Source organism: Ovis canadensis, chromosome 24, assembly GCF_042477335.2.
Source record: "Ovis canadensis isolate MfBH-ARS-UI-01 breed Bighorn chromosome 24, ARS-UI_OviCan_v2, whole genome shotgun sequence".
Classification (NCBI taxonomy): Eukaryota; Metazoa; Chordata; class Mammalia; order Artiodactyla; family Bovidae; genus Ovis; species Ovis canadensis.
Genome location: NC_091268.1, coordinates 53112262 through 53394432, shown reverse-complemented (window position 1 = coordinate 53394432; position 282171 = coordinate 53112262). Strand labels below are relative to the sequence as shown.

The 282171-nt window shown below is 47.1% G+C and overlaps 9 protein-coding genes, 1 long non-coding RNA gene and 1 other non-coding gene across 24 annotated transcripts in view; 6 read left to right on the top strand and 5 right to left on the bottom strand.

Annotated features, from left to right (window-relative positions):
- Positions 1 to 64469, top strand: part of CYTH3 (cytohesin 3) — a 69246-nt gene extending 4777 nt beyond the window's left edge. The window contains exons 2-15 of one of the 4 annotated variants that reach the window (XM_069569586.1): positions 38681 to 38719; positions 47927 to 48009; positions 49529 to 49593; positions 49988 to 50054; positions 52782 to 52900; positions 55454 to 55534; positions 56248 to 56360; positions 56447 to 56595; positions 56880 to 56991; positions 60772 to 60848; positions 60931 to 61002; positions 61081 to 61235; positions 61467 to 61562; positions 63446 to 64469. In XM_069569586.1, coding sequence (XP_069425687.1) covers positions 49556 to 49593; positions 49988 to 50054; positions 52782 to 52900; positions 55454 to 55534; positions 56248 to 56360; positions 56447 to 56595; positions 56880 to 56991; positions 60772 to 60848; positions 60931 to 61002; positions 61081 to 61235; positions 61467 to 61539 — 1056 coding nt within the window. In that variant the 5' untranslated portion in view covers positions 38681 to 38719; positions 47927 to 48009; positions 49529 to 49555 and the 3' untranslated portion in view covers positions 61540 to 61562; positions 63446 to 64469. Of the gene's footprint in view, positions 1 to 38680; positions 38720 to 46723; positions 46845 to 47926; positions 48010 to 49528; positions 49594 to 49987; positions 50055 to 52781; positions 52901 to 55453; positions 55535 to 56247; positions 56361 to 56446; positions 56596 to 56879; positions 56992 to 60771; positions 60849 to 60930; positions 61003 to 61080; positions 61236 to 61466 lie in introns of those variants that run through there. The other 3 variants (XM_069569587.1, XM_069569584.1, XM_069569585.1) reach the window with 3 other exon arrangements.
- Positions 64470 to 64666: 197 nt separating this feature from the next.
- Positions 64667 to 106813, bottom strand: USP42 (ubiquitin specific peptidase 42). Of its 2 annotated transcripts, none has more exons than XR_011252569.1 (18): positions 106497 to 106813; positions 102212 to 102458; positions 100015 to 100215; positions 84654 to 84764; positions 82902 to 83004; positions 82117 to 82184; positions 81076 to 81146; positions 79862 to 79944; positions 78325 to 78436; positions 77384 to 77524; positions 77098 to 77198; positions 75878 to 76031; positions 73449 to 74159; positions 73222 to 73316; positions 70203 to 71669; positions 68236 to 68961; positions 66479 to 66522; positions 64667 to 65685 (listed from the first exon to the last, which is right to left on the bottom strand). XR_011252569.1 is itself a non-coding variant. In XM_069569583.1 (18 exons), exons 2-17 carry the CDS (start codon positions 102447 to 102449, stop codon positions 66515 to 66517), a joined length of 3966 nt encoding a protein of 1321 aa, XP_069425684.1. In that variant the 5' UTR covers positions 102450 to 102458; positions 106497 to 106813; the 3' UTR covers positions 64667 to 65685; positions 66479 to 66514. The 2 variants fall into 2 exon arrangements, 1 of the variants encoding a protein (XP_069425684.1); XM_069569583.1 differs by having other exon boundaries at positions 68660 to 68961.
- Positions 106814 to 129957: 23144 nt separating this feature from the next.
- Positions 129958 to 155714, top strand: EIF2AK1 (eukaryotic translation initiation factor 2 alpha kinase 1). 4 transcript variants are annotated; one of them, XM_069570136.1, is made up of 16 exons: positions 130106 to 130334; positions 136922 to 137080; positions 137754 to 137887; positions 138572 to 138609; positions 139277 to 139376; positions 139942 to 140022; positions 140664 to 140763; positions 141298 to 141355; positions 141671 to 141998; positions 143199 to 143310; positions 144470 to 144574; positions 145456 to 145556; positions 151258 to 151372; positions 151610 to 151692; positions 152147 to 152380; positions 154774 to 155714. In XM_069570136.1, exons 1-16 carry the CDS (start codon positions 130217 to 130219, stop codon positions 154903 to 154905), a joined length of 1998 nt encoding a protein of 665 aa, XP_069426237.1. In that variant the 5' UTR covers positions 130106 to 130216; the 3' UTR covers positions 154906 to 155714. The 4 variants fall into 4 exon arrangements, with proteins under 4 accessions (XP_069426235.1, XP_069426238.1, XP_069426237.1 ...); XM_069570135.1 differs by having other exon boundaries at positions 141295 to 141355; XM_069570134.1 differs by lacking the exon at positions 144470 to 144574 and having other exon boundaries at positions 129958 to 130334.
- ANKRD61 (ankyrin repeat domain 61) lies at positions 146459 to 150144 on the bottom strand. Its single transcript, XM_069570139.1, has 3 exons — positions 149914 to 150144; positions 149036 to 149133; positions 146459 to 147553 (listed from the first exon to the last, which is right to left on the bottom strand). Exons 1-3 carry the CDS (start codon positions 150142 to 150144, stop codon positions 146608 to 146610), a joined length of 1275 nt encoding a protein of 424 aa, XP_069426240.1. The 3' UTR covers positions 146459 to 146607.
- On the bottom strand, positions 155711 to 164089 carry AIMP2 (aminoacyl tRNA synthetase complex interacting multifunctional protein 2). The gene is made up of 4 exons (XM_069570138.1): positions 163326 to 164089; positions 158960 to 159166; positions 156898 to 157129; positions 155711 to 156240 (listed from the first exon to the last, which is right to left on the bottom strand). The coding sequence occupies exons 1-4, from the start codon at positions 163458 to 163460 to the stop codon at positions 155852 to 155854; spliced, it is 963 nt and encodes a 320-aa protein (XP_069426239.1). The 5' UTR covers positions 163461 to 164089; the 3' UTR covers positions 155711 to 155851.
- PMS2 (PMS1 homolog 2, mismatch repair system component) lies at positions 163292 to 187410 on the top strand. 4 transcript variants are annotated; one of them, XM_069570130.1, is made up of 16 exons: positions 163292 to 163812; positions 165955 to 166094; positions 166788 to 166874; positions 167054 to 167156; positions 168235 to 168418; positions 170628 to 170795; positions 171508 to 171605; positions 172897 to 172996; positions 174940 to 175024; positions 177695 to 177850; positions 178812 to 179679; positions 181328 to 181495; positions 183949 to 184049; positions 184258 to 184427; positions 186358 to 186541; positions 187026 to 187410. In XM_069570130.1, exons 1-15 carry the CDS (start codon positions 163790 to 163792, stop codon positions 186499 to 186501), a joined length of 2595 nt encoding a protein of 864 aa, XP_069426231.1. In that variant the 5' UTR covers positions 163292 to 163789; the 3' UTR covers positions 186502 to 186541; positions 187026 to 187410. The 4 variants fall into 4 exon arrangements, with proteins under 4 accessions (XP_069426231.1, XP_069426234.1, XP_069426230.1 ...); XM_069570129.1 differs by having other exon boundaries at positions 163302 to 163812; positions 170625 to 170795; XM_069570133.1 differs by lacking the exons at positions 183949 to 184049; positions 184258 to 184427; positions 186358 to 186541; positions 187026 to 187410 and adding an exon at positions 182952 to 183900.
- Positions 187411 to 188454: 1044 nt separating this feature from the next.
- LOC138428756 (radial spoke head 10 homolog B) lies at positions 188455 to 213574 on the top strand. Of its 2 annotated transcripts, none has more exons than XM_069569576.1 (20): positions 188455 to 188537; positions 190039 to 190383; positions 192259 to 192334; positions 194417 to 194485; positions 196250 to 196423; positions 196624 to 196709; positions 197314 to 197434; positions 198664 to 198840; positions 199835 to 199994; positions 200611 to 200732; positions 202968 to 203157; positions 204507 to 204621; positions 206476 to 206555; positions 206657 to 206805; positions 207327 to 207434; positions 208360 to 208503; positions 209150 to 209275; positions 210667 to 210760; positions 212024 to 212222; positions 213176 to 213574. In XM_069569576.1, exons 2-20 carry the CDS (start codon positions 190127 to 190129, stop codon positions 213342 to 213344), a joined length of 2616 nt encoding a protein of 871 aa, XP_069425677.1. In that variant the 5' UTR covers positions 188455 to 188537; positions 190039 to 190126; the 3' UTR covers positions 213345 to 213574. The 2 variants fall into 2 exon arrangements, with proteins under 2 accessions (XP_069425677.1, XP_069425678.1); XM_069569577.1 differs by having other exon boundaries at positions 212117 to 212222; positions 213176 to 213522.
- Positions 213575 to 214149: 575 nt separating this feature from the next.
- Positions 214150 to 229791, bottom strand: CCZ1 (CCZ1 homolog, vacuolar protein trafficking and biogenesis associated). 3 transcript variants are annotated; one of them, XM_069569580.1, is made up of 15 exons: positions 229575 to 229791; positions 228519 to 228616; positions 228334 to 228427; positions 227985 to 228062; positions 226887 to 226934; positions 226243 to 226326; positions 224680 to 224855; positions 223265 to 223346; positions 221166 to 221227; positions 220748 to 220859; positions 217338 to 217371; positions 216621 to 216738; positions 215676 to 215834; positions 215299 to 215426; positions 214150 to 214495 (listed from the first exon to the last, which is right to left on the bottom strand). In XM_069569580.1, the coding sequence occupies exons 1-15, from the start codon at positions 229686 to 229688 to the stop codon at positions 214440 to 214442; spliced, it is 1443 nt and encodes a 480-aa protein (XP_069425681.1). In that variant the 5' UTR covers positions 229689 to 229791; the 3' UTR covers positions 214150 to 214439. The 3 variants fall into 3 exon arrangements, with proteins under 3 accessions (XP_069425681.1, XP_069425679.1, XP_069425682.1); XM_069569578.1 differs by having other exon boundaries at positions 215346 to 215426; positions 229575 to 229787; XM_069569581.1 differs by lacking the exon at positions 228519 to 228616 and having other exon boundaries at positions 215346 to 215426; positions 229575 to 229784.
- Positions 229785 to 279233, top strand: LOC138428759 (uncharacterized). The gene is made up of 3 exons (XR_011252568.1): positions 229785 to 229876; positions 237248 to 237309; positions 278950 to 279233. It is a non-coding gene; the product is annotated as an uncharacterized lncRNA (long non-coding RNA).
- Positions 230713 to 230784, top strand: TRNAE-UUC (transfer RNA glutamic acid (anticodon UUC)). Its single transcript has one exon. It is a non-coding gene; the product is annotated as a tRNA-Glu (tRNA).
- OCM2 (oncomodulin 2) lies at positions 241794 to 245631 on the bottom strand. The gene is made up of 5 exons (XM_069569582.1): positions 245472 to 245631; positions 244773 to 244840; positions 244024 to 244156; positions 243463 to 243572; positions 241794 to 242075 (listed from the first exon to the last, which is right to left on the bottom strand). The coding sequence occupies exons 2-5, from the start codon at positions 244831 to 244833 to the stop codon at positions 242050 to 242052; spliced, it is 330 nt and encodes a 109-aa protein (XP_069425683.1). The 5' UTR covers positions 244834 to 244840; positions 245472 to 245631; the 3' UTR covers positions 241794 to 242049.
- Positions 279234 to 282171: the final 2938 nt, after the last annotated feature.

Here is a 282171-nt window from a genome sequence, read left to right as displayed (position 1 = left end):
CTTCACAGTACTAGAACAGTTATTCCGCAGACATCGATACTGTCCCTGCCAATGCCCGGTCCTGTGCGAAAGGGTGAATATGATGAGTAAAGCAGCTGAATTTCCTGCATTCCTGAGACTTTTGTTTAGATGGGAGACTGATGAAAAATGTCAACAGATGTATCAAGTCCTTGCAGATTATGCTGGTGTGTGAAAGGAAGTGTAGGAGGGTGAGAGGTTGGGGGTGAGTGGGCTGGGGGCAGGAGCAGGTCGGTGGGGTGGGTGGCGTAGGGGCAGGCGGCCTCCTGGGGAGAAAACTCTTTCAGGGGTGGCCTGAAGGGGTCCAGGGCCTGGCCAGCAGAGGGCCCAAAGCTGCCCTGTGTGGTGTGAGCAGAGAGGGAACTGGGATGTGTCTGGCAGTTAGAGTAGGTAAGGAATTCACATTTTATTTGAAGTGCATGAAGCCAAGGAAGGGTTTCAACCTGGGGAATGACATTTGATTTATGTTTAAATAATTGTAGCTAATGTTTACAGAATGGCCTCCGTGTCCGGTTCTGCCCCGCCTGCCTTACGGATCTTAACCTATTTATGTTGCGCAATAAACCTGGTAGGGACTTAACGTCAGCACCGTTTATGGATGAAAAGGGAAACCGTGGAGGCACAGGGAAGCCAGGTAACCTGGTTCAGCCGCCGCAGCTAGCAAGTGGTGGAGCCGGGCCTCGAACCCTGGCGTGCTGGTTCCAGAGGCCTTGCCCTTCACCGCTGGACACTGCCCTGTGCCGGAGGGGAGGATGGGCGGCGAGGACCAGGGCCCGGCCCCAGGTGAGGTGAGGCGGGTCGTGTGGTGGGAGTGAAGGCGACGCACAGAAAGCAGTGACACTTGTGTTCCCGTCCCCCAGGGTTCAGGTAGTAGGCGTTCCGTGTCCTGTCGCCTGATTCCAGGTCTTTACAAAACACAAGGATGGCATTTCAGGCGCGTGTCTCACCTCCGCGCCGGGCAGCGCCGTGCCTCGGTCGCTCGGGCGGGGTCGCGGCGCCGGCCTCCCCTTCTGCTGCCTTAGCCCTCCCTTAGTGCTCCGTCCTCCCTGATGCTGTCCTTGGCGTCTGGCAGCCAGAGGTCGTGTCGCTCCTCTCCACGTCCGCGCTGTCCTCGGTTATCCCAGAGCCCTTTGCTGCCTGCATCCAGGACCTGCGGTCAGGGGTGCCCGAGCCCTCGGCGGGGGGCTGCACGCTTTTCCTCCAGGAGGCCCGACCAGAGGCGTTTGCAGCTGTGTGCACCACACACGGGCTCTCGAGAACTCTCCTTGGTAGCCCTGGTGGTGGTTGTCGTGTCTGACTCTCTGTGGTGCCATAGACTGTAGCCCACCAGGCTCCTCTGTCTGTGGGATTTCCCAGGCAGGAATAATGGAGTGGATTGGCCGTTCCCTTCCCCAGGGGATCCTTCCCACCCAGGGATCGAACCTGCATCTCTGCCTGGCAGGTGATTCTTTACCACTGAGTCACCTGGGAATTGCTGATAACCCTTTAAAAACATAAAGACTACTCTTCTCTTGGCCTGTCCTTGCCCTCTCTCCACCATGGACGCGTCCCCTCACCTGTGTCCCCTCGCCGGTCTCCTGGCGGTTCCGAGCGCCCCCAGCCCCTGCTCTTCCCGCATGGTCTCCCCTTGGATGGCTGGGCACGCCCTGGCTTCCTTCCTTCCGGCTTCTGTTCCCGTGTCTCCTTTCCGCAGAGGTCTTCCTCGACCCGCCTGTGGTAAGCGGCATCTCCCTGCCCCCTTTTGCAGCCGCCTTTTTCCTGCTTGGCTTTTATCATTCCTCACCTGCTCCCATCCTGTTCATAGTTGGCGTCGTCTTTCTCAGAAGGTGAGTTCTGTGAAGGCAGGACTGTGGTCTGCCTTTATCCGCCACTGTGTCTCCAAGACCTGGGCCACTGTGTGTAACAGGCCACCAGGAAATACTTGTTCATGAGCTGAGTGAGTGGAACTCGGTTTTGTCGAGCAGTTGTGGCTCCCTGCCTGCCTTTTGTACTTCCTCGAGGCAACCATGATGAATGTGATGTGGGCCCCCCCGGAATGGTTCTCACGCTTGAACACGTATGTGTGTGTGCCCACAAGCAATGCGTGGATCTGTTTTTTGGTTTAAAAACTATCAAAAATGTCATTGTGCTGCGTGCAGCGTTCTGCAGCTCCAGTTAGAGGCGATCCATGCTGTTACATAGAGACCCTGTTTACCTGTTCTCTCTCTCAGCCTGCACTTGGACTGTCTGTCACCTTGGGTTTGTATCGTTACAAACAGCACTAAGCGGGTGCTCATCTCCATTTACGAGCGTGTGAAAGTTCCTCACAAGTATCGCAGCTGTGGGTTATAGGTATGCTCTCTGTTTCCCCAGATGTTGGCAGGTTCCTTTCTCACTAGGCGTATTATCAGTATTCTAATCAGCTCTTGCCACTTGTGAGACTTTTAAAATGTCTTGCCGTCTCCTGGGTAAGAAAGGATGTGTTGTTTTAGTCTGCATGGCTTTGCTAGATGTATTTTGGAGAATCAGAAGAAGGCACCGGCAGCTTGCAGGTTAAAGGAGAAGAAACTGCAGAAGCCGAAGGGGAGCCCTCGGCTTCCGGCTCCTGTGCCCGAAGGTGGTGCTGCAGCTTCACGAGAAGGGCAAGTCTTGAGAGAAAACTGTTTGGAGGGTCCACTTGTTTCTTTTTTTTCTTTGGTCCAAGGTGTCATTATTTTGCTTTCACTTTTGAAGGACAGTGTTTCTGGGTATGCAGTTGTGGGTTAGCTGGTTAATTCCTGGCCATGCTTTGGTGGGTCGAGTCATTGCTTTCTGCCTCCCGTCGCTTTGTTGAGCAGTCGGCTGTATCAGGCTTGTTTTGTTGAGGGTGGCGTGTCTCTCCCCTCCCCTTGGGCTGCTTTTTAAGATTTTTCTCTCTGCCCTTGGTTCTTAGTTGTGTCCGGTTTTCGTGCAGTGTCCAGAGGAGGTTTTCTTGGAATTGGTCCTTATTGGAATCGGTGGTGGTTCTTCTTTTTGGTAGGGCAGTGACACGACTTACTCTTAAATTAGATTTGGAGAAGTCTTAGCGTCTGTCTCCACGTTTATTATTTTGGCTGTATGTCCTGTCTCTTCTCCTCTGGGACACTAATTACCTCTTCATTATGTCCTTATATCTCTTTGACGTGTTTCCTATTCTTCATCCTTTTGATCTCTCCATGCTTCACTCTGCGTGATTTTCTCCTGACCTACATTCCAGTGCATTAATCCTTTCTTCATCTCTGTCTGATCTGTGTTAAATTCTTAATTTCAGTCATTGCCCTTTCCAGTGTTCTTGATTTTTTTTTTAGATACCAGTTTTCTATGAAAAACTTTCATCTTGTCAGTGACTTTATTAATCAGTTATAGGCATCTGATAAACATTTGGGCATCCTGTGAGATTCTAGATTGCCTGTTAAGCTCTACTTAAATTCTGGATGACGGGTATGAAAAGTGGTAGGGGTAGTTTGAGACTTGTCTTCCTCTAGAGAGGCTTCTGGCGGGCAGTTAGGATAGGGAAATACCACTTTGGAACCGTGAGAGTCGGTCCCCCTGTGGTTACCCCTCTCCCAGGGCATGGCTCTTCGGGGGTTCCAGCTGCAGGCTCGGGGGTGTTTACCAGCGCCTCTTCTGCTTGGCAGCCCCTGAGTTCTAATTTGGTCTCCCAGTCCCATCAGACTGCTGGAGATTCTGCTGACCTCAGATTCTCAACTGCTTGTCTCTGCCCAGCTTCTTGGCCTGTCACTCTCTGCCTGAATTGGCAAGTGTCTTGAGGAGGAAGCTGCACCTTCTCTGTGGGATCCTGGCCTCCTAGGTCCTCTGATACCTTCACACAGTTAGTTCTTACAATGTACTCAGCTTTTTTAGTTGTTTTTTGGCAGAAGGGTTGTCTGCAACGAGCTGGTCAGGTTTTACTGGAAACAGTCTCAGGAGTTCCGTTTTGGTGTTTAAAATCGGACCTGTTTGTTGAGATGTCCTGGTAGAGATGGTAAGAAGATGCTTAGCTGTGTAGTCTGCTAGGAAGATTTAAACTCATTTTAATTCATGGGAATGGATGAGTGAGATCACTTAGAGAGAATTGAGAGAGAAGGAAAATCCCAGGACTGCAGACAGCCCAGTACAGGAGGCCGAGAAAGAGTAGCCAGCGAAGTCAGGCGCAGCCTGAAGGCCGCGTGGAGTTGCAGGGGCGCTTGCAGCAGAAGCAGTGAGTGGCCAGCTGCGCTGGCTGAAGTGCAGGGAAGGCGCCCCGTCGCTTGTCCGACTCTGCGACCCCATGGGCTGCCGTCTCCCAGGCTTCTCTGTCCATGGAGTTTTCTAGGCAAGAGTACTGGAGTGGGTTGCCGTCTCCTTCTCCAGGGGATCTTCCCGACCCAGGGATCGAGCGCCGTTCTCCCGCATTGCAGGCAGACGCTTCACCGTCTGAGCCACCAGGGGAGCCCAGGCCTGAATGAGAGGTGGACTGAAATGAGAGTGGGCACGTGTCTACAGGGTTTGATAACTTTAGACCGGAGAGGGCTAAAAGTGAACGGGAGAGATTTTACCTCGTGGAGGAGTAGCCTGGGCTGTGGCCCTTCCTAGAAGTTTGCTGTGTGATGAGAACAGAAGGGAGGGGAGCTTAGGATGAGAAAGGTAAGCATTTCTCAAGTAAATCCTGCTGACAGAGGACCAGGAGTAATCCATCAGGCGAGTTAGAGTAGTAACGCTGTTTGCGCACTACCACTCTTATTATAAATAACTTTGGGAGAGAGAAATTGTATTCTTAAAGTTATTGGCACATCCTTCAGGATGCAGGTTTATCAGTTTGTAATAGAGGATTGTTAAAACTTCTGAAGTGAAATGAAATGAAAAAATAGATTTTACCATAGTATCCCAGAAGCTGCATGAAGCATATTAAATATTTCAAACTTGTGGGGAAACAGTAAATCATTTAAATGAGAGTAGAAAAATACATGATTCTCCAGCCTGATTTTTGTTTTTTTCCCTTGGCCGTGTGGCCCGTGGGATCCTGGTTCCCTGACCAGGGATTGAACTCACACCCCTTGAGGTGGAAGCGTGGAGTCTTAACCACTGGGTTAAGACTTAACCACCCTCCATCCTGATTTTGAAGTTAATCAAGCTTGTTGACTTTTTACAGTTAATGTCAGCCTCCCAGTCGGCATGATAGAACCGACATGAGGTCCTGTCGTGTTTTGTAATGTGACTGGAGACAATTCAGCAAGTATTTATTTTGGGTAAATGTCTTTCAGTTTTCTGTAAATATTAGAAAAGACTCACCTGAGTCAATTCAGTTGGCTAAGAATATTTTGTGATTTACTTTGCTAGAGCAAATTTACTCTTTTTGCTGACTTAATGTCACCAGGATCACTGTTCAAATAGTGAGAAATAAGTTCCTGTCTTAAACTCGTAGCAGGGCAATTTTTAAAAATTATTGTTCTCTTCTTTGAGCAACTTATTCCTGTAATTAATAAAAATGGCAGTTTGCTATAAAAAATGGCAGTTTGCTATAAAACTGGGCATTTTAATGATAATTGGAAAGTATTTCCCAATATCTGGCTAATAGCGATTTTTTTTTTTCCGGTTTTCATCCAGATGTTTGGCAACATGTAGACACAGTCTTACTGCAGTTTTCAAATTCACTTTCATGGGAACATATAATATCCTCCGTTTATCTTGGACGGCAGAGCTTCCTTTTTCTCTGGACAGATGCATATGAAATGCATGCTCTTCAAGTGGAGTTTGTGGTCCTCTGAGAATTCTATGAAGGAGGAAATGGGTTGACCTATTTGGTTGCTATGAAGTAAAAACAATCTTGTTTTCATTTTTTTTTTTTTTCAGAGAACATCTGGATTGCATTTATTTTACATTCTGGAAGTTCTTTAAAACCACAATTTGATAATGTGAGGCTTCATTAAAGCAGTCACTATTTAGCTGTTTCTCTAGTTGATTTAGTGCTAGGGTGGCCGCATAGGCTTTTGAAAGTATTTAAAAAATTTTTGCTTTCTGTAACATGTAACTTTTAAATAACAACCCTTGATTTTAAACTAGAAAACAGGACCTAGACATTTTGGGGCAGCAGGGGAAGGGCAGGTCAACTGGGTTGTTTCTCTGCTGCCCACCGCGTGCAGGCTGGCCGTCTGTAGGGCAGAGTTGGAGTCTGTAGCAGCCCATTTCGCTCCGTATCCCAAGTAAATCCTCCCTTTCTTCCTTGCTTAACAACCCTGATTTGCTTAAGCCGTCTAAACCGGTAAAGGTAATCCCGTTTTCCTTACTGAAGGAAGGATATAGAAGCCAAGTTCAGCATGAGCTGTGAGGGGCAGTTGGCAGGGGGACTTTTGGGGAGACTGTTTTCCTTCTTGGAGGAATACTCAAGGAGGAAACAGTTCCTCCTCTTGCTGTGGCCTTTGTCGGGCCCGGGTGGTGGCCAACCTGTATTCACGGTACCCCTCAAATCTGTTCAGTTCCAGGCCCTCAGGCTGAGGATGGTCTGCCGGGCTCTCGGTGGAGTTGCTGGGACACAGGAGGGCCCTCTCCCCTCCCGTCTCCACGTGTCCCGTCTCCACGTGTCCCGTCTCGTGGGACTGTAAATACCTACCTTGTTTTGGGCTGTGGAGAGGTGGCGGAGCCAGGGGCCGAAAGGTCGCCTGATGCTGGCTGGAGCAGCAGGCGAGTTTCATTCTCTTATTTATCAAGAGTAAGGATCTTGTCTTGGCCACTGAGGGCCCAGGGGAAACATCTCTCTCCCATGCGTGTTCGCTGGGTATATATATTTATCCCTTTAAGAACTGGGCTAGGTTATACTTTCTTTCTGAGATGAACACTTTTCTCCTACATTGAATAAAACAAAATCTATTTTCACATGCTCGTAAATCCATTAACAGTTTCGTTTGGCACATCCTTATGACTACATTTATTTTAACACAGAAGGATTTTTTTTTAAACACAGCAGTCAGAAGCGGCAGGCATCGGCCATTTAATATTCTGTTAGAAGACAGGACTTCCTTTGAGCTCTTCAGAGAGGAAATAAAGCGATCAAGAATGTCCTTTTCCAAGTTGCAGTAATTAGATTAAAATTTTTTTGAATTGAGACAGGCAGATGAGTTCATTTCTGTGTGTGTTAGAGTATGGGAAAACAGGAGGATTTCAGTGACTTTTCAATGTTTGGCCTGTTCACACGATGAGGCTGTATTTCCCGAGTGTGGGAGGACAAGTGGCCACAGACTTTGATGCAGTGTGTGATGCACTCAGAGGGCGAGAACCGTCTTGAGAATAAAATGATGCCTTTCATCGCCTGCGTAACAGGAATATTAATGTCGGGTGAGTGTTCTTCTGAAACATTGCCTGTCCCCAGGAATCACAGAGTGTCTGCCGTGGGCTCCCCCAAGATGCGCCGTTTCTGGAGCTTGAGCCTTTTCATTGAAAATCGAGATTAAGCTCTGTGCCCGTCAGATGGTTACTGTGATGTTTTTGACACAAAGTCACATGCCTTCTTCCCTCCTTCCTCAGGTCAGACTGGTCCTGAGGGGCTCTGAATCTTGCTCACGAGAACATTCCTGCCAGCGGGGCAGCCCGAGGGAGCGCGTGCGGGTCCCACGCCCATCTGGCAGCCCCCGTGGTGGTTCTGCCTCCCAGATGCCCGGTTCTTTGGCCGGACGTGCAGAACATAATTATTATTACTATTTTTTAATCTGGAAAGAACATAAGCCAAGATGCTTCCCAGGGGGCTCTGCTTCTGTCAGCGCTGAGGTGCTTGGCTTCAGGATTTCAGTCTCTGGGCCCTGCGGGGACCTCCCTTCTGCACTCCGCCCCCGGGGGGGGAGCGCATCTGAGGCCGGTGCCACGGCTTCTGCACAGAGCAGGCTCGCCCGCGTGCAGCGCTGAGAAAGCCCCTCAGAAGTGCTCTGGCTGCTTCTCCATTCGAAATTCTGTCTCCCTTTTCTGTTGGTGAAAATTTGTGCGTGTGTGTCAGTCGCTCAGTCGTGTCCGACTCCGAAGCCCCACGGACTGTAGCCTTCCAGGCTCCTCTGTCCATGGCGTTCTCCAGGCAGGAGTACTGGAGTGGGGTGCCATTCTCTTTTCCAGGGGTTTGAAAATTTGGGGGTAGGGTAAAAAGCATTGCACCCTTGAGAGGAAAGTCTGCTTCACCTAGTCCTTCCAGCGCCCAATCTGCGGCAGGCCTGCCCGGGAGCCCTGAGTCAGGGGTGCGCCCCGGCCCACTGCCCTCCGGGTGGGTGGTTGCTGGCCGCAGCTGTGTCCCTTCGGAGAGGGAACGCCCAGAAGCTTCTCTAATCTCATGAGCTTGGCTTGGGCAGTTTTTTCTTGGTTTTAGCAATCAAACAGATTGGCGACTGGGAATTTCAGGAACAGATTTGACAGGAGAACCATTTCCTTAATTAAAAGAGCTGTAAGTTGACAGCCAGGGCCCGTCCAGCGTCCACTAGAGATGAAAGACCAAGCTCCGGTGGTAAAAGCTAACCTGATCACCTTCCCCAAGTGCTGGAGAGGATTCTGTTAGTATAAACCCTTCATTTTGAGGCTGTTTTTGCTTGTTTTATTGAAGCTCTTGTTCCCTAGTGTCCCTACACTACCCCACCCCTCATCCATCATCCATCCAGAGACCATTACTCTTATCCATTTATTGGAACCAGGGTGCTGTGGCGGGTGGCCTTCCTTGTCCTTGGCCATGCTTCCTCCTGGCCGGCTGTGTTGGGATGAACCATGCAACCGCTCCTGCACTGATAACCTCAGTCCCAGGGGATTGGAGAGGCCCCCTTCTCCCTTGTGAAATCTGGGCATTAAGAGTCCAGGGTTTGCCCATTTGCTCCATCAGGTCAGCCACTGAAAGATGTTTCTGACAGTTTCCCCGGTTTAAGGCAGAAGATAGTCAACCGTGGCATCAGTGGTTTGTTCTGAGAATCTGAGTCTAGTAGGGAGGTTTGTTTAAACATTTGAACCGGTTATTTGCTGTTGACATTTTTAAGCAAATATCTGCAGCTGTGGTACCTCCAGCCTTGAGGCTTTGTGTCAATTACTTAATCTCCTTAAGTCTCAGTCTTCTCATATGTAAAATGGACATGAAAAAGCCCATGTGAAATTATGTCCTGAAAAATTAATCACAAATCCCAGTCAGTAGGCATTTAAAGCCATTAGTCAGCAGAGAGGCCCGCCCCTTGCCCCCATTTACGTTCACAGCAGAGCAGAGGGGCGGATCCTGTGGGTTTGGGCTTAGGAATAACCGGTGATTGGCAGTACACTTATTGTTTCTTTTCTCTCTCAAGTTGCTATTTTAAAAACCTTTGAGTCTGCAGAAAAGTTGAAATAGTGTTGTCAGTATCCATGTATGTTACCCTCATTGCTAGCATTTGCCACGTTTGCCTTATCTTTTAACACTGTTAATACTCCTTTTTTTTTTTTTTGGCTAACCCATCTGAAAGGAAGTTATGTATAATGTGACACTTTATTCCTGAATACTCAACAGCATTCATCTCCCGAGGACAGCCTCCTACTTAACCACAACCGTTGCCACACTTAAGGGCCCAGCGGTAAGTCCGCACCATGCTTTCACATGCCAGTCGAATCCTGCTCTCCCCAGTTTGCTCCCACGTCGCCTTTTATAGCTATTTTTCTTACCCATCCAGGTTCCCGTCAGGGTTTACACTTTATATTTAGTTCTGTCTCCTCAGTCTTAAAAACAAACAAACAACTTTTTGTTTTTTACAATGACTTTTTAAGAGTCCAGGCTGGTTGCCTAATACCGTTATTTGTATCCTGTAGTCTAGATGACATATATATAAACAGAAGAGAGGAATGCTTTGGTTTCTTTCATGTCATTTAAAGAACTATATGTTAAAGTCATGTGCTTGATTCAAAGTCAAAGCCACATTCATTTTTCTTGTTCTTCGGTAAATGTGGATCAGATTGGTAACCAAAAGGAGTTACTAACCGGCTCAGATGTCAGTGGAGTACGCGCGTGGGCGGACTTGGAACCAACGCGCACAGTGGTTGGCTAGCCCACCCCCATATGGAGGTGATTAGTTATCTGGCTTAACATACTGAGGAGTTTGTTTTAATATTTGGCCCTGGTTTCACAAAGAAACGAGCTTTAGAATTGGAAAACTTAGTAAGACAAACTATTTACATAACACAGAAGAGATGTCTTTGCTGCCAGAACCTTGGAGGAAGAGCAGACGTTCCAGCTCTCAGGGACAAGTCTTTTTCTTCCTCCCTCCTTCCCTCCTCGCCTTCCTATTGGCTTCAAACGCTTGTAGACTTGAGCTGCAGCTGAGTCTAATACAGGATCCAGCTGTAGCTTTTTCTGTTGTTGTTAGTATATCCGGTGATGATCATAGCACACTCATTGTATGAAAATTCAATAAAGGAAAGGACAGGGTGGGGGGAAAAAAAAAGTGACACTCTGTAAAAGTATTCGAGAGACAGTGACTGGTTCCAGGAGTCTCCCTGCCAGACCTGCCCTGAAGTGCTCCTTCTGTCTGCGAGGAGTCCAGCAGGCCTCTCGGTCTGCTGAACAGCACAAAGCTGACGTGTTTTCAGCGGGGCAGGGACCCCTCAAAATGCTGTTCATGCTCCCATGGAGGGGGCAGCAATCTGGGGAAAGAGTGGTGTTTTCTTTCCTTAGATCTGTTCCATAGAAGTCATACTTAACTCATTTGCCAGACAGCAAGTTAGTATAGAATCAGCAGTTCAGTAAAATTAGATTTCAGACTTGCTTGTCCGATTCCACATAATTCCTGTAAAAGCCCTCGTCCCTGATCAGCTCTGTCGTGCCAGGGTTCGTCGCTCAGTCGTGTCCGATTCTTCTGCAACCCTATGGACTGTAGCCCGCCAGGCTCCTCTGTCCATGGGATTCTCCAGGCAAGGATACTGGAGTGGGTTGCCATTTCCTTCTGCAGGGGATCTTCCCGATCCAGGGATCGAACCCAGGTCTCCTGCATCGCAGGCGGATTCTTTGGTATGAGCCACCGTGTAACCTTACCTGGTAGGGGAAAATGGATTATGGGTTTCCAAATAATAATTTTTGTGATCGTTGTAGTAATCATAAGACTAGTGATTTTCACATGCTGTGCATCTTGAACATTTTCTTTTTTTTTTTTTTAATGTTATGGAGGTCAGATTTCCCAGGTTTCTTCTGGTTGTAGCAGACGTCTTGTCTGGGGGCAGTTTGAGACCCGCAAGGCCTGTGAAGAAATCCTGGGGTTCCATGGTGACCGTCTAAGCTGTGGGCTCTGGACTTGTCCTTGAAACTCTGTACTCTGTTTTTAGATGATCTCTCTACATTTCTGAGGTTCAGGCATCAGTAGTAAATATATTTATTATTTAGCATAGAAATACCGTTGAGTGTCTTAAGGCTGTGTAAACTTTATAAGAAAAATAAGCCCGTGACACTTTAGTGGATGCAAGAGATGGGTGCTGCTTAACAAATTGGAGAGCTCTCTGCCCGGTCCCTCAGGCCCCTGCTGTGTACACGCTGGACAGTTCGGTCTCCTGGGTTCTCACAAATTACTATTTCTGCCTCCCACTGAGAGAAGCGTTTTTTTAATGACCCTTCAAGAGACTTCCCACAGTCTCCTCTACCTCGGTCCTGCCCCAGTTTCAGTCATAGTTTTTGCTGTTTTTTTAAACTTTCAGGTGGCTTAGTGGTAAAGAACCCGCCTGCCAGTGCAGGAGACGTAAGAGATGCGGGTTCAGTCCCTGAATCGGGAAGATCCCCTAGAGAAGGAGATGGCAACCCACCCATTCTCTTGCCTGGAGAATCCCATGGACAGAGGAGCCTGGCGGGCTGTAGTCTGTGGGGTCACAAAAGAGCCGGGCATCACTTAGCAGCTAAAGGAAGGAATAGTCTGGTAGCGTCTTAGATTTACGACTGATCCGTCTGCTGCTCCGTGAAGCACCAGAGACCGCCCCCCCCGAAGTGACCGCTGCTCCGTGTAGCACCAGAGACCCCCCTCCTGAAGTGACCGATCCAATGAAGGTGTTACGGCACCTCTTCTTTTTCTCTTTTTTTTTTAGAAACTGAACTGTGATTTACATAATATTTTGTCATCCTTTTAAAAAAGTTTATTTTTTATTTTCATTCTGTTTAGGTTTAAAATTTTTTTTCAAACTTTATTTTTTTCAAGTGTCCTGATTTTTTTCCCCTTTTTCAAAAAACTGAAGTATAGTTGATTAACAGCGTGTTTCCGGTATACAGCAGTGCGATTCAGTTATACATATATTACTACACATTTTTTCATATCCTTTTCCAGCATGGTTTATCACAGGATGGTGAACAGGGCTCTCATGCTCTACGGGAGGACTTGGTTGTTTATTTTATAGATGCTAGTTAGTATCAGCTAATCCCAAGGTCCTCATTCATCCCTCTCTGCTACTCCCCCTCTTTGGTAGCAACTTTGTTTTCTGTGTCTGAAGAGTCACCCTTTTAGAGTCATACAATTCGTGGTTTTTAGTATATTCACAAAGTTATGCAGCCATCATGTAATTTTAGAACATTTTTATCGCCTGAAAGAGCATGCCATCTCTGTTAGCACAGGCCTCCCTACTCGGCCCCACTCTTCTGCCTTCTGCCGCCGTGGATTTGCCTGTTCTGGACGTTTCGTGGCCATGGCCGTGGCCGTCTGTGTTTGGCTCCCTTCTCTGAGCAGGTTCCTCCGAGTTGTAGCATGATCCCATTTTCTGAGCTCATCCACACCCTGAATGATTCAGTCTGGAACGCCTGTGCTCTGCCTGGGAGTGCGGGGGCCCTGGATTGGCTGGAGAGATTTTACTCACCTTTGTCGCGTGGTTGACAGCGTGGTTTGTGTGCTGCCTTGAAGGTTTTTAAGTTGGCATGTGTTTTCTTCCCATTGAGAAAGCTGAAAGTTATTTTTGACATTTTTATTTGAAGAAGGACGACACTGAAGGCTTGCTGTCCTCAAGCCTTGGTTTAGAATGTTTGTAATGCTCTGCGTGGTTGCCTCAGAGCAGAACCGCGTCATCAGTAGAAGATTTTTACGCTGGAAACCAACATACGGGTACAAGAAGCCGACTTTCCCAGTGAGCTGCACTGAAATGTTTTAACAAAAGCACAGAGAATCTCCCAGTGGGGATCCAGTGAGACTTGGCAAGTGCGATCCCAGCGGCGGATGCCTGAGACCAGACTTCCGTCCTGTGTTCACCCTGCGTGCACCTTAGCTCACTTCAGTCGTGTCCGACTCTTCGCCACCCTTTGGACCAGGCTCCTCCATCCCTGGGATTCTCCAGGCGAGAGTACTGGAGTGGGTTGCCATGCCCTTCTCCGTGGCATCTTCCCAGCTCAATGATCGAACCCACATCTCTCGAGTCTCCCGCGTTGGCAGGCAGGGTCTTTACCACTAGCACCGCCTGGGAAGCCCCTGAGATCCCAGCAAACACTCAAAAAGGAGGCAGTAGGAAACTCAGAGCAGCAGAGAGTGGGAGAGGGACCTTTTACCAGAGGAGAGTTTTCTACAGACCTTTGAAAGAGATAAGAAGTTGGAACCTTTCAACAAGAAGATGAAAACCGGATGCAGGCTGAGAGTGAGCAGAAGGGCTCCTGGGCCGCCCCGGGGCTGAGCGAGTGTGGTTGTGGATGTGGTCGAGGACTCAGGCCGTCCCCCGGGGGTGATCCTTCTCTTATCCCGGCCAGGGGTCGAAGCCAAGCCCACAGCCGTCGAAGTGCCTCACTGCTGGACCACCAGGGAATTCCCACCTCTCCCTTCTTGTTTTGAGGAGATAGCACTTTGCCATAAGGCAAACGTTTCTTCATGGAGATGGAATTCTCTGGGGAAGAATGGGGGCTCCCGGAGTAGGTACCAGCACCCAACTGAGCTTAGTCCCCCGCTGTGTGATGGGGGCTTTTCATCCCAAAGTGAAGCCTGCCAGGGACTTGAACACAGTGAACCTTCCCGCTCAGGATGCAAGTCGAGGGGGGAAGGTACCTAATCCAGTGTGAGAGGAAGCCGCACAGCTGCGTCTTACTTGTAAATATGTCCAGACAGATGGGGAAAAAACAACGTGAAAGAGAAAATGTAATACAAAATTTTTATCTAGAGGGTAACTGCCTCCCAAAGGAGGGGGATTCCGAAGCTAGAACCCTTGAGAAGAGGATCATTGGAAACTTGAGGGAAGGTGGGACTTGAGCGCTGGGGTTTGACTTCCGGCCTCCCCTCCCCGTCGGGTCACTAGGTTCTGATGGAAGTGATGGAAGAGAAAAAAAATCAGTGAAAAACCGAATGGTGAGAATTGAAATCAGGGTGAAGAGATCCCAGGGGCTGACTCCTGACTGCTTCTCAAGGGCTCGGTGCAGGGTTAGGAGAAGTGCAAGAGGATGTGCTCTCAGCTCTGCCGATGGCAAGGAGAACAGGGAGAGTGAGGCCGCAGGGCCGCAGGCACAGGGTTGGGGGACCCCGCGCAGCCTTGGTGTTCGGAGCAGCTGGAGGCCGGAGGACACAGACAGCTGTAGTGTGCTCAAGACTAGAGGGGGTCCACCGGCTCACAGTCGCGCCCCCCGCCCCCCCGCCGGTGCAGTGGGAGCATCCCAACTCTCCGGAGCAGAAGCCGTGCCAGATGGAGAGTGATGTACAGAAACTAGGTCACAGAAGCAACACGATTCACGGAGAAGCTGGACCACTCGCAAATGGGTGATGCAACCTGATGTGCCTCGGCCCTTCAGCTCACAGACTTAGATCTGGAAGGAAAAAAAAAGCCCACCAAACTCAGCTTCCTAAGCAGTACCAGCCATCGTTTTGAGGACAAATCGCACCTGAATATCCTTGTTCCATGATAAGTAAAAAGCAAAAGAAGCAACATGTTGCCAGGATAAAATAAGCGACAGTGAGAGACTTTTTGAGGCAGAGAAAAAGTGTAATTTTTGAGGAAGACTAATTATAGAAACTGTAAGTCAATTTCAGGTTGAATCTGCTTTGTGCTTTTTTAAAAAAAATAAAATTCAATTTAAATAAAATTCAAGGAAGACTCTGAAATAACGTGATTGAAAGAGGAGATAAGGGAGATAAAGTGAAATGAATGAGCTGAGAGGAAGAAACCTTAATGATACTAAATGCATTTGCAGGAAGAACATCATTCCAATGTAGCAAGTTAATCAGTGCTCTGATCTAAATAAGTTGTTCCTAAGGAAGCTGACCCAAACCAGCAGAACAGAGGCAGTAATCAGAGATACAATGGAAAAACCTATCTTTGAGCTGAAAAAACAACAGCTGCTTCTGTGTATTGAAAGGGCTCATTCTGCTAAGATGAAATTAGTGGAAAGAGCAACTGTGCTTGTGAAAGTTTTAGATCTCAAAGATAAAATACAGCACAGCCAGCCAGTCAGAAAGGGGGCTGGGGGAGGTTACTTAACGAGGAAGAATCCGGATGACTTTGGGCTTTACTGAACCATTGCCAGAAGATAGAGTGGAGGGTAAGAGTTTTGTGGCTGAAAGATTGTAACCAAGAATTAAATAATTACACTAATTGCTGTTCATTTGTGAGGGCATCAAACAGATGTTCTGTGAAGGTACAGAAGTCAGGCCTAGCACCCTGCCTTCTGGAGCTCACCCTGCTTTTGCACTTAAGAATTACGAGGGCCAGCACATTTCCTTATGCTTTAAGGAGCGCTTTTTTTCCCCTGCTGCTACCTGGACCGAATATCTTCCTGATAGGACCAGCTGTGAATTTTTCTTGGGGTAGGGCGGGCCCTTTTTCAAAGATATATTCCAATTTACTAAAAGGTTACTTAGAATAACTTAGGAAGGAGAAAGTTGTGGTTTATATTTATAATATGATTTATAATGTGATTTATTTTATAATAAAATGGACATGGAATTGAAATCAGGTAAACATAAGTGTAAGTGTATGTAATTATAGATTTGATTACAAATCAAAATTCAGTGGTCATAAGTCTTGCCAGAGAAGATAATGTAATGAAAAAAAAACTCCACAGTAATTCAGTAATAATGGCAGCAATAATAAAGGTGGGTTGAACTCGAACAGAAGCCAAGAAGTAGGTGATGGGGGAGTCAGGGAGGTTGTGACAAAGTAAAAGTCCTGCGTTTTCCTCTTCCTGTTTAATTTTTGATCTTAAAAAATAGAAAAATATAGTTAGTAGTGTGATTTTAAAAAAATAGCTTCAAGTAACATCTAGAATATTTGAAGTAGGATATATACATTCCACATCACTAGAGGGAGAAAAATACGGGTAAATTAATTCACGGGGTAGGGTCAGGTTATGTGGGATCCAGGGACGGGGGAGCCCGATGGGGTTGCACAGAGTCGGACACGACTGAAGCGACTTAGCAGCAGCAGTTCCCTGACTGGGGACTGAACCTGTGCACTCTGCAGTGAAGGTGCGGTCTTAACCACTGGACTGCCAAGGAATTCCCAGTGGAGTTTTGTTTTTGTCACTGGCTTTTTGAATTTATTTAGAGGAGACTCACCTGCTTTTCTTCTGCCCACATACGGAAAAATCTTTAAGAAGTAAATGCCTTGGGGGGTAGGGGTTAGTGGGAGATTATCCATTCTGTGGAATGTATTTGTTTAGAAATTTAGATCCTCTGTGACTCATCCTCGTGCTATTTTGAGATGTTTCTGGACAGATCTTTAGGAAGGTCTTTGAGGCAGAAAGGACTGGGGAAGAAGGGTGGTGTGATCAGAGGTGGGGAGGCGGGTCTGGTGTGGCAGTGGCTCCCTCTAGACGCGGTTTCCCAAAGGTGCGCCTTCCAAGGGTGGCGAGGACCACAGGGAGTAGAGATAGCCCAGTGAACTGCCCCATCCAAACATCCTTGGCCAGCTAGGGAGGAGCCGGCTTTTGTGGGACATGAAACTCATCATTTGGAACACCCTCTTCAAGAAGCATAGCTTGAGTATCAAAGCGAAATTGTTTACAGTGAGAAAGAAGTCATAACTTAGAAATTTTAGAAAGCTTAAAAAACCACAAACAAGTCAAAACTCAGACAAATCCCACAGTTCTTTTCTGTGCTTGCCACAATTTTATACTTTTCCCTACATTTTTGGTTGCCTACTCTAGCTAATTGATAACTTCTGCACGTAACAATTATGTTGTATTTTACTGAAAAAAGGAATAGCAAGATCATTCAGTCTTTCCCCCTAGGATGGTTGAATGAAAAACTTAAATTACTGATAATTTAGGAAGGTTTCTTTTAAGATTGTGACCATTGAAAGTTTTTAAGTTTTCATTGTAATACAAGAATTTTTTTTTGACATTTCGAAGCTTTTTCCAGTCTTTTCTTTGAGTTTCTGGTTTTGAATTTTACCAGGATACTTTTCCATATGTTTGAGTTTTTGATTGATTGGTGAAATGTTCTGAAAAACATACCAAATTATTCTAAAGGTGATGCAGGTACAGATGGAATCGGAATGCATGGAAACGTTCCCGCCAAGTTGTGTTACATTACGTAGTTGAATCATGAGCGGGTTTAGAATTTTGTCACCTGAAACCATGTTTTTTCAGGCTCTTTTGTCACTTCGATGGTAGCCTGTGTGCTGCTTTACCTGTGGAGTCTGACCCTGCCAGGATGCACCAGATTGACTGTGGTTCGCTGGGCTGCATCAGGCCTGCACGTTCAACACAGGCTTACCTGCTAGTTCCCGGCCGCAGGTGTAGAAACCTGTACGCATCGGGATTTGCACAGACTCTGTTTTTCACGGTAAACACCAAAGAAGAAAAAAATGTACTTGTGGCTTGTAATCGGCAAGTGTCTCCCTAACAGGACAGCATTTCCATTTTGATGAGACTTCAGTGATAGGATCAAGTCTGCTCTATCTGCAGCGTCCTCGGGATGTCCTCAGTGGTCCACTTGTTAGGACTCGCCCACTCTCACTGCTGAGGGCTGGGATTTGTTCTGTCCCTGGTCGGGCAACTAAAATCGGTAAGACGCAGGGCAAGGCGCAAAAAAAAAAAGAGGTACGTATCCAGTGATGGGAACCACTTTCCACAGACTGCCTTCTGACTCGGTACAGTTCCCAGCTCATTTCTCCTCCACTGGCCCTCCCCCTCTCAGGCACCGAGAGGCCTAACTGTAGTAAAGACCCCTCTGCCTGGTGCCCGCGGTCCACTGTTCCATCAGGTAAGGAGGCTCAGGTGTCTGTCAGCCCTCGGATCACGTGATCCGCAGGCGTGGCCGAGAGCCACGTAAACTATCCCAGGAACCGGAACCACGTGCATCCCCAGCTCAGCTTCTTCCTAGGGCTCAGGTTTTGCACATTGATCTGAGAGAGAAATTTCCACAAGTGGGATTCTGGATCCAAAGGGAAAATGGATCTGAGAGGCTGGTAGAGGTTACCAGACTTGCTTCCACACCTGTTTGCTATTTTTAACTCCCGCCAACCACGTAGGAGACCTCAGGAGCCCGTGCAGCCTCATCCACAGAGAACGCCAGCTAGCCTGTGGGTCTGCGCCGCCCGACGGTCAGAAATGGAACCTTAGTTTAGTTTTCATTTGCTTGCCTCTCATTGTGTGCCCGTTTGTCCGCTGGGTTATTGATCGTTTGCTTTTCAACTTCTAGAAGGTGTGTCTTTGTTCCGGCCATTCATTCCATGATCTGCAGATGTTGTCTCCCAATTTGCTGATTCTGTTTTGACTCTCCTAATGACGTTTTGTTGGCTTGTTTTGCTGTCATGAAGAAAATCTTATTTTTAGTGTAGCCAAAATTTTTTTTTTCCTTTTGCTGCTTCTTAATTTTGAGTCATACTTAGAAATGACTTCCCCATTCAAAGATTTTTATAAAAGAGTGTATCTGAATTTTATTTTATAGTTTCCCTTTCTACATTTAAGTCTTTGAACTACTTGGGATTGCTTTTGGTGTATGATGTGAAGTGTACATACAGCTCCTTGCCCCCCAGAGGACTATTTGGTCCCCATTTATTAAAAAGTTCATCTTTACCTTGCCACCTTGTCATAAGCTAAGTTGCCATCTGATTCGAATCCTTCTAGACTTAACTGTTCTGTTCCCTTGGTCTGTCTGTCATGTCAGTACCGCCCGATTCCCCTTCCTCATTGGCCGTGCTGTTTTACCATTGTTTAGGGTTGTTTCTGCCCCTTTTCATTTTTCTTTTCAGAGTTTTCCTGGCCCTTTTTCTTTGCCTTTTTTTTCCCTTATGATCTTTACAATCTGCTTGTGTACAGCAGAAAATAAACAGCTGCCACTTTGAGATGGCGTTGGATTTATAGATTACCTTGGAGAGTATGACATGTTTCTGATGTTGCATCTTTATATCCAGAAACATGATACGTCTTCTCATTTAAATCCATAAGGTCATGCAAGAATGTGTTAAAGTTTTCCTTCCACTTAGACACAAGTTTTACACATTTACTAAATTTATTTCTGGATGTTTGATGTTTTATTGCTCTCCCAATTGAGGTGTTCTTTCCAGTTTGTTTCCATTCTATTATCTAACTAGTTATTGTTGGGATTGAGGTAAGCTGTTGATTTCTGTGTATTAACTTTGTGTCTCACTAGCGTACCAAATTACTGTTTTCTAGACATGTCGAGTTTTGGTTGGTTCTCTTAGATTCTCTACTTCCACAGTTATTTCTTTGGCAAGTGATCATTTTATCTGCTCTCCAGATTTTATTCCTGTGATTTGAATCTCTTGTCCATTTGCATTGGCCTGGAGTCCTGTTTTGAAACTGTGTGTTTTGAGATGCTAGGGAGGCCTCCATAAGGAGGAGGAGGAGGCGTGGGTTTGAAGCTGAGGAGACAGATAATAGGGCTGGGAATCATATTTGCAAGTCATTCACTGAAGACATTGGGAGCAAGTGCAGTGGGGAATGGGGACAAAGCTGGAGACAGAACGGTGACGACTCGTGGGCGATGATGGGCCGAGACCCCAGAGCCCAGGCGGGGAGGGCTGGCTGGCTTTCTTCTTGTTTTCCCCTCATCTTAAGTAGACTTTATTTTTAGAGCAGTTTTAGGTTCAGAGCAAAACTGAGCAGAAATTTCAGAGGTTTGGTGTGCCCGCTGTCTCTCCACCCCTGCTGCGGGCAGCGCCTCCGGGAGTGGTCGGCTGCGGCAGTGTCCTGGCGCATCAGGCAGGGCTCAGGTCACCTCAGGCCTGCTCTGGCGTGGGGCACCCTGTGGGTCTGGGCGCAAGTCTGGTACCTGGTGTCCCGCGCAGCCGCTTCACAAAAGGCTTCCTCTGAGAGTCTCCTCCTGGTTTCTCAGTGCGCTTGCCCACACTGTAGGCTGTTCACATCTCTGCCTAGTCTTTGTTGAACTCCATCTTGTTCATTAGCAGTCATTTCTTTAATCTTTCGCTATTTTCCCCTCAGCCCTTTTATTCTCTCTAAAAGCAAAGTAAAGAAGTTCCTTCGGTGGGAATTGTTCAAACAGGTACCTGCGGGGGAACTGTGCCTGAATGGCGGCCCGAGGGCGCTTGCTTCCTTTTGGTGACAGATAAGCAATAAAATACATGTTTAGGATTCAGTGTTGTTGTTTTTTTTTAATGGACCTGAACTTAAAAAGCAATTCTTTTAAAAAGAAAACAGCTTTAAAAAAATACAACTGGTTCCTAGAATGTTAATAGTTCATTCTTCTTCTGGTTGGTACAAGCTGTGTAGTTATTTTGAGTGATAACTGTCGGCAGAGGAGACTCATAGGGTCGGAAGGTTGTCCGAGGTATATAAGATGTATTTTCTCCTATCGGAATGTCGCAGCGAGGGAAGGCCGTGGTGACGCTGTCCTCGTGGCTCAGCGTCGCGGCCGGCCGGGGGTGCGGGCCACGTTCTGGAGACGGGAGCTGACACACCCATGAGCGTGGCTAAGTCTCAGAGGGTTTCCACTCTTGCTGTCCCTGCAGGTTGGCCAACTTGGGAGACTGTGTAGACGAGCTGAAGATCAGTGTATACATAGCGCTGCTGTCTGTGGTGTGGCGTCTTAGCTTTTGGTGGGTTTCATATGTGGTAGGAGACCACCATGTGTGAGGAAGAGAGTGGGGGCCTTGGTGGGGGCACCCGGAGCCCAGGACAAGTGCCAGGGGCCCTGCCACAGGGGGCCTGGCCTTGGGGGTGAGCACTTCTGGCCACAGGGACCAGGGCCGACCCGTGGAACGAGTGGTACCTGAGCCTGGGGGAACGAGCAGGTGGTCCTCCTGCCAGGGGGACACGTGCCCCTGACGGCAGGGAAGCTCACTGAGCCTAGGGGCCGGGTGGGGGAGAGGCTTGAACCACCGCCAGGACCAGAGGCGAGGCGCTGCACGGCTCCCAGGAGGCTCTGGTTCCTGTGGTGGGTTGGTGGGGAAGAACCGTCAGTGATGGCATGCCCTTGTTCTGCCCGCAGATCGCCCCAGCCCTCCCACTCCCGAGCACGAGGCAGTCCCGTGTCCCCTTCAGGATGGCCCTGGTGGACCCCGGGCGCGTCCTGCAGCCGGGCCGGAGCTGGAGGGGGTGTGGTCCGTAGGCACTGGACACGCAGCTGGCCCTGCCTGCACACAGCTGAGTGACGGGGCTGCTGGGTCCCCAGCGGGGACCAGTCCAAGTTGGTCTTCAGTCCAAGTTGTGCTGAAACCAGCCCCCTCCTTGAGCACGAGCCGTGGTGTTGAGCCCCTGACGGTGTCTTCCTTGTAGGGGCTTGAGGTGTCTCCTGCTGGCTGATCTGTGCAGTCAGGCTCCCCGAGAACTTCCAACACGAGGGACGAGGGCCTCTCTGCTTTGCCTCCAGGAGGTCCCTTGGCCCAGATGCAGAGTGGACCAGTGGCATCGAGTTCCTGGAAAGGCAGACCTTGGTCAGGACCCAGGAGTCACGTGTGTCCTCTTCCCAGGGCGGTGGGCGCCCGTCCTATCTGGTAATTGCATCCTGGGGACTCGGCACGCCCCTTGCTGGCAGCTCTGCAGCACGGGAGGGTTGACCCCACCCCTCCCCGGGCTCCTGCAGCACGTGATTGGAGGGGAGGGTGGGCACGCTGACCAGCTGGGAGATGTAGGGAGATAACTGTGTGCCTTATATTTACATCAGCGAGGAGGTCTTGAAATAGGGTACCTGCTGGGACTAGAGAGGAAGAGACAGGCTTACTGTCTTAAACAGAACCAGCACTTGACAGCGGTGGGGTTGGCAGGACTTGGTGACCTCTTGGGTGGAGGTCAGAGAACTAGCGTGGTGCCCAGTGAAGACCTGAGTCAGGGAAGCAGGGCGAGCCGAACGCGTGGAGTTCGGGGTGGCGGGGTGGCGGGGTGGCTTTGGACACGGCGGGGTGTGTCTCTGTGACGTCGCGGTCGGGACGTCAGGCAGGCAGGTGAGTATCCTGGGGCAGCCCACGCCCCGCTGACCTGTGCTGTGGTGACAGCGCTGAGCTGTCAGGAGACGCAGGGGCGGGGGGCGCCCGAGGGCCAAGGTTGCAGGGAGCAGCCCTGCGTGGGGAGCTTGGGGAGGGGAGAATCTGGGGTGGCAGAGTGAGGACGGAGGCAGCGGGGTGTGGGTTCGAGTGACCAGAGGCAATGGTTGGGAAGATGCCAGGGAGGGCACGGAACCTCTGGGAGCCCGAGAGCCCCGCGTGGAAGGCCAGCTGCGGCTGGAAGAGGCCGGGCCGCAGAGCCCCCTTCCTGGGCAGGTACCCACCGGGTCCTGGCTGCTGCTGGCACTGGCGAGCTGTCTCTAAACTTCCGGAGCACGCTCTGTGAGCTGGAGCCCAGCGCAGGGACAGCTCGCAAAGGCTCCGTGGGTTCCCAGATGTCAGCGGCCCCTCACGACAGGCCAGGAGGCGGGCTGGGAAGGTCGGCAGGCACCGCACTCCTGGTGGGCTTAGCAGGGGCAGGAGCAGCAGCTGGGAGGATAAATGGCCAGTGGGAGGAAGGAGACCCCTGTGCCCTGGGGCCTGGTGGTCAGGGCCGGAGTGTGCTCGACCTCTAGGGGCTTATGGCCGCCCCTACAGCCTGGACTCCTGGGGCCTGCCAGCGTCTGGCTGTGGGTTTACCAGGGTCGGAGAACTGATTCGCCTCCTGGTTTGTGGTACAAGTGCAGGAATGCGCTTGTCTCTGGGTTGGATTAAAGGGTGGTTGAGTTTATCCTTTGTTTTTCCCTTCTCTTCTTCTCACAGCTATTTGTAAGGCCTCCCTAGACAGCCATTTTGCTTTTTTGCATTTCTTTTCCATGGGGATGTTCTTGATCCCTGTCTCCTGTACAATGTCACGAACCTCATTCCATAGTTCATCAGGCACTCTATCTATCAGATCTAGGCCCTTAAATCTATTTCTCACTTCCACTGTATAATCATAAGGGATTTGATTTAGGTCATACCTGAATGCTCTAGCAGTTTTCCCTACTTTCTTCAATTTAAGTCTGAATTTGGTAATAAGGAGTTCATGATCTGAGCCACAGTCAGCTCCTGGTCTTGTTTTTGCTGACTGTATAGAGCTTCTCCATCTTTGGCTGCAAAGAATATTATCAATCTGATTTCGGTGTTGACCATCTGGTGATATCCATGTGTAGAGTCTTCTCTTGTGTTGTTGGAAGAGGGTGTTTGCTATGACCAGTGCATTTTCTTGGCAAAACTCTATTAGTCTTTGCCCTGCTTCATTCCGCATTCCAAGGCCAAATTTGCCTGTTACTCCAGGTGTTTCATGACTTCTTCTTTTGCATTCCAGTCCCCTATGATGAAAAGGACATGTTTTTTGGGTGTTAGTTCTAAAAAGTCTTGTAGGTCTTCATAAAACTGTTCAACTTCAGCTTCTTCAGCGTTACTGGTTGGGGCATAGACTTGGATTACTGTGATATTGAATGGTTTGCCTTGGAAACAAACAGAGATCATTGTGTCGTTTTTGAGATTGCATCCAAGTACTGCATTTCAGACTCTTGTTGACCAATGGCTACTCCATTTCTTCTGAGGGATTCCTGCCTGCAGTAGTAGATATAATGGTCACCTGAGTTAAGTTCACCCATTCCAGTCCATTTTAGTTCGCTGATTCCTAGAATGTCGATGTTCACTCTTGCCATCTCTTGTTTGACCACTTCCAATTTGCCTTGATTCATGGACCTGACATTCCAGGTTCCTATGCAATATTGCTCTTTACAGCTTCAGACCTTGCTTCTATCACCAGTCACATCCACAGCTGGGTATTGTTTCGCTTTGGCTCCATCCCTTCGTTCTTTCTGGAGTTATTTCTCCACTGATCTCCAGTAGCATATTGGGCACCTACTGACCTGGGGAGTTCCTCTTTCAGTATCCTATCATTTTGCCTTTTCATACTGTTCATGGGGTTCTCAAGGAAAGAATACTGAAGTGGTTTGCCATTCCCTTCTCCAGTGGACCACATTCTGTCAGACCTCTCCACCATAACCCGCCTGTCTTGGGTTGTCCCGTGGGCATGGCTTGGTTTCATTGAGTTAGACAAGGCTGTGGTCTTAGTGTGATTAGATTGACTAGTTTTCTGTGAGTATGGTTTCAGTGTGTCTGCCCTCGGATGCCCTCTTGCAACACCTACCATCTTACTTGGGTTTCTCTTGCCTTGGGTGTGGGGAGTTCCGAAGAATAGCAAGAAGAGATAAGAAAGCCTTCTTCAGCTATCAGTGCAAAGAAATAGAGGAAAACAACAGATTGGGAAAGACTAGAGATCTCTTCAAGAAAATTATAAGAGATACCAAGGGAACATTTCATGCAAAGATGAGCTTGATAAAGGACAGAAATGGTATGGACCTAACAGAAGCAGAAGATACTAAGAAGAGGTGGCAAGAATACACAGAAGAACTGTACAAAAAAGATCTTCAAGACCCAGATAATCAGGATGGCGTGATCACTCATCTAGAGCCAGACATCCTGGAATGTGAAGTCAAGTGGGCCTTAAAGCATCACTACGAACAAAGCTAGTGGAGGTGATGGAATTCCAGTGGAGCTATTTCAAATCCTGGAAGATGATGCTGTGAAAGTGCTGCACTCAATATGCCAGCACATTTGGAAAACTCAGCAGTGGCCACAGGACTGGAAAAGGTCAGTTTTCATTCCAATCCCAAAGAAAGGCAATGCCAAAGAACACTCAAACTACTGCACAATTGCACTCATCTCATATGCTAGTAAAGTAATGCTCAAAATTCTCCAAGCCAGGCTTCAGCAATACGTGAACCGTGAACTTCCAGATGTTCAAGCTGGTTTTAGAAAGGGCAGAGGAACCAGAGATTTCCAACATCCGCTGGATCATGGAAAAAGCAAGAGAGTTCCAGAAAAACATCTATTTCTGCTTTATTGACTATGCCAAAGCCTTTGACTATGTAGATCACAATAAACTATGGAAAATTCTGAAAGAGATGGAAATACCAGACCACCTGACCTGCCTCTTGAGAAATCTGTATGCAGGTCAGGAAGCAACAGTTAGAACTGGACATGGAACAACAGACTGGTTTCAAATAGGAAAAGGAGTACGTCAAGGCTGTATATTGTCACCCTGCTTATTTAACTTCTGTGCAAAGTACATCATGAGAAACTCTGGGCTAGAAGAAGCACAAGCTGGAATCAAGATTGCCGGGAGAAATATCAATAACCTCAGATATGCAGATGACACCACCCTTATGGCAGAAAGTGAGGAGGAACTCAAAAGCCTCTTGATGAAAGTGAAAGAGGAGAGTGAAAAAGTTGGCTTAAAGCTCAACATTCAGAAAACGAAGATCATGGCATCTGGTCCCATCACTTCATGGGAAATAGATGGGGAAACAGTGGAAACAGTGTCAGACTTTATTTTTTGGGGCTCCAAAATCACTGCAGATGGTGACTGCAGCCATGAAATTAAAAGACGCTTACTCCTTGGAAGAAAAGTTATGACCAAGCTAGATAGCATATTCAAAAGCAGAGACATTACTTTGCTGACTAAGGTCCGTCTAGTCAAGGCTATGGTTTTTCCAGTGGTCATGTATGGATGTGAGAGTTGGACTGTGAAGAAGGCTGAGTGCCAAAGAATTGATGCTTTTGAACTGTGGTGTTGCAGAAGACTCTTGAGAGTCCCTTGGACTGCAAGGAGATCCAACCAGTCCATTCTGAAGGAGATCAGCCCTGGGATTTCTTTGGAAGGAATGATGCTAAAGCTGAAACTCCAGTACTTTGGCCACCTCACGTGAAGAGTTGACTCATTGGAAAAGACTCTGATGCTGGGAGGGATTGGGGGCAGGAGGAGAAGGGGATGACAGAGGATGAGATGGCTGGATGGCATCACTGACTCAATGGACGTGAGTCTGAGTGAACTCCGGGAGTTGGTGATGGACAGGGAGGCCTGGCGTGCTGCGATTCATGGGGTCGCAAGGAGTCGGACACGACTGAGCGACTGAACTGAACTGAGTTTTTCCAGGAGTGGGCTTGGCAGTGGGTCTGGTGGAAGGGCTGAAAAGGAAAGAAGTTATTAGAAAGGTGCGTCTTTGTGCTGAGCAGGGCACGTGGGACCTGGAGCGTGTGGAGAGACCAGGAGACAAGGGCGTTTAGTGAAGGCAGGTGGCGGAGGAGAGCGGAGCGCCCAGGTTGTCGCCCAGGTTGTTGGGTCAAAGTCAGAGGAGAGCCTGGGAGGTGACAATTGGGAAGAGGGCTTGTTGGGGGCATCTCAGGACAGCAGCGATGTGTCCTCAAGGCCTTCATGAAGGGGGAGATTGGTTCCTGTCTCGGGGCTACAGACTGTGAAGGCAGTCCGTCCCTTCCTGGGGTGCAGAGGCGGAGCTGCCTGCTGGCCACCAGGGTCCAGCTCGGTGAGACCCCGTTCAAGTGTGAGGGTGTGTGCAGCGGGCGTCAGCAGTCCCCATGGAGGGACGGGGCATCTGGCCAGGTCCTAATGCCCTTAAACTGCCCCCTTCCTGGGTCGACTGTGAGCACACAGCGGTTTTTCATTATGAACGGGCTCCCCACCTGGGAGCTGGTGTGGTGATCATATTAATTCTAGTATCTGCCTGTCCCCTGGGATAGGTCCATAATTAACCTCTGAACTGACCAGTCAGCATGAAAGCGATGAACAGTCATATTTCTTATTGTAAATGGATAATCGGGCATGCTGATTTGAGACATAAATTGCTCGAATGTGACTCTTGTGTTGGAGGACCTGAGAGGTGGGCCCACTCCTGGCACATAAGTGCAGCTTCTGGGCTGCAGGGGCCCTCTGGCAGTGAGCACCCCTGGGTGAGGCCACTGGTGGGAGGGTGCCCTTTTGCGAAACACTGTGAAGTCTGAGCAGGGCTCCCACTTCTGCAGAGCGCTGAGTCCCTGCTCCACAGGGCCCCCTGTCCAGAACGCCCTTCAATCTGGCTCTGTCCTGCTCAGCTTCCAGGGCACTTGGGCAGGTCCTGAGGCCCTTAACCTGCCTCCCTCCCAGTTCAGCTTCGTGGGCAGCGATTCTCCATTAGAAGCCGGGCTCTTCCCAGCCCTCTCTAATCCTCAGTCTAAAGTTCCTGCTATTCTCTTTCTTCCCTCGTGGAACTATTGTTACTGTTCTAATAATAATAATGTGTGTGTGTGTAGGGGAGGAGTGCTGCCTCATTGGACAGAATATGTGAGTCGGGCAGAGGCCTGTGGTCTTGCTCACACGTGTGGCCCCTCGCGCAGCAGTCCCTGCTCCGGACAGGTGTTGAGTAGTGTTTACTCAGCGAATAGAGCCCTGGGTGTCGGGGTACAGGTGGGAGGGCGGAGACCTCGAGAGGAACCCGGGGAGTGAGGCGAAACCCCGCCGAAGGTCGTGGGGGCAGGTGCCTCTGAAGCATGGAATGACATCATCGATTTTCTTTTTTCTGATTGTAAAAGTATAAGCTCCTAAAAAAAAATTCCAGAAAATTACAAAGAGGAGAAGGAAAGCCATCTATAATTCTCTCACGATCCCCATTTTTGGTTTGTGTGACTGTTCTGTGGGTGAGTATATATATTTTTCAGAACATGAACACAATTTCATACACTTACGGTTTCCTACCCAGGTCTTCTCATTTAATTACGTCATACACATCCTTCTGTGTCAGCGAGATCCATGTTGGATGGGCTGCATGGTACGGTCATTGGAATGCACGCCTTTCTCCTGTTGCAATTGCGTAGATTACATTGGGTTTTTTTTTTTCTCGGCCGTGTAAATTGCACTGTGATGAACAGGCTTCAGATTGTCATTTCAGTCCTCCAAGACAGAACCTTCCTTGAGTCTGTGGCGGGTGGAGTAGAATGCAAACTGGACTCCAAGCGTTTCTTTTTGATCGCTTCTGTCTCCTTTGCGTGAGTCATTTGATGCCCTCTGTAGAGCCAGAAATCCCCAAAAAAGTTCCCCTCTCCCTCTGAGAAGAAGGGGAATAGGTATTTTAGCTTTAGGTGCTTGAGGCTCTGCGTGAAGGAGGAGAAACGCTTAGTGAGTCCCTCTGTAGATGAAGGATGCTAATAGTTAACCGGATGAATTGCAGTAACAGCAGCAACGGTTCTGGTGGTCGGTTATTAATTGTCCACGACACGCCCCGTGTTGCACATGGCACTTTGTGTTCTGGAGTAGGAGCTCCTCGGTTCTCTCAACAGTCCTTGAGATCGGTGCTATCAGCCCCATTGTACAGATGAGGAAACCGAGGCCTGACCAGGCGGTGCTGAGCCGTGGCCCCCGCAGCTGTGTGTTCCTGGGGTCGGCCCTCTCAACCGCGCCCCCCTCGGTGCCTCTCAGGAACATGAGCTCAGCTGGCGGCCCTGAGAGGTAGTTTCTCTGTAAAGTGACATTAAAAAGACTGTAAAGACACCGTGTCTGTAAAAAGAGAAGCAGAAGTGTTTTAACATCTGGGGGAGCATATTTAAAATCCAGGTGTGGCTGATTCTGTTTGGCTGCAGAGGTGGCGGGGGAGAGCAGGGCCATCGGGCGCCCTGCCGCGCGTTTCCTCCTGGGTTCCCCCCGCTCTCACCTTCCGTTCTTCTGGTCTGCGCTGTCGCTAGACAGCTGCTGGACATCTGTTGCTGAGGATGTGGTGCACGGATGTGCCAGGGGCTCTGACCCTGTCGGTATCGGCGCCAGGAGCCAAAGGGTCTCCACGGGCGCTGGGCCGCGTCTTCTGTTCCCCCGGTCACCCCAGCCTCAGGCGCTGCCATCGCCCATAAAGATGTCTGACAAAGTTAAGGGCCTTTCTCCCATCGCAGGAATAGAGGAAAAGATGAGACAAAGTGGAAGGAAATCTCCCATTAAAAAAGGGCGGAATTTACATCCTTGAACACAGTGTTCTCCAATTCGAGGGAATCCTCTGTGGATCTGGGCTGCGGGAGGGGTGGCCGAGGGGGAGAGGGGCCCGGGCTTCCAGAAGCTAAAATGTTAAAGTTGAGCATGGCTTGGATGCAGATAAGAAGTTCTTTTGCCTTCTCGACTTGCTTTACAACCCTCATTTTTTATTTTTAAGGTCATCTGGGGGCAGTCTCTCCACTCGCAGCCCGGCTCTTTCAGTGTGGCCTGACCCCCGAGTCCAAGCCCTCCCACACAACTTGAGAACTTGATTCTTTGTTCACAAAGACTTCTTTCCAACCCCTTTCCTCCCCTCAAAATACTCCATATTTGGAGCTGAGTCTTCTGAACCAGAGCATGGCCAGAGGACACGTACGTATGTTCTTCTGTCGCGTAGACATGGAAAAGTCTGCTCCTTAAAGCACGTGTGTGAACATGGAAATGCCCTTCCCAGCTTGGGGCACACGGTTTTAGGAATGTGCCAAGCTGTGTGATCTATATGATATTGATCCCTGAAACTGAAAAGGTGATCAGCGGTGGTGTGAGATAGTAAAGGGGGCTGGAGAACCAAGGATACAGGTCCTTAGACCGTTGTTACGTGAGCCTGGGTTTAGCAGTTAAACCCTGAAATGGGGACGTAAAATAAGGGAAGCTTCACGTTTTTACATTGATTGTTACATGATTTGTTTTTTTTTTTTAATAGGAGAATCTGAGTCAGAATGAGCCTGAGCCGTGGTCTTGGTTTTGAAATCAGCCCCACCTCCCACGGTCTTTTGATTAAAGACACAGAGCTGAAGCAAGTCAGCGGCTCTCGTTCTCCAGAAAGCTAGAGTTTTTATCCCCTGGTTCAGCCGGGGTCCCGTAAGGTTACTTGTTCACACACATGGTGGAATTTTCTGCTGGTCAGTTTCAGAAACATTTGCAGTAAAGTTTACGAGATGATGTTGTCTTGGAAGATGCACAAAGACTCTGACAGCCCGTTTGGGTGGAGAACTACAAATCTGCTAATTATTGGAAACTTGGTTGATGTCAGTGCGCCTTCCCTCTGGAAGCCCCGCGGAGCCGCGTGGGTTGGAGGCAGCGTCCGCGATGGCTGCGCCCGCGTCTTGGCCCGTCCTTGTTGGGAGTGCTTCCAGGTCTGCTGAGTGTTGTAGGTTTCTGCCAGAGATCCCTTGCCGAGGTTAAGAAATCTTCTATTCTTAGTTTACTGCATTTTTTTTTTAATCAGGAAGGGCTGTTGAATTTTATCAAGTGCTGTTTTTCCGTCTGTTTGAGACAGTCATGTGTTTTCCATTAGGCGCCTTTCTGTACCGCTCAACTTTCTCAAAAAGCCATTTGCACATAGTACATCCACTCACCCAGGGCTTAGAGCTCCTTTAAAGCCCTGACTTTGCAGCCGTGTTACTGCATGTGTTTTTCCTCGAGTTTGGTTTCTCCTTCATTCTGTACCTGTCTCCTTTCCACTTTGAGGTGATTCCTGCATTTCTAGGCTGTTGGTGATTCTTCTTTTTCCAGAAGCCTCTCTTGTCATTTCACTCATTTAGGGGAGAGGGAAGCACGCACCCTTATGCCTGGGCTGTCCTTTGACCTTGGGCTGCCCTTTGACGTCGGTCGTCTCAGGGACTTTGAAAAGCAAACGACAGAATTACCCTTTTTTAAAAATATATTTCAGCACAGGGTTTCTCTGCCTTTAGTTTTTTTGCAAGCCTCATATCATTTACCATCAGTGGAATCATACAGTATGTGGGCTTCTGCAGCTGGCTGCTTTTGCTTAGCATATCTAGTAGCAGGAATCAGTAGTGGGGTTGTTTGTTTGTTTGTTAATTTTTTTGTGTTTTTTTTTTTTTGCTGAATAATATACTGCATTTTGTGGCTATATCACAACCTGTTCATCTGTTCATCGGTAGCTGGACATTTGGGGTGTTGCTACCTTTCAGCTGTTGTAAACGGTGCTCCAGGAATATTCATGTACCAGTATTTGTTTGAATCCCCGTTTTAAGTTCTTCTGAGTATATTCCTAGTGGAGTTACTGGGGCATATAGTAATTGTGTGTCCAACTTTTTGAGAAGCCTTTAAAATGTTTTCCGGAGTGACCAAACCATTTTACGTTCCCAACCAGCAATGTATCAAGAAGGTTCCGATTTCTCTGCATCCTTGCCAGCACTTGTTAGAACACTTCCTTGGTGTGAAGTACCACCTCATTGTGGCCTTCATTTGCATTTCCTAGTGACTAGTGGTGTTGAGCGTCTTCCCGCGTGTTTCTTGGGGGTTTGTATGTCTTCTCTGGAGAGATGTCTGTTCAAGCCCTTTGTATTTCATGAGTCGTTTGTCTTTGAGTTATGAGAGTTCTTTATGTTTTCTGGATGCTAGACCCTTATTAGACACTTGATTTACGGATATTTTCTCCCATTATTCTGTAGGTTGGCTTTTCACTTTTTGATAATTTCCTTGGATGCACAAACGTTTTTATTTGATAAAGTCCGAATTATCTTTTTTCTTTTGTTGCTGGTGCTGTTGGTATCATATTTAAATAATGCCTTGCCAAATCAGGGTCATAGAGATTTACCCCTTCCTGTTTTAAGAGTTCTGTGGTTTAGCTCTTAGATTTGGCTCACTGATCCATTTTGAACTGACTTTTGTATATGGTGTGAGGTAGGGGTTCAACTTCTTTCTTCATCCAGATCATTTGTTGTCCCAGCATCATTTGTTGAAGAGACTGTTCTTTTAAATACTTTTTTATGCACAATTCTGTCCTTAGGCTCTGTATCCCATTCCATTGATCTGTCTGTTTTTGTACCAGTACCACACTGTTGTCATTAGAGCTTCAAGGAAGACATCCAGACTTCAGTATATACCTACTGGTACAAGCTTATTAATAATACTCAGATTATCTGTGTCTTTAAGAACCAGAGAGAAAGTGCAGGCTGCTCTTTCTAGCAGTTCATGTGAGGAGAAAGGAGATTGTGTGACGGCGCTGAAGGACTACGGTAAGTAGTTCAGAGGGCTGGGGTTGGAGAGATTCGATCCAGAGCAGCTGGATCAGAAAGATAAAGGGTAAAGATAAAAGAGAGAGAGGGGCTGTGCCTTTGGGAGCAAGATTTTGGAGGAGAAAAGGAGTTAAAGGCAAGGGCTTCACTGGTGGTCCAGGGGTTGGGACCTGGCACTTTCACTGCGGGGAGCCTGGGTTCAGTCCCTGGTTGGGAAACTGAGATTCCACAAACCACACTGCAGGCAAAAGAGAAGAAGGTCAAAGGCACAGGCTTGTGTACGCTGAGAGGTGCTGTTCCCGCCCTGGGAGAGCGAGGGACACCGAGCTGTGAAACAGGAGCACACTTCGGCTTTTGTAATCTAGATGGGGGCGGGGGGCTGTGGCTTGAAAACTGGGCTACACTTAAGTAGTTGAATTTCAGTGGATGTGTGAAAGCTAGTCATTCTTTTCTTTGTTAGAACTGCTATTAGTTTTCCCTTTAATGAGTACAGTGCAGTCTTTCTCTATGGGGAATGAGTTTCAATTTAAAATGAACTAAGAAGGACTAAAATAAATTGTGAACTTAATCAAACTTAGTTTTGACCTAAAACGTACCTCTTGGTCCTATGATATGAGATTTAATTTTGTTTTTGTTGCTTTTCATAGCGTTACAAAGTTTCTTTAAAAGGGTGGAATGGTGTGGCGCTGGTTTGTGTGGCTAGGGGGAGAAGTGATACAGTGAGGTGCTAGTTATTATAAGAAAGTGAGCGGCACTGAGCATGGAGCAAGGCACCGCCGCCATGCAGCCTGGGCCCCAGGTTGCCCAGCCGTCAGGCTGTCGTGTTAGTATCATCCCATTAAACACCCTTAAAGGTTCCCACTTCTCTTTCTGTGTCTGTGTATACTTGTCTATCTATAACCTAGAAGGATGGATCTGGAATGCTAACTGGGGGGTTGTAACTGCCTTTTCTTCTGCTTCTCATTTGCTTTTTCTGCTTGAGCTTATGTCTTCGCTTTGAGTGAGGTAGAAAGATTTAAAGATGGGTGAATGGGGATAGAGTTGTGAATCAATGAGAATTATGCATGGAAACAGAAGACAGTATTTGCCCCACTCACAGACTTTAATGATTTGACTGCTGTAAGTCACACTCATTGACTGTTCTTGAAATCTTTGGAGAACTTGTGTATAAATACCTACTCTCCATGCAAGTGGAGAAGTGAATATCCTTACTCCCTTTTAGCTGCTTCAAATAATGGAGAAAATCACTTGCCTGTCAGTAAAGACTCCCAGCAGGTATTTTGTTCCTGTTAATTACCGATTCATTGACTATTTTGACCCCGGCTAACCGAAGTGTTTGGAGAAGGCAATGGCATCCCACTCCAGTACTCTTGCCTGGAAAATCCCATGGACGGAGGGGCCTGGTAGGCTGCAGTCCATGGGGTCTCGAAGAGTCAGACATGACTGAGCGACTTCACTTTGACTTTTCACTTTCATGCATTGGAGAAGGAAATGGCAACCCACTCCAGTGTTCTTGCCTAGAGAATCCCAGGGATGGGGGAGCCCGGTGGGCTGCCATCCCTGGGGTTGCACAGAGTTGGACATGACTGAAGCGACTTAGCAACAGCAACAGCAAACCGAAGTGTTGTATGGAACCACTTTATAAAATATTCTTTTGTCATATTAGCTGTGTTGTCAGATAAAAATTAACCATCACCCCAAATCTGCAACATTTCTTTATTATAAGGACTTAGAATAACTGGATCGGCTCAGGTGAAGAGCACTCGTAGTGACTTCTGTCTGGATTGCTGCTTCCCGGGATGTTAAGATGGTAACGATCCTCCAGGTGGGCAGGCATCCTCACCGACTGCGCTGCAGGGGAGCAAAGCCAGCTCTCACCTCCCTTAGCAGAGTCGGGGCCTCTCTCTTACCGGCTTGTTCCCATCTGATGGAGTGAGTATCTTTAAAGGAAGCGAGCCCTGTTGCTCGCTCAGTGACCTTGACAGTTCTGCTCTTGAAAGTCAGCCTGCTGTTTCCTTAGCACTCTGATCCCACCCTATTCAGAGACTGGGATGAGCGCTGACGGGGGCAGGGGTGGGGGGGCCTGCGGTTCTCTGCTCTGGAGCTCTTCTCGGACCCCCTGCCAGTTTTCCCTGAGGTGGCTCGAGGGACTGGGTAACCGGAGATCGAGGGGATGACGAGTTCCTTCTGTCCTGTCACATGGGTATAGAAACACCTGTTTTTTCCCCTCTAGGTGATGTAATTTTTTTTAAAAAAGCAAACTTTTAACTTAGAAAGAAAGGAAAAGGAAAGTGAAGTCACTCAGTTGTGTCCGACTTTGCGACCCCATGGACTATAGCCTACCAGGCTCCTCTGTCCATGGGATTTTCCGGGCAAGAGTATTGGAGTGGGTTGCCATTTAATTTTGAACTAATTATAAGTTGCAGAGCCAGATCTTACTTGCTCTTTACCCATTCCTGCTCACTGGTTATGTCTCATGTAACTAATACAATATTAAAATCAGGACATGGGCATCGGTATGATGTGGGTATAGCTCTGTGTCATTGTAACCCTTGTGTCGGTTGATATAATGACTAGCGCCATCAAGATGCAAAACCACAAAGATCTATATCTTTCTCCTGCTGCCCCTTTAGAGTCATCCCCAGGCAGTGACTGATCTGTTTTCCATCTCTATAATATTGTTGTGTCAAAAGCATCATATAAGTGGAACCATACAGTATGTAACCTTTTGAGATTGCCTTTTTCTGCCACTCAGCATAACGCTCTTGAGTTCGGTCCAACTTGAGTGTATCAGCAGTTAGTTCAGTCATATTTATTGCTGAGTCGTATTGCATGGTACAGATGCACCAAGTTTATCTCCCTACCTATTGTAGGACACTGGTTGTTTCTCACTTTTAAATGGTATAAATAAAACTGCTGTGGACATTTGTGTATAGGTTTTTGTGTGAACTTAAGTTTTCTTTGGGATAAATGTCCAAGAGTGATGTTGCTGGGTCGTATGCTTAGCGTGGGTCATTTGGAAGAAACTGGTAAACTGTTTTCTAGAGGGCTGTAACAACTTATATTCCCACCAGCCATGTAAGAGAGACCCAGAGTCCTGCATCCTGTTTTAAATGCTACCTGTTTTAATCAGTGTGGTGCATTTTTCTAATGACTAATATTAAATATCTTTATTTCTGCTTATTTGCTGTTTATCCTCTTCAGTGAAATGTTTCTTTATGTGCTTGCCCGTTTTCTAATTGGATTATTTATTTTAAACATATATATGCATTTTTTGGCTGCACTGGGTCAGCCTTGCTGTGCAAGGGCTTCCTCTAGCTGGGGCGAGTGGTGGCTGCCCTCTGATTGCGGTGCCAGGCTTCTCACCGCGATGGTGCCTCTGGTGGCTGAGCACTGGTTTAGTTGCTCTGCGGCACGTGGGATCTTCCCAGACTAGGGATTGAACCCGCGTCCCCGGGATTGAACCCGCGTCCCTGGCATTGGCAGGCAGGGAAGTTTCTGTTTAAGCATGTTTAAGTGTGGTGAATCCACCAGTCAGCAGTCTACCAGGGAAAGCACTTAGTCTCATCCATTTCTTTCTGAAAGATACGTAAAGTTGGAAGGAGAAAAGTGGCTTTCCTTAAGCGTGGGGGCCACTGCTCAAGGCGGAGTCTGAGGTGGTGTCAGTATTCATATCAGAACTGGTCAGATGGATTGGAAAAAAGATGGACATAGGCAGGTTTATTTTGGGGACATGCTTACTTGATGCAAATTCTGTGCATTTTCAGCTAACTGGTTATAAAAATGTTCTTATCTTCCCAACTTAATGAAGCTTTCAAAGGCAGAGTTTTTTAAAAGAGTTTAAGTGAGAAGAATAAAAGGGCATCTTAAATTTTAGGTGATGTTCTTCTGACATCATGGTTGAAAATCTCATTTGGAATCTGATGAGGTACCTCTTTCATCTTCTGTCTGATCTTTAGAGGAACTTTTTGGAAGTCGGGGCTGATTAAAATGCCAGCGCTGACGCCCATAAAATTGTTTAAAGAATACTATTTGGAAGCTTTGGATGTCATGATCTTTTTTTTAGAAACATTATTAATAGAGTTTTGGGGGGTAGAGTTTTAGATTTACATTAAAAATAAAAAACTGAGCAGATAGTACAGAGTTCCCATCTGTCCCCTCCATGTCAGGTTTCCCTGTTCATAACACCCTGTTACTACTTCAGTGTGGTCACATTACAGCTGATGGACCAGTAAATTACTGTTACCTGAAGTCTGTAGTTTCCAGTAGGGTTCACTCTTGGTGCTGTCCGGTTCCGGGAGTTTTGACAAATGCATAATGACACTTCTCCACCGTTAGGGCATCATCCAGAACAGATTCGCTGCCCTAAGCGTCCGGTGCACACCCGCTCACCCCTCCCCTGAGCCCCTGGCAACCATTCATGCTTTGACTGTCTCCGTAGTCCCAGAGGTCACGTGCCTGGAACCCCCCCTTTCAGACTGATTTCTGTCCCTTAGTGACGTGCATTTCCGATTCCTCTGCGTCTTCGTGGCTGGATCCTCATTTCTCTTCACACTGAGGAACATTCCATTGCCTGTTGTACCACAGTTTACCTGTTCACCTCCTGAAGGATGTCTTGGTTGTTTTCCAGTTTGGGGCAGTTGTTGTGTTTTTTTGGCCATGCCCCTTGGCTTGTGGGACCCCAGTTCCCTGACCAGGAATCAAACCTGTGCCCTCAGTGAAAGTGCAGAGTCCTACCCACTGGATCTCCAGGGGAACCAACTCCCTGGGGCAGTTTTGAATAAAGGTGCTGCAGGCATTCGTGTGCAAGTTTTCCTGTGGCCAGGGATTTTTCAGCTCAGTCGGGTGAATTCCTGGGACTGTGATTACTGGATCGTATTGTAAGGTGGTGGTTAGCCTTGTCAGGAACTGCCAAACTGTTTTCACACGATTTTTATTCATGCGTATTTGTGAAGCTGTTCCCACCCTGTCCTCCACCACTGATCGCAGCTTCTGCCTGGGGGAAAAAAAGAATCAGTTGCAGGCCTGATGTGAAAAGTTGTTTGCTTTTTCAGTTATCCAGGGTAGAAATAAAAAGTCTCATTGTTTATTATTAGTTATTCGTGATTGAGGTTAAAATGCATCTTTCAGGATCTTTAAATGGTTCTTGCTTCAAGATACAATATTTATCTTGAAATTTCAAGCAACGTTCAAGAAGAGCATTAAATTTTGATTAGCTTTTTGATGAGTAATGTGGGGACTATCCTATCACAGGTGAGGCAGCTGAGGCACAGAGAGAGTTGGTAAGTTGCTCAAGGTCACACAGCTAGTAAGTGACGGAGACAAGCTTTGAGACAGGCAGTCTGGCTGCAGGAGCTAGGCTCCTAACCACTTTGTCTGTATTTAATGTATTGCACTCCTGATTTGTGTTAAGGAGGTAGCCGCGCATAGCTACATTTTAGCAATGTTCAACAGAGTCATTTGGGAAGCTCATTAAAATTCAGAGTCCCTGGCTGCCTACCCAGAGGTTCTGATTTGATAAGCATGGGCTAGGGCCTTGGAACCCTATTTTAGCCAACTGCCTTCACGGGTTGCTGACGAGAAGGCCTGTGGACCGTGTTGAGTGAGAACAGCTGTAGATAATGAGCTGGGATTGCTGATGCGGATGAGACGCGATTGATGAGGCTTCCAGAGAGCTGGCTGAGTCTTGGCTGTACGTGTACTTTTGCTGGATGGAGCCAGGGGGTCACTGCCCTTCGCCACTGCTTTCCGTGGTACACACGCCGCTGCGGAAGTCCTCCCATCCCGTGGTGGTGGTTGGCTCTTCACCCACCGGGAAAAGTGCCCATTGTGGGTTGGCAAGTGGTCATCCAGAGGACCACCATATATGAGTGTCGAAGCTTGTTTGGTGAAGCGCAGCCCCATGTATTCAAAAAGCTCGCAGGGCCTGCTCTCATTCCTAGCTTCTTGCTGACTTGTCCTGTCATCTCTGTTGAGCAGTGATTCTTAATGGGCCCACCCCAGAATTGATGCTCACACCTGAGGGGAGGGGGCCTTTGGAGTCACAGCCGTCGTTTTCAAAGGTTTCACCTTCTTGAGCAGTTAGCAGTGGTTTTTATCTGCTCTGAAAGCAGCTTAGAGTTGAGGAATCCTATTCCTTTATAAAGTAAGCATTCTTCATAGCTCTTCTGCCATTGATCCTAGGATGCACGTCTCAACCTCTCTAAAAGTGGAATGCGTCTTACAGTTGGGCATCTTAAAAATTAAACTTGGTAGTCTTAGGGCTTTTTCCTTCTTCACAGGATGCAAAAGAATGATCAGTGGACTCTGTGATGACCTTGGAGGGGTGGGATGGAAGGGCGGGAGGGAGGCTCCAGAGGAGGGGATGTATGCATATATATATATAATATAATATGTATATTTATATATCTATAAAATAGCTGACTCAGGTTGTTGTGCAGCAGAAACTCATGCAGCACTGTAAAGCAGTTACATTCCAATTTTAAAAGTCTAAAAAGAATTTTAAAAGTAATGGATGATTTTCGATTTTCTGAAATAGGCTAACCTTGGAGACATCGCAGCCAGGCCACCGACTCAGGTTTGTACCTCAGACCAGCCTACCCTGCCGTCGTCCCAGGCGGGCGCGCGTCCGTTTCTGTCCACGCGGCAGGTGCGAATGCTCTTCCAGTGTCTTTTCAAGGAAATTCTGCCTTCGCTCTGCTGAGGGTTATACGGGGCCACTCTTCCAGAAGCAGACCTGCAGGGCGGTGAGCGCCCCGCCCCGCGCCCAGCGCGCAGAGCTGCTCTCCGTGGTAAGCGCATGCGCAGCCGCCACCCAGATCCAAATGCGGGCGTGTGCTGGCCCCGTGGCAGGCTCCCCTGTCTGACTTCTCGCTCAGCGCCTCCCCCCTCCCCGGACGAACCGTCCTCTGGTTTCTGTTGCCACCCATTCGTTTTTTCTGTTCTTAGCCTGTTCTGGACGTTTCCTATCAGCGGAGCTATGCAGTGTGTGGCATTCTGTGGCTGACTTCCTTCCCCTTGAGCATAACGTGTCTAAGTCTCAGGACTTCGCTCCTTTTGTGGCTGCATAATATTCCTTTTTTGGGTTCACTCTGTTCATCCACTCATCACTGGGTGGGCCTTAGGCCGTCTCCGCTTCTGCCCTCTTGGGAGTGCTGGAGCTGTGGGCAGCCGTGCGCCAGTGTCTGTGTGGACACGCGTTCAGTTCTGCCCGGTGAGCACCTGCGGGGGCACTTGCTGGATCCCACGCAGGCTCAGTGTCGAACCTTTTGAGGAGCTGCTGGACTGTTTGCCAGAGTGGCTGCACTTCACTGCCTTTTTAAAACGAACTTCTTTTCTGTTTTATTTTCTCCTTTGGGTTTTAAACTGTTACTTTAAGGTGAATGCTTCTGTTTTCATCTTCAGCGTAATTCTTAAAGAAGCATTTTAGCTTGTGAGTTTCTAAGGACTGGTTTAGCTGGAGCGGATAAGTATTGACAGATAGTTGTTTATCATCATTCTCAGAATTTTCTCATTTTGAGAAAATGCTATCTTATGGTGTCTTCTTTGACCAAGGAATTATTTACAGTTGTGCTCCTTAACTTCCCCTCTGTTCAATGGGTTTTCTAGTCACTTTGTTGCTGATTTCTAACATAATTGCTGTGTGCTCGGGAACGTGGTCTCTACGGCAGCATTGTTGCAGTGAGTGCCACCTGAGATGCGTGAAGCCGGGTGAGTGTCTGGAGCAAGAAGAGAAAATATCATAGGGAATCAGGTGCTTCTCACAGCCCTGGAATGGCTGGAGGATGGGGCTCTGGCCAGGTCTCCAGAGTTGAGTCATGAATGGAGACTCTCGTAGGCGGCCCCTGGAACCATGGAGGTCCCCCGGGGGTTGGCCCACAAGCCTGGATCCGGAAGCTCTCTGCTGCAGCCCCGCCTCGATTCCTAGCAGCCCCTGGAGAAGGAGCGCGAGGAGGCTGTAGCCGGAGACCCTCCTCTTCCGCATCCTCACTGGCCGGCCGGGAAGCCTTCTTTCATGCGGGAGGACCCCTGCTTCTCCTTGCTCTGTGGACTCCTGGGCGGTGCGTCCCACGCGGAGAACCTGCTTCGTCTTCAGAAGTCTAAACGTGAAAGAGTCCAGGGGTGTAATTTTGACCTTTCAGTGGAGCAGAGCCAGCTCATTGCTTCTGCCACTCTGGTCCTGTGACAGTTCAAGCGACTTTTGCTGAGGGACAGCGTGCAGTCAGTTTGCATAAACATCCCCCTGCAAGACCGCACACCACCCAGCTGCAGGGGTGTGACTGAACCTCTGTCTCCAGTCGTTGTAAGATGCGTCATCATTTTATGTTCCATTAAGGAAGAAGCTGTCAAACTAGACTTAATGATTTCTTCTCCCTTAGGCTTTTTAAAATTTATACCAATTGAAAGAGTTCTTTGAACTTCTTGAAGCGTTTAATTTTTTTTTAATAGCCTTTACTAATTATTTACTAATAATTATTTTAGTAGTAGATTAGGTTATTTACTAATAACCTTTACTATCATGCATACATAGAGTAAAATAGAACCCAAATAAGTTGGTTGAGGTGGTTCTAAAACGTACTCACATCGGAGCCGCCCTCCACGCAGAGTAGGTGTTCGGGAACACAGCGGCGGCGTCCTCTGCTGCTCAAGGCGCGGCTGACCCGACCCTTCTTGGATGGCTCCTCCTGTGCTGTCTCGGGGAGTTCTCTAGTTCTGCAGGTTATCGTGCTGAGACTTGGTGGATCTTACCAGAGGGGACCCATGCGCATTCCGAAGCAGCAGCCAGCCTCCTGTCTCTTCATCAGATGGCTCTTACGTCGTGTTCTTCGCAGACCCGTCAAGGACTGGCACGCCCGCAGTGCCCCCGGCGGTGGGAGGCTCACTCCCAGACGTGAAGGCAGTGACCTGTGTGTGTCACATTGGATTTCATAGATGCGAAGATGTGCCTCTTAAAACTGACGAAGCGGAGGATGCCTATTAGTTCAGCTTGTTAATTAGTCAAATCTATAGCTCTTTCTTTCGCCTTTAGGAAGAGTCCATTTTTACAAGTACACCTGTCAGTTTTTGCTGTGTATGTTTTGAACCTGTCGTGTTAGATGAGTGGATTTCAGACTTGTTAATTTGGGGATTAATGGAACAGCGTCAGTATCTGGTGACTTTTATCTCTCGTCTCTTTTTGCCTGCGTTTGTGTCTCAGGACCAACTTTCCTTTGGTCTATCACTCCCTACCCTTCTGCCTTCAATTGTCATGTGTTCTTACGTTTTAAATAAGCCTCTTGTATCTAAGTGGTAGAGATGAACTTATTTGCAAAGAAGAAATAGAGTCACAGATGTAGAAAACAAACTTAACGGTTACCAAGGTGCGGGAAGGTGGAGGTGGGATGAGCTTCGAGATTGGCATTGACGTATATACCCTAGAGTATATAAAACAGATAACTAGTGAGAACCTGCTGTAGAGCACAGGGAACTCTGCTCTGAGGTGGCCTAAAGGGGAAGGAATCTGAAAAAGAGGGGATATATGTCTACGCATAGCTGATTCACTTTGCTGTACAGCAGAAACTAGTACAGCGTTGTAAAGCGACTTTACTCCAATGGAAATTAATTTTAAAAGGAAAAAAAAAACCAGGCCTGTTTGTCCCTAATTATACTCAACAGGCTACACAGCACAGAGGTGTCCTGTTTTGTAAATTAAAAAAAAAAAAAAATGAGTCCACCATCAAGTCAGTTAAGAATCTTCTTAGGGACTTCCCTGGTGGTCCCGTGGTTAAGAATCCGCCTGCCAATGCAGGAGACACAGGTTCCCTCCCTGGTCCGGGAAGATCCCACCTGCCACAGGCAAGTAAGCCGGTGCGCAAGCCCCAACAAGAGAGGCCCTTGCAATGAGAAGCCTGCTCACCGCAACTAGAGAAAGTCCTCACGCAGCAACGAAGACCCAGCGCAGCCAAAAATAAGAAGTACATTTTTAAAATGCGCAGAATAAAGAACCCTCTTAGTTCAGTGCAGTTGGTTTTCCTGGTGCTTCTTCTCTGGTTACAGATTTCATGGCATCTCTAACATGTTAACTTGCACCATGATGTCCTCAGAGCGGTGATGTATGACATTGGATTATGGAGCAAATCCATGTTTGTGGATTTAAATTTCGAAAATTTTACTCTTCACGTTTATAGCAGCATTTTTGACGACAGCCAAAATATAGAAACAGCCCAAACATCCATCAGTAGATGAATGGATGAGCAAAACGGTGGCTTCCGCTGATCAGGCCCCTGATGTGGCTGACATACTGCTGGCCCCGCTAGCCACGTGGACTCCTCCGTCACCACACGAGGGGCAGCCAGTCCTTAGGGTGACCAGACCTGGAGGTCCAGCTGCCACCGGCCACAGTGTCCCTCAGTGCAGCCACACCTTCAGAGCAGCTGGCCCCTCCTGCTTTAACTGTCTATCGCGTTTTTATAGTGTTCCAGGGAGGTGTTATTTGCTTGGGTTAAACCACCCTCTGCTGTAGAGTCTCAGAGTTCCACCTAGTGAATTAACGGAACCAGAGGCCCAACCCTCGCTTTCCCAGCATTCTTAGTGCTGCAGCATTGACCAAAACTCTGAAAAATACCGTATCATAACAGAAAAGTTAGTATTGATTAGTAGCCGAGGTAACAGTAAGGTTTAGGTGACATCAGTTTCCATTAGGGCTAGGTTCCAAAAACACAGTTGTGAGGCATCTGCATGTGCTTGCTTAACTCTGTCTTATCACCTATTATCAAATTTGTTAAATTTATTAAATTATCAGTTTGATGTTGAGTGGCTAAAACAGTGAGGGTTTCTGGCTGTAGCTCACATCTGTGGAGCATTATCATCTTCTAGGAGAGCTACTGATTAACCTTATAGAGGGCTGTGTGTGTGTGTAAGATTTGTAAGGCAGTCATTAGATAACTATAGCAATAAACCAAATCGCAGCTTCTTGGTGGATTGGAATCTGTTAGCTAAATAGGTTATTAATATAATTTGAAAATTAGGACATACTTGGAGATACCATCTGCTTCTGCTTTGATCAGCATATATAATAATCTCCCTTTTCCAATGATTCTGATTTGCAAAAAATTTCCAAATCTTGACATCATTGAAATGGACATTATATTTGATGGGATCTGAGGTCTTATTAAGCATCATAAAGTGGTGATTTAATCACTAAGTCGTGTCTGACGCTTGCAACCCCGTGAACTGTAGCCTGGCAGGCTCCTCTGTCCATGGGGTTTCCCAGGCAAGAAGTACTGGAATGGTTGCCATTCCCTTCTCCAGGGGATCTTCCCCACCCAGGGATTGAACCTGTGTCATCTCCTGCATTGCAGGCGGATTCTTTACCTACTGAGTCACTCTTATTAATAAGCTATTTTTGCGTGCTTTATGTTTGTGGTTTATTTCAGTTTTTAATTGGTATTTCTTCTTGGATATTAAGATACTTTTAATTTATCAGACTCTACTATCAAATAATATCACACCACTTCACATCCAGCGTAGGAAGCTCCTAACTGTAGTTGCATTTCTCCCCTTCCAGCCTTTGTGCTCATGTGTTATCAACCTAACAACACGTTTTTGTTATTTTTGCCTTAAACAGTAGCTGTAAATGTTTTTAAGAGATTCACATCACGTGCGGAAGAGGTTTACTCCCATAGTTGGCCTTTACGGTATTTTCCATTCTTCCATGTAGATGCAGATTTCCTTCTGGTGTCTGTCCAGCCCCCACCCTCCCCCCCCCATCCCATCGGAAGGACATTTAAACATTTCTTAGTGACTCAGCAATAGAGTCCACCTGCAGTGCAGAAGATTGCCTGCGGTGCAAGGGACGCAGGTTCAGTCCCTGTCAGGAGGATACTCTGGAGGAGGAGATGGCAGCCCACTCCAGTATTTGTGCCTGGGAAAGCCCCTGGGGAGAGGAGCCTGGCGGGCTACAGTCCATGAAGTCGCGAAGAGTTGGACAGGACTGAGCAACTACACCGCCACATCGCGCAGGTCAACTCGTGACAAATTCCTTAAGGTTTTAATGTCTGAAGACGGCTCTGTCTCACCTTCGTGTTGAAAGTTCCTTGGCAGGGCGCGGAGCTGTGTCCATTGTTGCTGTTGTTTCCGACAGGAGGCTAAGTCTATCCATGTTACTCCCGTCTGGGCTGAAAGCAGAAGCTCTCACTTCAGTCCTTTAATTAAATCACATGTCCCGAACCCCAGACACCGCCCTCCCCCCACGAGCCTCCATTTGTGGGAAGGTAGTGACTTCTCAAGAAAGGCGGGGGCCTGGCCTGAATTACACAAATTGCTCCTGATTCTTAATCTGAAACCTCACTGGCAGCACCTCTGTACTAAAGCGGGGAATTTCTCACAACCTTTCCACGCTGCTTTTCCCCCGTGAAAATATTTGTATTTGTAGAAACTATACCTGCTGGTCGTGGCTAAGGGAACTGGCCTGAAGGGACATGAAGAATAACCTCGTGTCTCTGCCTCCCCATCTGTGTGTTGAGACTTGAGCAAGACCCTTATTGCTGGAAAATCAGGAAGACTGTGATCATGATTGGAGCGTTCAGCTACAGTGAATTGCAAAGAATTCTTACCAGCAAGTTCCAGTTAACTTGCTTTTTTAAAAAAAGAGCTTTTATTGAGATTGGAAGGAAATGTCTCATTGCATGCCCTTTTGTATATGTTCAGAGAACATGTGCCTGTGTGTAACCATATCCATGTATAACTTTTTCAGTGAAGAAGAAAAAACCTAGCTTCTTAGGAGAAAAATCAGCTGTAGACTTTCATCTTACCTAATGAAGTCAAAGTGAGAAAATGGGGATGATAGGCAAGCCAAACCCAATTTTTGCCTTCACTGGGAGAAGGCTGCCGAGTGTGGGAGAGGTGGTGATAATTAAGAACACTTTCTTTGAACATGGCTTATCTCCCCATTTTTTTCCCATGGCACTTGCACGTGATAACCTGTGCATGAGCAGAGTCTGTGACCACAAAGTTCTTTCGAACGCCAAGAGATACTGATAGACTCTCTCTGACTACCAGCAGAACGTTGGTATCCATCGCGCATTTTGGCTGGTGATAGAAATAATAGGATAGCAAGGTATTTCAGTGACAGCTTGATGAGATTGGCCTCGAGTATTTCATTGTCTGCTTCTATTCTTTCTATTTACTAATTCTTTCAAGTGTGCCAGGGAACATCCCATTATTTCTCATTAATACTGTAGCCAAACACCCTGAAAGGGTGCCATTTGTACTTGAAACCTTTTTTTTTTTTAACTTATGAAAAATTCTAAACCCTTAAAGTATAAAATAGATAATGCATACCCATATATCAATCCAATAGATTTAACAGTTGTTACAACTTTGCTTAATTACTTTTTGGCTGAATTATTTCTAAGTATGTATGTAATAACATTACAGCTCGTCAGTTCTACAGTGTGAATAAGGACATTTTTAAACATAGTCACAATGTCATTATCCCCCCTTACAGAATCTTTCTTTTAGAGGTACAAATTCTGGTCAGAGTAACTGTAAAGTAAATGGTTATTACTTTAACTCTTTCGGGCCTTAATCATATAGGACAAGATGGGCATTACTGAGAGAAGGTCAAGGAAATCCGTTGACGATCATGGTTAGAAGCTTCAGGATCTTGAGTTGAATCACCCCGTGTTTAGATTCTCTTAGGATGTACCTTCATTCTGTTATCGGCCAGCCTTACTTACCAGGGTTGGAGGGGAGAAGCTGGAGGTGGGTTTTTTAAACCAAAAAGTCTATTGATGATTGAACTGGAGCGCCACCCTTTCAGACTCTTGTTCTCACATATCTGCCCAGGTGAACTCAGCAGAACAACAGGTGGTTTTTTTTTTCATTATGAGGTCCCTTTTGGGAGCCCAGTCTGTGCTCTGTAGGTACATTTATTCTTTCATAACAGGATAGTGTCGCCCAGCTGGTTTGTTACTTCCAGATTTCCTTCTTAATTTCATTAAGACGCTTGCTGGTAAGAGTAATTCCTTGGAAAGTTCAAGGATTGGCACATCTTTCCTGTCTTGGTTTGGGAAGCATCGTTCTCTGCTGGTTCTTATTTTTTCTCTTGATCTGGATACTTCCCCACCCCTACCCCCCATGCATAAATAAGAAGCTGCTGGAAGCCACTAGCAGCAGCTTTAGGATGAAGCTGACACTTTGGACACCAGGATGGAAAGACCGTGTCCATGGTGACACTCTTGAGCTCCTGGGCCCACGTGTAACATGCTCTGGGACCTTGTGGGTCTTTAGGTTTATCCTGCTTGGAGCCTGAGCACCTGGGACATGTATATTCATATATTTTATCAAATACAGAACATTTTAGCCATTACTTCTTCAAATATTCTTTTTCTATCAGGGAAGATCATTAGATGTCTCTTGGCCTGTTTCCCTAATTGTAAAATTAGGATAAGAATGGCTGCTCTCAAAGTTATTTGGTGTGGAGGGAGGGTGTGGGGTGTGCGATACAATTTCTACCCTGAATTTATAAATACATTCTTTCTTTATAAGAAATTATATGAACTTAAGCCTTTATATTCTACTTGAAACTGATTAAAAATAGGCCGATGACCAGGATTCAGTTTCATCTTCTCACCTGGAGATAAGTGACACAGCACATGTCGCGCACGGGAGTCCGCCCTGTCTCTGAGCTGCAGCGTCCGCTCTGTGCTGAATCAGTTTCTGTAAGTCCAGTGTATCTCTCTGGCTACTGTCTTCCAGTTCATTGGTCCAGCTGTCTACCCCGTGCCATGATCCCATTATCTTGTTTGTAGAAGCTCTGTGTGTTCTCTTGCTCTTTGCTCAGATTCTTAATCTCTTGTTTCTTTAAACAAATTAATGAAATAGAAATTAAACATACAGTAGAGGATTATTAAAGTCAAAGGCTGTTTCCCTGAAAAGCTTTATGAAATAAGTCAATTATAGCAGCGTAAAATGAAGAGAATATAGACGTAAGAATGGAAAATACTACAGGAGTTAATCATTAATCCCAGGATATTATGAAGAACTCTGTCAAATAAATATCCGCGTGCCAGCCAACCTTCACCCACTGTGTTGATGCTTCCTAATATCCTTCTTCCCTGTAGCTCAAATGGTAAAGAATCTGCCTGCAGTGCAGGGGATCTGGGTTCAATCCCTGGGTTGGAAAGATCCCCTGGAGAAGGGAATGGCAGTCCACTGCAGTATTCTTGCCTGGAGAATCCCATGGACAGAGGAGCCTAGCAGGTTACAGTCTGTGCGATCGCAGAGTGGGACGTGACTGAGCTACTCTCACACAGACACAGACACACCCACACCCACACACAGATACACACACACACAGACACACACAGACATACTTTCTCCCACACCGGCCTACTCGGAGGGAGGCGGCTTCGGGCGTGTGGTGCGTTACTGACGCTCTGCTGCACATACGTGTCGCTCCTGAGGGTGTCAGCCGGTGTCTGTCTGCTGCCGTTACCTTCTTTTCGTTCAGCGTGAGCTTCATCTGTGTGAACGACTGGGCTCAGCCCTTGGTGATTGTGCGAGATTCTGTTTCATAGCTATGCCACAGTTTATTTTCTTAGTGGTGACTCAGATTGTCTTTCTATCAAAACAGGGCTGCTACGCGTGTCCTACATGTGGTCTGCAAGCGAGGGTTCCTTGGTTCCTTTGAATAAATAACCTGGGCACAGAATTGCTGGCTTGCATGTATGCCCATCTTCAACCTTAGTGGATGTCTACAGATTGTTCTCCAGAGTTAATTCGATTTTTTTTTTAATTTCAGTGCCTGAAGACCTGTCACTAGAAGAAAGAGAAGAACTTCTAGACATCCGTCGAAGAAAAAAGGAACTGATTGATGACATCGAGGTAAAGCAAAAAAAATGCCTTTTCATTTTTGCTCTTAGGTAAAATTGTAAATCGAGTAGCTTCATGAAAATGTGAAAAAGTGGATATCTAGTGTGTACGTATTCGAACCACACGGGGAGGCAGGGAGTGGGAGTCACCCAGGCTGGTGGAACAGAACTGGTGCTCACCGGGCAGACAGACTCTGGGGTGGAGGAGAAGGCCCGACTGGAGTCTAGAGCGGGTGACTCCTGACGCCGGCGTCACAGAGGGTGTCACACGTACTGCCCTCGGAAATTGTAGGATGAGCCCCTGTCTCGACCAGTGTCCCCAGCATCTAGGACGCTGCCTAGCATGTTATTGGCACTCAGGGATCTTTTGAATAAAGGGCTAAACCTGTATCGAGTTCTGGCCGTGCACCCAGCACCTACCAGCTGGTGGGAGCAGAATGACGGATAAACGCAGACACTCGGGTGTTACGCCTTCTGCCCTTGTGTGCTCAGAGGGCAGAGTGGAGGGCTCCCACGGGAGGTGCAGGGGAGCCAGCCACAGGCTCCGAGTTGGTACATGCGTAATACTCGTAGAAACCGATCGGACGTGCGGCTGCTCTCTGAGCAGCTTCCTAACCACTGGCGAGCCCAAGTCTACTCCGCCTCCCCGGCCACTGGCCGTGAGACCGAGCCATGTCCAAACGGCAGCTCCTTTCTAGGTGCTCATGGTTTGAGTCTGGAGTTTCTTGGCAGCTAAGAATCATAGGGGCTTGATAAAAATTTCCTTGTAGTTGAGAGAGTTTGTGAAACTTTTTCTTGTATGGTTACCTGTCATTCTTGGAAAAATTAGGTAACCCAGAATATGTGCTTTGGTTGAAAGTATATTTCAAGGCTAACATTCCAGCGTGGATGTTAGTGATCACAGTGCCCCTGGAGCCTCGTGTGGTTCTCACGACCTCACTTCTGAGCTGAGGCCGCCAAGGCCCAGGAGCTCAGAGCTGGCTCAGTGGGGAGGACCTGTCCCTCTGTGAGGCCTGGGCTTGCCCGAGGCCACAGGCAAGAACCTTGACGCCTCCTGGGCTCTGTCCACGGTGCCGCATCTCACCCAGGGTGACAGGATCATCCGGAGACGGTGGCTGGGGGCCTGGTACTGACCTGTGTATGTCTGGCCCAGGCCGTCCTGAGACCTGGGTGCCAGCGCTGGCAGGTGGGCGTGTGGCGGGACCTGTTGCTCCTTTTGCTGTTGGTCCCCTTTCACCCCTGTGATTTCACGCACACCCACTCTAGACTCTGCCTGCCGGGCCCCCCTGCTCTCGCTCTGATGGGAGGTGGACAGGCGGTCATTTTGTTTGCTCCTGAGTCGGGGTGGCTCTGACTGGGAGGCGCTCTGTGTCAAGAAGAGGTCCTAAAAAAAAAAAGAAGAGGTCCTGGTTTCTCCACACTTGTGTTGTCCCAACGCACCCGAGGGCGGCTCGAACCTGGGGGCCTGAAAGGTCTCCGGGAGGTGGAGGCCCCTCTGTCAGCCCCACAGCGCGCGCTCTCTGTCTCAATAGAGGCTGAAGTATGAAATCGCAGAAGTGATGACGGAGATTGACAACCTCACGTCGGTGGAGGAGAGGTGAGCGGCCGTGGCTGCCCCGTCAGGCCGCCGTGGTGACGGCAGCGGAGGGGGCCGGGCTGGGGGCGCCTGTGGGGGGCTGGCCCTTCTCCACCACCCCTCACTGTCTGGCCTTGCCACTGAGGACGCAGGCACAAGCCCCTCAGAGGCACCCTGCCCCGACGTGCCCTGTCTCTAACGGGGAGCTCTGCTTCCGCTTAGCAGTTCATCACTGTGAAGGGAAGGAGCCTTGTGGCCGCCCTGAGCTGCACCCGCCCGGGAGACGGGGGGCCCCTCGGGCAGGGGCGTTGGAGGGCTGTGGCCGTTCCATCCCGAGCTGTCCTGTCAGGGCACGAACTCCTTGTGCTCTGTGCAGACGTCCAGTAACAGCTTCTTCATTGTTCCGCACGCACAGCAAAACAACTCAGAGGAACAAGCAGATTGCCATGGGAAGGAAGAAGTTCAACATGGATCCCAAAAAGGTAAGCAGCCACCACGAGCACGGCTGCCCATGTTATTTACAGATATCCACACCATGAGTCCCTATTCAAGGGTCTCCAAAGGAGTTTTCTTCAGATTCAGCACGTCTGTAGCAGCAGGAGAGTCTCATTTAGCTGGGTGTTCCGGCCGCCGTGAGAGTTTTCCTCTTGCTTCCTGATTCTCTGCTTACAAGGTGTGAGTCAACTCCAGATCGTCAGGGCAACAGTTTTGTGAACTTGGTGATGATCTGATATTTGGGATTTGTAACAAGAGGCTTTTGTGTTTTTTTCCCTTTGGAAGTTGAGTTTACAGAGTAGATGGAACAAGCACTGGAGGGAGATGATCTAACAGGTGGAAGTTTTCAAAACCAGGCCTTAAGTTCTGGGGGCAGCATGGGGGAGGCCGTCCAGTTCGTGGAGAGAGTCAGGTTTTCTCTCATAACAGACAGGTAGGGCAGTATCCCCGCTCGGCCTGAGATGCTCGCTGTCAGGGCCTAGGAATCCGATGAACTCTGCATCACACCTGCAATAACGAGGACTAAGGTTTACTGAGAAGTAACTGTCAGGAGCTGTGCAGAGCACAGCCGGAAAAAAAGAGGGAGAGCAAAGAAACCAGAGCTCACAGTAAAACCTGGCAGCCACGGCCCCACCGTGGGCCCACGGCCGCAAGCACCCCCAGCAGGGAGGCAGCCGCTGCGGGGGGCTGGCACGGGTGGCCACTGGGCACCACCCTCGCCGGCATCACGGCCACGATGGTCACAGACACCTGCGTCCCCGGGGAGCTTCTGCGGGTCTGCATCCTGGACCTTGGGCTCCTCGGAGCCCCGCTCCCTGCAGTGTTGGGGGCACAGAGTCTACCGTCTCGTCCATAGCCCGTCGAGCCCTCACGATGAGGGCTCCAGCGAGGCCACGGGGGGCGGCCCTGCCCCTGACCCCTTGGCATGGATTTGAGGTCAGAGAGCCTCTGCCCAGCCCGCCTCCCCGCCTCACTCCATCCCTCACCCGGGCACCACCCTCGTCCCTGGCGTTGTTTTCCAGGAATCTGGGTGAGGACTGTGCTCACCTCTCATCAGAACACTCTGTCCCAGTGTGTCTTCACACTCTGAAAATGGTACCCAGGTGGCTGTACCCACTTAAGCTCCCACCAGAAATATAGGGCAGTTAATTTAGGATTGTCAGACTTACTGGGTTTCTTCAGTAAACTTTTTTTTTCTTTTGAAGAATAACATGGTACACAGATTTTAAACGTACAGCTTGAAGAATTTTAACAAATGCAAATACGCATGTAACTACAACCCAGACCAAGATGCAGGGCACCTGAGTGTTGCCTTTTTAAAAGCTTACGTAGGTGGAATTACAATATACTGAGTCTTCTTACTCCGTGTCACGTCTATAGATTTTATCTGTGCCTGTGTTTGTTCCATCTGGTTCTGTGGCCTTTCATCATGTGAATGTGCTAGAATGTACTTGATGGTTCTCTTACTGGCTGCTGGGTTGTTGCCAGTTTTTAAAAATTCCACATGAGGCTGTTGGGGCCATTCACGTGTTTAAAAAATTAATAGGCTTTTCAGATGGATCATGTGAGGGAGCCCTGGCCTTGGGCCTTTAGGCTTTTAGCTAGGCCCTCTCTGCATTTGTAGAAACAATCTCTGGGCAAACAGAAGGCAGAATTCCCTCCTCTTTTAAAAGCTTCCTAGTGTGTATGTTGAAACCAGCTCAGCAGCTGTGTTGGAGGTAGACTGTGCTCTCATTAGGGCTTCCTCCGAGCCAGAGCACTGCCAGTGTGGGTCCAGCAGGTGCTCGCAGAGACCGTTGGCTGGTTCCCGCAGGTCCCTCCGTGGCCATGGATTTGGCTGCCCGAGCTCACTGGCACGGTGACCGAGTGCTGTGTTCAGCCACGGGTGGCAGTACATCCATGAGGACAGCTTACCCTGCAGGCTGCCTTCTCACATCAGAGGTGGCCTCAGTGCCGAGTGGCTCCCAGGACCCAGGGCGTTTCACGCAGCAGAGGTGGCCTCAGTGTCAAGTGACTCCCAGGACCCAGGGCATTTCACGCAGCAGAGGTGGCCTCAGTGTCGAGTGGCCCCCAGGACCCAGGGCGTTTCACGCAGCAGAGGTGGCCTCAGCGAGTGGCTCCCAGGACCCAGGGCATTTCACGCAGCAGAGGTGGCCTCAGTGTCGAGTGGCTCCCAGGACCCAGGGCGTTTCACTGTGTGCTGGCGGCTGCCAGGGCTCCTACCATCACGTCTGCATCCACGGCAGGAAGGAGGAGGGAGGAGCCGTGCTGCTCAGGAGTCCCCTTCTATCAAAAAACGAGCAACTCTCCAGGGTCCTCCTCACAGACTTAATCTGTTTCTTTGACCCGATCTGTTCACAAAGTCGTTACAAGTTGCAGGGGAGGATGGAGAGGGGGTGCTTGGGACTGGTGTTGGGTCGGCCAGCTGCATATGACGAGCTCCTCTCACACGCAGCACAGACCCTTTTCCTGAGCTGGGGAAGCTCTGTGTCGTGGCTCCCTCTGCCTTTTTAATGTCTGGTGACTTAGGAGGGCTTATTCCGCAGCCTGTCTGTCCTTAGCCCGGTCGCTTTTCTTTGACGGGCGAGATGAGTTCAGTGATGGGAGCACCCCACCGTGCTCTCGTGTCAGTTCGGCTGTGTCCAAACCAGCAAGGCGGTGGCACGTGGTCTCTGGACCTTCCTCAGCGCTGCTTCCTTCATGTTCCTCTCCAGGGAATCCAGTTTCTAATAGAGAATGACCTGCTGCAGAGCTCCCCGGAGGACGTGGCCCAGTTCCTGTATAAAGGAGAAGGCCTGAATAAGACCGTCATCGGGGACTACCTGGGTGAAAGGTGAGTTCAAGGGGAGAGGGCCACCCGCCTGCCCAGGCCGACCCTTGCATCGGGGTCTGTCACGGGGCTCTGGGGGTGCCTGTGCTCCCCAGGACTGAGCGAGCCCCGCGGAGCCACATCCTCCCCTGTGTCTTTGTGAGCAGGGGCAAGGGGCAGTCCTGGGGCCAGGTGGGGTCTGCACTCCTCTGGGGCCCCCTGCTTACCCCGGGGACTGTAGCAGAACCCAGGAGGCCACTGCTTGCCCCAGAAAGCATCGTGACCTTCTTGGCATGTTTTGCACAGAAGCCTTGGCTCTCTCAGCAGTCGTCTTGCCCCTGTTAGTTGGGGGTATGAGGAAGACTTAATGTTGCAAAAATGGCAACTGCCTATACCTTGATAAACAAATTTAACATACTCCCTAGCAAAATCCAGGCTAATTTCTTTGTAGAAGTTGACAAGCTCATCCCATAATTCATACAGAAATTCAAGGACCCCAGAATAGCCATAGCCATCTTGGAAAAGAAGAACAAAGTTGGAAAACTTACACTTCCCAATTATAAAACAGACTAAAGCTCCACTAACGAAGACAGTCTGGTGTGCTGGTGTAAGAACATACATATAGGTCATCGAACAGAGTTGAGAATCCAGAAATAGACCCTCACATAGACCATCAAACGAGATGCCAAGTCTGTTCGGGTGGGGAGATAGTCCTTTCAGAGCATGGTGCTGCGACCACTGGATATCAACACGCAGAAAGACGGCACTGGATCTCTCACCAAAGACCTAGATACGAGCACTGAAACTATAAAACCCTAAGAAGAAAACCTCGTGATAGATCTCTGTGGCCTTGGATTAGGCCAGGGTTTCTTAGATATGACAGCAGAAGAGAAAAACAAAATCATTAAATCCCAGAACACCAGCTGCTTCGTAGGACATCATCAAGAAAGGGAGAAGACAGCCCACAGAATAGGAGGAAATATTTGCAGGTCAGAAATCTGATCAGGACTTGTATCCAGTATATAAAAAGAATTCTTATAACTCAGCCATAAAAAGACAGTCGTCGATGGGCAAAGCGTCTGAATAGACATTCATCCAGAGAGGATATACATACCTAGGCGTATGATCGGGGACTTCCCTGCTAGTCCAGTGCAGGGGACGCAGGTTCAGTCCCTCGTTGGGGAACGAAGATCCCACATGCCGTGGGGCAACTAAGCTTGTTCGCACGCACCGCAGCAAAGCGCCTGTGCAGCCAGAATAAACAGGCATAGGACAAGGCCATAAGCACAGTGGCCAGTAAGCATGTGGTGAGGTGCTCAACATCCTGAGTCATCAGGGAAATGCAGATCAAACCACAGTGAGGTAGCCGTTCAATCCACTAGGAATGGCTGTCCTTCAAGAAGATCATGAATGTTGGTGAGGATGTGGAGAAACTGGCACCCTCATACATGGCTGTAAGAAAACAACAATGGTGCAGCCATTTTGGAAAGTCATTGGCAGTTCTTCCAAATAGTGAACTTACCATGTGACCCAGTAACTCTGCTGGTATTCTACTAAACTCTACTCGGTTTAGTTTTTAAAAGCTAGTTATTAATGGCAGGCATCACTTCCAAACCGTCTTCCTCTCTGAGCCCAGGACCTTGCTTTCTGGCTCGTGATCCTGGAGGAGCCGTCTCCCGGCTCTGAGCCTCAGAATCCCGCCTGGGAGGTGGGAACAGGACTAGTGCCTGCTTCGTGGTGGCCCTGAGGTTGAGGCTCTGCACCACGCACCTGGGTGGGTGCCTTAGTGCTCAGCACAGGGGACTCTGAACCTTGGCAGTCAGGCTCGTATTTGGGGTCTTACCATGACTCGTACTGATTGTGAAGTAAACTCCATATCCTACTGGGTCGTCTCCTTTGAGCTAAGCTTGAAGACAAACGCACCGTGAAAAATAACTTGTCTTTTAGTCATATGACATTAAATCTCTTGAACACTTGCTTTCAGTTCAGTTCAGTTGCTTGGTCGTGTTTGACTCTTTGCAGCCCCGTGAACTGCAGAATGCCAGGCCTCCTTGTCCATCACCAACTCCTGGAGTTCACCCAAACTCATGTCGGTGATGCTATCCAACCATCTCATCCTGTGTCATCCCCTTCTCCTGCCCTCAATCTTTCCCAGCAGCAGGGTCTTTTCCAATGAGTCAGCTCTCTGCATAAGGTGGCCAAAGTATTGGAGTTTCAGCTTCAACATCAGTCCCTCCAATGGATATCCAGGACTGATCTCCTTTAGGATGGACTAGTTGGATCTCCTTGCAGTCAAGAGTCTTCTCCTGAAAAAAAAAAAGAGTCTTCTCCAACACCACAGTTGAAAAGCATCAATTCTTTGGTGCTCAGCTTTCTTTATAGTCCAACTCTCACGTCCATACATGACCACTGGAAAAACCATAGCCTTGACTAGACGGACCTTTGTTGGCAAAGTAATGTCTCTGCTTTTTAATATGCTGTCTAGGTTGGTCATAACTTTCACTTGCTTTAGGAAATGTCTAATGAAACGAGTGAAATGACATGCAGTGAGGCTGTAAAGTCCATTTTCTTTCCTAGGGATGAATTTAACATTAAAGTTCTTCAGGCTTTTGTGGAACTCCACGAGTTTGCTGATCTCAACCTCGTACAAGCCTTAAGGTGAGCGTTCATGCCCTGCGCGTGAAGGGAGGCTGGGCGGGAGAGTGGCCCGGCGGCGCTGGGCGGTGACCCTCCGGGTAAGTCCAGCCGCCAGAGAGAGGATCGGGGGCGGGCCTCTCCTGCCTCCACGTGGCCCAGGCTCTGGCTCCGCTCCCTGTTGCTTTGCCTGGTCTTCGACAGTTGTGGGTGACCCCCTTCCCACCTCTGGGTGCGGTCTCAGTGCATGGGCCCACTTTTCGCCACATTTGGCTTTGCCCACTAGCCACGTGGAGGCCCAGGGTGTGCCCAGGAGGGTGTGGGTTTTGTGCTCGGGAGGCCGCCCTGGCCCAGGATCCCAGCCTGGTTGGCAGGTGCTGGTCTCAGCCTGTCTCCTGTGTCCTCTGCCGCAGCGCCCCCCCTTTCCTGGTGACTGCTCCCGCAGCTGTGAACTGGGGTGGCCGCTGCCTTTCTGTGGGCTCAGCCCCTGGCCTTGGCTGAGGGCCGCGCTGGTGGGTCCAGTTTGAGATGACGCGTTTTGAAGACGGTGTCTCGGGGAGGGGCAGGCCTGGCGAGCCTGGGGCGTGGCCACGAGGACCCTGTTCTTTTCATCAGCTGCGGGACCTCCCGCAGACAGCGGCGCGCCTCGGGGTCCAGGGGGTCAGTGCGCTTCGGCCCCCTGGAAGGGCCTCTGGTCTTGGAGATGCCCACTCACCCCCCTGTTCTCGCCCCTGCAGGCAGTTCCTCTGGAGCTTCAGGCTGCCGGGCGAGGCGCAGAAGATCGACCGCATGATGGAGGCCTTCGCTGCCCGCTACTGCCTGTGCAACCCCGGCGTCTTCCAGTCCACGGGTGAGTGCGCGGCGGGTGGGTGGTGCGCGGGCGCCCGGGCTGGGCCCGTGCTGATGGCCCGCGGCGCTGACCGCCTCCCCCCCCAGACACGTGCTACGTGCTGTCTTTCGCCATCATCATGCTCAACACCAGCCTCCACAACCACAACGTGCGCGACAAGCCGACGGCCGAGCGCTTCGTCACCATGAATCGCGGCATCAACGAGGGCGGGGACCTCCCCGAGGAGCTGCTGCGGGTGAGCCGCCCCGCCATGCGCCCCTCCTCCCCGTGCACCCCACCTCCCCGTGTACCCCCATGTCCCCTGCCCCCTCCCCAGGTAGCTGCCCCCCGTCCCCGCCCCGTGTCCCTCTTCCCCGGTCCGTGTCCCCCTCGTCCCGTCCCCACCTCTGCTCAGGAGCGTCAGGCCCTGCCCTTGCGCCCAAGTCGACGGCCTTTAGAGGGGCCCTGGGCGCGCCCTGGGGGGCTTCGAGGGGCGGCTGGTGGCGCTCGGCCTGAGCCCCGGCCGCCCTCCCTACGCAGAACCTGTACGAGAGCATCAAGAACGAGCCGTTCAAGATCCCTGAGGACGACGGCAACGACCTGACGCACACGTTCTTCAACCCCGACCGGGAGGGCTGGCTCCTGAAGCTGGGTGAGCGGCGGCGCCGGGGGCGGGACCCCGCCGTGGCCCCTCCGCCCGCGCCGCGCCGCAGCCCCCGCGGCGCCCGGTGCGCCTCCCCGCGCGGCGGGAGGCGGCGGCTCCCCGAGGTCCCCGCACAGCGGCCCCTGGCGGCCAGGCGCGCCCGCGCGGCGTCTGCTCCGGCGGCCGCGCCGCCCCCGGGCGCCCGCCGCCTCTCTTGGTTCGGTGTGGCTGACTTTCGATGCGTGGTTTAAATGTGCCTTCTTGTTGTTTTCCTTCTGCCTGTGGCTCCCACCTTTCTGTTCTGTGATGGGCTGTCCCTGCTTGTCCTGCGTAGGAGGTACGTACCCAGCGGCTTCCTGCCCTTTGCCAGCTGCTCTCTCTTCTCCTGTCTCTCTGTCGGTTCGTGTGAAGCTCCGACTTGCTTGCCATCCATCTGGCCCTCGTGGCTTCAGACGTGCCGGGCTCACTTCATCCTCCACGCAGGGCAAGGTGCCGCGGCCGCGTCGCCCCTCCGCGGCTGGGCGAGGAGTGAGGGACCGAGGCGCGTGGAGATGCCGGGCGGAGACAAGCTCGCCCCTCCGCGTCCTTGGCCCTGAGCACATCGCCCGCCGCCCATCCCGCTAACCAGGCAGTGCGTGTTTGCACCACCTGTGCAGAGTCCAGGCGCGTGTGTTAGAACACGGGTGCTCTTGTCTGACCTCGGGAGCTAAGCAGGGCCAGGCCTGGTTAGTACTTGGATGGGAGAAGCGTGTTAAGAACCTCTTGACTATTGACAAACAAGCAGAAGAGCATTTATATATTCTGGGCCATCTTAGGGCTCCGTAGGGAGTTATCATTCTGGTGGAGGTTGAGATTCCTTCTTCTGGTGACATTAGAGCCTGTGAGATGAGCCAGATGACGCAGGCACTCTGCAGGCAGTGTGTCAGACACCAGGGCCTACAGGAATGCTGGTGGTTTGAGTCTTTAACCAAGAGGGGATGAGCGTGGGCCTGGTGACAGTGTGGCCAGTGTAAGAGTGTGTAGCGTGGGGCGGCTGTCCTGATTTGGGATATAGCTCTCACCTTTCTCTGGCTGTGCCAGGGTTCGGAAGACACTTGGATCTTTGCCTAAAAAGCCAGAAGCGTAGCAGTGGCCCTGGGTAATGCCTGAGTGACCTTCCAGACACACCTGGCTTTGAGATCCCATCCAGCCTGTGGGCCTGGGATGAGGGCACAGGGAAGGTGCCCAGAAGAACAGCAGCTGCACTTGGGCTCTTCCTGTTCTCTGTCGCCAGCAAGGGCCCCCCCGGGGTGGTGACAGCACAGGCCTGCCTGGCAGCCAGGGTGCCCCCAGTGCCCCTTGGGTGACTCTAAAGACTGAACTAGATGTCTGACACCAGGGCTCGTGTTCCAGCCTGTCATCTGGTCGAGCAGATGACCGGACCACAGCGTTGGGGCAGGGCACCGACAGGCACAGGGCCGGCTGGTGCCCAGGAGGGGCCAGGGGCCCAGGGCTTGCTGCTCACCCGTTCCCGCGGCCCCCGCTGTGTCCTCAGACCCAAGGCTGAGGGCTACAGAGCTGGTGACAGCACAGGTCGCACCTGCAGCCCGGAGCCTCAGCCCCTGGGGCTGTTCTGCTCTCAGAGCTGTTAGCGTCCCCCAAGGTGTCCAGTGCACAGCTGGCTGGTCAGTGCGCCAGACTCCTGCCTACGGTTCTGACCCCATGAAGGGTCCCTGGGTGTCGGTCCCCTAGGGACCCAGGAGGCGGGTGCTGAGGCTGTGTTAGGCTGGGCCTGGGTGCACACCTGTACTTAGTGAGGACACACAGCCCTAGGCCCCTGAACGGCCTACACACACACGCAGGCAGAGAAGCCAGAACTGTGGCCGTGTATGTGCTAAGTTAGGAACTGGAGGTCCTAGCATGACCTCGCTTGGGGGTTGGTTGTCGTAAGTTAATCTTAAAGGAGACCGTGCTTTCAGGAGGCCAGGGTGCCCCGCCAGAGCAGAGCCTGGTGATGAGCTTCATGATGGTCCTGTAAATACCGTGTAGTCACTGTGTTTTGAGAGTGAGTCAGATGTGTTAACACAAGAGTTTGGTTGGCACAGAGCTGGCGTGGAGAACAGGCTTGCGTGGTATGCACGAGAGCCCGTGTCTGCTAACAACTATGCAGGCAGCAGGCGTTTACAAAGAGAAAAGGGCTGATTCTATCCATACTAGTCAGGAGCAGCCAGGCTCCTTCCTGCAGGGGTGTGTGTGTCTGTGTGTGTGTCTGTGTGTGTGTCTGTGTGTCTCCTTGTCCTGAAGCCCAGTCACAAACACATGCTTGGGCAGAGCTGGTCCATCTCCTGCAGCAAAACCTGCTGGAGCTCAGAGACCAAGAGTGTCACCGCCGCCACCCTGTAAGGGGGCTTGGGGCTGGGCCAGGCTCAGGGGTCCACCTGACCACACACTTCTGTCTCAATGCCCACTGCCCCTGGCCCAAGAGGCTCCCCTGGTCTCAAGACCTGGACCAGGGGTTGGGTTCCTCCAGACGTGCCACTGAAGTTGGGTGTAGCAGGGCAGGAGTCTAGGTGCAGAAGAGTCTCGAGGCCTTCCAAGAGAACAGAGAGCCCTGCCCATGGTTCAAGACACACCTTGAGGGGGTGGAGGCCTTGGGGGTTGGAGGCATGAAGGGGCCTCAGGGTCTGAGGGCCCCCAAGGACAGTGGAATTTGGACAGATGCTTCTGACGGGGATGGAAAGTGAGATTAGGGGACCAGGGGAATCTGGGGACCCTCTTCACGGCATAACTGAGGCTGCCGCCCCACACACCTGCCCTGCCTGCCCAGCCAGCCTGTGGCCATCATGAGGACAGACATCTCATCAGTGACCCAAGGGTGAGGGTCCCAGTCTCTGAGGACCCCTCAGTGGCACTGAAACCACAGACGGGGCTCCCTCCCTGCAGCTGGGTGTCTGCGTGTGTCTCTTCCCCCCATATCTCCCCAAATGTCAGGCCTTGTGCCTCAATTTCTGGACAGCCTTCATGTCCCCCCATGTCCCTGTCTGGGCTCCTCAGATTCAGGGACCAGGTCCGTGACCCTCAGCCACACGGGTCTCCCCTGTCTGCACCAGGGAGCCAGGGGGCGGGGCAGCTGCTGCTTACCTCATGCTGGTGGGTCGCAGACATCTGTCACCAGGCGCACGTTCTCTCTTTCAACTTTTGTTTTTAAACGTCATGTCGGAAGCAGAGACTAGAAATAGAAATGGAAGCCAGTTGGTTTCTACTGAATATTTGAGAGTGAAAGATTTCTTTTCTGTAGTTTGAGGAGAGTGGGTGCAGATGAGCTGTGTGTGTGCATGTGTGTCCCAGATCTTGTTATGAGATTAATTCAATCTAATAATTCCCTGGGCCAAGGCCATAATCGATTTTGATGGATCCCAGGGCTGCCCCAGGTCCTCAGTAATGCGATGACGGTCCTGACGTAACGGGATTAAGTCCTGGACAGACCGGCAGCGGCGCTGACTTCATCCTGTTGTCATTTCCATGTGGGGAAATTAAGACCATTCATCACGACTAACTCTTCCAGGAAGCAGACTTGGGAAACGCTCGGGTCATCTGGGTGCCCTGCAGGCGGGCGGGGGTGCATGCGGGCCCCAGCAGCCACGGGCAGGCCAGGCCGCACACCATGGCCAGGATCTGGGGCAGAATGTGAAACGTTTTCACGAAGGACGAAGTGTAAAAGCCAGCTCGGCCCCAGTGGCATTTCTGAAAAGCACAGTAGCTCGTGTAGGGCTTGCTCTGCCCAGACTCACAGGGTCCCTCTGCTCTTAGGGGGGCGCGTGAAGACCTGGAAGCGGCGCTGGTTCATCCTCACCGACAACTGCCTCTATTACTTTGAATACACGACGGTAAGCGCAGGGCTGCGGGTCCTCCAGGTCGCGGGACCCTCGGCGGGTGCGGGGGAGGCTGGCTGAGCGCTTTGTCCCGCAGGATAAGGAGCCCCGGGGAATCATCCCGCTGGAGAACCTGAGCATCAGGGAGGTGGAGGACCCGCGGAAACCCGTAAGCTGGCTTCCCCGCCGCCCGCCCTTCCCTCCCGCTCCCCCAGCACCAGGTGACAGTCCTGTCTGTCTCCACCAGAACTGTTTCGAGCTGTACAACCCCAGCCACAAAGGGCAGGTCATCAAAGCCTGTAAGACAGAGGCGGACGGCCGGGTAGTGGAGGGCAACCACGTGGTGTACCGCATCTCGGCGCCCAGCCCGGAGGAGAAGGAGGAGTGGATGAAGTCCATCAGGTGCGCCCGGGCCCGCCGGGCGGGGCCTGTGCTGTGGGCGTGTCAGGGGCGGGGCCTGTGCGCTAGGTAGGCCGGGAGGGTCGGGCTCTCGTCTGGTCGGGGCGGGTGAGGCCCGAGCTGGGGCTGTCAGAGGGGCGGGGCTGTTGTCGAGCGCGAATGGCGCTCTTGATGGGGCCTTGTGTGTAGGACTGCCCCGCCCATCCTAACCCAGTTTTTTTTACCCTCTCCCAGAGCGAGTATCAGCAGGGATCCTTTCTATGACATGTTGGCCACGAGGAAAAGGAGGATTGCCAATAAGAAATAGAGCTTTCCTGGTCTGAGCAGCAGGTAAAAGTAAACTGAAACCCCACAGCAGAGTGACTGGGGGGCCCTCCACGACCCCCTGGACCACCCCGACGGCCTGCCCTGTCTCCTCCGGGACAGCAGCCCCTGCTGATCTCAAGAGGCCTCACGTCACCCCTTCCCGCCGCCGCCCTCCCAGCTCCGGGTACATCCTTCTCGAAGCCCCGGCCTGCAGCTGCGCCTGGTGGTCCAGCCTTGAATATCCGCGGGGCAGACTAGGGGCCACACGTGCTCCTTGGTGGCAGTGGCGGTGTTGGCCGTTCTGGAAGCCACTGTTTTGTGTCATAACAGGAAAGGAAAAGCTACCACTTTTTTATTGAGTTTTTTTCTCAGATATATAGGATTATAGCTTTTATACGCCTTTTTATATTCTGAAATTATAATGAAAGATACTTTCTAACAGTAGTATTTTTAGAATGGCAGCTATAAATTTAACTTCTGGACACACGTATATACTGTGCACTGAGAACAAGTTACATACACACATATGCAGCAACTGGGGAGTGGGGTGCCGTGCTCAAGGGGAACCCGAGGGCGCCCCCTGGTGGAGGGAGACGCCCGCGTCCTTGAAGACGCGCGCTGGGCAGGGTGGCTCCAGGGGTCCCGTCTTCTGAGTCACCCAGCTCCGTCTTCGTGGCCCCGCAGATAACTTTTACAAAGACACAAATCATTAAATTTTGGTTTGGGGTGTTTATCCTGTAACTGCTGAATCCCAGGACGGACAGTGTATGTATTGAACCACATGAAACTGCTCACATTTGACCCCTTTCTGATACCCACAAACAGCAGTGTCACGTGGTCCAACCAAACACATGGTTCAGGCCAGCTGTGACCCCTGTCTTCACTACTTAAGGCCTGTTGGCCAAACGAATGCTTATAATGATCAGATATATTAATGTAATGTGTAGACATATAAGGAACTAGAGACAATCTTCCTCCGTGTTTTGAGAGATTTGATATATTATAGGAAGGGAAAGAGCAGGCTGGGGGATGAAGGTGTATAGCACTTACGCTTTTCTGTAAATAGTTTAAAACCCCAAATATGCACTGGTGGTCGGACTGGCGAAGATCCCTGACCAGGAGGTTGCCAGGTGCCGCTGGCTGAGGGAGAGGTGCTCAAGCGTGCAGTGAGGAGCTGGGCCCATCACGCCGCAGAGATGGCCCAGGGGTGCACAGGTGGGACATTCAGGGCCGGGCCAGTGACATGCCTCTTGTTGTAAGTTTCATTTCCACCACCAGAACCCCCGCACATTATATGTAGGACCCCCTCGCCCACATGGGCTGTTTCAGTGGAGGGTCCCTTCCCTGGGGGACCTTACCCTGCCCCACTGCGAAGGCACCCACCTTGTTCAGTTTGTACACCTGAGAGGTCATCACCTCTCCTGTGCAAAGGCCAAGTTCAAGAAAGACCACCTCAGCCTATGCATAGAGAGGTAAAACAGAGAAAATGTTTCCTGGGAGTTGCCTCGATGCTGAGACGGAACGGCTGTGGGCTCTCAGCCTCGTGCAGCTTACAGTCACGCTAAACTGCATGGGGGCCACGCCCAGGACCCTCCACCAGGCATCAGACTGACTTTTTTGGTTCATTCCCAAGCATTTAGGCTTTGCTACCGTACCGATACCTCAGATTCAAACCTCTAGTTCTGAGAAAGGCAAGTCAGCATTCTTGAAATGCCTGACTGCATATATGCAACTCTGGCCCCAGTCTTCTGTGAAAAGACGCTGCCCAGACCACCCGACCAAACGCTGCTGACGACACCGGCAGCGCCCGCCCCTCGGGCCAGCCCCGCTCCTGGGCTGCCTGGGGCACCGGCTCCATCAGTATTTTGTGTGGGACAACCGATCTCTCTCTCCTTTGTTTGATCCAGGTAGAACCCTGGGGATACTGGACTTTCTGTCTTTGGGGTCTGCATCAGGGTGGGGTTGAGAGAAGTGAGCAGAAGGAAACCTCTGTGAGACATTTTCTCTGACCACTTGTGAAGGAGCCTCACCAGACGGCTGTTTGCCCAGAAAGATGCAGAAGGCCGTGGTGCTCAGGATCTGTCCCTTGCCCTAGGAGTGTTACGTGAAGTCATGGAATTGCAGGTTTTGTTGTGACAGTATTAACCTGACAGGCTTAAGGTGTCCTCCGCCCACTAAGCCCTCAGATGGCCTGGTCCAGAAGCCCTGCTGGGTCAGGGCTGTGCGGGGACAGGTCTGTGGCTGGCGGGCCTGGTTGCCTCGACCTCAGTGTGATCCTGTTCACCCCCCTGCCACCCTCCCGTCTGAATTCAACTCAGTGCTTGAATTACTTGCCTTGTCCCAACTCTGGCCAAAGAGCTTCCCTCCAGCGACAGGGCTGGAGGCAGGGAAGGTCTGCTGGGTGGGCGGCATGGCTTCCACAGCCCCACTCGGCCCCATTGACATGTGGGGTTTAAGTGGACACCCTGGGCCCATACAGGCAGGTGTCCTCAGGATCACAACATCCTTGAGCAGTTTAATGTGGTACCAAACGAAGTCCAAATAGGAGCTATTTATAGATGAAGCAGCATTTAATGCTGCATATAAAGCAATGCATATTTTTCAAGCTAAAATGCATATATCTACGTAGATGTGCTTTGCTGAGAAGTTAGGTCTGTTGTAGACCAGAAACCACACATTGTGATTTCTCGTTTTATTTTTTCTTAGAAAACATTTCTATTTACAGTAAATAGTTAATATGTAAATAATGTACATATATGTTGATTTCTGGAGTGTTTGTTATTCAATGTACATACTCCTACAACGTGCATGAAGAAATATCCTTTTATCTATTGATAATTTTGTTGTAAAGTGAATGGTAAGCCTGGAGAGTGTATGGTTGTCAAATGGCAAATACTATGTTCATTAAATAAAAACACATTGTTAAAATAAGATTGCTTACAGCTGGGTTCTTTAAAACAGGGGGAGTGTGGGTGAAGCAGCCCACGCCGGACGCTCTCACCAGTGGGGCCGAGAGCCCATGGCTGGAGCTTTAGAAGTTTTAAGCAAGTAAATGCAGAGAAAGAAGTCCATGAGAAGTGTCTGCAAGCAAATGCGGAAACAGCAGTAAAAAAATAAGACACAAAAGGTTTAATTTGCTGCCATTTATATACTATATAAATTTTACATGCTGTATATTTACAGTGGGGCAAGTGCTTTTTTAATCTTTAAAAAAACAAAGATCAAACTTTAGACATCTCTGAACAACACAAACTGTATAAACCATACAGATTATTCAGATACAAACTGTATTAAATACAGTTTTCCCCACTCCATCTCCTGATGCAGGACCAGTGAATTATAAGTGTATCACAGTTTGATAGCATATCCATATTAAAAATAAAATCACAGTATGATTTTGTCTGTAACTAGAAACTTTAAGGGACCAAGCTGACAACTCAGACTCCAATATCATAGTCAAGACAAGAGACACTGTATAAAAAAGTGTTATGTAATAAAAACATACTGTAGGCCTTACAAATAATGTTTGGATTATACATTCATAATGTAAATACTCATCATAACTGGTAAATTGATTGGAATAGTTCCACAAAGTTCAAAAACAGAACTTGTCTATAAAATACATCTTCAAATCTTGAATACAACTAAAATATGAAGCAAATTAGTTTCTAGTATCAGACATTACAGAAAACAGACTGCTCTCAAAAGTCTAGTTGAGAGCTTGTGAATCTTTAAATAAAGTCTTTAAATTAAATATACACGCTGTCAGTTTGTACTTTTAATAATTCCATGGTTTCCCGGTTGGTCTTGCACCGGATGTCTAACTTGGAGGAGCATTGCATGGAATACGAGTGATCAACCTGAGTCTGTGATTAAGCAGCATTTGAGATGTTCTAGTCCAGGGCGTTATTTTCAATGTGATTTATATACACAGTTTATAGATTTACAATGGTCAGCAGTTGTAGAAAGTGTTCATCCGTTTGGAATAAGGGTAATTAAGAAAAGGTAAAAACTAAAAAAAAACGTCCTCCATGGTAAAATCTGTACAGTATTTACTAAAGAAGCACCACGCAGATTTGAACAAAGTTATTTTCTCTATTTATAATTTAAGCTGGGTTGGGGATGGCTTCTGTTGAACACGGTGAATCTGAAAGACAAGAGGCAGCCGCGTCAGTGATCCAGAGGCAGGAAGTGGAACCCAGGGCCTGGTGAGCCCCGGCTGGGCTGTCTTCCATTCACGTCCCCCCACCCCTTCGCAGATGCCCCAGGTCTCTAGGAAAGCCCCCTGGCCTCCCTGCGGGCAGTAGCTGGGAGGCCAGTGGGGAGGGTGCCCTCTGCTGGGCACTCGGAGCCGCCGCCCTAGGAAGAAAGTCTGCGAATTCCTCAGCGGGGGCTCAGGGCTTTCCCCTTGAGAACTCGCTGCTAAGCGTTCACTGGCCGCACGGTGGTCCTCTGTAGACAGTTCACTCAAACCTCACCTTGCTGAGGAGGAGTTACACATTTGGGCAAAAGTCCCTCCCCCATCCCTACTGGCACCACTGAGCACCAGGCCTGGAGATGATGCTCGAGGCTTTGATTTGCTGTAAAAAAAGCACCCAAACCTCATTCAGATCAAGCCAAGCCCTTCTCGTCTGAAACAACTGCAGGGTGGGGAGGAGCAGGGCACCCAGAGCTCAGGACAGGGGTCTTGGGAAGGGCCCCCTCCCTCAGGCCCTCAGGTAGGGCTGTGAAGAAATGGCTTCTCCATCTTTCAAATGACTTAAGCTTCTGACCTGCCCTCGTTTTCTCCAGCGAGGGAGAGTGTGTCTAAGGCCCTGAACCTCACCCCCCTCAAGGGCTAACTCCCCACCTGCTCCCATGCAGCCCCAAGCTCCCTCCTCAGGCCCCTCAGCGGCTCCACAAACGGTCAGGACAAACATGCAGAGAGGAAAAGAGCTCACCATAACTAGTGAAGTTTTTGTTTTGAGGCCAAGTTTTCAATCACCTAGAAAGCAAAGGTTAGGAAACATTTTAATGATGTTTTGGCAAAAATTTTAGCACCTGTGCTCTGTGCGTATCACGTCATTAACTTAGAAGCAGTTCTCAAACAGGCTCGTTGCCTGAAATCAGTCCTACACGAGCTGTGCTTCCAAGGGTTTCACTGAAAACACGCTTTTACATGGTGACTGAGGGCCACGTCCTCGTGGGAACAGCCCAATCTGATCCCAGCAAACCCATCAGCATTTCAACGCTGGGTCAAAGAAATCCAGAGCTTGATGGTGCCAGAGAACAGGAGTCTGGAGGAAAGGTCAAGGCGCCAGCAGGTAAAGAGGTCCGTCCTCTGAAAGCTGACAGAGGTCAGGACAGGATGGGCGTCTGAGCGTCATCAGATGGAGGACAGGAAAGGGTCCCCCCGCCTGCAGCCCCTGGAGACCTGCATGTGGGCCACCACATGTCCACTACCGGGCTTTGCGTGCCACCTACTGTCCCCCGAGCCAGCTCTGCAGGTGAGCCACGCCTATGGTGGGCTGGTGGCCTCTGGCTGTGGTCCTCACCACAGACCTGCAGCCTGAAGGGGAAGATTCAGGCAGACACACAGAATCCTGAGGACCTGCCCGGACCACTTCACCACACGCAGTCAGAAGGGACTCATCTCATCCAGCCCCTGGCCCAAACCGTGGAAATGTTGGTGGAAATCAAGGTGGAAACGCACATTGTTGCCATCTTAACAAACACAGCAAAGGACACCTAGCTTCCCTTTCCTAATGGCCCCACGAGTCTTCTAATTTGCTCCAAGCACCCCTGGCATCCACCCCTCCCCAGACACCCCACCTATCCTGATCTCTGCTTCTCCCAAACGCCAGTGCGCTGTGTGGCCATCTGTCCCTCCTCCACCAACCATGACGTGACTGTGGGCCATGGGAGGGGGTCCTCCCCTAACCAGCATGACACCTCCCTGGGTCCAGAACACGGTAGAGAACCCATGGTCTCCGGGGCTCCCGGACAGCAGGCAGGGTCACAAGGGGGCACCTCGGGGGTCAGGGTGGGTGGGGGGTCACCAAGCTGGTCCATGGAAGGCCCAGGCTGGGCTCCACCAGCTCCGCGGGGCCACAGACCGGCTGGGCTGCAGCGCAGCTTTACTGACACATCAATTTTCATGTGAAATGCAAGTCTTCTTTGGACTCTTCCAACCATTTAAAGGAGAAGGCAATGGCAACCCACTCCAGTACTCCTGCCTGGAAAATCCCATGGACGGAGGAGCCTGGTGGGCTGCAGTCCATGGGGTCTCGAAGAGTCGGACACGACTGAGCGGCTTCACTTTCACTTTCATGCATTGGAGAAGGAAATGGCAACCCACTCCAGTGTTCTTGCCTGGAGAATCCCAGGGACGGGGGAGCCTGGTGGGCTTTCTTCTATGGGGTGGCACAGAGTCAGACACGACTGAAGCGACTTAGCAGCAGCGGCAACCATTTAAAAACGTCCAATCCTTCCCAACCGGCGGGCCACGTGAAGGTGGCGTCCCGCCCTCGGCCCGGCCCCCTGCAAGGCTCAGCACTCCTTCTAGGGTCGAAGGTCAGGGGAACAGCTAAGAAAGCCAGAAGGGCTGCGTACAGGGCGGTCAGAGCAGGAGAGGCTAGGAAGTTACAAGTGGGCCAAGCCCTGCAGGGCAGACAAGAATCCCAGAGCCCGGCAGCGTGCAGTCGCCCGGGACCCCCACCTGCAGCCGTAGCCCGAGACCCGGGCCAGAGGCGTGACGCCTGCGCACCGGTCACCAGACAGACTTCCAGGGCCTCCTCACAACAGGCAGGGGTTCAGGACCCGGGAGAGAAAGGAGGTACCACAACAATATTTCTGTCAAACATGGCGTCTGAACAGGTCTGTCCCCAGTCAGACGCCCAGAGCCACACGCAGCACAGGCTCCCGGCTCTGCCTCGCTCAGCTTTCCCACCAGCCTCGAGGCGCCGCGCGAGGCCTCGCGGGAGCCGGGTGAGGACGCGGGGCGGGGCTCAGCGAGACTGACAGCTGCTCCGCCCCGTGAGGCTCCTTCCTCGAGCGACCGCCTCCTCCCGAGGGAAGGGCGCCTATGGCCGCCACTCCCAGCGCGCCCCCTCCGCGGCCGCTCGCCCCGCGCGCCCCCTTACCCTGGCCGCACTCGGACAGCCGACACCTGACCTCCCGGCTCTCCATCCTGAAGTGTTTGGTTTTCTCACAGAAAGGTGCCGCGCCCTCCAGCGGCAGGCCGTCTGCGAGGGGGAAGGCGCCCTCGGCTCTCCGGAAATGGTCCAAAGTCTCACAGCTGGCTGCCTTGGGCAAGCGCGGTTCTGAATCTCGCCCAAAGTCCTCTGATTTCCTCGAGTGTCTCTTCTTTTTCTTCTTCTTCTTCTTGTGTCTGTGGAGGTCAGCGTCAGAGTGCGCTACGGAAAGGTCTGAATCCTGCTGATGCCTGCGGAAGACAAAGCCAGGACTAGGGCCACTAGGAAAGCAAACCGCCCCAAGGAGAACTGGTCCTCTCTCTGACTCACACCCACTTCTGCGGACACTCAGCACGCGCACACACAAGTGAGGCTCTCCTAATGAAACATGCGGTTTTCACTGTAATAATTAAGTCCAGGGTCATAAACTCACCAGTTTCAACCTGTCCCCACCGCAGCCTTCAACTTTGGGGAGAAGAGCTCTGGCCAAAGCACCAGAGGAAGGAAGGACTCCACCACCTTTTCCTGAAACTAGTTAGTGGCTAAAGGAAAAAGTATCTTTGCCGGGTGTGTCAGGCACACAGAAGGAAGGAGGTTTGATGTCCTTTTCCTTCAAGTAACCACTCTTCACCTGTGGCTTCTGGTAGGTAACCTCTTCCCAGGGTTTCGCTCTTAAGAGACACCAGTGTATAGTAACTGTGTGCTCAGTCCTCTCCTCACGGAGAAGTTATTTTCCAGAAAGCTGCTGACCAATTTAGCTTTTAAAAAATACAAGAACTTCCCAATGAGATTTCAAACTGAGAAGTGGAGAAATGGAAACTCAGTTTGAAATCTCACTGGACAATTTGTTGGAGAGTATCAACAGACATAGAATTGTAACTACATCTGTGAATAAATAGGTTAACAGTCAATCCTAAAGAAAATCAACCCTGAATATTCATTGGAAAGACTGATACTAAAGCTGTAGCTCCAGTACTTTGGCCACCTGATATGAGGAGCAGACTCATTGATAAAGACCCTGATGCTGGGAAAGACTGAGGGCAGGAGAAGGGGACAACAGAGGATGAGATGGCTGGATGGCATCACTGACTCGATGGACATGGGCCTGAGCAAACTCTGGGAGATGGTGAAGGACAGGGAAGCCTGGAGTGCTGCAGTCCATGGGGTCACAGAGTTGGACGCGAATGAGCAACTAACCACCACCACCACCCTGAAGGTGGACAGTCCCAGGCTTCACCTCCTGAATGCCGCATGTGTACTCAGAGTTACAAAGCGCCAACTAAACACAGCCACGTCTTGAAAGACCGGGTTTTTGGGTGTTTTATAAAACCACATAACAAGATACCGCTTAAAACAGAGCTAAGGGTTTAGGAATCGATAAAAACAGGGCAGTCCCCAACCCCCCCGAGATGAAAGCTACGCATGACAGAGCCCTCACCCATCCGCAGGCTGGGTGTGGAGGGCGCACCCCCCACACGCAGCCACCCCTCACCTGGAGTCTCGGTCCCGGTGTTTGTCTTTGGATTTCTTTTTCTTCTTCGACTTTTTGTGCTTCTTCACTTTGGGCTCCTCTACAGGGTCCTTCTGTAAGCTTCTCCAGGCTTTCTTTTCTATGTGACTCTCATTCTCGAGACTATCGTATCTCCGTTTCCGTGACTTAACGTCGTGTTCGTGAAACCGCGTGGCCAGGTCGCAGCTGCCATCTTCAGCCCCGAAGCCGAGCCTGTCGTGGGCGTATTTGGCGGCGGGGTGTGGAGGGGGCGCGTGGGCCATGCCCGCCCGGGGGCTGCTGAAGCGGTGCCGGTCCCTCTCTTTGGCCGCCAGCTCATAGCCCTTGCGGCCTCTGTAGTGGTCCTTGTAGGGCCGGCCGCCGTAGGGCCCGGCCCTCTCGTACTCTCGCTCAGCGTGGAAGGGCCGCCAGTCCCGGGGCTCCCGGCCGGGGTACAGGGGGGACCTGTCGTGGTGGTACCGGCAGCGCTCCCAGCGCAGCCTGTCTGGGTAGTACTTCTCCCGGGCCCAGGCGTGCTCGCCCTCGGCGTGGTGGTAGCGGCCCCACTCCTGGTCGGGGGCGCCCCTGCTCCGGGAGTGGTGGTGGCCGGACCTGGCCAGGGAGCTGGGGCAGGGGGGCTGTGGGGCCAGGGCGCAGGGCTCCAGCCGGGGCCGCTCAGGCCGCGGCCGCTCATGCTCCCGGTGGGGCCGCTTCCGCCGATGCTGCACCTCGGTCCTGCTCCGGCTCTCCCGTGCACGCTCGCCACTGGATGAGCGGTCCCTTCGGCTACGGTAATGTCCTCGGTCAACCTTTCTGAGGCTGCTGACCTTCTCCTGGACCGGACACGGCTCTGGGGCCTTGTGCCCGGCCTTACTGTCTTCCCCTCTCTCACTGCTGCTGCGCTCGGGGGGCCCCTCAGGATGGTTTTCTGTGATCATGTCTAGCTGCGGAGAGGGCACCTCGTCTGTGGACACCCCCGTGCTCTTAGTGGGACCCTCCGCCTCTGAGCCTCTGTCCCGACTGCTGTGACCCAAGGGCTCGGGCTCACGGTCGCCCTCGGAAGGCACAGAGGGAACCGGGCTCAGCCTCCCTGTGGCTTCTGCAGCCACCGGGTCCGGGGGCCGCTCTGGTAACGTCCCTCCCACGTCTGGGGACGGTTTGCTCTGATCATCTGTTAAATTCCCAGGGTCACAGGGTGCTGGAAGCTGATCGTCCCCGAGGGCATCCTTGTCGGGGTTACAAAAGGTGCTGACACTCGACACAGCCTCCTCGGGTTCTGCCGAAACATGTTCAGAGACTTCTTCTTTGGTAGGTTTGATGCTGGGGTCCGAGGGCGGCGAAGCCTTCTTGAGTTTGCTGCTGGGATTCGAGACAGGCTCCAGGTTGTCCCAGCCATCGCCGGGAGGGGAGCGGCTGGCCTCCAGCTCCGCCTCCAGATGCTCCAGAGGCCTCTCCTCCGAGCCAGGTGTCCTGCAGCCCCGCAGAGACAGAGAAGGACAGGGGTCATTTACTCTCTGGGTTTTTGTCAATGGGCTACAGGGACGGACAAACACTTCATTCATTTACTGAATATTTTATGGCTTTACTGTATCTGGCTGAAACCTAAAACTGGGCTTATCATTTTTGGAAACTTCAAGTTTTCTCATTGTACATAAATGTAAAACTTTCTATCAAGCCTACTTAATTTTTCAGTAATAACTCTGCAATTCTAAGTGCCTCTGGTTTTCAGATATTTTTCTAATTCTTCTCAGTAACTAAGTCCAGACCATCAAAAAAGTCAAATAATGACAGGGCGCTTACTTTTTCTCTGGATCCCTTTTCTCCGAATTTTCCTGGAGCCTCAGAGACAGAGTAGTTACCTCCCAACAGAGCCAAGAGCTCCCTGAATTACCAACAAACTGTGAGGGACCACTGCTGCAGTAAGCGAATTCTGCCATGCTTTTGACGGACTCCTCAAGTTAAGGAAAGCTGCCAGAAAACAAGAAAAACCCTAAAGCGGGCCCCCTTTTTGGTCTGGGAGAGAGAAGACACACGAGGTCGCTATAGAGGCTCAAGGTCGCACGTGCAGCTGGAGTGAGCATGCCTGGAGTGTGACCGTCACAGGTCACCTGTCATGCTGCTCACGCACGTTCCACCTGAAGACAAGCTGAGCCAGACAAGGGGAGAGACGAGGACAGCCATGGTGCCAGGGACTGAGTGCTCAGGCTGCCCCCTCTGTAGGCTCAACTGGGAACATTCCTGACTGGGGTTCTTGCTGAGGGCACATCCCCCTCAAAGGCCCTTCTGACACAGAGTGCATGGGGGTTGTCCCTGTGATGGGGGAGACCAGCGCACCAGTAGGGAGGGGCTGAGGCAGGCAGTTCTGCAGAACAAGCCAGGCACCCACGGCCCGAGGTCCATGTGGAGAAAACCTCAGCTCTGTTACTGGCCCCTTCACAGACACCCCCAGGTGTCCAGCTAAAGACAGTCACACCTTGGCCGAGAGCTGTCCTCCAGGAGGCCATCACGGCGTTGACGTGAGGTGACGTGACCTGACCTCTTCGAGGTGCTGGCTCCCGGGCTGTCCACCTGGTGACCGTGGCTGCCACCTCACGGCCCTGCCTTTACTCCCATCACGTTATGTACGCTGAGGTCAGGACACTGACGTGTGTTTTTAAGCATGGAGACACACCACACTGACCATTAATTTAATCTCAGAGCTCTAAAGAGAGCATAACAAAGCCTTTGCTCCTGGACAGAGCAAGACTCCCAGCCCAGCCCCTCTGTACACCCTCGGGTGCCTGTTGGGGGCGATGAGTGGGACGTGCTGGCTGGTCAGACATGTACTGACCCAGCACGGGAGGAGGCTCTGTGGGAGAGGAGGTGGGCGCTGGACTAACAGGCCCCGGTAACTTTACCTGACTCTCCCACCAGGCAAATCAACGAGTTCTACAGATGCTTATTCAAGAAGGCTCATCCTGGGCCTTTCGTGAGCAGACGCGCCCTGCTCTCACATCCTGCTGCCCCGGGACAGCCATCTTACCTAGTCTCCTCTGCCGAGCCTTTGGCTTTGCTGCCGAGTTTGAAGGTCTCTAATATTTTGTCTTCTGGAAGAGGTGGCAAAGGAGCAGGCATCAACTAGGATTAAAAAAAAAAAATGTTTTTCAGCTGTGAGTGCCACGCCCGTGCCTCCTGAAATCCAGCCATGTGACCCGCCGGACACGAGGGCAAAAGGGAAGCCCGCCTGCCCGCCACCCCACAGCTGCTCACCTTCCCAGGGAGGCCGTTTGCCTTGGGAAAGGGGTGTTCTGAGTGCAGCGCAGGCTGGCCTGGGCAAGGGGCCCCGTCTGAGGGCAGGCCGTTTTCCATCGGGTCGCTGTCCGGACCAGTAGCACCATTTAGAGCCACGGGCTCTCGGAGCTCGTGCGGGGAGGCGTCGCCGTCTTCGGCGTCTGGAGCAGGGGAGCACACGCTCTCGGTCAGCCCGCGGCCGTTCTCCTGGCCGAGGCCCTTGGCCTCCTCGTCAGACTCCTCAGAGGACTCGGCGCCGTAGGGGACGAGCACGCCAGCGCTCAGCCTGGGCCTGCCGTTCATCACGGGCCTGGAGCAGGCCTCCCTCGGGGCCGTCTGCTTTGGGACCTTACTAGAGGCGGGCGGCGTGGGGGCACTCGAGGTAGACTGTATTGCACAAGAAGCGGTAATGGTAGAAGAGGGGGCGGGCTTGTTGGGGTGCTCCAAAGAATTGCTGTGAAGGCTAGACTGAGACTGACCTTGGCGCACAGGCAACTTGTTGTGAATACTGATCGTGATTTTCTGTTTCTTGGGGTGTTCTGGAATAACTGAGGGCCTGCTAACTGACCAGTTCTGAACAGACGGGGAGGCGTTCACAGTCCTGCTGACACTGGAATTCCCGCTGGGGCCTGACATGGGGCTGCTCGGCGTCTCCTTCGGCGGTCCCGTCCCGTTCAGGTGAGGGGGGTTCTGGGGACAAGCAGACCACAGCCAGGTGAGAGCTCCAGAAACCGCCAGACTCAGAGACCTGAGGCGGCGGGCCTTTCCCACTCCGGCCCTCTTCTCTCTCTCTGAGGAGTGAGGAACACCGCCCCTCTCACGTGGGCCTGCCTGCCCTGGACCTTTCACAGGCCTCAGTTTTCTGGGAATTAATTTCTGGTAAACAGGGACAATGGCTTTTGTCAGAAAACAACCCCCAGACCAAACTCTTCCCGCTCTGGCAGAAAGCAGCAGGTCCTCTTGGGCATGGAGAAAAACAGGTTCTCCTTTGTGGTTCTGGGAGGCCCTGGCAGTTCAGGCAGGAGGAGGCCAGCCCCGGGGACTTCCCAAGGCCCCAGGAATGCTGCGACAGTCACGGACACGCTCACTTAGCCATCTCTGCCTCTGTGACCTCCCACCCTTACTTGAGTAGTTCTTTCGCTCCACATCCCAGCTTTTGCTGCTAAAATCCAGAAGTTGCACACCGGTGGTCATGGGTGAATTCTGCCTCATAGAGAAACTTTGTTTGGCCTTCAAAATGTTTTCTTAAGTATCTGAATTAGTTGCTAACTTACCACTGGATAATGGCTCAGCTGATAAAGCGTCTGCTTACAGTGTGGGAGACCTGGGTTCAATCTCTGGGTTGGGAAGAGCCTATGGAAAAGGGGAAGGCTACCCACTCTAGTATTCTGGCCTGGAGAATTCCATGGACTGTATACAGTCCATGGGGTCTCAAAGAGTTGGACACAACTGAGTGACTTTCACTTTCACACCGGAAGTTTTAGCCACTCATTTGTACCCGACTCTTTGAGACCCCATGGACTGCAGCCCACCAGGCTCCTCTGTCCATTAGATTTTCCAGGCAAGGATACTGGAGTGGGTTGCCATTTCCTTCTCCAGGGGATCTTCCCGACCCAGGGATTGAACCCGGCTCTCCTGCACTGCAGGCAGATTCTGTACTGACTGAGCTACAAGGGAAGGCTTCATAGTTAAACAAAAACATCTCTTGACAAGTCAACAGCAGCGGCCCCTCCACACAGGGCAGGCGCTCTGCAGCTGGTCTGTCCCACATCACTCAGGCTGAGCCCAGCACAGGACCTGCTGCCTGTCCAGCTCCCTACAGCACTGAGGCTGTGACTCCCTGTCAAACTGAAAGGCCGTTATGACACGATGGCACGGGTGGCAGGACTCTTCCATGGTGTGTACAGGCTATTCCAACATGTCTGCAGTTTGAACATTTATGTCAAGCAAAAGCCAGGCCTCCACTGAGGATGCCGATGTCACAGGAACCAGACAACATACTCTCCACTCGCTCTGAACAGCCCTCAGGGGTGTGACTGGGCCCAGCCAGACGGCAGGCAGAAAATGTCACACCCCTGAAAGGGCTAAATGGAGGCAACGGAAGTGTTCTTTCTGTACAACCATCTCTCTCCTGGAGGCCAGCATGAATCAAGAACCCCTCAATATGTACTCCATAAAGTGAACGGAGTCCAGGGTGGGAGATCAAGTCCCCAGTGTTTAGACAGACTCACACCCCTGCTTCCTTCTGGATCACATTGTGCGTCCTCAGAGATGTCCCCTATGTTTCAAGTATTTTATACTAAATGGCCTGAATCCACTTTTGTGGATACGAAACTCAGCTGTGCAGGAGGTCAGGCCACCACTGTGCCACTAAGTAGAGGGCTGGAAGCTCTGCTCGGGAGGGTTACCTTCATCATGTGCGAGGGGAGCTGGGGGCCTATGAATCCCGAGGCTGCCTGTTTGCTGTTGACAACCCGCTGACCGATGACCGGGCGGGGCGAGGACTGGCCGGGGCTGTGGGCGGAATGAGTAAGTTCACCTCCATTTTTCACATCATGGGACCTGGGGACAGAGAGTAACAGTGCTCAGGGTAACACGGGACACCTCCCCAAAGAGCTCACGCACACCCCACCCTCGGCAATAGGAGACTTGACCTGGGGAAGTGCACACAGTCCCGGCCCGGCCCAGGCTGGCACTGGAGCTCAGGTCAGCACACAAAGGGTCACTGTGGATTCTCATCTGATATCTGTGTATTCTAGCTGAAAGGGTTTTTTTTGGGGGAGTGGTAATTTTTTTAAAGCTACTTTTCTTTTGTTTTCCATTTTTCTAATTCTAAATACATATCACTTAGAAAGATCTGTGCTATCCTGAGAAGTTAGAAAGAAACAAAGACACTTTGCCTCCCCTCACCCCTTCAAGGAACCTGCTATCCAGATTTTGTGGATTTTCCTCCAGGCTTTAGCCTGGACTGATCTCAACATCAGCGTGTAAAATTTCAAACTGCTTATCCTCCATATATAGAGCAATTTCTCAGAGCATTTTAAAAACATCATAAAAACCACTTTCAACAGTTGCATTGTATTTCGTGACATGCACACGCTACCATTTATGTGATCTGCTATTGTTGGCAATTTCAGGATGTTCTGAATTTCCAGTTACTACCAATGGATATACCCTGGAGCATTTATCAGACTGCCCCAAGGCCCCACATCTCCAGAAGGAATTATGGAATCGGTAACACGCAGCAGCAGGCGGGGCAGGCCCGGGCCTGGCCAGGGGTGTGGCTGGCTGCTGCTGCCCGGGGCTGAGAGATGACCACATTGGGTACTCAGGAGTCCCCTTACGGGGCCTCTGCTCACTGACTCCCCGGCCCGCCAGCCCACCTGGTTTGCTGCCAGCAGCAGAAGCCCTCTGTGGCTACTCCCGTCCCTTCTTCTGTGAATTTCTTTAACCTGCCGAAGAGCTGGGAGCTACAGTGAACGCATGGCCCACTCCCAAACACACCTTCTTCACTCTCCCCACCATCAAGATGCTGTTTAACCAAACAATGGAATCTAAGCATGCTGATGAAGTGAAGCGCTCTTTCTGACTTAACAGAAAAGGTGGGAGTGCACTTTCTCGACAATACCTGATATAAAAGAGGACATAAGCTTGCTGGCTGAGTACCGATCTGATATCACTGGTAGACACGATGGAGTCATTCATTTGGTACCAGAGGCCGTTGCTAGCCTGTAAGACAGCCAACAAAAGATACTAGATTCGATCAGGTACATGGGGAACCCCAATCCAGAGACCTGTAAGAAAAGGGGGCTACCACACATCAACTGGAAAAGGCCCCCTTCCCTGCCAAGAAAGCCAGTGGTATCTTACAGTGTACTGTACATAGAGCAATTAACAAAACCCACACAACTTACTTTTATGTAGCAGAAGTAATGGCCAGCATGGCAATTAAAACCAGTGTGTACCAGGACTGCATACAAAACATAAATGATCGGCTCTCCACTTGGCTGAGACATGTACGGTCGAATGTCAAGATACTCAGGGTATTTCACATCCTACACAAGTATGAAGAGAGATAAAAGGCACGTCATCTCTGAAGGTGCAGATCATCCCGTCCACACACGCAGCGCAGGGCAGGAGGCTCACGGAGCAGGGCGCCTTACGGTGCTCCAGCAGGGACCCAACACCCGCGGCCTCATTTCAGAAGACAGGTCTAACCCGGAGTGCGCCTGACTCTAAGTGTGTTGACTGCAGTCCCGCCATATTCTTCTTTCTTTACGCAAGTAAGGACCCAGACTATGTGAATTCTCCAAACCCATCAAAGCAGACAGTTAACAATCACAAGTCTGGACTTGAAGTCATCGCTTATTTTTAACAATTCAGGAGCAGGTTATTTCTTCCACGTGTTACTGGATTTCTGACCACTTTCAGTTTCAGAAAGTGGGAAGAAAATGGGAAAGGTCAGTATACTACCAATCAGAAAACAAATGAATAAACAAGAAAACAAGCTCTGGTGAAGGAATGGCAAGGTCAGGCTAGGAAATCTCTGGACTTGAAATGCCAAAAGCGTTCCCTCAACGCTCAGCACCTTCACTGACTATGACGCCCAAACGTGGATAACAAGCACCAGTTGTGACCTTCAGAAAGTCTAGCCAGCTAAGGGATACAGACGAGAACACACACACTCTGTAAACACATATATCAAACTTTGAGCGCAGTTCTTTGACATTTTATTCTACTAACAAGTGCTGGAAGAACTTAGAACATCAGGTAATAAAAATTCCATGTAGCTGCTGGACAGTTAAGCCTTGAAAGGCTCAGCATAAAACAGTTGCTAATAACGTTATCTACCTACCTTAGCAATTTTTCCACCAGTAAAATTTGCAAAACGTTTCAGAGAAAGTGTAAGAACATTAGAAGATCTATGTATAGTGAATCTCTTTGAAGCTGGAACCATCTTTTTACACCTTGGGAAAAAAAACAAAAACAGATGTTTAAGAAGATTAACGTGGGTTGGTTATTTTTTGTTTTTTCGTCTTACCCTTGTTATTTCTCTGAAACAGTCTAAATTAAGTTTCCAAAAGAAGGGTACTGGATGAGAAATACCACCCTTTTCATCCAACAGTGAAAAAATTAAAATTTGAAATTTGAGAGATGGCTTAATTAGCATGAATGAAAGCCACAGGGCAGTTCTGAAATGTCAGGCCACTGACACCTTAGAAATTAGATTTATAGAAGTTTCTCTTAATTCAAAACAAACTGAAAAACTGGCTGGTAGAAGAACTCTGTGAAAACAAAGCCCAGATACAGAAGCAAGTAAATACTAGAAACGTCCGTGAGGTTTAAAACAAAGGAAGCATCCCTCTGGTCTTAGGAGGAAAGGGGGCCTTCTCCCCGAAACAATGAACCCAGGCACCGCATTTTACTGCCCTTTGAAGATACTGTATTTTTCACAAGTTGAAGGTTTGCGGCAACCCTGCGTGGAGCAAGTCTACTGGGCCATCCTTCTAAAAGCACGTGCTTACTTCAGGTCTCTGTGCCACATTGTGGTAATTCCTGCAGTATTTCAGGCTTTCTCACTATTATTGTATCTGTTATGATGATCTCTGATGAGTGACCTTTGCTGTTACTCCTCTAGCTATTTTGGCATTTTTAAACAAGTATTTTTAAATTAAGGTTTGTACACTGTTTCTTAGATGTAATGCTATTGCACACTTAAAAACTACGGTATAAGGTAGATGTAACTTTTCTATAAACTGGGAAACAAAAAAATTCATGCAACTCGCTTTATTTCAAGATTCGCTTTATTGTGCTGGTCTGGAACCAAACCCGTGGCTATCCCTGAGGTCTGGCCCTACTCAGTAACAACGCTTACCCGTATTACCTGACTTCAAGCGAACATCTACTTAAACCACAAGAAACAGGGCTTTCTTAAAACAGGCCCTCTTGACTTCACGGGGAAACATTACAGAATGCCTTAAACTTGAGGCTTCTGGCAGGTACTGCCCCAATCCTGGGAAACCACCATGAGAAGGAGAGAGCCTTGACTGCTCTGGGAGAGAGCGATGCACCACCCACCCCAACCCTTCACGCCGGGGTCCCTGGAGATGCTGCTCAACATACATGCGCCACCCCAGCCACCTTCACACGCAGGGGCACTAACGTGTGGATGGTCTTACCCCTCCCCTCCACCCAGCTCCCCAGGAGTGAGGACCCGCCTCCCCCGGGTCTAAGGAGTGTTAACACTCGGTGCCCTGGCCCTCGGGGAACAGAGCCAGGGTCTTCCCAGACGGTCCTGGAAGCTAACAGGAACCTTGCTGGTCAGGCAGACAGGCCAAACCCTTTCACCCCAAGCCTCCCCACTGCCCTGCCCACCAGCACCACCATCGTACTTGCTGCACTTGTATGAGTTTTCTCCATCGAGCTGTTCCGGCTTTACAAACTGCTCCAATGCCTTGTTGACACTCTGAGCAGCCTGGGGACAGAAGAGCACCAACAGCACGTGACCACGCACTGCTGCTTGTCAGCAAAAAGAAGAAAGGGGGCTCCCAAAGGGTAAAGCCAAGCGCAAACTTGGCTGAAAAAGTGCAAACTTGGTGTGAAAAGAAATGACCACGCACTTCGCTTGTCGGCAGAGGGGAAAGGGGACTCCAAGGACAAAGCCAAGCGCAAATTTTATGTAAAAAGAAACTTTTTTCATTATGGTGTTCAGTTTTACACATGTACACACCAAGTTATTGCCCTCCCCACCCCCAATTAAAAAAAAAGAGCAGGGGATTCCCTGGTGGCCCAGTAATTAGGACTCTGTGCTTTCACTGCCAAGGGCCCGGGTTCAATCCCTAGTCGGGAAACTAAGATCCCACAAGCCACACAGTGTGGCCAAAACAAAAAATAGAGGTTGCCCACTGCAGCATTATTTACAGTAGCATAAAACAGGAACAAAATCAAAGTATCTACCAGGAAGGAAATAGGCATGTAAATTGGCTGAAGCACGACACACGGCAGGCCCAAGTAAAACGCAATGAAAATAGCAAGTGGCCCAACAGACTGAAGGTGTAATCCCGTCAGTGTAAACAGTAAACAGACAACACTCTGGAACAGTTTATATCAAACTGTTAACAAGTGTTCATTCCGGGGGACAGGCTCACACATGTCTCTGAAGTGTTTCTCATTTTTATCGTTAGCGTGTATCACACTTGAGATCAGGAAAACAAAAGCTTCAGACAACAAAAAATGGGAGAGCTCAGAAAATGCAAGAAGCAAAAAACAGTTTCTAAAGAATAACCACCACCTAAATTTGGCTGATATTGATATCATAATCTGGTTTTATTAAGATTAAAGGTCAAAGGGTTAATAAACATTAACCCTTTAATGTTAATAAAGGTCAAACATTTAATAAAATTATTAAATGTTTTAAGTTTTTTATGATGCCTAATACAAAGTTTCAATAAGCTCCTCTAATGAAGTCTTAGCGTATTAAAGCTTTCAATTCATATTCTCTAACAAGTGTAGTCTAAACTGTAAAAGAACTATAAATAAATAAACTATAAATAAATTATGACTAATTTTTGTTTAACTTGACTATTACCACAAATACCAAACTTACCTTTATCTCCAAAGTTATATCGAGATAGGGATCAAAAGTATCTGAAACACCTTTGCAATTTAAACATTTGACTGAAATAAAAATAAAACACAAAAGATAAGAAAGTATAATCAGCATGGCAGTATCAACTACTGAAATGACAGAACACACACACACATTTACAAAACAAAAGCCGTAAGGTACTTTTCTCGCCTATCAGACCGGGCAAAACGTGCTCCTACTACACACTGGGAGCCACTAACTTGGTCCATGTATGCTGCTGGCTGGAGTGTAAACTAGTATAACCTCTTGGAAGAACAATATGGCAAAATCAGAATTTGAAATCACATATCCTTTGATACAGAAATTCTAATTATCACATGTACGTACACTTTTACACAGATATAAAGGTCTGTGTAGACAAGGGTGCTCAATAAAGTGCTGCTGCTGCTGCTGAGTCACTTCAGTCATGTCCAACTCTGTGTGACCCCATAGACGGCAGCCCAGCAGGCTTCCCCGTCCCTGGGATTCTCCAGGCAAGAACACTGGAGTGGGTTGCCATTTCCTTCTCCAACGCATGAAAGTGAAAAGTGAAAGTGAAGTCGCTCGGTCGTGTCCGACTCTTCTAGACCCCATGACTGCAGCCCACCAGGCTCCTCCGTCCATGGGATTTTCCAGGCGAGAGTACTGGAGTGGGGTGCCATTGCCTTCTCCGAATAAAGCGCTAGTGGTAACAACAACAAAAAAAACTAGAAACCACCTAAAAGTTCCCTGGTGGGAGTGAAATAAACGGAACACTCCTGCAACAGGGAAAGGCTGTGTTAGACCTGCATGTGCGGAAAACGCCAGAAAGCTTCCAGTGTGAAAAGAACCCAGGCTGTTCACGCACAAGAAGCTGTTGGGCGGATAACCACAAGCTGGGCCAGGGGCTGACGGAGGATGGGGGATGGGAGCCTGGGCCGGCACGGAGACACACGGGCCCCTTAACCCTTTCGGAGCCCTTGCATCCTTTTACACCACATGCCAGATCACAATTATCAACCTTTAAAACCAAGAGTTTACCTCTAGATCTTAGGTAGCCTCCAAATATCTGACAGACAAGTGTGGTGGCCTGGGTGTGTCTGTCCAATCTGAAAAAAAAAAAAAAAACAAAGAGTGAGATGAGAGAAGCGTTCTGCAAAAATAAGAGATGCTGTAACTGATGCTAAAATCATGTACATCCATAATAGAACGAGAATTCATGCAAGAAAGCCGCACAATATGGAGACAGCGAAAGAACAGCCCTGCCCAATCAAAGACACGTCTGGGGCAAGGAGGAGAAGTGGTCGGACGGTATTAAGAAGGGATTCGTAAATCAGGGCAGGACTCTGGCCCCGAAGCAGGCAGCAAGAGGCAGTCGCCCAGAGCAGGACTGGGACCCAAGCGTGAGGACCCTGCTCTGCAGCCCAGTACCCTCCAGACACTGAGAGCCCGGTCCTCGGCCGCGGGAAGGGAACGCAGGCCTGCGGGGGTGTCAAAGCAACGGCAAGTGGGCCACGACTTGTCTGTTTCTCCACCCTTCCCCTGAGCCCACGTTTAGATTTTAAAGAAGAAACTGCAGGGACTGGTAACTGACCCCAATGACAAAGGGAACATACACAGATTTCAAAGGCTAGAGACAGAAAGCACACCTTTTAAAATTTCAACCATTTTAAAGTAAGGCAAACCACTTGAGGAAGAGGCGGCACAAAGTCAAAAGGTGAAACTGACAGGGAGCGGGCAGCCCTCCAGGAAGGCACCCCTCCGGGAAGGCCGTGCCAGCGGGGCGGCCGGGGTGGGGGCGGGGGTGACCGATGCTGCGGACTCACTTATTGCTGCCGTTCAAGCATGCTTTTTGCATAGCATCAACAGTGTACTGAAGGAATTCGTGGGCGTCTTCTTGGTTTCCAAAGCGGAAGTGCCTGGCTATACCTGTAGAGTTTGAGGAAAGACAAAGCCTTATCACCACCTATCATACGCCCATGCTGTACTTCCCCTTGATTGTATCTTATGACAGTATACTGGTTAGATAACTATTTTATGAGGAAATAGCATTAATAAGTTTCCCCTGAGAACAGCTAGGATGAGCCTTACAGACCACTAAACGCCCACATGGGCTGGAGTTTCTGAGAACCCAGAGACTCTGTCTTCAGCAATAAAATGATTCTTGAATAAACTCAACTTTAGCTGTTATTGTTTCAAATTTTTGTCTCAAATGTTATGTTAGTGCACATATCTTAACTTGGGTGTGAGAATTCCCTAAGAGAATCTATATAAAACACAGAGTGTGAACCTATCTAATTCTATCCCAATAACCTAGAGAACATATCATATTCTCCACTGCACAGTAACATTTCAGTCCTATTTCTAATTGACTAAATACCACAAGCCAAAATGACAATGAAAAACAATACAAAGGCATAAATATACATACAATTGTATGCGAATATATAGATATGTATTAACTTGAATCATATGAAATTGACCACATTCCACAAATTCTGACCTACAAAAATGACAATTTCATTATTTAACCATGTATGTCTAGAGTTGGGGGGGTGTATGTCTGTAGATGTATGTACATACACACACCAATAGCGTTCTCTTAAAGAACTAGGTTTAAAAAAATTAATTATGTCTGCCATGTATGTGTGCGTGTGTATACATGTGCATACCAGTATATATAATACACACATGTAATTCAACAAACAAAATCACCCCTGGCTGAAATTTCGATAAGATCCAGCAATGTTTAAAAAAAACGCTCATGGTCTTCCCCAGCCTGTTAATAGCACCAAAGGCCAAGATCTTCTTCATCCTCAGCAGCTTTTTAGGCAAAAGCATTATAAATTGTCACTGTGTAATTATCCACCCCTACAATTACCCAGCTAGATACCAGATTAAGAGTCAGGTTTTTGTTTTATTTGTAAGCATTTTTTATTCCAACTCAGTTAATTAAGATAATACAAAAGCTTACTGCAAAAATCATGCAGAAAGTGCATAAAAAATCTCATGCAACCTATCAGAATCATTATAATGCAAGAGGAGATTTTAGAGTCATTAAAAATTATATAGAAACTTGTGAAATTTATCCACAAATCTGCTAACTTCTGAGTATAAAATGTTCTTTAAGAATATAATTAACTTTATTTTGATAATTCCTGTCACTATGTATAGTGTAATACTTATGCACTGAGTTAAAGCTAACTGAAAACTATTTAAAGAAATCGGTGGGACAATATTTAGAGTTAGTATTACTCAGCATAGAAACCCAAATATCTAGGGAAAATGCTGCAAAAGTTATCAATTTTATTAACAAATTTGAGGGTTTTATAATTTTTAATTTGTTTATATATCAAACTGAATACCACCTTCTTTACTCTATTGTCATCTTTTGCTTTAGGTTTCAAAATGTTTTTACATAGTAAATGGTTTGCTAAAAAACTGTTATTCGTTAAAGACATATTCATACACAATAAACTGTTTGCTGCAGTACCCAAGGAGCTCATCATTTACAAGTCAGATCATTTAGAGCAACTGGCTAACAAATATTCATATGAACTACTAGAGAGGATACTTACGCCGCATCTCATTAATGACAAACATCGGTTTGATAACGTCCCCAGGATTGCTGAGTGCCTGGGTGATATGTGCTTGCATTGTACACATCATGCAAAATCCTTCTGCATGACCTGAAAGATAACAGATGAGAATCCTCCAAGTTAGCAAAACATGACACCATATGTACATCAAGGGTATTACAGATAACACAAGCACACTCCTGAAACAAGGATAGCGGAACTATGTGTCCTGTTATTGAGCTATATACTTTTACTCGTTTCCATTTAATTCTCCAACAAACCTAAGTGATAAATATATATTGGCTCTATTTTACAAGAAAGGAAACTGAGGCTCAGAGAGTTAAAAATTTGCCCAATGCCAAACAGTGATGAAGGGGCAGGCACATAATTGGGCTCAAATCATACCCTTCTAATTTCGAAGCCTGTGCTCTTAACTATTGTCTATACTAGAGAAATTAGAAGTTTTTTTCCTTATGCTACCATTTGTCCCAAACAGTAAAGGAATGTCTCCTTTCAAAATCTCAAGTGTTCTAGCTTTTCCACATACAAAGGTCTCTGTTGTAATTTTTTAACAGCTTTTTAAAAATATGAAAACCACCTTAGCGCATACTAAGTGGTGCTACTGGCATCTAGTGGATAGAGATCACAAATGCTGTTCCACAGCCTACAGTAAGCAGCCTCTACCATAAAGAATTATGTGGCCCCAAAAGTCAATTACACTGAATTCAAGAAACGCCTAAAACTAAAGGTTGCTCAGTCCTGCCTAACCAAGCTTTTAAAGTCTCAAAAGGTCCAGACTGTTTCCAGTTAACATTACTGTGTCCCAGAGTAGAGCTCAAAAATATTCACAGGAATAAAAAGAAAACCTAGCACCCAGCAACATAAAATTGTAATTGAAGAGTACAAGGCACGCAATAATGCAGAAAAGACCAATAACAGGGAGCAGATAAGCAGAAATAGACCCGGAAATGATGCAGAAATAGACCTGGAAATGACACAGAAATAGACCTGGAAATGTCCTCAAAAACAAGGACAATAAAAAAGACATTATATATATATTTCTATGCTCAAGGATGTAGAAAAAAGCAAGGGTATGTTAAGGAGAGACACGGAAATAAAACCAAATCTACTTTACAGATGAAAGGTAGGATTTCTGAGATGAAAAACACAACAAGTAGATTTACTAACAGATTAGGAAGAAGGAAAGATCAGCAAACTTGAAGACTTAGTGGCAGAAGTTATCTATTATGAAACACAAACCTCAAAAAAAACCAAAAAACACCTCTCAAAATAACAAGAACAAAACAGCGTATCAGTGACCTACGGGACTACTTCCAGCTGTCCCCAGTACACATGTAATTGGAGTCTGAAGAAGAAGAGACAGGACAAATATTTTAGGAAATGACTGTTTTCAAAGGGACAGCACAAGGCAGTTTTTTCTTAAGAGCGGCAGAACAGTTGTGCATTCTGACTGAGGTGCTGGTTTACATGAACCTATCACTCAAAGAGTTGACTCACTGGAGAAGATGCTGATGCTGGGAAGGATTGGGGGCAGGAAGAGAAGGGGACGACCGAGGATGAGATGGCTGGATGGCAACACGGACTCGGTTGAGTCTGAGTGAACTCCGGGAGATAGTGATGGACAGGGAGGCCTGGCGTGCTGCAATTCATGGGGTTGCAAAGAGTCGGACACGACTGAGTGACTGAACTGAACTGAACTGATACCTGTATTAAAATTCATAAAACTGACCCTCCCAAATTAACAGACATGTACAGTAAAGAAGTTAACCATATAGTAACTATAGTAATTGTTATAAATGTTAATTTATTAATGTGAATAAATACTGGGGGCTCCCCAAGTGATGCTAGCGGTAAAGAACCTGTCTGCCAGTGCAGAAGCTGTGAGACACACAGGTTTGGCCCTCGGGTTGGGGACATCCTCTGGAGGAGGGCATGGCAACCCACGCCACTACTGCCTGGAGGATCCCAGGGTCACAAAGAGTTGGACACAACTGAAGTGGCTTAGCACAATTATAATAAACATTTCCTTAAATGACTAAAAAGGCATACAAACACAAAGAGTAAATTTACAGATCTAACAACTTCAACAAAACCCAGACAGAAGGCTACTTGTAACAGTGATAAAAATCAAAACTTTAAAGCAAGTGGAAATAAATGGTGTATATGAGAACAAAGGTACAACTGGCAACAGACTTGTGAGAAGCGATGCAAGAGACGGCAGCAGGGCGCCAACTCTCACGTGTAAAGAGAAGGATGTCAGCACAGGACTTCCACACCCCAGGAGGACATCTTCCAGAAACACAGCTGAACGTCTCAGATGCACTGGCGGTACTTCTTCCTATTCCTCCCGCTAAGAACAACGACAACAAACACCCTCTGGCCATTGCATACGGAACAGACATAAGAAAGCTGGGAAAGGTAGAGACAAAGAGACCCAGTAACAGTTTCAGAGCCCAAAGAATGACACGGCGGTGAGTTTTCTGGGTTGCTTTCTGCTTCATATATTTCTGACTTGGAGCAGAAGAAGCCACCAACCTGGAAATAGCAATAAAAGCAGGGAACGACGCCACAGTGAAAGCTTCTGGCGTAGTGTTAAAAAAAAGCAGATCAGGAATGGGAACTTTCATCCATGCTGAGTGATAACAAACCACACCCCCACCTCACATCAGTGAGATCCAAAGAGGGGCCTGGACTTCCACCTCCAAACCCAGTAGTAAAGAAGCATCCCTCCATATTACGCTCAATTTAAGTAAGTCAGACACAGAAAGACAAATGCTGCTATGGTAATACTTACATGTGGAATCAAAAAAATACAACACACTAGTGAACAACAAAAAGGTAACATACTCAGCTACAGAGAACAAATCAGTGGTTACCTGCGGGGAGAGAGACGGGGAGGGCGTGACAGCAGTAAGAGATTAACAAGTACAAACTATGGTGTAAAATAAGCTGCAAGGATAGTGTGCAACACAGGAAATATAGCCAGTGTCTTATAATAAATGTGCTTATAAATGGAGCATAACCTTTAAAAACTGGGAATCACTATACTGTACACCTGGTAAAGGCTGAGCGCCAAAGAATTGATGCTTCTGAACTGCGATGCTGTGGAAGACTCCTGAGAGTCCCCTGGACTGCACCAAACCAGTCAGTCCTAAAGGAGATCAACACTGAATATTCAGTGGAATGACTGAGCTGAAGCTGAAGCTCTACGACTTTGGCACCTGATGCGAAGAGCTGACTCAGAAAAGACCCTGATGCTGGGAAAGACTGAGGGCAGTGAGAGAAGGGGACGACAGAGGGTGAGATGGCTGGATGGCATCACCAAATCAAAGGACGTGAATGTGAGCAAGCTTAGGGAGACAGTAAAGGACTGGGAAGCCGGGGGTGCTGCAGTCCGTGGGGTCACAAAGAATTGGTCACAACTTAGTGACTGAACAACAACATGTAACACTGTAATGAATTATACCTCAAGAAAGAAAGAGAGGGAGAGAAAGAAGCATCTGCCCAGCTTCCCACTGGGTAGTGTCAGAAGCAGGACTCTCGCCATCGGCCAGTGGGAGGGAGTGGAAACCCCCACCCCCATCCAGCAAGAACGTGGAGCCCAACCCCCACCTCGGATGTCAACTGTGGAGTCTGGACTTCTATCTCCACCTAATATTTCCTCCTTTGCCAGAATGGCGTCAAGAGAAAGCCAGCCAAAACACAGGCCAGATAAGAGCCAGTATTTTACAGCATAATACAAAAATGTCCAGCTTTCAACCGAAAATCACTCATTGTGCTAAGAGCCAAGAATTTCTGAGTGCTGGAGAGGTGAATGAAAGACAGTGAATAGATGCCAACCCTAAGATAATAAGACATGTTAGAGTTATCTAACAAAGGTTCTAAAGCAGCCACGGCAAAAATGCCTCAACAGGTAGTTATGGATATACTAGAAACAAACAAAGCAACGTAGAAAGACTCAACAAAGAAATGAGAGAAAGAAAGAACCAAACGGAAATTTTAGGAATGGAAGCACAATAACCCAAGTAAGAAGCTCTGTGGACGAGCTAAGCAGAAGAATGGAACTGACCGAGGAAAGCGCCAGGAAACCCGTGCGCAGAACAGCAGAACTCACGTACTCTGAGCAAGAGAAAAGCGGACTGGGAGAGACAGGAGGCCGAGCCAGGGCCCCGTGGGACTCTCACAGAAGGTCCAGCACACGCACTACCAGAGCCCCAGAAGCAGGGCAGAGGGGAGACTGGGTGCAGAGTGGAAGAGACGGAGGCGGCAACTGCCCCAGGTTTGGCAAAAGATGTAATTCAAGACGCGCTGCAGAGACCACACAGGAAAAAGAGCAGAGCAATAGACACCAAGACACGTCACATCCAACTTGTGAAAACTAAAGACACGGAAAAACACCTTGGAAGTAGTGGCAGAAAAACACCACCTCACCTGTAAGAGAAAACTTGACTAGAAACGGATTTCACACCCAAAACCATGGAGGACAGAGGAAGTCGCACACAAATGTTCAAGTCCTTAAAGAAAGGGACTGTAAGCCCAGAATCCTATGGCCAGGGGAAAGGTCCTCCAGGAAGACGATGAAATCGAGACGCTTCCAAGTGAAGCAGAACGCGGAGAATCTGTCACCCGCAGACTCACCTGAAAGAACAACTTCAGGAGCGCCTTCCCTAGGTCAGAAGCTCTAAACGAAAAGGAAGCGATTTGGGTTTTTGGTTGTTTTTTTTAAAGCAACCCTGGAACATCAAGAAGGAAGAAAAAAACATAGTGATCAAAAATATGCTGCTGCTGCTGCTGCTAAGTCGCTTCAGTCGCACTCTGTGCGACCCCACAGACGGCAGCCCACCAGGCTCCCCCGTCCCTGGGATTCTCCAGGCAAGAACACTGGAGTGGGGTGCCATTTCCTTCTCCAGTGCATGAAAGTGAACAGTGAAAGTGAAGTCGCTCAGTCGTGTCCGACTATTCACGACCCCATGGACTGCCGCCTACCAGGCTCCTCCGTCCATGGGATTTTCCAGGCAAGAGCACTGGAGTGGGCGCCATCGCCTTCTCGCCTGTAGATAAATACATTTTCCTTCTCTTGGGTTTTCTAAATTATGTGACAATTGAAATAAGGATTATAACACTGTCTCTAAATGTGGTTCTAAACGTACGTAAAGGAAATATTTAATTACATGGTAACTAGGGAAGAATAAAGGAGACAAAAAGTGAAGTTTCTACATTTCCCTTGAATTGGTAAAATGACAACATTAGTAAACTGTTGAAAGCTATAAATAATGTAAGCCCAGAGGAACCTCTAAAAAGACTATATAAAGAGAGCTACTCAAAAACATAAACACAAAAACAAACTGTAAACAAAAGTTTAAAATACTTAAGTAACCCACAGGTAGGCAGAGAGATAGGACAAACGAATAACTGAACAGAAAACAAAATACAAAATGGTAAACTTGAGTCCTAATGTATAAATGACTACCTTAAATATTAATAAATATACTAATTAAAAGATCTAAACTAACAAAGCAGATTTAAAAACATGATTCAACTATTTTGCCTGTAAGAAACTCACTTCAAATGTAATGAGACAAACAGGCTCAAAGAAAAAGATGGAAAAATACATGTAAACACTAACCCAAAGAAAGCAGGAATGGCTATGTTAACGGCAGACAGAACAGACTTCAGAGCAAAGAAAGCTGTCAGAGAAAAGGACATTAGATGAAGGATCAGTCCTTCAGAAAGAAAAAGCAATCCTAAACGTGTTTGTACCAAACAACAAAGCTGAAGAGTACATGAATCAAACTCTGACAGGACTGAAAATGGATATACAGAAATCCTAGAGCTGGAAACCTCAACATCCTTCTGTCAACAACTGAACAATTAACCAGAAAACCAGCAAGGAGAACTCGACAACACCAAGAGCCAACGAGATTCCATCAACATTTATAGAATACCCCACCCAACACGTGTGTTTCAAGGGCTCACAGAACATACACCAAGATAGACTATATCCTGGGCCACAAACAAACCTCAAAAAATAAGACAACAGAAATCATAAAAAGTACAGAATGGAAAATGCTAAAAATCAGTGAGAGACAGAGAGAGAACACAAGAAAGTCTATAAATACCTGGAAACTGAGTAACACTTCTGAACAACCCCTGGTTCAAAGCCTTAAAATAAAAACTGAAAAGACAACGTATCAAAAGTTTGGAGACACAGCTAAAGCAGTGTCCAAAGGGAAATTCACACTTGTAACAATATCAGAAACAAAAGCAAGTAAATCAGCACAGACCCTGCAGACATCAAAAGAAACACAAGAGAATACATAGAAACGTATTCTGTGATTAACTTGACTCATGTAAATCTGACAACTTAGGAGAAAGGGACTAACTCCTCAAAAAAGTGGAATTATCATAACCCATCGAAAATAAAATAATCTGAATAGCCCTATACTTACTAAGGAAATTAAATCTGCAACTTTAAAACTCCCTCAAAAAAGAAATCTCAAGGCCAAAGTTATTTTCACTGATGGATTCTACACTAAATGTTTATATAAAAATTTACATCAATATTCTATACAATCTCTTCCAAAAAATAGGAGTTAACATATCCCAAACACATTTTATAAAGCTCAGTTCAGTTCAGTTGCTCAGTCGTGTCCAACTCTTTGTGACCCCATAAATTACAGCACACCAGGCCTCCCTGTCCATCACCAACTCCCGGAGTTCACCCAAACTCATGTGCATCGAGTTGGTGATGCCATCCAGCCATCTCACCCTCTGTCGTCCCCTTCTCCTCCTGCCCCCAATTCCTCCCAGCATCAGAGTCTCTTCCATTGAGTCAACTCTTCGCATGAGGTGGCCAAAGTATTGGAGTTTCAGCCTCAGCATCAGTCCTTCCAATGAACACCCAGGACTGGTCTCCTTTAGGATGGACTGGCTAGATCTCCTTGCAGTCCAAGGGACTTTCAAGAGTCTTCTTCAACACCACAGTTCAAAAGCATCCATTCTTCGGGGCTCAGCTTTCTTCACAGTCCAACTCTCACATCCATACATGATCACTGGAAAAACCATAGCCTTGACTAGACAGACCTTTGTTGGCGAAGTAATATCTCTGCTTTTGAATATACTATCTAGGTTGGTCATAACTTTTCTTCCAAGGAGTAAGCGTCTTTTAATTTCATGGCTGCAGTCACCATCTGCAGTGATTTTGGAGCCCCAAAAAATAAAGTCTGACACTGTTTCCACTGTTTCCTCATCTATTTCCCATGAAGTGATGGGACCAGATACCACAATCTTCGTTTTCTGAATGTTGAGCTTTAAGCCAGCTTCTTCACTCTCCACTTTCACTTTCATCAAGAGGCTTTTGAGTTCCTCTTCACTTTCTGCCATAAGGGTGGTGTCATCTGCATATCTGAGGTTATTGATATTTCTCCCGGCAATCTTGATTCCAGCTTGTGCTTCTTCCAGCCCAGCGTTTCTCATGATGTACTCTGCATAGAAGTTAAATAAGCAGGGTGACAATATACAGCCTTGACATACTCCTTTTCCTATTTGGAACCAGTCTGTTGTTCCATGACCAGTTCTAATTGTTGCTTCCTGACCTGCATATAGGTTTCTCAAGAGGCAGGTCAGGTGGTCTGGTATTCCCATCCTTTGAAGAATTTTCCACAGTTTATTGTGATCCACACAGTCAAAGGCTTTGCCATAGTCAATAAAGCAGAAATAGATGGTTTTCTGGAACTCTCTTGCTTTTTCCATGATCCAGCGGATGTTGGCAATTTGATCTCTGGTTCCTCTGCCTTTCCTAAAACCAGCTTGAACACCTGGAAGTTCACGGTTCACATATTGCTGAAGCCTGGCTTGGAGAATTTTGAGCATTACTTTATTAGCATGTGAGATGAGTGCAATTGTGCAGTAGTTTGAGCATTCTTTGGCATTGCCTTTCTTTGGGATTGGAATGAAAACTAACCTTTTCCAGTCCTGTGGCCACTGCTGAGTTTTCCAAATTTGTTGGCATATTGAGTGCAGCACTTTCACAGCATCATCTTTCAGGATTTGAAATAGCTCAACTGGAATTCCATCACCTCCACTAGCTTTGTTCGTAGTGATGCTTTCTAAGGCCCACTTGAGTTCACATCCCAGGATATCTGGCTCTAGGTAAGTGATCACACCATCGTGATTATCTGGGTCGTGAAGATCTTTTTGTACAGTTTTTCTGTGTATTCTTGCTACCTCTTCTTAATATGTTCTGCTTCTGTTAGGTCCATACCATTTCTGTCCTTTATCAAGCCCATCATATAAAGCTAATATTATTCTAATACCAAAACCAAACAAAGGACGTATAAAAACAGAAGATTACAGACTGATACATCTCATGAACAGATGTAACAACCCTTAATAAAAATTCAGCAAAATACAAAAATAGGAGAAGGAAATGGCAACCCACTCCAGTATTCTTGCCTGGAAAATCCATGGACAGAGGAGCCTGGCGGGCTGCAGTCCATGGGGTTACATGACTGAGCATGTGTGCAGGAGGGTGGAGGGTGATGGGTTGGTAGCAATAAACTGGTAGAACTAAAAAAAATAAAAATAAAAAAAATTAAACATCATGACCAAATGTAGTTTATTCCTGGGATACAAAGCTGACTCAATATTGGAAAATCTACCAGAATATTCCACCATGATAAGCTAAAGAAGAAATTCACATGATCATATCAATTTGATATAGAAAAAGCTATTGACAAAAATCAACACTATTTCATGATAAAAAGCAGGAACTGCTAAAACAGGAGGAAAAGAAGAAACAGAGAAGAACTTCCCTGACTTGATAAACAGGATACACCAGAAACCTACAGCTAATATCAAACTGAATGCTCTTCCCCTAAGATCAGAAATGAGGCGAGGATGTCACCTCAGAAGTTCTAGCCAGTGAAATAAGGCAAGAAAAGGGACAAAAGGATACAGATCAGTAAAAAGTAAGTAAAAATGCCCCTATTTACATATGGCATGACTCTCTAGATAGAAAAATACAAGGACTCCACCAAAAAAAAAAAAAGCGTAGAACTGTTGAGTGAAATCAGCAAGGTCAACATTCAAAAATTTACAAGAATGAAATGTATTTGTATACACCAGCAATAAATAGATGAACACCAAAATTATAGTGATGCCTCTGATTCCTCAAAAATTAAAAGAATTAGATGTATAACTAACAAAACAAAACATGCTGCTAACTATGCAACACTGACGAAGCAAAACAGAGACCTAAGTAAATGAAGAGACACACCACATCCACAGACTGGATATGTCAGTACAGTAAGGTGCCAATTCTCCCCAAACTGAGATACAGGCTTAACAAAGTTCTATCAAAATCCCAGGAAGTTTTTCTGTAAATACAGACAAGATTACTGTATAATTCATATAGATAAACAAGGGAACTGGAATAGAGAAAAACAGTTTTGAAAAAGAGTAAGTGGACGGAATCACCCTATCTGATATCGAGATTCACTGCACAGTGACAATAACAAAAGACCATGCTGAGGGCCAGATACGCACCTTCACGGAACAGGGGCCAGAGACAGAGCCCCGCCCAAGGGAGTTTACAGAAGTGTGAAAGCTATTCAGTGAAGAAGCCAGCCTTTCCAACAAACGGAGCAAGAGCAAATGAACATCCACAAACATGCAGACAAAAAACCAAGCTGACATAAAAAGGACCATATATCTGAACGTGAAACAGAAAACTTCTCAGAAAAAAACAACAACAACAACAACAACAGGAGAAAATCTTTAGGGTCAAGGGCTATGCAAAGAGATCTTATACTCAACAGCAAAAACAATCCATAAAAGGAAAAACTCACCTTCACCAAAATTTAAAACTTATGTTCTGTGAAAGATCCTGCTAAGGGTAAGGGGATAAAAAGACAAGCTTCAAACTGGCAGGAAATGTTGGAAATACATACCCAAAAGACCTACTATCTAGAATACATAAAGAAGAAAACAACAATATAAAAACAAAAGAACACAACTGAAAACGAACAAAAGACACAAAGAGACATTTTACCAAAGAGGATATACAGATGATAAACACACACGGAGAGAAGTTCAGGACCTTTAGGCATTAGGGAAATCCAAATTAAAACCACAATGAGATATCATTGTATGCATAATTAAAGTATGGCTAAATGAAAAATAGTGACAACATCAAATGTTGGCAACAATGAAGAGCAATTGGAACTCTTCATACATTGATGGCGGAAATGCAAAATGGTCAGCCGTCTAAGAAACTATTAGGCAATTTCTTTTAAAACCAAATATGCAACTGCCTCGTGAGCCAGCAACGGCAGTCTGGGCACTTATTCCAGAGAAATAGACTTGTGATCACGCATATGCTCTACACAGTAATGTTTACAGCAGCTCTATTCATAATATCCAAAACTAGAAACAACCCAGACATCCTTTAATGGATGAATGGTTAAACAAACTGTGGTTCATCCATACCATGGAATACGACTCAGCAACAAAAAGGAACAAATTATTGATATACACAACAAAGTGAAGAAATATCCAAAGACTTAGGCTTAAGTGAAGAAGCCAATTCCCTATTATATAATTCAATAGATGCAACATTCTTGAAACAACAAAATAACATAACTGAGAACCAGTGGTTACCAGGAATTAAGGAGGATGTAGGGGCTTGAGGGAAATGGGCTTGGTTATGAAAGGGAAACATTTCCTTGGGAATGGAAATGTTCCATACCTTGACTGGATCAGTATCAATATCCTGGCTGCAGACTGAAGTGCAACGTCACCACTCAGGGTAACTGGGAAAGGGTATGTGGGAAGTCTCTGTGCGATTTCTTACAACTGCATGGAAATCTAAACTTACCTTAAAATAAAAAGCTTAACTTCAAACAAGGCAAAACAAAGACATTTCGGACCAGGAATAAAAAAACAAAACAAAAATCAGCAAAAACAGTTAAGAGAATTCCTCCAGGTATAAGAAAATTTCAGCTGGTACCTGGATCTACACAGAGGAATTAAAAGCAGCGGAAATGAGAAGAGTAAGAAAATACAAAAGATTGGTAAAGAAACCTTAACAAACCTCTTAAAACTTTCAACTTTTATTTAAAGCAAAATAACACAACATACTATGTGGTAACAAGATAAGTAAAAATAAAATGTATGGCAACAGTAGCACCAACGCCTCCTAGGGAGAGGCCGTCAAGGTGTGCTGTCACACAGTCCTTCCGAAACATAAAAAATGGAACAGTATTGTAAAGAAGGCTGCGATAAGCTAAAGATACGTGTTAAACCCTAGAGCAACCACTAAAAGGAGAAAACAAAGTTGAGAAGATATGCCAGTAAAGTAGAGGAAATATCATATAATCACTCATTCCAAAGAAGGCAGAAACCGAGGAGAAAGGGAGCAAAGGATACAGGACAAACATAAGACAAATAGCAAGATGGTAAACAAAAAACCCAATCATATCAATACTCTCATTAAATATAAATGATTTACACTCTAAAATAAAAGATGGAAAAAAAATAAAATAAAAGATAGAGACCGTAAGACTGGATTAAAAAGTAAGAACTATAGGCTATTTATAAGAATTTTATTCCATGTATTTTATTTCAATGTATCTCTCTCAAAATTTGATAGAACAAGTAGACAGAAAAGCAGGGAAGACATAAAAGACTATCTTAACAACGTTATCAACTAACTAAACATAATCAGCATTTACAGAAACGCCAACCAATGCAGAATACACATCCATATTAAGCACACGTGGAATATTTAACAAACTAAACCACATTCTAGTGTATAAAGCAAGTCTCAAGTTACAAAGGATTCAAACAATAAAAATATCTTCTCTGACCATGATGGAATTAAATTAGTAATCAGTAGCAGGACAATTTCTGAAAAATCCCCAAACATCTGGCAACTGAATGACATGCCTCTAAGCAATCACATGGGTAACCAATCAGGTAACTGTATCTAAAAAAAAAAAGAAAATACTAGAATCAAGGAGCTCGAAAACTTGTAGGATACGAGATCAATAAACAAGAGTCAACTGCATTTCTACGTTCTAGCAATAAACAATCAAAACTGGAAGGTCAAAATATATATTACCATTTATAATAGCTTTCAAAAATATGAAATACCTAGCAATAAATCCGACTGTAGGATGTGCACATTATACTTGTATACTGAAAGCTATGCAGCAGTGCTAAGAAAAACCAAAGCGAACCTGAACAAACAGAGACGCACACCGTGCTTGTGGGTCAGAAGACAACACAGTTTAGCCGCTGTACATCTCAGACTGATTTACAGAGTCCACACGATCCTAGCCAAACTCTCAGGAGGCTTTTTTTGTAGAAATTGACAAACGGATTTCAAAGTTAATTTGGAAATGCAAAAGACCAAGAATAGCCAAAACAGCTTTGAAAAAAAGAGAGCAAAGTTGAAAAAGCTACCTAGTTTCAAAACTTTTAAATACACAGTAACCAGACACTGCTGTTATCAGGCTGTGGGGCAACTAAGCCAGAGGGCCCTACAGCTGTGTTCTGCAATGAGAAGCCACCTCATGAGAAGCACTAGCACCCCAAGAAAGAGCAGGCCCTGCTCGCTGCAAAGAGAGAAAGCCGGTGCAGCAATGAAGACCCAGCGCAGTCCAAAATGCAAATAATAAATAAAAGAAAGAATGTGTTTAAAAGACACTGTGTTATGGAGTCAAGACAGACAGTGGATCAGTGTAACAAAACAGATCAGAAACAGATCCATATGGATACAATCAATCGATTTTTGACAAAGGTACAAAAATAATTCAGTGGAGAAAGGGCTATCTTTTGAACAAACAGCGTTGGAACAATCGGATATTCATATCGAAAAACATGAACTCTACACCACAGACAAAAATTAACTCAAAATGGATCACTGACCTAAACATAAAAACTAAAAGTATAAGACTGCTTAAAAAAAGCAACAGAGGAAATTTTTGCAACCTTTGGTTAGGCAAAGATTTCTTATATACGAGCGAACAGAAAAGAAAAATACTGAAGTAAATAAAACATGTTATTTGAAAGACAGTGTGAAGAGGCTATTTTCTCCACTTTGAGAAATCACATTTGCAAATCATGTACTGGATAAAGGACTTCTATCCAGCATATATAAAGAACTCTCAAAATTCAACAAGAAGAGAATTATCCAATTTTAAATCAGGCCAAAGATAGGAGCAAGCCCTTGGGCAAAGCAAACACACAGCTGCTGAAAGAACCATATGGAGGGATGTTCAACACCATTATTCACTAACAGAAATGCAAACTCAAGCCACGGAAAGATACTATCACACTACACACCTGTGAAGAGCTGCTAAAATCAGAGAGGATCAGGGAGGATGTGGAGCAAATGAAACTTTTGTTCACTGCTAGTGGGAATGTGAAATCTCATAATCCTCTTCCCAGTCTGGAAGTGTCTTAAAGTGCAGTGCACCCATATTATGGGACCAGACCATTCCTTTTCTAGATGCTTACCCACAAGAAGTGGACACACGTCCTTATAGAAACCTCACAGCAGCTTCACTTATGATGACCCCCGAAAGGGAAATAACCCAAAGGTCCGTCAACAAGTGAATGGAGAAACAAACTGTGGTACATGGATCCATACAGTGGAATACTACACAGCAATAAAAAGTGACCACTAATACAGGCAGCAACACAGACTGATACTGAAATAACTGTGCTGAGTGAAAAAAGCCAGGCAATATAAACATGAATACTGTGTAATCCCCCATAGATGACATTCTAGGAAATACAAGCTCATCTGCAGTAAAACAGAAAGCCCATCAGTGGCTGCACGGCCTGGAAGGAATGAGAGGCAGGAAGGGCTGGAAGGACTGATTTCAAAGACACACTGAGACTTTCCGGGGCGATGAAAGAGTTCATTATTGTGGTAGTCGTTTCATGGGTGCGCACAAACGTCAAGACGCATCGAACTGCGTATTTTACGGATGTGCGGTTTCTTGTTCATTGATAACGAGGGAAAACTAGTGATGGCCTGTAAAAGACGAGCACCTGACTCTGAGACCCCAGGCAGCTGCATCTTTTTCTCCATCCCTCTCTCTCGACGTCCAGGTGCCAGGGCTGGACTCTCATTCACACCCCCATTTTATTAAGTGCAAAAATGATCAGAAAGCTGTCCGTGTTATGTCAATTATTACATATTAACATGATGATCAACTATGGACTTGGAAAAGGAAAAAATGAGGGCAAAGAGCTCCTCATTCTGTAATCTGAACCCCATGGCAGAGCAAACATCTCCTGGTGGTTGACAGTCTCAGTGATTTTCCTTTGGTTACTTTAAAATTTTCTGTACTTTCCAAATTCTTTACACAGCCATTATTTTGCTCTTTGGGGGGAAAAAAGTTTTAAAAGAATGTGTCTAAATTCTCCATCAAGTAAAGGACTATTCGGGAATTTCCTGGTGGTCCAGTGGTTAGGACTCAGCACTTTTACTCCCGAGAGCCCGGGATTCAGTCCCTGGTGGGAGAACTAAGATCCCACAAGCCACACACAAAAAAGTAAAGAACTATTCAGAAAGAAATCAAGGGCTTTTTTTTTCACCTCAATAATGAAGGCCTAGCACCTGAACATTATCATAGATCAAAGAACAGGGAGTTTTCATTTATAAAAGGTGAAGTGCATTTATAATACTTTATGTAGAAGTTCAAAACCTCAACAAAAAATGGATACATTCTAAATTCTGAATTTCACTAGTTGACCACTGAGTTGACTTTCCCCTAGTCAAAGTAAAACATGCTCTTTGAAAGACATAACATGTTTTTAAAGACATAACATGTTTTAACGAATTTCCTGCCCTCTAGGTTGGAAACTGAGCTCTGACACACCAAAGGGAAAGTCCTGTACAAATTTCCAGGGGTTAGGAGCTGGGACCAGAGGCTCCTCTTACGCCTAAAGCCTGTAAATGAATCAAGCCTTCAACACAGGATGGACGCCAGGAGAGGCAGGACTCAACCCTGTTTGTCCCAAGCTGTTGGCAGTAGATATTTATGGCACGATTTTTAGCAAGTGTAGAAAGTCAGCAGTGTATTCAGAAACACCAAATGCTGAAAAAAAAACACGTTTCTTTTAAAATAATTCCACAGATTAAATTACACGCAAAATGTTTTTCACGCAACCTGCATGTAAACCTTTGAGTCTTCCTCCGTGGTTTCTAAAAGACACCAACTTAGTGATGACCAAATTCTTGACTTAATTTTTTCAGAGAGAAAAATGAAAGTAGGTTAGCATACCGAAACACCAGCACACACACAACATAACACAGGACACTTACATGTCTTGGAGTGCTCATGCGACAGCATGTAGTTGGCGAGAGGTGGTGTGTAAGTTAAACACTGCAGTGCTGCGTTTGCAAAACAGGTATTGCCCAAATTCTGGAGCCCAGCTCCTACTCTATGAGTCTGCTGCCATTTAAGACAAATCTTCTCAGATGGGAAGAGAACTTTTTGTGGAGGAGCAATGCCATCACCTAGGGCTAGAAAAATAAACATTTAAAACGAAAGCTTTGTACACTTCTGAAGCTAAATAAATAACAACACATCAGACCTGAATCTGACCAAGATTCTTATGACCAGCTAACCAGAAACGCAGTGGAGAAAGGGACATTTTAAAAGAAAGCCTAGAATGCGGGAAATTCTAAATGATTTGGTTTTTCTGATAAATAAATTTCAAGGACAAGAGTGTGTGTGGGAGGGGGGACAGTATTTAACAGATTTTTAAAAACTTAAAGCAGACATTCACCAAATGCAAAGGGGAGACCTTGTCTGGAAGTTGGTTTCAATGACCAACTGTTAAAAACCATTCTATGACACCTGGAGACATCTGAATATTGACGGGACTTTTCATAGAAAAACATTCTAATTTTCAGAAAAGAATGATTTAGATAAACACATTAAAAGATTTATAGATGAAGTAGAAATTCTTAGATTTGCTTTAAACGGTTGGGAAGTGAGGAGAGGAGTTAAATGGGTGGAGGTATGAGTGGCCAGGAGTCTATAAACAAAGCTGACGACGGGTGCCTGAGAGTTCATTATAGTTATCCTCTTCTATATCTACTGAAATAAACACCCCCACAACAGCAAGCGCAGGCAAGTCGCTGCCCGGTGACACCTGCGGTGGGCGCAGACAGTCCGGCCCCCAGCACCGCCGCCCGCCGTCTCACTCAGTCCTCACTCGCTGTGGGTCAGTCTCGAGTCTAGAGGCTGGTAGTGACGTCATCCCAGCTTTACCAGTAAGGAAGCGGGATTTCAGGCACCAGGATAACATACTCGTAAAGATACTATACACGAACAATTTTTTATCTATTTTTAAGACTCAAATGGCTGATTAACAACTATGCTAATAAAACTCAGGTGAAGTGCAAAAACAACTTATTTAGGAGAGGCCAAAATCATCCTCAGCCAGAGTGTTTCTCAGAAGTCTGCCAGCTTCTCAGTGCCACCCGACTAAGACGCACACTAGATGGTTCTCGGCTTGCAACAGCGATCCTGAGCACTTAAGTACGCAAAACGGCAGGCTTCAGCTTTGGGAAGAAGGGCGAGCCAAGTTAGGAACAGAGACATGAGCCTTGAAAACGTGTGGCAAGGGCCCCAAAAATGGCCAGGCGGGGCGACACCAAGTCAGTCCTGAGGGAGAGGGGCCCCAGTAAGGCGAGAGGAGGCTGGGTCTGCGAGAAGACACCCTGTGGCAGAGTCCTGCTTATAAAGGTCTCTAAACCTCTTTGGACAACAGTCAGTAAAACTGTTCTGTGAGACAAAGTCCCCACCAAACACCCCAGCCCAAATCACAGCATCACATGCACCAAGAGGACTCAAACAATCCCGGGGCCGAGCCATCCTCCGTGAACAGTGTCCTGAGTGGGAATCAATCTTTTCTCACAACTTCAAAGCTTTCAGATCCCCGAGTATTAGGAGCGCCAGCTAAGGTGTCCCCATCTTACTTATCTGGATGAGTTTTAACACATGTAACCACATCTATATGGTTTGATACATAATGTAATATTTACGTGATCTGCTCTCTTTCAAAGAGCTTTATGACTACAGATGACTTTAACTGGGGAAAAAACAAACAAAAAATTGAAAACAAAGTTGGGCAGAGCTCACTTGTCAAAAGTCAACTGTTTTTAAATTTTTAAGAGGCAGACATTTACTTAGGGCACGGTAGTTAATTGACAAGTTAATGAAACGCTTGTCCATCTCCATTCTCACCAGAATAAAGTTTATCCTTCAAAAAATTAGGATAATTAAAGAAATTAATAGTAACTAAAAATAATCTTACCCTGTTATGATAGGTATGTTAATCATGAAGCAGAAGCAGAGGAAAATGAAGCCCACCAAATAACGTAACTCTGCTGGCCACTCAGGTGGCAATAATTTATCTTGCAAAATAAGCCCCTCTCTGAAACTACCAACTTATGGACAGCATTTATACAGGAGTTTCCTGTAGTGATTCCGTCTTTTAAAAAGTAATACCTTGATCCTTTTGTGGTGATGGTTTTGATTTTTCAGGTACAGATGAACTTGAATAAACTACAGCACCAGGTACTGGTCCTAAAGAAAGTGTGTGATTTGAAACATCATTTAACGAAGACACAGCACCCCAGCTGGCAGAACCTGCATCCATGTCTCCAGGTGAGACAGCCTCAGAACTGCCAGGCTGGTTCTGATAGGTTGATGGGTCTGAAGATTCAGCTTTGTCAACTATGGTCATTGTTCAGCTCTGTAAAAGACAAAAAACATACATTTGCTTCATAAGGTCAAGAAAAGTAATCTACTTATTCTACCATTAAATCTTGGAAAATAATTAAAAGCAGGCTAATTTTCCAATAAATCACTCCAATATAAAAGCAACAGTATCTTTTTTAGCTCTGTAATAATTTTCTTGGGGTATTTACCACTGTGCTAATCGGAACATGCCAACAATTTTCCATCATAAAATCTTCAGTGAAGTATTTGATTAGATCATGTCATTCTATTTCACGCCCTCTGAAAATCTAATATTTTGATTTACAATCAAGTACCTCAATTTTCAATTCTTTACATTCACGAAGTAACTGTCTTTTTCTCTCTTTTGCTTAAACCTAGAATGTGAAATGCACTAATACCTTTGGCTCAATTTTCAATTCATATATAATTCCTCAGGGAAAAGTCTCAACTACCTGAAAAGAAAACCTAACTTTAAGCTTCAAGTTCAAAATGACATTGTTTGAACTATATTACTTTTTAAAAAAATATAGGAAGTCTCACTTTTGAAACATATTTTCTGAAGAGGCTCATTTATTTGGTATACATGACTTTTTAAAATGAAGCCGGTTAAGGCATTTCTGACATCAAACTGGAAAACAAACAAGTGTTATAAAAGTACTTGACTATAATTTTCTCTCTGAACCCTACTAAAATCTTAGAACCACCATTAATTAAGCACTTTCTACATGCTGGGCATCGTGTTAGTCACTAACTTAATATTCGTAGGGACCTATGAGAGACTGCACAGAATCCACTGCGCCTACAAAATGGGGCCACCCTAACCCAAACTAGTCACCACTGGGCACAGGCGCCAGGCCCCACACTCCCAGCTGCGCTTCCTTCGGGCTCCACCAAGGCCCAGTGCACAGCCCCCCAGCGGCGGCCAGCCGAGCAGGCCACTGCCCTGCAGGTGACCCTCCAGGTGAGCCCCGCCTCTCACAGCTCCCCGACCCCCGCTCTGCCAGCCCGGGAAGCCTCCCCAGGCACTGCTGCCCTCTCCTACCTGCTCTCCCCGGCTCTGAACAGGCTGGTCTTCCCCCAGGTCTCTCCCACCCTTCCACCTCCAGCCAGTGAACACTCCCCCGGCTCCCTTTAGACAGCATTTCCTCTGGGACACTTGCCTGGACAGCCCCCTCCCCCAAGACGGGCTGAGAACCCCTCCTGGAAGCTCCCCAGCAGCGGGGCACCCTTTGCTGGTTTCCGGGGCAGACTGCCACGCTCCTCTCCCTCGTGTTCCTGTTTGTGCACCCTCACCTGGCACAGGGAAAGTTCTCCCCACACGTGCTGAACAGGTGACTGAGCTGCGAAGAGAGAATGGAACCAGTGTCTGCTCTCTGCACCAGGCTGCAGGTGACTATTTGTATAAAGTATCTCATTTAATCCTTAAGGACTCTGATGTAGAATTAAAACTTGTTTCAAAAACTATTCAAAACAGTGAAATAAATACCCATGCATATGACACCTTAACAAAGGTTATGATGCACTGTCTACTCACAACAAGGGTTTTTTTTAAGCCTTGATTTTGTTGTGATTTTACATGAAAGCAAGATTATCACCTCCCTAAAAAGTACAACCATAAAGAAAAAATTGTGGAATCTTCTGTAAAAATAGAAAAGAAGATGTTAATTAGATCTTAACAAAAAGAAAAACTGAATTGAAGTGTTAAGTCAATCTAAGTAAAATATAGTACAGGACCCTTACTCAGGAAGAAAGCTGGAGCCACATTATCCAAATAAAAATTACACTTTCCTCATTTGACAGTCAAAAGAAACTACGAAACAAGAAGCAAGACTAAGAAAACAAGAGAGGAAGGAGTCGAGGAGGAAGAAAAGGAAGAAGCAAATTAACCTAGCCTTATTTACAATAATGTTAAATGGCAAAACCCTTGATTTTCTGGGGTGAACATCCCTTTCAGGACAATCATTCACTAATGACCTAATAAAACTATTTTACTTGCTGCAGTTGCCTTTTTTTTTTTTTTGGGTGGTCAGTGGGAACAACTCTTAAAAAAAAAATAAGTAAAACATACAACTCAGTCACTGACAACCAAACAGCATTACAACTTGGGAAAACCAGAACCATCCATTCTCCTTCATGACGTGTATTCAGCCAATGAATTCTTCCCCTGAAACCATCAGGCATTCAACTGAACTCCATCTGCTACGGAGAAACCTTTCTGGAAGCCAAACTATGCTGTGTAGGATTCAGATGTTACGTGTTCTTTACTCTCAGGAAAGCTTTTAAACATTACTGTTATAAATCTCAGGACTTTTAAGCAACTACTTCAATGAACAGATTAAACTTCTCTCAACATCTTCTGATGGCAGATAAAAAATTACAAAAGCATGTTTGAAAAAAATTGGGTACAAGAATCAAGGTTGGATGGTGTGTGGAGGAATGAGACAAGGTGACTTCACAAGTGTTTCCTTTGAGTGTAACTCGCTCTAAGTACAATATTTTACTTGAAAGTCTTAAAATGCTGTCCCTCCTATGGTATATCTTCTCCCTTGTGGTGACAAGAGGCTAGAATATGTTTCTTTTTCATTTTTAGAAGAATAAGCATCTCTCTAAACATTATGGCTCTCCTCATACTCTGTGGTAATAATATCAATACATGCAAAAAGAAACTGTTACATTCTGTTTTTAATATATTAACAATGTAATCCACCTTCTAGCTGTATTTCCATTTTCAAACACATATGCTTTAAAAACACACAACCTGGGTTTTAATTACTTGTAAGTAAACACATCGACTACCTTTAAACTTCTACAAACCAAAGTCTGTAGACTTAATTCAATGACACAGAAAAGAAAGTGAAACTGGCTCTAAACACAAACAAGTGAGACAGATGATTCATTATCACCAATCCATTTTGAATGAATAAATACAGTCAAAAGAGAATGGTGTTCCAAATATACAAGTTAAGATTTGAGACTCCACTAACACGTGGAAGAAGCTAAAACAGTGGGCTCACTTTGAAAAACAGGTGCTAACTAGTTTCTCAACCAGTTTTCCTGTTATTTGAGTGTTATTTACTTTAAACAACCAACGTGCTTTTCCCATCAACAAGTCAGCCCTCCTTATAGGCCTCCCGGAAAATAAAAGAGCTATTCACCAAAAACGATCTCGATTGCATTCATCATAAAGCGAGGTTAAAGTCCTAAGACCGTAAAAACTTCGGGTTCTGGCAAATCTTCTCAAACATCTTGATTGCCCTCTCCCGCCACCCCCTCTCCAGGTAAGCTGGCTCTTCCTGCCCCGGAGATAAAAGACTAGGACCCTGGCACACGCGCTTTTGGGGAGCAGAGGGGACCGCGACGCCGGGCCGGCCCCCTCCTCTCCCTGCGAGTGGGTGCCCGCTCCGCCCGGCGGCCGGCGTGCGCAACTCGGGACGCCCGGCGGGGACCCGGCCAGGTGGCCGGCCCCGCGAGGGCGGAGCGGACCGGCGCTGGCGCGGCGGGCCGACCCGGTGGGAAAGTTTGTCTCTTTGAGGGGGCAGGGAGGCGAGCCCGGGGCTCCGGGGGGCGCTCGGGGCGGGGGGAGGGGGGCGGGAGGTGGCAGCCACGCGGGGTGGGGGGTGCTCCGCGGCCGGCGGCCGGCACACGCCCACCCGGGACAGACCGGTGCCGGCCCGGCCGCCCCGGACCCGGCCCACGGCCCGAGTGGGCGGGCTGGGCCGGGCGGGGGCGCCGGGAGGGCAGTGTCCATGGCAACCGGGGGGCAGCCCGGCCTCCCCCGCGCAGCCCGGCTCCCGCAGCGCCGCGGCCGCCGCCCCCCTCCCCGGCGGGCCTGGCTCCGGCCGGCCGGCGGCGGCAGCGCTGCCACCCGCGCGGCGGGGTCCCGGGCGGCCCAGCCCGCTGCGGAGCGGGGACGGCGGGCGAGGGGCCGCGCCAGCCCCTCGGCGGGCCGCGCTGGCTGAGAGGCGGCCCGGCCGGCGGCGGCCGGGGCGAGCCGGGCGATCCGCGGGCCCCACGCCGGCCGGCGGCGGGCGGGGAGGAGGCGGGAGCTTACCTGACCCGGCTCGGCGCTCGCTCCATCCCCCTCGGCCGCCGCCGCCGCCGCCGCCGCACACAGCCCAGCCGCCCGGCGGGGGACAATGACGTGCCTCCATCCGGGCACCGCCGCCGCCGCCTCCGGGTCAGCGCCGCGCCCGCAGCGCCCCGCCGGGCCGCCAGGGGGCGCGCCAAGGCCGCGCCCCGCACGCGCCGCCGCCGCCGCCGCCGCCCAGGGGCCGTCGCACAAGAGGCGCGGCGCGCAGCTAACGGGCCGGGCGGGCGCGGGAGGGGCCGTCGCCCAAAGCGCCGCGGGCGCGGGCTGGCGCACGCGTCACTGGAGCGCCGGGGCGGCCGCGGGAGCGACGCGCTGATTGGCGGGCGGCGCGGGTGCGCTGAGGTCCTTCCCCAGCGGCCGCGGAGCGCGAGGGGAGGCCCGAGAGCGCCCCCCGCCGCTGCCCGGCGTGCGCCCGGTCTGGCCCCCGCCGGGGGGACGCGACCAGGCGGGGACACCTGGATTCCCCCCAACCCTAAAACGGCAGGTCTCCGGAAGAGATTCTCCTCGGTCTAGCGACCCGGCATTTAAGGACGCCGGAGCCAGCGGGGGACCTTCGGACTTCGCCAGCCGTGTTCCTGCAAGCGGAGAATTTTTCCACACGGGCTCCAGAAGAGGCAGACCCCCAACCACCACCCCGGCCCGGCCCATCCCGCCACGAGATCATCTCAGCTCGGAGCCGGGCGCCTTCTCTGGGGGCAGCTAGACCGGCTCTTGTTCCCGAGGGCCAGATCCAGCCGCTTATTGGATGTCTCCATCGCGAGGCCGAGCAGAGAACAGAATTGACTGTGGCATCTCCCTTCCACCACCACCATCCTGGTCCTCCTCGTGTGGTTCCCTGCTTTGATGAGCAGACGCGGCCCTCTCCTGCACTAACCTGAGTGCTTCCTCTGTCTCTCTCCTTCTCCCGACCCTACTACATTAAGTCACTTCCACCTGAACCTACCCAGGGGGGCTCTCGTCCCTTCCTAGCCTGGCTGCTCGCCTTCCTTCCAGTCACCCTGCAGCCCACTTTCAACCTTCACACTTGTGGCCAGGATCCTCTTTTTTAAAAAAGACAGGTCAGATGTCGCTCCCTTCCTAAGAGCCTTTAGCTACTTTCTTGACCCACAGAAAAGTCTGCTCTTCCTGGCATGGAAGGCCTCCAGTTCCCTTTCCTCTTAGGGCCCAGCCGAAACTGCCTACAAACATCCCACTCCATGCCTCTTCTTCCATTAGCGCACCCCCAGCCCATCAGAATCTTACTGCTCTCCCTATATCTAAGTAGCTCTAATTTTACCGCTAAGAAAAGTCACTCAAGTGATCAGCTGTACATTTGGATTAGAACACTGAAGTTTAAGGAAACAAGAAAGGAAAAAGTGAATTTCAAGCCTCCAAAATTCAGGACCCACTTTGGGGATTAAAGATCTTTCTGGTGGCTCAGACGGTAAAGAATCTGCCTGCAATGCCGGAGACCCAGGTTCGATCCCTGTTAGGGAAGGCCCCCTGGAGAAGGAAATGGCAACCCACTCCAGTATTCTTGCCTGGAAAATCCCATGGATGGAGGAGCCTGGTGGGCTACAGTCTAATGGGTTGCAAAGAGTCGGACAGGATTGAGCGACTTTACTTGGGGATTAACACCACAATTTACTTCCTGATGAAGAATGCTTATGAAATTTCACCTGCATGGTCCTGGCAACACTATTAAGAGATTTGTAAGAACAGACCAGCCATAGGGATGGAGCCAGTAATTTGCTTGCCTTTTCCAAATGACTTTCAGGTGATTAAAAACAGAAGGAAAAGGAATTAAGGAGTCAAATGCCTAACAGTCACCTGAGCTTTGTGATTATTTCAAAATGCTTTCTTTGGAAGCCACATAAGAAGTCTGGCTTCTAATTTCATCTTCCACTTCACATCCTATTGACAAACTGCCCCTGCCACCAGCCTCTTAATATAGTAGAATTGTTCAGTCGTTCGGTCGTGTCTGACTCTTTGTGACCCCACGGACTGCAGCATGCCAGGCTTCCCTGTCCTTCACTATCTCCAGGAGTTTGGGCAAACTCATGTCCATTGAGTCAGTGATGCCATCCAACCATCTCATCCTCTCTTGCCCCAGGGATTTAATTTTTTTAATCCTTTGGCATTCTCTATCTAGAACAGAATTCTTTTGAGAGGCGGGGTTGTCCCATGGCCTTCTACCTCCTCCTTCCTCTATGGCTTGAAAACAAACACAGAGGCCCTATTCCTCTAAAGAACTTCAGGGCCACTTACTGTAGCAAACCTATGACTTAAGTGCAGAAGTTGACAAAGGATGGCCTTCAAACAGCCAGGTCTTTGGCTTTTGCCACAGAAACTCATTTTCCTCCAGACCAGAGTTCAACCAAAGTGAGTGCTGCTGGAAGACAGTTTCACTCTGCCTCTGTTCTTACAAGCCGTGGGACCTACACGAGTTACTTAGCTGGTTACCTTGACCAACACTCTTTACACGAGAGGTTAACTGACACAGGGGCTTCCGAGGTGGCTCAGTGGTTAAAAACTCTGCCTGCCAGTGCGGAAGACTTGAGTTCCATCCCTGCATTGGGAAGATCCCCTGGAGTAGGAAACAGCAGCCCACTCCAGTATTCTTGCTTGGAGAATCCCATGGACAGAGGAGGCTGGTGGGCTACAGTCCACGGGGTCGCAAAGAGCTGGACATGACTGAGCGCACGCACAGAAAGTGACAGTCCAGGTAATCACGTGATCAAAGAGCAAACGGTGTCCAAAAGGAATAAATTAGGTTTTCCAAGCACCTCTAGATACCAAGGGAGCCTGTGGTGGGTGCTGTTAATGTCCCGTCTAGATCCCCTTGGCTGGCCGAGGCGCCCGACCACTCCCAGCTGCTCTGTGTGCTGGCCACTAAGAACGCAGAGCTACCCAGTTCTAACAGCTGTTCTTGGCCAGCTGTCAATGAAATTGGTCCAGAGCCAATGAAATCAGAAGCAAGCTCATCTCCCCCTGAGACTGCATCCTTACTTAACTCCTTTTCCTGACCGTCCTTCCTCCATTCTCTTTATCCCCAGAACACTCCCCCTCCATGTAACGCAGGCATCGGAATTCTGTCTCAAGCCTTGCTTCTCGGTGGCCCAACTTAAGAGAGTCGGTACACAGAGTGGTCCTAAGAAGCAGAGTCTTAAGGATAGGATTTCAGGTGCTTGCTAGGATGCTGACAGCTGTGTGATGACCATTATCTTGGGGCAGCAGGATGGGAGAGTGGTAGATGGGGGAGCACTGGCTTATCCAATCTCTCTGGTGTTTGAGGACATGGGGGAAATTTTTTAAAACTGAAATTAGGTGGCCACTTATGCTTGAAAGAGGCAAAACAACTGCCTCCAGGCAATTTCTTACCAATATACAGCAAAGCCAGAAGGATCTGCTTAGCAGCCTGTTCCAGCAAATTTGAAAAACTCAGCAGTGGCCACAGGACTGGAAAAGGTCAGTTTTCCTTCCAATCCCAAAGAAAAGCAATCCCAAAGAATGCTCAAACTACCGCACAATTGCACTCATCTCACACGCTAGTAAAGTAATGCTCAAAATTCTCCAAGCCAGGCTTCAGCAATACGTGAACCGTGAACTTCCTGATGTTCAAGCTGGTTTTAGAAAAGGCAGAGGAATCAGAGATCAAATTGCCAACATCCGCTGGATCATGGAAAAAGCAAGAGAGTTCCAGAAAAACATCTGTTTCTGCTTTATTGACTATGCCAAAGCCTTTGACTGTGTGGATCACAACAAACTGTGGAAAATTCTGAAAGAGATGGGAACACCAGACCACCTGACCTGCCTCTTGAGAAATCTGTACGCAGGTCAGGAAGCAACAGTTAGAACTGGACATGGAACAACAGACTGGTTCCAAATAGGAAAAGGAGTACGTCAAGGCTGTATATTGTCACCCTGCTTATTTCACTTCTATGCAGAGTACATCATGAGAAACGCTGGACTGGAAGAAACACAAGCTGGAATCAAGATTGCTGGGAGAAATATCAATAACCTCAGATATGCAGATGACATACCCTTATGGCAGAAAGTGATGAGGAACTCAAAAGCCTCTTGATGAAAATGAAAGTGGAGAGTGAAAAAGTTTGCCTAAAGCTCAACATTCAGAAAACGAAGATCATGGCATCCGGTCCCATCACTTCATGGGAAATAGATGGGGAAACAGTGGAAACAGTGTCAGACTTTATTTTTTGGGGCTCCAAAATCACTGCAGATGGTGACTGCAGCCATGAAATTAAAAGACACTAACTCCTTGAAAGAAAAGTTATGACCAACCTAGATAGCATATTCAAAAGCAGAGACATTACTTTGCCGACTAAGGTCCGTCTAGTCGAGGCTATGGTTTTTCCTGTGGTCATGTATGGATGTGAGAGTTGGACTGTGAATAAGGCTGAGCGCCGAAGAATTGATGCTTTTGAACTGTGGTGTTGGAGAAGACTCTTGAGAGTCCCTTGGACTGCAAGGAGATCCAACCAGTCCATTCTGAAGGAGATCAGCCCTGGGATTTCTTTGGAAGGAATGATGCTGAAGCTGAAACTCCAGTACTTTGGCCACCTCACATGAAGAGTTGACTCATTGGAAAAGACTCTGATGCTGGGAGGGATTGGGGGCAGGAGGAGAAGGGGTTGACCGAGGCTCAGATGGCTGGATGGCATCACGGACTCGATGGACGTGAGTCTGAGTGAACTCCGGGAGTTGGTGATGCACAGGGAGGCCTGGCGTGCTGTGATTCATGGAGTTGCAAAGAGTCGGACACGACTGAGCGACTGAACTGAACTGAACTGAAGCAGCAGTCACCTGCAGTCAGAGGGCAGACAGTTCTGAGGACCAGGCTCAGACTCACTGAAAAGGAACTAAAACTGTGGAACTTCCCTGGTGGTCCAGCGGTTGAGTATCCGCCTGCCGGAACAGGGCCCATGAGTTTGAGCCCCGGTCCAGGAAGACTCCACCTGCTGCGGGGCAGCTAAGCCCGTGTGTCCACAGCTGCTGAGGCCTGCGCTCTAGAGCCTGTGCTCTGTGCCAAGAGAAGCCACCACCGTGAGAAGCCGGAGCGCGGCGACTAGGGAGGAGCCCCTGCTCGCTGCAGCTAGAGAAAGCCTTCACACGGCAGCGAAGGCCCAGCCCAGCCATAAATAAATTAAGAATAATTTTTTTTAAAAGGAGCTGAACTTTAGAAATGGTCAACTCCTTAGTCATGGTTACTCGCCAGCACCACAGTCAGGGCTCTGATAAGGAAGAGGTGGGACCCCGAGACTAAGGATGAAAACCTAAGTGGTAGAACCTCAGACTTGTCTGAAGCTCTGGGGCCTGTAGAAGAGGCCCGCTCCCACCCTACCCCTACAACCTGAAGACCACGAGGAAGCCTCAAAGGAGGCAGGTGCCCACAGGACCATGCGCTCTCCAGCATCTGCCCCCAAAGCCCCTCGTGGCTGCTAGACCGATCACTAAGATTGGGCCTCACTGGGACTTCTCTGGTCCAGTGGTTATGACAGACTTCCAGTGCAGAGGACTCACGTTCCATCCCACATGCCTCGGGTCAACTAAGCCCATGCGTCAGAACTATAAGACCCAACATAGCCAAAAATAAGTATTAAGAAATTTTTTTAAAAGGAATGCATACTATCCTAAACAATGATTAAACATGGTTCTGGAAGTCTGCCCCTCCCCAGCATCAAAGCAAGATATTTGTATTCAGTGGAGACAACCTTATTCTCATTAGCATGTTATACTTCTCTTTGGGGAAAAGGAGAAAATACATAAGACCCACTGAATAGCTTCCAGAAAAGTGACTGATTTATATGACTATTTAAAAAGTCCACTGCATGTGCATTTTCTTAATGCCATTGAACTATACACTTGAAAATGGTTAAAATGATCAATCTTATATATATTTTACCACAAGAAAAAAGTCAGCTGAAACCTGTATATGCATGTGTGCGTGCTAAGTGGCTTCAGTCGTGTCTGACTCTGTGCACCAAATGGACTGTCGCCCACCAGGCTCGTCTGTGCATGGGGTTCTCCAGGCAAGAATACTGGAGTGGGTTGCCGTGCCCTCCTCCAGGGGATCTTCCTGACCCAGGGATCAAACCTGCATCTCTTCTGTCCCCTGCATTGGCAGGCAAGGTCTTTATCACCAGTGCCACCTGCGAAGCCTGAAATCTATATATAGCAATATCCAAATTAGAAAAATAGGAAAAAAAAAACTCTCAAGAGCTAAACAAAATACTAAAGAATAAATAATAACGTTTGAAAAACATGCAAGACCCAAAGGAAGACTATCTAAATGAAGAGACACACTTCAGTTTGTAAAGATTTTAAGAATAGGGCTTCCCTGGGGGCTCAGTGGGAAAGAATCTGCATACCAATGCAAGAGATTCCGTTCAATCCTTGGGTCGGAGGATCCCTTGCAGAAAGAAATGGCAACCCACTCCAGTATTCTTGCCAGGGAAGTCCCATGGACAGAAGAGCCTGGTGGGCTACAGTCCAATGGGGTCGCGAAAGAGTCGGACACAACTTAGCAACTAAACAAACGAACAACTGATCCCAAAGAGATTTTTCTCCAGAACTTAATAAAATGCCTATAATATAAAGATTAAAATAAATTTACAAAGGCTTCCCTGGTGGCTCAGAGGTTAAAGCATCTGCCTCCAATGCGGGAGACCTGGGTTCAATCCCTGGGTCAGGAAGATTCCCTGGAGAAGGAAATGGCAACCCACTCCAGTATTCTTGCCTGGAGAATCTCATGGACGGAGGAGCCTGGTAGGCTACAGACCACGGGGTCGCAAAGAGTCGGACACGACTTAGTGACTTCACCTTCAGTGCCTTCTGAAAGGACTCCTGTGGCACTTACTATAATGTTCTGAATGTTCATCTGGGCAAAAAAGCCATTGGTTCACAGGTTCAACACTTAGCTGTGTCTAGCTCCTTTCTCCCGAAACAGGTGACACTTGCATTCATTCAGCAAATATCCACTTAGGTAACCAAAGATACGGGTACTATTTTGGAAGTCAGGGAAAGAAAAATGATGAGTTAGTCTAAACTGTCCCTGCCTTCAGTAGCTTTGGATGTTTATATAAAACAGCTAAGCAATTAAGGACAATTTTCCAGAAGAGAAGAGTGGGAGAAAATAACACAACTGGAAGGGCATGGGTAAATGGGAGGGGGAGTTCAGAGTGGGCTTCCCTGATAGCTCAGTTGGTAAAGAACCCACCTGCAATACAGGAGACCCAGGTTTAATTCCTAGGTTGGGAAGATCCCCTGGAGAAGGGAAAGGCTACCCACTCCAGTATTCTGGCCTAGAGAATTCCATGAACTGTATGGTCCATAGGGTCGCAAAGAGTTGAACACGACTGAGCAACTTTCAGTTTTCCTGCAGAAAGTACAGAGAGATTGAAGCCTGAGGGCTGAGTGGCAATAAGCAAGGTGACTTGAAGACTTGGACACAGAGACTCAAAGACAGAGATGGTAAAGAAAATCAAGCGAGGAAAGGAAGAGTGAATGTGTAATTCACCTTGATATGCATTTGAAAGAAACAATTCACAGCTTTAGTAGAAAAATATCTCAACGTGGAGCTGAACAAAGTGAAGGATGCCAAAGGAAGAGGCTACCACCAGGCTCAGCATTTTTCTGACTTGAAGAATGACAATCAGGGAATCTCCCTGGTGGTCCAGCGGCCAAGACTCTGTGCTCCCAATATAGAGGGCTGGGGTTCGATCCCTGGTCAGGGAACTAGTTCCTGAATGCTGCAACGAAGAGTTCATATGCTCCAACTAAACATCCTGCATGCCCCAACGAAGACCTGGAACAGCCAAGATAAATAATAATTTTTTTTTTTAAGAAGAATGACAGTCAATGCTGACAGTAGTTTACAAATGATCATACCAGTCATTGTTTTCAGTAATTTTATTTATTTTTGGCTGTGTTGGGTCTCTGTTGCTGAGCAGGCTTTTCTCTGATCTGGGAAGATCCCACATGCCTCGGAGCAATTAATCCGGTATGCATCACAACTACTGAGCCTGTGATCTAGAGCCTGGGGAGCCCTCCAGCCCACGCTCAGCAAGGAGAGAAACCACTGCAATGAGAAACGTGTGCTCTGCAACTAGAGAGTGGCCTGGCCCCTCTGCATTGGGAACCTGGAGTCTTGGGAGCCGCTAAGCATGTGTTTAGTTGTTGAAAACCTTTGACTGTCTTCTGGAGCTTTGATAAGGGTGATTCTGACAGTTTTGGGGCAGGATTTTCAGCGTTAGAGTTGGCCCCTTGAGGTTCATATGCTCCCATTTTTGCTGATGTCATTCTTAAGAGTTTCTTTTGTTAATGCCAGTTTTGTTTGGGCATAACATAGAAGTGATGTCACGCGTGGAAAATACAGGAACACAGTCGTGGGAGCAGAGGAGGGAGTTCTCCAGAGAGTTCACCAGCCTCTCGGTTATTCTATTACTCCGTTTCCCCCACTTCTCTTTGACAAATGGTGCAAACTACGTATCAAGGTGACTCTGTCAACCATACAGATGGTGAAGTTGGGAGTGACAATTCTGACTGAGGAGTAGGATGGCTGAAACAGAGTCGGGGACTGCAGCCTTCCATGAACAGAAAGGAATGTCACAAAAGTCAGAAGATGAAGACAGAGGAACGGACAGTGATGTGATGACCTCAGGTTTCAAACAAGGGAGGAGAAATAGTTGTGAAAACATGCTGACTATGAAATAAGGGTGCAGCTGGCTGGTCAACAAAGATATTTAACAACATCTTATGTTTGAACAAAACCATAGTGTGTATTATTACCATAATGATTCATATGGTTCTTTTTTTTTTTTTTGGACCAATGTAAAACAAAAACAAGAATAAAAAGATGAGAGAGAGAGTCAATACAATCAATGGAAACCCAGTTAGAGTATAAAAGTTTGGCTGATGAAAAAAGATAGATATGTAAAGTCAATTGGTCTCTAAGTCTTAGCAGTAACAACTTAGAAATGCTTGAAGCAGTGGCTTTCATCACAGTAGATGAAACAAAATAGCAAATAATAAAAAATAACTTTAGTGCATATATGAAGAACACGATCAAACATAACTGATACTTGCTGAATGCAGAGTTATAACACAATATTGAATGGGTATCATGTATCTCAAATTAGATTGCAACTGTGATGAAATTGATTCCAAGGGGATTCTTTATGGAACATAATAAATTGCTTACAGGGCAAATGTATAAATCCTTTTAATTAAGTTACAAGTATTAATTAAGTTACATGCATCCTAAGAGGATTACTTCTGGAAATTAGTAAAAATGATTTAAATGTTCTCCAGGCAACAAACACATTAATTTATGAGTATAGTTATTTACATGGACCACCTTCCCCTCCAAACAGTTCACACTTTCATTCATTCATCAATTTTTCATTGAGTATCCACTGAGCATCAGAGGGTGTACATCATACAGAGAAAAATGACTAAGAGACACATAAACAGTGCTTGTGTTAATGGGGTTTCCACTGTGCTTTTATGGGGAGGGGACTTAGAGGGAGAAAGAGAAATTGGCTTCAAAAATGCAACATTTAGAATGAAGGTATGCTAAATGCTGTGGGAGATGGAGGCATTTCCCAGATGCTGCTAGTGGTAAAGAACTGCCTGCCGATGCAGGAGATGTAAGAGACGTGGGTTGGATCCCTGAGTGGGGAAGATCCCCTGGAGGAGGGCATGGCAACCCACTCCAGTATCTTGCCTGGAGAATCCTATGGACAGAGGGGCCTGGCTGGCTACAGATCTAGGGTTGCAGAGTTGGACATGGCTGAAGTGACCTGGCACACATGGGAGATGGATGTAGCACGTGTGGGAGACGGATGAAGTGCTATGAAGTGCAGAGTGGGAGGTTGTGCATAGTAGGATGAAGAGAAAGCTGTGAGGGGAGTGTTTGCTTTAGGTTAAAGTGTGTTCCCCCACACACACACAGTAGATACATTTGTTAGGAGAAGCACTCTGATCGAAGCCACCCACCCTGGCCAGGCACTATAGTAACCATTTGCATGAGTTGTTTTAAGCAGCAGGTCCTGGTAAGGAACAGGGAACTAATAAGCCTCCACCAACCAGAAGAGTTTGGGAAAGGTCAAAAGCAGACACCACCTGTCCGACCACCTCCCAGAATCCTCTCTGGCATCCATCTTGGCAGAACAAGGCCAAGGAAGGACTCTGAGTCAGAATGATTGGCTAAGGACAACCCGGAAACTAATCCCATCACCGTAAAACCCAAGACTGCAAGCCATGTGGCAGAGCTGTTCTGGGTTCTCTTACCCTACTGCTCTCCACCCAGGTGCCCTTTCCCAATAAAATCTCTTGCTTTGTCAGCACATGGGTTTCCTTGGACAATTCATTTCTGAGTGTTAGACAAGAGCCCAGTTTCAGGCCCTCGAAGGGGTCCCCCTTCCTGCAACACATTCATGTCATCACTCCCACCACCTGAGAATATGACCTTATTTGGAGATAGGGTCTCTGTAAAGGTAATCTAGTTACTGTGAGGTCCTTGAATTGGACTGTAGTCCAAGAACAGGCATCCTTATAAAATGGGGAAGTGTGGGGACTCCCTTGGCGGTCCAGTGGTTAAGACTCCACGCTTCCAATGCAGGGGGAGCAGGTTCAGTCCCTGCTCAAGCAATTAAGACCCCAGATGAAAGTGAAAGTCTCTCAGCCATGTCCAACTCTTTGTAACCCGACAGACTATACAGTCCATGGGATTCTCCAGGCCAGGATACTGGAGTGGGTCACCATTCCCTTCTCCAGGGGATCTTCCCAACTCAGGGATCGAACCCAGGTCTCCTATATTGCAGGCGGATTCTTTACCAGCTTAGGTTATTATGGATATCTTTTGTTTTTTTTCCCTGTGGTCCAAGACCTTGGAAGTTCAGCCTCTTGAACTATGAGAAAATTCATTTGTTGTTTAAGCCACCCACTCTGTGGCACTTTGTTATGGTGGGGCTCAAACAAACTAACAAAGGGAGGGAGGTCCTATGACATGTATAAATGCAACGACTCAAAATTTTGTTACAGACCTGAGGGATAGTAACTGGAAGTCGGGTGAAGGGAGGCTGGTGGGGGGGGGGAGCGTTCTGAGCAGAAGCAACCAGATCTGCATCGATGGATCACCTGCTCTTATTTTCTGTATTTTACGATGCTGATGCTTTGACATCTTAAAAAGCTTGCTGGCCAGGAGAGACTGTCCCAGAGCTAGCCAACTCATAGAGATAGCAGAGTTCATTAACCCATGCAAACCAACCCGTCCCAAGCTTAAAGACCTCACCTCTTCCTTATCTCACTCTCACACAGGAGTCAATACTTCCTGTCCCCTAAATTACCCCAGGGCCAGCTGCCAGGCAACTTGAGATAGTGAAGTCACTCAGTCTGACTCTTTGCAACTCCATGGAATGTAGCCCACCAGGCTCCTCTATCCATGGGATTTTCCAGGCAAGAGTACTGGAGTGGGTTGCCATTTCCTTCTCCAGGGATCTTCCCAAACCAGGGATCGAACCCCCGGTCTCTCAAATTGCAAGCAAATGTTTTACCATCTGAGCCACCAGGGAAAACTTGAGATACCCCTATGGTAAAGCCTTCCAGAATTATTCCAACAAGCTGCTCACTCTGCTGTATCTTGCTTCTCCCAATAAAACCCCAATCAAAAAAAAAGAAAAAAAAAAACAAAACCCAATCAAGGTTGGGCTCAGGCTTTCCCCTCACTCCTATCTTGTGCCCCTTAACCAAAACCTGATGCTTTCCTTGCCCCTGCGGGGCATGCGGTGACCCTGCTCTGGGACCTGTGAGTATAATCGACTTTCTTCCAAGTCTTGCTCTCATTTCCTTCTGTGGCTGCACCAACTTCACCATATGTCCCCAACATTCATATTTTTAGGACACTGCAGGCTTGAAGGAGAGGGGCAAGGGAAAGAAATGGGGAGAAAGGAAGAAGAATGTCCAACTCACCTCAGTGAGTGCTGAAGACACAAATTATATACTTTCAGAAGAAATCTTCCTGTTAGGGAGAGTCTAATGGTCAAAGGCTAAGGAACCACCGACACTCCCACCAGGATCAGAGTGTCCGACCTGAGTGATATCCGTCAGTGCTGGGAGGAAGATCAGCCTCCTAGGAGCAAAGAGGAAGGATGAGCATTAAGCAAGGTATTTTTTAAAGTTGTTTTCTTTTTCTTTTTTTGATGTGGATCATTTTTAACATTATTATTAAATTTGTTACAATATTGTTGCTATTTTTTCATTTTGGGGGGTTTTGGCCTTGAGGCATGTGAGATCTCAGCTCCCCGACCAGGGATCAACCCCAAACCCCTGCATTGGAAGGTGAAGTCTTAACCACTGGATCACAGGGGAAGTCCCTGAGCCTTTGCTGGTAGCATTAATACTGGCTACCAGCTAATAGCTGAGAGGCCCCTATGCCCCCAGGAACTTCTTCTGAATGGTTTAAAAATATTAACTCATTTACTATTTACAATAAGGCTATGAAGTAGGTACAACTATTTCCATTTTATAGATTAGAAGTTAAGTACGTCGCTTGTGATCTCACGGTTGGTGTCAGAACATATATCCCCCAGCATCAAGCTGTATATACATGGATTTACTGCAAGACCAGTAAAGGCTAGGGACGTGGGATTTCCTAGGCAGATGGGGTATCGTGTGCAAAAGCAGCAGTAAAAGAGACAGAGGGAGATCTCAGTGTGTAGATTGTCTTAAAACGCTGCTGGAAAAAATTCACAACTCTTTCTGAAAAATATCCCAGCTTAGTACAATAAAGGAGGATTAAGGAAGTTTTGCTACCACTAGAGTGCTTTCTCTGATTTTGGTGTTGTCAGTGTCTGTGGCAGAATGAAGTCTCTTAGAAGAGTCGCTTCTAGGGCAATAAGGGAATATATACATCAGAGATAATAATAATACTTGTTATCATGGTATTATATGCCCAGTACATCTTCAGTATGTCTGAATTATATGTTAACTCTTTAATTACATTCAACAACACAATGAGGAAGGGATAATTAGATTTGCATTTTACAGGTTCCAACAAATACAAGGGAATGGCTAACAAACAGAAGTGTGAAAGATCTACTAGGCAAATAAAAGGAGTGTGGGGCACACTAGCATAAAAAGGTGGCAATGGTGGTCAGAACGGGGCCTCGTGGGCAAGCAAATCCACTCTTGCTGGGGAATCTGAAAATATTTTCACCTAATTCGGTCATAGAAGCTTTTTTGCATGTGAGTAATATATAAAATGCAGTAATTGGGGACTTCCCTGGTGGTCTGTTGGTTAAAACTTTCCATTCCAATGCAGGGGGCACTGGTTTGATCCCTGGCCGGGGAACAAAGGTCCCACATGTTGTGAGGTGTGGCTAAAAATTAATAAAATAAAATGCAGTAATGAAAAAATTCTCAAAGTCACATTGTTGATTGATAGAGCAAGTTGTAGAACAATAATACAACATTCAGTAAGAATCCAGAAACTAAAGTCCAAAATATACGTTGTTCTAGGGGCACATGGCCAGGTACAGAAGTGAATAGAAAAAGATTTGGATAAAGTGAAGACTGCTTAATTTCAGAAAAGGGAAAGAAGAGGGGACAGAGTATAATGGCCAAATGGAATCTGACTCAAAAGATTTTCTGGAAAAGTTTGCCTGTTCCTTGTGCAATACTATTAACAATAAAATTTTTGTTTTGCCAAAGATACGGTTTTGTTTTAGCTTTCACTCTTACTCATCTATGCTAACCTCTAGAAGGCCAATGTCTGATTCCAGAAAATAAATGCACCATTAAGGCATTGGTGAGTATAACAATGAAAATGCCTTGAGGTAATTCCAAAAGATAATAGATAAAATAATTTCAACAGTGTAAAATTTTAAAGATTGGTTCTGGGATTCCCCGGCAGCAAATTTGATGTGTCAGCGCCCTGAGGAGCTACTTTACAGCTGCTGGGAACAGGGAGGTATTAAATAATACGAAGTTCCTTTTCACAATTTTGTCTTTACGCTTTTATGTTTACAATCTTTGCTTACTAAGGGGATTCATTCAAGACTTATTACAATGTTTTAAGTACTCATCTGAGCAATAAACTCATTCATTCACCCATTTAACTGCAGGGTCTTCCTTATGAGGCAATGTGCAGACCAGGGAGAAAAAGAAATGATGGACGGGTTAGACATGAAGAGTTCTGCTTACTTGGGGAGGAAAGACCTAAATGGGGTCTGAGGGTCAGCGGGGGGCTTTAGCCTTCTCCAGGGCAGCGGGGAGAGGCTGCCGGGAGGCCAGCCCTGCATCCCCGGCAGTCGACCGAGGAGAAGCCCACCGGGCCGCGAGCTCTAGGGCTGCATCCACGTTAGACCAGCCCTGCCCTCCATAGTCGACGGAGAGGGGGCGGGGCTTCAATCAGGGACCGCCCGCGACAGCGGAGCGCGGGGAGCCGGGGCGGGACTTCCGCCTCTCAAAGGTGCTACTTCCGGATCCGGTGGCAATAGCTGCCGGGTCAGTTTAGAGCCGCGATGCCCTGGCGGGTGATTTGAGTTATGGCTCGCGCATCGGCTGGGATGTTGGGCCGCAGCTCGAGGCGGAAGGGTGAGGCAGAGGGCGACCTGACGGGGACTCTGTCTGCGCCGCCTGCCATTGACTTCTCGGCCGAGAGCTCGGACCCCAAGCGTGATGGTGAGGGACCGGCCTGGGCATCTAGGTAGAAGGAGCAGCTCGTGGGTTGGAGAATGTGTGTCCAGCTCACTTCCGTTAACCTTTGAGTAGAAAAGCCATAACCGTCAGAAAATCCTCTCACCTTCACCAGGAAAATAAGAGATGTCAGAGGAAGACTCTCCCACCCGGTTCAGAGTTACTCTGATTTGGAAAATGACGCTGAGCGCACGGCCCCTGGAGTCGTCTCCCAGGAGCCGAAGCTGTAGGATCGAAGCTAACGGAAGAAAATAACGGCTTTGGGTTACAGTTACCAAGAGCTGCCCACAAATATGTCAATTCATTTAATTCTCATGTAACCCTGTAAGGTTGGGTGAAGTGGAATCTTTACAAATGAACAACTGAGACAGGTTAAATAATTTGTTTAAAAATCACAGCTACTAGTGGTGGGAACTCCGTGTAAACAAACTGGATACAGATGTTACTTATCAAGTTTGTAATATTATCGGAGACGCCTGTTTCTCCCTCAGCTGGAGGCATGGCCAAATTATGGAATATCAAGTTACAAAATACTGTGTTACACTAAACGTGGAAGTTGCCCAGGACATAGTTCGGAGCGGAAAACAGAATGCAAGTTGCAGAAAAATGTGTTTTTAGCCATTGTTTTTGCACAACCAAACCCTTTCGAAACAATGCTGTTCTATTGTAGTACACACTTACCTATGTAATTGAATAAAGATTGGAGTAATATATACTAAACCGACAACTGTGTAGAGGAGGGAAGGGGGGGGCATAGGGATTTAAGAGAGTCATGGTGGAACAGAACTTTATTCTTACAAAGTTTAATAATTTGAAAAATAAAATCCATCTGATGGAGTGAGGATACAAGGGTTATTGGAATATGGACATAAAAATAAAAGTTCTCAGGGACTCCCAAAGAACATTAAAAGTCATTTTCAACAGTGCAGTATTTCATTAGTCTCAAGGAGCTTTAAAAAAAAAGGAAAGTTATCTCAGAACTGCCCTTGTTCCACGTTACATGGCTTATATTGGATGGAAACTGAGAGGCGTTAAGTAAAATTAAATATCTTTTGAAATATGCATCCTGATATTTTCAGTTGAGATATTTTATAGCTTAACTTTATAAAATGGTGATTATTATTTATATATTCATTTTTAATAGTAACAACTCACTGAAATCATATATCTGACTAGCCCTATATAAAAATTGTTAAAAACATTTAATACCTGTTGCATGTTGCAGTGGGGTTGAGGCCCCAAAACTGAAAGAGAGAAGTCCAGGGATTGAAATGGGAGTGACACACTCTTAACTGCCAATAACCACGTTAAATCAGCATTTCAATTGTGTCTGTTGACAAAAGGAATATTAAGAAACGATTTTGGCTTGCGGATCCCTTTAGTAATTGACCTTGTTTGGGGAAGTAAAGAGGAAAGCAGAAATAGATGTGCTTACCAGAAAAGTCTGTTCATCTGGGACTTGTCATCCCACATTGGCAAGACGGTATGGAGTGAGGGTTCTAATCCTGATGACATCACAGCTGTTGCCTGGTAGCCAGGCAGATCAACAGAATCTTCACAAGGCATTACCTTAGGCTGTTCCTTACCCTAATAAGAGGCTGGAAATCTAGTTAAGCATATGTATTTATTATTGCTGTGTAATAAATTACCCCCCAAGCAAGCATTTATTTTTTTCCCACGGTTTCTGAGGGTCAGGCATCTGAGAGCAGCAAAGCTTGGTGGTCCTAGCTCAGTCTCCTAAGGTGGCTGTCCAACCATTGTCTTGCAGACATTTTAGGGTTCTAGGGAAGAAGAATCTGCTCTAAGCACACTTCCATGTTGGCAGGCTCGGATCCTCATCGCCTGGGCTTCGCTCACAACATGGCGTTGTGTTTCCCCCAGAAGGAGGGATGAGGGAAAGAAAGCAGAGTGGGAGTCACAGCATCTTTTAAACTAATCTCGGACACCTTAGACCATCAGTTCTCCATATGCTAACCATCATACAAACTAACCTTAGTACACAGAGTGGGAACTTGAAAAGGGTGTGAAGACTGGTAGGCAGAGATCTGTGGGGGCCATCTGGAAGGCTGCCTATCAAGGTGTCGTACCTTCGGTCAAACTCTCATACTCCCTGATCATCGCTAGATACCTACAGGTGGTTGGAGCTGTTAGAGTAAAAAGAGAGGAATTAGAGACACTGTAGAATTAGAGACAAACTGGAGAAGATTGGGTCCCGGTGTGTGACTTGGACAATTCCTTAACACGAGATGAATAAGTAGTTAGGAAAGATGATAAAATGGATCCAATGCCCAGTTTTACACAGTACACTAAGCACCTTATTAGCCACCTTATATACTCAAATATCTGTTTATTGATCCATCAAGCAGTATCTTCTAACTCCCTACCACAGAGATGAGAAATTTGTATCTCCTCCCATCTCATTACCTGCAAACATGCATGGATAGACAACTAATTCTATTAAGGTTTATAGCACTTACCTTCTCTTTACTGCTAAGTACTGCTAAGTCACTTCAGTCGTGTCCGACTCTGTGCGACCCCATAGACGGCAGCCCACCAGGCTCCCCCGTCCCTGGGATTCTCCAGGCAAGAACACTGGAGTGGGTTGCCATTTCCTTCTCCAATGCATGAAAATAAAAAGTGAAAGTGAAGTTGCTCAGTTCTGTCCGACCCTCAGCGACCCCATGGACTGCAGCCTTCCAGGCTCCTCCATCCATTGGATTTTCCAGGCGAGAGTACTGGAGTGGGGTGCCATTGCCTTCTCTGACCTTCTCTTTGGTAATCATCATTGATGTAACAGGATAATTGATAAAGGTAGCTATTGGAGAGATTCTCTGATGTTACTGATCTGTCTCTCCCAATAGGTGACAAAGTCCATCTGAATATCGATGTGAAGCTTTCACTAGGGTGCTTAGTGATGGGGAAGGTAAGGGAGAGACTAGGTAGGCATTTGTGCATACACACATATACACAGGGACACACACATCAAGACGCATACACACGCCCATTCTGCCAAAAAGAGGGGGCCTTCCTCAGGGTCTATACCATTTCTGTCCTTTATTGAGCCCATCTTTGCATGAAATGTTCCCTTGGTATCTCTAATTTTCTTGAAGAGATCTCTAGTCTTTCCCATTCTGTTTTTTTCCTTGATTTCTTTGCATTGATCGCTGAAGAAGGCTTTCTTATCTCTTCTTGCTATTCTTTGGAACTCTGCATTCAGATGCTTATATCTTTCCTTTTCTCCTTTGCTTTTTGCCTCTCTCCTTTTCACAGCTATTTGTAAGGCCTCCCTAGACAGCCATTTTGCTTTTTTGCATTTCTTTTCCATGGGGATGGTCTTGAACCCTGTCTCCTGTACAATGTCACGAACCTCATTCCATAGTTCATCAGGCACTCTATCTATCAAATCTAGGCCCTTAAATCTATTTCTCACTTCCACTGTATAACCATAAGGAATTTGATTTAGGTCATACCTGAATGGTCTAGCGGATTTCCTTACTTTCTTCAATTTGCGTCTGAATTTGGTAATAAGGAGTTCATGATCTGAGCCACAGTCAGTTCCTGGTCTTGTTTTTGTTGACTGTATAGAGCTTCTCCATCTTTGGCTGCAGAGAATATAATCAATCTGATTTCGGTGTTGACCATCTGGTGATGTCCATGTGTAGAGTCTTCTCTTGTGTTGTTGGAAGAGGGTGTTTGCTATGACCAGTGCGTTTTCTTGGCAAAACTCTATTAGTCTTTGCAAAGATGGGCTCGATAAAGGACAGAAATGGTATGGACCTAACAGAAGCAGAAGATATTAAGAAGAGGTGGCAAGAATACATGGAAAAACTGTACAAAAAAGATCTTCACGACCCAGATAATCATGATGATGTGATCATTCATCTAGAGCCAGACATCCTGGAATGTGAAGTCAAGTGGGCCTTAGAAAGCATCACTACGAACAAAGCTGGTGGAGGTGATGGAATTCCAGTTGAGCTATTTCAAATCCTGAAAGATGATGCTGTGAAAGTGCTGCACTCAATATGCCAACAAATTTGGAAAACTCAGCAGTGGCCACAGGACTGGAAAAGGTCAGTTTTCATTCCAATCCCAAAGAAAGGCAACGCCAAAGAATGCTCAAACTACTGCACAATTGCATTCATCTCACACGCTAGTAAAGTAATGCTCAAAATTCTCCAAGCCAGGCTTCAGCAATACGTGAACCGTGAACTTCCTGATGTTCAAGCTGGTTTTAGAAAAGGCAGAGGAACCAGAGATCAAATTGCCAACATCCGCTGGATCATGGAAAAAGCAAGAGAGTTCCAGAAAACCATCTATTTCTGCTTTATTGATTATGCCAAAGCCTTTGACTGTGTGGATCACAAGAAACTGTGGAAAATTCTGGAAGAAATGGGAATACCAGACCACCTGCCTCTTGAGAAATCTGTAACCAGGTCAGGAAGCAACAGTTAGAACTGGACATGGAACAACAGACTGGTTCCAAATAGGAAAATGTGTTCGTCAAGGCTGTATATTGTCACCCTGTTTATTTAACTTATATGGAGAGTACATCATGAGAAATGCTGGGCTGGAAGAAACACAAGCTGGAATCAAGATTGCTGGGAGAAATATCAATAACCTCAGATATGCAGATGACACCACCCTTATGGCAGAAAGTGAAGAGGAGCTAAAAATCCTCTTGATGAAAGTGAAAGAGGAGAGTGAAAAAGTTGGCTTAAAGCTCAACATTCAGAAAACAAAGATCATGGCATCCGGTCCCATCACTTCGTGGGAAATAGACGGGGAAACAGTGGAAACAATGTCAGACTTTATTTTTTTGGGCTCCAAAATCACTGCAGATGGTGACTGCAGCCATGAAATTAAAAGATGCTTACTCCTTGGAAGAAAAGTTGTGACCAACCTAGACAGCATATTCAAAGGCAGAGACATTACTTTGCTGACTAACGTCTGTCTAGTCAAGGCTATGGTTTTTCCTGTGGTCATGTATGGATGTGAGGGTTGGACTGTGAAGAAGGCTGAGCGCCGAAGAATTGATGCTTTTGAACTGTGGTGTTGGAGAAGACTCTTGAGAGTCCCTTGGACTGCAAGGGGAATCCAACCAGTCCATTCTGAAGGAGATCAACCCTGGGATTTCTTTGGAAGGAATGATGCTAAAGCTGAAACTCCAGTACTTTGGCCACCTCACATGAAGAGTTGACTCATTGGAAAAGACTCTGATGCTGGGAGGGATTGTGGGCAGTAGGAGAAGGGGACGACTGAAGATGAGATGGCTGGATGGCATCACGGACTCGATGGACGTGAGTCTGAGCGAACTCCGGGAGATGGTGATGAACAGGGAGGCCTGGCGTGCTGTGATTCATGGGGTCACAAGGAGTCGGACACGACTGAGCGACTGAACTGAACTGAACTTCCTCAGGGATGCCAGCCCCCACTTTGAGATCCCCACCCCTGCCATGAAGAAATTTCCATCTCTTTAGAAAGTTCTGTCTTTGCTTCACCAAGAGGAAAAAGCTCCACTGTGCATGTGGTGTAAGTGGAGAAGGTGGGCGAAGACGCCCTGTGCAGCCAACGGCCACCAGGCGTTCAGTCACTAAGGCTCTGTCCTGCTTCTTGTGTGACTCTGTCCCTGCTCTGGAAGCTGTGACCTCAGGAACCATCGCTGCTCTGGCCCCCTCTCATGAACGCTGAGGTCATGAGTCTTAGTCATCTGCGTGGTCCCATGACTGCTGTGAGAGTGATGAGTGAAGATGGGAAAGGAACCCTGGGGCAGCTCTTAAGAGGCCCTATGGGCCTTACAGAGGGGTCTAAATTTTGTTCTCACAAGGTCTAACCAGTTCTCTAGCCACTCCTGCTTCCTTCCTCCTCTTATCGCCTCTTTCTTTCTTTGAAATGAACTACATTCAGTCCTACTCTTGGGTGTTTGTACGTTCTTTTTGTCTCAGGATACCTCCCAGGTCTTAATATTGATGATTTTTTTTTTTTTTAAAGAAACAGGTACAAAGTGTGCGTGGTCCCATAGACTGTGTGCTCAGTTGCTTAGTCACATCTGACCCTGCGACCCCATGGACTGTAGCCCACCAGGCTCCTCTGTCCATGGGATTCTCCAGACAAGAGTGGGTTGCCATGGCCTCAGGGGACCTTCCCAACCCAGGGATTGAACCTGCCTCTCCTGAGTTGCAGGTGGATTCTCTACTGCTGAGCCACTCAGCAGTAAAGCCCACAGGTAGAGCAAGTACCCTTTATATTTTATTTCATTTTAAAAGATTTATTTATTTGGCTGTGCCAGGTCTTCGTTGTGGCATGCAACTTTTACCTATAACTAATGCAATTTGTGCATCTTCTCCTATGTTATGGGCCTCATGGAATTCCTTTTGGTTACCGATGTTTAGTATTGCCTGTTTATCTGCATCATGTTTCTATTTTTTAAAAATTAATTTATAGGCAGCCTAGATATATTCTGAGCTTCCCTTGTGGCTCAGCTGGTAAAGAATCAGCTTGCAATGCAGGAGACCTGGGTTCGATCCCAGGGTTGGGAAGATCCCCTGGAGAAGGGAAAGGCTACCCATTCCAGTATTCTGGCCTGGAGAATTCCTACAGTCCATGGGGTCGCAAAGAGTCGCACATGACTGAGTGACTTCCATTTTCACTTTAGATGTATTCTGGATATGGAATAAAAATTGACTCATGTTTTAGACTTGGACAAATAGGTGCATTGTGTGCTAATTTAAATAGATGGAGAAGGATAGTATAAAAGTGTTAGGAGGAACATTAACAGTTCACTTTCAGACAAATTCGAGAAGCTTTTAAGCCATCTGAGAGAACAAGTCTGTGTTGCAGAGATACATTTGGGAGTTGTCAGGTTATTGGTGGTATGTAAACTGATAGCGATGCACGTGGTTATCTCCTGAGAATTTGGGGTGACATGACAAAAGCCCTACAAAATTACACATTTGGAGAAGGAGGGTCCAGAAAGGGATACTGAGATACTGAGATGAAGGACCAGTGAAACAGAGAACTAGAACTGTGTGATATCGTGGAAGCCGAGAGAGGAACGTGTACCTTCCCCCCACCCCCAATTTTTGCCTGCGTGTGGTTTCATTGCACGGTTGTACCCTAACTGCTCTTCTGTTTGGAATTTGGATTTATTTCAGTGCTTTTCTATTATAAACTATTCCTTGGTAGATACACACACACACACACACACACACACGGCTTTTTTTTCTTTTGGTGGACATTCTTGTATTTATCTTTTTTCACCACTCTATTTGCTTTGGATATACATCTATATATAGGTAGATGTGTATGCCTATTTAAAAGCTTTTAACTATAAATCGAATGTCATTTTCTAGAAAGGTTGCCTTCATTTATATTCCCACCAGAATGAGTTTGGTTTTTTTCTCTATTCTGGTGGTGGTTGAAAAAAGTGGTGAGAACCAGATAATGCATACCAACATTTTTAATGGTTGCAAAGCGTGCCACTGTATTGAGGTTCACCATTTATCTAACCAATTATATTGTCCTGTTTTGGGTATCATAGTGTTGCAATTAATACTTTTTAAGCTAAATCTTCTTGCTCAGTTTTAACCTGTTCCTTACGATAAATTTCCAAAAGTGGAATTGATGAATCAGAAGTATTTGCATTTTTAAAGCTCTGCACATGTATAGATAAATCACCCTCCAGAAAGGCTATGCCTGGTTCCATCAGCAGGGCATGGAAAGGCAAATCCCTAGTCCCTGGAGTTATTTGGAGAACTACATCCATAATTGCTTCTACCAGGGTGAATACATCAGTAGACTATGAGGAGGCTTTGTTCAAATACATTTTTTTTTTTAAGAGTAGATTAAAAAAAATTCATATGGGATCTTATTTCCCTGATCAGGAATCAAACCCTCACCATGAGACATTGGAAGGGTGGAGTCTTAACTACTGGACTGCCAGGGAAGTCCCTCAAATGCAATTCTTAAACAATACCATTTTTGCACATGACACTGGAGTTGAACACACAAATCTGAAAGGAATTTTTTTTTTTGGCTTCGCCAGGCCCCTTGTGGAATCTTAGTTGTGACCAGGGACTGAATTTAGGCCATGGCAGTGAAAGCACTATTGGACCGCCAGGAAACTCCCTGATTGACTTTTTATTCCAGCTATGCTATCTGATCTGCGGTCTAAGAATTAACCTCCAACAGCATTGCGTCGGCGACCAAGTCATCAGAGGCATCGGAGAGCAAAGAGGATTTTTGCAGCCAGTGGCTTCAAACTACCGTTGATCCGGTGTGGCCATGGGATCACTTCGAAAAGGCTGTCTAGGTTTGAAATCACCTCAGTTGAAAGTTGTCTCAAAACCAGCGGAAGTTTTATGAGACTGATTCACTCTGGAATCTAGCTGGCATTTCCCGTTTTGTGGTGACCTAACGGTTCGCCCAAACAGGTTCAGTTCTCGTTGAGACGAATCCTGTAGATGCTTTTGATTTTTCTAAAATAAATAAATAAATAACAACAACAAATGACAAAGTCACCGAAGTGTCCGCAAAAAGTAAACATTTGGATCAGGGTCCCTGCAGACGCCGGATTCTTAGACTAGCACCGGAGTCCTGGCGGGAGATGTGAGAGCGCTGACTAGCTGGGTGTTCAGGTCCCGAGGGCAGTGGAGCCGGACCGCGGGGAGGGCAGGCCCGGGTCAACTCCGGTGTAGCAGGGGGCGGATCTCCCCACCGCCGCAGCGGCGAGAGGACCAGCCCATCGGGCGCCAAGGATGCGCCGGCGCGGGATCCAGCCCATCCTTCTCTCCACGAAAGGGGGGCATGGCCCCGATACGGGGCGTGGCCTGCGACGGCGTCGCTCGGGGCGGGGGCGAGACAGGTCTTCCGCCTTCCGCGGGGCTACTTCCGGATCCGGTGGCGACCGCTGGACTGGCAGAGTGCGGCGGCGCCGAGCTGGCTGGCGGGAGGGCTGGCTGACTGGCGTCTCTCGCGCGCGCCCGGCGATGCTGGGGGGCGTCTCTGGGGCCGCGGAGCGCGAGGCGGAGGGCAACGCGGCGGGGGCTGTGCCCGCGCCGCCCGCCATCGACTTCCCCGCCGAGGGCTCGGACCCCAAGTATGATGGTGAGGAACACGGAATGCGGCGGCCTTCCCCGCCCCCGTCCGCCTTCATCCTCGGGGCCGCAGGTGGCTGCGAGGTTCGGGCCAGGACCTGGACCAGTTGGGCTGGATCCAGGCCGGAATGGGGCCCAGCGGTGCAGTGTCGAGGGCGGGCGGGCCGTCTGGATTAGGAGAGCTCGTATTGAAACAGTTGTCTACAGCCCCCTGGATCGTTTCCCTTTCTGCTCCGCGGTTTTCCTCTGTGGCCTCGGGGCTACCGACGCGCCAGGCTGTTTTCCCTCTGGCTGTTTTCCAGCTCCTGAGCCCCGGGGCTCAGATGATGCGCTTGAGCGTTGCAAACTAGTCGACTGCAACTTGGCAGACCCTATGCGCTGAGCAGTTTGGGTTGAGTTTTCATGGTAGCTTCTCTTTGTCTTTTGCTTTACTTTCGCGTAGCTGAAGAGTTCTCATAGTGAAGCAGTAAGGACATCATCCTTTTCTGTTAAGGAAGAAACCCAAGTTTTCTTGAAGCTTTTGGTTACTAGGAGATAGGGTGTAAGTTCGTCAGGTGGTTCATAAAGCGAGGGGTGCTTATAACATTGAGTCTAACCAGTTCAAAATATCTCATATATTAATGAAAGGCTCTTCAGTGGTAACCAGTTGTTTGGGCAAGGTTTTTTTTTTTTTTTCCTTCTTTTTTCTTGAACATCAGGGTGATAACCAGGAACTTTTCCAGAATCGCAGTTGGTGTCAGAAGGGAGGGTGGTTTGGTGTGGACTGTTTACCTTGTAACATTTGTAATTGCCTGAGCCCTTGCAGACATCAACATAAGGATTTGCAGTGATCATGATAGCGGTATAATTTTCCGGGAGTTGGTGATGGACAGGGAGGCGTGGCGTGCTGCGATTCATGGGGTCGCAGAGTCGGACACGACTGAGCAACTGAACTGAAGATTAAATAGGGGCCCAAATGGAGCGTATGATAGGTAGTATTTGTTTGCTCTACTTAGTATTGGATAACTATAAAAATAGTTTAAAAATACTTTAAAAGTTTCATTTCCTCAGTAAATATATTGATGGTGATAGTATAGGTGTCGCTATTCTGTAATCCAGTAGCAAAAAATATCCCAAGTGCTCAGAATGTATTTTTTTAGTGGATGAACTCATTGAAGAAAATTGAAATATAGTTAATTTACAGTGTTGTGTTAATTTCAAATGTATAGCAAAGTAGCTCAGCAATATATATATATACACACACACACCCATATGTATATATATTCTTTTCCATTATAGGTTGTTACAAGATACTGAGTATAATTTTCCATGCTGTAAAGTAGGTCCTTGTTTATATATCATAGGGTTTATGGCCATTTAAAAAATAAAATTGTGCCATAAATGAATGAATCATTGATTCAGAAAGGTTTTTACTTTGTGGTAGTTCAAATAGAGTGATTATAGAGAATATACGTTAAATTGAAGCCTGAAACAAATATTAACATGTTGCAGGGGATTTAAAGGTGGAAGCTGAGTTGAAAAGGTCTTAATTTATTCCATAAATTCTTCAATTTTCACCCTTATTACTACCTACAGTTCTTGATAAAGAGAAACAAAAGGAGACTGTGATAGTGATTTAGGTAGGTTCTTAGCATAGGATGGTTGTAAGATAACTATTTTTTAAAGGAAAAACTGATTTTTTCCCACATGTATCATATTCTAGTAGCCGGTAATGTGTAGTGTTATGTCAAAGTCCCTGCTGTAAACAGGCAAGTCTGTTCTGTAACACTGTGATAAGGTTTTCTGCACACTGAAGATTATTCTTGAAGGGAGTGATCTTCGATAAGCTTCTAAAAATTTCCTTCTCTTTTGGTTACTCATGATACTGCTGTGTTTACATATTGCCTTTTCTTTCACGAGAAAAAGAGAAGCCCAGAATGTCCAGACATACACCGTCTTTTTGATATGAAAGGTTAGATCTGTGAGAAATCCTAGTTTAATTTCTTGATGTAAAAACAGAATAGGTAGATGACTTCTCAGCGGGTGTCTGTGTTGATGTGAGGAGGTCACTGTGCCCAACAGTGGTAGTGTTAGAAAAGTCACAGTCTGGATGTAACCGGCGCCTGTGTCCTTCAGCTGCTCGAGTAGGGATTCTCCTCCAACCAGCATCATCAGTCTTTGATCAAAGTTCTTGCATGTCTCTTTTCCTGCCCCTGTGGAAAAGCTCGCATTAGAAGGAGGCCCAACAGTAAACCTGTTGTCAGGCTCATTAATTTTTCTTCTTTCATCGGGCACAGGCATTTCCAAATTTTTACCTCTGATTAATCCTTCAGATTCTTTAATTTGGATCATACTTTCATCAGGAGGTTGAATCAGATGATTCCTTTCCTGTTTGTCTTACTCCCCTCTTACTTGGCAGAATTCTAGAACTCTAATTCACACTGGGCCTGGATCTTGTTTCTTCCTCTTTTATGGGAGAACTTGACCTCACCTTTCCTCTCAGCCCTTTACCTCTTCCTTTTCTCTGGACCATGACTGTGAAGTGAGAGACTTTCAGCCTCCACCTTCATTTCCCGTCAGTTTTACTCCTTCCTGTGTTTGGGTGTCTGTCCATCATCTTTTTCAAGTTGTCACTTTCTTATTAGGTTCAGTTGACTCTGTTGAGCAACCATTTTTTATTTTTTGTTTTTTATTAAAAAGTAGAATTTTCTTATCATAGAGGATAGGGATAAGGGTATATACAAGCAGAAAACACTCCTTAAAAAAAAAAAATCTCACCACTGTTGGCAATTCAGTACTTAAAAAATTTTTTTTTTCACATTATAGAATATATTGAAAAGGTAGAGAAGTCCGAAGAAGAAACTAAAAAAGCCATGATCTCATCCCCCACAGGTTACTGTTTGTAAATGGAAATTACAAGCAGTATGTTTTGGTTTAGCTAGGGACAACTTTTGGGTGAATTTTGCATTTAAAATATTTGGCAAAGAAAGGTATTCTGAATAGATTAAACGTTTCTATCAGAGTATGATAGAAACATTGTCTGAATAGGATAAAAATTTAGAGAAAGCATCAGAATATTTAAAGGCATAAAGGAAGGAGAGGGGAAGGTCCCGTTTACTCATGTCTCTGAGGAGACCTCACTGCTAAAAATTTGGTGTTTTTATTTGTAGTATTTCCTGAGAGGTGCTGTATACCAGGTGGATGCCTAGACACTGCTGGTCAAACAGGCAGACTATAAAACTGCTGCTCACTGTAATTTCACTCTTGGGAGTTTCTGTCATTGTGTCATTAAAAATACAGGGGGCAGAGACTTTTGTCTGTTTTGATCTTTCTATTCTTAGCTATAAAATAAATATATTTTAAAATCGTGACCATAATAGTTTGATAAGCAGGTTACTTTTTAAGTGTGAACTTATATTAGCATTTTCTTGTGATAAATCAGCCTTTAAGAACATAATTTTAAGATGACCACATTCTGTACTATCATTTATTTAATCTTTGCTGTGTTGTTAGAAAACAGGATTATCTTTTTTTTTTTTTAACCATTAGAAATAATACAGGGTTTGACCTCTATTTGTTATCTATATTCATAAATCTTTGTTAATACATGTTTATCTCTTTAGAATAGATCCATGGAAGTAAGGTTTGTTTGGTCAAAGAAAACATTTTTTTAAAAAGTTTTGATATGTTTAATTAAAATGGTGACCAGAAAGGTTGTGTTGGTTTCTATGAAACTGTCTTGCCTCACCTTTATTTGCATTACTAATTTATGTCCTGCTGCTTTTTGTTTTTTTAAAAATTTTAATTTTGTTAGAGTATAGTTGATTTACCAGGTTGTTTTAGTTTCAGGTGTACCACAAAGGGATTCAGTTATACATGTACAGATATTCATTCTTTTTCAGAGTCTTGAGTTCCCTGTGCTGTACCAGAGGTCCTTGTTGCTTGGCCTACTTCTTTGACTTGCTACATTATTATTTATGATTATCTTTCTGTATAGGGTCATTTATTGATACAACAGCTACATAGTATTCTATGTATGCTGCTGCTAAGTCGCTTCGGTCCTTTCTGACTCTATGTGACCCCATGGATGGCAGCCCACCAGGCTCCCCCGTCCCTGGGATTCTCCAGGCAAGAACACTGGAGTGGGTTGCCATTTCCTTCTCCAATGCATGAAAGTGAAAGTGAAGTCGCTCAGTCGTGTCCGACTCTTAGTGACCCCATGGACCGCAGCCCACCAGGCTCCTCCGCCCATGGGATTTTCCAGGCAAGAGTACTGGATATAACTTAACAAATTTTCAGTATTTTAAGGTGTTGCCCTGATCACCTTGGACATACATATTTGCTGTGTTTTCTTTATTTCCTTGGTTTATCTTTCCAAAAGTAGAATTGTTGGGTTAAGGTTTGCACGTTTGAAATTCTACAGTGTATTGCCAAAGGTTGTAGACACTTACCCCTTGGGTTTGAAAGTGTCTAGTTTTCTGTGCTCTTAGCCATACCAAGGATTCCAGACTTTAATTACCAGTCTGTGGTTGCCAAGGGGAAGGGTTTGTGGGAGGAATGACGTGGTAGGTTGGGGTTAGCAGATAAGCTTTTATATATGGAATGAATAAACAAGGTCCTTCTGTATCACACAAAAGAACTGTATTCAATATCCTATAATAAACCATAATGGAAAAGGATGTTAAAAAATATATATGTATGTATGTATGTATAACTAAATCATTTTGCTGTATAGCAGTAATTAACCCAACATTGTAAATCAACTATACTTCAATAAAAATAAATTTTTAAAAAGTTGCCAGTCTGGTGGCACTGTTTCCAAACTCTGGTGCTGTGGTTATTTTACTGTCTATGTGTCACACATAATCTAAGGTCCTCCGTTTCATAATATATATGTGTTACTAGCTATATTAAGCCTGTTTGAATTTTAACTGTGCTTCATTTTCTTACTAGCGTGTAGGAGCTCTGTATGAATATTGTCGCCTTTTCTTTCTTGACACATGCAGTACAGATTACTGTATCTGATTTTGTGATTCGTGTTTTAACTTGAAGATACCTTTATATAGAGACGTTTTTACATGGCACATTTTCCATTCTTTTTCTTTCTCATACTCAGATAATAATTATTCATTTAAAATGAATAGCACATCACCATTCATGCAGGTCTTTTTTGTTTTGAGCCCACCTACAGGTCAGAGAGGAAACTGGTGAATGAACTCTCAATTTGAAAAACATTGGCTCTTCCAGGACCTTCAGTGGTTTATAGAGAAGCTGGGAGCAGAGTGTTTGGGACAGGGACAATTTTGTTAATAGAAGGTGTAGGGTACAATGGGCCCCGTTCTGCAGAGTATTTCCAGCCAATTGGGTCAGCAGCTTTTGAGAGTTTGAAGTGCCTCATCTTTCCTCCAACAGCTCCTTTTACCAGGTTTCACTCGCATTAACCTCTCCTTCCCATTCCTAGTATTTGAATCCTGGCTAGTCCATTTCTTTCTTACTATCTCTGGAACTTGTTCTTTCCTCCAAGTTTCTTCACTTAATTCCTCTGCTAGGCTCATCCTGACTTGGTGTTGTGCGTGCCTCCTTCCAGGCTCCCCGTCACGTGTCCAGAACAGTTTCCTCACTGTTTTCCTGCATTGTGCTTTTGGCCTATTAAATGATGTATTTAATAAACGGTGCACGAGAACTTCTGACCTTCTGCTTTAAGTGCCAACTGAGCTGCCGGCTTGATCTTGTTTAGTAGAATGAAGATAGGCTTGGGAGTCTGTCTGAGATGCCTGCTCACTTGTTCCTCAACCTCTCAATGAGGTCAGCGTCTGCATCTGTAAAATGGGAATGGTCACATAGGGTTTCGTGAGGACTAAATGAGATCATGCATATAAAACACCTGGTCCAAACGTATGTAGCACACTCTCAGCATAAAGGTTCCATCCTTCCTCCCTTTCCTTTTCTCCACAGCCAGACTTCTGGTACCTCTGGCCGGAAGGAAGCCTGTTCCTGCTTGTTTGCTTGCTGATATATTTATTTTCCATTTATTCATTTCTGCCTTTGCACACATCATTAACCAAAACGTCCTCCTTGCCTGCAGTGGCATCTTTCTGCTAGTGCTTCCAGACTTGCAGATTTCAACTCAAAGCTCAATTCCAGACACTCTGTCTTGATTAACTCCAGTCACCTAAACTAATGTTTTGCTCTTTATTTCCTTAAATTTAAGTAGTCTTGTACTAATTAGCATATGCTTTTTTTTTTTCATTGTGAGACATGCTTGTTGTTGTTGTTCAGCTGGTAAGTTGTGTCTGACTCTGTGTGACCCCATGGACTGCATCATGCCAGGCTTCCCTGTCCTTCACTGTCTTCTGGAGTTTGTTCAGACTCGTGTCCATTGAGTCCGTGATGCCATCCAACCATCTCATCCTCTGTCGCCCCCTTCTCCTCCTGCCCTCAATATTTCCCAACTTCAGGATCTTTTCCAATGAGTTGGCATTGGGTAGTCTTTCCATCAGGTGGGCAAAACATTGGAGCTTCAGTATCAGTCCTTGCAATGAATATTCAGAGTTGATTTCCATTAAGATTGGCCAGTTTACCATTTCTTAAATTTTTTTTTCCCATTTTCACTTGCAGAATCTGATGTTCCCGCAGAACTCCAGGTGCTGAAAGGACCCCTGCAGCAGCCCACCTTCCCTTTTGCAGTTGCCAACCAACTGTTGCTGGTTTCGCTGCTGGAGCACCTGAGCCATGTCCATGAGCCAAACCCACTTCGTTCCAGACAGGTGTTTAAATGTCAGTAAGAATGAATTAACTTTGCTAAGTAAAACTTGTACAAATTCTATGTTGTTTAATGCCATCGGTTTGAGAGGCAGCCTGTGTCTAAAAATTTGAAATAAACCTTAATAATACATCTTGTAAATTTATTTTGTATTTTCCTTTGGGTAATTCCTTATGAATGTCATCGCTGTGAACACCTAAAAAGATTAATCACCATAAAATTGTGTGTATCTGAATAAATAAAAGGTAGGTCTTTTTGATTTATAAAGTGATAATTCATGGAGTTTTCGAAGATCTGTTATGGTTTAGTTGGTGAGCAGATACATGAAAATCCCAGGTACTGATTCTGAATCTGTTCTCGACCAAAACCCTGAAACAGTTGTGACCAGTTGTCTTGACCCTCCAGCTGGGTGTCTTACAGTTCACGCCTGGCACTGTTTCCCTGAAGTTCAAGTCAGCTCCCGCAATTGAAGGGCTTAGTCCCCAAGACTGCCCTCATTTCAGATGCCAGTTGCAAGCAGGAGGTCCCTGGGTGCTTGGGTTACCCATGCTTGTGGCTGACTTGGTTCCAAATTGGGGGTCCCCATTGCCCCTCAGGTTTGAGAATTTGCTGTGGCAACTCACAGCGCTCAGGGAGACACTTTATTGCTGGGCTTTCTAATGATTGTTTTCCCCGCTCTCCTTACAGTGCTTTGTCAGACCTTTATCAAAATGGGGCTGCTGTCGTCCTTCACCTGCAGCGATGAGTTCAGCTCGTTGCGGCTACATCACAACAGAGCCATTACGCATTTGATGAGGTCAGCTAAGGAGAGAGTTCGCCAGGTAAGCACTGAGAAATAAATGTACTCGGTGTGTGACAAAAAACATCCTGATTTTAAGAGAACTCCATTTTAAAGCATTATGAGAACCTGATAACGTGGTTTTTTTTTTTTTTTATATAACAGGTTTAATATTAACTTTGTTTATTCAACAGATATTTATCGAATGGCTGTTGTGTGTTAGGCTATCTTGTAGGAGTTGGGGTTCAAGTAGTGCACAAAATAAAAGTCCCTGCCCTCAGGGAGCTTATGTTCCTTGAGGAGGAGGCAGTGAACAATAGAAAAAGAAAAATACATGGGGTGTTAGTCGGTGGTGTTAAGAAACATCAAGGAGTAGAGGGCTTAGAAAATGTTGGGAGGTGCTGTGTGAACTCTGCATAGCGTGTCAGAGTGGGCCTTGCTGAGAGGAGAGGCAGGAGCTGCAGCTGAGCACTGAGCCATGCAGAGGGGTCTCAGCTTGGCCTTTGGGTGGTGAGAATATAGCTTTTCCATGAGTGCTCTTTCAGGGAGAAATATCCTTAATTGCAAACCCTTAAGTGATATTGAAAAAGCCATTGGATGGGTGGGTGTATTTTTTTTAATGTTAATTTGAGCATTTGGGAGTAGTCATATAACATTGAATTTAGGTAGATTCCTTATTCCATGAAATTTTCAAAATGTTTTTTAAAAAATAATTTTTTGATTTTAGGGTCCTTGTGAGGATAATTCTCACATCCAGAAGATCAGGTATGTGTTGAATAGTTTTATGACTATGTAAGAAGTAAACTGATTCAAAAAGAAATCAGTATGGAGAAGTAATCCTGCATTAATCAGAAATTAGTATGGGGATTAAAAATAATGTAGTTAGGGTAGTTCATGAAAGTTAAAAGCTTTGTAAGATTTCTCATTCTCTTGACACCGCCCCCCCAATTCCTTAGGGATTCTATAAGCCCCGCCCTTAATTCAGAGCACCGACATCCAGTCCCTGTCAGGGGAACACCACTGAATTTCAACTTCATGGAGGAAATGCTAGTTTAAAACCTGTAACTGTTCTGAACCATTAAGAAATTTAAGTAAATTTGTCACTAAACTCAACTAGTCAGCTGCTGCCTGTTAGTCATCTTTAGAATTCCTGTTTTAAAACAATAATAATTTCTAATTGGAATACTAGTTGCTGGTAAAATACTTAAAATTAGGTTAAAGTTGTCTCTGCTCTCTCTGCTATGCTATTGATTTGCTTATTAGCAGAGGCTTTCTTCATAGAGAATGGAGAGTTTCATTTTAGCGCATCCTTTCCAAACCATTCCAGCTTAGGGGATTCCCAGGGCAGTAATACAGTGAGCATGACCTATCTTGGAATGTCGTGGTTCTCTCATGTTTTGGTATTGACTGATTGGTTATGTTTAACTTTCAGAGCAAGGGAAGTAGCCTTTGAAGCACAGACTTCACGTTACTTAAACGAATTTGAAGAGCTAGCCGTTTTAGGAAAAGGTGGATACGGGAGAGTATACAAGGTGGTTTTCTACATATTCATTCTGACTTCTACTCTAAACAACGTATTGTATGTGAAGATGTTTTCATTGCCATTTAAAGTGCTCAAAGGAAATTTCCAGAAATCGTATATTTTCTTTTATTAAGATCTGTCATTTGTTAGGGATGTGGGCAGGTTTTAAGTTTTTCCTAACCACGTTGGTGATTTAGGGGGAGTCTGGAAACGTTTTGAGTTTTGTTCTATGGTTTTTATTTAAAAATGTATTACTTGAAACAGTTATTTATGCTGCTGTGTTTTTCACAGAGCTTTTTTGTGAACATCCCCATTCTTCAAACATAGAGCTTCTAGGAGCTGGACTCAGTCCAGCTCTCAGAACCACGACATTCTCAGTACTTGAAAAAACTTTTAGCCTGGCTGACTACGGCTGACTTCCCTAAAGGTAGTTAAGAGGAGTCAAAATTACTTTGTAGTATAATTTTATCTCTTTGTCTAGTTTGGATTATCTAAGGTCAAGTTGAAAAGAACTGTCTTTATTCAGTTGGAATTTAATGGTATAGTTTACTTTGTCTTCTCATCTACTTTTTTAGGTCAGGAATAAATTAGATGGTCAGTACTATGCAATTAAAAAAATCCTGATTAAGGGTGCAACTAAAACAGATTGCATGAAGGTATGATTTTAAACATTTACTTATTTTGAATAATTGAGTATTTACGTCCTTTTGAAAGAGTTTGTGTGTGTGTCTGTATTTGGCAAATAGTAGGTGGTATGGATTAACAATTTACTAAGATTGTGTTACAGTAAAATAAACATCAAGACTTAATTTTTTTATAGGCACTTCAGATTGACCACATTTCTGGGTCATTGCTGGGGAAGTTAATTTTTTAAGTAAACTGTTTATATATAATATGTAACGGGCTTCTTAGGAAAAACACAGATGCTCAATTCAGGTCCAGCTCCTCCCTGGGATGCTGGGTGGTCCTGAGCAAATGACCTAGTCCTCTAAGCCGCTTCTGTCTGTTGCCCTTGAAATAGCGGTGACAGATATGGTTTATTTACCTTGGAGGGCTGGACTTAACTTGAAGGAATGAAATGAGAGAATGATTATGTATGAACCATGAGAAGTGTAAAGTACCATATGCATGTAAGGTTTTTAGTTGCTAAGCAACTGCATTTTTCTCCCACAGAAGTATCCCCATCATTTTAAGATAGTTTAGATTCCTTGTACAGAGGGAACAAGTCATATTTGACACCAGACACATATAACAGATTTGTCAGTAGAAGTCAGCTCTGAGTATATTTCTTCTCCAGGTCCTGCGGGAAGTTAAGGTGCTGGCCGGTCTTCAGCATCCTAATATTGTTGGCTATCACACGGCCTGGATAGAACATGTTCACGTGGCCCACAGACAAGGTGAGCGGCTTTAGGAGACACAGTTGAAGGGCTGGTGAATTTTGGCCTATAGGCCACATCTGGCCTGCCTCTCTTGCGCATCCCACAAGCTGATATACATTTTTTTAAAGAGTTAAAAGGAATCAAAGGAAGCATATTTTGTAAAGATTATGTGAAATTCAAATTTCATTGCCAATAAGTACAGTGTGTAGAAGCCAGGCTCACAGGAGTGCGTCCTCCGCCACCGCTTTGGCACTACAGAGCAGAGCGGCATAGTGGCAGCCGAGCCCCCGGGGCCCACAGAGCTTTAAATGCTTACTGTTGGGTCCTGCCCACTGAGTTCACTGAGCCCTTGTATAGGTGAACAGCTCTGTTTATCTTTCCTAAAATCCACCAGTCATTTGACTAAGCTCGCTGTATTTGCACTTTGCCAGAAGGTCATGACATTTTTTATCTTGTATTCTCATTTGGTATTAGTTACATATCTTAGCACTGCCTTCGACTATAAATTAGAAAACTGAGCAGCTTTGAAGACTCTTCTTTTCTCTTCAGCAGATAGACTTTCTCTTCAGTTGCCGTCCCTGGAAGTGATCTCCGACCAGAAAGATTCCAGGTACGTGGGCTGCTGTGTCCTTTCACGTAGTAGATGTTAACTTCCTGTCACCTCCTTGGTTGCCTTTTGCAACCAAGGCACTCAGGAGTGTTTTAGACTTCTTGCTTAGTTTCATTACAAAATGTTAAACAGTTTTCTTTTTCCTCTCAAGTGTTTCCTGTCAGTATTTTTAATTACTACTGCTAGACAGAGTGGCTGTCTTTTTTGTTAGTTTACCAGTAAGATATACATGCAGCCTGGAAGGAACAGTTGAGGTGGTACTCTTGACCTTTTTTTACATTGATTTTTATCTGTACTTTTTTTTTCTCCCTGCAGCGCTCAATATGATGTTAAAAGTGACGAAAGTAACAGCTCATCCATTATTTTTGCCGAATTCACCTCAGAAGAACAGTCCTTACGAAAACCTGGTGTTGAAGACAATCAGAATAATGAATTGGTGAACTACAGCTCCAGTGTCGTCTCCAGAGATGCTGGTGACTTCGAATCATCACTTGAGCTCCGCGAAAGTGACGTGGCTGATGGGTCTTCCAGACCCATTGTTGGGCGTCGGCTGCCGCTTCAGCATAACTCTGACCCGGAGGAGAACTTCGCATCCACTGAGGAGTCTTCTGAAGCAAACCTCAACTTGTTGGGGCAGACAGAGGTCAGTGCCTCTCCCAGGACCTGCCGATCTGCCGGTTCCCGGTGGTGATGGCGTGGAGCCCTGTGGCTGGATCCAGGCGCCCCCTTCCCAGGCTGGCTCCCTCCCCGGCTTCTCCTCCCCGTCTCTCCCGTAGCCCTCCTGACCTCGGGGTCTGTCTCTTTTCTCGTGTCCCTCCTAACCTGTGGCCCTTGTGTTTGGTCTCCCCTTTTTCCCTCAGTTAACGCTCGCCCTTTCCTGACCTCCTTGCCTGGGCCCTTTCCTTCCCTAGACACTTCATATGTACACCTCGGGATAGAAATGATCTCTCACGCTCTGTTTCTGTGGTATGTTAGCTTCATACTGTCAAAATGTATTTATGGAGAAAGATTTTCTGTCTTTTGGAACCTGACTTTAGAAGACCATCCTAGTGGGGTCACCTGGTCATCTTTCAGGGTCTTATTACACTAATTAGGATTCCACTGATAATGCTGGTGAAACTCCCACGTGCTCGAGTAACATTAACAGGGTCTACACATAATCCGTCATGTTGGGATCATAAAACTTGAGACACCATCCATATAGTCACATAAAATTAATTCTGGCTGTCCAGGAACACGAGGCTCTGTGTATGTATTCTCGATGCACAAAATTTTGAGTAGGTCCCCCTGAATTTTACAGGAGTTGAGTGTGAGAGACTTTTCATCAGAAATCCTTTCATTGCTCTGTAATACATTTGAAAATCTTCCTGAATGGGCTGCAGTGAGCTTAATTGTTGCTTTTTTCTTAGACAAATGGTTAATTTCTGTTCCGCTGAAGTCAAACAAAGAGTGTGTACACTCTGGGGTATCCATAGAGTGGTGGAATGCCATACAGTCAGTCCAGTACTCTATCTTAGCTTTAAAAACTGTATCTTGAGAGCCGACTGAACAGTTTTGGGCCCATGGCCTCTGTTACATTTGAGAGCTTCTTCCATTTGCCGCCTGCCTAAGCCCAGCTGGGCCTGCCGTCCGCCCACTCAGTGATGACACCCCGTCTCCAGTGTTGCTCTATTCCCCCTGTCTCCTTCACTAGCCTCTAGGCTTCTTGGGTAGGCCTGTCTGTCCGAGCGCCTCTGCCCGCAGCCCATAGCCCGCTGCTTGGCCTCGAGCAGGTGGGGAGCCTTTGTCCTCTCGAGACCTCTGTGAGCGAACCTGCGACGAGAGCCCGCTCGTGTCCCCCCAGGTGCAGTACCGCCTGATGCTGCACATCCAGATGCAGCTGTGTGAGCTCTCGCTGTGGGACTGGATCGCGGAGCGAGACGGCCGGGCCCGGCAGAGTGTGGACGAGGCTGCCTGTGAGTACTGAGGGCGTGCCCCAGGGCCTGGCCGGGAGTGGCAGGCAGGTTGTCTCTGCCTCTGGATGCTTGAGACTGGGGGGGGAAGGAAAATCACAGTTTTAGAAACAAGTAGGTTGCTTAGAAGTTACTCAGACGATAATCTGCCCGCAATGTGGGAGACCCGGGTTCGATCCCTGGGTCAGGAGGATCCCCTGGAGAAGGAAATGGCCACCCACTCGTTTTCTCGCCTGGAGAATTCCATTGACGGATTAGCCTGGTGGGCTACAGTCCACGGGGTCGCAAAGAGTTGGACACGATTGAGCGAGTAATATTCACTGTCATAGATACATAGTTTGCTAATATTTAAGAGTAATATGGTGGCTCAGATGGTAAAGAATCTGCTCACAGTGCGGGAGACCTTGGTTTGATCCCTTAGTTGGGTAGATCCCCTGGAGAAGGGCATGGCAAACCACTTCAGTATTCTTGCCTGAACAGTCCCCATTGGCAGAGGAGCCTGGTGGGCTATAGTCCATGGGGTCACAAAGAGTCGGACACTATTGAGCAACTGAGCACCCAGCACAGGAGTAATATGCTAGAATTTAGGTTAGGGATTTTAGATAGAAAAGGTCTTTAAAATGTTTTTAAGGGAAAAAATTTAAATATTTTATTTTAGGTTTTTAGCCTGAAAATGTGACACTTTTACAAAAAGAGACCTTGAAAGAAACCCTTACAGAAGGGTATGTAGTCAGGAGTTTGTCTCCCTCAGGATCCAGAGTACCCCCACCCCTCCCCGCCCCACAGTTCTAGCATATCCTCTAGAAATAACTCTGTTAGGTTAACGTTTGTAAAATATTACCACACTGGTTCTCAACTTAGGCTGCACATTGAAATTACCTGGGGGAACTTTTCAAACACATGTCTATAAAAAAGAATAAGTCTACAGTGGGAGAAACCTGGCAGACACCCCCTAAGCTAGTGGTCAAGGTCAATATCAACAGTGATAACTCATGTTGCTAGTATGTGCACTTGAGAAGAGCTGATGAGAGGGGCAGGGTATCTCTGTGGTCTTCCTCCCCAGAGCCCATAACCCCAGTCTAATCACGAGATAAACACAGACACATCCCAGCTGAAGGATGTTCTACCAAACACCTGACCAATCCTTCTCAAAACTGTCAAGGTCATCATAAACAGGAAAAGTCTGAGACCAGAGGACCCTCAAGAGGCATGACAAGTAAATGTAATGTGTCCTGGATGGAGTCCTGGAACAGAAAAAGGACATTAGGTAAAAACTAGGGAAGTCTGAATAACCCATGGACTCTTAGCAGGATCGGTGCATTAATTGCGACAAATGTACCAGACTGATGTAGGTGTTGATGACAGGGAGCCTGGGTGTGGGGTAAGTGGGCACTGCCTCAGTTTGTCTGTCAGTCTAAGACTGTTTTTTCTAAAAAATGAAATCCTTTTCAAAAAGGATGTTGTCTGGGCCCACAGCAATAACTTTTATATAGTTGGTCTTGGTTAGGGCTTGGCCTTTGGTCTGTTTTGTGAAAGTTCTCTTGTTGGTTCTAACGTGTGTCCAAAGTTGAGATTCACTGTATCATAATAGGTTATCAAAATAGGGGATGTGAACGACTTGATTTTAGGCCAAGACTCAACTAAGTATAATTAGTCATTTGCTATTCACTCCTAATGAAACTGGGCCCCTCTATTTGGACTAAAACACAGGTTAGTTGGCCTACTCAGAATCTTAAGGCTGGCTTCCAGCGGAGAGGAGGAGATGTAACGTCTCTCCAGTAGCTCCTCAGTGTCCCTGTCTCCCATGAACCTAGAGCGTTCCAGATGTTGCTCAGCGCAGTCGCGGGCGGTGGCGCCTGGGGTATCGAGGGCCCCCAGGAGCTGTATGTGTCCTCGTCCTCCTCGTGTACATTGTAATGCTGTGGGCTCGTCTTTGTGGGAGGAGCGTGGTTCACCCCAGCCCTGTGAGCAGTTGGTTTCACAGCTTCTGCTTGGGAAATGAGTCCTTAGGGAAGTGCTGAAAATCTGAATGTTGTATCGGTGTCACATGTTCATGTATTTGTAACTGCATTCATTACATTTTGATATTAATTAATGAGTGAAAAACTATTAGAAAAGTGAAACTTTTTTTTTTTTTTTAACTTCAAGGTCCTTATGTTATGGCCAGTGTTGCAACAAAGATTTTTCAGGAATTGGTGGAAGGCGTGTTTTACATACATAACATGGGGATTGTACACAGAGATCTGAAGGTGAGTGGGGGAGACTCAGCCACTGACAGCTGCTTACTGGGATGCCTTGGGTATCTGTTCATGAAATTAAATGAGGTTGTGTACCTTTGTTCGTTTACCTCGGAGGTTATCCTTACGTCTGTGTTACATAAGTCATCGTTCCATAGGTCTGGAACATGAAACCTTGAAGGGAAATTTAAAAGGAATAATCTTTGGGTATTCAAAAATTCTAGCTCATTTCAGGTGTTAATACTGAGGGTGCTCTGAGTACAAATATAACTCATTTTGCTAAAGATATTTCATGCCGACAAAAATGCTCATTTTTTTCCTGCCTTGGAGGTAAAATCTGTTTCTATAATTATTCCTCTTAAAGGAAATTTAACATGGGAATTTTTTTTTCTGCTGTTTTAAAAAACTGCAGTAACTATTCCAATTTTTGATAAAAGACTGTCAAGAGAGAAAATGGAATTCATTGGTGGTACAATGGTTAGGACTCCATGCTTTCACTGCCAAGGGCAAAGGTTCAGTTCCTGGTTGGGGAACTAAAATCTCACAAGCTACTTGGCGCGGCCAAAAAAAGAGAAAAATATATATTTACTGCTTTGGTGTGCTTAGTTGCTCAGTCATGTCTGACTCTTTTGCAACCCCTTGGACTAAATATAGCCCACCAGGCTCTCCTCTGTCCGTGGGGTTCCAGGCAGGAATACTGGAGTGGGTAGCCGTGTCCTCTACCAGGGGATCTTCCCGACCCAGGGATTGAACCCCTGTCTCCTATGTTTCCTGCATTGCAGGCAGATTCTTTACCTGTTGAGCCATTGAGAAGCCCTCCTTTTTTGGCAGTTAAATTAATTTACCTACCTTTTGGGGGCAAAAGTTAAATCCTGGAAAATGCTCTTAAAAGACTGTTCAGGAAGGAACAGTTACTGTGCAGACCACTTTATTTCTTGAAAAGGGTTAAGAACCAGTAGTTTGCACATTTGTATAAGGTGGCAGTGTAGGTATTTGGGCGCACGTCTAGCCAGAAGGGGCAGGGAGTCACTGGAGCCCTGTGGCCCTGTGCAGCCTGGACGGCTTATTTCAGGAGCTGGGCTAAGTCGTGATGGCCATAGACAGAGCTCCACATCTCCCCCGGGAGAAGCCGCCTCAAGAGCTGTTTGTGCTTCTCCCCGTAAATATTTCTGACGTTTCTTTTACAGATGTCTTCCAGGGATAAGGGCTTCTGAGATAGCTTTAGGAGGGTTTCCCTTAGGAGGTGGAATTCCGGGAGCAGGATCCCCGCAGGTAGGTTTCCTTGGTTGTCGGTCAGCCTCAGAGGGTAAGAGCGGAAGAGCAGCCTGGCGAGAAGGGCCGTGTCTCGTATGTTGGAGCCACGCTGGAGGTACATGTGTATCGGAGACTCCCCGTTTCTTGTTAAGATGTTCACGTTGGCTTCAAATTCGAGCAGGAGGTTGATGATCACCTCCCTGCCTCCGAAACACGCCTCATGGATGGCGGCCTGACCGTCATGGTCCCGGGCGTTGACCTGGGCCCCGTGGACCAGGAGTAGGCGAATGCAGCCGAGGCCTGCCGCCAGCAGCCGGCCGGCCTTGCTCGACGCGGTGCACACCGCCAGCTTCAGGGCCGTGTTGCCTGTGGAGGAGATGGCGCAGTTGACGTTGGCCCCACAGGCAATCAGAGTTTCCATCATTTCCTTGTTGAGTATGTCGGCAGCCATGTGCAGGGGCGTCATGCTGGACCCATTCTGGGCGTTGACCTGGGCCCCGTTCTGCACCAGGATGGACAGGACCAAGTGGGTCCCGTAGATGGTGGCCAGGTGCAGCGGGCAGTGCCTGTGGCCGCTGTCCACCCGAGCATTCACCTGGGCCCCGTGCGCGCACAGGATGCGGAGGCACAGGACGGCGTTGCTCTGGATGTCTGTCAGCATCATCTGGATCTTGTTCCTCGGCTTCGTCCACGTGGTCGAGGTGATGGGCCAGTTCAGCAGCATCAGGTGCAGGGTGGTGAAGCCTTGTGTGTCCCTGGAATAGGCATTCAGGGCAGGTTACACTCAGCTCACAGTGGGGATGGCCTGGGGGGGCGAGCTATGGCTTACGAGGGAAACAATTAGATAGTCCCCCGTGATTACCCGAAAGGTGGGCCTGACACTCTGCATTGCTCTTTACTTTCTTGGGGTATTGCAGCATTCTGAGGGGACAGGGTGGTATGCCTCACAGCACAGAGGGGCTCAGCTTCCTGTCATAGCTTGTGTCAGCTGCAAGTCCTGCTAGATTCGTGGCCTCCTCCAGGCTGCATCTCAGTTACCTCTGTGTCCCAGCGCCTCCCCAGGGGAGTGTGCAGAGTTAGCAGCCATTCAGTAAAACCGCCCGGACTCCTGCATGATCCAGGGGTTCCCACTGAAGTGAGCCGTGAAGGGCCAGGGCGCCTGCTGACTCAGTCCCTGGTGGCCCCGCGCCTGCTCCTCTAACCTGGCATTTTCACCCACGTGCGGATGGCAGGGGCTGCCTCTCGAGTTCACTCTCAGAACCTGCTCCACCCCAGGCCAAGCAAAGGTTTGACAAATCAGCTCTCGTCTCCGTTACTGAAGTCTCTCACAATTGACTTCAGAACTCCGTGATTTTGGCAGGGAAAGGGGAAGATCTCTTAGGAACATCTGACCACTCCCCTGGAATTGGATAACTTTGAGTTCACCTGTGTGGATTTAACGTAAGCCCTGCGACAGGGAAGTGGAGAAATAGCAGCATCCCCACCTGGCAGAGCTTCCAGTCGAATGTGGAAGGGTTAAGTCGACAGAGCTACTAAACAGGCTGGTGGGCAGAGTTCTCCAGAGATCTGCGCCCCACCCAAGGCGAGGAAGGTATACTGAGGAGTCCCGGTGTATACTGAGGAGTCCCGGTGGAGGGGTGGGGGAGCTGCCGCTCCAGTCCTGGGAGGCCTGTGGGCAGGTCTGCAGACCCCGGTGGGGCTCATGGGGGAGGGTGACGGCACGATGGGTTGGGGGCCTTTCCGGAGCACGGTCAGGATTTGGGCTTTACTTTTGTTTATACCATGTACTTCTTCCATTCATTCAGATGGTATTTATAGGACACTTAGGAAGTATCAGCCTTGGTTTAGGTGGTGAAGATATATTGGGAAGCAGGATAAACTTCTTTCCAAGAAAATCTCTGCCTATTTCTATTTTCTTGTCTCTCCTATCTAACTTAGGTCATTAAACTCCCTGAGGGCTGTGACCAGGGACTTCATTTTGCACAAACCATTGCTGAGCACTTAATACTCACGCTGCATTAAGAGGGCTGACTGACTTGTGTTCTCGAATTATTTCCAGTTTTTCAGAGGATCTCTAGTCAGTAAAGAAACTGGTTTGTTCAAAATGTGGTAGGTAACCTGTAGTCTGTCCCTGATGGAATGGACGAGTCCAGACAGGACCGGGAAGAGGACACTGAAATCTTATGTGTCCTCATTTATTCATATTTTCAAAATGGTGGCCCGTCGCGGTAACTTACCGGACTTCCGGGTCAGCCCCACGCTCCAGCAGGCAAAGCAGACTCTGCGCCTTGAGGTATTTGGCTGCCAGGTGGATGGGGGGGAAGGACAGCGTCTCCTTGGGGGAAGAAGTACGTTACAAGTAGCCCAGTGTAGTTGGAAATAACAGTTGTGTTAATCCCCCTCAAAGGGATTAATTATGTTTAGAATCTCTTTAATTCAGTATTTTTCTGCTATCTGCACTGAAAGTATCCTTTTCTTTTGCTTGTTTTAAATGACCCCACGCTAGTCAATTCTGTATTATAAAAAAATCTGTATTTTACATTAATGCAGATTTACCAGGGGAGCAGATACAATTTACTTAAAGCTTTGACAGTCGTTTTCTTGTGATGAGCTCATTGTGTAGAATTAATGGTAATTGCTGTCAAGTCCCTTCGAATTTAAATGAACCCAGAGGTCATTGCCAGGTAGGTTCTGTGTAGTTTACAGCTTTGCCAAAGTCATTGGTATCATTAGTAAATTCTGCATTTTCAGGGTTTCCAAGTTAATGCCACTTATGTTGTCGATGATTAGCAGAGCTGTTTACCGAAGTTCTTAAAAAAGATGCATGTAGTGGCCTTACAGCATGACTGCGAGATTAAGGCAGAGGGTGACTTAAATTGTAGAGGCACTGCTCATTGTATAAAAATTCAGACAATGAAAAAAGTACGTGTAAGAAAGGGAGAAATGATTCCAGCACACAGATGTAGCCTTGGCACATTTGAGAGGATGACATGAAGGCTCTCCCAGCTGGGCGAGCCCCGCCTCTGCTCACACTCAGCAGGACACGGCTCGGGGCACACTGCCTGGCCCGGGGCATGCTGAGGGCACTGAGTGAGCGGGCAGGGGAGGCGAGTACCTGGCTGAGGAACTGCCTGGAGTTGGCCAGGCTGTAGCCCGTGGAGCTGGCCGGGACGGTCATGGGCTGGTTTACGGGGTGGCTCCTCAGCAGGGCCCGGAGCGCGGTGCAGTCCTGTTGCATGATGGCCTCGCAGAGCTGGACGTGCAGCGTGGCCACTGTGCCGTCCTCCAGGGCCCTGGGCCCATCGGCTGCCCGCCCCTCGTTGCCTCTCTTGGTTATGTTTCCCATGAGCACAGCTTCCAGTGGGGAACCTAGGGATTCAGGGAAGGTGCAGTACAGAATCGGTGAGTCCCACTCTCTGGGGTTCTTCCAGCTCAGTTCTAGAACTGACCTAGAACTGCTGAGAATCGTATCCATGAACACGACGCATTTTTACCTCAGAGTCCAGCTTTTTCACCTGTTCCTGTATCTGTTGTGCCAACAGAAGCGCTGTTTCCAGGACTTTCTGCTCAGTCATAAAAACTTACTCAGAGTGTCATCTTGTACATAAGATTGTTCTTTTATGTTTTCTCTTCCCATTCAGCTACTGTTAAAACTGATGAAGCTAAAATAGGGGAATTTACACATTCAAATAAAACTTTTTTGTCCAGGCCATGAGGCCTGTGGGATCTTTGTTTCCCAGTCAGGGATTGAACCTACATCCCTTTCGTTGGAAGCTCGGAGTCCTAACCACTGAACCATCAGGGAAGCCTCCAAACAAATGACTATGTTGAAATTAAGAAAACTTGACTTTTAACCTGAGCATTTTTTATTTTCAGTGGAATTCCTCCCGCCTCCAGCAGAGGGGTGTTTTCGCACTGGTCTGGGGGTAGCTCCAAGGGAAACCTGTTGGGCCTGCAGTGGTTGCTTCGACAGAGCAAAATGTATACGTTCAGAGTGTGGCCCGGTCGTTCCCAGCCCTGGCTGACACAGAGGAGACACCTAGGAGCTTTAAAAAAAAAAAGACCAATTTTCTTTATTTTTTTTCATTAAGAAAAGAAAAATCAACAGCTTTGACTAGTTGAAAGGATAGTAGTTTTTTAAAAGCTTCAGTGATTCTGAGGTCTCAGCAGGGCTAAGGTGTGCTTGTGTACAAGCATGCTCTATGGTAGAAGCTGGGGACTTGAAACCAATGTCAGTGCCCGTGTCCACCCCCTGGAATTCTGTTAGTCCAGGGAGAGGCTTGGACACTGAGATTTGTTTCCGGTTCCGCGGTGCAGTGTGGCCGAGTTTGAGAGCCACTGTTCTCATTGCTGATTCATGAAGGGCTGCTGACTCCTGAGGTGAGAAGTCTCAACATCTACTCATTTTCACTGTTCGTTTTAGAACACCAGGGAATTGACGTATTGTGTTTGTTTACAGCCCAGAAATATTTTCCTTCATGGCCCTGATCACCAAGTAAAAATAGGAGACTTTGGCCTGGCCTGTGCAGACATCATCCAGAAAAACACAGACTGGGGCAGTGCAAATGGGGAGAGTAAGTTTGTTTTGGTGATGGTTTTTGTTGGTTTGTTTTTACATTAAAAAGAGAGAGAGAGACACGGTTGGACACTGTCAGTATTTAAAGAGAATCATAAAGACTTAATAGGAAAGGTGTGATTTTTAAGAAGCAGCACCGTTCCCTTGGGAGCTGCAGTGTCTGCTCAGGGTCAGGGGTCTTCACGTGGACGGTGCTAACCCTGCCAGGCTTCATCTTTGACTTTTCAAATCACAGGGGCGCCAACGCACACCTCCAGAGTGGGTACGTGTCTGTACGCTTCCCCCGAACAGCTGGAGGGATCCGAGTATGATGCCAAGGTAGGACTGGTTCCCCTTTACCCAGTTTGTGGGTTTACCTGTAGTCGGAAGTAACAGGACGTACAGTACATGCAAGGGAAGCTCTGACATCCACGTGGTTCTGGAGATGGTGGAGCGAGGTAGGCAGATTCTCTCTCAGATCAAACGGCCATAGTGGGAAAGCCTCACTTTCTAACTGCATCGTTGGGAAAGACCCTGATGCTGAGGAAGAGGGAGGGCAGGAGGAAAAGGGGGGGACAGGGTGCGATGGTTGGACGGCATCATCGACTCAATGGACGTGAGTCTGAGCAAACTCCGGGAGACAGTGAAGGGCGGGGAGCCTGGCATGCTGCAGTTCACGGGGTCGCAAGGAGTTGGACATGACATAGGGAGTCAACAACTGTTTTCAAATTCACGGGTGTCACAGATGTCACTGTGTATTCCACTACTCAATGACCGTCTCCCCTGTTTCCAGTCAGACATGTATAGCTTGGGCGTGATCCTGCTGGAGCTCTTTCAGCCATTTGGGACAGAAATGGAGCGAGCACACGTTTTAACAGGTTTGAGGACCGGACAAATCCCTGAGGCCCTCAGTAAAAGGTGCCCCATCCAAGCCAAGTACATCCAGCACTTAACCAGAAAGAACTCAGCCCAGAGGCCATCCGCCATCCAGCTGCTGCAGAGTGAGCTCTTCCAAAATTCTGGAAATGTATGTATGACTTATTTAATACTGGGGAAAACAGGAGGTCCAACATGGAGCTTGTTGTTTTGTTTTTCCCATGGCAAAAACAAGTTTATTGAAAGAAGAGAAAGAGCACCTCAAGGAAGAGGTGGGCCAAGCCAAGAGAGGCAGTGGCCAGACATGGTTTAAATTGTGAATCCCATTTCATGAAGAGCAGTTGAGCTTAGAATAAGGGTTACAGAAACGAAATATCTCAACCCATTCTCAGCGCTTCCAGTGGCGCACTTGCCAGGCAAGCCGGGTGACCGCTGCCCGCTGTCCGCGCTGAAGGTGGTCCCCTCGGGCTCCAGTTCCGAGCCTCACCCTGCTGTCAGGCTTTGGTTTTCCTTCCCAGCCGTGGTATGTGGCCTGTTATGAACTGTTATGAAGTGTGTAGTGGTAGAAGGGCTTCCCAGGTGGCATAGTCGTAGAGTCCACCTGCAGTGCAGGAGACAGTGGTTCGATCCCTGGGTCAGGAAGATCCCCCGGAGGAACCCATTTTAGCAGTCTTGCCTGGGGAACCCCATGGACAGAGGAGCCTGGTGGGCTGCAAAGAAACGGGCATGACTGAGCACACAGCAGAAAGGCACACGCACCGGGGGATCCAGGACAGCAGGGACGCCCAGGGGAGCCGGCCCGGCTGGCCAGGCCCTCCTTAACCAGCCTGAGCGCTCAGTGCTCGGGCGCGGGAGTCTGGCCTTCTCTCCCGTGAGCAGGCGCTGCCCCAGGCAGCCCCTCCCCGCCCTCCTTCCCAACTTGGTGTTTTCACTCACGGGTATGAACAGAAACTTTCCAAGACTTAAAAAGTCTGGATTCAGAGAGAAACTCACAGGTTCTCTGGTGCTTTGCTACTCAGAGTGGGTCCTCCGGCCAGCAGCAGCAGCCTCACCTGGGAGCTCATTAGAAACACGGGCTCCGGGGCTCTGCACCCCCGACCTGCTTCGTAACAAGGTCTCTGAGGGCCTTCCCCCCAGCATGTGGGCAGCAGTGTGCGAACGTGCTGCTTCCGGGGAGCAGACTCCGCACCAGCGGGTAAAATCACCACCAACTTGATAGAATTCTCGGAGCCCCCTGCCTCCCCCACCAGCCTGTTAAAAACAAAAGCTGCGGGAGAAGGGGCTGCTGTGAGTGCTCCCACAGGCCCTCCAAGGGGTTCTGAGGCTCACGAGTTGGGGACCCACTGGCAGCTGGTTAGTTGGTTTGTCTCCTGTTTCAGGCTTATTCATTTTTGAGTCAAAGCAGGGAATTTTACTAGATGGAACAGTAAGCAGGCAGGTGCAGTGGCTTTCTCTGAGCCTCTGAAAGGAGCAGATGTGGTGGTTAGTGTGATCTCCTCGTGTGGAGGGGATTTTCTAACTCCCCGTGAGGATGGTGAGTGGAGACCATCGTTATTTGGTGCTAATGGTAAGGATTTCTCTTGGTAGAACTGTTTTCCACACCTCCACACAGATACATCTGTTTATACCCGTGGCCCTCACTTTGCACTCTGTGTAGTGCAGGGCTGTGAAAATGACCACACGGAGCTCACAGCATAATCACTGATGGGAAAAAGCCAACAGTTACTCCTTGACCTTTAAAAATGTTTGTCAAAATGTTTAAAACTCTCTCATTATCTAGTTAGAGATGTATACAGACATGAAAAGTTATAAAACTACAGTGGAGCTGTACTGGAAAACTAAAGTGTTCCAGTAGTTTGAGCAGTGCCCGCCTTCATCTCATCCCGTGATTAGGATACAGAGTGAGCACCTTTCGTCTGGTGACTTGTCACCCTGCTTGCCAAGTTTGCATCAGCTTCTGGCATTTTGTCTTGGGCACTTTCGATGCTGGGATCTGTCCCCAGGGGTTCTTTCCTGGGGACGTCTGCGTCCTCTTCCTGTTTGATAAGCCGCCCTCACTCGGCGCTGGATGGTGGCGTGATCTGCAGCCCCAGCATCAGCTGTCCTGTCTGGGATGCTGCGTGTTTTTCACTTCCAGCACCGTCCCTTCTCATTGCTTGGCTGCACCTTCGTATCTGTTGGCCGATTCCCTCTTTCAAAAACGTCAGGGGGTGTATCAGTGGGAAACGGGAGGCAGTGTGGCTGCGCCACTGTGTGAACCGACTCACTCACTCGGCGACCAGCCACCAGGGCTTCCTAGAGAAGTAAGCACTGTCCCCGATCAGGAGACGCATGGTGGGTCACATAGCGTGCTGTGGACTTGAAGTGCTCGGGCAGTCAGTCACTGTACCTGGGTAACTGATGCTCACCACATGGCTGGGTGATGCGTAGTAAGCCGTGGGAACTGGAATCCATGTGGGTCAGCACTGCGCAGAGGCAGCCTGTATGTTTCAAAGTAGGGGAAGAACCTGAGGCAGTGGAGCTTAAAATTCTCTCTCTTCACAGGTTAATCTCACCTTGCAGATGAAGATAGTCGAGCAAGAGAAAGAAATTCAGGAACTAAGGAAGCAGCTGAGTCTCCTTTCTCAGGACAAAGGGGTAAAGGGTGACATGAGAGACGGGGGCGTGCCCGTCTAGCCGCACGGGCTCTATGAACAGGAAAGTGGACTTAAAACTCTTCAACCGAAACAGTCAACTGGAGTGTGAATTTTCAACCTTTACTAGGGTGTAGCTGGTGTAACTCTTAACTGTATGTAGGAATCCTCTACAGGACTCATCAAAGTGAGGTTCTGACAGTGCCTTTTAAGGCTGGCATTTTGCACGTGAGACAACTGGAAACGAACCTGCTCTCGTCTTTCCCTTCTGCCCCGTGTGCTCCTTCTCCTGGATTTCTTACCTTAATATCACCATCCCTCCAACCCCTGACCGTGAAATGCAGGCCGCTTCCTCAGCACTTCTGAGCGCAGCCGTGACCACATCCTCCTCTCGAATGTTCTGCCACAGGGACGCGGTGTGCTCTGAACCTCTCTCTGCCAGAGCCCAGGCCTTGCTGGGCTGTTGAGTCGACAGCTGCCGGCCCCCCGGCCCTCCACACTACTGCCCGACTCACTACAAGACGTCAGCCAGTGGCATGGTGCACGTCACCCAGCCTGTTCCTGTTGTCTTCACCTTCACCCAGCCATCACCCCAAAACCCACACCCCCTTCAAAGCTTTGTGCTTCTCTGCCCCCAAACCATCACCGGGAAGCTGCGTGCTCAGCATCCCTGCCTTTGCCCTGCGTGGTTCCCATGGGCTTTCTCCTGACAGACCCGTGCCCCCCAAACCTACATTCCTCAAGGCAGCAACGTGCCATTCCTGTTTGTACCCTGACGCGTTGCCGGCAGCTGTCATGGCATATCGCACACAGTGTCCATGGATTGTAAATAAAATGAAAACCACAAGTTAAGTATGTGATGCTTTTATTGATACTTGACCCTTGGCCTAAATAAAGGCTTTGATTTTAGTACGAGTCCCTTTACCAATTATAGGCACGAAACAGCACCATTCTTAAAATCAAAACCTGTGAAGATGAGCGGCCAAGCTTCACTGAAGGAGCTTGAGGGCGGTGTGGAAAGGGGCCAGGTTTTCACAGGCCCGCATCCACTTCTGCACGTTGGCTGGTGCTGTCCCCCCGCAGCCCCCCGTCTGCCGGAGCACGGACCACAGCACCATATCGGCCACGGTGAGCTCGTCCCCCACGAGCCAGGGGGTCTTCCCGAGGGCAGAGTTCATGGAGCGGAACACGGCGGCCTTCTCTTTACTGCTGCCCTCTTTCAGCTGAAAAATAGCTACATCCACCCAGCTATCTATGAGGGTTAAGTTCACAGCATCCTGCTTCTGGCCAAAGAGCGAGAACAGGAAGCGGGCGATGTTGCCTTCCCCTTCGATGGGACACATCGTCTGGACACTGAACTTCATCTGTGTCTTCGGCACTGAAAGGAATGAACACGAGATGTCAGAAAGGGCGGCATCACCAGAGATGTGTTCCTGCGGTGTGGCGGGGGGATGGGGGGTGGAGTGGGGGGGCCCTGCCAGTCATGCACCCAGTGGTACTTAAAAGATTGCTAATATTCAAGAAAGTTTAGGTTAAAAGAGTGCCAACTATATTATCAAGTAACTGTTTCTGGTATTTGGTGATGACAGCATTCAAGCTGGAAGGACCTCCAACCGTCTGTTCCCGGCCCTGTACCCCAGGATCTGGCGATGAGGTCTGGGAACCAGGGGTCTCCTGTACCAGCGAGACCTCCTGCCGCCCTGGCCCTGACTCTCGGGCCTCACAGGACGGACATGGGCTCACGTCCCTCTGGGAAGCCTGACTGGAGAGGTGCCTTGCCGTCCTGCATCAGGTCACGTCTGTTAGGAGAGAATGCCAGTGTCCCCCCCGCCCCTGACATCATGACAGGCTTTGGAACGTGCCAGCGGCAGCCCCCTGAGGATTGAGCGCATCTCTGGTAAGGACGCCTCTGCTCCTGCAGAGCCCTCAGGGGCTTCCCAGACTCAGAGAGGATCAGACCTGAGGGCGGACGGCCGAGGAGCACCCCAGCCCCTTCCTGTTCAGGTGGTGGGCGTCAGCCCATCCCGCCGCTCACCGTCCTTCCAGATCAGGGTGAAGCCCAGCTGGTACTCGTGGCGGGGCTGCTGCCTCGTCTGCTCGCCGAAGCACTGGAGGAGGTTGGCCGGCACGCTCCGCACGGCCGAGTGCGTGTGCACTGAGGACAGGACCTTGTAGTGGCCACACAGCAGCCGGTGCAGCACGAGCAGGGAGAGGGGCGGCGAGGCGGGGTTGGCGTTGATCACGATGTCCTTCAGCGCCCCGTGGTCCTGGGGAGCGGCAGACCGCCACGGGGCAGCAACCCGCCCCACGACGGGAGTCAGAACCCGGCCAGGCTCACTCGAGCAGGTGTCACCTCCCGGAGGACGCCGCCAACACCCCAGCCGCAGCTGAGGCGGGAGGGGGCCCCTGCGGCTCTCAGCTTGGTGAGAACCGGGGACGGCAGCGACCCTAGTCCCTCCAGCCCCGCACGGACGCTCCCATAAACAAGTGACTTTACCATCAAGTCAGTACAACACGGTGGGAAGGACACTTCTGTTTTTCCCCAAGTTAAAAAGACAGTTAAACACATGCAATTACTCCTTTTACTAAATTGAACGCTCAACAGTATATAGTTTCTACAGCAATTTGGTTTATGTGCCAATGAGGAGCCCCTTGGGGCTTCTCAGGTGGCTTAGCAGTAAAGAATCCACCTGCCAACACAGGAGACTCAAGAGACATGGGTTTGACCCCTGGGTTGGAAAGGTCCCTTGGAGTAGGAAATGGCAAACCGCTCCAGTATTCTTGCCTGGGAAACTTCATGGACAGAGGAGCCTGGTGGGCTACAGTCCATGAGCCGCAGACTTGGACATGACTGAGTGACTGAGCACAGAAGAGCCCTGAGGAAGAGGGTCTTGGCTAAGGGAGACTGAATTAGAGTGCTGAAATGCACTGCCTTTTTGTTTTCTAAACTTAATTACAGGTGATTTACGACATGCCCTGCCCTTTTAGATGCAGACTGTCTTATTTCTGTGCTTCCACACTCCGTAACGAATGAACTCATCCGGTACAGCAGAGGCCAAATGGCTCGGCTTTCTGTCCACAGCCCTGCCACAATCTGGCCTCTGGTCTGGCCAGGTTACTCCTGACTGACGCTCTTCATGTGGACCTCGACTGGATGCTCTCCATTTCTCCAAATGTATCGTGTTACCTGACCCTGCCTTCTGCAGTATCAAAATTCATCTGAAGCACCGTGAGCTCGGGGAGGCCCCTCCGGCCCTGGGACACCCGACACGGTTGTGCTCACCGATTTATCCCCTACGCAGACTGGCTCTCGGGGGACTAGCTGGGTGGAGTCTCATGCAAACGTGAACTGGGTGATGAAGGGACACTGACTGCAGAGGGACGCATGTTTTCAAAAACAGCTCTGGGCCAGACACTGCAGCGTGGCCTCACTTGTTAGGCTTTCAAGCAGGACCATTTCTACCGTCAATTCTAGGGGTGGTGCTAGCGGGGATTCTTGGGGCAAACTCTTCTGTACCCAGTTGTTAACAAGATGTTCTTTCTCTGTGTATCGAATTGTTCCCTATATCAGCTGCAGCAATTGAATTTTAATAGAGCAAATGGATTTAAGCAAAATATGTCTGAGGTATGACACAGTGACTTGCTTTCGGCAACAAACTACAGAAGGTTTGGTGAAATATCTGTGCCTGGGCAGCCAAAGCTCTGAAATTCAGGCCCTTCCCAAGGAACAAAGGTTGACTTGGGGGAAACTTAGAGAAGCACGACAAGCCACCCAACAGCTGCTTCCCCAGGGCTCGGAGGCTGCTCGGAGCTGCCACGAGTGGCAGGAAGAAGGGATTCCTGGGCCCCTCCTCTGCCTAAGGGTCCTCCCAGTCTCCTCTGCATCCAGAACGGCAGAGCTGCATTAGCGCTTGCCTAGCTTCACTCAGCTCAAGCATCTGTTCCGTGCAGGTACAATCAGAAGAGGAAAAAAGAATGTGCTTTGTGTACCGTCTTTGAAAATGTGGAAACTGGGGCTTCAGTCACACTAGCACGATCTTCCAGCACCCACCACCACCCAGCATTGTGATGTTCTTCAGCTTGCTGAATGAACTTACCTGTCCGAGCATGGCGTTTAAGTCCACGGTGCTGGTTGACAGAGCAGCCAGCTCGTCAGCCTGGATTATGTTGGTTACATCCAAGTCTGCATCTGGTGTCTGAATCATCTTGGATAGACCATCGACCGCAGCTTTCAACTCGTACAGACGTTTTAAAATATCATCTTGGCGGGACTCAAGAGCTTGAAGAGACGGGTCTGAGGCTTCCTAAACAGACCAACATCAGAACATTCATTTCCTCTCATGGCAAAGCACTCTGTTTAAACTTGGCCACTTGCCTTCTACTTAGTTCCATGAATTCATCAAACTTCCTGCCTTTCAAAAGACATCAAAATGAAGTAGCAGGATCATCTCATTTTCCGCAGTCCCATAGGTCCTGAAATCAATCCCCAAATGCTATAAAACAAACCATGCTGCGACTAAAAACCACTCTGAAATTGTAAGGCTCCTATTTCAGGCACTTAAGTCTTTAAAAACAGAGAATGAGAAAAAAACAAACACAGATTGTTCCTTCTATCAAACTAGTTCAAAATACTTTACGTAAATGAACAGAATAAAGGCAGGGGGGTGGCAATAAGAATGTGATCAATAATTTATACTAATGGAAGGAAAACTGGGGCACACACAACTTAAACAAAGTGTCTTTAGGTTTGGAAGTATATCCGGGGTGGGCAGGGTGGTGGTGGTAGTGTGTGTGTGTCAGTGTGTGTGTGATCTCTGCCCCGAATCATTTTTGCTGTGGTACTGGCACTCCCTTACCTTAGAATTATCTAGAACTTCTTCACTGCTGAAATGTATAACTTCATAAACAGGGAATACTCACATCCTTCATTCACTGAATCTCTGCATCTTTCTTGCCTGTTGGTGGACTGGTATACCTTAAGTAACTAGTAATATTTGCTGAGGTCTTCCCTGGTAGCTCAGATGGTAAAGAATCAGCCTGCAATGCAGGAGACCTGGGTTCAACCCCTAGGTTGGGAAGGTCCCCTGGAGAAGGGAATGGAAACCCACTCCAGTATTCTTGCCTGGAGAATCCCCATGGACAGAGCCTGGCGGGCCACGGTCCGTGGGGTTGCAAAGAGTTGGACTAACACAATATCTGCTGGGAATAAATCTCTACATACTTATTTAAAAAGCAATAGTGAGAAGCCTCCCAGTAGTAACAATATGCAGCCTATTTCTAGTCTAGATTCTCAAGCTCTCACAAAAGATAATTCATTTGAATCAAGAGAAGGACCCCTTAAGCATGAGTTAAGATGCTCATAAGTAGACAGAAGGCTCATCAAGGCCATGACCTTGAGTCTATAGAAATATGGGCTCACCGTACGTGAGTGTGGGAAGAGCGCCTGCTCACATTTGTGTGCTGGTGACTTTAAGGAACACTGCATTCCTCCCCTCGTTGCTCATAACTGCCCTCCTCAAATATCCAATTCATCATCAGCTGCTGTCCATTTTCCGGAATCTAGTGGCTCATAAGCTGCCTCCATAGTCACCGCCTGAATCTGAGACACCACTTTCCACCTGGCCTCCTTCCACCTGGCACCCTTCTGATCCATCCCTCCTGCCCATCCCCAGGATAGTGGCCAGAAAGCAAAACAACCTCTTAGGCTAAAAAGCAGAGTCCTTAACCTGGCTTGATAAAGAGCTTGTACGGCTGGTCCTCTGGCTACCTCCTCTCCCTTCATTCTCCCCCTCTTTGCAAACAGGCCACACTGTCCTTTGGGTCTTAAAACGCACAGGCCCCTACCTGCCCCAGGGCTTTTCCTTATGGAGTTCCCTCTGTAACACCCCTCCCCCAGCTCTCAGCAGGTTAATGCCTATTTACCCTGCGGCTGGATCTCCACCTCTCAGCTCCCTTGCCTGCCGCTCTTGTTTAAGATCACATAGCAGAGAAATGCAAGATGACAGTGGTCTCGGTGGAATAAAGAAGAATAAAGAGTTCAGTCTGCCAAGTACATAATGGGGCGCTGACCGGAAATGTCTGTAGGCAAAATATGTGACCGGTGAGGCCACCACCTGTGTGACATCCTCAGGTTACTCAGTATTAGTCCTCCTGAGTAGTATTTCCAGGCCTGTAATCCAGCCTGTGTGTGCGCGTTGTCTGTGCTCAGCTTCGCTCATTTCTACATATGGCAATAGCGCCCCTGCCCGACCAGGGGCGGAATACCTACTGTATTCAAAACCCATCGACACTCACTGAAGACTGGACCCAGTACTACATGTGGAACATGATCTGTGATCAAGAGTCCAACATAGCTTCATCTGAGGAACCTGAGATCTGCCTCACTTTTTTTTTTTTTTAAAGCCTTGCCGTGTGGCATTTGGGACTTCAGTTTCCCAACCAGGGACTGCACCTGTAAACCCACTGCATTAGGAGGGCAGCGTCTTAACCAGTGGACCCCCAGAAGTCTCAAACCTACCACTCTTTCCAACGCTGGCCTGTTGTTTTGCTTGCTCGGGCTAGACTGTGACTTGGCGTGTTGTGTTTATCCACGTGTGTTATCTACATGTATTTAGAAGTCGTTTATTCTTTGAGTTGCTCTCATTTCCCCTGGAGATGCTAGGTTTCTAATGATCTATCCGCATTGCTATCATCTGCTAGGTTATTATCTTCTAGGTTGCAAGTTCACAGTTAAATGCCCAAAGGAAGCCAGGCAGCAGACTTTAAAAAAGAAAAAAAAAGGACTTGGTCTCAAAAGAGATGTGATGCTCCCCACTCTGGGGTTTCCTTTTCAGTTCCATGAGTCTGTCCAGTTGAGAGGCACTGGACCGTATGTATGCCTCCATGGGGACCTCCAGGTAAGGAGACACTGGACCATACCTGCATCACTGCCTCAGCTCTGCAGTGAGACAACACTTGTGTTATTTGCTTTCAAACTAAACTAACCACCTCCCTTACAGTCGAGGCAGAAAACTCGTGGGACAAAGGATGACAGGGAAAACGAATCACAGAAGTTCTCTATTCACTCATCTGAGTCAGAATGGACTAAAAGTTTCTCCTGCAGGGAGATTAAGATGTGTTTGCAATTTATAAAAAAAGTCAAAGCTGAGCAGTTACTTTACAAAGGAGGCAAAATCAAAATGCCCAATAAACATGAAAAGGTGCTGAACTGATCTGGAGGTCTGGGAGATCTAAACTAAACTATATGAAGATGTCACTGTACTCCCAACCAGCTTTGGGAAGGGTGCCAGCACCAGAAATTCACATAGCTCCAAAATTAAAAAACAAATATAACAGACTTCCCTGCCAGGCCAGTGATTAAGACTCTGCACTCCGACTTCAGGCGGCAAAGGTTCGAATCTGGTCGGGGAACTAAGAACCCCTGTGCTGCAGCAGCGGCCAAATATTTCTTAAAAACAATTTAAAAATCAATAGATAAAATGAATCTCTTTAAAAAAAAAGTTCACCTCCACTGCATAAACTGGGATGACCGCTTTGAAAAGCAACTGAATATGGACCAGCCCACTGAGCCGGCAATCCCATGTCCGTGGTATGTACTCTATGTCTGCTCTTGTCCAAGAATATTCACTGCAGAACTGTTCATAATGGCCTAAAATAGAAAACCAGCAGACGCCCGTGGGCAGTGGGATGGATAAAGACTTGGCGGCACAGTTACGCCAAGGAGCAGTAAACCACAGAGGATGAAAGCGAAGCTTTCTCATGCAGCAAAGCGATTCTTCCAATTACGTTCAGAAGGGGCAGCCAGACACCGCAGGGCACGCACTGAAGGCTCCCTCTGACACCAAGACCCCACTGTCCAGGGACGCACACCCAGGGGACAAAGCAAGAGAGAAACGCAGGACACAATGACCGCGCAAGTTTTAAGTGGGGGCGCTGACTTGTTGCCCTGAATGGGTGACCCTGGGATTCGCTTTACGATTCCTTAGAACTCGCCACTGATGCATTCCTCACTTTTCTGTGGGTAGAATTTGGTTTAAAAAAAAAAAAAGTCTAAGCAGCCTTAAGCGGAGGGGAAAAAAAAAGATGGGATAGATCTTCCAATGGGTAAAAGTTATGGTCACTCGGAGGCCGGCGGGCGCGTGAGGCTGGGGTGGGGATAGGCGATCGAGTCTAGTCGCCACGGTTTTGTTCGACACAGTTCAGGTCGCACGGTCCCGACGTGGGGCGACCCGCGGACCCTAGACCCCGAACTCCGCCGACCAGCGCGGCAGCGCCTGCGCACTGAACAAGAGGGCGGCGGCTCAGCGCCTCGGAGGAGCTAGGGCGCCTGAGTGCTGGACAGGCAAGGCGGTGGGGCCGAAGCCTTGACGCCTGCGCACTGCACCGGCAGGCGGTGGGCCGGGGCCTTGGCGCCTGCGCACTGAAATGGTGGGGGGGGGCGGGGCAAGGGCCGCGCGTTCCTACCTGCACGTGGTCGGCGGACGGCGCCGGGCTGCCGGTCCTGCCGTGCACGTTGGGGAGCCGGTACATGCAGGTGGGAAGCTCTACGCGGAGAGATCCGCTGCCCTCGTGATAGGGCTTTACCTGGTACATCGGCATCCTGGGAAGCAAAGGAAGGAAGGTGGCAGGTGAGAGACACGAACGCTCACAAACCGTCCAAGTCTACGACAGTCTGCTGCCACCTCCTTTCCGACCGGGCTGCGGGCTTTCGGGAAAGCGCAGTTTCTGTGCTCTAATTGGCCCCTGCTATCTCGACGTCACGGACTCGACCTTTGACACCACCAATCAGCGAGAAGAAGCTGTGGGAAGCGTTCGCGGCCTTATCCGGAAGTGGGCAGGGCACTGTGTGGGAAGCAGCCAATGGGCGGCCGGGCGGCCGCGGGAGCGGCGGCGCGAACCGCTCTAGTCCCGCCTCAGGCTCTGCATCCATGGAGCGAGCTGACGGGCCGAGGTGAGCCGAGATTGCAGGGTTCTCTCGCGGTCGCCCTGGCTAAGGCCCACGGCGTTCCAGGCCTTTGGAACGAAGGGGAAAGTGACTGCGGCGCAGAACGAGCTGGCGACACGGAGACCCCGGAGCGGGCTCCTCAGTGCGCCCCCCACCCGCCGCCCTGTGGGTTCACTTTGAGGTCGGGGTCCGCGGGGAATTCGGCCCCCTCTCCGGACGCTGCCACTCATCAGCGGACCTGAACCCGGAGCTTGAAATCCCAGTAGACGGAATTATTTTCCTTGTTAACTGGTTGCGCGCGCTCTCTCTCTTTCTAAATTGAGGGTTGTTTTAGGGGCGGCTTCAAGACACGCGAATTTGCATAGCCGCATAGTTTTAAAGGACACAGTGCTTCCGTATCTCCTCGAGTACACGGTTACCCGCAGAGACACCGAATTCGGGGTTAGCAGATCTTCGGGTAGCGTTGCTGCATAGTTGTCAGATTCGTGATCCCAGATTCTCTGTGTTTGTGTAAATGTTGTATCTCCCCCAAATGTCAAGGCTGGGCCCGTATAGGATGTCCTGCCAAATCAACTTATTTTTAGAGGTACTTTTTTCCATTTTATGTGGTCTCGTCTGCAGTTTTTACATTTAAGACAAACTTGAGTAGAATTTTTTGCAAGGTAAAATGAAGAGGAAGGATTTTTTTTTTTTTTTGAGAAGGATTTACCGCGGATATGGGCTTCCCTGATGGCTCAGTTGCTAAAGAAGCTGCCTGCAATGCAGGAGACCCGGGTTTGATTCCTGGATCTGGGAGATTCCCCCCTGGAGAAGGGATAGGCTACCCACTCCCGTATTCTTGGGCTTCCTTGGTGGCTCAGCGGTTAAAGAACCCGCCCGCAATGTGGGAAACCTGGGTTCGATTCCTGGGTCAGGACGATCCCCTGGAGAAGGGAAAGGCTATGCCCCCCCCAGTATTCTGGCTTGGAGAATTCCATGGACTGTGTAGTCCATGGGGTTGCAAAGAGTCGGACACGACTGAGTGACTTTCAGTTTATCACCGAGGATATACTGTGTCCAGGTGACAAGTAGCGGTAAAAAAAAAAGTCTACCTGCCAGTGTAGCAGGCCTAAGAGATGTGGGTTGGAGGCCTAAGAGATGTGGGTTTGATCCCTGGGTGAGGAGGATGCCCCGTGGGAGGAAATGGCAACCCAATATTTGTGCCTGGATAATTCCTGGAGAGAGGAGCCTGGCGGGCTACAGCCCATGGGGTTGCAAAGAGTGAGACATGACAGTACACACACGTAGCACACAGTGTGGTGCTAGCGAGTTCTTGAAAAAGTAAAATTATTTGACGAGTTTTGCGGTTTCTAAAGTAACTGGTGGTATCATGGGGGATTCATTGAAGTAGAGAGAAAACAGACAAACCCTTTGGAAAATTCTGAAAGGAGGTACAGTCATGACTCTGAGGGGCTTTGCCAAGACAAGAGCTGGCAGCCTGGATTCAGAGTGGGGATTTTTTTTTTTTTTTTTGGCTCCCTTTGGTCTCCATTGTGGCAGGCAGGATCTTTTGTTGAGCATACAGACTCTCTAGTTATAGCTCTCAGGCTTAGTTGCTCTGTGGAATATGGGATCTTAGTTCCTCAACCAGGAATTGAACCTATGTCCCCTATTGCAAGGTGGATACTTAACTGCTGGAAGCCCCTGGAGTGGGTATTTGAAGGTAACGTTAGGAGTAGTTACCCAGCTGGTACCTGATTTCTGGGATGGTTTTGATTTTGACATGAACACTGGATTTCCCAGCAAACTTTTGGTTTTTCAAATTGTGGGGAAATGTTGCTTTCAGTTTTCAAGAAAGAAGGTCCTATTATAAGTGTTTATTGACCCATAGCTTGAGGGGGACATGTGCCTTCCCCATCTAGATCCCAGTATAATTCGATTTTAAATATCTATTTTACTTGACGTATCCATTCAGAAAATTTTTGACATGTTTAAGGATTGTAGACCAACATTTATATTTATGAATATAATTATTGGATATATTAATGTAATGGATGGATTAGACCAGTTAACTGTTAACAGAGATGAATTGTTTCCCACAGTTCAAACCAGGATGAAAATAATATATAATTGCCTACTTGCTTTGTCTCTTGTAACTGGTTTCTTTAGTTCAGAACTTGCTAAGGCCATCAAACCTATCGATCGGAAGTCAGTCCATCAGATTTGTTCTGGGCAAGTGGTACTTGGTCTAAGCACTGCTGTGAAGGAGTTGGTAGAAAATAGTGTGGATGCCGGTGCAACTAGTATTGGTAAGTTTGGGAGAGTTTTAAGCCACAAGAAATAATCAGCTTATGCTATTTTATTCAAGAAACAGTAAGATGCTCATTGATATGCTGTGAAGTTATTATTTAAGCATAAAAAATAAGACTGTAGCAAGACAATCATTGATATGCTGAGAAATTGTTATTTTTTAAACATAAATTTAGCACCTATTATGTGCCTAGTACTTGGCTAGGTAGTAATCATAATAATAGTTAACTTTTATTGTGTTCTTACTATGTGCCAGGCAGCCATTGTGCTAAGAACTGTGTAGGTAACATTTAGTCTGCAGAGTAATCTTATGAGATTGGGGATTACTGTTGCAATAATTATTTCCAGTTTACAAAAGAGGTAATTAAGGCATAAGGAATTTGCCTTTTTCGAGCTTTAGCTAGTAAATCTGACCCCCGGGAGTCTGATTCCAGAACCTGTTCTCTTGAAGGCTGTGTTAAAATTATCGTCTTGAAGGAAAGAGGAAAAAAAAAAAAATGAAACTACTTTATCTGGGCTAGTAAACAGCCAAGAAGGACTTTAAAGAATAAAATACACAAGAAGACAGTAGTGTATTTAAATAAATACAGTTAGGACTCAGAGTTGCATTTTGAAAGTTATAACTATTGTCTTCCACTCGAAAGTCTCTTCATGTCGATCAATTTAAGAAGTCAGTACTTTAACCTTTTTAGATCTCAGGCTTAAAGACTATGGAGTGGAGCTCATCGAAGTTTCAGACAACGGATGTGGGGTAGAAGAAGCAAATTTTGAAGGCTTAAGTAAGTGGTACTTTGCTAATCCTATTTTAAATATTTGGGCCCAATATTTGAGAACTTGGGGTAACACTGTCTTAGGAAACACAGAAACAGCTTTTAAAACCAGTCACTTGGGTGGGTACTGTGTTCATTGCTCTGTCATTTGCAATATCTTGCACTTAGACTCGTCACCTCTTTCTCAGCTCTGAAACATCACACTTCGAAGATTCAGGAGTTTGCTGACCTCACTCAGGTTGAAACTTTTGGCTTTCGAGGGGAAGCTCTGAGCTCACTCTGTGCACTGAGGTGATGCAACGTTTTTATCCTCTAACTTTACCCCTTCTAAAAATCTCTCTGAAAATTGAGAAGTCTGATTAGAATCATTTTTTTTTTAACACTTTTCCATAGGAATATTCTCAACTTCTAGCTTCTCTGTTCTGTTTTATCATACTGTCAACCTAAGTGGTAATATTTCTGAAATGTAAGCAATGAATGAATGAAATGAAGCAAATAGTATATAATATTATAAAACAATTGTTATCCTTGTTAAAGCAGAAACTTCTCAATTTAAAAGTAACATAGCTAGGCTTCCCTGATAGCTCAGTTGGTAAAGAATCCTGCCTGCAATGCCGGAGACCCCGGTTCAATTCCTGGGTGGGGAAGATCCGCTGGAGAAGGGATAGGCTACCCACTCCAGTATTCTGGCTTGGAGAATTCCACGGACTGTATAGTCCATGGGGTCACAAAGAGTTGGACACGACTGAGCAGCTGTCACGTAGGGACTTCCTTGGTGGCCCAGTGGTTGAGACTGGGTTCCATTTCTGGTCAGGGAACTAGACCTCACATCACTCAACTAAATATCCCACCTGCTGCAGTGAAAGATCAAAGATCGTGAATGCTGCAACTATGACCTGTTGCTGCCAAATAAATAAATAAATTTTTAAAAAAGTAACATATAGATAAATATAGATGCCATGTACTATTGATTTTATTTTGATGTTGAGGAAAAAATTTGCTAAACACTTATTAGCTGCACAACATCTTCTAAGATTTTATTAGAGTAGTAGTATGATAGCTAAACAGAGAAATGAATCTTTATTGGTGAATTCAGAAGTTTTAAGATCTTTTATTTTGCAGTTTAACCAAAGCAAGTATCAAGGCTTTTATCAAAACGAAATAGTTACAGAACTCTCTCACTATCTACTGGGGCCCAAGCTTTAGATTTGATGACGGTTCCTCACCCCTTTAATCTCTCTTGATGATCTCGGAAGGATCAGCATCTTTTTAGGAGAGTTTTGAGAGAATGGAAGTGAGAAAACGAGCACGTGGTGTCCAGCACCTGGGCATCTTTAGCTGACCGTGCTGTGCTCCCTTTTTCTTACAGCGACGTGACTATTTCTACCTGCCACACGTCTGTGAAGGTTGGAACTCGATTGGTGTTTGATCACAATGGAAAAATCCTCCAGAAAACCCCCTACCCACGACCCAGGGGGACGACAGTCAGCGTGCAGCAGCTATTTTATACGCTTCCTGTGCGCCATAAGGAGTTTCAAAGGAATATTAAGAAGGTACGGTAAGGGACTTCCCTGGTGGTCCAGAGGCTGGGACGCCATGCCCCCAGTGCCTGGGGAAGGGGGGTGCCCGGGCTTGATCCCTGGTCAGGGAACTAGATCCCGCATGCTGCAGCTAAAAGATCACACACTGCAGCTAAAAGCGCCTGCATGCTATAACTAAGACCCAGAGCAGCCAAAAAGAAATACAATAAATCTAATCCTGACTCGCCAGAGTCTGGAGAGTGTGGTGACCAGACGCAGTTCACAATCAATCAGGCTGGTTTGCACGACTGTTCATTCTCTTCCTTTAATTTTTTACTATTTGGAGAGGTCCTTAGCTCATCTCTTTCCCTAAAAGACCCAACTTTCGGATGATTTATCCTTTTTTTTTTTTTTTGGCCAGACCCTATCCTTTTCTTTTTTTGGAATGAATCATCAAATTGTGTTTAGAAGGTTTTCTAGTATGGGAAATGAGTCCATTTTTTGATCCTCTCTGTATTTTTAAAGAAGATAATTTTTCTTGGTTCCCTGAAAAGTGAATCAGTATAACTTTTATGAATTGGAATGAAAATGAAATAGCTGCATATTATATAACTGCTGTGTTTAAAAAGCAGTTAGAAATTGCCTATATATGTATATAGGTATATGTGTAAATATGTATGTATGTAATCACATGTATGTAAGTTGCTATTTAGTTGCTAAGTTGTGTCTGACTCTTTTGTGACCCCATGGACTGTAGCCTGCCAGGCTTCTCTGTCCATGGAATTTTCCAGGCAAGAATACTGGAGTGGGTTGCCATTTCCTTTTCCATGGATGTGTGTGTGTGTGTATATATATGTGTATATATGATTACAGTTTTGTAAAAACAAAGCAACTGCCTAAATCAGCATAGAAAAAAAGACTGGGAGAGTAGATGCATGAATGCTACCAGTGGTTTTTCTTGGATCTGCTATCATTTTTGCTGTCTTCCTTGAGCCTTTCTATTTTGTATCTCTGTTTTTTATAATCCAAAAAATTACTTAAACATATGCTGCTTAAAACTTTCTTTACCTCTAAAGCAATTTGTGCTAGTTAAAACTTTTATAAATTTTGCAAAGCATAGAAAAACTTAAAATATGTTTTCTTTTTTAATTTAAAAATTAAACATTTTTTTATACAGAGAAAACTTTTATTATTATTTTGTATTGTATGGTAAACACATCTGTGCCTCAAAAACGTGGGCATAAGAGAACTCGTACTTGCCAGAGACGACCATGGTTAACAGTTTGCTTTGCCTTTCCAGTCTCCTAGTTTCATGTATTCATAAATCTTAGAAAAGTTTTCAAGATAAATATTAATATTAGGAAATCAAGTGATACAGAATATGAAATGTTTAAATCACATGGAATTGTGTGTGGCAGAAAGTTGGTGGTATTTCTGCTTGTCTCCCAGACTTTGGTTTGTATTCCTTAGACTTTAAATGCATATGTGTATATGCAACCTTTCTACATATGTTTCTTTCTTTTTTTTTTCTTTTAACAACTAGGATCATATTATATACACTGTTCAATACCTTGACTTTTTATATAGTATATTGTAGATATCTTTTTTGGTCGACTGGTTCTATATTATTCTATATCATGGTACCATTGTATGGATATACTGTAATTAATTGGCCCCTGCTTAGATTGTTTTTAATTTCTCACAACTACAGATTGTCTCAGTAAACATTTTCATAATACATTTTTGATTGTTTAGGCCACTGTTTTTTTTGCAAGGATAAATTTCCAGAGTGAGGATTCTGACGTCAAAGGGAACGTACGTCTCAATTTTTATAGCAGAAAACTTGGACATTTTCAAAATGAGCCAAATGTCATTAAGAACCTTATCCTCTGGAGAAGGAAATGGCAACCCAATCTAGTATTCTTACTTGGGAAATCCCAGGAACAGAAGAGCCTGGCAGGCTCCAGCCCACAGGGTCACAAAAAGTCGGATACGACTTAGTGACTCAACAACAACAAGAGTGCCCATAAGGGTATTACTTCATTGGCTGGCATTGCATACACACACACAAAAGAACCTTATCCTCTGATTTCTCTTGGATACCATGTTGGGAGATTCAGCTCATAAATTGTTTTGTCGTATTGGAAGATGATATGAGAACCTTGAGTTGGCTGTGTAACATCATATGATTCTTGTAAAACTGAAGTAACCTTGAGTCCTTGGGTTTGTGTGTTTTCAGCAGGAGTTCACCAAGATGGTTCAGGTGTTACAGGCATACTGCATCATTTCAGCAGGCGTCCGTATAAGTTGCACCAATCAGGTTGGGCAGGGCAAGCGGCAGCCTGTGGTGTGCACCAGCGGAAGCTCCAGCATGAAGGAAAACATCGGATTGGTGTTTGGGCAGAAGCAGGTAGTGGTGGCTGGTTGTATAAAACCATCTTCTCCCTCTTGTGATGATGGCAAGTTTCTTTTGTTCCTTTTCAATAGAATAGAGCATTGGAAAAGACCCCGATGCTGGGAACGTTTGAAGGCAAGAGGAGAAGGGGGTGGCAGAGGATGAGATGGTTAGATAGCATCACTGACTCGAGGGACACGAATTTGAGCAAACTCTGGGAGACAGTGAAGGACAGGAGACCCTGGTGTGCTGCTGTCCATGGGGTCGGCATGTAATTTTGTAACATTTATTTGACTGTGTCAGGTCTCTGTGGCATGTGGGGTCTCCCTTGTGTGGCCCACGGACTCTCCACTTGTAGCGTTCTGGCTCAGTAAGTGTGGCTCGGGTGCTTAGTTGCTCTGAGGCACGTGGGATACTAGTTCCCCGACCAGCGCTCGAACCCGCATCCCCTGCATTGCAGGGCAGATTCTTAACAGTCCCCCACCAGGGAAGTCCTTGTGGGCAATGTATTGATAATGGATGAGTAGGAGCCCCAAGTGTTTCACTTTGCTAATCAAAATTACTCTAAAACTGCAGAAAGCCACTGTTGATATTCTTTGTTCTCTTAATATGGATAGCTTGGCTATGAAGGAAAACATAGAGCTCTCGTTATAGCTTCCTTTCTGAAGTTGGGAAGTTGAAGTTCTCACCTGGTCATGAAATCACCATGAACCTTGACTTCTTTCAGTTGCAAAGCCTCATCCCCTTTGTGCAGCTGCCCCCTAGTGACTCCATCTGCGAAGAATATGGGCTGAGCTGTTCCCAGGCTCTGCATAACCTGTTTTGGTAAGTAGATTGCTGCCCAGAAAATTACCATCATTTTTTTTTGAGATTTTTTTTTTTCCTTGGTTTTGTTTTTAAAAGATCATGCTTTTAAAGTTTATAGTTTCTTATGTCCCTCGTAAAACTGTAGGCAGTATGATTGCTGAGGAAGCAGGTTTATATGAAGGAGCCAGGTCCTAAATGCAAACAGTGCTCTGGGTAACTGGTACCTTTTAGGGGGTTTCCTGTTGAGTTAGCCCTTGTAGGAGAGAAGAGGGTCTGTCTAGTGAACAAGTAGGATAACTGTTAAATTATGTATATGTTTTGTTTTATTGGAATCTGGCAGAGAGGGGTAGAGGCTGAGTTTATTTTCACTGGTGCCTTACTCAGAGTCCTCTCCATCATCGTCGTCATCATTTTTTAAATAATGATTTACCCGCTTGGCTGTACTGGGGTCTTAGTTGCGGCACGCAGGATCTTTAATTGTGGCTTGCAGGCTCCTTCATTTATTTATTCTCAGTTGCAGCATGCAAACTCTTAGTTGTGGCATGTGGGATCTAATTCCCCAACCAGGGATTAAGCCCGGGCCTCTTCCAGTGGTCCAGTGGCTGAGACCCCACACTCTGGATCTTATGGAAGTGCCCCAGCATCCTTACTTTTAGTGTAAGAAAAATATAGACACTTTTCCATAAATAGGGTTGGCCTTGTGACAGCCCATATTGTTTACCATAAGTCCCCTTGCCTTTGGCTTATGCCTGAAATTAAAGATGAAGATTCACCTTTTTATGTTACAGTATCAGTCTTACAGAAACTCGGATATCCCAGGGGTAGATCTCAGGTGAAATAAGCCCGTAACCAGTGCGTTAGTTGACAGAAGTTTGCTGACTGAGAACAGATTTTAAAAGGAAGGAGAATGTGGGCAAAGAGCCTGGATTCAGGTCCCTGGGCTCCGTGGACAGCTCGTTGGGGACTGCACGAAGGTTCTAGAATGTGAATGTGGGGTGAGACCTGCTCCTTATGTGGAGGCCGAGGACTTAGTAGGGAAAGTGAGAGACGAAATGAATCTGTTTTGAAACCGCTGAGTTAACCATGGTGGATTTGTCAGTAATGGGACCTTGGGACATTCCAGAGGGTCTGTGTTCCTTTCATGATTCACCAGAATAGAGCACAGACACACATTACCTGAAATATTAATACCTGTCAGCTTGTCGCCAGGGATTATGTTTTTATTCTTCACTTTGAGAATGTGCTGAGTGATATGTGTCTGATCCTTTCCACTCTGAAATCCTGTCCTAATTGCGTTAACATTGAACAGTATCTCAGGTTTTATTTCGCACTGTGCTCATGGCGTGGGAAGAAGTTCAACGGACAGACAGTTTTTCTTTATCAATCGGCGGCCTTGTGACCCAGCAAAGGTATTTCAAGATTTGGGACGATTAGGTTTTTTTTTCTTTTAGCTTTCACTTTTAATTTTATTTTTAATTAAATAACATTTTCTGACACAGGCAATTTATGTGGAACTTGAGACTCTGACTCAAAAACATGAGTAAATTGTCTTTTCTTTCATTCTTCTAATTGGTGTTATTGTAAAAACATGTTTTAATGCAAATATATTATTTAAACCAACAATGCTATATCATTGTCATTTAAAAAATATTTTTAGAATGTCTCGCTATTAGTTTCTTTCTTTTAAAAAAGATTTTTATATTACATTGGAGTGTAGTGTTGTATTTTAGGTGTACAGCAGAGTGCTTCAGCTATACACATAGCATATGTCTATTCTTTTTCAAATTCTTTTCCCATTTAGATTATTACAGAATATTGAGTAGAGTTCCCTGTGCTATATAGTAGGTCCTTGTTGGTTATGTATAAATTATCTTATTTTCAGTTCAGTTCAGTCGCTCAGTCGTGTCCAACTCTTTGTGACCCCATGAACCGCAGCATGCCAGGCCTCCCTGTCCATCACCAACTCCCGGAGTCCACCCAAACCCATGTCCATTGAGTCGGTGATGCCATCCAGCCATCTCATCCTCTGTTGCCCCTGTCTCCTCCTGCCCTCAATCTTTCCCAGCATCAGGGTCTTTTCAAATGAATCAGCTCTTCGTATCAGGTGACCAAAGTATTGGAGTTTCAGCTTCAACATCAGTCCTTCCAGTGAACACCCAGTACTGATCTCCTTTAGGATGGACTGGTTGGATCTCCTTGCAGTCCAAGGGACTCTCAAGAGTCTTCTCCAACACCACAGTTCTTTAAAAGCATCAGTTTTTCAGCGCTCAGCTTTCTTTATAGTTCAACTCTCACATCCATACACGACCACTGGAAAAACCATAGCCATGACTAGATGGACCTTTGTTGGCATACCTATAAAAATATGTACCATACACTGGTTTCAATTATATATGTGGGTGTGTGTGCATACATATGGACATATATTAATAACCAATATATTTATTATCATAAAAATTATCACTATTAGAAGACAGTAAGCATTCTAAAACATTCACTATTATCTAGACTCTTTGGTGTAGAGCAGTACACCTGCATGTGCCTCTGTATTTTCTCTTTGTTTTATCCATTTTCCAGGAGAATAAGGCCCAGATTGCTTCTGCTTCAAACTAAAACTGATCATCTTGATATGATCGTAGCATTTGTTCATGGTCAGTTTTGACTTTTTATCTTCAGCAACATTATCCCTCAGTAATAGTCTCTGTTTTCCAGTGATCGTTCAAAAGTACTTCTTGGTTTGTTTTTTGTTGTGCCACGTGGCTGGTGGGATCTTTGTTCCTCAGCCAGGGACTGAACCTACACCCTCAGCAATGAAAGGATGGTCTTAACCACTAGGCAGAGAATTCCTCCAAATTACTACTATCAACCAGATATGATTCAGCTTCTAAATTTTTAAACTGTATTATACTGAGTGTGATTTTTATGGCCTATCTGTAATGCCATTTGATAGTCTCATTATAAAATCGTATAAATACACTTTTATGTACATGTGAATGTATTTTATGAGCATTTAAACTACATCACATTTTACTGACATCTCTTCAAGAGCATCTTCATATTGGAAAAAAGATTCAGTTTTATGAATCTGTGCTTAAAAATACCCCTTGGAGGGGCAAGAGGAAACCTTTTTGAGGTGATTGGTATCTTCATTAGCTTGATTGTGGGGATGCATTCGAAGGTGTATGTATATGTCAGAACTTACCAAGTTGTACACTTTAAGTTCAATTTGTTGTAGGCCAACTCTACCTCAAGAGAGCTGTTAAAAATGTATCCTTTTAATAGTTGGTTAGAGTGTTGTTAGAACACTGGGGAAAGAAACATTTTCTTTTCTAATCTTTGTTTTTTTGTGTAGGTTTCCAGACTTGTGAATGAGGTCTATCACATGTATAATCGACATCAGTACCCATTTGTTGTTCTTAATATTTCTGTTGATTCTGGTAAGTTCTGCTGAGGTTTCAGTAAAATTGGTGACTTACTCCTGAAAGAATAAAATGAAATTATAAAGCTCAGATATGACTGGAAAATTTTTATAGAACAGTTAATGGCTATATACATTTTTGTAAACTAAAAAAATTTAAAAAGTATTTTATTTTAGACGTTTTTTTATATAGGCTTTCCTGCTTGCTTCTTGGAACTTTGTTGATTGTGTTATTAGGAAAATGTGACTTTTTCATGTCAGCCAAGGGAGAAAGTCGACTAAATGTTTTCCCTGATTTTGAAAATAATTCATTTCATCTAGGTATTTTTCTTCTGATAGCTGTTATTATGGTTTATTGTTACCAGTGTTTTTTCTAGATGCTTCAGTTCAGTTGAGTTCAGTCGCTCAGTCGTGTCCGACTCTTTGCGACCCCATGAATCGCAGCACACCAGGCCTCCCTGTCCATCACCAACTCCCGGAGTTCACTCAGACTCACGTCCATTGAGTCAGTGATGCCACCCAGCCATCTCATCCTCTGTCATCCCCTTCTCCTCCTGCCCCCAATCCCTCCCAGCATCAGAGTCTTTTCCAATGAGTCAACTCTTCACATGAGGTGGCCAAAGTACTGGAGTTTCAGCTTCAGCATCATTCCTTCCAAAGAAATCCCAGGGCTGATCTCCTTCAGAATGGACTGGTTGGATCTCCTTGCAGTCCAAGGGACTCTCAAGAGTCTTCTCCAACACCACAGTTCAAAAGCATCAATTCTTTGGCGCTCAGCGTTCTTCACAGTCCAACTCTCACATCCATACATGACCATAGGAAAAACCATAGCCTTGACTAGACGGACCCTTAGTCGGCAAAGTAATGTCTCTGCTTTTGAATATGCTATCTAGGTTGGTCATAACTTTTCTTCCAAGGAGTAAGCGTCTTTTAATTTCATGGCTGCAGTCACCATCTGCAGTGATTTTGGAGCCCCAAAAAATAAAGTCTGACACTGTTTCCACTGTTTCCCCATCTATTTCCCATGAAGTGATGGGACCAGATGCCGTGATCTTAGTTTTCTAAATGGTGAGCTTTAAGCCAACTTTTTCACTCTCCTCTTTCACTTTCATCAAGAGGGTTTCTTCACTTTCTGCCATAAGGATGGTGTCATCTGTATATCTGAGGTTATTGATATTTCTCCCGGCAATCTTGATTCCAGCTTGTTCTTCCAGTCCAGCATTTCTCATGATGTACTCTGCATATAAGTGAAATAAGCAGCGTGACAATATATAGCCTTGACGTACTCCTTTTCCTATTTGGAACCAGTCTGTTTTTCCACGTCCAGTTCTAACTGTTGCTTCCTGACCTGCGTACAGATTTCTCAAGAGGCAGGTCAGGTGGTCTGGTATTCCCATCTCTTTCAGAATTTTCCACAGTTTCTTGTGATCCACACAGTCAAAGGCTTTGGCATAGTCAATAAAGCAGAAATAGATGTTTTTCTGGAACTCTCTTGGTTTTTCCATGATCCAGCGGATGTTGGCAATTTGATCTCTGGTTCCTCTGCCTTTTCTAAAACCAGCTTGAACATCAGGAAGTTCACGGTTCACGTATTGCTGAAGCCTGGCTTGGAGAATTTTGAGCATTACTTTATTAGCATGTGAGATGAGTGCAATTGTGCAGTAGTTTGAGCATTCTTTGGCATTGCCTTTCTTTGGGATTGGAATGAAAACTAACCTTTTCCAGTCCTGTGGCCACTGCTGAGTTTTCCAAATTTGTTGGCATATTGAGTGCAGCACTTTCATAGCATCATCTTTTAGGATTTGAAATAGCTCAATAGGAATTCCATCACCTCCACTAGCTTTGTTCATAGTGATTCTTTCTAAGGCCCACTTGATTTCACATTCCAGGATATCTAGATGCTTAGAAATATATAAGTGCACACCTTAAAAATATATATACCTAGTGGTGAAAGTGAAGTGAAGTCAGTCGTTTGTCCGACTCTTTGCGACCCCTTGGACTGTAGCCCACCAGGCTCCTCCATCCATGGGATTTTCCAGGCAAGAATATTGGAGTGGGTTGCCATTTCCTTCTTTAGGAGATCTTCCTGACCCAGGGATTGAACCTGGGTCTCCCACATTGTAGGCAGACGCTTTAGCATCTGAGCCACCAGGGAAGCCTAGTGTATATATATATATCCATATTTTTTGGAATGGGAAAATATTTTGGATAATTTTGTATTGTGCTGTTTAACCTTAGAGGTAAACATTTCTTTTCAGAAACGCGATTCTAATATTACTAGCTGTATTGTATTTCGGTGTGTGGATGTATCTTGATTTGTGAACTTTTATGTCCGTACTTATTTTAGTTGTTTTCAGCTTTGGGGAATTTAAATTCTCTTTTTACAGATAAATCATTATCTATATCTTTAATTGTTTCTTTAAGATAAATTCCTAAAAGTAGAATCACTGGGTCAGTGAACGTGATCCTGTTATACCAGTTTATACGTCTATCAACAACGTACTAGGGATAAGTTTTAAGCAGATTCAGTAGGTGATAAAAATGACATTTTAGTTAGCAGTTTTAACCTGTCTTTTCATGGGTTTATGTGCTTTTTTTTTCCTTTTGTAATTTCCCTACTCAAGTGCTTGCGTAGTTCATCTGTTTGCTTAAGGTGGACTTAATCAGCATCTTTTCTATTTTGCTTTAGAATGTGTCGACATTAACGTTACTCCAGATAAAAGGCAAATTTTACTGCAAGAGGAGAAGCTTTTGTTGGCAGTTTTAAAGACATCTTTGATAGGAATGTTCGAGAGTGATGTTAACAAGCTCCAGGTCAGCCAGCAGCCGCTGCTGGATGTGGAAGGTAAGAAAAACACCAGCGTGTAAACGGCTTCTACAACCTGCAGCTGTCCTGGTACTGTCCTCAGTTTTTTTGGAGGTGAAGTGTGTTTTTGGCATGAAAGAAAATCTCCCTTTTTAGACAGAGAGGATGTGTCACCCTAGAAAGCATGTTGCTGCAGATTTTAAGGTAATCTGGGTTAAAAAGAGACACAGCTGCCTCTGTTACCACACAGGGGTCCGTTCTTACCAAGACTCACCCCTTCTCTTTCAGTAAACGTGCCCTGATTTTGGCAAGTCTTTTGTCCATTTCCAGAGTTCTGAACAAGTTGATTCTGATAATTTTTGCCATTTTCTCCTATTTCTTATGGAGGAGGGAATTTGGGGGGAGGTTCTTACTTTGCCATTTGCCTTTACATCCCCTGTGTGTTCATCACTGAGTGGCACGTCGAGATGAGACTTGTCCTAGAGAGTTTTACAAAGTGGTTGTACCAGTGTCCCCACCACCAGCAGTATTTAAGCATCCCATTGGATCCTCAACCTTGTAAGCATTTTTTTTAAATTTAGCTGTTCTGAAGAGTATATAGCCGTATCACATTGTGGTTTTAATTCATGTCTCCTTTCTGGTTCACGTAGCACTGCTTTCATACCTTGGATCAGCCGTACAGAGCTCCTCTTGTGCAAAGTTCATGTTCATGTAAAAATATCCCCTTATTCCACTTCTGCATGGGCTTCCCTGCTGGCTCAGCATTAAAGAATCCGCCTGCCCATGCAGAAGACGGTTCAGTGCCTAGGTTGGGAAGATCCCCTGGAGGAGCGCTTGGCAACCTACTCTAGTATTCTTGCCTGGAGAATCCCATGGACAGAAGAGCCTTGGGATTCAGTCCATGGGGTTGCAAAAGAGTCGGACACAACTTAGCGACTGAGCAACAATAATTCCATTTCTGCACAGCCTCTGATGCCCTTCTCTGTTCCCATCTACTTAGGTCACTTAATAAAGAGGCCTTTGGCAGAGATGGAGAAGCCTGAGCCAGAAAAGGATAATCCTGCCCCATTAAGGACTCCTGGAGAAGAGAAAAGAGTAGTGACCATTTCCAGGCTGAGAGAAGCCTTTTCCCTTCGTCACTCAACTGAGAACAAGTCCCGGGGTCCGAAGGCCACCGATCCGAGGCGGGTTTCTCCGAGACAGAAAAGCAGTGCCCAGTTTCCTAGAGCTTTGGGGGCCCCCTGCTCCCGGAAGCGCATCTCTGAACCTGGGGAGGAAGGGAGGACTTCTGCTCAGGGGCCCCATGACTTGATGGGCAGAGTGGAGACGGAGGAGGACTCGGGGCATGGCAGCGCATCTGCCGGCTCCGAGGAGGCATCCAGCACCCCCGAGACGAGCGGCCACCCCAGCACTGACCAGGTGGCAAGCACCCCCGAAGACAGATTTTCCCAAGAAAATGTGGAGTCTCGGGAAAAGTTACCTGAAACTGACCATCATCTTTCAGGCCCAAAGTGCCATGTAAACCAAGAAGAAAGCGGCTCTGCATCTGGAGTCTTGCCGCAGCCCACGAAGCTCTCATCCCCAAACGCAAAGCGTTTTAAAAACGAAGGGACTCCTTTAAATCCCGATGTCCTTTCAGAGTCGGTGAAAACCCAGAGTGCGGCAGCGTCCGAGGTGGATGTAGCTGTGAAAATTAACAAGAAAATAGTGCCCCTTGATTTTTCCATGAGTTCTTTAGCCAAACGAATAAAGCAGTTGTGTCAGCAAGAACAGCAACAAGAAAGTCAGCAGAATTATAGGAAGTTTCGGGCAAAGATTTGCCCTGGAGAAAATCAAGCAGCAGAAGACGAACTAAGAAAAGAGATCAGGTAACAATTTTCTTTAAAGAACTCCTATCATGCAGTTCTGCAACCTGAAACCTTGCAAGAATTTTTTTTCCTTATATTTCCTTATATTTCAAACAGATTTGGTCCAAATCAATCAAAGCCTTCTTGACCCCCATTTCATTCCCCTTCCTGGAGGTTTTCAGCCCATGGTGACTTCTCCCTGATTGAATTCAGGGCACCTTTGGGGAACATTATTGCTATTTTCCATCGTTCCATTTAATATGTATGAGGGAGAATTACCAAAGCTATGATTTCAAGAAGATGGTATCAGATAAGGTTAAGTAAAAGCAGTTTAAAGTAAAATATCCGTAATACAGATAAAAAAAACCACTAGTCACTGCTACTTTCTTGACAATAATCATGTCTAACCTTGTGATTCTTAAAAAATGATGAATTCTCTTGAAATATTTAATTTATTGTGCTGGGTCTCCATTGCCTTGTAGACTTTCTCTCGTGGCAAGCAGGGGCTGCTCTAGTTGGAATCTGCGGGTTCTCTCTGCAGTGGCTTCTTGTCGCAGAGCACGGGCTCTGGGGCAAGCAGGGTTCAGTAGTTGTAGCTCCCAGGCCCTGGAGCACAGACTCAGTTGTGCCGAGGTATGTGCGATCTTCCCGGATCAGGGATCAAACCTGTGTCTCCTATATTGCCAGGAGGATTCTTCACCACTGAGCCACCAGGGAAGACCAAAATATTTAACTTGTACTTTTCTTATCATTTGTTTTAAAAATGTTTGGACAGAGAAAATTCTAGGGACAGAGGAGCCTGGCTGGCTGCAGTCCATGGAGTCACAAGGATTTGGACACAACTGAGCACACACCAAGCTGTAAAGCTTTGTTTCTTGAACCCAGATGCTAGGTTCTAGTTCTGGTTTATGTCGGGAGATAACACCTGCCAAAGACATGAAGAGACCAGGGTTTTCAGGCTGGCACAGGTTTTTCCTGTGGGGAATCTGCCTGGGGAACCAGAGCTGACTCAGACAGTTCCTGAAAGAGCAGTTAGATTCAGGGAGTTAGTATTTCTGCAAATTATACCAGTTGCCTCTCTGTTCCAAATCCCCGCTTAGCCCCGCTTTTGCGATCCTGATTGGTGTTCAGTTGCAGTCCTGGAGGCTGGACCAGAATAGCCTTTCTCTTGGTGCACTGTTATACATAAACAGCAGGGGGCGCTGGAGGGACTCTGCAAGACCAAGTGGGAGCAGCAGCTTCCCCCTTGCTTTCTGTCATGCCCTGTCTTCCTACAATGTCTGAGATGCACTGTTAAGTGCTTGGAGTATGAAGAATTGATTCCATTTATTTTAAACAATGTACAGACAAAGATCTGGAAGCATATGCACCAAATCATTAATAATTTAGTGACTAAGTCACAGGGCAATTAGATGAAAGCCTGAATAAGTAATGTTATCTTTAGAAAGTGTGATTATTAGGGACTTTGTGTTTTTGTATTTTTTTTTTTAATTAGAGAAAGAATCTTTTAAAATGTCTTCTAAAATGAGAATTCCCTAGCAGTCCAGGAGTTAGGACTCGGCCCTGGTTTAATCACTGGTGGGAGAACTAAGATCCCACAGGCTTTGCAGTGTGCCCCCCCCCACCCAAAAAAACCCAAACTTTTCTAATTGATACTTTCTACACACAGCAAAACGATGTTTGCAGAAATGGAAATCATTGGCCAGTTTAACTTGGGGTTCATCATCACCAAGCTGAATGCAGACATCTTCATAGTGGACCAGCATGCCACGGACGAGAAATACAACTTCGAGATGCTTCAGCAGCACACTGTTCTCCAGGGTCAAAGGCTTATAGCGTAAGTGCATCTCAGTGCTCAGAATTCAGTGTCATTTCACATCCCAGACTTAGGTTATAGGTGTGTCTTCTGTCTTTATCTCTGGCTTGCCTGGTGGCTCGGTGGTAAAGAATCTGCCTGCCAAGGCAGGAGACTCTGGTTTGGTCCCTGGTCTGAGACTATCCCCTGGAGGAGGAAATGGCAGCCCACTCCAGTGTTCTTGCCTGGAGAACCCCATGGACAGAGGAGCCTGGCAGGCTGCAGTCTGTGGGGGGAGGTCATAGAGAGTCAGATACTACTTGGCAAACAACAAATCTTTATATATTTTGGGGTCCTAAATATCCTTAAAGCAGATTTCACAACGTTTTGCATGTTAATAGTCATACCTGCCCTTTATGCAGTGCTTTTTTTGTGCCAGGCACTGTTGAAAATTTACATTTAATCCTCACAACCCTTTGAAATAGTTACTGTGTAGTACCACTGTCTCACGGGTGATAACACTGAAGACGCACACAGGTTTAATCACTTGCCCGAGGTTACACAGCTGATAGGTTCTTTAACAATCACACCTTTTGAGCTATTCAAAAATGCCCATCACTGGTTGGCTTGGAAATCCTTTTGATGAAGGACAGTTTATAGTATGTCTATTTAGAGTATGTGGGTCCCCTGGAGAAGGAAATGGCTACCCACTCCAGTACTCTTTCCTGGAAAATGGCATGGACAGAGGAGCCTGGGGGGCTGCAGTCCATGGGGTCGCAAAGCGTCGGGCATGACTGAGCAACTTAACACTTCACTTCATGTCACGTGTTCAGGTCAGTGGTGGCTGTGTGTCTGTCCTCAGCTACTAGAGCAATTCCAATAATTAGTCACTACAGAATTTGGTATTTCTCTCTATTTAGCCAAATTGAATGTTTTACACTGACCACTTTACAAGGCAGTGTGGTTGTGTAGCACGTAAACCAGAAGTCTTTAGTAGAGTCGTAAGGAGAGGTCATGTGTTTTCATTTGGGAAATTAAACTATGTAATCAGCTCAGATCCCAGCAGCAGCAGATCCCAGCATGAAGAAGTTACTGCTGAAGCCGTCTCTGAGCTGGAGCCCTTACCCACTTTACCTGCTGAGTACTCTCTTTCCTCCGTCTCCCGCAGAATGGTCTAATTACCTTTATTTTCAGTAGGAGCAGTAAAGACAGTGAATGAGCCACTTTAGAATACTGAGTTACTCCTATCCCTCTCACAGAGGCCATTTAGTTTTTAGCCATTTTGCATAATTACAGTCTCGTTTGTGGCATTTCAAGTTGACCTGGATAATCCCAGGCCACGGTGGGTTCCCGTGGTCTTTACCCTTTCATCCCGAAGTGTGGTCCACCAGGTCAGCTTGCCTTGCTTGGCCCTCACGACCTCTCAGCTGTCCTAAGCCCTCTTCCCCTCTTCTCTACGCTTGAGCCACCCTGGCCATCCTTTGTGTTCCCTCAACAGGCCTGATGACTTCCTCCCTGGCCATCAAGCGGAAGGAATCAGATCTGCGTGTGTGGCTCTGGGAACACCGTGGTCCATCCTAGGGCCTTTGCACAGACTGTTGCCTAGAGCACTTGTTACCCCCATCACTTGGTAACTGCTTCTCACCCCCAGATCTCAGCCCAAAGGTCACTTCCTCAGAGAAGCCCTCTGTGACCAACCCCGCCCCCACTCTCCAGGCCAAGTCTCACGTGCTCCGTGCTCCTAAGTCTCTGAGTGTCTCTTCTTTCTGATTCTCTGTGTAGTTTGTAATTATAGTTTGTTTGCGTGACTGTTCCATCAGTGTCTTTTTTCCCCACTAGACTGTTCCGTGAGAGCAGAGAACAGGTCTGTTTTTGCTCACCTTTACAGCTCCTCTCTTTTAGTGGTTTCTATAAACCCAGGTGGAGAGATGGGTGGATCGCTGGAAGGAGAGATAGCTGGATGAAGGATGCAGGCAGAGGAAGGAGCAGGATAGTGGAAGAGATGTCATTTCCTCTGTTTTCAAATGTCTATCATGACCGAAGCCAAGTTTTCAAACTCTCTTCATTATGAGGAAGAAAAATAGCCTCTTTAGATTATATTGTTATTGTTGAAAAAAAAAAGTCATTGGGGTGGGATGGCAGATTGAGGAAACAAACTACTTTTGGAGTTAACTCTGACTTCTAAGAAGATCTTAAAAAAAAAACAAAGTGGGAATTAAAAGGAAATGCTTAGGACTTCCCCAGCGGTCCAGTGGTTAGAACTCTGCACTTCCACTGCAAGGGGGACGGGGTTCAGTCCTTTATTGGGGAGCTAAGATCCCACATGCCCTGAGGCGTGGCCAAAAAAATAATTTTTTTAAAAAAGGAAATGGAACTTTGTGACAGGAGAGGTTCACAGCTGAAAGCATATTAATGTTTGAATAAATCACAAAATTGTCTTAATTTCATTTCTGTCTTAGAGCCTTCAAGATCTAGTTTGGGTCTCTGTTTTTCAGACCTCAGACTCTCAGCCTAACGGCTGTCAATGAAGCAATTCTAATAGAAAATCTGGAAATATTCAGGAAGAATGGCTTTGACTTTGTTATTGACGAACACGGTAAGTTACTACTTAGAAGGTAGGACTGCGTCCTTGTGGAGCCGAGAACGCTCTCCGAGGCCCTGCACAGTGTGTTTTTTAGAGATGGACGGGCTTCCTCCCAGAGCGCTTTGCATGCACCCTGTCTTTCAGGTGTTCCTGACAAGTAGCACCCAATTGAAACGCATTTTTCAAATGATGGCTTTTCCCCCGGATTCTCTTCTTTCAGCACCAGTCACTGAAAGAGCCAAGTTGATTTCCTTGCCAACCAGTAAGAACTGGACCTTTGGACCCCAGGACATAGACGAGCTGCTCTTCATGCTGAGCGACAGCCCCGGGGTCATGTGCCGGCCCTCCCGCGTCCGGCAGATGTTCGCCTCCAGAGCCTGTCGCAAGTCTGTGAGTAAGGAACGCTCGACCGCAGCACCCCCAGCGGTCTGCTCCAGCTCAGGAGTCCTCCGTTCAGCCGCATACAGCCCCGTTAGGTGTGGGCGATGGTCACCCTGGGCCGTGTGCCTAGAGGGTCCTGTTGTCCTCAGCCAGCATAACCCTGAGCCCTGCATAGCCGCCCTGACCCACAGTTACTGCCTCCCCCAGGCAGCGTCCTCCCAGCACCTCCAGCAAGCCCGCGTAGTCAGCCATTTGTCCTCGTTGTTCATCTGTGGACCTGAGGGGTATTAATGATCCTGGTGGAGAAGGAGTAGGTGCTGCCAGTTCTTGACCCTGTGAGAGGTTGTCCGGAGGCCCTGCGGTCAGCATGTGTTTTGCAGGGACCCCTAGGGCCCCCAGTGTGTGTTTTCCGGCTGCCACTCCCTGACACTGGCAGGGCCCCAGTGCTCTCCCCACACAGCGCAGACTGGGGGCTGTCTCCTCTGCACCCAGGGGCCCATGTCCTGCCCTTGGCTCTAGGCATGCCAGCTTCATCTGCTTCTTGCCGCAAGCCCTGTATCTGTATGCCCTGTTCCACACGCCTTCCTCACCTGCCTGGTGCCTTCCTGCCCTCCCTGAGTACCCAACTGAAGTCGCCTCCCCACGGCACTGCAGAGGACAGACGGGCGAGCTGTTCCACTGAGGGCAGGCAGGGACATTTGAGCGGCAGCCTGAGGGAGAGGGGCCCTGAGACATGCAAACGCCTGTGGAAAGTGTGTGCCGGGTAGAGGGCGCGGCCAGTACCAAAGGCCTGAGGCAGGTACTTGCTTTACGGGCTTGTGCAAGAGAGCAGGGGTGTCTGTGAGGCTGGAGTCAGGGAGGAAGGGCTGCTTGCTCGCAGATGTGGGTGTGAAGGCCAGTGAGGGCCACGTCACGCGGTGCACTCGGTCTTTTATAAGGGTTGGGGGTGGCTGCGGGGTTTTGGTCTTTTGGTTGAGCTGGGTCGTTGTTGCTGTGTGCCAGCTTTGTCTGGTTGCGGAGAGCGGGGCCTCCTCACTGCAGCGGCTTGCCCTGTCGTGGAGCATGGGCTGTCGACGCCCAGGCTTCGGTGCTTGTGGCACGCTGGCGCCGTGGTTTCAGCTCGCTGGCTCTGGGCGCACAGGCTTCAGCAGTTGTGGCTCCCAGGCTCTAGAGCTCAGGCCCAGTCATGGCGCAGGGGCTGAGAGGCCCTGTGGCGTGTGGGATCTTCCGGGCCCAGGGATCGCACCCACGGCCCCTGCTTTGGCAGACGGACTCCTATCTACTGCAACACGGGGGAAGCTCCTGACAGACTTTTAAGAGGAATCACCGGCCCCGAGTGCAGGATGGGTTGAAGGGATGATGGGGTTGGGGGTGCAGGGAGACCTGTTAGACCGCTGCGGTCGCCAGGGTGGGAGATCATGGCAGCGGGGCTATGGGTGCTGGTGGAACTGGTGAGACTGGTTGGTCCTGGACGGGAGTGGGCCACAGCTCTCTCAAGGATGTGCCACCAGGAGGGAGCCACGGAGGGGCTGAATTTCACAAAGGGGCCCGAGGGCTGGGCCCCTAGAGGGCAGGGTTCTTCCAGACAGGACTTTTGCAGGAACACAAGACAAAGTCTTGTCCAGGCTCTGTAGAGAACACTGCTTCTGAAGAATGGCTGTGCTATGTTTAGTCGCTCAGTTGTGTCCAACTCTTTGTGATTCCTGGACTGTATGTAGCCCACCAGGCTCCTCTGCCCATGGGGGATTCTCCAGCAAGAATACTGGCGTGGGTTGTCATGCCCTCCTCCAGGGGATCTTCCTCACCCAGGGATTGAACCCAGGTCTCCCACCTGGCAGGCCGATTCTTTACCGTCTGAGCTGCTAGGGATGTCTGAAGTGTGGCTGTTCTAACCCAGACCAGTAAAGCTTTAACTGAAGCCATCATGTCTCACACGCAGGTGATGATTGGAACCCCTCTTAACACAAGTGAGATGAAGAAGCTCATCACACACATGGGGGAGATGGACCATCCCTGGAACTGTCCCCACGGAAGGCCCACCATGAGACACATTGCCAACCTGGATGTCATTTCTCAGAGCTGACGGCGCTTCTCTTTTTAGAGAACTATTGATCGTATTACAGGTGTTCTGCAAGGCAGGGCTTCAACGAGCCGTTTTGGGGGGTTTGTTTCTAAAGGCAGCTGCTCCTTCCGAAGGCATCAGATCCAGTTAGAAATGATCTCGACTTTTTGATCCACCTAGAGCACTACTTGCAATACTGGTTTTGTTTTGCATGTAAACGCGAGCCTGTGTGTGTAGAGAGGCAAGAGTCTATTTTACAGAAATAGAGCACTTTAGAAGTGACTGGGACCTCTGCTGTGACCTGATGTATTTTGGTCTGTAACTTTCAGCCCTTAACAATGATTCAGTTCCTAATGGTTTCACTTCATAAAGTTAACGTTATGGTTCTTTGGAGCTAGTCATTCGGAACCCTGCTGCATATTAAATTTAGAAAAGAATCCTAGAAAACCCAAGGGGGATTCTCTGTCCAGCTGGAAGAAGTCGAGCCGGTGGATCGGGGTCTCTCTGTTTGTTTGTTGTTGTAATTTTTGTTTTGTTCTTGGCAGTGTCACGAGGTTTTCGGGGATTAAACCTGGACCACCGCCGTGAAAGCCCAGGATCCTAACCACTGAACCGACAGGGAGCTCCTGGATCTCTCTTTTTAAATGTTCTCTGCTGCAGCCAGAGTGGCAAAGACTGTTGTGCGTGCTCAGTTGCTCAGTCGTGTCCAGCTCTTTGTGACCCCATGGATTGTGGCCTGCCAGGCTCCTCTGTCCAAGAGTACTGGAGTGGGTTGCCATATCCTTCTCTAGGGGATCTTCCAGACCCAGGGATCAAATCCAAGTCTCCTGCATCTCCTGCTTGGCAGGTGGATTCTTTACCACTGAGCCACCTGGGAAGCCCAAAGACTTTGTAAGCAAGGGGAAATAAAAGATTCTGATTTTTCTGTAACTTTGATGCTGTGATTTGATTTCCTTGGCGTGTGGACTGCAAGATGCTCTAGTTACTGGCTGTACTGGAGGGAGAATCCCTGGTCTGTTGTCAGTTTTTCACAGAATCTCGTCCTGTTTGCACTCTGCCCGAAATGGAAGTAAGCATGCCCTCTGCTGGGTCCAAATGGCAGTTGGTGGACCTTCCACCCTAACCCTGCTCTTCACTTTTCTGCCCAGACAGTGGGCTTCCTTCCATTTACAGACTTAGAAGTCCTTAGGTGTGAGGAGACAGTCAAGTAATAATTATTGTCACTCATGTAAGCGCTATGCTGGTGGACCTGAAAGATCTCATTTAATATTTGCAAGAACTCTGCAAATTGGGGTTCGAGAGGGAGGGAGGCCTTCCCCAGAGGCCCCCTGTACTAATCCCAGAACCCCTGAATACTTGCTCTAGGTGGCCAAAGGGGCTCTGCCAGTGTAAGGGTGGTGGGATGAGGGTGGTGGGATGGGGGCAGCATGCCCTGGGTTGGTTCTGTGGCCCAGTCTAGCCCATGTCTTCTGAAAAATGGAGAATTTTCCCCAGCTGTGCCAGAGAGAGAAATGATGCTGATTTCGAAGACGGAGGAAGGTGACTTCTAGAAATATGAAGATTCTCCCTGGAGCTGCCAAAGGGACCCGATCCTTTTGGACTTCTCCTGAAACTGTGAGATGATAAATCTATGTTGCTTTAAGCCAGTAAGTTTGGGGTAACTTGTTTATGGCAGTTATGAAAGAGTAACCCCTGAGTTTCTGAGTTAGTCTTGTGTTAAGGAGAAGATACAGCCTGAGAGGCCTCAGGGCAATTAGCAGAGGAGGGAAAACCCAGGTCACTTGGGTTCCAGATTACTACCTGCTCTCCAGTGTTCTTGCCTGGAGAATCCCAGGGACGGGGGAGCCTGGTGGGCTGCCGTCTATGGGGTCGCACACACGGATACGACTGAAGCAACTTAGCAGCAGCAGCAGCTGAAGGGCAAAGCACGTGCCGCGGCCCCTTTAAGATCGGGGCGGGGGGGGGGGGGGGGGGGGCCCGTGGTTGCCTGGAGACCGCCCGGTCCGGACGCCTTGCTGCCACTGTCCCGGCCGGATCCTCTCTGGGTCTCCACCGAGGTGAGTGCCTCCAGGGGACCCGGGGTCCCAGGCGTGCGGCCGTCTTTGCGCCACAGCTGGCCTGACGGCCAGGTTCGGCTCTTCCTCGGCCTCCGAGGACCCGAGCAGGTGAGCGGTGGGTGGGGAGGGCGGAGGAAGGGACAGGACCGAGCTGGGAGCCTGGGCCCAGAGAATGCGAGCCCCTCTCCTGCTAAGGAAAGTGAACGGTCCGTAATACAGCCTCAACTCAGAGAGAGCAGAAGATACGCCAAAGTTGGTAAGAAACAGACCAAGAGAAGGGAAGTTTGCTTTATTAGTAGTTCAGACTTCAGTGATGGGGGAGCGGAAAGCCTGTAGTAAAGACGAGTTTAGAAGCCTCAGCGGCTTGCTTGGCTGACAGTCCTGAGGTGGGGGTGCAGGGCTGGAAAGGGTGATGGGGTTTTGAAGGAAGAGGGGAGCAGGACCATGTTGGTGAGAGCAGAGCCTGGGGGCTTGGGGGGAGTGAGCGGAAATCAGGTGACCAGAGGGTGCCAGGCAGGCAGAGGGTGTGGGGCGGCCACTGCCCGCCTCAGGCACAGGAAGAAGGGTCTTGCCTTGCCTTTCCCGACTCACCTCTGCCTCCTGCTTGATGTACTGGGATGTCTTCAGTGGGGCCAATTTTGGGGGGCCACGAATACTATGGCTTTGCAGCCCCGCCCCTCAGCTCTGGGACCTCGGGCAAATGATTAACACAAGGTTTCTTGTCTGACATAGGAGGCCTCAACCTGTTGTCATGCTGTCCCAGGGAGTAGGTAGCCGATGGCTGCAAGTTTGAAAATAGGAAAGTGACAGAATAATTGATTTTGTGCATCGTCTTATTTAATCCTTATAAGCAGCGCAGTTCAGTTCAGTCGCTCAGTCGTGTCCGACTCTTTGCGACCCCATGAATCTCGGCACACAGACAAGTTACTATTATTCCTGTTTGACATCTGAAGCAGAAGGACCATTGGGAAGGGGGCAATGCATAAGCCTGGGTTCAGCTCCTGAGCACTTTGCCAGGGGGACGTACAGGGGGGCTTTTACAGTATGAGCTGGTGGTAGGTAAGATTTTAGAGGTTAGGTTGATACTTTTTTCCCACAAAGGGTTGCCCTTCTCACTGGAACACTCTTTGAAAAGAAATGATAGATGGTGGTTCTAATTTAAAAAATCTTAGGACAATGCAATATTGAAATTGCATTTTATAACTTGGTGATACTTGATCCTCGTAATTAATTTTTCAGGCTGTAGGAAGAGAATGATAATGACATTGGGGCTGTAAAACTAACATTGTAGGGACTTCCTTGGTGGTCCAGTGACGAGGACTCTGTGCTCCCAATGCCAGGGGCTCAGGTTCCATCCCTGGCTGGGGAACTGGATCCCATATGCCACAACTAAGACCCGGCTCAGCCAAATCCATAAATATATATAGCTTTTTAAAAAGACTAAAATTGTAACGATGAGTGAGACCCTCAAGTATTCAGAGACATAATTTTTATTTTTCAGATAAAACTCCCCAACTCCTTGAAACACACAGCTTTCAACTGAAGGAGTCATTGGATAAATAAAGTGAACCTTAGGTCTTCTAAAGGTCATGGTGAAAGAAAAGAAAAGAGCAGATAAAAAGGGGGACAAATCCGCTCGTTCTCCCTCATCTCCCTCCGATTATCCAGAGTTTGCCAAACAAGATGGCAGCGCCGCCAGGCAAGACGCGTCGCCGAGTGCCGCGCCACCACTGGACGTGCCGCTCAAGGACCCGGCAGGCAAGAGAGAGGCCAAAAGCGACAGTGTGCCAAATGAAGATGCTACCCAGTATGAAGAGCCCGTTCTGACCAAACTCATAGTAGAAAGGTGATTTCTTCCTTTCTTTTAAATGTTTCTTTCTTTTCTTACTTGGCTGTGTGGGGTCTTAGTTGCGGCAAGTGGGGTCTAGTTCCTTGACCAGGGACTGAGCCCAGGCCCCCTGCACTGGGAGCCCGTACAGAGTCTTAGCCACGGGATCACCAGGCAGTCTTGACTTTCCTTTTTTCTTGCATGGTGATTTAATGAGCTGCCTCTTCCACCTTCCCGTGTCTCCGACCTCCATGCTGTCTGTTCTCTGTCTGTGGGTGATCTCTTATTATAGCTTTACTTCGCACCGCACTCCAGTCCTCTTGCCTGGAAAATCCCATGGACCGAGGAGCCTGGTGGGCCGCTGTCCATGGGGTCGCTAAGAGTCGGACAGGACTGAGCGACTTCCCTTCCTTCCTTCTATCTCCCTAGATGACTGTAAACATCTATGCCTTTGGCATTGTTCCGTCTCCGTGAGTTTTTGGTTCATTTTTTTTAATGCCCACTAGACATCGTCCACTGATCTTGCGTCCCAAGGCAAAGACTGCAGGACTTGAAATACCACAGTCAGGGTTTGAGTCTTAGCTCTAGGATGCCAGCCCCATCACCGAACCTTTCTGAGCCTCAGGTTCTTAATGGGGGGAAATAAATGAGAATTCGCACTTTAGAAGGTTTCTCTGGATGCTGCTGTTTCTCTCCCAGCTGTGGGTTCATCCCTTGATCCCTGTTTCTCTTAGGGCATCACCATTTCCCTACATCCAGGCCTGAAGTCGTAGAACTAATCTCCTCATCCTAGGTTTTCTAACATTTACTCTTCTCTGGATTCTTGGAATACGCCCACTGTGGTCAGGGCTGTTCCAGGTCCATTTGTTTTCCACCTCACTCGCCTCAGAGCCTGGAGGTGAGCAAGCTGATAAAGTCACACGTTATCAGTTTGGAACTAAAAATGTGGGCACTGTTCTTGGCACCTCCCTTGCCCAAAGCCAGCACAGCAAGCCATATTGGTTCTACATCCAGAATATATCTTAAAAAAAAAAGTTTTAAAATTATCCTAGTGAAATATACATATTTTAAATCCTTTTATGTGTAAATCAGAGGCATTAAGTACACTCTCCACGTTATGCAGCCATCCCCACTGTCCATTTCCAGAATGTTTTCACACCCCAGATGGAAAACTGTCCGGAATATTCCCAACGCTTTCATCTCTCTCACTGCCCACTGCTCACTCCCAGCAGCTCACTCTCCCCCCAAGTCTGTTCTCTGAAGCAGCCAGGGTGATCTTTTTAAGATGTAAGTCTGGTCCTGTCCAACCCAGTTCTGGAAACCCTCTCGTGATTCCTTCTAGAGCTTTGTACTTAATGGCAAGTCTTTATCTCAGCCCACCTGTCTGCCCACCCAGCTTCTGCCTCCCCTGGTCTCCCTCCCATCACTCCCCTCCTCATCGTGGTCCAGCCATGCAGCTGAGCTTGAGACAGCGGGCTCTTTCCTGCCTCAGAGCCTTGGCACCTGCAGTTCCCTCCTCCCAGGGATCCTCTCTCTTCTCAAGGTTCTTTGTTACCAGGTAACCTCCTCCTCATTCAGGGTCGCCTTCCCCGACCATTTCTTTCACAAAAATTAAATGTGGTCTGGAATTATCGTGTTCATTTGTTTCCTTTTGATTGTCTGTCTCTCCTCTTTGGACCATAAACTTCTGAGGGCAGGAACTTGTTCACAGCCCAAGCCCCAGTGCTCAGAAAGGGCAGGCACACAGTTGTCCTGGGGGCATGGGGGTGATGCTTGTTGGGGGAACATGAGAGATCGTTTGCACGTCTTCACTGATACTGCTTTTCTGTTATAACCCCCAGTCACTGGCGTTTCCTCACATGATTCACTGCCTTGAGCTTTATGTCATTGCAGCTACGAAGGGGAAAAAGTCCGTGGACTATATGAGGGAGAAGGGTTTGCCATCTTCCAAGGAGGCTGTACCTACCGGGTGAGTTACACGTTTTGGGACTGGGCAAGGCAGACAGTGTGGGGTGATCATCTTAGATTTGCGTCTTCGGAAACGTCCTCTGATTCCAATTCCAGAATACTTAATGCTGATTTTATTGTGAACTCTGAGTACATATTTTAAGGCAAAAACATGACTCAGAACAATTGAAATAATCGTTTTAGATTTTTTTTTTCCTTCTCCCAGTTTTAGATTTTCTTTTCCTTTTCCTGATTTTTATTTATTGGACAAACAACATTAAGGTCACTAAAGTAAATAACAAAGAGTAAAATTAAAATCCCAGCATCCTTTTGCCATAAATTTTTTCAGTTTTCTGTGTCCCTTTTATTTCCTGAATGGATGAATCGGTATTTTTACGTGGGCGTGTTGATTTTGTAGATAACATCTTGAATCTTTTTTTTCACTTAGGACTACATTGCTATATTGATGTATGCTTTTCATAAGTTAAAAGTTTGTGGTAAAATGTACATTAAATTTACCATTTAAGAAAGAAGATTTACTATTTTTTAGTGTAAATTTCAATAATGTTGGGCTTCCCTGATAGCTCAGTTGGTAAAGAATCTACTTGCAGTGCAGGAGACCCTGGTTCCATTCCTGGGTCAGGACGATCTGCTGCAGAAGGGATAGGCTACCCACTCCAGTATTCTTCCCTGGTGGCTCAGCTGGTAAAGAATCCGCTTGCAATGCAGGAGACCTGGGTTTGATCCCTGGGTTGGGAAGATCCCCTGGAGAAGGGAACGGTGACCCACTCCAGTATTCTGGCCTGGAGAAGTCCAAGAGGGGTTACAAAGAGTCGACACCACTGAGCGACTTTCACTTCCGTAATGTTAAGTCTATCCACCTTCTTGGTCAGCCGTCATCTCCATAACTTTTTCATCTTCCCAAACTGAATTGAACACTAACTCCCCATTCTCTCTTCCATAATTAGCATTTTAATTATTGCATAGTGCTCTGATTTAACATTCAGAGCTATGCCACAATTGTTAGATACTTTGGGGGTATTTTGGGTTTTTTTTTTTGTGCGTGTTTATCCATGAGGCTACAGTGGAGGTATTCATTCATTCATTGAGATTATCTAAGAAATATGTGCTTGTTGTAGGAGAACAGATTTTTTTGTAGTTGAGGTCAAAAGGCATGGGTTTCAATACCCTGATTTTTCCCCTTAATGTGTTTCTTGTCCTGTGTAGTAAAAAACCCTTAAAAATGCCATTTATGGGAATTCCCTGCCCATCTAGTGGTTAGGACTCCACAATTTCACTGCTAAGGGACCAGGTTCAGCCCCTGCTTGAGGAACTAAGATCCCATGAGCCAGGGAGTAAAGCCAAAAAAAAAAAAAAAAGGCCATTTATTATGGTTGAATAGTATTCATTAAAATGTCCCATCTGCCTTTGGGATAAATACTTACAATTTCCAATAAGAGAAAACAAAATGTGACACTGAAAATGTCATCGTTTTTGATATCCAGATGATGGTTTAATCAGTTCCATCAAGTCTAGATGGAGCTTCCCAGGTGGCTCAGTGGTTAAGAATCCACCTGCCAGTGCAGGAGATACAAGAGACTCGGGTTCAATTGCGGGGCTAGGGAGATCCCCTGGAGAAGGAAATGGCAACCCACTCCAGTATTCTTGCCTGGAAAATTCGAAGGGCAGTGGAGCCTGGTGGGTACAGTCCATGGGGTTGCAAAGAGTTGGATGCGACTGAGCGACTGAGGACATCTGGTGTAAATAATTTTTAAAAAAACCTTTAAAGTTTGAAATGCAAAACGCAAAGCATATGAGTTCTTTTGAATGGTAGTTTTCCAACAGCTTAGTTAGGAGAGGAAGGCTGAATTCAGAGCTCAGTTTAACAACTGCTTAGCACCGCCTGGTGTCAGTTTTAGGGACCTAGGTTTTTCTGGACTCCTCAGATCCTTTTTAGAACCAGATGGACGCCAGTGCGGTGCCAGCTCCCAGCTGAATGCTGGACCAGCATTTTGTGGAACACGGTTCCCTTTTAAGAGCTGAATCCCTGGGTGGGAGTTATATGAAATCAAAATTGGGCCTGAGGCTTTGTTCTGTTTTGAAGGGCATGTTCTCTGAAGGACTCATGCATGGACAGGGGACTTACATCTGGGCTGATGGATTGAAATACGAGGTAAAGTGTATAATATGTTGCAGTTCTAAACTAACTATGTAATTTAACGGTAGGTTCCCACAGGTTCCTAGCTAGTATCAGGGTCTTCCCTGGGCGGTCCAGTGGTTAGGACTCTGCATTTCCACTGCAGGGGACCTGGGTTCGATCCCTTGTTGCGGAACTAAGATCTGGCCTGCTGCATAATGCAGCCAAAAGGAAGAGAAAAAAAAGCGAGTTTCATAAAAATTGCTCACCACACGGGTTAAAAAAATCCACAGACCAAAAGAACGGAGGTGACAAGTAAGTCGTTACTCTAGGGGCCCCTCTGGAAACTGTCACCAGTTTCCAGTTCTGTCTGTATATTCTAGAGACATTCTTCAGCCTCTCCCACCTTTTTATAAACAGAGGTACTTTATTTACTTACTTTTTATTTACTTATTTGGCTGTGCCGGGTCTTAGTTGCAGCCTTTGGGATCTAGTTCCCTGACCAGGGATCGAACCCTGGCCCCCTGCATTCGGAACTCAGAGTCTTAGCCATTAGGCCACCAGGGAAGTCCCAGAGATAGTTCATTATACCCTCTCTTCTGCCCCTGTGTTTTTCTAGAGATCAGATCACATCCGTTGGCTGAGATCAATCGATTTTTACTGGCTACTTATGTTCCGTGATATGGGTTTCACGTATCCCATCTTGCTGGGCTGAGGGGAGTATGTATTTTTAGATCGGTGTCTGCACAATGTGGGTAGGCCTGAAATGCTGCTCTGAAAATCACAGTTGCAGAGCTGCTAACGCCATGGTGTTTATAAGTTGTAATGAAAGTATTTAAAATGGAGGGCCTAATGGACATACTCAAACAGCCCCAGGAGGGAAACAGGCATGTCTGGGCCAGGTGGGCAGCTGAGTGGACTGGGAAGCGGGAGACGGGGCTGGGCAGAGCGAGGGAAGGGCGTCCTCCATCACCATCATGGAGGGAAGAGAGCACCCAAGGTCCAGGGCAGCAGAGGATTGGGTGCCAACTACCATTTCAGGCCAGGCTTTCCCAGGAACGCATCTCTTCCCCCAGACCCTGCCGCCTGGCCTGGCCTCTGGTTCATTTATCATCTCTGGAAGGTCAGGTGGGGCTGATTCCGGTAGACGCTGCCTCCTCCAACACACACACCAGCCCAGTCAGGAGGGTTTACGGGCAGGGTTCCTGCTCTCCCAGACGTGTGCTCAGGAAGGTCCCTGGCCTCCTGGGACGTCTGGTGAGATCTCACCTCCAGAGGCTCACGTTCCTGGAGAGGAACCCAAAGCCTCCAGGCTGAGATGTGCAGGAACTCGTGCTATGCACCCCTCCGGGGCCCCGACCACAGGGGATTATCTGAAAGGCACCCCTGGGGCAGGCAGTCAGCTGATGTGTCTGCAGAGTGTTGGAGTTTCCACCGGCCATCACTGAGCCTGGCTAATGGTCAGCATCTCCTGGGAAGCAGTGAATTAGTCTCCCTTGAGGCGGGTTACAGAGTCCAGAGTTGCCAGGCCAGGCTTGGGAGGCGCCCCTGCACCATGTCTCCTTCCGGCTTCCTGGAGCTCTGTCGTCTCACAGCCTTCCCGGTCGTTCATTCCACCTTGGTTTCTGCTCGGTGCCGGCACGCAGTGAGGGAGGCTGGGCTGTGCAGGGACGGGAGGAGGGGGCTTGGGGCTCAGGGGGTACTCAGCCGTTGCCTTGGGAAAAGAGGCCGGCGTGGTCTCTGCGTCTCCAGGTGAGGGATCTCCCCGCTTGCTTCTTTCTGATGGCCGTGTTGCCACAGGGCGACTTTGTGAAGAACGTCCCCATGAACCACGGCGTCTTCACGTGGCCAGATGGCAGCACCTATGAAGGAGAGGTGGTCAGCGGCATGAGGCACGGATTCGGCATGTTCAAGTGCAGCACGCAGCCCGTGTCCTACATCGGCCACTGGTGCCATGGCAAGAGACACGGAAAGGTGGGCGAGGTCACACACGTGACCACGACCTGTCACAAACCGGAAGCATGAGCCCGGTTTTACGTCTTACCGAAGATGTTGTAAGGATGACATCTCCACATCCTTCAGATGCCCTAAAATCATACGCTTCTATCTTTACCTTTTTAAAAAACCAGTTTTATGAGGTCTGATTTTTTTTTAAATTGTATTCCTTGTTCTAGGGCTCCATTTATTATAATCAAGAGGGCACCTCTTGGTATGAAGGAGACTGGATATACAACATCAGAAAGGGCTGGGGGATAAGATGGTAGGTATCTGCGGTCTGCTCCCCTCCCCTGCCATGTTTCAGGTGCTAGTGAAAAGCATTTGTGGCCCCAGATAGCTTTTCCCTGAGGCTATTTAAAGATAAGGTGCAGAACTTACAGAGAATACATTTGCTGTATAAGCAGGGTGGAATATTTAGATTCAGCTGATGGAGCCAAATATTTTGGGCAAAGAAATAAAATATCTGGGGCAAAATGTTAACCAATATTTTGGTTTCAATTATTTTAATTAAATATTTTAATTTTAGCATTAACCAAAGTATTAACCATAATAGTATAGGGAATTGTTTTTAAAAGATTAAAAAAGAAAAAAGCGCTATTCTTATCCACTTTGTCAGATAATTTAATGATCAAAAGGTTTTATACAGTGACCTATTCTCCCCCCACCCACCCTCCACAACCCCCACCCCTGGGAGAGTTGCTTTTGCAAACCTCATGCCTATCCACTGAATTCAAATACAGGGAAGATTGTATGGGCGCAAGGGCTGGATTTCTTCAGAGGTGTTTAGGGAGAAAGTTTAAGATAAAGTCCTTCAAGGTAAATGAACATGAGATAACTGGTTTTAACTGTTTGGTTTGTGGCCCTAGTTACAAGTCCGGGAACATATACGAGGGTCAGTGGGAGAACAACATGCGTCACGGGGAAGGTAGGATGAGGTGGCTGACGACTAACGAGGAGTACACCGGTCAGTGGAGGCACGGGGTCCAGGTACCAGCGGGTCTCCGCAGAACACGCCCAGAGGTGGGGCTTCCCTGGTGGCTCAGAGGCGAGGAACCCGCCTGCTGTGCAGGAGATGTGAGTTTGGTCCCTGGGCCAGGAAGATAAGCTGGAGAAGGAAATGACAACCGACTTCAGTGTTCTTGCCTGGGAATTCCCACAGACAGAGGAGCCTGGTGGGCTACAGTCCATGGGGTCGCAAAGAGAGTCAAACACAACCGAGCCCCCGTGTAACAATAGTAGCAGCAACCCAGCGGCAGGCGCTCTGCTGACTCTCAGCCCATGATTTGTTTCTTGGGTATCGTGTGGCAATCTGAAATTCAGGCAGTGTTAAATTTAGAAACTCCTGTGATGATTACTTGACTAAATCAGCCTTTAAACAATTTTCAGTTTTCTTTTCCTTTTTGTGTTGCTTGGCCATGCCACCTGGCATATGGGGTCTTAGTTCGCTGAGCAGGGGTTGAGCCCATCCTCCTTGCCGTGGAAGTGCAGAGTCCTAACCGCTGGACTGCCAGGGAAGCCCCTAAATCAGCCTCTTTTTTTAAAAAAAAAAATTACTAACGTGTAGTTGATTGACAGCTTTGTGTTAATTTCTGCTGGATGACTTAGTGATTCAGTTATCCACGTATACATATTCTTTTCCATTATGGTGTATCACTGATTACCGAATATAGTTCCCTGTGCACTACAGTGGAAAGTTATCATCTGTTCATTCTATAAGTAGCAGTTTGCATCTGCTAATCCCAGACTCCCAGTCTTTCCCTCCCCTACTCCCTCTTCCCCTTGGCAACCACAGGCCTGTTCTGTGAGTCTGTTTTGTAGATACAGTCACTTGTGCTGTATTTTGCACATATGATCTGTATCGTATGGTGTTTGTCTTTTTCTTTCTGGCTTCAGTCCAGGTCCTGTCATCTCTAGGTCCATCCGTGTTGCTGATGGCATCACGATTCCGTTCTTTCTGTGGTTAAATCAACCTTTTAAAAAGCGCTGTTTTGTTAGCATTTACTTTTCTCTAAACTCGCACACAAGTTAGGTTCTTTGACTGGTAAGTTCATCAGTCCCGTGACTCCTGTGAGGACGGAGTCTATGCGACCCCAATCCCCATGCTTTTTGCCCCTTCACGTGAGCCCCTGTATTTGAGTCATACCTTATTTGAATAGATTCAGGTACAAAGAGGAAATGTTTTGAGTATTTCTCATGGAAATTTGCCTTCTTTTCAGAACGGCCTTGGCACACACACATGGTTTCTAAAGAGAATCCCCTACTCGCAGTATCCTTTGAGAAACGAGTACGTAGGAGAGTTTGTGAACGGATACCGCCATGGCCATGGGAAGTTCTACTATGCCAGCGGAGCCGTGTATGAGGGAGAGTGGGTCTCCAATAAAAAACACGGCATGGTAAGTACAGACCTGTGAAGGTTGCATCTCGAAGCTTATGTAAAGGCATGACTTTCTCTACCTAGGAAACTGTATCAGCCATTCTGCGTAGCCTAGCTTACCGATTTAAGATGATTCAGTGTGTGTTAGTTGCTCAGTCATGTCCAACTCTTTGTGACCCCATGGACTGTAGGCCACCAGACTCCTCTGTCCATGGAATCCTCCAGGCAAGAATACTGGAGTGGGTAGCCATTCCTTTCTCCAGGGGATCTTCCCAACCCAGGGATTGAACCTGGGTCTTCTGCGTTGCAGGAAGATTCTTTACCATCTGCACCACCAGAGTAATTTCTAACGTATCATCAATTTCCTGTATATTTAGAGTTTACTTAATTAGTCTGTGGTGTATGTGTATGTTAGGGTGGTTTTGGTTGCAAGTAACAGAAAATCTAGCTTAAATCTTTCTCTTCCATCCATCCACATCTCTCCTACCATGTCTGCGTCACTATTATGCTGCTCCTCCCTCATGACTGCAAGATGGCTGTTGTGGTTCCAGGCTTCTCACCTACATACCCCACTAAGTAGAAGGAGAGAAGAAACTTCTTTCGCAGACATTTTCCACACATGTCTTTAGCTTTACTGAGCTGGATTGGGTCATTTGCCCACCTCTGAGTCAGATCAACTATTGGCCTGGGTGTGACAAATATCAAGATAAGTCCCCATTCTGTGATAGGCACCTCTGCTGGTCATTATTTAATAAGCCACGTTCTGTGACCTAGGGGTGCTCAGGGTTATGGAGAGATGGTGGGGGAGATACAGAGAGAGGAGAGGAAAAGGGGAGTTGGGAGAGAGGATCTACGCTGTGACTTGAGACTCTATGAGCCTGACTCTGTGTGAACTGAGTGCAGTTCTTAACAAATGAAAGCTTCCCAACTGTTGAAAAGATATTGAGGTAGATTTACCAGTGGTTTCTAAAAATCTTTCCCTAAGCTGCAAACAGCTGTCTTTCTCTCTGCAGGGCCGATTAACCTTCAAGAATGGGCGTGTGTATGATGGCCTATTTTCCAAGGATCACATAGTGGTGTTTCCGAATCTGGATGGGGAAGTGATGAGCTACCCGAACTCGCCTTCAGAGGGTGCCTTCAAGTGCCAGCAGTGCAAGCCCTCCATCAGTGCTGGTAGGAGCGTCCGCTTCCAGCTGGAGGGAGGCTGACGGGTAACAGTGCATCAAACTTAAAGTGTTAGTTGCTCACTCCTGTCCGACCCTTCGTGAGCCCATGGGCCTGCCAGGCTCCTCTGTCCATGGAATTCTCCAGGCCAGAATACTGGAGTGGGTTGCTGTTCCCTTCTCCAGGGGATCTTTCTGAACCAGGGTTTGAACCCTGGTCTCTTGCATTGCAGGCAGATTCTTTATCACTGATATCAAAACATGTACCTAATATTTCAGAAGAAAACACAAGTTTCCTATGAGCAACTGCTGTCTTTAAAAAATATATATATATAAAAGATTTATTTATTTGTTTGTGAGGGGTCTTAGTTACAAATGCAGGATCTTTTGTTAAATTGGGACATATGGGATCTAATTCCCTGACCAGGGGTCAAACCCCGGCCCCTTGCATTGGGAGTGCAGAGTCTTAGCTGCTGGACTACCAGGGAAGTCCCCACAACTGCCTTCTTGTAGGTTTTTGAATACTCCTATGTCACACTTTTACAGAAAATCATTTTGACATAACGTTTGAAACATTTCAATATTGCTTTTCACAATTATCCCCTGTATTTGCCTTCATTTGCTAGAAATCATGAGAAAGCTTGATGGCAATGAAAGTAATTCCTTGTTAGGCTCGAGCCTCGAGCTGGATCTCAGTTTATTGCTGAAAATGTACCCTGAGAGAGACCAGTCAGAAGAAAAGAAGCAGGTAAAAACCTTCTTTGTTAAAAATATATATATATATATATATATAGGGCTTAAATCTGAGCAAACTCTCCATAGTCTTGGGGAGATACTGTTGATGACTGCTGTTCTGTATCAAGTATTTTTTATACACCTGGGGCTTAAATATCCTCTCATTTAATTTTCTAGAATCTCATGTGAGTGAGCCGGCTTCCTGAGAAAAAGGAAGTTTGGATGGAAAGACCCCGTGAATTACCCAGAGCTTCCCTGGTGGCTCAGATGGTAAAGAATCTCTTGCAATGCAGGAGACCTGGGTTTGATCCCAGGGTTGGGAAGATCCCCTACAGATGGATAGTGGCAGCCTGCTCCAGTATTCTTGCCCGGAGAATCCTGTGGTCAGAGGAGCCTGGCGGGCTACAGTCCATAGAGTCACAAAGAGTTGGACACAACCGGGCAACTAATACTTTCACTTTCACTTTTTTCCCAAGGGTCAGTCAACCCCTGCCCCTCTGGCTTGGTCTGAAGGCCAAGGCTGTGGTCACCTCACTCTGGAGGACATTAATTCTGCTGTGTGTTGTCATAGGCTTCTGGGATTCAAAAGAACTTCAGACCCTTAGAAATTATTCACAATGTCGAAATACTTAGAGAAAAAATTACGTGTAGCTGGACCTCGTTCCGTGAGCATGTGTCTAATCCCAACCAGCTGTTTACACCTGAGGATCGTGGACTGTGAAGTCCAGCCCACTCTTCAGTTCTCCAGAGCTCAGCTCAGGCACCGGCCCTCCAGGCCGCTTTGTCCTTGAATCCGTCTCTTGTCCCTCCCTGACTCTGTTCTGTAAGGAGACTTCCTTCCTGTATATGTGTCTTGTGATATCGACTAGATTTTCAGCTTCCTGAAGAAAATCCCGTGTCCTTTGGAGCAGGGAATAGGGCCAACTCCACTTGCTTATCCAATTGAGTTGAATTTTCGAAGGCAGGAGTTGATGCTGAGAGTGATACATGCCTGATGGAGCCTCCCGGCTGGGACTTCCCTGTCTCCATAGGGACCCCAAATCCCAGTCTTCACATTTTCTGATGTTTTTTTCTTTCAGAGGGTGATGCATGGGACTCAAGGTTTGGGGAAACAGGACACTGTGTAGGCTGCAGTTTTGTGGGTCTGAGGAGTCCGGGGGCAGCATAAGGCCACTGAGGGCCTGGGGAGAAATGATAGACGGTGAATGGCGACAGAGGGGGTGGCGAGCAAAGCAGTGACTGTGACTGTCGCCTGTTTCAGGCTTTCAGCATTACGTGGCATGTTAGTTGTATGTTTTTCTGTCTGCTGTTTGTCAGGTTAAGGAGTTCCTTTCTATTCCTAATTTGCTGAGGGTATTTATCATGAAGGGGTATTAACAGTTTTTGCCAAATGGATTGGTATGATTATGTGGTAGGATAAATTACACTGAGTTTTCACATGTTGAACCAGCCTAGCCATCGCAGGATAAACCCCACTTGGTGCTGATGTATTCTTCTTTTTTATATATTGGCTCCCCTCAGTTTGCTAATTTAAAAAAAATCTTTATAGTTTTGGCCATGTGGCTTGTGGGATCTTGGTTCCCCAACCAGGGATGGAACCCCTGTCCTTGGCAGTGAAAGTACGGAGTCCTAACCACTGGACCACTAGGGAAGTCCCTGGCTTGCTGTTATTTTGAGGATTTTTGTGCCTGTGTCCATGAGGGATATTGGTGGGTGGGTGTGGGTGTGTGTGTGTGTGTGTGTGTGTGTGTGTGTGTATGTGTTTGTACACACTCAGTTGCTCAGTCGTATCTGACTCTTTGCGACCCCATGGACTGTAGCCCGCCAGGTTCCTCTGTCCATGGGATTCTCCAGGCAAGAATACTGGAGTGGGTTGCGATTTCCTCCTCCAGGGGCATCTTCCTGACCCAGGGATCAAACCGACGTCTCTTGCATTGGCAGGCGGCTTCTTCACCCCTGAGCAATTCATCTGTAGACAAGAGACTTTTGTTCCTGCCGTGGAGACGGGATGAATCAGGGTAGAATAGGACAGAGCTATAGGAAAGTAATTCCACTTTCTCATTCAGAAGTTGCATGTTATTGACTTTGGAATGGTTAGGGAGACTATAACATTCCCTGAGCTCTTATAGTGAGTGGTAAGAGGCGAATGCTACTGCATGCGTGACCCCGTTTAATTTAGAAAGCAAGTTTTCTTTTACCGTGGTTCTTATCAGGTCAGTTGAAGATTCATGTGGTTTTCTCTTTTCAGGTAGAATATGCTGTCTTAAGAAACATTACAGAATTGAGAAGAATCTACAACTTTTACAGCAGTCTGGGCTGTGACCGCTCCCTGGATAACACCTTTCTGATGACAAAACTTCACTTCTGGAGGTTTCTCAAAGACTGCAGGTTCCATCACCATAACATAACCCTTGCTGATATGGACAGAGTACTCGGTGGTGAGTATTCCAGGTCCTTCCTGTCTGTTCTAAAGGGTCGTGTAACATCTCAGCACCTTGAAGCCAGTTAGGAAATGTTGAGGGAGCAAGGAAGGCACATGTCTGGAGAGGTGTTCCAGGAAGCAACACGTGGGCTTGTTCCCAAGGTGCTTAAAATGCAACTGAAGACAGAATCGAGTGAAATAACAGCAGTAGTTGAAGACCATCCATAGCAGGGTCAGCAAAGTGGGTCCATGGGCAAAATCCAGCCCACTGGGTGTTCTTGTAAATAAAGTTTTATTGGAACATAGCCTTGTTCACTTGTTGATGTCTTGTCTGTGGTTGCTCTTGCCCTGCAAAACCGGACCTGAGTGGTTATGGCACAGACTCTCTGGCCTAGAAAGCCTAAAACATTTACCATCCGGCTCTTTACAGAGTATGCTAGCTATACAGGTGGCATACAGGACATGCACAGTAATGCCTTTTACCGTGTCAGTACCCACCAATCCCTGACCGTTTCCCTGAAAACCCACCAAGCCTCAGTGACTCATAATTAAATATCTCTGTGACAGAGTATGCTGTCCTATACATATGCATATGTCCTCTGGTCTATAGTTTTTATATATATTAAAAAAACACCAAATTGTAAGGTCAGAAGCAGAGAAGATCAGGGAGGGCTTGGAATAGTCTAGAAAGGGCTTTAGGTAATTTTAGGTTGGGCTTGATTTCAGGTTAAAAATTTCGTGCAGTAAAATTAACAGTTTTGAGGGTTTTACTCCCTATAGCTGAATTGTAGGAGGCAGGTTTGAAGGTCTCAAATTACCTACTTGATAGAGCTAATATCAACCCTGGTGGCTCAGATGGTCAAGAATCTGCTTGCAACATGGGACACCCGGGTCTGATCCCTGGGTCAGGAAGATCCCCTGGAGGAGGAAATGGCAACCCACTCGAGTATTCCTGCCTGGGAAATCCCATAGACAGAGGAGCCTGCAGGGCTGTAGTCCATGGGATCACAAAGAGTCGGACACGTTTCAGCAACTAATACCTGTGTGTCAAGCAAATCTATGGGCGGCATTTACCAATGGCATTTGCTCACTTGGTGTTCTTTGTGTGTGTATCAACTGCAAATTTTAGTTTTTGAAACATACTTCAAACCCAGTAAAAATTAGCAGCATTAATCACGTAGCCCGCCAGGCTCCTCTGTCCATGGGATTCTCCAGGCAAGAGTTCTGCAGCGGGTTGCCGATTTCCTCCTCCAGGGGATCTTCCTGACCCAGGGATGGAACCCACATCTCCTGTGTCTCCTGCATGGGCAGGTGGATTCTTCACCCTTTCAGCCGTCAACGTCCTCTCCAATTTTCTTTTTTTAGCCAATAACGACATACCAGTGGAAGAAATTCACTCTCCATTTACCACATTACTTTTGAGGACATTTTTGAACTACCTCTTGCAGCTGGCTTACCACATTCATCACAAAGAATACCAGTAAGTTCTCCTTCTGGGCCCCTGTGTAGGATGGGGGCTGAGCGAACCGTCACGATTGTCATAATATTGTTCTCTTTCCTTGGATATTCATGATTATTTTTCGTACCCTTGAAGTATTAGAAACAAAAGTTTCTTACAAACATTAGCCACCCAGACCATGAGAAACAAAATTAAAAACTGTGAAAACCCTTCTGATGCAGGTCACGTGTCAGTATTGCAAATAGCCCTCAAGTTTTTTACTCAGAAATAGTCACCACCAACTCTTCCTTAGAATTTCCTGTCTTTCTCAGAACAAATTTGATACTGCGTCTTTTTTTTTTTTTTCAATAAAAGCCTTTGATTTTGAAATAATTGTGGACTTTAGAAGAACTGACTCAGTTGAAAAGACCCTGATGCTGGGAAAGATTGAAAGTGGGAGGAAAAGGGGATGGCAGAGGATGAGATAGTTGGATGGCATCACCCACTCAATGGACATGAATTTGAGTAAGCTCTGGAAGTTGGTGAAGGACAGGGAAGCCTGGCATGCTGCACTCCATGGGGCTGCAAAGAGCTGGACATGACTGAGTAACTGAACTGAGAAAGCAGATATAGAGAAGGTGGGAGAAAGGAAAGAGGAAGTGTTTACTTTGACAGCCTACCCAGCTGTCCTGGTGGGCAAGTCCATTAGATACACAGAAAGAAAACTTTGACGCCTAGGGTAGAAATATGACTAGAAAAGTAGATGGAAATATTATCATCATGTAATTTATGATTTAAATGTTTACATATATTAGGGAATTCTCTGGCAGTCCATTGATTAGGACTCTACACTTCCATTGCAAGAAGCCTGGGTTTAATCCCTGGCGGGAGTTGGTGATGGACAGGGAGGCCTGGCGTGCTGCAATTCATGGGATCATAAAGAGTCAGACATGACTGAGCGACTGAACTGAACTGAACTGAAGGGAACTAGGATCTCATAAGCCACGTGATATAGAAATAAAAAATAAAGAACTTATAAAAAAAATGAAATAATTGTGGACTTTCAAGAGTGTGGCCAAGTTAACACAGAGTATTGGTTTATAGTCTGCATCCTGCTTCTCCAAATGATTGCGTCTTACAGAATCACAGTGCACGTCTTAAAATGAAGGAATTAACATCGCTACCGTTTGGTTAACTGAATTTCAGAGTTTCTTAGGGCTTCCTGAGGTTTTCACTTGTCTCTTCCAAGACCGAATGCAGGGTCGCACCTTGTTTCGTTGTCCTGTCTCTGTTCAGTCACCAGGTCACGTCCAGCTCTTTGCGACCCCATGGACGGCAGCATGCCAGGCTTCCCTGTCCTCCACCATCTCCCCGAGCCTGCTCAAATCCATGCCCATTGAGTCGGTGATGCTATCCGGCTGTCTCATCCTCTGCCGCCCCCTTTCCTTGTCTTTAGTCTTTCCCAGGATGAGGGTGTTTTCCTTTGACTTGGCTCTTTAGTCCCCTACAACTGTGATCGTTTTTTTTTTTTTGGTCTTTTATGACCTTGACACTTTGGAAGAATATTGATTGGTTATTTTGTGAAATATCCCTCGATTTTGCTTTGCTGATGTTTTTCTGTCATCACCCTGAGGTTATGGGTTTGGGGGAAGAATACCCCCAGAATATCAGCAGTGCCTGACAGCAGTCTGTCTCATCACTGGCAGTGTTACCTGTGAGCACGTGACTCAGCACTGTCAGCCAGGTTTTCTAGAGCAGACTTACTGCTTTCCCCTTTCTGTGCCCGGTCTACTTGGCAGAGAAGCCAGTCACGAGGTCCACCCGGCCCTCCAGGAGCGGGGGACTAAGTTCCATCTCCTGGACGGAGGCGTGATGGTGGTTTCCTTTTAACCGCAGAGACCGAAGCCCGTCGCTCTTTCTGTGCTTTAAAAAAGTGATGAATGAGAACATCCTCCCCAATGCCTGCCGTGTAAAAGGTAAATAACAGAATCCGCAGGATTGCATGGACCTTAACTGTTTCCCATGTCGAGTTCTGTAATCATCATTCTGAGTGTCGGTGTTTCCACTCCGTCTTCAGGCCATTTATTCTGCGAGGCCCAGCGGACCCTCTATTCAATGACTTACGTGGACAAGTGCTGGGAGATCTACACGGCGCACTGCAGACCACACGCGGCCCCTCCCCACGAGCTCACCATGAACATGAGACACTTCCTCTGGATGTTGCAGGTAACCACTCACGGTGGAGCGTGGCTTTCTGTTTGTAGCTGTTTTGAGTTTTAATTTAGGAAAGGCAAAATAGTCTAGCTGTGATATGCAAGGAACAAGTGAGTAGTGCACCTGGGCTGTCCACGCACAGGTAGGACTGTGGCATGCTAAGGCTGATGGGAAACTCCGTGGATGAACGGCACTGGTCCAGGACTGGGTTTCACTGTGGCGTAAGCGAGCCAGGAAACCGCCCCAGCTCCCCTCCACACCCCTCAGCCCACTGTCCATAGACCTCTTCTCTGGGATGTTCAGGTTTCCAAGGGAGGAATTCTCCTAACTCTTCGAGCCTGGGGACATGAACCCGGCTTTCCGGGTTCTTAGGACAGAGTCTGGAGGGAAGGGTCAGTGTGGAGGGAGGGCCCTGCCTACATGCATTTTCCCCTCATTCTCGTCTTCAGCGGGACTGTGACATTTTTAAAAGTACATAGATATCTGTTTGTAGTTAACAGCCATTATGGTTTGATTGGCTGTTTCTTTTGCAGAGCTTTAAGATGATAAATAAAGAATTGACAGCAACCAAGTTTGTGGAGGTCATAGCAGAGGATAACCCTTCCATGTATGATGGAATCGACAGTAACTTTGAACTTGAGGTTTGTAAAGAGGTGTCACGAACGGCCCAGATCCAACTCAGGCAGTTTGTTCTGCCTTGCGTACCAACGACCAAGATCCTGTCTCCAGCACAGCCGCCTCCCTGAGCCCAGGTCTGACCACCGGGTCACACCCACCAGACTCCTGCTTCTGAACATTCGTACTCAATGCACACCTTCCCCCACGTTCTTTTTTTTTTTTTGGCTTGTGTAAGCCATTTCTTGCCTGTAGTTTTGAAGGCTGGCATCAGAAAGCTGCTGGTGGGCCTGGTTCCTGCTGCAGGCTGTGGCGAAGGGTCGGCTCCAGGCCCCCCTCCTTGGCCCGTCCTGGTCGTCTTCTCTCTGTGTGCCTGTCTCGGGGCCGCGGTCTCCCTCTTCTTATGAGGACGGCTGCCATACTGAACTGGGGCCCACCCTAGTGGCCTCAGCTTAGCTCGATTATCTGTAAATCTGAGGATCCTGGGGCTTAGGACTCCCAACTCCTTTTCCAAGGAGGCGCAGTTCAAACCACAACAGTCTTCCTTTCCCAGTCTACCCCTCACCAACTCATGTGCTGCTTCCGTGCAGAACACGGTCATGCCGTCTCAGGGTCTCTTAGCCATTCCAGTGTCAGCTGTCACGGGTGCCACTTCTCTCGTTGTTCAGGAAAAGAGGAAATACTTCTTATCGTGACAGTCCTCAATGAGTGAATATACAGCAGCATGTTCCCATCAGATAGAAAAGTGACTTAGAAACCTAAGGAGAGAACATACATCCTCATAGATCTCTTAAAGGCTGTAGTTTTTACTGCAAACCGGTGTGTTCCTGTGGCATCTGAGTGCTGAACAAGGTGGCGTTTCCTGGAGGATAGAGACAAACACCCAGAAGAGCCTCTGGCCCACCTCGAGTTGTGTCAGCATTGACCCTTTTATATTTTCTTATATTTCAGCTGGTTTTCCTGGAATTCTTTGAAGCTCTATTAAGCTTCGCCCTCATCTGTGTTCCTGAGCCAGCAACTAAATTCTGTTCAGATTTCCCAGACGATGACCTGTCTGTTAACAAAGCTGCAAGCACTTACCCAGTGACAGCTCAGGTAACAGATATCTTAGAATTGACAGAGTAAGGAAGGGCTTTATTCTGGAATGGTTAAACCGTCACCAGAACTATCTTGGGGTTTTGTAACCTTTCAGGAAAGAACTAGTGAAGTCCTAAAGTATTTATTTATTATTGAAAAAATGTGCTTATTTATTTGGCTGTTGCAGCATGTGGAATCTAGTTCCCCAGTCAGGGATCGAACCCAGGTCTCCTATAATGGGAGCTCAGAGTCTTAGCCACTGGACCACCAGGGAAGGTCCTTTATGTTATAGAGTCTTAGCCACTGGACCACCAGGGAAGGTCCCTTACGTTATTTATTTTGTAAGTTAGGGGAAATGTATTTCCTGGTCTTGACCCGGGAAGCAGACTCCTAGCCGTGCTAAAGGAGCTCTGTCAACAAGCGTCAGAGTGCCTATTGACACCCTCGGGGGCAGGGAGCACTGGGTGGACCCCGAGGCTTACAGCATCTGGGGCGATGGGCACGTTCACTGTCCCAGGTGATGGGCTCACAGGTGCAGACACGTCCGTACTTACCGTCACGGCGTGCTTTAGGTGTCATATATCGTAAGTCAGTTATACTGCATTAAAGGCCTGTGCATCTCCATGGAAACCAGAAGCCCTCTTGTGTGTCTGTCATTGGTCAGGACACCCAGAACAGGAGTCCAAGCGCAATAGCAAGCCAGGAATCCGACATTCAGTTCAGCAGCACCAAGTCATCTTCGAGCAAGTTGGGTGTCCTGCTCGACATCAGCAAGATAAGGAAGTCAGAGGTGTGTATTGACAGGCAACCGGGAAGATAGCCGAGGCCGCGGCGTCGGCCATGGGCACGCGCTGGCTGTGCGGTGAGGGCGCCTCTGGGGCCCGGGGTCTGGCAGGAGCAGGAGGCCTGTCCTCTCGTGGGCTTCGCCTTCTGGGGAAGAAAGGGAAGTGGTGGTACAGGGACAGGAGGCGGCGCCGCCTGTGGGGCGCTCAGCCGGTGCCACGCGCTTGCCAGGGTCCTGCTCATCCAAGGCCCAGACGCCCGGTGGGTGCTGCCGTCAGCTCCAGGGGGCAGCTGAGGCACAGAGAGGCAGGGTGGCTCGCCCAGCGTCCCAGAGCTGCTGAGCAGCGGCGCTGGGGCAGTCCCGCTCCAGGGTGTGCGCCCGCCACTGCAGTGCTCTCTGCTGCTTCACACTCAGGCCTCGGGGGTGTGACGAGAAGCGGGGCAGGCGGTGGAGGCTGAGTGACAGGGTGGCCGGAGGGGGGGTCTTGGGAGGAAGTGACCCCTGAGCGCAGCTGCCGGTCAGCGGAGGGAGTCTGTCCTGCGTGGAGGCCCTGAGGCGGGAGTGGGTCTGGGTGGCTGGGCGGGAAGCGTGGCAGCCGGGGCAGCCGCGTCGGGGCGGGCCAGGAAGGTGCACCGGGGGAGGCAGCGCCCGGCCAGAGGCGCCCGGCTGGAGAGAGACGGAGGCCCGTGAGCAGGGCGGCCGGTCAGCTCCTGGCCACTGGGCTGAGGACAGACCCGTGAGGAAGCGCTTGGGATTATCTGCCCATGTTTCTTGAGTGCTGCGGAATTTGAGAGGGAAAAGAGAAGGCAGGGAGGATTCTAAGATTTTGGGGGCCTGAAGAACTGAAAGGTTAGAGCTGCCGTCTATCGTGAAGGGGAGGACCAGGGTTCGACGGAGAGAGGAGTTTTGGGGGGAAAACCTAAGGAGCTGAGTTTGCACACGTGCTAACTTAAGGTGCCTGAGGAGACGTGCAAGCGGTGACAGCGACGGGCAGCTGGAGGCAGTTTGGGGTTCAAGGGTGAGATCTGCTGGAGGCAGAGATGTGGGTGCATACAGTGTGTGTGAGGTGATTACAGCCACCGAGAGGTGGCTAAGAAACATTCTCCCAGCAGACCAGGGTGCAGTGTCCCATGTTTGGTTTCTTGGGGGAGGAGCCTTCCAGTGGATACAGCAGCTCTGTTCCTCATTTCCTTAACAGGGCCAATATACAGGTTAAAAAGTCAAATTTTATGCAGGTTAAAAACAGTCAAACTAGCGTAAGGATGTCAGCCTTGTGAATCCTTTTCTGATTATTTACGACATAGAAACTTAGTGTTCGTCTATGATGATGCAGAAGCCATAGTTTGCTTTATGATTTCTCTTTTAAATTTAATTTTTTTTTTTTTTTTACGTAAAAGCCCAAAATCAAGAAATCTGTAAGTGACGGAAAAACTTCCAAAGTGAATTTTAAATCTGCAGGCAAAGGGCTGACCTTCTTTTTATCTCAAAGTGGTGAGTATTTTAATTCTAGAACCTTGGTACTAGCAAGCTGTTGCTTGTAAATGACATCACGGTTATTAAAAGGTACAGCCATGTCACCACCGCGGGGAGCCGGCCTCGGGGTGGCGGTAGGTGTGGGTGAGGCTCCTGGAGCGCTGGGGGCGCCTGTGGACCACCTGGTGCCCGCGGCTCGCTCTCTCCACGGATTTGCCTTTTCTGGACACCTCATATAAACGGAATCATCCGTCTTTTACGCCTGCCTCTTTCACTCACAGTTGTCTTGGGATTCTTTCACGTGGCAGCAGGTATTAGTATTCTGGTCCTCTGTATGGCTGAGTAGTATTCCGTTGTGCGGCTCTTCACCATTTTTACCTACTCGTCAGCTGACGGACACTCGGGTGGTTTCCAGTTTTGGCTGCCATGGAGAATGCCGCTGTGAACACTGGTGTGCCAGTCTTTGTGGCTGGGTTTTCGTGCCCCTTTGCCCTCGTAGACTCTGGCACTGGCATCAAGGCTCTCCCCATGTCTTCTGCTCTGGGCCCTTCACAGGGGCTCCTGGGGCGGAGGCTGCTCTACTCACAGAGCCCTGCGTTTCCACAGGCCCTGCGCCCTCACTCCTCTCCCATCCCCGCCATCAAAGAGCCCAAGAGCCGAAGCAATAGACAAAATCAAAAAACAAATGCCGTCCTGACAGATCCCCAGTCTTACTGATATTACAGAACTATCCAAAGCGTTATCCTCCTGGAATCAACTATTGTAAACACATTCCAGAGTGGGTGTCTGCTGCCTTAGTAGACGTGAAGCTATATTCCTTATCAAGTCAGTAATTTTACCTACCTTCTTACTCAATTCAGAGTTAAAATCCTTTAACGTTTTTTTCTTAAAACTACCTTTAAAGACAATGTAGTCAAAAGCCAAGAGGTTTTTTTCCCCTTTCTCTGAAAATATGGGAATGTTGTAAGTTTTCTAAGATTTTAATTTTAGAAAACCGAAATAGTTAAGCTATTTTAGAAAAAAATATAGGTACCAGGAGGCCTGAAGAAGTGTTGACCATCATAGCTGGGGTCAGCTGATGCCGTCCTTGTTCCGGGGGGTCCCTGAAGCATTTTGCATTCCCTTAACACCCACAAACCCATGAGGAGCACAGCATCACTCTTATGGGGGACGAGGACACTCAGCCCACCACAGCTAGTGACAGAACCAGGAACGGGAACGCACACTCCCAACGTTACTCAAGACTGTATCAATGTTCATTTCAACCAGCCTTTCTTGCAGGGAAAAAAGAAAAATCCAAGGATGAACAAAAGGAAAAATTCAACACATGGATCAGTAATATGTACATCTTTTTTGTGAACACTCTCTTCCAAGCACATAAACATGAAGAAACCCTCAAGGAGAAAGTAAAGGAAAACAGGCTGCAAAATGAAGCAACGGCCCTTCAGAGGAAGATGGAAAACGAGGAGCTGGAAGCAAGGTAACGCGATAAACCTCTTGACTCCCTCCCTCCCTCCTGGGTTCTCGGTCATCTTTCTTTCCTGTCCTCTGCGTTCACCCCGAGCTTCAGGACCAAACACTTGCATTAAAAGGCTATGATGTCAGGGTCTTTCCTGGTGGTCCAGTGCCTAAGACTTCTCGCGCCTAATGCAGGGGGCCTGGGTTCGATCCTTAGTCAGGGAACTAGATCCCACGTGCCACAACAAAGATGTGGTACCACCAAATAAATTAAAAAACAAAATACACACACACAGACACAAGAGTCTACAACTTCCAAAGAGCGGCATGCCCTTGTGTGGGGCTGGGAACCCGTGGCTGCCTGTTCTGTCCTGGCTAAGGGAGCGACAACGCCCTTGTCCCCAGGCATCCACAGGGACACAGTATAACATAGACCCAGACTGCCCCGGGTCAAATCCCAGCCCCACCACTTATTATACCTGGGTGACCTTGGGCAAGGTCTGTCCCCATGTGCCTATTTCTGCCCCTGTGGAGGTAGGGGTGACCCCTCGTAGGACTGCTGTGAGGACCGAGGGAGCCCGTGTTTCTGAAACAGTAAGAACAGTGATTGGGGTGTGGTGAGCGTGCAGGCATGGCCACAGTGTCCAGGCTCAGCCCCACACAGGCCAGTCTCGAGTGCGGATGCTCACCTGTGAAGGGCATCATGAGCCTGCTGGCCTGTGCAGGAGAGCGTTAGACTTAAGAACAGCCGCAGCAGGACTTTAAAAAGGCTGCTCACTAGCCAAGTTGCTGCAGAGACAAGTACTTCACAAGTCACCTAAGGTGTGTGCAGTCTGAACTGATGAGATGTCGATGGCGTGACTTTTTATTGTTGAGATCCAGGTATTGACTACTTTATACCACATGACAGCAGAAAAACTGGTTTTGAAATTTCAAAGGAAAAAAAGATACTTTCTTGTGTTTGCTTCTTGTTAGGCTCAACAGCTTGAGAGAGGAAGAGGCCAAAAGACAAGACTACGAGGTGGACATCACCGTGATCAAGGAACCAGTGGATGCCCCCTCCTCGAGTTTCACACCGAGCCCCCCGAAAGAGGACACTGTGGTGTCCAGCAAATCCATCACCAGCAAGAAAAAGAAAAAGTAGATGCCACTGTTTGTAAACGATCCACAAGAACAGGCAGGTGTGAAAGGAGGACACCTTGAGTGTTTCTTGAAAACTGGGGTTTGGGCCTACTGGGTTTAGGCTTTCTGTGGTCGGATCACCGAAACGCCTATGTTTTGTTAGCTTAGCTGAATGAAAATACACACATGGGGGTATTGAATGAGCATGTATTGTTTCTTTTTTCTGAATTAAATATAGCACTGGTGATTAAACTTAGTATCTGATAAAACCTACTAGAAAACATTGGGAGCAGATGAAGCCCTTTACATGTTTCTGCAGCCCCACCCTCTCCGAGCCTGCACGCCTCCTTTGCCGTGGTGACTGCGCTGTGTCCACATCCTGCCTGTCCCTCAGGTGCCGCCTCTCCCGTGGCCTCTGCCCTGGTCCTTCTCCACCCGTACCCACAGCATAGCAAGCAACGCTGCGCGGACCAGAGGCCGAACAACAAGGATAAAGAGCCAGCGGCATAGCTGGAGGTTACCCGAAGACCTGATGTCTCTGTTAGGAAAGTGTTACAGCTAATAGTCCTGTTAAATTTAAGAGGAGACACCCAAAGCATAAGAATATACCTGAAGCTTCCAAACTAGCAAAAAGGAAGGAAACAATCATCCGACATAAGCTTGGGAAAAAGGGGAAAAAGAAGAATGGAAACAGAAAATGCTGGAGGTGGTGGCAGAGCCCAGATCCACCCGTCGTCACCAAGTGAGCGGGCTGACTCACCTCTTCCTCCCCTTCAAAGTTCCCTGGTCTAGAAACCAGCAAGCACAGACTCAAGGCAAGACCAGGATTTTTACAAACGTCTTAAACAATTTATTAGTCTTATGTTCCAGTAAAATATTCACAGAACGTCAAAAGAATGGAATGACAGAGATGTAGCCGACTACCTTTAATTTCCCATAAATATTTAAAATCTAAAAACCTCAGGAATCATCAGACTGAGTAGAAATTTGACTCTTCAGAGCAAGTATTGCTTTACTATTGTCATTAATCCAGTCAATAATATGACCAATGACCAGCCGTGGGAAACAGCATGCCTGCCGAGTTGCTTTTTAAAAGTTTCGCGGAGCCCTTGTGAAGTCAATCCAGGAAGAATATGTTGTTGAACTGCGTTGCGCAAAGCTTCTTGACCTCTTCTGCAAAAAGGACAGAAAACAGTAAGAGAAGAAATTCTCACTTAAGAGGTTTTAGGATATAGATCGGTACCTTATTCTGATAATTCTCTGGGAATAAAGCTGGAAATTTAAATAAAGGTCTTCATCGAATGTGACCTTAAATCTTAGAAGCCTTGATATGTTTGTAAATCAAGAGAAAGATAAAAAGGCTTGACACACTGGAGACTTGATCACTATTTAACATCTCTTTAGGCCTGAGAGAGTTTGAGCCCAAAGTGCCCAGGACATCCATGCATTGGGGTCAGGAGTACAACTTCTGAAACCTCGAGGAATCTGGCACAAGCACACAAAACCTCTAGCGGCAGCCCTGAGTCGAGGACCAGGAGCCCCACAGAGGCATCACTCTTTGGACGTTACACTCGATTCCCATTTTCAATGAGGCGCGTATTAACCGCTGTCGTTCCTAATGCATCAGCTATTAACCCTAACCACTAGGCAACCAGGGATCTCCCAAAATGCACATTTTAATACACGGTGTATAAAGCCATTGGATTTTTTTTTTCCTTCAGCATTAGCGAAAATAATTTTCTTCTGGCCTGTATCAAGTTTCCCAAGAAACAGGCAAGGTTTTCACATACGTTTTTCAAGGAACTAAGTTACAGAAAAAGAGACCAAGTGACGGTTTCCTCTGAGCAACAGGGGCCTCTGCCTGAGAATCTGAGCAGTCATGCCCGCTCTGCGTACACGCTCCCAGCACACTGAAAAGAGAGTCTGTGAAACGTCAGTAGCATTAAAACTCTGCTCAAACACCACACCCTATTTACCATTGACTTCAATCAGGTTTGCATTTTTTTGATTCAAAATAACATACAGCTCCCTCTGGTCGGACTTCTTCCCGACAACCCAGTAATCGCTCATGGCTTTCACGATGATCTCTTCATCCTCGTCCACTCTGCAAGACAGGAGTGTCAGGACGCAACTGTTTATTTTATACACACAGCTGGACTGTGACAAAGATTCTGAAATAAGAAACAGGAAACCTGAGCGACTTGAAGTGGTCAGGGAGTCAGGCCCCTGTGAGTGACCAGCCACTCCTGGGCTTGATGACATTCGCCCTCTGAAGGGGCCTGGGATCACTTGGTGTTTGGAGCTGATTCTCACTAGAGAGCAGACACCTAACTGGAGAAGGGGTGAGAATTACCTTGTGAAATCACTATTGATGTCGCCCAGAATCTTCATTAGATCCGGATGGACAGATGTGAGTGACACGCTAGGTGTCTTCCTCATGTGAACTGTACTTTTTTCTGCTAAATTCATATGGTTGAAGTAGATAAACTTAAACTGGGGTTCTTTTTCAGACCTGTGAACACATGTTATTCAGATGGTAACATTCTGAAAGAACAATTAGACTGAAAAGATAGTTTCTGAAATATCATAGTATTACCCCAGCTATACAGCCACAGTGTCAAACCCCTGCGTGTATAATGGCTAAGGTGGTGTTTTCAACGGCTAGGCCTTCAAATCAAGAACCTCAGTTAAGACATAATATTCAGCAGTAACTTCTTGGATATCTGTGACGTATTCAATATGACTGAATTTCCCAGGGAGCTCAAGTATGCATTTTAAAAACCAAAAATATTTTAACTGTGATGATTTTCTTTCAAGTACAGTGTTTTATGAACGGTAGTCACTCAGTTATTTGCTGACTAAAGAAAAACCCGTACTGGCCCATGTCACAGCCAACTTCACCGGGTAAAACACTTCTGCACAGGAGGCCGAGTGCATTCTGTCTGCGCAAAGCCAAGCCCTGCTGACCACCACTGCCAGCGTGGACCTCACAGCCTGGGCGGGGCACGTGGGGAGGGGTGCACAAGGCCAAGACCAGGGGCGGAGCTGGCAGACCTGACCCCACGCACTCACCCCGCCATCGGGGAGGGCAGAGGCGATGCATTAAGACCCAGCCCCAGCCACCATCATGGGGCAGAAAAACCGGGGAACAGCTCCCCAGGAAGCCCTGCAGACAGGGCCAAACAGCACGTGTGTCATCTGGATGCAGAAAACACCATCCACGTTCTAAGTAAAAGCCACCCTGATTCACCCAAAGCCATTTAAATGCTTGAAAGTAACCAGGAAGCAAAGTACAAACCCAGATATTCTCTTGTTGATGTTAAACTGCTCACAGATGTCAGATGCCAGCACTGTGAGCTGGGGCCCCACGATGCTGTCCAGTCTTCGGCAGAAATCCAGTGTGGGCTGAATGGAGGCTACGAGTTAATTCAAGAAATACCAGTGAGTGTCAGGGGGCCAGGGGTTAACAAGCTTGATTTTCATTTCACTGTCTTAACAACAATATGCAAACTACTGATCTGGGAAATAAAACAATGAAATGATCAGAGCCCTCTGCCCTCCGAAACGGAAGAGACACAGGGCTCAGAATTGGTTATATTTAAGATGAAAAAGAGGCAAAGACTCATTGCACTGTGAACGTGGACTGCAGCACACCCTGCAGGGTAGTGAACTGACTGGCTGCCCTCAGTAAAAGGAAGGTCAAATACTTATTTAACAAACACTACAGCAGCACTCACGGGCCCAGTACCGTTGGTCCGCACAAGTATTACCTCTTAATTCTAAAGCTCCTTTGAGGTGGGTGTTCCCTGTGATCGCTTCATGGGCAAGAAGGCACAGAAGCAGGCAAGCTGAGACTTTAGTGGTATTAGAAACAGCTAGTGACGACAGCAGAGGCTCTCGATGGGCGACAGGGCTTAATGCGGCCTCTGTGTTGCTACGACAACATATCTATCATTCAGGAATGGAGGGGAGCAAAGTGTAAAGAGACAAGGCTTAGATACATGTGTGTACCTACCATCAATCATGAAGCACACAGCTGCACTCATGGCCTGGGATGAAAAGAAACCAAGATTAGGAAATGGTACAAAAAAAGAGGACTGAAATAACCACACACAGTGGCCTTGTTTGAATCTTTTTTTAAACATATCAACTTTCTAAAGACTTTCTAAAGTCAACTGAAGGAATCTAGATGGGGCTGGATATTAGATGATATTAAGGAAGTATTATTTATTCTGGTCAGGCATGATAATGGCAGGTGCTGATGTAAAAACAGACGCCCTTAGTAGTTAGAGGTGCAAAATGAACTCTGAGGGGAACGACAGGATGATTCAAAATGCTCTAACAAAAAATAAATAAATAAATAAAATGCTCCAACAAAAAAACAAAATGTGTAGAGGCGGGAGATATTATTACCATATTATGAATCAAGCTCTGTGATACGTACCTGGGTATTCATTATTCTAATCTGTGTGTGTGTGTTTGAAAAAACCCCCAGCAAATTAATGTCACTTGCCTTGCTTTTTTTATTATAGCAAATACTGCAGTTATGATAGAAGCAGCAGGAAACCTACAGCAAGCTAGATCATAAATAAAACAGCCAAAAAACATTTAAATTTATCAAAGTCATGTAATGGTGTTTAAAAAAAAAAAAGGTCAAAACAGAACATGTAGGCTTGGGACTTCCCTAGTGGTCCTGTGGTTATGAATCTGCCTTCTAGGGCAGGGGACAGGTTCAGGCCCTGGTCGGGGGACTAGGATTCCACGTGCCTTGGGGCAACTGAGCCCACAGGCTCTAGGGTCCGTGCTCTGTAAGCAGAGAAGTCTGTGAGCCACAACAAGAACTCAAGGCAGCTGGAAAAAGAGCATACAGGTTTGCGAGGAGAATGCAAAGGACTTCCTCCTCCGGCAACCACCGGGATTGTTCTAGATCAGATGGCTGCAGCACCACCACCTCTGGCTGTCGCGACGGATGGCTCCTCTTCAGCCATCGCCCCCACCCCCCGCCCGGTTTAAGCCACTCTAGTTCCTCCACTGGACAGTCACCTTACAGCCTCAGGCGGCTCAGTCCTCACGCCTCCAGTCACAGCCACTCTTTAATGAGGACATTAACCTCCCTGTGTCCTTGCACCTCTCCTTCTCAGACTTGTTCAGCTCTAACTTCATGTTCGCATGGTCAAAGCTAATGACATTTATGCTACTCTGTAAGTGAATGGTAATCATAATTTGCCCATGAAGAGGCTACAAACTGGGTTGCTTACAGGCCAGTTCCACCCAATATAGGTCTTTCTTTTTGTTTCAAGTCATTTTGACTTAGACGCCAACTAGTTTGCTACCAAAATCCCAATTTCCAGCCTCCCCTCAGGCATCTAGAGACCTGGGGCCACTGCTCTTCACTCCGGCCACTACCTGGCCTCCTTGGGACACGGGCCCCTCTGTGTGACACAGGGTCCCGAACCCCGACCCAGCTTGCCTCCCTTGTGTCTGTCATCGGACATTTGTGTGCCTGATCCCTTAGAGGTTTATTTAAAGGAAACAAAACAAAAAAAAATGGCCCTTTTAAAGTCTATTAAAAAAGTTGAAAAATTTCGAATACATTAAAAATGTACATGGAAAAGGTACACACGAACCCCAAGGACCATCACTTTCTCGACAACCGTCAACTCATGGATAATCCTGCCCAATTCACCGCCCTCATCTACATATTAATAATCTCTCTCCCCAGGGAAACATTGTAAGTGGAGAAAAATATAAAAAATAATCAAATTTCCAGAGGGAAATTTCCCTCAGGGCAGACAGCAGGTGGAGAAACACTTGTAAAAGGCAATCTACTACAACTTACTATTCTAGTCTTTTATTACAGCTGTGAACGCATATATTAAAAAAGAAGCAAGACCTCAAATCAGTAACAACCTTCAATCTTAAGCCCTTGGAAAAAAGAAGCGCAAACTAACCACAAAGCAAGCAGAAGGAAGGATGTGACGACTGGAATGGAAATAAACTGAAACAGAGAACAGAAAAACAAGAGGGAAAAATGAAACCAAAACACGATCCTCTGAAAAGATCAACCAAACTGAAAACCCTTTAGATGGCCCATCTGGACCCAGGAGAGAAAAGACACCCATCACTGAAAGGAGTGAGACGGGAGACCGCACTGCTGCCTTTGAAAGACCACAGTACAAGCCTATATGACATGACAACACTGAACACCAGCAACTTGAACAGCCTAAAGCAGACACATTCCTAAAAAGATACAACTGCTACAGCTGACTCAGAGGAAAAGAAAATCAGAGAAGACCTACAGGAAGTAAAGAGGCTGATTAATGATTTAAACACGCCCCCAGAGCAAGCCCAGATGCAGGCTTTGCTGTGACCAAACGCGAAGAATTCACACCTGTCCTTCAGAAAGCCTTCAAAAACAGGGTATCACCCTTATGCCAAAACCAGACGAGGAGAAGACTTCAAAACGAAAGAGAACAGACCAGCAACCCCCCGTGGCCCTGAGCTCAGGCAGGTCAGCTGGGCCTCTGGGAGGCCAGCTACAGATAGTCGGCCATGAGGGTGGTCAGCAGGGCCTGCATCCAGTCTCTGGACGTCACGGCTTGGGTGAGCCTCCCTGGAAGGCAACACGCCCCACGCTGTCACCTGTCACTGCTGGGAGAAACAGGTGCTGTACTGTCCGCATGACTGTCCAGAGGCCAGCTGGAAGCCTGCGCCTGGTCACGAAGATCAGAGACCCTCTGTGCCGCAACTAAGACCTGATGTAGCCAAATAAAAACCACCCAACCTAACATAAACATGGGGCTTCCCTGGTGGCTCAGTGGTAAGGAATCCGCCTGCAATGCAGGAGACATGGGTTCAATCCTGGGGTCAGGAAGATCCCCTGGAGAAGGAAATGGCAACCCGCTCCAGTATTCTTGCCTGGGCAATCCCGTGGACAGAGGAGCCTGGCGGGCTACGGTCCATGGGGTTGCAGAGAGTCTGAAACAACGTAGCGACCACACAATGTAAACTTACATCCTGATAAGACAGCATCCTGATGGAAACTCAAGACTATCCTTGTGAATTTGCAAGCCCACAGCTTTAAAATCAGAGCGGAGGCAGAATCCACTGAAGGGTGGGCAGGCATCAAACAACAGGTGGCAGCGGCCTTTACAGCCTGACCTGTCCACTGGCAGGACTTGTGAGTCATGGCCGCAGACAGTGACCCTCTCACAAATCATGGAGCTGTTCCACGGGGACTGAAAATAAACCTCTTACTCCAGAAAGCACCCATTTCGAGTTTTACAGCAATTAGAACTTGCGAGGACACTGTTCCAAGGATCATGTGAGAGGCCTGCACACCAACTGGTGTACCCGGTGGAAGCTGTGCCAGAAAGATCTACTTTAGCATTGATCTGTAACCGTGGAGCGAGAGACGACTCTTACCTTATAAACAATTAAGTGCAGAGCTTCGTAAGTGTCGTCTGTATTTACAAAAATTTTGGGGAATCTGCATTTTGCTTCTGGATCATTAAGGTTCAAGGGGCCAGTGAGAAATCTGAAAAGCAAGCACAGGGATGCGTTGATTCAGTCAGGCAGATATAAGCAGGACTATACAAACAGTGCATTGCTATAAAGGGTGGTAATACACACCCCCTTTTTTGGGGGAAGCTAGACACTACTTAGAAAACACCACATCAGAAAATAAAAAAAGGAATAGTTTTAATTCATTGCAGCCAAAAGGATTTCCTTTGCTGATTATTGTCAGCAAAGTAGCACAAAGGCAATTCAGTGTTTGTGATTTTATCTTTACCAGAAAAGATAATAAAATCCAGTACTGTCTATCAGAGGGCAGAAGTCCTACCTTCCATAGTGTTGGAGGTTTCCTGGCATTTCTGCCCTTATTGGAGAATCCCTTCCCGCCAACTGTAAACAGATTTAATATCGACATGTGACTTCTTAGATTTTCTATATTCAACGCTTTGAGAAACAGCATTCGTATCTACTGGTTGACTCCATGCCACGTATCTGTATCAGTTTCCCATATTCATCCCCACCAAAAAAAAGGGGTGGGGAAGGATTACAGAGGTACAAAAGGACTCACTGGTTTTAACCAGAACTTCACTGTACCCCAAGATCCACATATGGGCTTGACAGCAATAACCGAAAGCTGACGCGTGCTAGGCAATGACGTCAATTACTTAACTTCATCTTGTTTCACCCCTGTGGGGAATGCCCTCTCCCAATTTTCCAGAAGTGGAAACTCAAGTTGGAAGAAGTTCACCAATGCGCCCAGCTCCTGAGTGGAGGGGCCGGGTAGCAAACCCAAGCCTGTCTGACTTCCAAGTCCCTGCCTTTGGTCATGACGCTGTGGCTCCTTGTAGGTTTTTCTTTGTATCACATTCCTGTTTTCTTCTGCTGAAGACACACTATTTCAACATGTGTAGGAAATGAAAAAAAAAATCCAAATCTAACAGTCATGCTCGCTAAAGTTTATTCTAAAACTTTTTGATGTTCTTCTAGCCCAGGTAAGGTTTTAGCATACAACTTGAAAGACTGAAAAACACTGTGAAATGTGAGAGTAAGAACTCAAAGCTAACTCTCACAGATGCAGCCTGCACTGAGCCACGTCCTCCCGTGTCCGTGCACCCGCTGCCCCGTTTACGCTTCTGTTTTAGAAATCTGGCTCTTAGAAGTTTAATAAAGCAGCAAGAGAGTTTTCAGCTGCTACAACAGCACCGCCCCTCCATGGGAAAGTCTCCTGAGGGTCCTTCTGAGGGCGTGTTTGAAAGCAGGTGCTTTAGCATCAGGCGGACCCAGAGATCAAGTCCTGGCTCTGTCGCTTGCTAGGTGGGGGGCACTGGGTGAGTCATGGGAGCCCCTCAAGCCTGGGTCTCCTTTCTGTAAGATGGAGGTGAGGTCCCCAGCTCTCAGGATGTCATGAGACAATGCAAGTTTTCTGGGTACATATACTGTGTCTGGTGTATAGCATATACTCCAGCAACGTGAGCCACTGTATTCAAACCACCTAGAAGGGAAGTCAGGGCAGGACTGGGTCCTTCTCAAAACCTGAGATTTCTTATCTAAAAGATATCTTCCTGTTATTTCAAGTCATGGCCTTAAAAAAGAGAGCAAGGGAGAGTGTGTGTGTGCATGCATGCACCCTTGGGTCAAATGATAATTTCATGGCTTATGAATACTTGACCTAATTAAAGCTAAAAATGGATGCTTTGGGCAAAGCACTGTGGTATTATTTACAGTTTTGTGCAGCAAGGTGGGAGAATCGGTGCCAGAGTGGAAAAGCCAGGCAGGCAGTCTAAAATCAACTCGGGGCTGGATCTCCTGTTCGCAGGTGCAAAGACCACTGTTTTGTCCAAGGTCGCGGGCATTCCGAGGGCTCCCAGAACCCAGCCTAGAGATCCGGGTTTCCCTTACACCTCTGCAACTGCATCTGAACAAAATGCAGAAAAGCTGGCATACGTAGCTCTCCGTGCTCAGTGACACAAGAGGTTTCTACACTTGTGGATTCCACCTTATGCGGATTCAACCAACTGCAGGTTGAAAACAGGGAGGAAAAGCTTCACAGTTTCCAAAAGCAAACCTTGAATTTGCCACATGCTGGCACCTACTTATATAACGTTTACATTGTATCAGGGTTTTTCTTATTTTTTTGTATTGAGTATTATAAAAACCTAGAGACCATTCAAAGTACAGGGGAGGATGTGTGTGTGTGCAGCTCACATGCAAACACTAAGCCGTTTTATACAAAGGCCTGGAGCACAGGTGGGCCTGGGTGTCTGTAGGGGTCCTAGGAGCACTTCTGTGGCTGCCAGCAGACAGCTCCGTCACTGAACGTCACACTGACAGTGTCAACTGCAGATCAGAGCTGCCCCCACCACGCCCCTCCGCTCCCCTAAGCACCTATTTCTCCATCTGTCTCTAGAGATCAGTACCCCATCATACCTCAGGTTCGATATGCCTCGGGAACAGAGATGTGGTTAGGTATTTGTATAAAATCCTCATGTCGTCTTGCTCTAATCCACTCCTGCGACATCAGAAAAGTACTGTGTTAAAAGATTGGAATTGGTCTTCCGCCTGCCCACTGTTTTGTGATTAAACATCATCTCTGACTCTTTACATGGGATTATCCAGGGAGCATCAGCAGCTGATGGCCACTCTGCTCCAGGTACCAGATTTCTGGGCTATTGGTCACGCTTCCTCTCACCCACCACCCTGAATACAGTGCATGCTATGGACAAAGAACTCAGTCCTGTTATGTCTCAGACATGTATGTGGGTGTTAATTCTCTCAGTTTCAGAGTAGGCAAAAAGCAGGCAGAGAAAGAAACAAACTTTCAGGGAAACCATCCACTCTGAAACGAGACAAAAGTAAGTGGCATGTGGAAAAGTGCAGAGAATCCAGCAGGCGCTATTGGACTTGATCCAAAATCACTTTTTCAGGTAAGGATATAAACAATGAGTCTGTATCTGGGTTTTTTTTCCCCCCTATTAAATTGATATCTCCCTTGATAGAAACCAAGCCTCTGCGTGACACCCCAAGGCCCCAAGGCCCTCAAGGCCCTCAAGGCCCTCTCTTCTTTCCCAGGTAAGTCACAGGTTATGTTAGAAGCCTGGCCTGTCAGCACAGGAACACTCCCTGCCATCAACATTCACGGAGCACAAACGAGGAGCCCGAGACACAAACCCTCAAACAGAATGGCTCTGAGCAGGAGGGCCTTCAGCTGGCCCCGGCCCCAGGAACCTCAGGCTCATCTGGGGCAGACCCCTCTCAGCTGCAAACAGCTTGGCCCCCTAGACGCGGCTGGGGCCCCAGAGGGCTCAGGCACATTCACACAGCTCTTGCGGGGTTTAGTCTCTGGTCATTGAGAACATTTAGTAACAGTTTTTCTTTGCTTCTTGAGTAGCAACACTTTTATCAAAGAAATTATGTTTTTGCCCCTAGGAGACAAGACCCAAATATAGCTTGATGACAGCGGGTTAATTTCCTGACTTGATAGTACCTTTAACTTCTTGGATGTTTTAAAATACTAGCTTCTTTAAAAGAAACTATGAAAATCACATTTACTATACTGATTCTTTGAAGATGTTTTTGGAAAAATACCAAAATCAAAATAGGATTCTTAAACCTAACATTTTCTCCATCATTCATGGAACCAGTTTTAAACTCCCCTGCTCAGTAATTTTAAACAAAATTACCCTAATTTTGGTTTAAACAATCACTGCCTTATTTTGACAATATCTAGAAAGGCGCTTCCCATCCCACCCCACCCCCACCCCCGGCTGTTATTTCCAGTTTGACAACCTGCTATCAATCCAGTCACTGCTGTTTTTATGATCCTAAAACACGGGAGTACCTACCAGATGAGTTGATCATTATAGAGAAAGGCAGTGTACTTGACTATACTCAGGCTTTCTTCCATTCTGTTAATAAAGGACTGGATTTTCAAATAAGTCATTTTATCCAATGGGAAGAAGCTGATCCCACCAAATATGTCGAGTAGATCGCAGGACTGCAAATGCAATGTTTGCAAATACTGCAGGAAAAAATAAGGCATAGAACTTACTAACAGCACACAGAAGCTAGTACTCTGGCAGCTGAAAATAACAGGTCTTAATTTGAGGTACAAGTATACACTAGCAAATAGCACATTTACAAGATCAACATGGAGGTGAACCACAGGGAACTGGATATGGAATCAGTACCAATTTCAAAAAATTAAGTTCAAATGTAATTAGTGTCCTTTCAGCTTTGTATTTTCTCTCTGTGAGGTGTTTAATTCCTTATTAGTGCTGTTCAGATTAGACTGACCTCTGCACATGGTATTATGGACGAATTTATACTAAAATCACACTGGAAGGGCATGCAGTCAGTGATGGTGGACAGGAGAGGAATAAAGACGAGAACAGGAGCCAGGGGAGAGTCAGAGTCAACAATTATGATCATTAAAGTGAAGAGACAAACAAAAGTAATTCATAAAAACAAAATAATTCACAGACAGACATTAAAGTAGTATAGGGGGAAAGATCAGTTGAGACTCATTCCTCTAAGACAAACTGAATTTGACCAGGGATACTTCCCTGGTGGCTCAGATGGTAAAGAATCTGCCTGCAATGCAGGAGACTGGGGTTCAATCCCTGGGTTGGGAAGAGGCCCTGAGAAGGTAATGGCTACCTACTCCAGTATTCTTGCCTGGAGAATCCCATGGACAAAGGAACCTGGTGGGCTACAGTCCATGGGGTTGCAAAGAGTTGGACATGACTGAGTGGCCAACTCTTTCACTTTTTTCAGCATAAAATATGCAAAACTGAGAGAGAGAGAAGGAGAACAATGAAGGGGAGAAAAATCTGTGTTACAGCCGCAAACTTCACCTTAAGTCAGTACAGATGACGCCCGTTTAATGAACACAATTGATCCACGAGAATGTGTGATTTTGCTAATGAACCAATCTACCCCAAGGAAGTTTTCTTTGCTTTGGAGTAAGCCTGCACTGATAGACACAGGTGGGTCAAGGATGAAGCCAGAAGACATCTCCAAGGTGCTTTAAGGAGCTGTGCACAACTGGCAGGAAGCTCTGATTCACGAGTACAAACCTAGGGACTTCCCTAGCGATCCAGTGTTTGACTCTGGGTCTCCAATGCAGAGGGCATAGGTCTGATCCTTGGTTGGGGATCTAAGGTCCCATTTGCCATGTGGCAAAATAAATAAAAAAGAAAATAAACTTAAGGTTAAAGCTGAAAAAAAAAACCAAAACAAATACAAATCTATTTCCTCACTGGTCTGATTCTGTCCCACTATGCCTGAGTCTCCACACCAACTCCAATTTCTAGGTTTGTTTGTATGTGAGAAGCAAACTTGTCTGTATTTCTCTAACAGTCAGTTTGATAATTACCAAGATTACAAATAAAATTCTGAATACTTACTCGATGGAAGAATTTCTCTAATCTTTCTTTTAGGAGCTTGACACCTCCATCTTCCATGGCTCTCAGAAATGTACCATTAAAAAGCTAATGGTGTAAAAGATTAAGAAAAAAAAATTTTTGCCCTTCAATTTCCCAATATAACAAGTTCTTCATTTTCTTTTACATTATTTCTGCTTATTTCATCCCACAATTTTTTTGAATATAGAAAATATTTACATTAGAAAGTCTGAGTTATAAGTCACAAAATATCAAAACACTGTTAAGGGATAATGTAATTTTTGTAAAATCACCCAATTGTTCTGGGCATTTTTAAAAAATCTGAACTCATATCTAAGTTTCACTTTATATAAACAATATTGCTAGACTTCTTATATCATACTAATCTCTGCACTCTCTACTTTCCTTAAGAACATGGATTCTATCATTCACTGATGCAGATATACTCTTAGGACAAGCCGGGTAAGAGAAAAGGGCTCTCTCTGTACAGGCATAAACCTCAATGCTGCTTCACAGGCCCCATTATTTCTTCCCCGTAACACATAGTTACCTTACAGTCATGTAAAGAATTCAGAATTATTTTAAATGACCCACGTAAATCGGGGTAAGTGGCTAGACTCTCAACCTAGAAAACGTGTCGTGCTTACCTTGTACATGCTGTAGCACTGCTGGAGCACCGAACTATAAACCTTGTCCTACAAACAGCACAGAAACAGCACAGATCTCATTCGAGGGAAAGCAAGAAAATAATCAACTGCATAGTAAAGGTATAGTGACGCGTGGTAAAGCAACAGAATCTTCATACACATGGTCCTATAATAGTTGTGTGCTGAAACTAAGAGGTATTTAAATTCAATTATGAACCAGTAAGCCTAAGGAAAGCTATGACCAACATAAACAGCATACTAAAAAGCAGAGACATTACTTTGCCAACAAAGGTCCATCTAGTCAAAGCTACGGTTTTTCCAGTAGTCAGGTATGGATGTGAGAGTTGAACCACAAAGAAAGCTGAGCGCCAAAGAATTGGTAACTTTTGAACTGTGGTGTTGGAGAAGACTCTTGAGAGTCCCTTGGACTGCAAGGAAATCCAACCAGTTCATCCTAAAGGAAATCAGTCCTGAATATTCATTGGAAGGATTGATGGTGAAGCTGAAACTCCAATACTTTGGGCACCTAATGGGAAGAACTTACTCACTGGAAAAGACCCTGATGCTGGGAAAGAATGAAGGCAGGAGGAGAAGGGGACGACAGAGGGTGAGATGGTTGGAGAGCCATCACTGACTTGATGGACATGAGTTTGAGCAAGCTCTGAGAGTTGATGATGGACAGGGAAGCCTGGCGTGCTGCAGTCCATGCATGGGGTCCCGAAGAGTCGGACACGAGTGAGCGAGTGAACTGAACTGAAGCCTAGTTCGGCAATTCTCTCCAGTAACCTTGGCTGGAAAATCCCACGGACAGAGGAGCCTGGCAGGCTACAGTCCATGGAGTTGCAAAGAGATGACTGAGCAAACAAGTCTAATTTTTAGGAGGGCTTCAAACACAGATGAATAGAGGAAGGCAGTGGTAAGAGACGGCACATACATGTTTTCATAAGACTGTGCTCATGGAAACAAGCACAACATTCCCCTGGGCCGACCTTGAGAAACTTCTGCCAAAGTGACATAAATGAAATCTGAACACGTCAGTTACTCAAGATAGTAACAATTTTTTTTCCTAAAAATATGAAATAAAAAATGACACATTACCAGCAACTCCTCCTCTTGGTATTCAACAACTGGTTTTCCATCTTTACTTTGCTTTTCAATGATAGGATTCCGAACAACCTGCAAATTTTGATTTAAGGAATCAATTATATGTGTTTTTACATTTTCCCCTAACTTAAATAAACTTGAACACGTCCCAACACCAAAATTTCTTAAAGGAGCCCCCAAAAACAAATACACCAAACAGGAGTTTGATTTTTAAATTGCTACTGAATGTACTGTAACTCTCCTCTGACGCAATGACCAGAGGACTTCCTTGAATTCCTAACGGTAAAGATCACCCATAACTGTATAATACAAATTCAGAAAAGTGTACTGTATATGTAAATACCATGACCATCCAGAAATTTTCTTCTGGTTCATTGAAGAACTGTCTGTTCTTCTGCGTATGTAAAGATTTTGCAGGTTTTGATGGACTAAAGGTCCTAAAAAGGGTAAAAGAATGTTAGCGACAATCCCCCAACGGAAGTTTTAAGAATTCACTGAGCTCTGCAAAAGCACATTGAAAGGTATTACCTTGTAAACTGTACAATAGCTTCACATAATCCAACGTTTCTAATTTTTTCATTCTTTTCTACTTCATTTGGATAATAAAACAAAATTTTATTTTCCTCCTAAAGTATGAAGAGAGAGAACCACAACACTGACATAAGCATTTTTTCTGTCTTAGCTGTCGACAATACTTAGTGTCAACCTCTCATGTCATATGTGCTAGCTGGCAAGACAAAACAAAAGCCCCTTTTAGAAAAACAAAGATTATCTTCTCTTCAGGGTGTAACAAACGCCCACCTGCATGAAAGGCAATTGTGATATTTGGTAAGTCGTATGCCATCTGAACTAAATTAGACAACGATGCTGAAAACTCTCCACCTCTGGATTTCTTTCTCCATGCTAATCTGTAATACATCAGTGCTTGTAAGAAATAAGTGTGTGTGCATGCGCACAGACATACACCTCCCCACAAATTAAACCAGCAAGTTCACAAGCATTTGGACTGGCAGCCTTTAAAAAGACCGTGATTTCCTGCCAACAAAACTTGGCGCCGGACACCCTTTGAGGAAGTTACCGTCCCCACCTTGAAAAAGTAATGATAAAAAACCAAAACAAAACCATCCGCTCCCATCCGATTTAACTTACTAAATCGGAAAAAAAAAAAAAAAAAAAACTTTCCGAAGATCCGCCAAGCCTGCATTACAGGACTACCGTCTCCCACTCTTGTTCTACGTTTTTAGGCGGAGGACTTCCAGCAACAAAGACAAAAGCTCAACTTTAATCATCCAGGGTTGATGTTAAGAGAAGAGAGACTCCACCTGTGTGATTAGCCCGACGAACCTTCACCCAGTAAACAGGCACTGATCCGGGATCTGTAACCAGACCCTGCCCGCGTTGTCTGGGCCCTGCCGCACACCCAGCACAAAACAGTCCGGTAAAGGCCAGTCGGTAAGGGCAGATTGACAAGCGACGACCCCAGGCGCACCCCGCGGCTGCCCGGGCCGGACCCCATCCAGCAGCCCCCCTACCTGGGGCCCTCTGCCGCCCACGGACGCCCACGCGCGCCCCCGCTCCACTTACCTCTCCCTCGCGCGGCCCGAAGCGCGGGTTGTAGATGAAGAAGCTCAGCAGCGCCGGCGGAAACTGCTTCTCTTGGGCCGCTCCTGCTCCGGCCCCGGACGCCGCTGCCGCCATCCCGGCCCGGCCCCCCAGCCTCGGGAGCCTCCCTCGGCCCGCCCAGAGACAGATGCCGCCGGAAGACCGCACTTCCGCCTCGCTCGCCGTCCCCCCGGAAGTGGTTGCCGCCGGCCCGGAAGAAGAAGCCGCAGCCCAGCGTTCCCTTTCGGCGCACCCGGGTGGGTTCATTCCCGTTTGTGTTCTGGGTAGGTGTTTGTTCTGTCAATACTGTAAGAGTTAAGTTGAAGTGAAACCGTTTTTGTCTTGTTTCCTCGCCCCCCCCCCCCCCCACCTTAGATTTCTGCCCTGGCTGAAGGCGAGGGTTGCATTTTTGAAGAAAAATGAAATGGGCCCTGTTTGTGCGAAAGGGATTGTGAAGGTGCAATGGAAGGCCCAACGTTTGGGGTGGTAGTGTATTTAGTCAGGTAGCTTGACCGTTTTCATTGTCCACAGGGTCCCACCACATACTTGTTGGTCTTTTTAGATCCCCGTTTGAGAGACTGTGACTTTGTGCCTCTCGCGACTTCTTTGCCTTCAGAGAGAACGATAGCTGCAGGTGGGAGCATGGTGTGTGGCGAAGCGGGACCAGAGCGTGGCCTTCTCCCCACAGTGCCTGGTTCCAGGCTTTGGAACTCAGGGCATCGCCCTTGTCAGCCCTTGGGATTCACTAGGTTTGGAGGCCTGTGGGTTGTGGGAGCTGGAACTGCTCGTGACTTCTGATACTTGGAATTGAAGCCTTTGCAGCAGACCCCACGGCCAAACTCAAGACTTTAGTTTAGGTTGCCTTGTCTCTCACAGATTAGGTGTGAAAATAGTACCTCTTTTTCAACTTAATAGAATAGACCTTCATGTTTAGGGAGGTGGTGTTGGAATCTGGGCGTGAGACTGAACTGGGTACTTACTCTAGCTCTCACTCCCTGGGTGGAAGTTCTTGGACCCATTATGTAAGGTGTGTCCAGTCTCTGTGTCTAATATGTAAAATAACTAATAGTAAATGCTTTTCTAGTAGGAATTTCACTTTAACAATAAAATGAGTGGGAATTCCCTGGTGGTCCAGTGGTTAGGACTTGGTGTTTTCACTGCCTGGCCGCAGGTTCAATCCCTGTTCAGGGAATTAAGATCCAAAAGAGTTAAATGGGACTGTGATTGTATGTATAGTAGTCCCAGCCCTTAGTTGTTATTCAAGAAGATTGCTGTCATTACTTGCTCTTGAAAGACTCCCTCAACCAGCTTGCTTTAGTGTATGATAGTCTTTTGTTAGGAAGACATGTTTTGACATTACAGTAATAATTTTCAAAGAATTTTAAGGTAGCAAAATCTCCTTTCCCCCTTTTATTGCCCCAAAGTCCATGGAAACTTCTACAAATTAGACAGAGCTACCCTGGTTGAATGTGAGGCTGAGTGGTAGAAATGAGACCTAAGAAAACCTTCTGCTGGCCTTTTCCAAGAGCTGCCCCTCTTCCATCTCTGTCTACTTGAGGAACCCTAAAGCACTTGTATAGGACCCTGCGGCTCCAGGGAGCATAATTTGAGAACTCCAGGTTAAAGAATTCCTTCCTTTGTCTCAGAGCAAATGCTTTTGGAAGAATGGTACAAGGAGCCTGGGGCTTAGGTTGAACAGCCGAATTTTAGTTCTGATTTGTCACTTGCCATTTATATGACCTTTGATTAATCACTTAACTTCTTTGAACTCCAGTTTCTTCCTTTGAAAAATGAGATTAGTACCTACCTCAAAGGAGAACTGCAAATATTACATTAGATGACACATGAAAGTACTTTGTAACTTGCAAAGTACAATTACAATAAAAATGTGGTAAGATAACATTTTATTGCATTCTCCCCAGTATGCCTTTACTTCCTGTTTACTTTGCATTCTATGCCCCAGTCAGTCAGTTGCATTGATCGCCACAGGAGAGAGATGATACAAAAACAAAATAAACAAAATCAGAAATCGAAATGCTTTTAAATGCTTTTTAAGTTTCAAAAGCTAAGGAAGCAAGAAAGCTTAGATAGTGATGCAAGATAGTGATGCATCCTCCTTTTTCATAGTCATAGGGTGTGAGGTGGGTGGAGTAAGGATGATAGACACTTAGATGTGTTTGGAGGTCTCAGAGGAGAGAGGGTGTAGATGTATACCTTATTCCTTGTGGAATGGGGAAAGTGGCAGGTCTTGCAGAGTGCCCCCTCTGTGTCAAGCGTGATGCACCAACAGTAGAATAGACATGGCCACATGAATGTCTAGGCGTCTAGGCAGTAAGTGCTGCTTGATGCAGGAAGCAACTAAATGTTTTACTTGTACACGGAAGTAATTCACAGAAAGCCAGACCTGAGAGGCCGTAAGATTAGAACAAAGAGAAATTAGCTGTGGCTAATTTCACACTGCTGAAGTCCAGAAGATTGGACAGGAATGAGCTTGACTCAGTGGTTGCTTGTATGGACTAACCACCAGATACTCCTTTCCCATGCAGGGCCTTGCATTCCCCACTTCTTCTGTCAGCCAGGGAAATAAGGGTGAAGACGAGGCTGAATTCTTGACATTGTCCTGAATTATGATTCTGTCTCCAAGCAGGACGGGATTCAAATCTATGTCCAGTAACAGAAATAGAAGATTAGATCCAAATCATTGAAAAAAAAAAAAAAAAAGGAAAATTAGATCTTTTGCACAAAGAATTTGTGAACTCAGAAGCAGGGGACCAAGATGGAGATGTAGGAGGCTTCTGATCTTCCCTCCTTCCCCAAATGCAGTGAATGTACAGCTACAGACAGAGCAATTTCATCTGAGAGAAATCCAGAGACCAGCTAAATGTGAGTTGAGACTCCCATATGTGAGGTGAATGAGAAAATACCCATAGCAAAATGGATAGGAAAGTCTGAGCCTCACCCTCTGCAGCACCATACAACTGGGAGGGAATCTCCACCAGGGCTTCCCTGGTGGACTCAGATGGTAAAAAAAAAAACCTGTCTGCAATACAGGAGACCTGGGTTCAATCCCTAGGTTGGGAAGAACCCCTGAAGAAGGGAATGGCAACCCTCTCGAGTATTCTTGCCTGGAGAATTCCATGGACAGAGGAACCTGACTGGCTACAGTCCCTTGGGTCGGAAAGATTTGTCCAGGACTGAGTGACTAAGGGGACGACAGAGGATGAGATGGCTGGATGGCATCACCGACTCGATGGACGTGAGTTTGAGTGAACTCTGGGAGTTGGTGATGGACAAGGAGGCCTGGCGTGCTGCAGTTCATGGCGTCGCAAAGAGTTGGATATGACTGAGTGACTGAACTGAGTGACTAACACACGTACACACCCCCAAGGAATGGGCCCTCACGTTACTTGGCTTTGATAGTCAACAAGGTTACTCACAAGTTCCAACGCACGTAGTTAAAAAATTTTTTAAATAGGTTCAAGAGCACCCATTGTGGGTGTATACCTGGACTCAGTGCCAAGGGAGTAGATTGCTCTGACTGTATGAATTTCACTGTCCTGTATCCTGAAAGAATATCATTAAGGTAACGTTGGACTTAAACTGCATGTTAGACGAGATGACCCAAAAAGACATACAGAGAACATTCTATTCAACAGCAACAGAATACTCATTCTTCTCAAACACACATGAAACATTTTCCAGGAGAGATCATATATTATACCACCAAGTAAGTTTTAATAAACTTGAGAAGATTGAAATCATATCAAGCATCTTTTCCACTGACAAATGGTATGAAACTAGAAATTAGTTACAAGAAGAAAACTGGAAAATTCACAAATACGTGGAGATGAAACAGGATGCTTTTGAAGGACCAATAGGTCAAAGAAGAAATCAAAAAGGAAATAAAAAATTTTGAGACAAATGACGATGGGAACATATTGTACCAAAACTTAACTGGATGCAGCAAAAGCAGTTCAAGAGGGAAGTTTATAGCAATAAATGCCTACAGTCAGAACAAAGATTTTGAATAGACAACCTAACTTTAAATCTGAAGGAACTAAAAGAAAGCAAACTGATCCCAAATTTAATAGAGGGAAGGAAATAACAAAGGTCACACTGAAAATAAATGAGATAAATACTAAAAAGACCATAGAAAATATCAGTGAAACTAAGAGCTGGTGTTTCTGAAAAGATGATTAAGATTGGCAAACTTAGCTAAACTAGGGAAAAGAAAGAGGACTTAAAGTCAGGAATGAAAGAGAAGACATTACAACTGATAATACAGAGATACTAAGGGTCACAAGAAACTACTATGAACTATTTTACATCAACAAGTTATATAAGCTAGAAGAAATGGATGAGTCACTGGAAATACATAGCCTACCAAGACTGCATCATGAAGAAAGAATCTGAACAGACTAATTACTCATTTGGAGATTGAATTAATAATCAAACACTTCTAAAATTTTACAAAGCCAGCATTATCCTGACAGAAAAAGATACTACAAGAGAAGAAAATGACAGCCAATATCCCTGCTGGATATATATGAAAAAAAAGAAAAATTAGCAAACTGAATTCAACAGTACATTAAAATGATCTTATACCATGATCAAGTGGAATTTATTCCAGGGATGCCAAAATGGTGCAGCATCCACAAAATCAGTGTGACCTACCACATTAGCACAATGAAGGATAAAAGTCATATAATCATTGCAATAGATGGAGAAAAGGCGTTTGACAAAATTCAACATCCTTTGATGATTAAAAGCTCCTAACAAATGGGATATAGAAGGAATGTACCTCAACATAATGAAGGCCATAAATGATAAAACCCCAGCTCACATCATGTTCAACAGTGAAATGCTTACAGCTTTTCCTATAAGATCAGGAACAAGACAAGGATGCCCACTCAAATCGCTTTTATTCAACATAGTTGTAAAAGTCCTAGCCTGAGCAAGTAGGCTCAGTATTTCTTTTTGTAAAGAAATATAAATGTATCCAAGTCATAAAGGAAGCAGTAAAATTGTTCCTGCAGACAACATATTATATGTAGAAAACCCTAAAGACTCTACCAAAAACCTGTTAGAATAAACAAATTCAGTGAAGTTGCAGGATGTATAATATCAATCACACAAAAATAAGTTGTGTTTCTATACACTGACAGTAAAAAATACCAGAAAGTGGAATTAAGAAAACAATTTAAAAGTATCAAAAAAAAACCTACTTAGGAATAAATTTATTTAAGGTGAAAGATCTGTGTACTTAAAATTATAAAACTGGTGAAAGAAATTGAAGACAAACTAAATGGGAAGATATTCCGTGTCATGGATTGGAGGAATTAATATTGCTAAAATGTCCATGCTACCAAATGATCCATAGATTTAGTGCATTACTGATCAAAATTCTAATGATATTTTTCATAGATAGAGAAAAACAGGGAAATACAAATTAAAATCACAATATTACCTAACACTAGGTAGTTTTATTTTAAAAAAAAGAATAAGAGCAACTGCTGGCCAGGGTGTAGAGAAAAAGGAACTCTGCTGTACTATGAGTGGGAATGTAAGTTGATGCAGACACTATGGAAAACAGTATGGAGTTTCCTCAAAAAAAAAAAAAACTAAACTAAAAATTGAACTACCTTGTGATTCAGCCATTCCACTGTGAGTATATATCCAAAGGAAGTGAAATTATCTGAAAGAGATTTCTGTACTCCCATGTTCATTGCAGCATCATTCACAGTATCTGAGGTGGAAATAACCTAAGTGTCCATTGATGGATGAATGCATAAAATGTGACACATATGTACACAATAGAATATTATTCAACTGTAAGAAAGAAGGAAATCCTACCATTTGCATCAACATGGATGAAACTGGAGGGAATTATGCTAAGTCAAATAAGCCAGACAGAGAAAGACAAATAGTGGGTGGTGTCACTTTTATAGGAAACCTTAAAAAAAAAAAGTGGAACTCATAGAAACAGAAAGTTGAATAATGATTGCCAGGGACTGGAGTAGTGGTGGTGAAGGAAATAAGGAGAGGCTGATAAAAGTTACAGACTTTTGTTTATAAGATGAATAAGGAACTTCGCTGGTGGTCCAATGATTAAGAATTCACCTGCCAGTGCGAGAGACACGGGTTTGATCCTTGCTCCGGGAAGATCCCATGTGCCATATGGGCCGATAAAGCCCATGCACCATGATTACTGAAGCCCACGTGCCCTGGAGCCTGTGCCCTGCAGCAAGAGAAGCCACTGCAGTGAGTAGCCCCTGCTTGCTGCAACTGGAGAAAGGCCTTGTGCCACAACGAAGACCCAGCACAGCCATAAACGAATGAAATTATAAGATGAGTAAGATCTGAGGCTGGAATGTGAACATGGCGACTACAGTTGATAACACTGTATAATTGAAATTTGCTAACAAGGTAGAATTAAGTGTTTTCATTAAAAAAAAAAAGCTAAGTGTGAGGCGATGGATGTGTTTCTTACTGGTGGGGATCTTTTTATAACGTGCGTATGTAAAATCACCATGGTCTACACTTTAAATATATCACAATTTTAAATGCCAGTTACACCTCAATAAAGATAAGGAAAAAGAATCTGTGAGTTCAAAACTCCAAGGGAATAAGTTAAGGCATTGTTCCAAGTTAAGAAGTCACAGTTCAAAAAAAAAAAAAGAAGTCACAGTTCCAGGATGGGAGGTTCTGGACGTGTCCTCACATACGTCTTTCTCCCTGCTAACGAAAAAAGTGAGCTTATAGATGGTCAGACCTGATTAGAGTCATCATCTTGTTCCCATTGTCCAATGCAGTGGCTGCCTTAAAGGATACAGTATGTTGATGGATGAATTACGGAGGTAGGGAACAGGGACAATGGAGAAATGCACTTCCCTCATTCATAGTTCTGTCTGCTGCAAGCTGTGCAGACAGAGCTCGGGTCACAGGCTCGTTTGACATTAAAGTGAGTTCTCTCCTCCCTACACTCATCTTAGTACTGAGCTCCAAGAGGAAGCTGTTGAGAAGAGGTCTGGGTGTGATACATCCAAGGCTACCTGTACAAAGAACCACTTCCTCCCACTCTGTTGGCAGAAATATCAGACACCTGAGTCAAGTAATCAACCTTTTTTTCGTTGACTTAGAGCCCAGAAACCGTGTCATTCCAAGGTGACCTTCATCCTGAGGGTGCATCTCTCTCCTGCAGTTAAAATTGCCCTTGATCTCCATCTCTTCCTGTGATCACTTGTAAAGGATCTTCCACTTGTAAAGGATTCTTTTATTAAAAAGTGAAAAATCTGAGGCAGTTTGGTAAATCAGTATTGGAAAGTGAGAATCATCTAGGAAATATATATTTATATACATGCATGTTATATATAATGTCATTTTCAGGTATAAATTACAGGTATGTAATTATGTAATAAATATAATCATAAATACAAATATGTATATTACAGGTATTATGAACCAGTGAAGCCTGGTTCAGCAGTCTCTATAAGGCTCTTGCCTTCATCTGATGCTGAAGCTTGAATTCTGCAGAACAGACAGGCAGGAAGGGAAGACGGATGTAAAGAGAGTGAGGACAGGCTGGAGCCCCTGGGAATAGACTGGAACTTCTATCAGTCTCTCACTGCTCCTGAAGCTGGATTTCTCTGTCATAGGAGGAAATGCTTCTGCAGCTGGGACAGAACGAGATCCCCACACCACGGAGGGGAGCCAGCAGGTAAGGTACTCCCACACCAACCTCCAGAGCATCAGTATCACAGCTGCTTCACTGCCAGCCTCCAAATCCCAGGCAGGATGTCTCCTGCTGCCCACCCTAACCGGATGCCTGCAGCCTAGGCAAGATGACAAGTTTCAAACCTACCAAACAGCCCCCGCCAAGGTTTGCTACAGTGAGGTGGTGGGTAAGCAGGCGTTTGCTACATCTCTGTAGTCTCAGATGTATGTTTGAAATACCTTATAATTTGAGGTGTGAATTTATTTACATGCATTGTAGAACCCCTAAGAAAAATGATGTCAAAATCCACTCCCTTCCAAAAGAAGTTGACTTTTTGAAACCAGTTAAAACATTGTGTAAATGAATAGCCTTTCCAGTGAATAAGTTAACAGGCCAGGTGGAAATGATCTTGGTGATTCCAATTTCATCTGTCTTCTTAAGTGTTTGCAAAGTAATACCATACCTTAACATTAGCAGAAGAGATACCAGATAGGTTTTTGCTTGAAATTGGATTCCCGAGTACTCATTACACAAAATTAAACTGTAGTCATTGTGCAGAATTAACTATGTAGCTTGTAAACCTGAACAATTCAACAAATATTTCACATCTTCACTCTTTTGCTACACTTTGTGTTTGAGCTGGAAAGAGCTGCAAAAACCTGTATGTTAAAATAATTGTATAAACATAATGTGCAGAAGCTGAAGCAAAATGCTAACTAATATTAGTATTTTAGTAATTTTCTTTAGTCACAACAATTAAGCACATACACAAAGCTGCCTTTGAGATCGTATTCCATTCAATTATAAACTACTAAATTATAAACTCAAATTATAGTTGTACAAAGCGTCAAAGCCACTGATGCCACCCTGTTTTATAAGCAATTAGGAAGAATAAGACACCAAGTTTTTCAAATCTGTGACCTAGTGGGCAATGTGGGCCCTCATTTCAAAGTCAAAATATCATCATTCTACTGCTGGGAACATGTTTTCTTGAGGTGGGTTGTTTGTGTGAATCCTACGTTTGATTTTTCATTTTCTCTAGTTGCTATGCTCCCCCATCTAAAAGCCTGCAGGCTCATCTCACTGGTCTGTACCCCTACCAGCTGCAGAGAACGGCTGCTAACATTTTGCTCTATGTCCTTTTGCTTTTTTCTTTCCCATGAGGCACGTATTGAATAGGACCCATTTAAAAATGAATTGCTGTGTACAATATTTATATAATGACTAAACTAGGGTAATTTTTGAAAATATTTTCTTCTTTTCAAATTATACGTACTGCTAAAATTTGGAAATGCCAACGTTTCTACAAAATTTCAACCTAGATAAATAACTCCCAAAATAAAAAGTGCTAATTCACAAATGTGTCCGAATGCCTGGAGTTGTTCTTACCTGCAGAGTGGAATACCCCCTCCCACAAACACCCCAGATCCGAAGAACACAGTTAAAAATTAATATGAATAAAGACCACTAAAGATTGTTTCACTTAAGCGTACCAGCCGATACTTTTAGGTGTTAAATACAGAGAGATGGCTCCTTTTGTTTGCTAGTTGTTACCATTGACAGAGACTTTGGAATTAAGAGCCTAAGACTGGGTTAGAAAAATGAAAAGGTAATGTAATTGAAATGGGCAAAAACAGTTTGAATTATACTTTTGAAACAGTGAAGCAAAGCAAAGTTTCACTCTCTCAGCCATGTCTGGCTCCTTGTGACCCCGTGGACTATAGCCTGCCAGGCTCTAGTCCTAGGATAGAACTAGGATAGAACTCTACCCATAGAGTTCTCCAGGCAAGAATACTGGAGTGGGTAGCCGTTTCCTCCTCCAGGGATCTTCCCCACCCATGGATCAAACCCGAGACTCCTGAATTGCAGGCGAATTCTTCCCTGAGCCATCAGGGAAGCCCTTTGAAACAAGTAGAAAGAACACAATTCATTAATAATTGTCTGTGTATGGAAAACATGGCAATTCATCCTTTTGTATCCATCCATCCTCTAAACAATTTCCCCAAGACATTCAGAACATGGGTATGACTCAATGGCACAGTGTCCCCTGTGAGTGTTGGTCACCCTGTCGTATCTGACTCTTTGTGACCCCATGGACTGTAGCCTGCCAGGTTCCTCTGTCCGTGGAATTCTCTAGGCAAGGATACTGGCGTGGGTTGCCATTTTCTTCTCCAGGGAATCTTCCCCACCCAGGGATTGAATCTGGGTCTCCTGCATTGGCAGGCAGCTTCTTTACCATCCGAGCCCCCAGGGAAGTCCCCTGGGTGCTCTGAACAACCCCTCCAGTGGTTATTTCCATACAGATGCCCTCTTGACAGAAAAGAAATGAGAAGCCCACAGTCTTTACCTTGCTGGGGTGAGGCTACTTCTGCTGCTCCAGTGGTTAATGGATTGCTTAGTCAGTTAGACTGTCTAAAAAGCAGCAGCATTCACCTTGTTTCTTCGAGGCACATGGTGTCCAGAGCCCGAGGGAGGAAGGCTGCATGATCACACTGAGTTACTTACAGGCTTTCCCTTCAGAACTGTTGGGATGAGGGCCCTTACCTGGGGAGAGCTAGTGGAGTGAACAGAAGTGTCAGGAGGGTTCGAGTGTCCACGTGGTGTGGTGGTGGCGGACTGCTTTAGGGATCAAGCCTCCTGGGGCGTCAGAATTGGCCTGGAAGGCCCTCTTGCCGGTACCTGGAAGAAACTGTCACATATCCAGGGAAGCTACAGGTACAGAGGAACTAGCCCAGTTCCTTCCGGGAGGGGTGCGGAGGAGGAGAGCATGAGGGCACAGCTGTGCAAAGGGAGGGGGAGCAAGAGAGCCGGCCGTGAAGGGACACACTTCGGTTCTGTGGCCCTCCCCAAAGAGGGCTTCATTTGGAGGCTGGATTTCCGCAGCTTGAGTCTTCTGAAAACAGCCTGTGTGGGTTTTGTCCTTTCTTCCCGACGTGCATGTGTGCGCGCTCAGTTGCTTCAATTGTGTCCCATTCTCTGTGACCCTGTGGACCATAGCCCCCCAGATTCCTCTGTGCTTGGGATCTTCACAGCGAGAATACTGCAGTGGGTTGCCGTGCCCTCCTCCAGGGGGATCTTCCCGACCCGAGGACCGAGCTCGCGCCTCCTGCACCTCTTGCATTGCAGGCAGGCTCTGTACCGCCAAGCCCCCAGGCGAGCCCCTCTGCGTGACTTAGTATTCTTCAAATCAGTACACTTTCTCTTTCCCTCTGGGTCTCTCTGTGTGGCGTGCGACTTAGTATTCTTCAAATCAGTACACTTTCTCTTTCCCTCTGGGTCTCTCTGTGTGGCGTGCGGGATCCTAGTTCCCCAACCAGTGACTGAACCTGTGCCCCATGCGTTGGGAGTTCAGAGTCTTAGCCACTAGACTGCTGAACCATCAGGGAATCCCCTCAGTATGCTTTCAAATGTCTAGTAGCCTTATTCTAAAGCAGCGATATTAAAATACAGTTTGTGCTACTTTAATCTTTCTGACACCTATCAAAATAAATACATGGCTATCACATCTAACAGTGTTGGCCCCTGCCCCCATAAAATCACCTTGAGACCCCCTTGTAGTACATAGCCCACACTTTGAAAATCTGCTCGGCCACAAACTCCAAAAAACAGGAGTTTGAAGTAGATAAGCCACTCAGCAGGATGGCAGCAAACCCAAGAGGGGCCAGGGCACTTGTGAGCTTGGGTATCGGGGTAAGAAGTGTGAGCTTGTAAACTCGCACTAGGAACGTGCCTCAGTTCCTCCCAGGAGTCCTCACCCGCAGAGTCAGCCCGAGAGAAGAGCTCAAACCTGCCACCTGAAGTCAGCCTAATGAGAATATCCTGGCTTGAGGTTGCCCCACCCTAGTGAAAGACCTGTAACGGGAACCTGAGTCTCACCTCAAATGTTCGGGCAATTCTGGGTGTAGCTGGTTCAGTTGGTATCAAATAAGAGCCAGGAAAATGGTGGCTGAGAAAGGAGAGAGGAGAAGGGAGAAGGAGGAGGCAGGTGAGGCGGGAGGGGGAGAAGGGGGTGGCGGGAGATTTGGTCAGAGCCAGCAAGTCTCGGATAGCCTGTTTTCCTAAGGGAAAAAAACCAGCTTGAAAATATGTCTGCTTGTCTCAGCCAGCACTGCAGGTTTCCTTAGCTTTAGGGCCATTGTAGCCTTGCACTTTTCTGTCTTGTACTATTTGCTTTTACTTAAATCTCTCTTATAACAACCTAACACCCAGTAGCAGAAAACACATAAGCAAGCGTGACTTTCCGCTGGCTAAAATCTCTTCATAGGCGTTTCAGACCCAGATAAATCGCTGAGAAAATCCTAGCCTGATGACGCCGTTTATTTGTGACTGTTTTCCTGAACCTCCTTTCCCTGTGTGCTTGTGCACAATGCAAGTGAGGATGGCTTAGTGCTCGACTAAGACCAGAAATCTTCCTGAAATTCTTCCCTCGGTCTTCAGATCGCTTTCATCCCTCATGGAGGAAGAAACCACACCCACACATCAGCAGATGATGAGAAAGGTGTCTTTATTGGGTGATTTTTTTTTTTAAGGCATTTTTGTCTGCTGAGGGCCTTACAGGAGTCATTAGGGCATACCCACCACCAAAAAGTCACAGATGACTGTCTTACGACCTCACTAACACAACGGCCAAACTGTAGAAGCATTTTGGGGGAAACTAATAAATTAAGGGGAGGAGGTGGGGGGTCCCAATTCCTGGGGCTTTGGAGGCCTTCCAGCTGATTCTAGCTCCACAGTCTGGGCCCTTTAAGAATGTACCATTTCCTGGAATTCTAGAACAGAAGAGGTGAGAACAGGGTCAGCGGGGAAGGCTTGGCACTTTACAGACAGGCTACTGCCACTGAGGGTGCTGAAGAGGAAAGAGAGCCAAGCGCATTGTCAGATGAAGGCCATGGCCCCCTCCAAGGGCGCAGACAGAAGAAAAGGTGTCCTGACAGCCTGCGTGTTCCATTCTCCCGCCTCATCTAACGTAACAAACATCTTTAATTCTGCATCAGAACCCCTTGTATTAGAACTTGCCAATCCAGTCATTTCTCTTTGACGAGAAATGAATTCATCGTAGCAGCCCATCATAGTACCTGTGCTCACTCAACCTTTTGTCTGGTCAGTTCAGGACAGAAAAGGGAGGTTTCCTCCTTCTGTTGGGCTATTTATTGTATATTTAGGAAACATTTAATGGTTTGGGATTTTGCACTAACTCTTCTCTACTGGACCCTAACCTTGCCCCCAAAATTTATATTACTAAGAGATAATAATAATAAGGGGTGGATGCTACAGAGTGAAGCTGAAAACTAGGATTTGCTTTGCATTTATTGGTAAGCTTTGCTTGTTTGAAGTCTTTCATGAGTAAGTTTAAATCTATCTTCCCTTACCTAAACTATTTTTCTGAACTGTCCATACAGGCTGCATTAACTCCCTTGTAGTAAGTGATAGTGGTATCATTTTGAGTAGATTTTTTACATTTTAATTAGTACCACCATAAGGAACACACATAAGTTCTGAGCTGACATGCACGGAGTAGGTAAAACATGTGGTAACATGACAGAATCAGATGAAGATAATCCTCCAGACACGCAGTTACACTGAAATTTGAATACAGGGCTCTGCACCTAGAAGGCTGAGCAAATGGCGATTGATTTACGTGTTCTCTTAGTATTGCCTCCTTGTTATGCTAACGTCCAGGAAAACATACTTCTTTAAACCCTTGCAAGCTAAGATCCTTTCCTACTCAAAAGAATCAAATAGACACTTTGGTATGAGACGTACTTGAGAATGTCAGTTCTTCCCTTATTCAGAGAGACTCAAGTCCCTGGAGTCTCCTAACTGCTGGAGATTCCTAACATTATTTTTCAGGTGCATCAGGGTGTCTTGCAAATAATGGGCCAGGCTAGTAGCTAGTACCCTGGTCAGGTGAAGGGTATTTTCTGGTTCACAGACAGTGATCAGTGGGACTACCTTCTATGGTATATCCCCACGCCAGAGTCTTGACATAGATCATTTGCATCCTCACTTTACTTTTCTGGATGAAAAGACTGAGGCTCAGCAAGCTGAAGGTAGGGGGTGTTTAACCTATATTTGTCTGACCTCGTGGCCTAACCGCCCTGCCCCGGATGCCGCCTGAGCTCAAGTCTCTCCTGCCGTGTGCAGGTGTGAACTTACCATCAGCCCCGATCTTCCCGTCTCCGTCATTGTCTGCAGCTGCCATCAAGGACTTGGTTTCTGACTCGGTCAGTTCTCTAGCACCACTCTCAAACTTCTGGAGGAAAAACCTACAGGATAGTGAAGATTGAGGGGAATGTTTTTAAAACCCACACACATTTCTGTGTTCGCCCCTTTCTTTTTCTCTTGAAGCAAACCATCTGTTCCCAGCAACCACAATAATCAGTCAAGATCTTAGCAAGCGAAAGTTTCTTTCATTGTCGAGACTAGTGGACCTTTTGTTAAAAAAAATTTTTTTTTTCAGAAGTTTGCTATTAAGTCGGTTTGCCAAGGAAGACTCCTAAGACTAATGACTTTTTGTCCCCAAGTCTTTGGTGCTCATATTTAGTGTTTTGTGAGTCAGCGTGGCTGATTGACTCATGTTCTGCTCTTTTATGAGAATCTACTGAGTGACCAGCATCAGAGCTGGTCATTGAAAGATGCTGGGGAGGCTGGCCTCCACTGCACCTCAGCCCCACCTAACAATGTTGGGGTGCTGGTCGGGCTTAGGACAAAGCTCACTTCAGCTCTTCTTCATCCAGGTACCCACTCTGGTCGTTGTCTATGAAACGAAAAACATCTTTCACCTGACTGGCCGACATCTTAGCGAGGCCCGAAGTCTGGAAGAATTTTTGGGGTTCAAAGGTATCTGGATCTGAAAAACAGAGAATAGGTTATTCTGACGCTCATTGGATTGCATTCTGTCTCTGGACCAAAGTGATGTCAACTTGGGATGTTAAAACTACTTTACATAATATCATTGAGCTACAGGGATGCTCTGTTTTAAAAAATCTTTTTTTCAAAGGCCAAGTAGGGCTGTGACTGGGTCTGGATTCTGAGGCAGCCAAGACCATCTGCCTTCATACTCTCATCTCCTTTCTCCCTCCCCAGATTTCCCTCTGCACTTGACTTTGTCCATCCCCCCTTCTCTGGCCTCCTCTCCTCTGTGTCTCCTGGTGTCCTTTATTCAGGCTGTGTATCCAAGATGGCAGCCCCACTGATCTAACTGGTGAGAGAAATACAGTCGTAGGATTCAGGCTACGGGGATCCACTGATTCCTTTCTTTCCCTTTCATGTTTAGTAAGTTTCTTTCACCATACAGAAAGGGATTCTATGCTCAGACCTCCTATTTCTATCATGTAGTTGTCTAGTTAATAAGTTCTTCCTCGGATTCCCGTGCACTTGCAGCCAGTTTGCACCTTAATTTTTGTGACTTTTCAGGAGCTGCCCGTGTGTGCGGGAAACCCGCCGCTGCCTCGCTTCCCCCTTACCTCGGCACTCCTGCAGGGCTGCTGCAATGTCATCAGCACTGAGGACGTCTGTGATGCTCATTTTCCACCTGTTCTCACAGAACAATCGAGAAGTGGTCAATGCCCAGCAGGAGCGGGCACATCTGGGGGGAGCACACCCCCCAGGCCCACAGAAACTGCACAATTGCTGAGAAATTTTAAGATGCAATAAGTGTATGACCAGCTAAGACATGATATCCAAATAAAAACCAGATACTGAAAAGATTCCAGCCCCCTTCATCTCAGCGTCCTCTCTTGAATATATGCCAAAGATGAAATTAAAAAATACAAACTGAAGAAAGATTTGATGCTGCTTTCTTGTAAAATATATATAAATATTTACATCATCGACCACTTATAGAGACATCTACAAGCCATTCAGAAGTAGACCATGCTACAAATGCAATGGCATTTTAGTACACCAGCCAGAGAAATGCACCATTGTGAGTTTCCCCTGCAGAAGGACAGAGCTTGGGCTGCCTGCAGACCCTCTATGGAAGGGATGCCCTTCTGTCCCGAAGGATGGCAATCAGAGACATCAGAAACCCGTTTAGCAGAGATCAAAATCCACCCGCGTGTCAGCTCCACGGGGAAAGAACCTGAGCACCACATGCACCAGCCTAAAATGAACCCATGCAGGAAGGAAGAGTCTGGGGTCTGGGTGGTCCACCAGCTACTCACCGGTTTAGATTTTCCTCCAAGAAGAATCAGGAAAAAGAACTGAAGGAGCCAAAAAACAGATGCACTTTTGCTACCTCACTGACGTACCTTATATAGGAATGAAAAAGCGATAGGAAGAACCTCTTAGATTTCCTTTTCAAGGATCAGGTGGACATAGCTCAGATGTCTTGCTTTACTAATTAAACCTTTTTTTTTTCTTTCTATTTATATCTCAAAGGAATGTGGGTAGGAACAGCCAGTTTTCAAAACCAAACCTCAACGAGTCTTAACTAAGGTTTCAATTTTGCAAACCAACACTGCTGGCCAAGTGTCAAGACACCAGAGGCCTGGTAAAGAGGAGACAGTGGTTGAAGTGAGGTAAACACATCTGAGGGGACTCTGTCCGTTCAAAAGGGCTCCCCCCTAGATGTTAGTGGCTGCCATCAGAGGTAGGTCTGTTGTCGGCCTCCGAAACTTTAGATGTGTGAGGCCGACCTCAGTCCAGGGCTGACAGACTCAGGGTCAGTGTCAGATGGGTACAGAGACTCGTCCCACCAAGGGGATAGCACTGGTTAGATGACTTTCTAAAAAAGTCTTGACTTTGGTATTTCTCAGCTGTACTTTTTTTTTGATTGACATATAGTTGATTTACAGCATTGTGTTAATTTCTGCTGTGCAGCAAAGTGGTTCAGTTATACCTGTATATACCTTCTTTTCTGATATCCTTTTCCATTACGGTTTACATAGGGTATTAAATATGTGCTATGCAGTAAGACCTTGTTTTTATCTATTCTGTATATAACAGCTTACATCTCCTAACCCCAGCCTCCCACTCCATCCTTCCTCCAGCTGCTTCACCCTTGGCCACCATCAGTGTGTCCTCTGTGAGTGTGATTCTTTTTCTGTTGCACAGACAGGTTCATTTCTGTCATATTTTATTAAAGGTATTGATTAATCTTTTAGGCTCTGCCGTGTCTTCCTTGCTGCGAGCGGGTTTTCTCCGGTCGCAGCGATGCGCAGGGTCTGCTCTTGGTGGCGGCGCACGGGCTTCTCACGCCGGTGGCTTCTCTTGCTGCAGGCACAGGGCCAGTGCGCGGGCTTCAGGAGCTGTGGCGCGCGGGCTTAGCTGCCCCACAGCACGTGGGATCTTCCTTGACCGGGGATTGAACCTGCGTCCCCTGCACTGGCAGGTGCAGTCTTAACCACTGGAACACCCAGGAAGTCTTCATTTGTCCCGTATTTTAGAGTCCACATATAAGCAGAATCATATGGCATTTGTCTTTCTCTGACTCCACTTAGTATGATAATGCCTAGTTGCCTCCGTGTTGCTCTCTGCTGTATTTTAAATTGCACCCACTAAAAAGGCAAAAAAGGGGAAAATAACTACCCGTTCCCAACCCCATAGCTAAAATTTGCAGAAAATATATGAGGCCAGGACTTGGGACCTCATAATTTGTTTTTGTTTTGTTTTGGGGGTTTTTTGGCTTTCCGCAAACCTTTTATTGAGTCCTTATATGGCCATCACTGTGCTACTTTCTAAAAAAAAAATTATGGTAGAAAACATAGAACATAAAGTTTACCATCTTAACCATTTTGAAGTGTACATATAGTAGCGTTAACTACGTGTACGTGGTGGGACAACAGACCTCTAGGACTTTTTTTCTTTTTCTTTTTTTCACTGGGCCACAGTACTTGGGATCTTACTTCCCAGACCAGGGATCGAACCCGAGCCCACTGCAGTGGAAGTGAGGAGTCTTAGCCACTAGACTGCCAGGGACCTCTCTCTAGAACTTTTTCATCTGACAAAACTGAGCTCTGCACCCACTGATTAAGACTCCCTGTGCTCCCTTCCCTTGGCCCCTGGCGACCACGATGCTGCCTTCTGTCTCTTAAGAGTTAAACCACTAGGTGCGCCTCATAAGTGGGATCGTCCAGTATTTGTCTTTCTGTGACTAGCCTCTGTCACCTAGCAAAATGCCCTCAAGGTTCATCCATGTGGTAGCATATGACATTTCCTTCTTTTTGAAGGCTGAATTCAAGTGTTTTAAAAGTCAAAACTGATCCCATGTTGCAATCATAATTATTCAGTGTTTTCTTAGGGAAGGATCTCAGTACTCTCTCCTGGGGGTACAATCTGGACAGCCATCTTCAGTTTCCTCCCAGATATATTCCCCTGCTTCTACGCCTTTACTTTTGCTAGTGTTATCAGTGAAGCTTCTCTCAGGATCACCTACCGCCTTTTTTTTTTTGCATTGTAAAAGATTTTTATTTTTTAATTGAAATATAGTTGATTTACAATGTTGTATTAGTTTCGTGTGTACAGCAAAGTGATATATTGGTTTTCATGTTCTTTTTCCTTATGGGTTCTTACAGAATATTGAGTAGGGTGCCCTGTGGTACAGTAGGTCCTTGTTGTTTGCCTGTTTTGTATATAGGGATGTATATAAGTTAATCCCAATCTCCTAATTCATTCCTCCCCCCTTTTCTCCTCTGGTAACCACAGCAGTGTTTTTTATGTCCCTACAGCATCTCTTAAATTACCAAACCTTAGGTCAACACCATTTCTGTCTTGCCCATATGATGTTGCCCCAGATGCCTAGCACAGTGCCTGACCGAGTTAGGTGCTTGGAAATTATATGATGAATAGATATATAAAAACAGCAAAAAGAATCTGAAAACAAAGATTACCAGACAGCATCCACTTGGCCCAGTCTTAAAAAAAAAAAAAAACAGTTTCTGAAAATAAGTCTTAAGAAATTAGGTTGCTGACATTAAGTTGCCATAGAAACAGGCTGAGTTCTTTCTTTCTGTGGAAGGGTTTACAACTGTCCATAGAGAGAAAGACATTTTTAAAAATCTGCTCATTTAAATGAAAACAGCATATGGGTTAAACCAAGACACTTTAGATATTCATGCTGTTTTTCTGATAGAACCTAAAGATAAACAGAGACCCAGTAAATGATGTCTGAGTCAAGAATGTGACCAGGATTCTGACGTGAATTCCACTACGTGCCATCTGGGGATCAAAATGTTGATTCACACAGAAGGACACAGACTGTATGATTTCACTCCTCTGAGGTGCCTCAATTAGTTCTCAGTTGTGTCCGACTCTTTGCGACTCTAGTCTGCCAGGCTCCTCTGTCCATGGGGTTTTACAGGCAAGAGTACTGGCGTGGTTTACCATTCCCCTCTACAGGGAATCTTCCTGACCCAGCAATTGAACCTACGTCCGTTGGCAGGTAGATTCTTTACCACTAGTGCCACTTGGGAGTGGTCAGAATCGTGGAGACAGAAAATAGAAGGGTAACCACCAGGAGAGCGGGAAAGGGGAAGTAGTGTTTAATGGGGACAGAGATTCAGTTTGGGAAGATGAAAACATTCTGGAGATGGATGGTGGTTGATGGTTGTAAAACCAGCGTGGATGTACTTAAAACCACAGAACTGTACACTTAAAGTAGTTAGAATGGTAAAGTTTGTGTTATGTATATTTTACCACGATAAAAATTGTTGATTCAGTAGTCTTCCTTATTTCAGTCACCAGTTCCCATGAAAGAGAAGAAAGAAGCATTGGAAATAGACCTTAATTTGAGCCCAGATCTGTCCTTTATTAGCCCTGTGACTCTGGACCCCAGTTTCCTCTTTTGGGAAGTAGGAGTAATGCAAATAACCTGCTCCATCAACTTCTCAGAGTTCTTCTGAGGATCATGGGGCCAAGTGCAGGTCTGCAAATGTCCGGAGGTCTCAGTGTCTCCTGGTGCATCCCACCCCGTCCTGCAACTGCAAGGGTATTTCATTTGCGTGTCTGTTCCACTCGATTGGTAGGGACTTTCCAGAATGGAGGGAATGGATACTGGGATCGACTGGCACTGTTTGCAGTGGGAAGGCCGGCAGCAGGAAGCAGAGTACTTCGTGACTCCGTCCAGCTGTGCGCTTGGGCTCTGCTTCTGCCACAGGCCCCGGACTGTCAGATCACACTTCTCTCTCAGATATTTGACGCTGTCCCCAGTCACCGGTCTCTATCCAAATCCCCAGTGGGGCTCTTAACCCCACAGACTCCCCTACTCTGAGCCCACACACCTGCTGATTTCGCAGCTCTGTAACGTAGTCTTCCCAGCCACGCCAGCCTGACCCGGGTCTCATCACCGCCTGTGCCCAACCCCAGCTGTCCCACTGGTGCCTAACTTCTCGGAAGTGCCTGAGGCCCTCTGTTCAGTGTGTGTGTTGCTGTAGATAAAACACAATTGACTTCCGTCTTCTCTTGATGGATGTCTCCTCCTTCCATTTCTCAGCTTCATCTTCTCTGCATGCCCCACTGTCACCACGCTCATCCTAGCCTCCATCATTTCTTTGGGGAACAGCCGCGGAGGACTCCTAAGAGGCCACCCCTCATCCTCTTGGGCTCCCCTTCCAGCCTCACTCGGTGGATCTTTCCAAAACGCTAGCAGTGTCAGTTCCCTAGGGCTGCCCTCACGGACCGCGTGGCTTTAAAATCTGTTGTCTCCAGTTCTGGAGGCCAGAAGCCCAAGCCGCGGCGGCAGCCGAGCCCTGCTTCCCTCGAAGGCTCTGACGGAGGCCCCGCCCGCCTCTTCCAGCCGCTGGCGTTTGCGGGCAGCCCTCCTTGGCTTGCCGGTGCATCACTCTGGGGTCTGCCTCCGTCACCCCCTGGCCATCTTCCCCCTTTGTGTCCTCTTCTTACAGGGACCCCAGTCATAATGGATCAAATGCCCGCCTGACTGTAGTATGACCGCATCTTAACTAATTACACACCTGCAGTGACCTTTCTTCTAAATAAGTCATTGCACGAGGGACGCGGGTTAGGGCTTCAGCGTATCTTTTAGGGGGACACGCTTCAACCTAAAACACAAAGCTTATGGCTCCCCTCTGCCCCTTCCCCCTGACCTCTTCTGCCAGACCACAAGCCCTTCTCTGGGTTCCACTTGCTCTTGGAATAAAGACAAAAGTCCTTCCCACAGCCTTGAAGACCCTTCCTGATCCATCCCCTGCAGACTTCTCCAGCCTCATCTCACCCTATCTCCCACATCAGACCCTCAGGTTACCCACCCTTCCACCAGCCATGGCCTTGTTTTACTGTTATCTTTGCCTGGAACACTCTTCTCTTTCCTCTTACTTTTTAGGTGTCTCGTACACACAGCCTTTATAGCTCTGCTCAGGCGTTACTTCTTCCAGGAAGCCGTCCCAGACTCGAAGAGTAGGTCAGACCCGACTTCAGAGGCGGTTGAACCACTGTGCTTCGCTCTCACCGTGCTTCTCTCAGCAGCAAATCTCAGCAGCTGCTGGTCCTTCTTGCTGTGGTTGCTTGAATCGCGTCTCTTGCCCTCTGGGAAGTAAGATGCACGCGAGGAGGGTCAGAGTCTATGTTTGCTCAAGTCTTTTTCCCCATGTGGATGTAAACAAAATGAGCACCCGCAAGGGCTATTAGTTCAGAGCATCCTGCAGCAAGGGAGGCACCATCTCTTGTGTTTGGCAGGGCCCCAAAGGCTGGCAGAGGAGCAGGAAGGTTTGACAGTGGAAAAAGAGGAAGAGTCAGGTATGCTCTGATAGGAGGCTGTCACCTGGGAGCAGCCGGAGCCCGGCTGATAGAAGCCGGACAACCTATGTGAGCATGTTGGGAGCGTGTTTGGCTTTCTCTGGTTGGTCCTAAGTTGGAAGCAAGGGCCAAAGTGAAGTGAGCTGTCAGGCATTAATCCAGTCTCCACTGTTTTGGGCCAGTTGTTACGGGCATTGGTTTGGCTTCCTGGATTACTTGCTGGAGATGGTGGTCTGATTTGCTACAAATCTGACTGACAGGCTGGCTTCCACTGGGTGGTTGCTGCAGATGATGGGTCAGAGTTCTGAGTTCTCTTTTCATGTGTGCTCTGACCACTAACCTGTGAATCTAACTAAGACCAAGCAAGGCCAAATACATAAAAAAAATTTTTTTAAGTAGAGCGCTGATGCAAAGAGGAGTCTGCATAAACAGACCTTTCTAAAAGAACCTGTATCGTCTGTTAGTTCTCCATATATTTCCCAGTCACTTCCCAGTGATCTATTACCCCAAGAAGCCTAAACCCCCTTCCCTTTGTCTAATCACTTCCCCAGAATTCAACGTTCTTTGTTAAGATGGCATGTAATCCCCCAGCTTAATTGCATCTTTGTGTGTTACTTCTTTCCTGTGAACTCCCTGCAGGTAAAATAAAGTTTTACCTTTTCTCCTGTTAACCTGTTTTTTGTCAGTTTAATTCACAGGTCCCATGAACTGAACCTAAGAGATTGGAGGAAAACCTTTTTTTCCCTCCATGACAGCCCCATTAATCTCATCACTCTGTGTTTGGTTTCTCAAGAATGCTTACCATGGTCTGAATTTATTTGGTTTACTTCTTGGTTTTCTTGGAATTTCCTGAGAAGCAGGTGCTGTATGTGTGTCTGGTCCACCTTCAGCCCTCAGGGCCTGGCTCTTACTAGCACCAGGGGCTCCAGCAGAGGAGAACAGAGGGCCTGGCCTCATCTGGGTACGTGACTAGCTGTAAGGTGGGCCAGGTGGGAATCTGAAGTCTTAAGTGCAGCAATGTCCAGAGTCTTCCCTGGTGGTCCTGTGGCTAAGACTTTATGCTCCCAGTGCAGGCGTCCTGGGTTCAATCCCTGCTCAGGGAACTAGATCCCACAATGCTGCAAATACTGTTGAGTCACCAGGGAAGCCCACCCACCTGTTCCCCTCGATAATTGACTTAAGATCCAGGGTTAGTGTGGTCTGGACCTGTTTCCTTAGGGAGAATTTTTTTTTTAATTGAAGTATAGTTGATTTACAGTGTTGTGTTAATTTTTGCTATATAGCAAAGTGATTCAGTTATACATATATGCATTCTTTTTTAAAAATATTGTTTTCCATTATGGTTTGTCACAGGATATAGAATATAATTCCCTGTGCTACACACAGTAGGACCTTTTTGTTTATCCATTCTGTATATAATAGCTTACATCTGCTACCCCCAAACTCCCAGCCCATCCTTCCCCCAGCCCTCCCCCCTTGGCAACCATAAGTCTGTTCTCTATGTCCCTGGTTCTGCTTCTGTTTCACGGATAAGTTAATTTGTGTCATATTCCAGGTCTCACAGATGAGCGGTATCATGTGGCATCTGTCTTTCTCTCTCTAATTTACTTCCCTTAGGATGATCATCTCTAGTTGTATCCATGTTGTTGCCGATGGCATTTCTGGTTCTTTTTCCTGACTGAGTAGTATTCCAGTGTGGCCTCCCAGGTGGCCCCAGTGGTAAAGAAACCACCTATCAGTGCAGGAGACGCAGGTTTGATCCCTGGATTGCGAAGATCCCAGGAGAAGAAAATGGCAATCTGCTCCAGTATTCTTGCCTGGGAAATCCCATGGACAGAGGAGCCTGACAGGCTACAGTTCATGGGGCTGCAAGAGTCAGATGTGACTGAGCAAGTAAACAACAGCAATTATTCCACTGTATTTATGCACTTGGGGGATTTCTAAGGGCAAGACAGGATATAGTACTTCAAGATATGATCACATTAGGGGAGCTTGACTTAGCATAACAAGTATCTGGACTGCTCTTAGATCTGTTGGCACTCCTGTGATACCTGGCAAGACTGTGACACTTCCAGTAAATGAATGAACAAGTCACTAGCCTGGCTTGTATGTAGTGTGGGGTATGTGTGTGTGTGCATGTGTGTATGTGTGTGTGTGAAGGTGAAATACAGATAAAGAAGAAGGGGAGGAGAAAGGAGAAAGGAAAAGAGAGGGAAACCCAGGCCCTCCTGTCATTTGAGCCTGGGTGACGTGTAACTGAGCATCCGCTTGCCCAGCTAACACAGCTCAGGCCCCAGGGAAAAGCTTCTTCACATCTCTTGCTCTGTGTCCTCAAAACAAGACAACTCCGGAGATACGGAGTCTGTGTCACTCCTGATCTCAGAGAATGGGGAGGAGGGTGGATTTGAGTGGCAGGAATCTTAGGAAAGAAACAAAAGACAAAATTAATTAAGCTGTCAAGTCCTTTTTCAGATACGTTGACTATGATGGATTCTCATATAACAAAGTATTGTTTCCTGGTAGTGCTGAATGTCTTGTTTTTTTCCTTCTCTTGGTGTTTTAATTTGTAGTTTCAGAGGTATTTACAAAGTTGCTTGTCATTTAAAACAATCCCACATGATGACTAAGGAAAATTTGCAGTATTAAACAACTCATGTTATTTTTGATTTGTGTCCATATAGGTTTAGATGTAACATGAGAAAAGTGTGATATCGATTTTTTACATTGACAACTAGTTAGACATTGAATACTAGAATTGTGAACTATTTCCTGTTTAGAAGAATTTAGTAAGGTTTATGGCACCCACTCCAGTACTCTTGCCTGGAAAATCCCATGGACAGAGGAGCCTGGTAGGCTGCAGTCCATGGGGTCGCTAAGAGTCAGGCATCACTGAGCAACTTCACTTTCACTTTTCACTTTCATGCATTGGAGAAGGAAATGGCAACCCACTCCAGTGTTCCTGCCTGGAGAATCCCAGGGATGGGGGAGCCTGGTGGGCTGCTGTCTGGGGGTGCACAGAGTCGGACACGACTGAAGCAACTTAGCTTAGCAATGAAATTCTGTGAGTATTTTAAAACATTAAACACTTTCATTTTATTTAAATCATTTTGATTAAAATTTTGGTTTTTGTTAACTATAGTTTGTATTTTACCATTTGTAGCTGACTTTGAATGCTTCAGAAGAAAACAATTTTGTGAAAACATACACAAATAATTTTGATTGTTAATGTTTTACCTTTATTATGTGTTTTTGATGAAAATATATTCAAACATCATATTTTGAATATAATTACACTTTAATTTTTAGTCCCTGAGCTTATTATTGACAGTAGAATATTGTGTAAAAATATTATTATAAAATTACAAAGTGTTTGCTAAAAAGAAATAAGAAAACAAACTTTGGGCGTTTAAAATATAACAATTTATGAATTGTATATGTCATTGTTTTATTATTTATCCAAACATTGTTGGGGCTTCCCAGGGCGTTCAGTGGTAAAGAGTCTACTTACCAGTGCAGGAGATGCAGGCTTGACCTCTGGGTTGGGAAAGTCCTGTGGAGAAGGAAATATGAAGCCCCTCCAGCACTCTTGCCTGGGAAATCCCATGGACAGAGGAGCCTGGCAGGCTACAGTCCATGGGGTCACAAAGAGACACGACTGAGCAACTAGACAGCAACATTGTTGACCCAGCAATACTGACATGTAAGATGATAAAAGCTAGTCATTTTTCACGTTTTACCTATTTTGCTCTTGCAAAAAGCTGTACACAGCCTATCCACTTAAAATGTGTGTTAAACCCTTGTGTATCTCACAGCTCAGAATGTTTCCAAAAGTCAGGTATTCATGTTTCCTTACAGATGAGGAAACTAAGCTGAATTTCAGAGAATGTGCCAGTCCTTATCTTCCTACTGAAATCTCCCTGGCTCCCCGCTCTTTCTAAACTGACTGGACTACCTGCTGCTTTTGTCAGACACAGAGAGCAGAGTCCCAGTGAGATGATCATTATTCAGAAAGAAGGGCCTGTCCTGGCCGCAGTCAACAGAGAGGCTGCTGTGAGAATGTTGTAAAGAACTCTGCAGGCCCTTCCGTCGTGGTCCAGGGATTGAGAAACTGCCTTCCAATGAAGGGGATGCGGGTTTGATCCCTGGTCAAAGACTAAGATCCCACTTGCCATGAAACAAGTAAGCCTGCGTGCCACAGCTGGAGAGTCCATACGCACAGCATCTACGGACCGCTCGAGCTCTAGAGCCAGGGGCAGCCAGACAAGCCCGCACGCCACAGCGAAGACCCAGCACCGCTGAATAAATAAGCCAATACGGAAGTTTTATTTTTTAAAAACAGAACTCTCCAAATGTCAGTCTCCTCTGCCAAAAATGTTAAAAACAAACAAGAAGCCACAGCTGTGGTTCAGTTGCTATGAAAAGGCATTTGTCTTAACCGCTGGACTGCCAGGGACGTCCCAGGAATATTTTTTAAGACGCCAGCTGCCAGTGGCCTTGCAGAAATTGCTGGTTCGGGAAAGGGTTCCCACTTGTGAGAAAGCTGATGTTTCTGGGTTTTAGTTCCTCTTAACTTTGCGTTCTTCCTCCAGGTTTCTGTTAGGACTGTATCCCTTGTTTGGAACAGTGGATCCATTGCTCCAGGCTTCAGTAATGATCCAACTGGCATTCTGGGTGTCCTTAGACCTCTTGTTGCCTTCAGGGGCCCCTGTACCTCTCCCCTCAGCCTTCTTACTGGCTCGCAGAGGACAATACACAGCATTTTTCACCCAAATATTGCAGGAGAGGACAATTCCTCCTCTCTGCCTGCCCGTCTCATGCCTTAAGTAATCCCAAAGATGACAGCACTTCTTATGTCTTTTTTTCCCCTCTTTGAAATTTGCTATAATGACTCAGTGGAATTCATGGCAAATATCAATCATGGTTCATTTGCACATTAACCTCTGCCGGGGTCTCCTCGGGCTTTGAGGAGCACTGCAGGAAGAAAATGCTGACATTGAGGTGAGCTCACACCTTCCCGGTCCTCCCTCACCTTCGGAGTTCGTGGGCTGCACTCCCTCCCGCCTTGAACAGCCTGCGGCTGCCGCAACGGCATCCTCTCCTGTGTGTCTCCTTCATGCTCACCTTCCCACCCCACTCACAGCGCTTCTGACAGCAGCTGTGCATGCTGGGTTTTCTCCACCATGAGCAGTTCTCTGCAACACCAGCTGGCTGTCCTGCAATTTAACTCAATTCTGCTGACACCGTCCACCTGGAGTCTAGGTTGTCACCTGTGCCTCTGACTGACCAGCTGTAAGTCAGAGGTTCCCACAACCCCCTCTTGGGTTGGATTAATTTGCTAGAGCAGCTCAGAAGACTTGGGAAAAGAGTTTTCTTACTGTTTGCTGGTTTATTATAAATGGATATGATCAAGGGTACAGATGAACATCCCGAGGGGAGAGATGGGTAGGACAAGGTAGATGGGAAGCTGCCCAGAGCTTCGTGCCCCCTGCAGGCAAGCTGCGCCCCCCGGCATCTTCACATGTGCACCAGGTGAGGCGCCCCAGCTCCACACTTTGGGGACTTTATGGAGGCTTCCTCACGTAGGCAGGGTCAATCATTAGCTCAATTTCCAGCTCCTCTGCCCTCTCTGGAGGATGTGGGGTGGGGCTGAAGCTCCAAGTTTCTAATCCTGGCTTGGTCTTTCTGTTGACCAGCCCTCGTCTAGGAGCTCTTGTTAGAACAAAAGAGATTCCCGTCACCCGGGAAATTCTAAGGCGCTGATGAGCTGGTGTTGTGAACCAGAGTTAAAGACCAAATATTAGCAATGAAAGATGCTCCCAGTGCTCTTATCACTTAGGAAATTACAAGCGTCCAGGAGCTCTGTGCCAGGAGCCAGGGGTAGGGACCAATGTATATATGTTTCTGTTATCTTACATACACAGTGAGGTCTCTGGGGCTCTGTGATGTACACACTCATTTTTATTATTTCTATGTCAGTTAATAAGTCAACCAGTTGATCTTTTATTACTCATGCTAGTGTAAATTTTACATCATAGAAATTTCTACTATATAGGACAGACTGTACCAATATCTCAATAACCTATATTGTAAGTTCTGTGATGCAAGGCACCTCTCTTCTGCCTCAATACAGGTGATTTATAAGGACTCTATGTAGATTGTATTTGAACGACTTGAATATCCTTTAGTTCCACTTTGATTTGACACAAAGAAGCACTAGTAGGTCTCAAGTATTGCCTGTTTTAGAAGCCTCAAGTCCCTAAGAGGAAACCCAGTATCAAGGATGTGAAGCAAGTTAACTTGTGTGGAAGGAATCTACGGAAAACAAACACAGGGTATTTTGACTAGAGCATTATCAGAGCAGCATGTTGAATTTTAATAAAATTTTTTGATGTGCAGTTTCAATTTTCAGTAGCAAACCTACTTATGTAGAGAGGGTCGTATTTTAAAAGTTTATTGTGTAAGTGGCCCGGCTAGCTCAGTCGGCAAGGCATGAGACTCTTAAAAAGTTTATTACGTGAATGAATAAGAAAAGTGATGTTCTAAGAGCTTGGGTGACTTCCCCGAGGTCAGACAGCTGGGAAAGTCAGAGTGAGGGTGTCCTGCATCTTCTGCTCGTGTATCTGTTCAAGGTCATGTCTAGATAAGAACCTGAGGCAGCCCTGAGGCTCTAGAACAGTCTCCTAGATTTGGACCCGGCCCTTTGTCTGTGGTCTCCAGAACTTCTGGATAGCAATGCTCGATGACATGACATGACAGTTGTTATGACAATGACAATTTTCTTGAAATTTCTCTTAGTGGATGGTTTTCCTGGGGATCTGATTCTTGGGGGGATGTCTGTTCAATTCAAGGAGCTGCCCTGCCCTAACGTCTGCATGTTAGGGAAGAGCGGACAGATAAGAAGAGGGTACCCTGGAGTAAGAGCTGTGGCCTCTCTCCTCACGCTGGGTTTCATGGGATTTCTCCTTAATTAAGTCACTTAGTCTCCATTAAATGTTACCTCCAGCCCATCAGTAAGTTGAGATGGAGATGCTCACATTTCTCGTTCATGAAAAAATCAGCCATCTAAAGCATTTTGTTTCTTTTCTCCTCTAAGATTTCATATGTGCCTGAGCAGTTTGCGGATCTCCTGATATTTTTTGCCCTTGGTCAAAAAGTGATACATTGATGTGATAAATAAATCACAGGGTTGGTCAGATTGCAAAAACTTTAGGGATAGGTTTTTACTGAAAAATTGCCCAGAAACTTCTTGGCAAGAGGTCCTTGGACATGGCGGGGGCGGGCTCTGGGGACAGCCCTGCTGCCAACACGGGTTGTGTTGTAGCAGGTGGTGGTGGCTGTGATGGTTGTTGCTGTGTTTTGTAGGGTGGGAGGGAGGGCATGCCTTGGAAATCCCGATGCTTCAGTGGAGGAAGCTGGAGTGGAAAATCTGGGTCTTAGAGTAGTTATAGGACACTGCCAACCTGTTTTCCAAAGAATTTTAAATTCAGGAGAGAAAGCGTGTTGAAAAAAATCCCAAGAGCCCGAGATATCTTATCAGTGTGAGCTCTGGTTCACGCGGAGAAAGTGACTCCAGCAGCGAAGGGAGTTCCAGTCCCTCCATATCCTCGCCAACACTTGGTACTGCTGTTTTTTAATTTTTTAAATTAAGACGTTTTCATTGGTTTGCAGTGGTACCTTGTGATTTTAATTTTCATTCTCCTAATGACTATGATGCTCAGCATCTCTTCATGTCACTATGCTACAGGCTGAATGTATCTCCTCAAGTTCAGAGGTTGAAACCTAATCCTCATGTGATGATATTGAGAGGCAGGGTCTTTGGGAGGCAATTAGGTCGTGAGGGTGCAGCCCTCGTGAGTTCGATTAGTGCCCTTGTCAAAGAGACCCCTGGGAGCTCCCTTGCTCACTTCTGCCAGCTGAGGACACAACCTGAAGGTGTCGGCTGTGAATCAGGAAGAGGGTTCTCACCAGACACCAAATCTGTCAGCACCTTGATCTTGGACTTCCCAGCCCTAATTGCCTTTGTTTAAGCCGCCCAGTCTGCAGTATTCTGTTCTAGCTGCCCAAATTAAGTAAGACAGTTTATTTGCCATTTGTATTGAGAATGACTGGCACACCTCATTTTATTGTGCTTGCATATATTGCCCATTTTACAGATTGAATGTTTGTGGCAGTCCTGAGTCGAGCAAGTCTATAGTGCTATTTTTTTTTCCCAACAGCATTTGCTCACATCGTGTCTCTGTGTCACATTTAGGTAATTCTTGTAATTTCCGAATTTTCTCACTGCTATTATATTTGTTATAGTGATCTGGGATCTTTAATGTCACTACTGTTACAACTTGCTGAAGGCTCAGATAATGGTTAGCCTTTTTTAGCAATAAAGTATTTTAAAATTAAGGTATGGACTTTTTTTTTTAAGACATAATAGTATTGCCCGCTTAATAGGCTATGGTATCGTGCAAACATAACTTTTATATGCGCTGGGAAACTGAACAGTCATAATGACTGGCTTTATTGGAAGATGTGCTTTATCTCGGTGGTTTGGAACCAAACCTGCAATATCTCAGAGGTATTCCTGAAGTTTTAAAGACAGGATCAATAACAGCATATTTGTAGGCCGATGAGAAAGATTTCTTAGGTAATGAAAAATCCGTGACTAAGGGGAGGGGAGAGTGAGTGGAGTGATGTCCTTGAGTGGGCAGGAGGGGGTGGGGTCCTTGAGTCTACTTGGAGGAGCTGCCTTGGGTAGGACAGGGCTAGAGCGTCTTATGCATAGAATAAAAAGCAGAGTGTGTGGGTTGCAGATGCTGGTAATGACATATGGGGAAATTGGGGAAGGGCAAAATGGTCTCTCTTTTCTTAAAAAAAATTATTTATTTTGGTTGCTCTGGGTCTCAGCTGTGGCTCATGGGATCTTTGTTCAGGCATGGGGGCTTCTTAGTTTCCACGTGTGGGATCTAATTTCCCGACCAGGAATCAAACCCAGGCCCCTGCGCTGAAAGGATGGTGTCTGACCCACTGGACCATCAGGGAAGTCCCCTAAAGCTCTCTTCTGATGATTTCTATTTTCTCAGTGAAGAAGCAAGTTCACCTGCAGGGGATGAAGATGTGTTGGGGTTTGAGCATTAAAAGAGTGTACTGGGGAAATAGAGAGAAAGGACTAGAGGTATAGAGTGTGGTTTCCAGGCAGAAATTTTTACTTGATGAGACATTTCAGACTTCAGTGAGCTGCAGAACATGGCAGGCAGTGCCTGTAGCTTGACACCTCTGGATCTGACCTGGGATTCCCATTAACCAAATTTGGTGTCACCATGACCCAGCCACCTGATCTGGCCGCCTCGAGCCTCCTTGTAGGCGCATGTGGTCTTTTTGGCCAGTGTCAGCACAGCTGAGCAGTGTGATTCGCCAGTGCCTGAATTATTCATGCTTTTGACCTATTCTAATGAGAACTTCACCCAAAAAGCTAAATTATTAAGCAGCTGGGTGCGATCTTGAAGGATGCTGTCTAGAAAACCGGGACACAATGAATTTTCTTGCTGGTCTTGCTTCTTACGGGAGTTGAGCCTTTCCTAATGGTGCACAGTCACTCCCCGAGTGAAAGATGGCGATGCCAAGCGGCATTAATGTCCCAGGCACAGAGGAGAGAAGAGACGCCTGACTGATTAGAGGAGAGATCCCCGACCTGGCCTGAAAGTCAGCGTTCTTTAGAGCATCACAAAGGCAGTGGATGAGGACCACACCATTCCCTGAGCTTGCAAGGCTGAGGCGATTTTTTTTTTTTAAAGAAACATGAACCACTTCTAGCAACAGAAAAAAATGAATAAACTCTGGAAATAAGACATGTTCAGCAGTGCCCTAGGGGATCCATGAGGACTGTTTAGCACTTGGGCAACACATAGCCCGTGCATTTAGAGAAAGTGAGTTTAGCTATGCATTTAAGTAAATAGATGATGCCAACACTGAAATCCTCAGCTCTTGAATCATTTCTGGAAAACAAAGAACGCACACATCTAGGTGAGACACAAATGTGCCAATTGTTAAATCATGGCATGGTTGTCTGGGCTTCCCAGGTGGCACTAGTGGCAAAGAACTCACCTGCCAGTGCAGGTGACTTAAGCAATGTATGTTCGATCCCTGGGTCGGGAAGGTTCCCCTGGAGGAGCCCATGGCAACCCACTCCAGTATGCATGTGCTGGTGATGCTCAGCTGAGGACTTAACAGGGCTCCTTTGCAAATCTCCTGAACTGGCTTTCTGACCGCCCTCTCCTCCCTGGCACTCTGCCCTGCAAGCTCTTGCGGCTCTGCCCTTCCCAAGCTCTCAACTCAGAGAGACTTCCAGGCGCAGCCCGGGTCCCCAGTCCCCGAAGTGCAGCCTGCGAGCTCTCTGCCTCATTTCCTCCTCCGTCGGGGTCACTGTCCTACGCTGCCTGCCATCCAGTGTCTAACAGCTGCTGTGTTCTATGTTTTGTCCAGTTTTGTAGGTACTTAAGGTAGGAAGGGCCATCTAGTCCCTACTGTTCCATCTTGGCCGGAAGTAGAAGAGATCTCCACAGTTTTTTAAAAACTGTAAGCTACTAGGAGAATTTTTGGTTAAAGACTATATAAAGTACTGAGATTTTTTGATAAAAAGTATGTACCGGGGACTTCCCTGACAGTCCAGTGCTTCCAATGCAGGGGGCGTGGGTTTAATCCCTGGTCAGGGAACTAAGATCCCACATGCTGCAGGGCAGGCCAAAAAATAAATAGATAAATAAATAAAATTTCCTATTAAAAAATAAGTACACAATTTAAAGAATTGTGTGTGTACACCAGAATGTTTATTTCCAGTGGAACCCTGAGTTCTCCAGTGAAGTGAAAGTCGCTCAGTCGTGTCTGACTCTTTGCAACCCCATGGACTATACATTCCATGGAATTCTCCAGGCCAGAGCACTGGAGCGGGTAGCCTTTCCCTTCTCCAGGGGATCTTCCCAACCCAGGGATCAAACCCAGGTCTCCCGCATTGAAGGCGGATTCTTTACCAGCTGAGCCATCAAGGAAGCCCCTCCTTCATAATGCTGTTTGTGGCATAAATTTTGCAGCTGCCTGTAGATGTCACCAGAGTAAGGCAAGTCAGAGGGCGCAAGAATCCTGGAGTGGAAACCAGAGCATCATCAGCAGAGGGCACAAAATGACTGCAAGAGGGCTGTAATTTAAATGAAGAAAATCAGTCCACAAAACCAAAATATGTTAACATGGACATAGTGAAAGCCTTCCTAAAACAAACATTATCATAAGCAGCCCAATTAAACATTGCCCAGATAAAAAGCAAATAAGGAAAGATTCGGTTGTGTGTTCAGGGTTGTTGTTATTGTTCGGTGGCTCCATTGTGTCCCACTCTTTGCAACCCCATGGACGCAGCACGTGCATACTGGAGTGGGTTGCCATGGCCTCCTCCAGGGGAGCCTTCCCGACCCAGGGATCGAACTCAGCTTGCTCAAACTCATGTCCATTGAGTTAGTGATGCCATCCAACCGTCTCATCCTCTGTCGTCCCCTTCTCCTCCTGCTTTCAATCTTTCCCAGCATCAAGGTCTTCAGACCAATTTAGTCAAGGTCAGATTTGATCAAATCCTTCCTTTGAAAAGCTGGGGTTTCGGCTGGAGCTTAAGCACATGTCACGGAGTTGTTTGTGTGTCTGTTCTCATGGGTGGGATATCATTCATTTAGCACAACTTTGGTGTTCAAGATGCTGAAGATAGGGACTTCCCTGGTTGTCCAGTGGTTGAGACTCTGTGCTTCCACCACAGTGGGCATGGGTTCGATCCCTGGTTGGGGAACTAAGATCCTGCATGCCACAAGGTTAGCCCAAAAGAAAACCCTTTAACTTTGTTTGTTAAAAAACAAAGACTCTGAAGACAGAGTGTCGATTAAGACACAAGATCCCCACTACCGTGAAGCTAACCTTCCAGGGAAGGGGGACAATAAACAAACAAGAAAATAAACACTAACATGCAAATAAGACGTGGAGCGTCTCAGTATTACTGCCTAACAAACCCATATTCTCACATTGCCGTATACCCATCACTAGGGAAAGTTTGGAGGTTTATTGACATCTGCCCGAATCTCTTCTGGCAAAGCATTTAAACATCTTTCTTGTTTCAACAAATGAGTTGCTTTGCACTCCGAAGGCCAGCCGTCTCCAGTGGAGGGAGACTTGGAGATGGCGGGGGCCCTGTTGGGGCCGGGGGGCTGCAGCCCCACCCCCTGCTCCAGCGCCTTCTGAGACTGGCACACGCATGTGAAGGACATGTCAGGTGACCGCCAGTTCAGAGGCCGCGTGACCTCAGCCGAGCCCTGTCATCTCTGAGTCTGTTTCCGCAACTGTAACGATCATAAATGAGAGCTGGACGCAAAGAGGGCTGAGTGCCAGCGGGACAATTGATGCTTCCGAACTGTGGTGCTGGAGAAGACTCTTGAGAGCCCCCTGGATAGCAGGGAGATCCGACCAGTCAATCCTAAAGGAAATCAAGCCTGAATTTTCATTGGAAGGACTGATGCTGAAGCTGAAGCTCCAATACTGTGGCCACTTGATGCGAAGAGCTGACTCATTGGAAAAGACCCTGATGCTGGGAAAGATTGAGGGCAGGAGAAGAAGGGGACGGCAGAGGATGAGATGGCTGGATGGCACCACTGACTCAGTAGACATGCGTTTGAGCAAGCTCTGGGAGACAGTGAAGGACAGGGAGCCTGGCGTGCTGCAGCCCATGGTTGCAGAGTCTGACACGCCTGAGCGGCTGAGCAGCAGCAGCAGATGGTCAGAGTGAGACCTGCCCGTCAGTGCAGCTCGAGGCTTCATAAGGAGCCTGTGGAAGGAGCGCCCGAGGCAGTTCTGCGCACTGTGCGCACCTCCATGCGTGTTTATCTATTGTCTTGGGCAGGCCAGCTGCCCTCGCCAAACCTCGGTTTTCTCAGCTTCTAAAGGAGGTTGGGAGAAGTCTTTCCCTAAGTTCTAGTTCTGTTCAACGTTCCGTCTATAGTTAACAATACTGTGTTGTTGTTCACTTGCAGATTTGTTAAGAGGGTAGATCTTGTGTTAAGTGTCCTTAGCACAATAATTTTTAAAGTGTTTTCATCCAGGAAGCACAATAAAGATGCCCAACCAGTGGTGTCTGACTGTCCTTGCAAGACCCCAGACCCTCCTGATTCCTCCTGATGAGAACTGTTAGGCAAAACGGGTGTTGGGCCAGAGTATCTCTAAGCAGCAAATTATTTTGTCCACCTCGAGCTTTCCCAGGCAGGAACTTCAGGGCTCTGGGACGGCTTGGTCATTCCAGAGACACCGGGCGACTGTTTGCTCAAATCCCTTCCTATGGGGTGCAGCACTTTTCCAGTCCTGTGGTGAAAGTGCTACACTCAATATGCCAGCAAATTTGGAAAATGCAGCAGTGGTCACAGGACTGGAAAAGGTCAGTTTTCATCCCAATCCCAAAAGGCAATGCCAAAAAATGCTCAAACTACCACGCAATTGCACTCATCTCACATTGCTAGTAGAGTAATGCTCAAAATTCTCCAAGCCAGGCTTCAATAATACATGAATCAAGAACTTCCAGATGTTCAAGCTGGATTTAGAAAAGGCAGAGGAATCAGAGATCAAATTGCCAACATCCGTTGGATCACCGAAAAAGCAAGAGAGTTCCGGAGAAACATCTATTTGTGCTTTATTGACTATGCCAAAGCCTTTGACTGTGTGGATCACCACAAACTGGAAAATTCTTCAAGAGATGGGAATACCAGACCACCCGACCTGCCTCTTGAGAAACATGTATGCAGGTCAGGAAGCAGCAGTTAGAACTGGACATGGAACAACAGAATGGTTCCAAATAGGAAAAGGAGTACGTCAAGGCTGTATATTGTCACCCTGCTTATTTCACTTATATGCAGAGTACATCATGAGAAACGCTGGACTGGAAGAAACACAAGCTGGAATCAAGATTGCTGGGAGAAATATCAATAACCTCAGATATGCAGATGATACCACCCTTATGGCAGAAAGTGAAGAACTAAAGAGCCTCTTGATGAAAGTGAAAGAGGAGAGTGAAACATCTGGCTTAAAGCTCATCATTTAGAAAACTAAGATCATGGCATCTGGTCCCACCACTTCATGCCAAACAGATGGGGAAACAGTGGAAACAGCGGCTGACTTTATTTTGGGGGGCTCCAAAATCACTGCAGATGGTTATTTCAGCCATGAAATTAAAAGACACTTACTCCTTGGAAGGAAAGTTATGACCAACCTAGACGGCATATTAAAAAGTAGAGACATTACTTTGTCACCAAAGGTCCGTCTAGTCAAGGCTATGGTTTTTCCAGTAGTCATGTATGGGTGTGAGAGGTGGACTATAAAGAAAGCTGAGCACCAAAAAATTGATTCTTTTGAACTGTGGTGTTGGAGAAGACTCTTGAGAGTCCCTTGGACTGCAAGGAGATCCAACCAGTCCATCCTAAAGGAGATCAGTCCTGAGTGTTCATTGGAAGGATTGATGCTGAAGCTGAAACTCCAATACTTTGGCCAGCTGATGCAAAGAAGTGACTCATTTTAAAAGACCCTGATGCTAGGAAAGATTGAAGGTGGGAGGAGGAGGGGACGATAGAGGATGAGATGGTTGGATGGCATCACCGACTTGATGGACATGAGTTTGACCAAGCTCCTGATGGACAGGGAGGCCTGGCGTGCTGCAGTCCATGGGTTCGCAAAGAGTCGGACACGAACTGAACTGAACTGAACTGAACTTGGCATGGGAACTAGGGGACGGGGATAGAAGTGTTTGTGTCACAAGTTTGCAGTTCTTAGACGCCTAGTGGAGAAGAGGGCTCAGAGGAGCATGCCTAAAGTTCAGCCAAGGAGCATCTTTGTCAGGATCCGGGGGCAGGTGTAGCCCCCTCTCCGGGAGGGGCTGGAGAGCTGAGCCATCAGGTCGTGTGTGATGGCGCCGCAACAAAAGCCCTGGACACCGGAGCTCAGGTGAGCCTCGCCGACTGTGTGATGCCACCCGCGTGACTCCACGGAGGGGCCGGCAGAGTGTCTGCACGTGCAACCCCCCGGACCTGTCCGTGTGCCGGTTCCCCGGGCCGGTTCCCTGGGCCGGTTCCCTGGACCTGTCTGAGTGTCAGTTCCCTGGACCTGTCTGAGTGTCGGTTCCCTGGGACGGTTCCCTGGACCTGTCTGAGTGCCAGTTCCCTGGGCCTGTCCGTGTGCCGGTTCCCTGGGCCGGTTCCCTGGACCTTTCTGAGTTCCAGTTCCCTGGGCCGGTTCCCTGGGCCTGTCCGTGTGCCGGTTCCCTGGGCCGGTTCCCTGGGCCTGTCCGTGTGCCGGTTCCCTGGGCCGGTTCCCCGGGCCTGTCCACGTGCCAGTTCCCTGGGCTTACTTTCTCCTGCACCCTTGATATAAACCACAGCCCGCGGTGAGTTCTGTGAGTCCTTCCAGCAAATCACCTGATTCAGAGTGGTTTGAGGGACTCTCGCAAACTGTTAGCAGTTGGTAGCAGCAGCGGACGCATCCTCGGGAGGACTGTCCCCTTACTTGGTAGCTGGAGTCCAGTGCTCATGCCTCAACGGTCAGGTGACCCCTCCTGGCATGGCGTGCAGTGGGGCTGGGAGCATGTCGTTGCTGGGAGGTCCTGAAGCTCGGCTCTGGTGACTACCTGGTCACTCTGGACACACACAGTGTTTCATGGTTTGAGGCATAGCTGCTGGCCACCAGCCATGACTGGTGTCTGCTGATCCTTTCTGGGCCTCTTGCAGAAGGGACTAGAGGGTCATCCATTCTGCCCATCTCTGTCTTACCCACACTGGCTTCTCCCGAGGCCACTGCTCCTGTGACGTCCGCAGAGAAAATTCCAGATGCTCCAGGTCCGGACCACTCTGTGGGGCAGAGACCCCTCTCTTCATATGGGGCTGCTCTGCTTCTGGGCAGTTTTTCCAGTTCAGCATCCTTGCTCCTTAATCTGAAATTCTCCATTTTACACTTCTCTCTACTTTTTATTCACGTCTCCCACCAAATCCTATTTCCAATGCATAAGTCTGAACCGAAACCCCAATTTGGGGCTAAATATCATCATTTTGGGAACCAGCTCATGCTAAATAGGGGTTCATGAAAATAGAATGTGGGATTACAAGTAGTGGATTCACATGAATTAAAAAAAAGAAAAATACCACAGGATCTTCCCTTCACGTGATGTCTTTGATCCACAGTCTTGACAATGTAGGGAAGTGGGCACAATGTCATCAATCTGTTAAAAAATAAAATGACATCTTACGAATTGCCAGATTTGATGAACATCCTGCATGTTCTTTTATTTCCCCTTTAAAAAATTAACTTCCACAAGGAGAGTAAGGTATTTGCTTTCCTGTATTCACTGTAATATACATCAAACACATATTCAGATGTCTCAGAATCATCCAGCAAAAAAAAAAAAAAAGCATTGACGCCTTAACACAAGATCCAGAAGGCACAGGAGAAGTCTGTGGTTTCGGATCCAAGGAAAGCGAGTGAGCCGGCGCGGGTGTGAGCGCACTGCTGATCCCCAGCGCAGACAGTCATCAGTCTTGTTTACACAGCCACCATCTGTGAACTGCGAACCACGCATAAAATGCGGCATCTGGTTCCAAATATGAATTATTAGTATTTGAGGTGAGTGGTGGTAAGTAGCCACACAAGTAGTACACACACACACACACACACACACACACACACACACCCGTGCTTCTGAAAACAGGCCTCAGCAGACACATACACACACACACACACACACACACACACACACACCCGTGCTTCTGAAAACAGGCCTCAGCAGACACATACACACACACACACACACACACACACACACACACGTGCTTCTGAAAACAGGCCTCAGCAGAGTCCATCTTGAGTCCCAGAGACCAAGCCGGATAAAGGAAATGGCTCGGAGAGAGGGGGTTGCTGTGAAGGGTTTCCTAGGGACTTGATTCAGACCAAGGTCATGACGAACCTGCTTCGTGGAACATCCTACCTGGGAATTCTGTGCAAGGAATTTGTTGTAAATCAGGCTGAGAAGGAACATGTTGAAGGCAAGAATACAAAAAGACTGTAGTCCAAGCAGGCAAGACCAAAAATATATCTTTTTTAGAGACTGTGCAGAGAATTCTTGGATCAAGCTGTCAACTCAGTGGCTGATTATGAGACAAACTGCGAGGAGTCTGATTCCTTTCATCACAAAGGCCCCCGGCACCCTGCTGCCCTGTGGAACTTCCAACCCTAGTTCTGCAGGCTCAGAGGAGACCTCAAGCCCTAGGTCCACTCCTGGCCGAAGGGGCTTGGCTGCTCTCTGGAGAGCCAGGATGGAGGGGAAGGTGGTGAATGTGGAGAGGCTGTTGAGTTGGGGGGTGACACTGGCTAAGGTTGTGTCAAGCCAGAGGAGAGCCCCCACCTGCCCCTGCCAAGCCTGAGCTTCCCTGAGCCCGAGTCTGCAGTGACAAAGTGGATTCCGGCTCTGCTCTGGGACGAGGAATAAGAGATGTCTGCAGCCACCGGCCTCACCTGGAACAGGGCCCAGCAGCAGAATTCTTTCCTTTCATGCGTGTCATGAGGCACGGAAGGCTGCAGGGAGCGCGAGAGGGAGAGTATCTGATCCTTGCTCCGTTAGGGGGGAGTATACAGGTCAGTGGCGTTGAGTATATTCACACTGCAGCCCCTCCCCGATCTCCACAGTTTCATCTTTCTAAACTGAAACTCTGGCCCCACTAAACACTAACGTCCCATCCCCCTCCCCCAGCCCCTGGCACCCAGCATTCTATTCTCTAAGTGAATTTGACAACCCTAGGGACCTCATCTCAGTGGAATCATACAGTATTTGTCCTTTTGCGACTATCTTTTGGGATCCTTTCCTCACGGTCCGTCCCTGTTGTAGCAAGGTGTTAGAACTTTCCTCCTTTTTAGGGCTGAATACTCTTCCATCGTATGGACGGGCCACCGTTCATCCATTGATGGAAATTTCTCATGTTGCTTCTGTCCTTTAGTCTTGTAAAATAATACTGCTGTGACCGAGGGTGAGCAAAGATCTCGTCCTGCCTTCAGTTCTTTGGAGCATATCCCCGGAAGTGGAATGGCTGGATCTGCTTCTGCTTTTCTTTTTAGTTAAAAAAAATTATTTACTTATTTTAAATTATTTTTGGCTGCTCTGGGTCTTTGTCGAGGCACACAGGGCTCTTTTTTGCTGTGCAGGCTTTCTCTAGTTGTGGCAGGTGGGGACGACTCACTCGTTGGGATTCGCCTGGGCTTCTGGGTGGAACGTGGGGGCTTCTGGGTGGAATGTAGGCTCTAGGCACCCGACCTTCAGTTCTTGCGGTGCAACAGCTTAGTTGCTGTGCAACTAAGGGATCTTAGTTGGGATCTTCGAGCACCAGGAACTGAACCCCGTGTCTCCCGCTTTGTAGGCGGACTCCCAACCATTGGACCACCAAGGAAGCCCCGCTTATGTTTTTAAAGTGGGTCAGCCCTGGGTGGGGTAGCCAGGTCGCCTCTGCTCTAAATCCGCACAGCTATGGGGTATGGTAAGACGTTGACTCGATTCTCAGCCGTGGAAAGGAGTAGTGATAATAGCAGTAATCCCAGGGTTGTCGGGAGAGGTATTTAAAAGCCCGGGTTTTGTGCGTTGGCTGGTGCGCGGTGCCCACCCAGCTGTCGGTCAGTTTCACCTTGAAGGCTCAGGAAACTTGGGGAGCCTGCTTCGTCACGGCCACCAGGGGTCGCTGTTGCCCGCGGGGCTGCGTCCTGGCCGCACCGCGCGACCTCTCGCCTCCCGCCTCCATCAACTCCCACCGTTTGGCTCCTAACTCCCTCTCCTCTCACCCATCCAGTTCCTTTGGACTCTACAGTTAATGGGCTCGCTATATCACTATTTTAACCCAGGAGCAAGAAGTTCCCAGTGATCCAAGCCAGCTCATCTTTCCTGATTACCCGAGCCCCTTCCTCCCGGTGGAGGGGTTCCTTCTGCAGGAATCTCGGGCCATTTGCCAGGCAGATTTATCTGGGCTGAATGATCTCCCCCTGCAGATCATTACCATATTTCTCCTTTCCTTCTGGAGGGCTTTTACCAGAGTTAAGTGAGGCTATGTGTGGGAAAGTACCTCATAAACGTTCGGGAGGCTGTCCTGAGTCTCAGGCGTGGGCTCTGAGGAGTCCTTACTGGTTGCAACCGCCTTTGGGAGTAATTGCAGTCCCTGAGCAGGAATGGAGCCTGTGTGTACCCACAGGGTCTGGGCAGACGCGGCGCCTGGGAGAGAGGCCCTGGGCACGGTGACCAACTCTAAGGCTGATAGCCACCCCTGAACCCCAGCCTTTTGGTCACTTACCTGAATGGGCTCAGTGTGGCCAGAGATTCTGATTTTTCAGGAGAATCTGATAATACAGGGCCTCCCCCTGCCCACTTGAAATCTCCAACATTGGCCGTTAGGGACAATTTTTTTTCAAACTCTGCGTGGGTCAATCAAAACACTCTGCAGGCTGGTCTTGGTCTGTGGGCGCCACGGTGCAGCCTGCAATGGGGTCATGTTGGAGATGTGGTCACGGGCTGATGGTAAATACCACTGATGACCTTGGGGATGACCTGGGTTTTCAGCTGCCCACAGGCTCTCTGGTGCTCACCTCCTCAGGGACAGACCAGGACTCCCGGCTTCTCCTGTGGGGAGGTGGGAGGAGGTGACCTTTGGGTGTCTCCCCTGGATGCAAGCTGAGCCAGATACCTAGAGGTTCAAAAAGCCCCGTTTCGTATCCCACTTTGCTGAGCTGTGCAGCGTCACGCCTTCTCCCTCAAGACTTTTTGCCAAGGGAGTGAGAGGCACTTGATAACCCACTTACAGCATCGCTCCGGGCTCTTACAGACAAGGAGTATCATAGTCCCCTCTGCCGCAAGGGTGGCATTTCTGGGTGCACATACATGGAGGGTGCTCCCAAATGACCCAGGAAACTGCTAATTGCACCCTGATGGTTCAACCACCCCTTGACAGGTCAGCCTCACAGCGCCCATGGACAGTGTGGACGGTCCTCAGAATGGAGGGGCCCCATCAGCAGGACTCAGAGGCAGGGGCTAGGAGGAAAGAGTGCCCTTGTGGGTGGGGTTGGAAAGTCCCGAGGTTCCTCTCTTCACGCCCGCCCGAGAGTGTGATCGCAGCTGCGGAGTCCAAAATAGATGTGCTTGGCAGAGGGCCTCGCAAGGCGCTGAAATGGGATTGCGCTTGTCGGGCTCCCATTGACGTGCAATAAGCAGCCAGACACCCTGGCCTTCCCACCCCCCAGCACGTGCATCCAGGGAACCGGACTTCCGGTGGAGGTCCCCGTTTGTCTTCACTTCGGACCCCAAGCTGGCAGCTGGATCAAGCAGTCCCGAGGAGGCGACCCTGTCTCTCTAAATTAGGAGATGCTGCCCAAAGCTCCCCCAGACACACTTATCCTTCACCTCCTCCCTCAGGCTTCACTTTCATGGAGTGAATGAAATCAGGTTTTAATAAGGATGATACTGCCAAGGGCAAAATAATTCTGGTTCTTTCTCTGTAGCTCCAAAGAGCTGACTGCACACTATACACACACACGCACACACACACACACACGCACACACACACACACTACACCTTTTTAATCAATGCAGTTGAATTTTAGAAATAGAATTGCCCAGAACAAATGAAGGTTATCTCAGCAACATTTTTCATGGTTCAGCAATATCGTATCCAATGGATGGAGAGCCACACCCCTTGCCAGTCCCAGGATGTGAAGGTAACCACAGATCTCCCGACCATTTCCATGGCCTCTGTCTCTGAAGAAGGGAGAGGCGTGCACGTGTGCCGCTGCGGTCTCCTGCTGATGTCAGGCAGGTGTTTGACCAGCATCTGTCCTGGAGGGGAGCTGAAGCCATGAGAGCTCTGTTCTCTTCTCCTCACCTGCAAAAGCTCCACTATTTCTTCTCCTTTTTCTGAGTTCTCAGCGAGAGACTCTCCCCTCATTTCCCTCAGCCCTGCAGTGTTAGATTTGAGAGTTCGCAGTGAATCATAATTGTGATCACAGCTGGCCTGCTTGGGTCCTAATGGTACACCAGGCACTGTTGTGTCCCAGACCAGTGTTGTCCAACAGAACCTTCTACCACTGTGGACGTGTCCTGTATTTGCGCCATCCAATGTAGAAGCCACTAGCTGCATGTGGTTACTGAACCTTTGAAATGTGGCCAGTAGGACTGAAGGACTGAGGTTTAATTTAAATGTATTTACAATGAAATTGACATTAGTGGCTAGTAGTTATCATTGCTGGATAACTCAGCATTAGACTCTCAAAGCCAGCTTGTACATATTGGTGTGATTCACCCATTTTACAGATAAAAAACAAAGTCTCTGAGGGATTAAGTAACTTGCCCCAGGATCTCAGAACCAGCTCTACATGGTCCCAAGCCTTGTGTTTGAAGGGAATATTGCTTGGGGAGCTTAACTCTCAGCCTTCCTCTGCCCGCCCCCATGGCCTTGGCTCAGGTGTACAAATGAAGGGGTCTTTCTGCAGGTTGCATTTGATTATTAGTCCTTCCTTTTCCCTGCTTTAAAAATGTCTTTTTCTGGATATTAAGGAAATATAGGCGCATCAGGGTGAAATTATACAATACTGATAAAGTTTATTCCATTTACATCCCATTCAGCTACCCCTTATTCCCCAGCTGTTTGTTTTAATTGTGGTGTATAGATTCTGATGGATTTCTTTCATATACACTCCACCAAGATCAAGACAGGGGACATTTCCATCAGCCCAGAAAGTTCCTTGAGGGCCACCTTCCAGTCTTTTAAACAATCATGTTAGCAGTTTAAGCACCAACCCTTTATTCTAATGCTGACTTTGCAATCGATAGATTTTCACTGAATGAGAATTGAGATTCTGAAGTCATTGCTTCTCAGAGGTCTGTGGAGCCTTAAGAATCTGTAAATATATTCTCCCAACCAAGAGTCTTCCTTTTGAAAAAGGTTGAAAGTTACTCTGGATTGGGGATCCCAGGGTCTAGGTCTCCTCCCCAATACACACAAGCCACCAGCCCACTGCAGGGCTCCTCACAGGATCACCCTTCACGGTAGGCGGCCGTCCTGTGCACGGAGGATGTCTAACAGCACCCCTGGCCTCTATCCACCAGGTGCCCAGAGCAGCCCTCCCCCCAAGTTGTGACAACTAGAGATGTCTCCAGGTCGGGCGACATCACCCCTGGTTGAGAATCACAGCCCTGCTTACAGGCTTGGGTCTGGAGAAATTAATAGATCTTGAAATATGTTAGACTCGGGCTTCTATAAAAATAATGATAGTGTTAATAATAAATGAGGGTCACGTTGGGGAATTCTCACCTAAGTGCTTTTCACTGGTGAAGCCGCTCTTATCCTGACTCCCTGACAGCATCAGGGTTCTTTCTGGATAAGCCCTCCTGGCAAAAGAAGGCTTTGTGATTAAAGCTGCCAGATTCTGAAAAAGACTACAGAGACCCTTAAGCGTTATTTTTTCTTTAACTTGAGATGTGGCCCAACTTTAAATCAGTGCCCTCGGCCCTTATCTGCTATCCCCGTGAAAATTCCTTATAGGCAGGTAACGGGTGTGTGTGTTGAGATGAAATTCACATGACATAATGTTAATCATTTAAAAGTGAACAATTCAGTGGAATCAAGCATACTCACAGTGTTGTACAGCCACCGCTCTATTTCCAGAACACTTTCATCACCCCGAAAAGGAAACCCCACACCAATAAACCATTGCTCCTCACTCTCCCCCTTCTTTCTCCCCTGACAACCGCCAATCTACTTTCTCTTTATAGATTGGCCTGTTCTTAATGTAGCATATACATGGAATTTTAGAATATTTGTCCCTTTGTATCTGGCTTATTTCATTGAGCATAATGTTTTCAAGCTTCTTCTATGTTGTAGCACCTGTATTTCATTCCTTTTCATGGTCAAGTAATATTCCAGGATGTGTCCATTCATCCAGGGGTGGGCGTTTAGTTATTTCTGCCTTCAAGTTACTGTGAATAATGCCGCTCTAACCGCACCAGTGGCTGTGAAGGGATTTGGTGTTTTTGCAGGATGTATGTGGACTTCCCAGGTGGTGCTAGTGGTAAAGAACCTGCCTGCCAGCGCAGGAGACATACAAGACTTGGGTTCGATCCCTGGGTGGGGAAGATCCCCTGGAGAAGGACATGGCAACCCACTCCAGTGTTCATGCCTGAAAGATCCCATGGATGGAGGAGCCTGGCAGTCCATGGTTCATAGGGTCACAAAGAGTCAGACATGACTAAAGTCACTTAGCTCTCACGCATGTATTTGGCATATAATCGTTATAGAAAGTGAACGTGAAAGCGTTGGTCTGTCTGTCCTGTGCAATTCTATAGTCTCTCAGTTGTGCTGGACTCTTTGCAACCCCACGAACTATAACCCGTCAGGCTCCTCTGTCCACGGATTTCTCCAGGCAAGAATACTGGAGTGGGTAGCCATGCCCTTCTCCAGGGGATCTTCCCGATTCAGGGATCAAACCCGGGTCTCCTTAATTCAGGCAGATTCTGTACCACCTGAGGCACTCATATCAAATATCCTTTTCTAGAGGAGCCAAGATATCCATGTCTAGAAATAGTCATCACAAATAGACTTTTTTATTTATAGACTATAGGTGTTTTTGGTTGCTAATGGCAACTGAAGCAATATTTCAGATTTACAGACCTGGCCACAGATAGCAACAGAAGAGTCTCATTTCCTTTCCCAGAATATAAACTTTCTCTGATTCACAAAGAAGTCTCAATGAAAAATGTCAAAATTAATAGCAATAATATCCAGAAGTTACTGAGCGGTTAACCACATGTCAGACTGTGGGCTCTGTTGTATGAAACAGCTTCTATTTTTATCTCTGTCTTACACACGAACTCTCTAAAGCTGAATGGCTACTAAATGGGAAGTAAACGGCTGTTTGGTGTCCTGGGGTTCGTAAGTGGCCAAGCAGAAAGTGAGGCTGGGCAGGCTGAGCCCAGGACCTGTGCTCTTACCCAGGACCCTGTGCCGTCTCTAGAGGTGATCGCTCCCTTTGAATCCCGGATGCTGCGGGAGGAGCTGTGGTCTCTGGGCCAGCAGCAGAGTCTGGAAGCCCTGCGATGGCCATGGGGAAACCAGCCCCCTCTGAGCCTCAGTTTCCTCATCTGAAAGCAAGAAGACTGGACTGAGTGCTTAAGGCCCAGCTGCTCTGACACCCCAGGACCCCTCATCTTGGGGAAGAGGGCAGACCCCTCACCTTTGCCCATGGGAAACAGCCTCCATGGCCTTTGGGAAGACAGTATTGGTCATCGGCATGGCTGGGCCGAGAAATAACCAGCAAGAGGGAGTCGCCTTGTTCCAGACTGTTTTGTCTCCAGTCTCCCTCTGCGAACACTTGAAATCAAAATCAGGCCTGGGAGTTTGGAGTCTGGGGGTGAGGGAAGTGTCCTCAGAAAAGAACCCCACATTTGGGGCCTGGCCCAGTGCTGACCCGCCCACACGTGGGCTGGGGACAGGACATGCCCTCTTGCCCACCAGCCCCCGGGGCTGACTGGCACTGCCCGCCTGCCAGCTGGACCCCACAGATGCTGAATCCAGCCCAGCACCAAGCCTGGAATCCGGATCTGCTGGTTGGCAGATGCGTTCTGTTTAATCAAGAAAAGTGGATCCCTGGACCCTGCCGCCACCACGCTGAGCTAATGCTTTGGAAAGAGGTGTAGGATTTGTAGTCACGGAGGACGGTAAGGGAGAGCCTTTCTGCCTTGTCACTGTGACTCTTCCCCGAGGAAGCCAGAAATAGCCGTGGCGGGGCCGGGGTTCTGCCTGGGAAAGGCTCCCCCTCAGAGAGCAGGTGTCAGTGCGGCCTTTCTGTGGAACTCAAAAGCCCTTATCTAATTAACGGGTCAGAGAACCTATAAATCTCTTTTATGACGGGCCAAGGCAAGTCCTCTATCGTGAACTAACCCATCCCCTTGGGAGCAGGATGACGCAGGCAGGAATCAATAAAAATAGATGCCCGGGATGCGGGTGGGGTCCTGGGAGAGTCCCAGCCCCTCTCTGGAGCTACTTCAGGCTACTTGATATGTGACGTTTCAAATTTTCACATGGAGAGGGTATTATGTGTAAGCTGTGTATTTCTTAGGTAATTAAATCTTAATTTTTGAATCTTAAAATTTAAAAGACCACTCAATTGGAAACCACCATGGTTTTTCTCCTACAGACCTTAGGAATGTCCTGATCTGCATATTATTATTTTGCTCTCAAATTGAGTCTGTTTTCCCTGTTTTGTTTTCCTCACAGCTGTTATGTCTTTGAAATTATCTTAGGCATCGGTTTACTTTGAGGGGTGTGGGGAGTCTGTCTCCACTTGTTAAAATGTAACAGTAATAAAGTCATATAGGAGAGAATATTCTTTTAATATCCCCATCTTATAGATGAGGACACTGAGGCTCAGCGAGGTGAAAAGGTTTGCTCAAGGTTGCTGACTGTAGGATCTGGCTCTTAACCGTCAGCCATGCCATCGCCGGGACCAGCTTGCTGGTCCTAAGGGCAGAGTTCACGGCTGAGGGATCTTTCAGGGCAAGTTTGCTGACGGCCTCATGGGCACATGGTACTGAAGGGGAAACTGTGGTCCACAGGTGCTGTTCCTGTCAGTTCATCCCTAGGGTCTGGCCTGAAAGAGGCTGCTGAGCCCACCGAGAAAAGGCCCCTCAGAGATGCTCAGCGCCTGCCCTCACACCCCGCCCCCAGCCTCAGTTCTCCAATTAGTCCCCACCCTCCAGGGACTTGACAGCAGAAATCACTTGTCCCCCTGTGTCTGGCAGCACAAACTTGGCCTTCAGGCTCCTCCTGGAGAAAGGTGGAGAGATTCTGCAGGCTCACCTTTGGGTACCCCTGGATGGGGCACTCCGGGTGACCAGGAAGCAGAGTGCCGCCTCCTGCAGGATTTCCCACCGTCATGCACCCTCGGCTGAGCCGGTGCAGAGGCCCCGGGCCTGGCATTCAAAGGGGACCCGTGGCAGCAGGACCTGCCAAGTCATCACCTCTCGCTATTTTTATCTTGAGGGAATGCACCTGATATTTGCAAACAAACCTGGAAAAGTGTCTAAATCTGGGGAAGGTGCTTGGCCAGATCGGATTTCTCATGATTTAAGCAGAAAGTTTAAACTTCTCCTTAAGCCCAGAGCCAAGGACAAAGGACAAAGTGCTGGGCTGCGCCCCAGGATGCAGGCTGAGCCAAGAGACGAGCAGGCAGCAGGGGGAGCAGAGAGGCTCTGAAATGTGCTAACTTGCCCCCGCTGCGAGCAGACAGACGGTGCCTGGGACAGGGCCTGCCTGCCAGCGTCGGCGGGACAAACAGGTCCTGTACCTGGCAGCTCAGGTTTTGTTTTGGGAGCAAAGGAACAGAAACAGTGTAGACTCGGATGCTGAAAAGAGGAAATGAGAGTGGGATTCCCTGGTTTGTTCCCTCCCTGTCAGTGGAGGGGGTCTTGTCTCCTGGGCTCTTGGGGACCCTCAATGATGTTGACCCCAAAGCTGCTGACTGACCCTCAGGTTGGCAGATCTCCAGATTTCCCCCCAAAACTGATGAAAGGAAATCTTGTGCTCAATTTTTCTCTTGAAGTTCAGTAGTGTTTCTGTATTTTAATTAAAATTTTTTCTGCATTGTGTTAAAATACGTGTGCCATAAAATTGACCATCCTAACCACTTTCACGTGTACCATTCGGTCGCGTGAAGTTCATTCACGTTGTGCAGTCATCACTACCATCCATTCCCTTAACACTTGTGTCAATACAGCTGAGACGATCCCTGTTACACACTAACTCCCTTCCCTCCCCTGCCCCGACCCTGCAACCACCATTCCACTTCCTGTCTCTGTGAATTTGACGACTGCAGGTGAATTGCACAGAATTTGTCCTTTTGTGACTGGTTTCTTTCACTCTGCACAATGTCCTCAAAAGTTCATCCATGTTGTGAAAGTGAAACTGAAGTCGCTCAGTCGTGTCCGACTCTTTGCAACCCTGTGGACTGTAGCCCACCAGGCTCCTCCGTCCATGGGATTCTCCAGCAAGAATACTGGAGTGGGTTGCCATTTCCTTCTCCAGGGATCTCCCGACCCAGGGATCGAACCCAGGTCTCCAGCATTGCAGGCAGACGCTTTAACCTCTGAGCCACCAGGGAAGCCCATGAAAGCTCATCCGTGTTGTAGCAGGTGTCAGAATTTCCCCAACCCAGGGATCAAACCTGTGTCTCCGCATCTCCTGTGTTGGAGGCGGGTTCTTTACCAGCTGAACCATTAGGGAAGCCACAGCACCTCAGTTTTGGGGTGAAGATGTCCTGGAGGAGGGAATGGCAACCCACTCCAGTATAGCACACAGATGCTATCATACTGGATGGCTCAGAGTTAGACCCTCAAAACAAGCTTGTAAACGTTGGTGTTACTCACCTGTTTTACAGATAGAGAAACAAAGTCTCTGAGGGATTAAGTCACCTGCCCCGGGGTCATTGAATTGTATTCCCTTGTTACAGCCTTTTGCTTATTTATTCATCTGCCATGAACTCTTGGGTTGCTTCCCCATTTTAGCTGTTGTGAATAATGCTGCTGTGAATATTGGTGGGAAAATCTCTCTTCAGATCCTGCTTTCAACTCTTTGGCATGTATACCCAGAAGTGAAATTGCTGGATCGTATGGTAATTCTATTTTTAGTTTTTTGAGGAAACATCCTCTTGTTTTCCACAGCAGCGTCATCATTTTACATTCCCAACACAGGGCACCAGGGCTCTAATGTTCCCACACACTCATCAGCACTTGTCATTGTCTTTTTTTTTTTTTTTTTTAATGTAGTAGACACCCTCTGGGTGTGAAGTGGTATCTCATTGAGGTTTTTATTTGCATTTCTCTAATGATTACAGCTGAAGCTCCAGTACTTTGGCCACCTCATGCGAAGAGTTGACTCATTGGAAAAGACCCTGATACTGGGAGGGATTGGGGGCAGGAGGAGAAGGAGACGACAGAGGATGAGATGGCTGGATGGCATCACTGACTCGATGGACGTGAGTCTGAGTGAACTCCGGGAGTTGGTGATGGACAGGGAGGCCTGGCGTGCTGCGATTCATGGGGTCGCAAAGAGTCGGACATGACTGAGTGACTGAACTGAACTGAATGATTAGACATATTAAACATCTTTTCCTGTTAACCATTTGTATATCTTCTTTGGAAAAATGTTGACCTGAATCCTTTGCGCATTATTAATCATATCGTTATATGAATGTTAGGACCAAACTGAAGCCAGGACAGGCTCTAAGGGGCAGGCTAGGCCTGAGAAAAGCTGAGGCTCTGGGAACTCCCGCAAGCAGTGTAGCTAGGCCAATCAGAAAGATTCCCGTAGCCCCCCCCGCCCACGCCAGACCCGAGCCAATCCAGATAGGGATGCGAGGTTTAAAAGTCCCGCGCGTGCATACGGTTTAACCAATCAGCCATGCTATTACAGAAACAAAGAACCATCTGTATAAAAGAATATGTGATTCAGAGCTCGGGCCCTTGTTGGATTCCACTATGCTGGATGAAACCTGGGCCCTGGCTCGAGCTAGTAATAAACCCCTTTATGCTTTTGCATTGCTGTGGACATCTTATTCTCTCAGTTTTGGGGACTCGGACTCTGGGCATAACAATGAAGATCCCTGGGTCAGGAAGATCCCCTGGAGGAGGGCATGGCAACCAATTCCAGTATTCTTGCTTGGAGAATCCCCATGGACAGAGGAGCCTGGCGGGCTGCAGTCCGTGGGGTCGGAAAGAGTCAGACACGACTGAGTGACTAAGCACAGCACAGCCATATTGTTTGGGGGATTGTTGAATTGTAGGCGTTCTTTATATGTGTTGGATATTAACCCCTTATCAGACATAAGCTTTAATCTAATATTCCCCATAGGTTACTTTCTCACTCTGCTGATGGTGTCCTTAGATGCACACAGGTTTTAAATTCGGAGATATTCCAATTTATCTATTTTTTCCTTTGCTGCCTGTGGTTTTGCTTAACGTTTAAAAAGCCATTTTCTTGGAAACCCCCATGGTTTTTCTCCTACTGTTCTTAGAAATGTTCTGACACGCATATCATTGTATTTTTCTAGTAAGGTCTTCCTTCCAAGTGATTTGTATGGGTTCTGACTTCAGTGCGTCCTGGGAGGTGGTGTCTGCAGCCTGGCTATCTGCACCCCGCAGGTGCCCACATCGATCTGGAAATAATGCCCCAGTGACTCACTGTTTGGGGTTAAGGCCCCCTTGGAAAAAGGCAGGCTGTTCCTGGGGTCGTGGCTCTCGGACCTCTTTTAGGCAGAGAGCCCTGGGTGGTAGGCTTCCCCAGGGCTGGGCCTGGTCTCAGCCCTGAGACCAGCCCAGGAGAGAGGTTCAGAGCCCCCACTGTCATCCTGCCCAGCGGCTCCTGTGCTTCCTCGAGGCCCCTCGAGGGACAGGCCGGCGATGAGGCCCAGGGGGAAGGCGGCACTGCCCACGTGGAGAGAGAGCTCCGGAGAGGTCCCCTGGGTCCCTTCTCTGCACTCTTGCCCCTGGACTCCCCGTTCTCCACGTGCACGTTCCCTCAGGGGGCCTGGAAATGGCACCGTTTGGTCAGTCTTTTCCATTCTGGCGCTAAGTCATTCTCTGCCGTAGACGATCTATTTTGGACCTCCTTTTTTTTTTTTTTTTTTTGGTCTGGTCTGCTTGCTTCATGCGTGTGGGTCTCCCGTGGGTTCCACATCAGAGATGCTTCATCTCCTGGCTGATTCTCAGAAACAGAGCCAGCCACGTGGGGCGAGCCATTCTCAGGCACAGATGGCGCCGACAGGGGCCAGAGCGGGGGAGGCAGGAGGTGGGCTCTGGTTCTCCACCTGGACCGGCTGTGGGGACAAGGCCATCCTTCAAAATCAGAGGGAGATGACCACACAGCTGCTTTGAAGCCACCCTCCCAGAGCCCTGGATCTCGTGAACATGCCCCACAGCTGCTTTCCATTCCCTGGGCTGAGGTCTGGCAGTCTGTAGACTGATATCTGTTAAATTCAGACGCCTACACATGGGCACCCTCTACCACATGTACGTTGGTACCACTCAGTGATGCTGATCAGTGGCCCGCTGATCTGGGCGGCAGGATTTCAGGGGCACAGGAAGGTGCTCTCTCTGGGTCTGGCCCTGAGCAGCTAGGGAGGGGGTGGTGGTGGGGGTGGAACAGGAGGGCGGGAGAGTCAGCAGGCCCGGGGGCTCTGCTGTACCTGCTCCACAGCCATCGCCCAGGGCCCACGCGCTCCTGGGCAACTCTGCGGCCCCGTGGCTCCCCTGCACTCTGCAGTAACTGTTTCAGACTCCCCCTTCTCTCCTCCACCCTCAGATCCCTGCCCCTTACCTCCTCCCAACACCCCCTCAGCCAGTGGCCTCACCTCCCACTTCATAAAGCTCATATCTGATAAGGGGTTATTAGCCAACATATATAATGTTATACACATTGGATATTAACCACCTCTTCGTGGAACCCACCTGGACTCTGCTGCTTGAGCCTCTGCCCTTCGCTGACTGTAATACATATCCTTTTGCTGTAATAAACCATCACTGTGAGTGTGGTGGCTTTGCTGAGTTCTCCGAGTCCTTCTGGGAAATTATGGAACTTGAGGCGGGCTCTGGTCCCCCTGAACTTGCACTTGCCCTCGCCAAAGTTTGCTAGCATCCTATTTAGCCCATGTAGGTGCCCGTGTCACACGGCATCTGCTCCCTTCTGGGGGTCCTCTTGGGGTCCCCTAAAGGCTCAGGTCCTTCCCTAGCCTTGGCCCTTTGAGCGGCTGCTTTAGCTCCTGGGGTTCTTGGAGACCGTCTGGGATGTGGTCAGCGTGCACCCTCTCAAATTTGTTTATCTATTTATTTATTTTTGGCTGCACTGGGTCTTCGTTGCCGACCGTGGGCTTTCTCTCGTTGCGGTGAGCGGGAGCTGCTCTCTATTTGCAGCGGTCGGGCTGCTCATCGCAGCGGCTTCTCCTGCTACAGAGCGCAGGCCTAGGACGTGTGGGCTCAGTAGCTGCGGCGCATGGCCTTAGTTGCTCTGCTGCATGGGAGGGTCTTCCAGGATCAGGGATCGAAGCCGTGTCCTCTGCGCC

What these genes read in the sequence shown, in the direction of transcription:
- USP42 (XM_069569583.1), bottom strand. Translation starts at nt 102,449, where the DNA reads ATGACCATAGTTGACAAAGCTGAATCTTCAGACCCATCAACCTATCAG. An exon ending in TGCTTGAACGGCAGCAATAA is followed by an intron (nt 82,185 to 82,901) that starts GTGAGTCCGCAG and finishes TTTTTTTTTCAG; the next exon opens with ATTGGACAGACACACCCAGG. An exon ending in AGGCTACCTAAGATCTAGAG is followed by an intron (nt 81,147 to 82,116) that starts GTAAACTCTTGG and finishes TTTTTATTTCAG; the next exon opens with TCAAATGTTTAAATTGCAAA.
- EIF2AK1 (XM_069570134.1), top strand. Translation starts at nt 129,986, where the DNA reads ATGCGCCGGCGCGGGATCCAGCCCATCCTTCTCTCCACGAAAGGGGGG. An exon ending in CTAAGGAGAGAGTTCGCCAG is followed by an intron (nt 137,888 to 138,571) that starts GTAAGCACTGAG and finishes TTTTGATTTTAG; the next exon opens with GGTCCTTGTGAGGATAATTC. An exon ending in TCTTCCAAAATTCTGGAAAT is followed by an intron (nt 152,381 to 154,773) that starts GTATGTATGACT and finishes CTCTCTTCACAG; the next exon opens with GTTAATCTCACCTTGCAGAT.
- ANKRD61 (XM_069570139.1), bottom strand. Translation starts at nt 150,144, where the DNA reads ATGGGAAACATAACCAAGAGAGGCAACGAGGGGCGGGCAGCCGATGGG. An exon ending in CCAGGCAGTTCCTCAGCCAG is followed by an intron (nt 149,134 to 149,913) that starts GTACTCGCCTCC and finishes TCTTCCCCCAAG; the next exon opens with GAGACGCTGTCCTTCCCCCC. An exon ending in GGGGCTGACCCGGAAGTCCG is followed by an intron (nt 147,554 to 149,035) that starts GTAAGTTACCGC and finishes TGCCTATTCCAG; the next exon opens with GGACACACAAGGCTTCACCA.
- AIMP2 (XM_069570138.1), bottom strand. Translation starts at nt 163,460, where the DNA reads ATGCCGATGTACCAGGTAAAGCCCTATCACGAGGGCAGCGGATCTCTC. An exon ending in CGTCCGCCGACCACGTGCAG is followed by an intron (nt 159,167 to 163,325) that starts GTAGGAACGCGC and finishes TGGTCTGTTTAG; the next exon opens with GAAGCCTCAGACCCGTCTCT. An exon ending in TAAACGCCATGCTCGGACAG is followed by an intron (nt 157,130 to 158,959) that starts GTAAGTTCATTC and finishes GCCGCTCCCCAG; the next exon opens with GACCACGGGGCGCTGAAGGA.
- PMS2 (XM_069570129.1), top strand. Translation starts at nt 163,790, where the DNA reads ATGGAGCGAGCTGACGGGCCGAG. An exon ending in CAGGGTCAAAGGCTTATAGC is followed by an intron (nt 181,496 to 183,948) that starts GTAAGTGCATCT and finishes TCTGTTTTTCAG; the next exon opens with ACCTCAGACTCTCAGCCTAA. An exon ending in CTTTGTTATTGACGAACACG is followed by an intron (nt 184,050 to 184,257) that starts GTAAGTTACTAC and finishes CTCTTCTTTCAG; the next exon opens with CACCAGTCACTGAAAGAGCC.
- LOC138428756 (XM_069569576.1), top strand. Translation starts at nt 190,127, where the DNA reads ATGGTGAAAGAAAAGAAAAGAGCAGATAAAAAGGGGGACAAATCCGCT. An exon ending in ACCAAACTCATAGTAGAAAG is followed by an intron (nt 190,384 to 192,258) that starts GTGATTTCTTCC and finishes ATGTCATTGCAG; the next exon opens with CTACGAAGGGGAAAAAGTCC. An exon ending in AACGAGGAGCTGGAAGCAAG is followed by an intron (nt 212,223 to 213,175) that starts GTAACGCGATAA and finishes GCTTCTTGTTAG; the next exon opens with GCTCAACAGCTTGAGAGAGG.
- CCZ1 (XM_069569578.1), bottom strand. Translation starts at nt 229,688, where the DNA reads ATGGCGGCAGCGGCGTCCGGGGCCGGAGCAGGAGCGGCCCAAGAGAAG. An exon ending in AAAATTTCTGGATGGTCATG is followed by an intron (nt 228,063 to 228,333) that starts GTATTTACATAT and finishes CAAAATTTGCAG; the next exon opens with GTTGTTCGGAATCCTATCAT. An exon ending in AAGTCCGACCAGAGGGAGCT is followed by an intron (nt 214,496 to 215,345) that starts GTATGTTATTTT and finishes TCCTTTTTGCAG; the next exon opens with AAGAGGTCAAGAAGCTTTGC.
- OCM2 (XM_069569582.1), bottom strand. Translation starts at nt 244,833, where the DNA reads ATGAGCATCACAGACGTCCTCAGTGCTGATGACATTGCAGCAGCCCTG. An exon ending in AGCCCTGCAGGAGTGCCGAG is followed by an intron (nt 244,157 to 244,772) that starts GTAAGGGGGAAG and finishes TCTGTTTTTCAG; the next exon opens with ATCCAGATACCTTTGAACCC. An exon ending in CTGGATGAAGAAGAGCTGAA is followed by an intron (nt 243,573 to 244,023) that starts GTGAGCTTTGTC and finishes ACTATCCTGTAG; the next exon opens with GTTTTTCCTCCAGAAGTTTG.